General features: G+C 48.0%; 9 protein-coding genes, 1 non-coding gene and 1 pseudogene across 18 annotated transcripts; 3 read left to right on the top strand and 8 right to left on the bottom strand.

Moving 5' to 3' along the window:
• Positions 1 to 18,635: 18,635 nt before the first annotated feature.
• RHCG (Rh family C glycoprotein) lies at positions 18,636 to 42,745 on the bottom strand. The gene is made up of 10 exons (XM_061159604.1): positions 42,559 to 42,745; positions 33,500 to 33,686; positions 29,897 to 30,047; positions 26,434 to 26,581; positions 25,491 to 25,657; positions 23,811 to 23,948; positions 23,511 to 23,647; positions 23,060 to 23,184; positions 22,781 to 22,854; positions 18,636 to 19,034 (listed from the first exon to the last, which is right to left on the bottom strand). The coding sequence occupies exons 1-10, from the start codon at positions 42,743 to 42,745 to the stop codon at positions 18,966 to 18,968; spliced, it is 1,383 nt and encodes a 460-aa protein (XP_061015587.1). The 3' UTR covers positions 18,636 to 18,965.
• A 36,543-nt stretch (positions 42,746 to 79,288) lies between these two features.
• LOC133068564 (U6 spliceosomal RNA) lies at positions 79,289 to 79,389 on the bottom strand (annotated as a pseudogene).
• A 12,596-nt stretch (positions 79,390 to 91,985) lies between these two features.
• On the top strand, positions 91,986 to 133,218 carry TICRR (TOPBP1 interacting checkpoint and replication regulator). Of its 2 annotated transcripts, none has more exons than XM_061158687.1 (22): positions 91,986 to 92,767; positions 98,774 to 99,053; positions 99,971 to 100,209; positions 101,436 to 101,670; positions 102,593 to 102,722; positions 104,392 to 104,531; positions 105,497 to 105,715; positions 107,009 to 107,175; positions 107,790 to 107,887; positions 108,691 to 108,784; positions 108,879 to 108,958; positions 109,127 to 109,363; positions 109,874 to 109,967; positions 111,936 to 111,993; positions 116,248 to 116,394; positions 123,565 to 123,655; positions 124,705 to 124,766; positions 126,042 to 126,176; positions 127,218 to 127,375; positions 129,141 to 131,256; positions 131,369 to 131,494; positions 132,339 to 133,218. In XM_061158687.1, the coding sequence occupies exons 1-22, from the start codon at positions 92,105 to 92,107 to the stop codon at positions 132,449 to 132,451; spliced, it is 5,682 nt and encodes a 1,893-aa protein (XP_061014670.1). In that variant the 5' UTR covers positions 91,986 to 92,104; the 3' UTR covers positions 132,452 to 133,218. The 2 variants fall into 2 exon arrangements, with proteins under 2 accessions (XP_061014670.1, XP_061014671.1); XM_061158688.1 differs by lacking the exon at positions 91,986 to 92,767 and adding an exon at positions 92,791 to 92,927.
• Positions 133,219 to 135,830: 2,612 nt separating this feature from the next.
• KIF7 (kinesin family member 7) lies at positions 135,831 to 152,913 on the bottom strand. Of its 3 annotated transcripts, none has more exons than XM_061158691.1 (19): positions 152,778 to 152,913; positions 150,047 to 150,398; positions 148,404 to 148,604; positions 147,397 to 147,790; positions 146,632 to 147,142; positions 146,068 to 146,184; positions 145,188 to 145,415; positions 144,155 to 144,297; positions 143,626 to 143,741; positions 143,277 to 143,429; positions 141,717 to 141,919; positions 140,348 to 140,545; positions 139,846 to 139,971; positions 139,460 to 139,651; positions 138,302 to 138,517; positions 137,246 to 137,452; positions 136,892 to 137,090; positions 136,667 to 136,813; positions 135,831 to 136,455 (listed from the first exon to the last, which is right to left on the bottom strand). In XM_061158691.1, exons 2-19 carry the CDS (start codon positions 150,372 to 150,374, stop codon positions 136,082 to 136,084), a joined length of 4,053 nt encoding a protein of 1,350 aa, XP_061014674.1. In that variant the 5' UTR covers positions 150,375 to 150,398; positions 152,778 to 152,913; the 3' UTR covers positions 135,831 to 136,081. The 3 variants fall into 3 exon arrangements, with proteins under 3 accessions (XP_061014674.1, XP_061014672.1, XP_061014673.1); XM_061158689.1 differs by lacking the exon at positions 152,778 to 152,913 and adding an exon at positions 152,223 to 152,638; XM_061158690.1 differs by lacking the exon at positions 152,778 to 152,913 and adding an exon at positions 152,223 to 152,637 and having other exon boundaries at positions 139,475 to 139,651.
• A 4,090-nt stretch (positions 152,914 to 157,003) lies between these two features.
• On the bottom strand, positions 157,004 to 184,598 carry PLIN1 (perilipin 1). 4 transcript variants are annotated; one of them, XM_061158694.1, is made up of 12 exons: positions 184,461 to 184,598; positions 176,162 to 176,262; positions 171,408 to 171,464; positions 170,684 to 170,802; positions 170,035 to 170,093; positions 167,132 to 167,336; positions 165,202 to 165,284; positions 163,219 to 163,483; positions 162,519 to 162,691; positions 160,580 to 160,774; positions 159,938 to 160,183; positions 157,004 to 158,915 (listed from the first exon to the last, which is right to left on the bottom strand). In XM_061158694.1, the coding sequence occupies exons 5-12, from the start codon at positions 170,077 to 170,079 to the stop codon at positions 158,574 to 158,576; spliced, it is 1,554 nt and encodes a 517-aa protein (XP_061014677.1). In that variant the 5' UTR covers positions 170,080 to 170,093; positions 170,684 to 170,802; positions 171,408 to 171,464; positions 176,162 to 176,262; positions 184,461 to 184,598; the 3' UTR covers positions 157,004 to 158,573. The 4 variants fall into 4 exon arrangements, with proteins under 4 accessions (XP_061014677.1, XP_061014675.1, XP_061014676.1 ...); XM_061158692.1 differs by having other exon boundaries at positions 170,684 to 170,854; XM_061158693.1 differs by lacking the exon at positions 170,684 to 170,802.
• Positions 177,737 to 184,599, bottom strand: PEX11A (peroxisomal biogenesis factor 11 alpha). The gene is made up of 3 exons (XM_061158697.1): positions 184,461 to 184,599; positions 182,183 to 182,298; positions 177,737 to 180,154 (listed from the first exon to the last, which is right to left on the bottom strand). The coding sequence occupies exons 1-3, from the start codon at positions 184,514 to 184,516 to the stop codon at positions 179,583 to 179,585; spliced, it is 744 nt and encodes a 247-aa protein (XP_061014680.1). The 5' UTR covers positions 184,517 to 184,599; the 3' UTR covers positions 177,737 to 179,582.
• Positions 184,600 to 184,693: 94 nt separating this feature from the next.
• WDR93 (WD repeat domain 93) lies at positions 184,694 to 230,778 on the top strand. 2 transcript variants are annotated; one of them, XM_061159605.1, is made up of 18 exons: positions 184,694 to 184,732; positions 187,568 to 187,666; positions 193,348 to 193,692; positions 194,694 to 194,886; positions 197,124 to 197,188; positions 203,850 to 203,928; positions 206,045 to 206,163; positions 208,048 to 208,086; positions 211,404 to 211,488; positions 213,535 to 213,706; positions 215,171 to 215,241; positions 216,222 to 216,308; positions 217,544 to 217,663; positions 218,234 to 218,447; positions 220,653 to 220,716; positions 221,113 to 221,269; positions 221,627 to 221,828; positions 230,498 to 230,778. In XM_061159605.1, the coding sequence occupies exons 3-18, from the start codon at positions 193,390 to 193,392 to the stop codon at positions 230,595 to 230,597; spliced, it is 2,070 nt and encodes a 689-aa protein (XP_061015588.1). In that variant the 5' UTR covers positions 184,694 to 184,732; positions 187,568 to 187,666; positions 193,348 to 193,389; the 3' UTR covers positions 230,598 to 230,778. The 2 variants fall into 2 exon arrangements, with proteins under 2 accessions (XP_061015588.1, XP_061015589.1); XM_061159606.1 differs by lacking the exons at positions 184,694 to 184,732; positions 187,568 to 187,666 and having other exon boundaries at positions 193,290 to 193,692.
• On the bottom strand, positions 206,768 to 206,840 carry TRNAG-UCC (transfer RNA glycine (anticodon UCC)). The gene has a single exon. It is a non-coding gene; the product is annotated as a tRNA-Gly (tRNA).
• A 5,959-nt stretch (positions 230,779 to 236,737) lies between the features above and the next one.
• Positions 236,738 to 238,791, bottom strand: MESP1 (mesoderm posterior bHLH transcription factor 1). The gene is made up of 2 exons (XM_061159607.1): positions 237,646 to 238,791; positions 236,738 to 237,331 (listed from the first exon to the last, which is right to left on the bottom strand). Exons 1-2 carry the CDS (start codon positions 238,339 to 238,341, stop codon positions 237,257 to 237,259), a joined length of 771 nt encoding a protein of 256 aa, XP_061015590.1. The 5' UTR covers positions 238,342 to 238,791; the 3' UTR covers positions 236,738 to 237,256.
• Positions 238,792 to 254,987: 16,196 nt separating this feature from the next.
• MESP2 (mesoderm posterior bHLH transcription factor 2) lies at positions 254,988 to 260,784 on the top strand. 2 transcript variants are annotated; one of them, XM_061158700.1, is made up of 2 exons: positions 254,988 to 259,348; positions 259,456 to 260,182. In XM_061158700.1, the coding sequence occupies exons 1-2, from the start codon at positions 258,518 to 258,520 to the stop codon at positions 259,558 to 259,560; spliced, it is 936 nt and encodes a 311-aa protein (XP_061014683.1). In that variant the 5' UTR covers positions 254,988 to 258,517; the 3' UTR covers positions 259,561 to 260,182. The 2 variants fall into 2 exon arrangements, with proteins under 2 accessions (XP_061014683.1, XP_061014682.1); XM_061158699.1 differs by lacking the exon at positions 259,456 to 260,182 and adding an exon at positions 260,189 to 260,784 and having other exon boundaries at positions 257,980 to 259,414.
• A 4,078-nt stretch (positions 260,785 to 264,862) lies between these two features.
• ANPEP (alanyl aminopeptidase, membrane) lies at positions 264,863 to 281,795 on the bottom strand. The gene is made up of 20 exons (XM_061158698.1): positions 281,131 to 281,795; positions 280,439 to 280,581; positions 280,177 to 280,316; positions 279,391 to 279,517; positions 279,147 to 279,301; positions 278,768 to 278,881; positions 278,525 to 278,668; positions 278,337 to 278,402; positions 278,154 to 278,219; positions 276,367 to 276,542; positions 276,024 to 276,103; positions 274,642 to 274,775; positions 274,467 to 274,522; positions 273,019 to 273,166; positions 271,304 to 271,395; positions 270,659 to 270,769; positions 270,362 to 270,529; positions 269,223 to 269,363; positions 268,560 to 268,641; positions 264,863 to 265,470 (listed from the first exon to the last, which is right to left on the bottom strand). The coding sequence occupies exons 1-20, from the start codon at positions 281,733 to 281,735 to the stop codon at positions 265,321 to 265,323; spliced, it is 2,898 nt and encodes a 965-aa protein (XP_061014681.1). The 5' UTR covers positions 281,736 to 281,795; the 3' UTR covers positions 264,863 to 265,320.
• Positions 281,796 to 283,663: the final 1,868 nt, after the last annotated feature.

Consider the following 283,663-nt stretch of genomic DNA (forward strand, 5'->3'; position numbering starts at 1 on the left):
AGAGGATGCTGGGGCCCAGAGGTTAAGGGACGCGGCCAAGATCGCGCATCACACATATAAGCACTTAGGAGGCTGCCAGGCCTACAGTGGGTGCTCATGGATCTGTTGACTGAGTAAACATGGGCAGATGTGCTTCTTTCTTCAGGGCTCTGCTACTGCCTTTTTCAGAACTGATTTGTGTGTGTGTGTGTGTGTGTGTGGTGGCTGGGGGAAGAGGGTACCCTCCTTTATAACACTTTCAGAGGAAGAGGCAGAGGAGCAAAAGGGAACAGACTTGAGTGTGAGCTGGGCTGCCAGGTAAGGTCATGCACTCTCCCTGCACGACAGCACTGTCTGTGAGGCTGAGGGGCCTGTGCTCCACTGGCCAAGCCACAGAGGGCATGTGTGACCATCCTTGCTAAAATCCCATCAGTCACAGACTGTGAATGGGGGTGGCACCGCCCCCATGAAGAAGACAGTAGAGCAAAATGGCAAATGCACAGAAGCTGTGGCCCAGCGGTCCCTCTCCTGGGAATTGGTCCTACAGATACAGTCACACTTGTGAGAACTGACTTATGAGCAAGGTTATTTGTTGCAGTGACATTTGCAAAAGCAAAAGGTTGAAAGCAAGGCAAAGCAGTCTCAAGAGAGGATTGATTAATATCATACTAGGAAGCTGTGTCAAATAAGGGAAGAAAATACGAGGACAAGTTTGGATGGGCTGGTTTATGTACAAAGAAAATTCTGGGGAAGGATACATAAACAATGAAAAACAGCTATTACCTTTCGTTAAAAAAAATTATTTATTTGGCTGCACTGGGTCTCAGTTTTGGCACACAGGGTCTTCATTTGATCTTCACTATGGCATATGGAATCCAGTCCCCTGACCAGGGATCGAACCCGGGTCCCCTGCACTGGGGGCACAGTCTTAGCCACTGGAGCACCAGGGAAGCCCCCAGTTATTAATTTAACGAGAGACTTGAGAACAGGGCAAATGAGAGGCAGGAAATGAAGGAGACTTCTCACAACAAACCTTTTCAGTTTTGTACTAGGTTAAAGTATGGGGCTTTCCCGGAGGCTCAGCTGGAAAATAATCCACCTGCAATGCAGGAGACACAAGAGATGCAGGATCGATTGCTGGGTCAGGAAGATCCCCTGGAGAAGGAAACGGCCAGCAAGTTGCCTGAAACCACCTAGTCTAGGGTGCACAAGAGGCACTCAGTAGGCAGGAGGGTTGTTCTTAGGGCCTTTTCTTGCTCTGCACTCCTTAAGAGGCAGCTCACCAGTTTTCACTCAGGACTTGACATATGGTGGCCAAAGGGTCCGTTGTCTAGTCCTGCTGGGCAAGTTTCAGGACGGGTGTCCCAAGGAGCATGGGGGTCCTCAAGAAATGCCTTTGCAGTTCAAGACCTCCAGGGATGAGGTCTTCTGGGGCGAGGGCACCTCAGGGGCCAGCACCATCTGGGGGAAGAGCAGACCAGCTCACTGTACCCAAAATCAATGCTCTGCCCTGGGTCCTCACACCCCACCAGGGCTATGTCCCCTCCCCTCAAAGAAGTTCTGAGCATCACAGCCCCTTCTATCACTCTATAAATCCAAGACCAGGAATCTGAGCCCCGGGCTACCTACTGTGTCAGGCAGGACTGTGTCTGCTGCAAGTAACTGGCAATCTGATGGACAGGACCAGGACTTAAGAAAATGCAGGCTTGGTCATCTCACACAGTAAGAGGGTGGTGGTCCTCGGGTGAGCCCAGTGGCATCAGGGGTTATCATCTCTGGTCACCTTGGCACTTGAACCTTGTATGTATGTGTGTGTGTGTGTGCTCAGTCATGTCTGACACTTAGCGATCCCATGGACTACAGCCTGCCGGGTTTCTCTGTCCATGGGATTTTCCAGTCAAGAAAATCTGGAAAGGATTGCCATTTCCTCCTCCAGGGGAATCTTCCTGACCCAGGGATCGAACTGGAGTCTCCTGCATCTCTTGCATTAGCAGGTGAATTCTTTACCACTGCAGGCTCCTGGGAAGCTCTCAGGCTCTCCTAACGCTATCCCTTCAACAATGCTTCACACTAGCCCATCAGGAGAAAGGATCAGTGAACACTAATCCCATCCTTAGCTGCCAGAGGCCCTGAGCCACCTTGACAAGGCCCAGGAAGGGAGCCTGGCTGATACAGGAAGACTATGTGGTTCCCAAATTGCATGTCCCCTGCCATCCTCGAGGCCTGGCCTGGGGGAGAAAGCAAGGGAGATGAGTCGTGCCTTTGTCTTCCCACCCCCACCCCAGCCTGCATTCCCGCACACCTCCCAGAGTGGGGTCACGCCAGCCCAGCCCGTTCCCATCCTCCCTGGGTTTGATGAATGCCAGGACTGCTTACAGTCCTGTAATTAGGACTGTATCGCCAAATTAGGTTGCCAGAGCACCACTGGCCTGGCCTGGAAACACCTCCCCAGCTGAAAGGAGGCACGTCTGGACCGAGCAGACATCTTTATTCAGCTGTAATTGACGTCTCGCAGACGTCTGTAACTCCGTCTGGAGGGACACAGAGTGCGCCCACACTCAGCCCTGCCAGCCTCTTTATGTCGCCCCCTTTCATCTGGCAGTCAAAAGTGTATGAGCCGCCCAGGCTGTTCTACCCGCTCCGGGGGCCCCGGGACAAAGGCAGGCCCTGCACACAGAGGCCGCCCCCTTATCTCCAGGAGCGCGTTATGCTAATCCAGCGCCAGCCCCGACCCCTCCAGCGTATGGACGGGCGGCCGCCAGCCTGGCTGGGACAAGGTCACTGGGGACCTGGCCGCCGGGGACCCGGAGAGTCCCCGCTCATCCAGAGGAAGGGTGGTCCCAGCCTGTCAGGTTCTGGGAGAGTGGGTCCCCTTGGGCCCAGACTCAGGAGGCTGAGACAAAGCGGGAGGTGATGCTGGTGCTCAGCTGGAGTTCTTAGTCTGGGATCCCCGCCCACCCCGGGGGAGCAGCATGTGAACCTCTCACAGGGTAGGCAAAGCTATGCACAGGTCCTTTTCTCTAGGGAGACGGTCCTAGCTTTCATCATTTGCTGCAAAAGGTGACTCTTACTGCGGGGCTCATCCAATCACCCATTCTACAGATGGGAAAGCTGAGGCCCAGAGCTGGCATGCCGTACCCAATGTCACCCAGTAAGTTGGTGGTGGCACATGGGCCCCTTACTTCTGCCCAGAGAACCTCTCTGCTGTCAGAGGCCACACACTCCTGAGATTACAGAGGCAGGCAGGCAGGCAACTGAGGAGGTGTCCAGGCGCAAGGAGAAGGAGCTGACAGGACAGGGAACACTGCAGCTCAGTCATGGCCCTGTGTTGCCAGGTCCTCAAGAGGAAACTTACATTTGAAAAACATATATGAAGTTTGCCAGTTCAAAAATGGAGATTCAGGGGCTTCACTGGTGGCTCAGGGGTAAAGTCCATCTGCCAATTCAGGGGACACGGGTTCGATCCCTGATCTGGGAGGATCCCACATGCTGCGTGGCAACTAAGCCCACACGCCACATCTACTGAGCCAGTGCTCTAGAGCCCGGGCACCGCAACTCCTGAGCCCACTACTGAGCCCACGTGCCGCAGCTACTGCAGCCCGAGTGCCCCAGAGCCTGTGCTGCGCAACAGGAGAAGCCACCACGATGGTTTCACCAGTTCACAAGGGGTTCCCTAAACCTTCCCTCCACCACGCACCACTAGAGAGCAGCCCCCGCTCGCCTCAACCAGAGAAAAAGCCCACACAGCAACGAAGACTCAGCACAGCCAAAAACGCATAAATAAATAAAATTATTTCAAAAAGTAGATTCAGGACTGATGCATATACACTATAAGTACTATGTACGAAACAGATAACCAAGCAGAAAACCTATGTATAGCACAGGAAACTCTGCTCAGAGCGCCACAGTGACCTACATGGGAAGGAAATCTACAAAAGAGAGAGGAAAAAAAAAAATATATATATATATATATGTATATACGCGTCGCTGATCCACTTTGCTGTACGGCAGAAACTAATACATTATAAAGCAACTATACTTCAATAAAAATTTTTTAATGTAGACTCATATTTCTGACAAATTTTTGAGCCACTGAGGGGCAGGGGCGGTGGCATACATGGCCCTCAGGCTGCTGAGTTTGAGAGCTTTGCTTGTGACCTCACCGAGACCCCCATCCTCAGTTCCCGGGACTGCAGGCGAGGCAGGCTTGAATGTGGCCATGGGCTCAGACTCTCCCGATGCCGCGGTCCCCACTGGCCCAGAAGCCAGAAGCAGCTGTGATGCGGGCTGGTGTCCGGGTCCCCGCTCTGCTTCTCCTTGGTGCCCCAGTGCCTGTCTGCAGCCCTCTGAGAGGGCGGCTTCTGCTTTCAGTTGTCAGCCCCGGCTGAGACGTCTCATCTCCAGTGACTGCACTTCCTCGCCTTCCCTGAGCCCCGCTGTTTTCCCCACTGGAGGCAGAAGTGACAGGTTAATGGCTGTCTGCGCTGGTCTCTGCAGGGCACCCTGACCTTCCCTCTGGGCTTGGCATGATCCCACAACACAGATCAACCCCCAGAGGGGGCGAGAGGGAGGAGACCATGAGGGACAGAGACAGAGAGAGAGAGATGGAGACCGCCAAGACAGAGAAGAGCAGGAGGGCGAGGGAAGGAGACAGAGAGAAGAGAAAGAAAGAGAAGGGGAGTCAGGCAGATACACAGAGAAAGACAGCAAGAAGTCAGAGATGGGGAGAGACAAGAGATGGCACAGAGACAGAAGGAGAGATGGGGAGAGATAAACACAGGGGACAAGACTGACAGGTGGAGAGAGAGCCAGAGGGAGGCCACAGAGAAGAGCGCGTGGCCAGGGCAGGAGAGGACAGAAGGTTGGGGACACACACCCCCAAGTGGCCCCAGACCCCCTTCCCCAGACTTCCTCTGGCAGGGCCATCTCTGCAGTTTCCGGAGGCTCTGAAGGGTGAGAACTGGAGCCCTCTGAGAGGTTCCCTCTGGGCTGTAAGACCTGGGGGTCGTGCACGCCTGCATTTGAAGCTCAGGTGAAGCCTCAATACCTCTGCTCTGGTCCGTGAACGACTCCAGGGCTGATCTATTTCAAGGGATCGGAGAGGCAGAAGGGCCGCTCTCAATGGGTTCCAGGGAGCACCCCGTTCCCCCGACCTGTTAAAGGAGTTGACATTTGGGAAGGATGAGACCAAAATTTTGAAATTCTTTAAAAAAAAAATCCTTTTAAAAATTGTTATTCAGCTTTAAGAAGATAAAGAAGAAAAAAAAAAAAAACAACCCTGCTGTGACAATATGACAATATAGGAAGGGGTCAAGTGAAGAGTCAATTTTCCCCTCCTGCAATGCCCCTAGGAGCATTCTAGGGGACAGGATTCAAATCCAGAGCCCTCTAAGCCAAATTCACAAGGGGTTCCCTAAACCTTCCCTCCCCTTGGCTGTGGGACTGGGGCTACTGGTTGGCATTCATGCCAGTTCTGCCTGCAGGACCCCTCGGTGGCGTCTCTTAGGAACGTACAGAAGGGCCAGGTTCTCGATGAAGCTGCTTCTCACCAGCACCCACATACGTAAGTGCACACCAGCACACACACACATGCACAACCCGTCTTCCAGGTGTGTCCAAAGAGTTAGCTTGGTGACCTTCCATTACAATCATTGGTAAGTCAACCAGAGAAGCTAAAACATGTATCTGGCACTGTGCGTGCGTGCTAAGTCATTTCAGTTGTGTCCGACTTTTTGTGACCCTATGGGCTGTAGCCCACCAGGCTCCTCTGTCCACACGATTCTCCAGGCAAGAATACTGGAGTGGTTTGCCATGACTTCCTCCAGGGGATCTTCCTGACCCAGGGATTGAACCCGCATCTCTTATGTCTCCAGCATTGGCAGGCGGGTTCTTTATCACCAGCACCACCAGGGAAGCCCATCCGACACTAATGTGCTGCCTATAACTATGATCTTTGGGACACTTGACCTGTGTGCCTTGGTGTTCAGTGACTCAAGGGGGGAAATTTCAGGCACAAGAGAAAGATAAACAGTGCTGGGCCAGTGGGGGAAGAGGTTTGAGGGGATAATGAGCAGATGGGCCAGACCCATTCCTTTGTGTCTTTATGATTGATACCTTCTTCCAGCAAACATTTACAGTGATGTTTATCTCGTGTGCATTTAATTATGTGCATAGACATTGAAAATGTTTTTAATTAAAAATACTGTACAGGGACCTCCCTGTTAGTCCAGTGGTTAACAATTCATCTTCCAATGCAGGAGACGTGGGTTCAATCCCTGGTTGGGGAAGTAAAATCCCACATGCCATGGGGCAACCAAGCCCACATGTCACAGCTACTGAGCCCATGAGCTCCGGAGCCCTCTCACTGTACCAAAGATCCCACGTGTCACAGCTAAGACCCGATGCAACCAAATAAATAAATAAAAACAAATATTTAAAAAATGCTGTACAAATACATTTGAATACGAACTCTTTCTTATATCCTACATACTAGTACATCCATTTATACAGGTATGTTACTGTTCAAATTTATATATACAAAACCATGGATACTGACTCACCAGGCAAATTTTAAAGGTTCATTAGGAGTAATTTTGGCTCTATTGGACATTGACCGTTAAGTACCGACTCTGATCCCACAAAATATGAGTCCACTGTGCCTGTTCCCTCTTCTCTGCCAAACCCTGCATCATGACAGAAGCAAAAGTCTCACCTTGTGGGATATTGTGTCCTATTGGGGGTAGCCAGTAGGCACATGATGAGAATATATTGTGATGGGTGTTAGATGGGAGGTGTGCCCATGGGGAAATGGCACCCAGGGAGGCTTTGTAGAGCAGAGAATACTGGAGGAAAATCTCAAAGGTGGGGATAGGAGAGGTCATGGGCAGTAAGTTTCAGCCTTGCTCCAGATGTCTGGGAGAGAACCTAGGTTCAAATTCTGGCCCTGCCACAGACTAGCTGTGGGACCCTGGGCCAGTTCTCTCATCTCACTGGACCTAATGTCCTCAGCAGATGCTGTTGGTCACCCACAGGCAGCCATTGCTTTGTCCTTGTTGGCATGGCTCTAATTTTGTCCCTGGCTCAGAGAAGGGGAACCCAGCCCCTAACCCAGCCTCAGGAGGGAGGATTCTGGAAAGTTTAAGTCCTAGTTCTGATGTCAGTGATTGGTTTAGGCACTGAAATGAGTTGCACCATTGGTACAACTCCCTAACAAACCATCTCAATTAAAGCAATCATCCTTCAATGAAAAAATTTTTTTTAAAAAAGCAACTATCCTCCAATTAAAAGTTAAAAAAAACAAAACACCTCAGCACATCAAAAAACAGTCATTTCTTTGGCTCAACACATCTGTGATTGGGGCAGGAATCAGTGGGATGGCTTCTGTAGGTCCCATGTGGTATCAGCTGGGTAGTTTGAATGGAACTAGAGGATCAATCGCCTGGCTGCAAGTTGGGGCTGGCTGTGGGCTGGTCACTCAGCCTAGCCTGTGGGCCAAGGGCCTCCATTCCTCTTTGCTTGAACTTCTGCAGACAAGGCTGCTGGTTTCCTAGAACAAATGTCCCAAGAGACAGGAAAAAGAAGCTGCCGTTTCTTAAGGTCTGGGCCTGGAAGCTGACACAGTGTCATTTTGTCCTGTTCTATTGGTCAAGCATCACTGATTCAATGGACATGAACTTGGGCAAACTCCAGGAGATGGTGAGGGTCAGGGAAGCCTGGCATGCTGCAGTCCATAGGGTGGCAAAGAGTCGGACACGGCTTGGTGACCGAACAACAACAAAAATTGGCCAAGCAGTCACCAAGGTCAAATTCAAGAGGGGGCGCACTGACTGCACTTCTTGATGAGAAGAGTCTGGAAGAACTAGGGTTGGGGAGCATGCTTTAAAATTGCTATAGCCAGTGAAACATGTGGAGAAGTCTATTGAGAAGGATTTCTCTTTTTATTTCCGGCTGCGCCGCACAGTTCTCCCCCAGGAAGTGGAAGCTCAGAGTCTTAACTGCTGGACCACTGGGGAAGTCCACAGGGGATAGTTCTAGAAAAGTTTCCTTTGCTCCCCCTAAAGACATAGGCTTCACTGAATTACAATTGAGAGGCCAAGACTTCCCCAGTGGTCCAGTGGTTAAGAATCTGCCTGCCAATGCAGGGGACACGGGTTCGATTCCCAGTCTGGGAAGATCCCACATGCCACAGAGCAGCTAGGCCCACCACTAAGAGAAGTCACTGCTATAAGAAACCTGCCCATTGCAACTAGAAAGTGGACCCCACTTGCTGCAACTAGAGAAAGCCCACACACAACAACGAAGACCCAGCTCAGACACACACACACACACACACACACACACACACACACACACACATACAGATGCACACACGGACCCAGTTAAAGAAACTGAGAGGCCAACACAAGAAATGAGACTATCCCAACAAGAACAGGATGATGATATGCTTGATCCTTTACGATTATATCCTTAGTTTCATAAAATTTAGGGAAAGAAGACCATTATAATAATATTTACTGCAGTTGTTATATTTGGGATCATAACAAAGCATGCCTAAATTACATATAAGTATGTGAATTACACTTAAAACCCTGTAGAATTTCAATAGTTGATGGGAAAACTCAATACTGTCAAGATGCTGATCCTTCCTAAGTTAAAGTATATATATAATGCAATACCATTGAGATTGGAATTTAGAAACAGATTCTAAAGTTCATCTGGGGGACTTCTTGATGGTCCAGTGGCTAAGACTCCACACTCCCAATGCAGGGGGCCCTGAGTTGGATCCCTGGTTGGGCAACTGGATCCTATATGCCACAACTAAGAGTCTGCATGCCACGACTAACACCCAGCGTGGTCAAATAAATAAGTAAAAATAAATTAAAAAATTCATCTGGAAGAGCAAATGTGAAAAATTAACCAAGAAAATTGTGAGAGAGAAGAACTAACTGTTCTCATAGGACACAAAAACACATGTAAAGGGATGTGTTGTATCACAAGCTTTAATAATAAAAAACTGGGAAACCTTGAAATGTCCAACCGCAGGGGAATAGTTAAGTACATTAGACAGTAGGTCTCAAACTTGGGCATGCATTAAGATCACCTGGAGATTGTCAGGCCTGCTCTTAGAGTCTCCGTAGACTGAGGGAGGGAAGGCTCAAGAATTTTGCATTTCACAGCCATGAAAAGGAACAAATTCGGGTCAGTTGTAGTGAGGTGGATGAACCTACAGTCTGTTATACAGAGTGAAGTAAGTCCTAAAGAGAAAAACGAATATTGTATATTAATACATATATATACGGAACCTAGAAAAATAGTACCGATGAACCTATTTACAGAGAAGTAATGGAGATACAGGGGACTCCCAGGTGGTGCTAGTGGTAAAGATCCCGCCTGCCAAGGCAGGAGATGTAAGAGATGAGGGTTCAGTTTCTGGGTCGGGAAGATCCCCTGGCAGAGGGCATGGTAACCCACTCCAGTATTCTTGCCTGGAGAATCCCATGGACACAGGAGCCTTGTGGGCTGCAGTCCATGGGGTCCCAAAGAGGCAGACATGACTGAAGTGACTTAGCATGCATGCAGTGGAGACACAGGTGTAGAGAATGGTCTGGTGGACACAGTGTGGGAAGGAGTTGCTGTTTAGTTGCTAGGTCGTGTCCTACTTTTCGAGGACTGTAGTGCACCAGGCTCCTCTATCCAGGGATTTTCCCCGGCAAGGGTATTAGAGTGGGTTGCCATTTCCTCCTCCTGGGGAATCTTCTTGATCCAGGGATCAAACCTGCATCTCCTGAGTTGGCAGGCGGATTCTTTAACACTGAGTCATCTGAAAAGCCAGTACCCGAAGTATAATATCTAAATTGGCCTTTGAGTTGTCCCCTACCTTCCCCTCTGGCCACAGGCCTGGCCATTCCTGAGCCAGATGTTCTGTCGACCTCCCAGAAGGTGGTTTCCTCCACCTCCAAACCCTTTGCTTGAATAAATCCTATTTATCCTTCAGGACTCCGATTAGACATCATGGCCTCTGGAAAGCTGGGCTAAATACTCTTTTGTTTGTCCCACCAAACCCACGGGTTTCATGCAGGTGTTATCAGGAGGGAGGAGAGTGAGGCTGGGTTGTTGTCCTGTGGTCTCCTCTCCTCCCTCCCTCAAGGGTCACTTGGAGCTGGCTATGGCCCTTGACAGGCATCACTGATCTGCTCGAGGCAGCCCTCTCCACGTAATCCCACCACCTAGGATCCTCCCTTCCTTTGTCTCCTCAAGTGACCTGAGAGTGGTAACAGCCTGTGCTACGTGCTAAGTCGATTCAGAAGTCACTTCAGTAGTGTTGGACTCTTTGCGACCCTATGGACGGTAGCTTGCCAGACTCTTCTGTCCATGGGATTCTCCAGGCAAGAATACTGGAGTGGGCTGCTGAGCCCTCTTAGAGGGGATCTTCCTGACCCAGGGATCAAACCCATGTTTTCTGCATCTCCTGCCTTGGCAGGCGGGTTCCCTACCACTAGCGCCACCTGGTACATTGGCACTAAGAGTGGTAACAGCCTAGCTCTGACTAAAGTGTGTGACTCAAAGCTGGGTGGGCCTCTGGGGCCATCGTTTGAATGCCAGTTTTGCTATATATTTAGCTGTGTGACAGACGCAAGTTACTCAACCTTTCTGTGTTTCAGTTTCTTCATGAGGTAAAATGGGATTAATAACCGTTCTTGCTTCATAGAATTATTGTGAAGATTAAATGAAGTGATATATGTAAAGTGCTTAAAACAGCACAGAGTAAGTGCTCCTCATTGTTGTTATTCGCCTTTAGTCCTCTCCTGGCCTGACCCATTGCCGGATCTGTGCCCTCAACAGGGCTGTGGAACCTCCCTTCCCCCTGCCCCTCCCCTCACCCTTGTCTTCCAGCACCTGGCCTAGTAGAGTCAGATGACAACTGCCCATCAAATCGGATTTGCTCTAAGAAGGATTTCGGGCCATCATCTCATTCAGGGATAAACAAGGATTCTGGCCTTTTCTCCCAGTTGGGGAGTAAGGGGTGCTGAGCTGTGACTGCAGACCCTCCCTCAAATCTCTCTTCCTGCCCCAATGTCCAGGGCCACCCTGCACCCCAGCCTCCTGCCAGCTTCCAGCAGGGCAGATCCTAACAGCCCTGAGTGGCACAATGAGGAGGTACCTGGGGTTGGGGGGTAGATGTGGGTAGCAGCCCTGTGAGCATCTATTGGGGGGAAGGACGGCAACAAGCCAGGAGGGTCCAGCAGGGAGCGGCCAGAGTGCGCAGGGCCCCATTATATGAGAAACGGGGGTGTTGGGTTGCCACACCCAAGGGAGACAAGAAAGGTCCTCACATGCTAAAGGGGGACCTGAGGAATGCAGGGGAGCCCAGAGGTCGGGGGAGTGCCCTGGACAAGGGAGTTACCTGTATCTGGTCTGCTGACAACCATTCTTCCTGACGTCCACCATGGCTCCCAAGCAACATGTCCAACGCCTGACCATCTTTGTGGCCGTAGCCCCGTGCTGACTGTAGAGGGTGACCCCAGATCACGCCAGTGTACCTGTGCTAAGGACTCCCATGACCCTGACCTTCCTGGGTCATCTTAGGTCTCTGCACCCTCCATGCCTTGTACAAAACCAGGTGTTTCTGTCATTTCTTGTTTGCTGCTTGAAGGAAGCAATGAACTCCTATGGGTGGGTGGCTGGGGGTGGGGGTAGAGGCAAACGGACAGAGGGATCAGATAGACCTGGGTTCAAATTTCTGTTCCTCAGGACCTCCCTGGTGGTCCAGTGGTTAAGAATCTGCCTGCCAATGCAGGGGACAAGGGTCTGATTCCTGGCCTGGGAAGTCCCACATGCCTCAGAGCAACTAAGCCTGTACACCACAACTACTGAGCCCGCACACCCAGAGCCTTAGCTCTGCAACAAGAGAAGCCACCGCAATGAGACCCTCGCACCTCAACTAGAGAAAGCCTGAGAGCAGCAAGGAAGACCCGGTACAGCCATAAATAAATAAACAAACAAATATTTCTGCTCCTCACCCACTGGCTGTGTGGCCTTGGGCAAGTCACTTAGCTTCTCTGAGCCTCAGTTTCTTTGTGAAGTGGGAAGCCCGGTGCCTACCTCCCTGGATTGCTCTCAGGCTCAACGGGTTGCTGTGTACAAAGTAGCTGGGCCAGTGGCTGGCCCTGCGTAAAGGCTAAGTAAACCAAGAAGTTATTCCAAGTCTGCACATTCCTCAGTCTCACCCTTTCAGGATCCCATCTCTCTAGCATCTCCCAGGTCCCCTTTCGCAGTGGTCTTCAATCTTTTTGGCATCAAGGATCAGTTGCACGGAGGATAATTTATCCATGGACCGGGGGTGGGGGCATGATTTCAGGATGATTCAAGTGCATTACACTTACTGTGCACTTTGTATTATTATTACATCAGTTCCACCTGAGATCATCAGGCATGAGATCCCAGAGGTTGGAGAGGCTGGAGGCTGGAGACCCCGGCCATCTAGTTCCCAAACCGCTCCAGCCTCAGCCTGGCCCTCAAAGGACCAGGCATAAAGACAGCAAGCTGCCCGCCTTCACCTTGAAGGAACCCGGAGGCCACCTCTTCTGTCCCCTATGGGATCCTCGCCTCCTTCCCCATCCTTCATCTTGACAGGCCCCAAAGGATATCCCAGAGCACAACCCAAGCTGGAAGTTTCTGGAATCCATGGGACAAAGCCCCGCACTAGCTAGGGGAGAGTTCCCAAGGCCTGGGTGCCTACACCCCCAGCCCGCCTGCTCCCTCGAACAAGGTCCGGCACCTCCTATTTTCCCAGCCAGGAGGCCTGCCGGTTCCCACATTACCACATGAATGGGCCATAAGCCCCCCCCCCCTGTCCACTCGAGCAAACAATTTGGCTAGCAAATTGACATAATTACAAGAGACAGAGAGGGAAGAAAGCCGCCCCCACCCCCACGGCCCCCCAGCAGGCGGCTCCTGCCGAGCTCCTCCTGGGCTTTGTGGGCTGGGGCGCTCAGGGCTGATTAGAAACCTTGTGGCCTTTTCAAGAGCCCTAAGTGATTGGCCCCCTTAATCTGATTACAATTTGCAGAGCCCCTCCAGCCGCCTCTGAAGGGCCGTTCTCAAGCACCCTGCTCGATGGCGCGCGCGCACACACGCACACACACACACACATCCACACACTTAGCACCCACTCAGGCTTGCTGGTGGGACCGCTGACTCTTCTTTCTCGCCAGGCTCACCTCTTTAGTCGGGGACCTCTGAGTACCTCTGGGTCGGCCTGCTCTCTGCCTTCAGGGACTGTTCCCCTCACGAGAGCCCCTAAATCTCAGACACTCACAAGGGGGCTGACGCTGCCCCAACACACTGGGTCACCTATCTTTTTTTTTTAATTTCTTAATACAATTTTAAAGGTTACTCTCCATTTACAGATATTACAAAACATTGACTCTATTCCCTGTGTTGTACAATACTTGCGCCTGTCTTACACCCACAGTTCGTACCTCCTATCCCCCACCCCATACTGCCCCTCCCTACCACCCCACCGGTAACCACTAGTTTGTTCCCTATATCCCGGGTCACCTATCTTTTGAGTGGCCCACTCAGGCATCCTGCCAGGCCAGGGGCACAGGTGTACACTCACACCCCATGGGCCTGCCTCCCCCTCACCCATTCCTCCTCAGAGCAGCCACCCCGGGCGTCCTGGACCAGCCTGCCCCCCACCCCCACCCCCACCAAGGGCAGCCCTCTCTCCAGAGCAGCTGTATTTCTGGGGCTTCTCGGCCTGCAGCTCCCAGGGGATTAGGCCCAGCAGGCAGCCTGGACATGGCTCGGGCACAGGCTGCTCCAGACGCCCCCCCTGGGAACCCAGCTCGAAGGGCTACCCTCAATGGCCTCAGCCCTCCACTTTGTAGCTGTTAATCCCCGGGCTCAGCCACAATGGCCCCTTTTCCCAGAGCTGCTCCTGCCTCTCACAGGCCCCGGCCTGGCCTCCCACCCCGGTCGGAGCCCTCCTGGGTCACAGCTCAGGATGAGGGTGAGCTGGGGGACAAAGCTGGGCCAAGGCAGAAGGGGACAGAAGAGGGGGCTCGGCCTTGTTAACGAACCACCCCACTCCAAGAGATGCAAAGTGGGCAAGCATGCAGGAATAGGGAACAGGCCTAGAGGCCTCCAGAGTGACTCCAGGTTGCTGCTCACCCATCTCTCAGGCCATTCGTCCTGGACGCCCGAAGAAGAGGTTCTCAGGGCTTCTCTGGTGGCTCAGGGGGTAAAGAATCTGTCTGCAATGCAGGCGCCCCAGGTTTGATCCCTGGGTTTGGAAGATCCCCTAGAGGAGGAAATGGCAACCCATTCCAGTATTCTTACCTGGAGAATCCCATGGACAGAGGAGCCTGGTGGGCTATAGTCCACAGGGTTGCAAACAGTCGGACATGACTGACTCACACACACGTAGGAACCTCACTCTTGTCTGTTCTGAAGACCCTCATCTCCTGGCTGGACCAGGAGCCAGAGAGCAAGAAATGTGGGGTCCAGGCTCAAACACTGACATCAGAGGGACCTGGGCTCCAGTCTCACCCTAGCACCACCTTTAACAACACTGTGACCTTGGGCTGGTTACTTATCCTCTCGGAACCTTCGTTGCCCATCTGTGAAATGTACCCCCCCCACCCCCTCAAGTTGCTGGGAGGTTATATACCAGGACTTGTAATGATAACACAGTGCCCAGCACGCAGTCAGGGCTCCATACGCGACTGCTGGCATCACTTTTGAGTAGAGGACAGGAGGGGACTTGGGATACAGCCACCAAGCCACAGAATGGGGACAGTCTCCGGGTCTCCCTACAACTGTGCTGAAAACTCTGGGCTCTGCAGGGCCCTGAGAAAACCTTCAGAGCTGGGCCTTCCAGGATAAGCCTCTCAACATTTTTAAGCCCTCACCCCCAATCACTTTGGAGTAGGAAATGGCAACCCACTCCACTATTGTTGCCTGGAAAAGTCTACGGACAGAGGAGCCTGGCAGGCTACAGTCCATGGGGTAGCAAAGAGTCCACACAACTGAGCAGCCGATCACAAACAAGGGCCCACCTTAGTCCAGGTTATCTCATCTCAAAACCCACAGTCACCCTGGAGAAGGAGATGGCAACCCACTCCAGTACTCAAAGAAGAAGTCTGGTAGGCTACAGTCCATGGGGTCGCAAAAGAGTCCGACACGACTGAGCGACGTCACTTTCCCAATCACTTGACCTGAGCTAGTCTGGGCAACAGCGGTCCAGATCCGGGTCTCTCCCTAATGGGGTCTGGGCTTGGGTTCCCGGGGCAGCCTCGACGATACAGAAGCGACTGCAGGACCCTCGCCCCCAGAACTGCGGTCGTGTCGTCAGGGGAAGGGGCCCGGCCCAGAACCCCACAACCTGGTCCTCGGCTGGGCCTCATACTGGGCGAGACTGCGCGCAGGACCTGGAGGACTCCGGATCTCCTCACCCGCGCCCTCGGGGGGCGTGCCGGGCTGGGCTGGGCCGGCTCCGCAGGGGGAGAGAGGCTGGGGCGCAGATCAGCTGAAATCAAAGCCGCCGCTCCCCGCCCCGCCACGCCGCGCCCCTGCCGCGCCGCCGCGCCCCTCCTCCTTTGTCACAATGTTTTTTCAATCCGGAGAAGCAAACTGTCCAATTAGAGCCGGGGCCTCCGGCTTCCATCTTTGCCGACGTTTAATTAACATGCTCCTCTTGGCAGCTGCTGACAAGTTCCAGAAACAGGTTGTAAAGGCTTTTTGTCTTTACCCAGCATGGAAAATGAGGGGTGTTACATCGCGGGAACATGAATAGGTTGCATTTCAGCTCCTCCTCCCCTCCGCCTCCTCCCCCTCCTCTGGCAAGGGGAACGGAGGCCCGAGTGTGTGAGTGTGTCTGTACGTGTGAACTGTGAGGGGGGCGGGGAGGGCGGACCGCGAGGCAGGAGAGGCCTTCTCCACCCCCTCCCCTCACCCCTTCTTCTTGGAGTCTCTGCTCCACAAAGGATCTGGAATCTGCTTCTTATTCTCCGGCCGGCACACTGTCGCCTCACCTCGTTACCCATGCCAAACCTGGCCACGTGGATTCTCATCTCTGGTCTCTGCTCAAGCTATTGGCCAGGCTTCTGGTGAACTCCTATTCAACCTCCAAAGCCCTGGCTCACTTTGGTAAGCCCCCCGAGCTCTGAAGGCCTGCTGGAGTTCAAGGTAGATTCTGGATGTCAGGTGGATCCCCCAGCTACACTGTGAGCCCCCAGGGGGCTGGAGCTGTTACTCTGACCCCGGTGGTGGCAGGCCTTAATAACTGATGGGAAGATCTGAACAGCTGCAAGGTTCTCCCAGTGTGGAGGGAAAGCAGGACTGGTGTGGCAGGGAGGAAGGTGGGAAGGGTTGGGGGAGGGGGAGTTGACCACAAAAGCCTTATCTCCCTACCCCCTCACCCTGCCTGAGTGCCCTTGAAAGGGTGCCTGGTCACATGGAGGGCACATGGGCATGGTCTCATGCAATGGGTGTTTCTGGGGGGTCGTTGGATGTGAATGAAGTAAGGAGGGGTCTTGGGGAAAGAGCCCAGTCTAAAAGCTGAGCTCTGCTAGGGGGCACTCCAGGCTGAGCCGACTCCAACACCCCAAATTCTTCCTCTTGAGCCTAGGATGGTTTTCCCTGCAATGTGAGTGGCAGCTTGGCAGCTGGGTGTGGGGGGTCAGGACTGAGTCTGCAGGTTTCTTGGGTCTTATGCTTCCCTGGTGGCTCAGTGGTAAAGAATCCACCTGCAATGCAGGAGACCCAGGTTCGATCCCTGGGTCAGGAAGGTCAACTGGAGAAGGGAATGACAACTCACTCCAGTATTCTTGCCTGGAGAATCCCATGGACAGAGGCTATAGTCCATGGGGTCGCAAAGAATCGGATATGACCGAACGACTCACACCCCCTCAAACTGGCCCTGTTGGAGAATTCACACCCATTCTACAAAGAACACCAGGCATGTTTATTCACGGAGGCCGCCATCTGCATGGCACAGGGAGGTCTGGGGGATTCAGGGGGCATGGAAGACACTGGCTTACAGGCAGGCAGGGGGTGGAAGAGCTCAGCAGACAACTGGCAGCTATGTTGTCTCCGAGGAGGATTTGGGTCCACCTCCAGCCCCCAGCCCCACTCCTGCCTGTTTTTCTCAGGATGTGACCGCCAAGACCCCCAGTGGCAGGCATCCTGCAGCTGGAACCTGGCTTGGATGCCCACTTTGTCTACAGCTCCTCCTCCATTCTCAGGCAGGCCCCCTGGGATGAAGGCGGAGGGGGAGATGGAGGCGCCCTGGACCAGGCCAGCAGGCGGGGCGCCACTCGCCTTGCTCTTGTGTTCCCAGCGTGGTCAGCACTGGCTCCTTGGGGAGCAGCAGGACAATCTGTGGAGCCTGCAGAGAGACAGCCAAGAGCAGCGGGCCACTGTCAAGTCCTGTCCAAAGCCCCTCGGGCACCTTTTCCTTTTCTGGATGAGATGGGCAGCATCAGAAACAGCTGGTCAGAGTCTCGCTTTTCCCTTTCCTTAATCCTAGCAACCTCTCCTGCCACATCACTCAGCCTTTTATCCCAGAAACAGTTCTTTGCAAACTCTGGTCTCCAAGGTCAAATAGCTATGGTAAGAGCAATGATGCTAAGTCACTTCAGTCGTGTCCGACTCTGTGCGACCCCATAGACAGCAGCCCACCAGGCTCCCCCGTCCCTGGGATTCTCCAGACAAGAACACTGGAGTGGGTTGCCATTTCCTTCTCCAATGCATGAAAGTGAAAAGTGAAAGTGAAGTCGCTCAGTCGTGTCCGACTCTTAGCGACCCCATGGACCGCAGCCTACCAGGCTCCTCCATCCATGGGATTTTCCAGACAAGAGTACTGGAGTGGGGTGCCATTGCCTTCTCTGAAGAGCAATGATAGTGACCTGGAAAGACCCCAGTTCCTCCACGTGTGCTGTGTTGGCTTTGAAGCACCTGAACCTCTCTGAGGCTTAATTTCCTCATCTATTAAGAAAGGCCCCCAGGTGGCACAGCAATAAAGAATCCAGCTACCAATGCAGGAGATTCAAGAGATGCAGATTCTATCCCTGGGTTGGAAAGATCCCCTGGAGGAGGAAATGGCAATCCACTCCAGTATTCTTGCTTGGGAAATCCCATGGATAGGGAGCCTTGTGGACTACAGTTCAGGGGGTTGCAGAGTCAGACACGACTGAGCATGAATGCACACACACATTAAAAAGAGGGAAGTTGGGATTTCCCTGGAAGTCCAGTGGTTAAGACTTCACCTCCAAATACAGGGGGTACAGGTTCAATTCCTGGTGCGAGAGCTAAGATCCCACATGCCTTGTGGCCAAAATAAAACAAAACAAAACATAAAACACGCAATATTTATTGTAATAAATTCAATAAAGACTTTTAGACAAATGGTCCACATCAAAGAAAAAAAAATCTTTAGAAAAGTGGGAATTGCACTTATAGAGCTCTCTAAGGTGTCAGGTGCAAAAGGCATGAAAAAGGGCTCAGTGCATCTCACAGAGGGAGCAAGGAAATGTTAGTAGATGGGGGGGGCGGGGAAAGGAAGGAGAATGAGAAGGAAGGAAAAAAGGTTCTTGCCCGAGTTGATCAACTGAATAAAGCCAGGCCTGTCATTTCCATTTTTATAAACGAGGAAACTGAGGCTCAGTCTCTGGGGTGAAGAGATCCTCAAAGTCATGTAGGCAGTAAGCAGCAAAGCCATGGGTACGCCCAGGTCACTTTCCATATATTCTTTGCAGTCCAGAATGCCTTCCACAGATTCCTGTGTCTGTCCAGTAGGCACATGGTCTGACACCAAGTGCCTCTCCCACCAACCGCAGCATGATGCTGGCGGGTAGAAGCTCACATCGTCAGTTCTTGATGCTTTCTTTCTGCCCCTTTGCTGGTGGCATCTGATTCCCAGAGCTGGGCCCCTACGTACAAGCCAAACCCATGCTCACCTGCTTCTCTCTTGCCCCGGGAGTTTAAGGTTCTGAGGGCCTGAAGCTGGAGTCCTCAGGATGGATGGCAGTGCTTTTCGGCTCCTTGGGTATCTGCAGAGAGAGGAGGCGGCTCTGAGGGCCCTGCCCCACGTGGGGCAGGTGTCCCTGGTGGAACTAGAACAGCCTGGGCAAGGCCAGGAACGGCGAACGGTGTGTGGTGGGCGCCACCTTGTGGTCACCGTGCAGTTTGCATGCCGTGAAGCAGGGCAATCCACACACGTGTCCTGCTCCTAGTTCAGTTAGCCACTGTTCAGGGTGCTTGGGCACTGCAAGGCCAAGCAGGACATAGTCCTTGGCCCACTAGAGCAAAGGAAAGGGGTCCAAGTGAAGTGCACAGTGACAGTAAGAGTTGTACATGCACGCAAGAGGCTGATAACCCAGCCTGGGGGAATTCTAATTGTGCCAAACGCACTTTTGAAAGAGGAATAGTAATGCACCAGGTAAGAGGCAGCTTGGCAAGTTCCCTGAACTCCAGGATGGTCCAAGAGTGAGGTTGGGGTGGGGAGTGGGGATGTAGGGACAGCCGGAAGTGGACTGGTAGATGGAGTATGGATGGGGGAGATCAGCCCAGCCTTGGCCTCAAGGCTTAGATTTGATCCTAAAGATGTCCTCACCTGTGCTCCTCGGGGACATCTGCCTCACCTCTGTCCTCTGAAAGTCACCTCATCTCCCAGGTAAACTGCCAGAGGCCAGGGGCCATGAGAATGGCCTGATGGTGGCTTACTTCCAACAGCATGGGATTGTGTGGCTTGAAACTGAGCACTGCTGATAATACAGCACAGAGAAGGTGTGAACTTGGAAAAAGTTATAAAGATCGAAGTCCCATGGACAGAGGAGCTTGGCAGGCTACAAGGGGTCACAAAAGAGCCGGACACACCTGAGTGACTAAAACAACAACAATGTAAAGGATCAAAACAGAACCAAGAGGGAATTCCCCAGGGGTCCAGGGGTTAGAACTTGGCACGTCCACTGCTGTGGCTGCCCCGGTTCAATCCCTAATGAGAAAACTAGAATTCCATAGAAAAGGAAGAAGAAGAAGAAAAACGGAACCAAGAGTGAACTTCTATGTATAGAATAGATACATTTTTTTTTTAGTTTATTTCATTAACTTTAAATCTGTGTGGTTTCTAAAATAATTTAAGTTCCCACTTCAAATATAGAATGAAAATAATTATGCTGCTAAAAAATAAAGTTTATTCATTATGTAATAACACAAAACAGTTCTTATGATAGAGAAAGAGCAGGATATGAAATCAAATATAATATCATCTTAGCTATTTAAGAAAAGTCCATGTAGATTTAAAAGGGGGGGGCTGGAAGGAAATATACCCAAAATATTAATAGTGCTTCAATGAGGGTGATGGAATTTCTATTTATCTCTATTTCCAGATTTTCTTTAATGAGCTGCTATTCATGTTTTAATTTTAAAAATAAAGAAGAGCAAATTTAAAAGCCTTATTAGTTATGTACATAATATTGGTTTTTAGTGGATATTAGTTAAGATTATCCTGAAAACTTCTGGTATGATTTTAAAAATACAAAGCCAGCTAATCATTAAAGATGCAAATCAAAACCACAATAAGTTATCACCTCACACCTGTCAGAATGGCTGTCATCAAAAAATCTACAGTGAGACCTGGCTTCTAGCCCTGGGTTGGGAAGATCCTCTGGAGGAGGACACGGCACCTACTCCACTACTGTTGCCTGGAGAATCCCCATGGACAGAGGAGCTTGGTGGGCTACAGTCCATGGGGTCGCAAAGAGTCAGACCCGACTAAGCGATTAAGCGCACAACAAATGTTGGTGAGGATGTGAGAAAAGTGAACCCATGTACACTGTTGGTGGGAATGTAAACTGATGCAGCCACTGTGGAAAACAGTATAGAAGTTCCTTAAGAAACTAAAAGCAGAACTGTTATATGATCCATCAATTCCACTAGTGGATATATATCTGATGAAAATGGAAATACTAATTTGAAAAGATATATGCATACCGATGTACACAGGAACATTATTTACAAGAGCCAAGATATGGAAGCAATCTAAGCACCCAACAACAGATAAATGGAAAAGGAAGATGTGGTGAGTATATAGATATGCAGTGGACTATTACTCAGCTATAAAAAAGAATGAAATTCTGCCATTTACAACAAAATAGGTGGACACGGAGGGTGCTTAGTGAAATAAACCAAAGACAAAATACTGTATGTTATCACTTATATATGGAATCTAAAACATAAATGTTTTTGAATATATGAATATATTAATATTCATATGAATGAATATAACAGAAAAGAAACAGACTCACTGATATACAGAACACCTAGAGGTTACCAGTATGGAGAAGGAAGGCAGGAGGGTCAAAACAGGGTAGGGGATTAAGAGGTACAAATAAGCAACTATGTATGGAATCAATAAGCTACGAGGATATATTGTACAGCACGGGGAAATATAGCTATTATTTTATAGCACATTAGAGTGTAATCTATTAAAATGTCGAATTACTATGCTGTACAGCTGAAGTTAATTTAATATTGAAAATGAACCATACTTTAATCATAAAACAAATAGCCAAAAGAAGGAACATGTTGGGCAGACCCTTGTACCAGGGGCCACAGACAGAGGCTAGGTCTCGCCCTTGTCATGAGCGGGAAGGCTGGGAGATAAGAAGGACCCTGTGTATCCCTCCCCATCTCCTAACACAGGCAAATACCTGTCATGATGATTCATGGGGAGGAAGGCCACCCTGAAGTCACAGAAAGCCCGAACTGTGGCCCATTTTTAAAGAAGCTGAGTTCTGTGACACTCGACTACTTTCAGCTTCTAGAACAATGTTTCTCAAGGTAGATTTTGTACCAGTGCTGTTCTAGAGGCTGCTCTAGAGGCTTAGGGGAGTGTCAGTACAAGATCACCTGGGAGCTAGTTCCCATGCAGAGTCCAGGCCCTATTGAACTTGAATTTCTGGGCTAAGGTCTGGGAAACTGAGTTTTTCCCAGGTCACCAGGTGGTTCTTATGGCTACAGAAGCTGAGGACTGCATGGTGATTGTTAAGCCAGGCTGTATATTAGATTCACCTGGCAAATTTTAAATACAATGCTAATATCCAGGCCCCACACAAGACCAGTGAACTCAAGTCTCTGGACGCTGAGACCTGGGAAGTTTCTAAAGACCCCCAGGTGATTCCAGTGTGCATGTAAGGGCCCAAGCCCACTGGTCTTAGGTGGTTGGTTCACAGATGAGTTTTTCATCAGAATCATGTGGAGGGCTTGTAGACAGAGGGCTGGGCCCTGCCCCTTGGGCTTTGAAATCAGGAGGTCTGGGTGGCACTTGAGAATTTGTATTTCTCACAAGTTCCCAGGTGCTGCTGCTGCTGCTGCTCCAGGGGGCACTATACTTCGGGAAGTACTGCTCTAGAATGAGGGCTTCCAAGGTGGTTCCGCGGTAAGAGAACCCACCTGCCAGTGCAGGAGATGCAGGAGATGTGGGTCTGATCCCTGGGTCGGGAAGATTTCCCTGGAGAAGGAAATGGCTACCCACCCCAGTATTCTTGCCTGGGAAATCGCATGGACAGACGAGCCTGGCAGGCTACAGCCCATAGGGTTGCAAGGGATTGGACATGACTGAGCATGCACACACACTGTAGAATGAAGCCTTTAACCCCCCAGGGGCCAGCCTCCTGGATAAAGGAGCAGAGGACACAAGCTCTGTCCCCTGACCCTCAGCTTCCGGCTTCCCAGGCCCCAGCCCAGCTGATGGCGTCCCGGGAGAGGAGCTGCGGGACAAGTCAGTAGAACTCACCTCCCAGTAGACTGCATCATCAAAGCAGTTCTCATCAGGCGGTTGTCCCCAGAATGGTAATCTCAGAATGACCCCTAAAGGAAGTTGGAGGTCCCAGAGGTCAAGAATGACTTCTCTGCCTACCCAGACCTTCCCCTCAACTGGAAAAATCCTCCCGGCCCCAGAGACATCAGTGCAGAGACAAAGGCTTCCTGGGGGCTCCAGGTGACCTTTGGCACATACTCTTGGGTCTCCCAACCACAGGGCCCCACCTTCTCTGGCACGGTCACCCCCACTCACCTACGATGATGCCGCCCACCAGGGCCATGGCCAGTGACACAAAGAGCCCGGCAGCCTGGAACCTGCCCTGCATGTTTGGGTTCCAGTTTGTCTTGCTTCTTTCAACACCAAAGGTATAGGCAAGCCTGTGGTAGAGACAGAGGGCAGGTCAGGATCCCTGGAGAGGCCAAGTGACTACCCGCTGTCACCCCACACGCATGAGTGGACACGAAGGCTCAATAACCTCTGGGCCCTAGCCTTCCCATCTGCAGAATGGGGGCACTAGAAAGATCAGATGGTCTCTAAGATTCTTATGGAAGGACAGAGGTTGAGGAGAGAGGCCCATGAAATAGTGGTCCATAGCGGGCGAGAAAGGGGACAGAGATAGTCTTGGACCCTAGAGGAACAGTAGGAAGGAGGAACTGAGAAGGAAGGAGGGTGCTCAGCCTCCCTGCACCACCTCCATTCTTACCCTTCCTCCCCGTACAGATCAATGTTGGCGATGCCTGCCATCACCGCGCCCGCAACACCGCCTATGATGCCAGGAAGGCCGTGCAGGTTGTGAACACCACAGGTGTCCTGGATGCGCAACCGGGACTCCAGGAATGGCTGGAAATGGGGGGATGAGTGTTGCCCAGGCAGGGGGCTGTGGCAGGCTGTGGGGAGTCCAGGATTCTGGAAGCCCCAAATACGCAGAGACCCAGCCCCCACCCTCTCCCTAGAGACCGACCGCACCCCTCCCACCCCCAGTCCCTGGCCCTGGAGCTCTCACCGTCAGGTACACAAAACCCAGGGTGGAGACGATGCCGCAGATGAAGCCGATGAGGAGGGAGCCGAAAGGCAGGATCATCAGCTCGGCAACGGTGCCCAGGCCCACTCCTCCAGCGAGCGACGCGTTCTGGATGTGCACCTGGGCGGAGCAGGCAGAGCAGGCGGGAACTCAGTCCTCTCCCAGAGTAGCATCCTGGAGGAGCTGACCTAGAGCCCAGGTTGATCTCCTGTGTGGGGGGGCCCACCTGGGAGCCAGAGATGGCTCCCATGCATCTCAGCTAGCCAGGAGACTGCAGAGGACTCCAGCCTGAGCCCAGGCTTGGGACAGCCACCCGTGCTGTCTGTCCACCTGCCACTCTCACCAGCGCTCGGGGCATCTTCTCTCTGCACGGAGCAGTGTGCATGTGTCCATGAGTCCCTTCAGCCCAACTGCACGTCCCCTCTGGATCTGGGTGCCCAGCCACAGAGGTGTGCCCAGGTTCGCGTGTCTGATGTTCTCTGTACCCACGTGTGCTGGCGTCAGAATCTGCGAGCCGACACGAGCACCGGCTGCCACTCTGAGGACCTACCTGCACCGGGGACCGTGGTGCTGGCTTGCGAGGACTATGTTTCATCTCCACAACAAGCCCAGGAGGCGAGCCTTTTCATGTTTGCAGGTGAGGGAATTAAGGCACGGGGGAGGTTCATGGGCTTATCAAAGACCAAACGGCCAGCCAAGGGCAGAAAGGTGTCTTGATCCGGGTCCGTGTGGAGCCAGAGCCCCTGACTGTCACCCTCTTCCATGTCCCTCGCTGCACATGCCCACAGGGGCGTGTCTGATTCTCTCCCCCCCTGCCTGTGTCCCCATCTCTCTACAGTGACTGTCCAGTGCATCCCGGGGCTCAAGGCTGTGTCCCGGAATAACACACACTCCTGGCAGCATCTTGGCACATAGGTGCCTAGGTATAGAAGCTAGTGTCAGAGTATTAGATGGTGGGACTTTGTGGATAGTCCAGTGGTTAAGAATCCACCTTCCAACGCAGGGGACGCAGGTTTGATCCCTAGCTGGGGAACTAAGATCCCACATGCCTCTGAGTAACTAAGCCTGAGCACTGCAAGGAAGACCCAGTGCAATCAAAAATAAATAAAAAGGATATCAGAGAGACAGGTGGTCCTCTTTCTATAGAAAAATCTACCAACACCCATCACTTCCCCAGGAATGACAGGAACACATGCCCAGTGGCGTGATATGAAGGACGCTGGGGAACACTGCAGCCCCACGTGTCCCAAGTGCTTTGAAGGGGTTCTCTTTTGAGTGTGTGGAGGCGGCAGGTAGGGGCAGAGCTAGGAAGGCTGAGGGCCAGAAGCTGCTTTTTTGTGGGGGGGGTTGCTCAGTCCAGAACTAATGTCAGCACCCAGGTTGTGGGGAGAGGAGGATGAGAAGGAGCCAGTTCATCCAGGGCAGCCGGCATGATAGAACCTCCACGAATCTGATTCTGGGCTCTGCCTAAAGCCAGCTGCATCATCTGGACAAATCATTTCTCTCGGGGCCTCAGTTTCTTCATCTGCAAGATGGGTGCGATAATGCTTATGCTGCCTGCTTCACTGAGTTGTTGGCAGGGCGCGGTGATCAGTGCCCACTGGGCACAGGCAGTTGTGGCCACAGCTTCCCCCAAGGTTCCCCCGCCCCCACCCCACTCACCATGTCCAGCTTGCCCTTTCTATGTAGGGCGCTGGAGAGCGCCACGGAGGTGAGCACGCAGGCTGCTAGGGAGCAGTAGGTGTTGATGACTGCCCGGTGCTGAGCATCTCCGTGGTTGGATATAGCCGAGTTGAAGCTGGGCCAGTACATCCACAGGAAGAGGGTGCCTGGCCAGACCAGACAGGGCCGGTGGAACCGGGAGAAGGGGCATTAGATGGGCCTGACGGAGCTCGGACAGACATGCTGTCCTTTAACTCCAGAGATATCAAGTGACTCACACACCCCAGCCATTTCCCTCCCCTGGAACTTTATTCGTGCTGGGGGCTCATCTTAGAAGGCCCTCCCTGCCTTACTCACTACCTAACACCGTCTTAGTCTTCCACTCCGCTCCAGGAAGTCTACCCTGACCCCATAACTGGGTGAGATGCCTCCCACCCTGCTTCCCAGGCACCTTGAGGGAGAATCTTTTTCTCCACTGTAGGGAGATAATCAAGTAGCATAGCCACTTGTTCCACTACCCTGTTCGGAGCTCCTTGAAGGTAGGGCTGGGTTTTAAGAGACCAGAGAAGGTAGCTGATATGTGCTCTCTGGAATGAATGGACACAGGAAATAGGCACGTACACCTTGCTGAGATCAGGGATGGACGAACTTCCTGGTTATCACTGTGTCTGCCCTGAGGCATTTGAGGGAACACGCAGGATGAGTGATTGACTTCTTCCAGCCCCATGGGGAAAAGGGACAAGTAACTGGGATCCTTGAAATATCTATAGGCAACCTCTCCCTGCCCATTCTCCGAAGGGAACTGGCAGCCACGCACCAGACCATGTAGGGATGAGGTATGATCACCGCAGCCTGAAATGCTCATGGTGACCCTCACCCACCACCAGGGTAGCACGGCCCTCGGTCATCACGGGGGCCCCTCAACCGCTATGGAAGCTCTCACCGATCATGGCAAAGAGGTCCGAGTGGTACACAGAACTCTTCCTGTCCTCGCTCTGGTTTAGGTTAGGGCGGTAGAGGATCCAGGCCACTGTGAGCCCAAAGTAGGCGCCAAATGCATGGATGGTCATGGAGCCCCCCGCATCCTTCACCTGATGGATGGGTACAAGGGTACTGTCAGGGTCTGACCCTCCTCTCCCTCCCTCCTCTGACACTCTCCCACCCCCACCCCACCCCCACCCCCCAGACAGACAGAGGTGCAGCTGTCTCCAAGGAGGTCCAGGCCACAGAAGGAAGCCTGGGGCCCTGGTAGACCCATCAACTGGGAAGGGGAGGAAGTGAGAATCCCCTCCTCAACTATACTTCAATGAAAATTAAAGTGGGGAACTTCCCTGTGGTTAAGAATCTGCCTGCCAGTACAGGAGAAATGGGTTCAATCCCTGGTCCGGGAAGATCCCATATGCCACAGGGAAACTGAGCCCATGCCCCACAGCTACTGAGCCTGTGCCCCAGGGCCCGTGCCGCACAAGAGGAGCCACCACAATGAGAAGCTCATACATTGCATCGGAGAGTAGCCCCTGCTCACTGCAACTAAAGAAAAGCCTGTAGAGCAGTGAGAGCCCAGGACAGCCAAAATAAATAAATAAATATTAACAACAACAACAAAAAAAAAGAATCATAGACCTGCTTCTTCCCTTTAGATGGGAAACCCAACCAGAGATGTAAGCGTGTTATCCAATGTCACAGGGCTAGTTGTTGAATTGTTGACATACCTTTTTCCTGACTCCCAGCCTGGTGGGTGCCTCTACAAGCTGTGTGACCTCGGGGGAGCCCCTTACCCTCTCTGAGTCTCAGTTTTCTCATCTGTAACATGGGAGTAATAACTGTGCCTAGCTCAGAGAGAAGGAGTGAATGAGATAACCCACGTGAAGCATTCAGAGCAGGGCCCAGGCAAGGGCAAGTGCTCCTTAATTGTCAGCAGTGATTCCTGTGTTTCAACTTAGCTGCAGGAGAGGCCCAAACACTGTCATGCATTTGAGGGAGTTTCTGCAGCAGATCGGAGAGGGGTTTTGAGGGTCAAAGAAACCTTCTCTGCCTCTAAACTCACACCCAAGGTACCACTTCTCAGCCAATTTCAGATCTTATCTATTGACGCCCCTGTGTACCCCCTCACCTAGCCTAGCTTCTTTCTCTCTGCCCACCCCAACCAGTCTCCAAGGCTGGTTTATTCACCTTTTTTATAACTCGCATATTACCCACTTTCTTCTCTTTGTCCTAGGCCAGACCCAGTCCCATTACTTCTCACCAGGGTGACTAACGCAGCTTCTTAACTAGACTCTCTGCCTCCAACTGTTCTCTTCACCACAGCCAAAGTGACACTTCCATAGCAGGCATTTGACTGTGCCGCTCTCCTGCCTGGAACTTTCCATAGCTCCCTATTGCCCTCACAATAAAGGTGAGACTCTTTAACACAGTCTATGAAAGCCTTGATGATCCATGCTCCTTCCTCCCCTCCCTAGCTCCCCACCCCCATTCCCTCTGCCTCAAACACCTTTGCTCACTCCTTTGCCTGATTATCTCCTACTTGACTTCTGGCTTTAACAACGCTTCCTCCAGGAAGCCTCCCTGGCCTGCCGTATGCTGGCTCAGGTCCTCCTCCCCTCCCCGCAGGGCACCTAGCCCTGGAACTCCATCCTTGTCTCACTCACTGGTCATTGTCTATTTGCTTCTTGGCCCCCTCACTAGATTGTGAGTTCCTTGGGATAGAAACAAAGAGTCCTGCCCACTCCTGTATCCCACTGCCTGGAGCACTGCCTGACAAGTAAATCCAAAATTATTCCCTTGACAAATACTTCTTGATAATTTTATTAGGCATTGGGCCAGGTGCCAGGAATAGAGAGAGTCTCCAGACAGATAAGGTTTCACCCTTATTTTCCCTTAAGGATAAGTGCTCTGTGACTAGGAGGAGGTAAGGGAGAGGGCAACACTGGTAGGAGAACCTGGGCTGGCCTCTCTGAGAGGTGAGACTGCAGCTGAGACCTCAATAATGAAAAGGACCGGGGAGATGAGAACTCCAGGCAAAAGGAACAGTAAGTGCAAAGGCCCTGAGGTGGAACCAAGCTTGGGTATTTGAAAAGCAGACCACAGGATATGGTCAAATCACAGAAAGATGGGGAGAGAGTAGATGATAAGCTTAGAGAAAAGGCTGAGGCCAGAACATGTAGGGCCTTAAAACAAGTTTAGATTTGATTTGAAGTGAAATTAAGAAAAAACAAACAAATAAGAGTTTTCATCAGAGGAATGGTCTTACATGCATTATTAACAGGTCCCCACAGCTGCTGGTGGAGATTAGCTAGCTTGAGGTGGTGGGTCGGGCAAGGATGAAGACAGGGAGGGACTTCCCTGGTGGTCCAGTGGTTAAGACTCTGTGCTTCCACTGCAGGGGGCACAGGTTCAATCCCTGGTAAGGGATCTAAGGTCCCACATGCCACCTGGCATGGCCAAAAAAAAAAAAAAGACAAAATGAGTGACTGAATGTAGGGTGGTCTGAAAGCAAAACCCCTGGGGGTGGGACTTCCCTGACAGTCCCAAGATTAACATTAACACTGTGCTTCCACTGCAAGGGCACGGGTTCAATCCCTAGTGGGGAACTAAGATCCCACATTTGGCACAGCACCAAAAAAAAAAAAAGAATGGAAATCACGTGCTCAAAATAGTGAAACAAAAAAGACTGGATCCCAGATGATACTGAGGAACCACTGTGCAAGTCCTGATCACCCTGTTTCTGAAAAATTCTATGTTAAAAAAAAAAAACCCTGGAGGTTTCTAGGCAGAGTCCAAATATACAGAAGTTGGAGAATGAGAAAGGGATGGGGTTCCTGAATAATCCCTACTCCTGCAAATATGCCAAAGAAGTGTCTAAACAAGAGTCAGAGGCCTAAGATGCTCTTTACCTTGGCCAGTGAATTAGCCAACCTCAGGGGACATCATTCCTGCCATAGAGGTCCATGTGAATGGCACCTCCAGAGTTGTGCAGTGTGCAACCTGTGCAACTGTACATGTCTGCTTTGGCCACTCCCCTGGGAACTTTCCTTACAGATGAGCCCCCTCAGTATACTGGGTCACTTTCTTGGCAGAGCAATCTGGGAATGTGTGTGTGCAAGATGATGTGCAGGAACATCTCATTCTTTCCCTCTGATGTGCCAGAAAGAGAAAGGAGGAAGAAAATCAACACGCGAGGAACCTCTGCTCTGTCTAGTTGCTGGATTGATGTACCAGGTGGATGCTCAATATATGTCATTTCTCCTGCTTTACAGCTGGGGAAACTGAGACTCAGAAGATTAAGTGACTGGTCAAACTTGAATTGAATCCAGCTGGCTTGTCTCCCCAGTCCTTTCTTTCTCTGTCACCTTCTTGTCCCCCCAAGTTCCCCTTCCACCGCCATCCCTGTTCCGAGCTCTGCTCACCTCTAACAGGTTGAGGAGAATGTACTCATTTATTGAGAAGAGGGTCACTTGCAAGAGAGTCATGATGAGGAGCTGGACAGGGCTGACCTTGCCCAGAACTGCCCCAAAGGCCACACAGACCGAGCCCACGCAGAAGTCCGCATTGATGAGGCTGTGGGGAGACAGGTCAGGGGAGGGGCTGAGGCCACAGCAAGAAGTGGCACTCAAGCTCTGGGGTTGAATCTGAACTTTGGTCACCTGTGGGTTTGGGCTTGTGGTCTAACTTTGCTGAGCCTCAGTTTCACCATCTGTGGTAATGGGCACATAGCATCTTACAGCTACTCTAAGAATGCAAGAAATAGCCTGTGAAGTATCCAGCACAGCAGTGGCACATACTAGATGCCACCACACCCTTCCTTTGAGGGCCCATCTCAGGTCCCACCCCCTTCCTTGCAGGCAGCTTGTACTCAAGGCACCCAAGTGATCTGGCTGCTGTTGTTGAATATAGTCCAGTCCGTATTTGCGACCTTGTCCTGCCCTTCACTTTCTACCTGCCCTTCCAAAACCTCTTCTCACCCACCACCTCTTCAGGAAGCCTTCCCCAATACCTCTAACCAGATGTGGTCTCTGCCTCCAAATCCTTATCTCTACACACACTTCTCCTGCTGGCTACCAGGGCCTTGCTTGGGTTTGAGTCATCATGACCTCCTCTTCACCTTACCTGGGAGAGAGGATCTATGTCCAGGGAAGAAGGAAGGACCATCCTGCAGGCAGTAGGGAGCTGGGGGCTGGGTGGAGAGAGGGGATGGGAAGGCCAACAGAGAGAATGCAGGCCAAGGAGCGTGCAGGCCCTCCTTAAGTCTGGACCCTGAAAACCCAGCCAGCCAGCAGAGGCATGCCATGTGGTCAGAGGGGATCCTGATTCTATCCACATGCCCACTGTGCCTAACCCAGGTCTCCTTGGGCCCTGCCAGCAGCAAAGCTGTCCTGGAGTCCAAGGCAGACTCTCAGTGTGGCCTCCAAGCCATGAGCGTTGTCAACCAGGGTCCTCGTAAAGACAGCAGGGGCTACTGCTTCCTTAAGGCAGTCACAGCCACAGGAGCCCCCTCCCCGATACTCAAGTGTGTGTGTGTGTGTGTGTGTGTGAATCAGGAAGTGAGAAGTAAGAAGCCAGCTGATGGTAGGGACAGTGTGTGGAGTGGGGGCGGGGCACTGTCCTCTCAGGGTCCCTCCCAGACAAAGGATGTCCACTGGAATGTCTCTTCACTATAAGCCTTGTTCACTGCTGCATCCCCTGGGCCTGGCTGAATGAATGATGACAGGTGCTAAGTGCCAGGCACTTCAATGCTTGTTCAGTGCAGCACAGGCCCTCCTGTATCACACCTGGACCCATGGAACAGGTACCATTATTAGCCACATCATAAAGATGGGAAATGGAGACTTAGAGAGGCCGAGTTATTTGCCCAAATTTCCATAACTCAGCCAGAAGACCACCTGGCAGAGATCACCCCCTAGGAAGGAGTGAGAGGGAGTGCACAGAAGCCCACAGCTGGCCCCTGGGAGATGGATATCTGGATGTCACATCTCAGGCAAGGCCTGAGAATGAAGGCTGAGGAGCACACAGGTCCTCCTTGAGTCTGGGGAACAACCCTGGAGGGACAGGTGGGATCTGGGACTCTTCAGCAGGGACAGGACAGAAGCTAGGAGAAGGATCCTCAGGTGAGGTCTAGGGGGCGACATGTTCATCTCAGCCCTGGGCACCAGAAATCAGCTCCAGCTAAGTTGCTGAAAATCATTTCCCCAAAAACCAAGTTGCCAAAACTCAAGTTGTCAAGTGACTAACTTGTTAAATAACTGGTTCAAAAAATTTAACCCACAAAAGTTTGTAATAATTTCCTTTGAACATTTAAAAAAGCTCTATACTTCTGTTTTGCATTTAGCCATAGTTATTTTGCTGTAGTGGCCAATTAAATATATCACAGGCACTTTTATACTTTGGGTCTATGGCTTTGGGAATGAGAATTTCCTGTGTATCTTATACAGTAGAGTGATATGCATGTATGTCATAGATTTTATATACAAAAAGACTGACTTCTTGGTTCCAAAACATTTTCTACCTAGTCGACTATTTTTCCTGTTTCTCTTAATTCATAGATTCATTAATTGGCTCGAATGAATTAATATTTTGCAAATATTTGTCATATGTTTACAATTTCAGTCCCCTGGCCTATGGTATCTGATTGGTGCCCTGTATGTGACAGCAGGGATTTGCACTTTAAATGTAGTTTTGGGGAGGGAGGTTCAACAGGGAAGGGGCATAAGTATCCCTATGGCTGGTTCATGTGATGTGCGGTGGACACCTACACAATATTGTAAAGCAATTATTCTCCAATTAAAAATAAATGTTTTAAAAAACGTGGTTTTGTACCAATTTGCCTCTAAACCCTTTCTGTGGATTTGGTTTTCCAAGCAGGCTAATGAATGCTTGTTTTTACACAACAACGACAACTTTCTCAAGTTATGAAATGTACTTTTCTTTAGCCAAACTTGTCATATATCTACAAAAAATCGAAAACAATCTAACTGGACTTAAAGAAGAGCCTTCAATAAACCAAACCTTGACTAAAAAGGGAAGGGAGGGAGGAAATCTCCCAAAGGCTGTTGATTTTGTACCATGCAATGGAAACTGTTGTAAGTTTCTTAGGTTTCCCTGGCAGGAGAGTTTGAGAAATGAGTCATTCAGTGAGATGACTGCTTGGCAAGTTGGTTTTTGGCAAGGTGTATAAATTTACTGTATAACCTGGTGGTGGTGTTGAGAGGAGAAACATGCTAAGGCTCCTAAGAGGTCTCTTCAGACAGAGGGAGGGGCTGAGTTCCCTGATAGAAGGGAGTGTAGTACTTATCAGACCAAAAGATTATCACAGACAAAAGTGATGAGGATGGAGGTGAGAAGAGATAGGGATCAGGGGCCCCCCTAGAAGGCTGAGGCAGAGAGGGGCTTCAGCCCTAGGACTCTACACATGCCTCACAGCTCTTTGCTCTGTTCCCTGGGTGAGGACAGGCAACTGGATTCCCCATTCAATATTCCCTCTACAATGAACCTAAGGAGACCGGTTCAGGCAGTCCCACACTCCTTCCTCTCGCCTGCCGCCCACTCCCTCCCCTTCGTGGGTCCTACGGCCTGAGGTCTCTCAGGGCAAATTTTGATGTTTGACGTGTCAGAGCGGAGTCCAGACTTGGACCCTGGGGAGAGGCCTTGCGTCCCTGCAGCCTGTGTCTTAGGAGGAAGAAAACCCTCCAACAGCACTTGGTTACCATGAGAACTCCCACCCTGGAGACTCACTGATCAGGAAGTGAGTGAGTGAGTGTGTGTGTGTGTGTGTGTGTGTGTGTGTGTGTGTGTGTGTGTGTGAGTGTGTGTGTGTGTGTGTGTGTGTGTGTGTGTGTGTGTGTGTGTGTGTGTGTGTTGGGGGTGGGGGGTGTATGTTGCAGGGCCCCTGGGTACCCTGGCTGGATGACGAAGACCCAGCTCCTCACAGCCCCGAGCCTCCGGGCCCCGCCCCGGCCCCGCCTCCCGCTCGGGCCCCGCCCCCGCGCCCCGCCCCCGGCCCGAGCGGCGCTCACTTCTCCACGTTCACCAGAATGTAGCGTCCATCGAAGGAATGAAGCCAGCCCTGCATGAGCAGCGCCCACTGGATGCCGAAGGCCGCCAGCAGAAAGTTGAAGCCCACGGAGCTGTAGCCGTAGCGCTGCAGGAAGGTCATGAGGAACCCGAAGCCCACGAAGATCATCACGTGCACGTCCTGGAAGCCTGTGGGGAGAACACAGCCCAGAGTCCCGGTGGCCTAGCGAAGCCCCCCGCTGCAGCCCTGCGTCCGGCCCAGCGAGCCTGTGTCTGCTCCACCACTGGCCGGACCTGGGCCACCCTCCAACCCCCATCCCGCCACCCCTACATCTGGATCCTGAGGCTCCTGCAGCAGTTATGACTGCTGAGAGTGGAAGAGCCACTGCTACCCCATCACGTCATAAGATAGGAACTGCTATGCAGACGACAGATAAACAATGAGGTCCTACTGTATAGCCCAATACTGTAGTCAATACCCTATAATGAACCCTCATGGAAAAGAATATGAAAAAATGTATTTATATATATGTATAACTGAATCACTTTGCTATACACCACAAACTAACATAGCATTGTGTATCAACTATACTTCAATTCGGAGAAGGCAATGGCACCCCACTCCAGTACTCTTGCCTGGAAAAATCCCATGGACGGAGGAGCCTGGTAGACTGTAGTCCATGGGGTCTCCAAGAGTCGGACACGACTGAGCGACTTCACTTTCACTTTTCACTTTCATGCATTGGAGGAGGAAATGGCAACCCACTCCAATGTTCTTGCCTGGAGAATCCCAGGGACGGGGGAGCCTGGTGGGCTGCCGTCTATGGGGTCGCACAGAGTCAGACACGACTGAAGTGACTAAGCAGTAGCAGCAGCATACTTCAATTAGAAGAAAAAATGCCTCGGGGTGGACTGGGCTGAGGGGATGGAGGTAAGACCCCCACTTTATACCACTCAGACCCCTGGGTTTTAAGGCCAAGGAATGCCGGGGCACCCCTGTTGAGAGATGACAGCCCCCTTTCACTGCCCTCGCCAAGGGCCTTACCCACGCAATTCTATTCATCTACTGTGGAGAAGTTAGTCTCATTTGGCCTAGGAGTCCCTTGACTGGCCAAACTAATTAGGTACCATAACAAATGAAAACCATAAAAAACAGGAACAGCTGTTTTTAAAAAAGAGAGAGGTAGCAGAGAGGGTTCTTGCTTACAACAGAATGCTGACAGCCCAACAGTTAAATGTGGAATGAGCACTGAAGTTGGAAAATCATAGTTTTCACAATGAAGATTTCATCACTGGATGTTAAAATCCAGGGATAAATTTTAAGGAAGAGCAAGGTATTTGTGTTGTCTTAAGGGAGTCTCCCTGTAGATTGCTTATGAGTTGTAAATGAGGGTGAAAAAACATCCGGTAACCATACAGTGGAGAAATCAGGCAACATCTTGACGGTGTGATCAAAATTAACATCACCAGTGTGGGACACTCGGACATTGTGCACCTTCAGGAAGATATTCTGAAAAAGACACATCACCTATGCGGTGCTCTGGCTGAGAAGGCATAATCCCAGTCTAATCATGAGGAAACACCAAAGGAACATGCTATTAGAAAGGGGTTGAAGCTGGACTCTTGAAAAATATCAGTGTCTTAAAAGAGAAAGAAAGGCTGCCCATTGTGAACATCTGTTATGGGACAGACACTGTGCTAGGTGCTTTACCTACACAGGGATGTTCCGGGTTAAAGAGGCCTAACAGACAGGTCAAATAAATCCAATTCTTGACCCTAGATGGGATCCTGGATTTGGCTGGGGTAGGGAGTAGGTGTGGGTACAGGGGAATGCCACAAAGGTTTTCACTGGGTCCACTGACAAAATTATATAGGGACAGTATATTAAAGTAGCATACAGTGTAAATTCATGAAGTTGATTATTGTGGTGATGGAAGAGAATACCTCTATCCTTAGGAAATAGTGGAGTATTAAGGCAGCCAGACCGCAATATGTATAACGGACTCTCAGTTCAGGGGAAAAGAACTGTATGTATGTGCTTGCTTTTATGAGGGAAAAGAGAGAGATGCTTAATGGGAGTTAAATAGAGTACATAGTGTTCTTTCTACTATTTTTGTTTTAGCAACTCTTTGTAAATTTGAAATGATTTCCCCAATTAAAAGTTTTTGAATAAAAGAGAACTGCAGGGCTCACCGAGCCTGGCCTGGCCCCACCCGCCAGTCTCCTCCTCCTTCCTTTCCACGGTCTTCCCTTCCCTCCTGTGCCCCAGCCGCACTGGCCTCCCTCTCACTCTGGCTCTTTGCCTGTGATGGTCCCTCCATGTGGGACGCTGTTCCTGCAGAATGGCCAGCAACTTCTTGTTTAGTCGCTCAGTCGTTGCCTGACTCTTTGTGACCCCATAGACTGTAGCCTGCCAGGTCCCCCTGTCCATGGGATTTCCCAGGCAAGATTACTGGAGTGGGTTACCATTTCCTTCTCCATCTCTTCTTGTGGATCTCAGCAAAAAGTCACCTCATCACAGAGGCCTTCCAGACCCCTGGGTTTCAACTTGGTTCACTCCCTCATGACATCTTCTTCTTTCTTTTCTAGTTCTTATAACAATTTGTAGTTAGGTTTGTTTGTCTAGCCCACTAGACTTTAAAGCTCCAAGGAGTCAAATGGTGGCAGTGGTTTATTTGCTAAGCCGTGTGCGACTCTTTGTGACCCCATGGACTGTAGCCCGCCAGGTTCCCCTGTCCATGGGATTTCCCAGGCAAGAATACTGGAGTGGGTTGCCATTTCCTCCTCCAGGGGATCTTCCTGACCCAGGGACTGACCCTGCACTGCAGGCAGATTCTTTACCGCTGAGCCACCAGGGAAGCCCCAGGAGTCCAGGCCAAGTCTGTTTGGTTCATGCTGGGATTCTCCACTGCCTAGGGGCATTCCCCAGGTGGATGCTCCATAAATATCCCTGAAGGGATGAATGAATAATTACTGTTGTGATCTCAGGAGTAGCCAGATATGCCAGTTGAGCAGCAGCCAAGGGCCCCGGGTGGCACTTCACCATCAGGGGAGACTGCAGACCCTCTCCTATCTGATGTCTCCTACCCACTGGGTAGATAGGCCCTGATGTCCACAGCAGCCTGGCCAGCCACAGTGCAGGCGGGCAGTGATGCTCAGGCTATCCTGCCCCTCCCCCGTTGCCCTCATCTGTCTCCCCTGCAGGCTTCCCTGAGGCTGGTAAGGGTTGAGGGCACAGAAGTTGATGCAAGAGAGCTGTGGGTCTCGCCCCAGCATGGTGCTCTGAGCTTTGAGATTCTTTTGCGCAGACTTACACAAACAAACAGCAGCTCGGCTTGGGTTTCACAGTGTGTGAGGCTGATTTTGTGTTGTTATCATGTTTCATGGTTTATCGTGTTTCTGTTGTGGAGGAAACTGAGCTAGCATATGTGAAGCACCATCCACGGGGTCACGGTGACTCTTGGGAAGAACTGATGGGTGACAGACTGGAGAAAGAGGGAGGAGACACCTTTAGACCACAGTTAGGAAAGCAGGGAGGGGAGCTGGCAGCGCTGTTGGTAAATGCAGGGAAGAAGGAAGAGGTTGCTGGGGAGGGAGGGAGGTGCTGGGTCTAGGGCTGGTCATGGGAGTTTGAAATGACCCCATGACCCCGGGGGTGGGTGGTGGCAGTGAGTGTCAGGCACAATGGAGCCTGGCCATTCGGGCTGGAGCTGGGGTCTCAGGTCCAGCAGATCTGCACACAGGGCTGGGAGTGGGAACGATGAGTGGGAGACAGGAGCCGAGCACTGGCCGGCCAGGAACTGAGCAGATTAGACAGGGACGGTGCTGGCAGGGAGGTGAGGGGAAACCCTGGGAAAAGATAGCATCACAGACTTCCATAGCGAGAAGTGTGAGCTGTTTGGAGGTGGGGGAAGCAGGCGGGCAGGGGTCGGGGCTCAAGAGCTCAAGAGCTTAGAGGCGGCCTTCCTGGGGGCTGCCTTCCGTTCTCCCTGTGGCCTGGGGCAGAAGAGCAGAGAGTGCACAGCTTCTCAGCGCTTCTCCCTGCTGGTCCCCACCTCACCGGTTTTCTGTCCTTCTCTGTGACTCCCCGGTTGTCCTGGCCTCTGTCTCTAACCCTTCTGTGGATATGTTTCTTGCCCCCCAACCTCAGGCGCGCAGACTCCAGCTTTGCTCTCTTTCCACACCTTCCTTATTCGCTCTCTTACTCCCTTCTATCTCCTAAATTGGTTCTTACTGAAATACGAATGTTGTTCAGTCACTAAGTCGTGTCCGATTCTTTGCAACCCCATGGACTGCAGCACACCAGGCTTCCCTGTCCTTCACTGTCTCCCAGAGTTTGCTCACACTCATGTCCATTGAGTTGGTGATGCCATCAAACCATCTCATCCTCTGTTGCCCCCTTCTCCTCCTGCCCTCAATCATTCCCAGCATCAGAGTCTTTTCCAATGACCCGACTCTTAGCATTAGGAGGCCAAAGTATTAGAACTTCAGCTTCAGCATCAGTCCTTCCAATGAATATTCACAGTTGATTTCCTTTAGGATTGACTGCCAAACGAGTTTGATGCTACTGAAAATGCTTTTAATAGCAATGGTCCAGAACTTCCCTGATGGTCCAGGGGCTAAGACGCTTTGCGCTCAATGCAGGGGTACTGGATTCGACCCCTGGTCAGGGAACTAGATCCCACATGCCACAACTAGGACCCGGGGCAGCCAAATAAATGAATAATAAATATTTTTTTAAAAAATGGTCTGAAGGTCCAGATTGTATGACCTTTAGCAAGGACATAACCTCTTTGACCTCAAGTTTCTTCTTCTGTAAAATGAGGAATAGTAACAGAACTCAGAGGTGTGTGGTACACATTTAATGTCATCCAATCAAAGCCCTGGGCATAAGCCTGATTCCTCAGCAATTGCTTGCTGTTGTTGTTCAGTCGTTCAGTCATGTCTGGCTCTTTGCGACCCCATGGACTGCAGCACACCTGGCTTCCCTGTCCTTCATCATCTCCTGGAGCTTGCTCAAACTCATGTCCATCGAGTCAGTGATGCCATCCAACAATCTCATCATGTCGTCCCCTTCTCCTCCTCAGCAATTGCTTAATTATATTAATTACTACTTCTCTTTTTCTCTTTCAGGACTGACCAGGTGCTTTGCATTGGGTTGGCGACCTGTTCGGGGTCGGTGGAAGTTGATAAGACAACGCCTCCCTTCCGCTACTTTCCCCAGCCTGTAGTGAGTGACCCAAGCAGCCATGCAGGCTCCCTCCACCATGGGAGGTCCCTGAGGGGCGAGCCTGGCTCCTGGCGGCCAGTTCTGAGAGCGGCCACCAGGGGGCGCCAGTACACAGCTGTTCTGCGACCCCTTCCTGGCTCACTTTTCTCTCTTGGGGTGGTCTGATGAAGGCCAAGTTTTGAAAATTTCTGAAATCTGAGGATCAAGTTTCCCATGCTGGTGGGCAACAGCAGATCTCTCTCCAACGCTTCCTCAGCCCTGCAGCAGCCTGGGGACCGGCCCTTCCCGGGCTCTATAGGCCAGCCCAGCCTAACCTGTTGCCTTTCAAGTCCACTGGCCAGTCCCTCAATTCCCCAAGGCTCTGTGTCCACCTCTCCCACAACTCGGAGCCAGACACAGAACCATCCCATCACTGCAAAACTTCCTGGGCAGGTGGTTGAGGAGTGGCAATGCCACAGAGACTGGGGGAAGCAGGTTTTGTGCAGTGTGAGGGCTTGGCCTCACCCCTGCCTGTGCCACTGACCAGCTGGGAAAATCTCTAAGCTCCATCCCTGGCAACATAAAATAGAAACAAATTCACTCCTTGTCTGACAGAGCATGCAAAAAGTGCTTGTGAGTGGGAAGAAGGCTTCTCTGATGGCTCAGTGGTAAAGAATCTGCCTGCCAACGCGGGAGACACGGGTTTGATCCCCGGGTTGGGAAGATCCTCTGGAGAAGGGAATGGCAACCCACTCCAGTATTCTTGCCTGGAGAATCCCATGGACAGATTCCCATGGGATCTGTCCCATGTGACAGAATCCCATGGTGGGCTACAGTCCACGGGGTTGCAAGAGTTGGACATGACTTAGTGACTGAACAAGTGGGGAGAGCACAAAGGAATTTAAATGCTATAGTAGTTCAAACTCATGTTCACAGAGATATTCCTTGGCCACATCACTGAAGTGACCTGAAGTGAAAGTCGCTCAGTCATGTCTGACTCTTTGCCACACATGGACTCGTCCATGGAATTCTCCAGGCCAGAATACTGGAGTGGGTAGCCTTGCCCTTCTCCAGGGGATCTTCCCAACCCAGGGATCGAACCCAGGTCTCCCGCATTGCAGGTGGATTCTTTACCAACTGAGCTATCAGGGAAGACACATCACTAAATGGATGCTAAGCCTGCACTTAAACATCTTCAGCAACAGCATCAATCCCTTCTGAGGAAGCTTGATACCAGCGTTTACTGTCCTCTGATTCATGTTCTGAGACAAGCCCTCCTGGCTACCCATTATCTTCAATCTTCCAAGAGTTCCTGTGCATTAAATAACATTCCCACTTCACAGATGGGCATACTCAGACTCGGTGTGATTAGGGAGGTAGCTTAATCTACTTTGGGTTTCCCTGGTGGCTCAGATGGTAAAGAAGCTGCCTGCAATGCAGGAGACCTGGATTCAATCCCTGGGTTGAGAAGATCCCCTGGAAAAGGAAATGGCAACCCACTCCAATATTCTTGCCTGGAGAATCCCATGGACAGAGGAGCCTGTCGGGCTATAGCCCATGGGGTCACAAAGAGTCAGACACAGCTGAGCGACTAACAATTTCACTTTACTCCATTTAAAGTGATGGGCCCATATCTGTTTAATTCCAAAGTCAACTACCAGGCTACACTGCCCTCTGCTTGAGGAATGCACGAATCTGAGGTTTAGGTTCCCAGGAGCGCGGGGTGAACCTTGCTGCCTCAGTTTTATGAACCAGACCTTTGGGTATTTGAAACTGTGGCATCCTCAGCCTTAGGTCCTTTCCTTTCTCCCTCTGTTTTCCCAGGAAGCTTCGAGGGCCCAGGCCCTGATGGCTTCTCCTCAGGCCAACCTCCCCAGACGCTGCCCGGAGCATCAGCCCAGGAGGAAGTTCATGTTCAGCAGCTTGGGCTTTCAGGGCACTGCCAGGGTGGGTCCCCAGCTGGTTCTGTGCCTGCTATTTGCCCAGGGGCCCATGCCCTGGGAGCTATCCTCAGGCACCCCTGGGCCCCAGCTTAAGCCAGCTGGAGCTAGACTTCTCTGAAAACTGAAACTCCTCTAATCCTCTGGGCAGGAATGAAGCCCGCACAGGTGTTGACAGCATGGAGCCAAGAACCCAGAAAGGGACTGCCAAAAGGGACTGCCCTCACTCCATGCCCCTGGGAATTGCCTTGAGGCCCGGGAACCCAGGCTTGGGGCCACACCTACATTCCAACTCCTAGTCACAGCCACCAGTAGGGAAGGAGAAAAGCAGAAAGGTGAGATGAAAGGGAGGAGAGCAGTCCAGGAGGCGGGGTTCGGGTCCCTGGAGCTCCTACTCTGGCTTACTAGGTTTCTGGATGAGTGACTTTTGCAAGACATGTCCCGTCTCTGGCCTCAGTTTCCTGGTCTGTGAAATGGGAGTCATAACACTGCTAATAGTCATGTACAGATGTGAGAGTTGGACCATAAAGAAGGCTGAGTGCCAAAGAATTGATGCTTTCAAACTGTGGTGCTGGAGAAGACTCATGAGAGTCCCTTGGACAGCAAGGAGATCAAACTAATCAGTCTTAAAGGAAATCAACCCTGAATATTCGCTGGAAGGACTAATGCTGGAGCTGAAGCTCCAAAACTTTGGTCCCCTGATGCTAAGAGCCAAGGCATTGGAAAAGACCCTGATGCTGAGAAAGATGGAGGGCAGGAGGAGAAGGGGGTGACAGAGGATGAGATGATTGGATGGCATCATGAACTCAGTGGACATGAGTCTGAGCAGACTCTTGGAGATAGTGAAGGACAGGGAAGCCTGGGGTGCTGCAGTCCATGGGGTTGCAAAGAGTCAGACATGACTGAGCAACTGAACAACAACGACAAAGTCATGGAGGGAAGATCAGTTTGCAAAAGTGACTGTCGGAGATGAAATTTAGGGTCCCTTCTAAAACTAACGGTCCATGACTATGTGAGTACCAACAGTTAGAAAGAGACTGTCATTGGCTGTTGGCAGATGGTGTGGAAAACGAGAAAGCAAAAGGGCATGAAGAGAGTCCTGGGCTGGGGGTCCAGAGGTTGGGCCAACCCAAGTAACCTTGCACCAGTTCTTCTAACTGCTGAGTCCTAGGGCCTCTGCCTTTAGTACTCATCTAGTAATTGCTGTATTATAAAGTGAGGATTCCATGCCCAGCACAGTGCCAGAAATTTATGTGCAATGTCTCATGCCAGCCTCACCCCACTTCTGTAGGATACGCCTCATTATTATCCCCATTGGACAGATGAGGAAATCGAGTCTGTGTATTGTTGACCTTTGCCTACAGGTCACCCACCTGGTTGATATAGGTGAGGTGTGGTGATTCTCCGGCCATGCTGTTAATCACAGCACCACGGATGCCAGGGAATTCAGGGCTGTTTCTCTCCCTCTCCAAGCCAAAACATGGCTGTGCTGTGGTCCTCCACGCCAGCAGGGCTGGTAGGCCAGTGAGCCACCCCTGCAGCCCTTGACGTTGGAACTATCCTATTAAGGTGGAGAGTTTGGGCGCAGCCCTACAAGAGAGCCAAGGTCACCCACTGGGGTCTCCTGAAGAATCAAGAAGGGCTCTCTGAAGGGAGGTTGGAGGTCTTCGAGGACACCTGGAGGGAGCTCTCTTCCTGAGTTTTCACGGGTTCAAAGGAGCCTGGGCACGCCTGGCCATTTCCCGAGCTTAACCTCCAGGCACTGGGAAGTCTCCATAGTGGGGAGCCTAAGAGGGGCGGGGCAGGGGGTGTGGGCGGCATTTCCTCCTGCAGCTCGCTCCAGAGGCGAGGCAGGACCCTCCGCCGGGATAGGGGGACCTGCAAAGTGGACCTGCAAGGTGGCGGGACTTACTCGGGTAGCGATAGTAGAATTCGTTTTCCAAGTCAGTGGTCAAGTTCTTGATCGCCTTCTCCTCCACCCAGTGGGGATCGGCATCCATGTCGTAGCGCACGAACACGCCGAAGAGGGCTATCATGACCACCTCCAGGAGCAGGCAGACGACCGGCAGCCGCCAGCGGAGATTAGTGTTCCAGATCATGCTGCAGGGGCGCCTGGCCGGGGCGGGCAGCGGGCAGTTCGGAGGCTCGAAGCAGGACAGGCTTATAAAACCTGGGGCAGGGGCGGGGCGGGGCGGCCGAGTCGAGTTGCGGAACAGTTGATCCGGGTGCCGCCCGCGCGCTCGCCCAACCGGCGAGGGGACCCGCCGCCCCGGGCTCGCCCTGCACCCAAGGGCCCCCGCATCGGGGTGGGGGTAGGGGACGGTAGCGGGCGCGGGAACCGAGAGGGCAGAGGGCAGGGAGGGATTAAGGCGCCCAGCCTCTGTGCATCCCACAGATGCCAGGCAGCAACTGCTTTCCCCGTTTTGTTCTGGTGAACAGAGAAAGGAATAGATCCCTTGCCTCCCACCGAGATAAAAACGAAGGCATTCCGGGACATCACTCTTCACCATCACCACCACCGTCATCACCTTCTTTTCTTCTTCGTCCTCATCACTTTCTTTTCCTGATTACAGAATTCATACAGGTACATGAAAAACCAGGAACGTCCAAGAAACTGTCACAGTCTAGGGAAGCCTGAAAAGACAGGGACAGATAAGGCCATGTGGTACCCAGGTATTGTACCCCGGCACAGAATGAGAATGTTAATGGGAAAACGGGCGACACCCAAATAAAGTCTGAAGTTTAGTTACTAGTGCTGGTTTCTTAGTTGTGACAAGTGTACCCTGCTTTTGCAAGTTAGGAGGGATGAGGTGGGGAACAGGGGCACTTTATGTACTACCTTTACAACTTTTCTGTAAATTAACATTATTCCCAAAGAAAAGGGCGTTAGGAATTTACATATATATGTATGAGTGTCCAGCTCTTTGCGAGTCACTTGGACTATACAGTCCATGGAATTCTCCAGGCCAGAATACTGGAGTGGGTAGCCTTTCCCTTCTCCAGAGGATCTTTCTGGTCCAGTAATAAAAGATTGTAGGGACAGTTTAAAAGTTTTTCACAAGTTCATTGAGCTATGATCAGAAATTATCTATAGGTTAACATAAGTGATCTAGACATAAGATAAAATTTAGCTATGTAATTTGTTATATCTCTGCTTAGTCTGTATTTTGCAAAAATGAGTTTGATTTTCTAATTTTTCTTTAAAAACAGGTAACACAGGGAAAAAATGCAGAAAAGCACAAAGAAGCAACTAGAAAACATTTGTAATCCTACCATCTAGAGGCAACTTTAGTACGAGAAAGAGAGGGAAGCAGATTCATACTATAATACTGATTTATATTTGCTTTACTCATTTAATATTTTGTAAACTTCTTCCCATATTATTCTGTTTCTATAACTATTTTTAATGGCAGGATATATCATATGTTTTATCTGGTCAATCCCTAGTGTTAGACAATGAATTTTTTTTTATTTTTTGGTGTTATAAATAACATTTTCATGAACACCCAGGTCTGTGAGTTTTTGTACAGGTTTCAGTGAATTCCTAGAGGCTGAATTGTTTTGACAGATATGGATCCTCTGTTCATGGGGTTCTCCAGGCAAGAATACTGGAGTGGGTTGCCATGCCTTCCTCCAGGGGATCTCCCTGACCTAGAGACTGAACCTGTGTCTCTTATGTCTCCTGCATTGGCAGGTGGGTTCTTTACCACTAGCGCCACCTGGGAGGCCCTGAGATATCACTAGATTTTCCCAAACAAAACACATGCCTCATGAGCCAGGTGTGAGAGTGGGAAGCACACACCCTCACCAATGCTGGATTTTAAAAAGTCATCGCCAGGTTGAATCTCAGATTTGTAAAAGCCACGAATGCTGGGTGGAATACCTGAGGTTGAGTGCCTGCCCGGGGTGCTGGGGACTGGAGTGTGGCTTCCCTGTGCCAGCACGGGGCACCCGGCTGTCCTCTCTACAGGAGGCAGCCGGCTGCAAGTCACGGCCAGACACCGCAGGAACAGTGTCAGCAAGAGGGGCCTTTTGATTACTACCTGCTCTGGCCAAACCCTTTAGACATCTTCTACTTGTGGTGGAACCCTTACAAGGTGGATATTGGAGTCCGATCCTACAGATGAAGAAACTGAGTTCTCAGAGAAGCCAGGGAACAGGATGGAGAGTCAGATTCTGGGCTGTCTGATTCTATTGGACTGGGCTGCTGGTCAGCTCTGAGCAGAGCCAGAAGGAAGGTTTGCTTTCAGGGATGCTTGCTCACTGTTACAGGGAAAGGCTTCCCTTCATTCACACAGCAAGGGGAGTGAATGGAGGGGAACTTTGGAAATGAAGTGGGGGGAGGGGCACACAGGTTTCTGGCGCCATCCATTCCCAAGGATGGCTCCCAGGGGCCATGAGCGCCTTAAAGGGAGGAGTGATATCTTATTAGTTATTTATTTTTGGGCCTGGCCGAGTTGCTTGAGGGGTCTTAGTTCCTCGACCAGCGATCGAACCCATGCCCCCTGCAGTGGAAGCACAGAGTTCTAAGCACTGGCCTGCCAGGGGAGTCCCAGGATGTCTTATTGATGATTCTCGCCCCTGCCCACAGCACAGTATGGGCACAGAACCAGCACTCAAGGAATTTTGGAAGGATGAAGGAAGGGGTGAGTAATATTCTTTGAGCACCTACTGTGTGCCAGACACTATTCTGGGTGCTAGAATATAACAGCGAGCAGAAGAGGTAAATCCCTGCCCTCATGGAACTTGCATTTGGGGTCTGGGGGGTTGTTGACAAAAGCAAACACAATATGGGAATAGAATCTAAAGAGTGGGCATATGTGTGTGTGTAACTGACACACTTTCCTGTAACTGCAGATCATCACAGAGTATTGAGCAGAGTTCCCTGTGCAAGGTGATTCCACTCAAGTATGATGTCAGCAGGCAACTTCTTACCTGTTTAGATTAGTTAACTTATCTGCTGTTCCTGTTTAGTCACTAAGTCATCTCCAACTCTTTTGCGACTGTAGCCCGCCAGGCTCCTCTGTCCATGCGATTTCCCAGGCAAGAACACTGGAGTGGGTTGCCATCTCCTTCTGCCGGGGATCTTCCCAACCCAGGGATCAAATCCATGTCTCCTTGTCTGAAAAATATCAATTAAAGATCTAGGGAAGTGTTGAAAGTTTTGATCCTGTATAGTATCATACTGTCTAACGCATCACTAAAGCTTTCTGTACTAGATACATTAATGCTGAGCTCCTTCCTACTACTCTTGCTACTACCATTGTCACATGGTGCTAAACTGGCCCGTTGTTACTGAGTAACAAAAATTTAATTTTAAAAAAGCAAGAACACAATAGATAAGTAAACTCTATGGTGTGTTAGAAGGTAATAAGTGCCACAGAGAAAAATAAAATGGGAAGTGGAAGAGAGAAGGCTGGGAGTATAATATGCACACAGTGGCCAGGGAAGGTCATACTGAGGGAGGGAGGGGGAAGGAAGGGAGGAGTGGAAGGAAGGAAGGAAGAAGATTCTTCTGCTCCCTCTAGTCCCAGCTCAGCCCTGACCTTGGGGAACACAGCCTCCTCGGCAGCATTTTGATGCTGCTGCACTTTTCTGAATGTCCCAGGGCAGCTGTCCCCTTTACTGGCTGCCCTTGGTCTTAGAGAGTTCTGGTTTTCCTTTGAGGCCAGCAGTTTCATTTCTGGTGCCTCTGGGCAGGGGTGCAGGGGGGTGATGGCCAGTGTTCTAAATGCCTAGAGTAAATATCTCCTCCTGGAATATCTTCTTTCAGGCTAACATAAGGCCAGGCCAGCTCCGGCGAGGGGAGACTCTCTGCAGAGTGCCTGTCCTCCTGAGTGACGGCAGGAGGATGGGAATTTCCTCCCTAATGGGAATTCCCTCCACTTTCTCCTCTCCTCCATTGACAATTCGTTCACTTACTCACTCATTCTTTCTTCCTAGCACTGGCCTCACATTATCTGCTTATTTATCTGTCTGTGATCTGTCTCTACGCACTAGAATGTCAGTCCCCGAGGGTGAGTGCCCCTAGAAGATATTCTAGCTCAGAGTAGCTGCTTGTTTAATGATGTTAATGATTTTTTCGAGTGAATGAATGGATGAATAGATAAAGTCTTTCATTTTATTTAGCTAATCAAAACATGTGCTGAGTAATGGAAGCTGGAGTCTTGCCTACAAAAACTTCAGGACAAAAAGGCCTCCCTGTCCAGCAGCCCCACAGGGTCGTGCCTGGCATTAATCACCCCTTTTCTTTTCTTTCTTTATTAAACTATCACGTTTGTTTCTTTTTAAAAAAGATTTATATATGTATTTATTTTTGGCTGCTCTGGGTCTTTGTTGCTGTGAGCGGGCCTTCTCGAGGTGCGATGAGCAGGGGCTACTGTCTAGCTGCGGTGTGCAGGCAGCTCACCGCAGTGGCTTCTCTTGTTCACTGCAGCTCAGGCTCGGGGGTGCGCGGGCTCAGTAGTGGTGGCTCATGGGCTTACTTGCCCTGCAGCCTGTGGGATCTTTCCAGACCAGGGATTGAACCAGTATCCACTGCATTGGCAGAAAGATTCTTAACCACTAGACAACCAGGGAACTTCCCACCCACCCCCCTCCCTTTTCTTTGATACCCCTCAATCTTGAGGAGCATAGGATTCTTTCCCTTTTTCTTCAAGCTGCTGCTCAGGGCATCTCTCTTTTTCACATTTTCAGCAGCACCTGGCTTCCTGCTTTGAAGAGAGGGAAGGGAGCTTCCAGGTGAGAGAGAGACCTGGTGGAACACAACATATTGAACACACTGTTTAATTTTACCTCCTGTGTTAGACATGGTTCTCTTTCTACTTTTAGGAGCTAAGCATGCGTGCGTGCGTGGTCAGTCACTTCAGTCGTGTCCAACTCTGTGACCCTATGGACTGTAGCCTGCCAGGCTCCTCTGTCCATGGGGATTCTCCAGGCAAGAATCCTGGAGTGGGTTGCCATTTCCCCCTCCAGGGGAACTTCCCCACCCAGGGATCGAACAGGGGATCGATCCCCACACATGTCTCCTTCAGCTCCTGCATTGCAGGCAGATCCTTTACCACTAAGCCACTGCAGAAGTCTGGGAACTAAGCGTGGTCTCCTATATATCCTCTCATAAGGGCTCATTCCTAGTCATTCTAGGGTCACTGGTATATGCAGAGTAATTTGTAAGACTTTTTCCATTTCAGGCTTCCCTGATAGTAATTTTAAATGAGTTTTCAGGCATAGCTTGGTGAGAGTTTTCTTAACAGTGTCCTTAAAAAGGGTTTTTATCAGTTGGGATACTTTTTCCATTTTGGCTGGAAAGTCTTCTATTCAGCCTTGATCCTTTCAAATCTTTAGCCAAAATCTTGTTGAAGAGGGTGAGGGAATTTTTAAATCCTTGTGGAGTCTGACATATCTCAGAAAATTCAAGTTTGCAACAAAACAGGAATGAATGCATCTGAAATGGCATCTACAATGGTCACCTAGTTTTACAAAACACAAAACAAAAACCCATGCACTGAGCACCTGTTGCATACATGACTCAGGATTAGGCCCAAATAGCTGCACAAAGCTGCCGCCCGGCCCCTGCCCGCTGCCAGTTAGTACTATATAAGAGGAAAGTGAAAGTGAAATTCCCCCAGTTGTGTCCAACTCTTTGCAACCCCATGGACTATCTGGAATGGGTAGCCTTTCACTTCTCCGAGGATCTTCTCAACCCAGGGATTGAACCCAGGTCTCCTCCATTGCAGGCAGTTTCTTTACCAGCTGAGCCACAAGGGAAGCCCAAGAATACTGGAGTGGGTTGACAATTACATAATTACATACAGTGCTTAGACAGGTCCTTGATCAGCTCCTGGATCAAAACAAAACGAAAAAAAAAAAACTATTAAAAAAAATCACCATTGGGACAACTTGGGAAATCTAAACAAGAACCACAGTTAGATAAGGGATTCATCAGCATCATGTGTTTTGAATATGATCACCGTGTTCTGGTTTTAAAGGAGAATGTCCTTGTTCTGAGAGGATGCCTGGGGAAACATTTTGAGATCAAATGTCATGATGTCAACTTTCAAATGGTTCTGAAAAAAGTGTGTGCATGTATACAGACAGGGAATTCTCTGGTGGCCCAGATTGGTGGCCCAATCTGCCTGCCAACGCAGGAGATGTGAGTTCAATCCTTAGGTCCAGAAGATCCCCTGGAGAAGGAAATGGCAACCTACTCCAGTATTCTTGCCTGGAAAATCCCATGGATAGAGGAGCGTGGAGGGCTACAATCCTTGGGGTCGCAAAGAATCTGACATGACTGAGCGACCTAGCACGCACGCCTGTGTACAGACAGAGATGAACCAAAAGTGGTGGATCCAGGTGAAAGGTATATGTATGCTAATTGCACCAGTCTTGCAACTTTAGGCTTGAAATTTGCAAACAAAAGGTTTGGGGAAAATCCCTCGTGGAGCCCTGTCACTGGGAGCCTTTGATATCTGAGAGGAACAGTCAGCCTCCACAAGGCCTGGGGCAGAAGGCCCAGAGTCAGAGGTTCAAGGAGAGGCCCACCCACACACTCTGCCCAATTACAGTTCAAACTCTGCATGACCCACGGGGCCCCCTGTGTTCCTTCCAGCACAGGGACCAGCATGTACCAGGGACTCAGCACTTGGCACCCACCCCATGCCAGGCCCCTGCTCAGCCCCTGCCCTCTCAGGGGGCACAGTTCTCATTTCTCTCTGCAGCTCACTCCATGGCAGAGTGTTGTTCTGGGTGCTATCCTCAGTCGTGTTCAACTCTTTGTGACTCTGTGGACTGTCGCCCACCAGGCTCCTCTGTCCATCGGATTCTCCAGGCAAGAATCCTGGGGTGGGTTGCCATTTCCTTCTCCACGGGATTTTCCCAACCCAGGGCTTGAACCCTGGGTCTCAATCTGACGCATCTTTTGCATCACCTGCAGATGAATTCTTTACCACTGAGCCATGTTCTGGGTATAGGAGCCCCAAAACCCACAGACAGCAGAGGTCTCGGAGAAGAGAGAAGCAGGAATTAGCAACAGCAAGCTCTGTGAACTGGGCTCTTCTGGGAGCCAAGCACAGAGCTGGGCCTTCTCTGGGCATCATTGTGTCTCCTTCTCACAGTGTCTGGCCAGGGGGAGGGAGTTTGTTTTTTTAATTTTTTTTCTAACCAGGTGGAAACTCTGGCTCAGAGAGGTCAAATAACTTGCCTAAAGTCACACAGGGGCTTCCCTGGTAGTTCAGCTCTTAAAGAATCCATCTGCAATGCAGGAGACCCTGGTTTAATTCTTAGGTCGGGAAGACACCCCGGAGAAGGGATAGGCTACCTACTCCAGTATTCTTGGGCTTCCCTGGTGGTTCAGATGGTAAAGAATCTGCCTGCAATGTGGGAGACCTGGATTCAATCCCTGGGTTGGGAAGATCCGCTGGAGGAGGGTATGGCAACCCACTCCAGTATTCTTGCCTGGAGAATCCCCACGGACAGAGGAGCCTGGTGGGCTACAGTCCAAGGGGTCACAAACTGTCGGACACAACTGAGTGACTAAGCACGCAGCAAAGTCACATAGCTAGAGGATGGCAGATCCAGAAAAGCAAGTGACATGATCTCAGCCTTGAAGATGTTTGACAGGCTGACTTAATTTTTTGCTTGTCAGGCATGATGTGGAGGGAGGAAGGTGTGGGCAGGGATCCTCAGCCTTGGCCCTTGTGGTATTAGGAGCCAAAGAATCCCTGTTGTTCAGCTTCCTGTTCATTGCAGGATATGTGGCAGCAGTCCTGGCCGACATAAATATTTAAAAAGCCAAAACGAAAACAATGGACGTTGTAGAGGGAGGGGCTTGTGCAGAGCCCCCTGGGGGCGTTTTGGAGGTAGGGAAGGTCCACATGTGGGGGAGTGTCAGAGGACTGGGTCTTGAAGAATAAGTGGAAGATGGTAGGGAAGGACAAAGTGGGAAGGGAATTCCCAGAAGAGGGACTGGTATGTGCCAAAGAACAGAGATCATCCACAGGATGTGGAGAGAAAATGTTAGAACTTGTATTTATATTCATTTTTTAGAAGGTTTTTATTTCTATTTCTTTATGGCTGCATCGGAGTCTTAGTTGAAGCTCACAGGCTTAATTGCCTTGAGGCATGTAGGGTCTTAGTTCCCCAACCAGGGATAGGACCTCATTCCCTGCATTGGGAGGTGGATAACCTCTGGACCCCCAGGGAAGTCTCTTATATTCATTTTTAGTCTCATGTTTTTATATTTCCTATTTTATAGACACACTAACATAGTAATACATATAATTTGGAGGGATGTTTTTTTGCTGAGCTGCTCGGCTTGCAGGATCTCAGTCCCCCAACCCGGGACTGAATCTGGGCCACAGCAGTGAAAGCCCAGAATCTTAACTACTAAGCCACCAGGAAACTCTCCTGGTTTATTTTTTAATATATGTATTTTGAGGCACACACCCACACATTTTCTACCAACGAATGATCATAACTGTTGCCAAGGGGCTTCCCAGGTGGCACAGAGGATAAGACTCCACCTGCCAATGAGGAAGATCCCACATGCCCCAGAGCAACTAAGCCCATGCGCCTGTGCTCTAGGGACCGGGAGCTGCAACTACTGAGCCACATCCTGCAATTACTGAAGTCCTTGTGCCTAGAACCGGGGCTCCACAACAAGAGAAGTCACTGCAGTGAGAAGCCCGTGTACCACAATGAAAAGTAGCCCCAGGTCGCCACAAGTAGAGAAAACCTGCCCAAAAGCAGTTGAAGACCCAGTACAGTCAAAAAATAATAAATAAACTGTAGCCAAGGTTGGCTTGAGACATGTTGTGTTTGAAGGGCCTGTGAATGTCCAAGAGATAATGTCTAGGCTTGGCGCTAGATATGGCTATGAGTCAGGGAGACAGCCTGGGGTGCTGGGAGTGAGGAAGGGAGAGGGATTTAGATTGTGCAAAGTCCAGAGAGACAAGGCAGAAAGGAGCAAGTGGTTTTTAGCCTGGCTGTACCTAGGGAGTCTTTAAAAAGTACTCACTCCCAGTTTCTTTGACATAATCAGCCTGGAGTGAAGCCCAGGCATCACCATCTTTTAATCTCCTCAAGTGATTCCAATTGCAACTAGAATTGTGAACCACTGCCCTAGATCAGTGTTCTTCAACTTTTCATGCTGTGTATCCCCTCAAGGAATTTTGGAAAACTACATACTCTCATATTTTTAAGTTGACATCTAAATTTTTTATCATAATTTTAATAGCAGCAAAAAATATAATTCCTGCATGTTGTATATATTTTCTCGAGAACCTCAGAGTTGCAGATTTGGTTTATTTAATTTATGGGAAATGTCTGCCATATAAGCTAATTGGCAAAGCCAGAATTCATTGTCAAACCAGTCAGCCCAATTAGACTTACTCTCTGTCAAAAGAAAAATCTGGATTCATTTTTCAGTTCAGATAAATGTATTAATACATAGCCTCATGACAACCATCTCACTTTCATATTCTAAGTTAAATAGATAGACAATGCACAGAGCCTTGTCACCTAGAATTTGTCCCTCACATGGAATAAGATGCTGTCCCTTCAATATTTATAGCTGATGCTCTCTGTGCTTTATGGAGGGGGTCTCTTTCCTTCAGAAGTGTGCACTCTTTAATTGCTCCTTTGTTTGGGGCTACAGTGCTTTGCACTTGTCTAGATGACAAACCATGTTCCCACAGGAATTGAGTGAAAGGTAAGCCTTACTTGGAAAGATAAGTGAAGTGGGAAAGGACAACTGGCTTGATGTTTCATTGCAGAGGCAAACAAATCCATTTTAGAAAAAAAAAGACATACAGAAGTTGAGGATCTGGAAATTGATGTCTTTAAAGTTGTTCGTGGGGCTTCCCTGGTGGTCCAGTAGTTAAGAATCCACCTTCCTATTCAGGGGACCCTGGTTCAGTCCCTGGTTGGGGAAGATCCCACATGCTGCAGATCAACTAAGCCTGTTGCTCCACAACTACTGAGGGCTGCAAGCCCTAGAGCCTGTGCTCTGCAATAAGAGAAGCCACCACAGTGAGAAACTCATGCACCACAACCAGAGAGTAACCCACACACAGCAAAGACCCAGCGCAGCCAAAAATAAAAATAAATCAATAATAAAGTTGCTTGTGATAGATCCATACATATATGGTAACTTCATTCACTATAAAGACATCTATGCAATTCTGGGGAGAAACCAATTTTTTTCTATGCACACTCATAAGGGGGAAAAAAATGAACTCTAAAAAAAAAAAAAAAAAAAACTCTAACCCCTTCCCTACACCATATAAATTAATTCAAGATGGACCATAGACCCAAATGTGAAAACTAAACTAATAAAGCCCTGGGAAGAAACCATGAGAGGAGAGCTTCATGACCAGGCAAAGATCTTTTAGTGAGTGTCAGTCTCTCAGTCAAGTCCGACTCCTTGCGACCCCATGGACTATAGCCTGCCAAGAATTTCTCCATGGAATTCTCCAGGCAAGAATACTGGAGTGGGCTGCCATTTCCTTCTCCAGGGGACCTCCCTGACCCAGGGATCGAACCCAGGTTTCCTGCCTTGCAGGCAGATTCTTTACCATCTGAGCCACCAGGGAAGCAGCATATGCTGAGTACCCACAGGTGCTACGACTGTTCCATGACCACCCATCAAAGACCAAAAAGTGGGCAGTGGTTCAATTCCTGGAAATCTCCATCCCTTCCCCCAAATAGTTAGAATAATCTTCCCACTCATTACCTTATGAAATTGTCCAGCCGATAAAAGCTAACCATACCACATTTCAAGGCTGTACTCGCCCTCTGTGACAGCCCATACTGTCTGTGGAATGTGTATCTCTCTAAATAAATCCACTTCTGACTTATCACTTTGTCTCTCATTGAATCCTTTCTGCAGTGTGACATCAAGAACCTGAGTTTCATTAAGTCCTGAGACCAGGAGTGTGATCTCAGTTAGAAGATCATAGGATTTGGCCGGGTTCAAGGCCTGGCCATATGAGTTCAAGTCCCAGTCTGAAGTGAATGGTTTCAGTATGACTCGTTTCCCTGAATATAAAGGAAAGAAAGCTCATGATTACCAATACAAATAAAGGAAATAATACAAAAATGGGCTGAAATCCCAGAGATAACTATTGTCAACATCTTGCTGCATGTCATTCTAGAATTTACATAAATATATTTAAATATTTGTATATTAAAATATGTAATACATTTCTAAAGCAAACAAAAATGGAATCATACTGCACACAGTGGTTTGTAACCTCCTTTTTTCCTTAGGCAATGCTTTATGGATACTTTTCCTATATTGACGGTGAAAGTGAGACTTGATGAAAGTGAAAGTTGCTCAGTTGTGGCCATCTCTTTGCAACCCCATAGACTATACAGTCCATGGAATTCTCCAGGCCAGAATACTGGAGTGGATAGCTGTTCCCTTCTCCAGGGGATCTTCCCAACACAGGGATCGAACCAGGTCTCCTGCATTGCAGGTGGATTCTTTACCAGCTGAACCACCAGGGAAGCCCTTTCCTATATTAGTAAATAAAATTTCACATCATCATAGTTTTTTTTATTTAACCTCTTTGAACATTTAGAGATTTTCCCCTCTTTTTTTTTTTTTTCACTGTTAAAAACAAGTTTGGGGAAAACTTAGCCCTTGCAACATCATTTGAAAAATACACTTACATAGACTATAAAAGACAGTTGATTTTGCATGTTGGTGGGAATGCAAAATAGTACAGCCACTATGGAGAACAGTGTGGAGAGTCCTTAAAAAACTGGAAATAGAACTGCCATATGACCCAGCAATCTCACTGCTGGGCATACACACCAAGGAAACCAGAATTGAAAGAGACACGTGTACCCCAATGTTCATCGCAGCCCTGTTTATAATAGCCAGGACATGGAAGCAACCTAGATGCCCATCAGCAGATTAGTGGATAAGAAAGCTGTGGTACATATACACAATGGAATATTACTCAGCCATTAAAAAGAATACATTTGAATCAGTTCTATTGAAGTGGATGAAACTGGAGCCTACTATACAGAGTGAAGTAAGCCAGAAAGAAAAGCACCAATACAGTATCCTAACGCATATATATGGAATTTAGAAAGATGGTAATGATAACCCTGTATGCGAGACAGCAAAAGAGACACAGATGTATAGAACAGTCTTTTGGACTCTGTGGGAGAGGGCGAGGGTGGGATGATATGGGAGAATGGCATTGAAACATGTAAATTATCATATGTGAAATGGATCGCCAGTCCAGGTTTGATGCATGATACAGGGTGCTCGGGGCTGGTGCACTGGGATGACCCAGAGGGATGGGATGGGGAGGGAGGTGGGAGTGGGGCTCAGGATGGGGAACACATGTACACCCATGGCGGATTCATGTCAATGTATGGCAAAACCAATACAATATTGTAAAGTAATTGGCCTCCAATTAAAATAAATAAATTTTTTTTAAAAAGGAAAAAAAGACAGTTGATTTTGAACCACAAGTTTTAGAAATAACTTTGTAAATTCACAGCAATATCATTCATTAAGTGCAATGTTGTGGGGAAAACAAAGAATTAGGCAATATCTGAGACTGAGATGATTGATAGTAAGCCATGGAAAGGGAGATGTTTTCCTGAAAGGAGCACTGAAGATTTTTTTTCCCCAAAAACTAGACCTCTGAAAATATAGTTGTCTTAAACAAGCTGTTGCAGCAGCTGGAATCAAGGAGTTCCTAGGCTCTGACTCCCTGCTACCCCCTCCCTGGGAATGAGATGCTTCTAACAAACAGACCAGGATGCAGGCATCCCCTGCCTCCTCTTGCAGCTCCTTCACGATAACCTGCCCCTCCCTGAACACCACAGCACAATACACTCACCTTCAGGTGCAAGGTGCCGGGGCTGTTCTTGAGTCAGGCAAGTTTTAGATTTGTTTCCATTAGGCTTGAAGACAGCTTAAAGGTCACTGTCTGACTGACCTGGCCCACTGAAGACTGATTCTGCTCTGTGATCGCTCTCCACCCTTTCAGAGGACACCTTAGGTGGCAAGAAGCACTTTACTTCTCAGTTCAGTTCAGTCGCTCAGCCGTGTCTGACTCTTTGAGACTCCATGAACCACAGTACGCCAGGCCTCCCTGTCCATCACCAACTCCTGGAGTTTACTCAAACTCATGTCCATTGAGTTGGTGATGCCACCCAACCATCTCATCCTCTGTTGTCCCCTTTTCCTCCTGCCCTCAATCTTTCCCAGCATCAGGGTCTTTTCAAATGAGGCAGCTCTGTGCATCAGGTGGCCAAAGTATTGGAATTTCAGCTTCAACATCAGTCCTTCCAATGAACATTCAAGACTGATCTCCTTTAGGATGGACTGGTTGGATCTCCTTGCAGTCCAAGGGACTCTCAAGAGTCTTCTCCAACACCACAGTTCAAAAGCATCAATTCTTTGGCACTCAGCTTTCTTTATTGTCCAACTCTCACATCCATACATGACCACTGGAGAAACCATAGCCTTGACTAGACGGACCTTTGTTGGCAAAGTAATGTTTCTGCTTTTTAATGTGCTATCTAGGTTGGTCGTAACTTTCCTTCCAAGGAGTAAGCGTCTTTTAATTTCATGGCGGCAATCACCATCTACAGTGATTTTGGAGCCCTCCCAAAAAAAAGTCAGCTGCTGGTTTCACTGTTTTCCCATCTATTTGTCAAGAAGTGATGGGACCGGATGCCATGATCTTAGTTTTCTGAGTGTTGAGCTTCAAGCCAACTTTTTCACTCTCCTCTTTCACTTCCATCAAGAGGCTCTTTAGTTCTTCTTTGCTTTCTGCCATAAGGGTAGTGTCAGCTGCATCTCTGAGGTTATTGATATTTCTCTCTGCAATTTTGGTTCCAGCTTGTGCTTCTTCCAGCCCAGTGTTTCTCATGATGTACTCTGCATATAAGTTAAATAAGCAGGGTGACATTATACAGCCTTGATGTACTTGTTTTCCTATTTGGAACCAGTCTGTTGTTCCATGTCCACTTCTAACTGTTGCTTCCTGACCTGCATACAGGTTTCTCAAGAGGCAGGTCAGGTGGTCTGGTATTCCCATTTCTTTCAGAATTTTCCACAATTTATTGTGATCCACACAGTCAAAGGCTTTGGCATAGTCAATAAAGCAGAAATAGATGTTTTTCTGGAACTCCCTTGCTTTTTCAATGATACAGCAGGTGTTGGCAATTTGATCTCTAGTTCCTCTGCCTTTTCCAAAATCAGCTTGAACATCTGGAAGTTCTCGGGTCACATATTGCTGAAGCCTGGCTTGGAGAATTTTGAGCATTACTTTACTAGCGTGTGAGATGAGTGCAATTGTGCAGTAGTTTGAGCATTCTTTGGCATTGCCTTTCTTTGGGATTGAAATGAAAACTGACCTTTTCCAGTCCTGTGGCCACTGCTGAGTTTTCCAAATTTGCTGGCATATTGAGTGCAGCACTTTCACAGCATCATCTTTCAGGATTTGAAATAGCTCAACTGGAATTCCATCACCTCCACTACCTTTGTTCATAGTGATTCTTCCTAAGGCCCACTTGACTTCACATTCCAGGATGTCTGGCTCTAGGTGAGTGATCACACCACGGTGATTATCTGGGTCGTGAAGATCTTTTTTGCACAGTTCTTCTGTGTATTCTTGCCACCTCTTCTTAATATCTTCTGCTTCTGTTAGGTCCACACCATTTCTGTCCTTTACTGAGCCCGTCTTTGCATGAAATATTCTCTTGGTAATTCTAATTTTCTTGAACAGATCTCTAGTCTTTCTCATTCTATTGTTTTCCTCTATTTCTTTGCGTGGATCACCGAGGAAGGCTTTACTTCTCAAGGCAGCCCAATCACTCATTAGATACTGCTGTTCAGTTATCTGTTTGATCAAATGGTCCATATTGAGTGCTATGTACTGAGCACTTACTATGCACTAAGAAATAAATCAGTGAATAAAACATACAAAAGTGTCTGCTCCTATGAAGCTGTCATTCTAATGGCATGGAGTGGGGAGGACAGACACTACAAAATTATAGCATGCTAGAAGGTAATAAATGCTACAGCAAAAAAAAAGTGGGGGGAAAGAGTGCTAAAATGGATCAGGATAGCAAGGATCAGATGACAATTTTAAATAATATCAAAACATTAATGTATGGGGAGCTGCTGATCAAGAGGCATAAAGTCTCAGTTACTCAAGACAAATAAGATCTAGTAATCTGAATATCTGCTGTACAACATTGCTCTTCTAACAATAGACTATTTTACACTTTAGATCCAAAAACACTTGAATAGCTTGAAAGTGAAAGGATGAAAAAAGATATTCCATGGAAATAGTAACCAAAAAAAAAGGGCAGGAGTGGTTATAGTAATATCAGACAAAACGGGCTTTAAATTAAAAACTGTTCTAAAAGGCAAAGAAGGAATTATCTATTAAGAAAAGGCCTAATATAGCAAAAAGATATAATAATTATAAACAAATGTGCATCAAATAACAGATCATGAAAATATATAAAGCAATGGAATATTGTTCAAGCTTATAAAGGAAGGAAATTCTGACATAACATGGATGAATCTTGAAGATTCACTGAGAGAAATAAACCAGACACAAAAGAACAAACATTGTAAGATTTCACTTGTATGAGGTACCTGAAATAGGCAAATTCATAGAGACAGAAAATAGAATCATGGTTGCCAAAGGCTTGGAGAAAGGAGGACTGAGAAGTTACTGTTTTAATGGGCACAGATTATTAGTTTGGGAAGATGAAAACCATCCTGGAGGTGGATGGTGGTGATGATTGCACAAGAATGTGATTGTGCTTAATACCACTGAACTGTACACTTAAAATTGGTTACAATGGCCAATTTTATGTTATGTATATTTTACCACAATTAAGAAAATAAATTTTAAAAACCTAAAAGGAAATAAAAAACCTATGGGAGCATGTACAGGCACTATTAAGATGAGTTGGAGAAGGAAATGGCAACCTGCTCCAGTATTCTTGCTTGGAAAATCCTATGGACAGAGTCTGGCAGGCTACAGCCCATGATGCCACAAAGAGTCCGACATGACTAAGCACCTAAACCTCCACCACCATTAAGATGATTATCTGGAGTGGAGGTGGGGAATAAGCTGAAAAGTAGGCGGATAGGTAACAGGGGTAGGAGCAAGACTTTCACTGCATTCCTTTTAATACTTTTTGAAATAATGTGTTGCCTATTCAAAACATTAAAAATAGAAAAAAATATTTTTTAAGTTCTTTCTGATATTGGGCCAAAATATATCCCCCAGCCATGTTGAACAAATCAAATTCTCCTCTAAGCGACAGCCCCTCAAGTCCTTAAGACAATATTCTGCTCCCTCTGAGTGTCTTCTTCAGCTTTCTGTTCCTCCTTCTCAGTACCCGGGGCACCGATCACTGCAGAGGGGTGTCTGAATCTGTGGGCTCTCTGCTGGACACTTTGGAGATCTTAAGCACCTTCTTCCCCCTCTCCTATAGCACCCTATGTCTCTTTGGGAGAATTTTCCCACTGCGTTGGAGGCTGGAGCCCCACTGTGTAGTCTTTGTGGAGAGCATCCCAACTTGCCACTAGGAAAGCAAAAGGTACCGATGAGTCCTCTCTGTCTACACTGGCCCCAGTCAGGAGGAAAGCATGTGACTCAGCCCATCAACTTGACTTTCCTGGGCTTTGCTCTTTAGAGTGCTGCAAGGAAGCTGAGTGCCAAGGGATTGTATTTATCTGAGTAGTGGTGGGCTAGACGCCTTAGATTGTACAGTTCTTATGTTCCTCCGTTATGTGCCTACCTGTTGCCCAGGCCTCCAGACCTCCTTGGTTCTGGCTTATTTGACAATCCTGGCCTTCTAGCCTCCATTAATTCTATAAACCCTGCTGGTGCTGCTGCTGCTGCTAAGTCACATCAGTCGTGTCCGACTCTGTGCGACCCCATAGATGGCAGCCCACCAGGCTCCTCGGTCCCTGGGATTCTCCAGGCAAGAATACAGGAGTGGGTTGCCATTTCCTTCTCCAATGCATGAAAGTGAAAAGTGAAAGTGAAGTCGCTCAGTTGTGTCCGACTCTCCGCAACCCCACGGACTGCAGCCTACCAGGCTCCTCCATCCATGGGATTAAAGGAGTCCAGTTTTTTTGCTTAAGCTAACCAGAGCCAGCTCCTGTACTTTGTGACTTAGAACAGCCTTGATTTCCATATGAATTGGGGACAATGTGGCAGATTGTATTTTCCCAAGATGGCCTCGTCAATTTCTCCCAACCCATACACTGATCAACAATCTGTGTGTGTGTGTGTGTGTGTGTGTGTGTGTGTGTGTGTGTGTGTGTGTTAGTTGCTCAGTCATGTCCGACTCTTTGTGACCACATGGACTGTTGCCTGCCAGGCTCCTGTGTCCATGGGATTTCCCAGGGAAGAATACTGGAGTGGATGATGATCCCTTCTCTGGGGGGTCATCCCAACCCAGGGACTGAACCCAGGTCTCCTGCCTTGCAGGCAGCTTCTCTACCGTCTGAGTCACTACAGTACTGACATCTTATACCCTGTGACAGGCAGAGACTCAGTTGCAGGTGATTTAGTTGTTTGCCCAAAACATCATATGATAAGAAAGTGCAGGCTGAAGAAGGGTCCCCCTGGGGTGGGGCGTACGAGAGGAGAAAGTGGCTGACAGGCAGCAAGGCCCTGCTGGCATAGAGCCCTGAGCAGAGACACAAGCCTAGGGCCCTCGGAGCTGTGGGCGCAGGGAGCAGGACCTGAAGGAAGAGTTGGCAGAATATGGGTCCCCAGAGGCCATGGACATGGCCATATGATCATCAACCTATTGATGGGGCAGAACCCCCAGGGACCCACGTCTCTTGTTCATTGACTCCCCAGGCTAGAAGAGGCCTGTCTCATCTAACTCCTTCAATTTAGAGATGAGGCAGCGGCAGCCAGAAAGGACTTCCCAAGGTCCCCCTGCTTGTCAGCAGTAGGGCAGGACAAGAGCCCATATTTCTCACCCCTGGACCAGTGCTCTTTCAGAGTCACCTTCCCTTGGTTCTGGGGATCAAGCTTGGGCTCTAAGGTGACCCTAGTTATCATCCAAACCAGAGTGAGAGGGGGCATTATTAATCATTACACCAGGACAGCAGGTGTAAACAGGACTGCCCGGGGCAAGTGGGACATATGATCACCCTAGCATGACAGCTGAATGCCACCCACTTGCCGTCCAGGAAAGCATCTTTGTAGGCTTACGGCTGAAGGGACCTGAAAACTCGTCATCACCCTCAACACCCAGGGAGGGGCCAGAAGACAAAGCAGGCTTTAGGGTCTGGCCTTCCCAGAGATTATCAAGGTGCCCTAGAACTGGCTGCTCCATAAAAGGCCTCCTTGCCGCCTGGAGCTGTGTGTGCATAAACAGGCCCCGTTTGAACTGTTCCCGCCTACCAGAGAGCAAGTGCCCTGCCGAGGCCAGCAGAGCTCCGGTTTCGGGTGCTTCCCTCTGGGTGATGCTCACTGGACCAAAGCCCTTCTCACCGCAGAGTCGTGATCATGGGGCCCTTCAGTGGGGCTCAGGGCAGTGGAGGAAAGGTCTCTCCTGGCCTAGTAGCTAGGTCACAGTAGAAATTTTAGAACTGAGGAGCACACGTGAATGTCTTGGGCTAACTGTGTTATTTCCTTCCCTCTTTCTTACACTTCCACCTTCTCTCTGATAGTCACAAGCTCTCAAAGATCATAGTGCACACGAATGCCTTGCTAAAATGCAGATTCAGCAGGCCTAGAACAGAGCCCAGGTTGCTGGTTTTCTAACAAATCCCGGGTGATGCCGATGCTGCTCGGCCAGGAACCACTTTGAGAAGCAAGGTCCTAGATGTCCTCCTGTCAGTCCCTTCCCAGCATTCATGTGGCTACTCCTTTAGCGCATGCATGCTAAGTCGCTTCAGTCCTGTCCAACTCTTTGTGACCCATGGACTTTAGCCCACCAGGCTCCTCTGTCCATGGGATTCTCCAGGCAAGAATACTGCAGTGGGTTGCCATGTCCTCCTCCAGGGACTCCTTCTTTAGGCATCAGTGCAAATGACCCTCCTCAGAAAGGCCTGCCCTGACTCCCACCTAAATGTGGTCCTTCCCATGATCCTCTCACAGCATTCTGATCGCTTTCTTTAGAGCAGTAATCAAAACTTGTCATTGGCTTATGCGTTTGCTACTGATTGCAGGAGATTATTAGTCTGTCCCCAACTGATCATCTCTCTCCATACCCACATTCTTGGGAAGCCTCTCATTGTAATGATTCTGGGCCTGGCCATGTGATCTGCTTGGGCCAGTGGTACATTAGCATGATGACGCAGTCACAGGCTTGAAAACCACATGCGCTGGGCTTCCCTGGTGGCTCAGTGGTTTAAGAATCTGCCTGCCAATGCAGGGGATCCAAGTTCAAACCCTCATCCAGGAAGATTCCACTTATCAAGGTGCAACTAAGTTGGTGTCCCACAACTACTGAGTCCGTACTCTAGAGCCCACATGCCACAACTACTGAAGCCCTTACTCCACAACAAAAGAAGCCACTGCAAGAAGCCTGTGCACCGAAGCTAGAGGGTAGCCCCTGCTCATGCTGCAACTAGAGAAACCTCACAGGCAACAGTGAAGTCCCATTGTAGCCAAAACTAAATAAATACTAAGTTAAAAAAAACAAGAAAAAGACAAGTACATGTGCATTGGGCTTGTCTTCTTCAAACGCTGCTGTCAAGTGAAGAAGCCCAGTCTAGCCTGCTGAAGTGTCTGGCCCAGTGAATGACAATGGCCAGACCCAGTAGGAAGGTCACCCTAGATCAAGTAGCTCTGGGTGCCCCACAAGCTGGCTGAAGACATGGGGGGGTGAATCCAGAAGAATCGTTCCACTGAGCCCAGCCCAAACTGCTGACCCACACAATGCTGAGCAACTAAAATGGTTGTTGTTTTCAAGTCACCGAGTTTGGGAGTGGTTTGTTCAGTTCAGTTCAGTTGCTCAGTCACGTCTGACTCTTTGCAATCCCATGAATTGCAGCACGCCAGGCCTCCCTGTCCATCATCAACTCCCGGAGTTTACTCAAACTCATGTCCATCGAGTCGGTGATGCCATCCAACCATCTTATCCTCTGTCGTCCCCTTCTCCTCCTGCCCCCAGTCCCTCCCAGCATCAGGGTATTTTCCAATGAGTCAACTCTTCGCATGAGGTGGCCAAACTATTGGAGTTTCAGCTTCAGCATCAGTCCTTCCAATGAACACCCAGGACTGATCTCCTTTAGGATGGACTGGTTGGATCTCCTTGTAGTCCAAGGGACTCTCAAGAGTCTTCTCCAACACCACCACAGTTCAAAACCATAAATTTTTTCAGCGCTCAGCTTTCTTTACAGTCCAACTCTCACATCCATACATGACCACTGGAAAAACCATAGCCTTGACTAGATGTACCTTTGTTGGCAAAGTAATGTCTCTGCTTTTTAATATGCTATCTAGGTTGGTCATAACTTTCCTTCCAAGGAGTAAGAATCTTTTAATCTCATGGCTGCAATCACCATCTACAGTGATTTTAGAGCCCAAAAAAATAAAGTCTGACACTGTTTCCAATGTTTTCCCATCTATTTCCCATGAAGTGATGGGACCAGATGCCATGATCTTAGTTTTCTGAATGTTAACATTTAAGCCAACTTTTTCACTCTCTTCTTTCATCAAGAGGCTTTTTAGTTCCTCTTCACTTTCTGCCATAAGGGTGGTGTCATCTGCATCTCTGAGGTTATTGATATTTCTCCTGGCAATCTTGATTCCAGCTCGTGCTTCTTCCAGCCCAGCGTTTCTCATGATGTACTCTGCATATAAGTTAAATAAACAGGGTGACAATATACAGCCTTGACGTACTCCTTTTCCTATTTGGAACCAGTCTGTTGTTCCATGTCCAGTTCTAACTGTTGCTTCCTGACCTGCATACAGGTTTCTCAAGAGGCAGGTCAGGTGGTCTGGTATTCCCATTTCTTTCAGAATTTTCCACAATTTATTGTGATCCACACAGTCAAAGGCTTTGGCATAGTTTGTTGCACAGCATTAAATACACTCATTTAATTTCTCCATTAGGGATGGGACTAGGTCTGTTTTGTTTGGTATTTTCTACCCATTGCTTTGATCCATGAATGAATGAACTAACCAGGATCTGATTCTAAAGCTCATGAGTTTCTGATCCATCACTTTGTTCCCAGACAAGGTGCTCATCCAGGGACTGGTGGAGTCAGGGATAGAACATGTAATCTAGCTTAGGTCAGTTAGTGCTTTCTAGCTCACAGTGATTGGTTAAGGGGAGTGTATATGGCCTGATGCTGCTGCTAAGTCACTGTAGTCATGTCCGACTCTGTGCGACCCCATAGACGGCAGCCCACCAGGCTCTCCTGTCCCTGGGATTCTCCAGGCAAGAACACTGGAGTTCATTTCCTTCTCCAATGAATGAAAGTGAAAAGTGAAAGTGAAGTCGCTCAGTTATGTCCAACTCTTAGCGACCCCATGGACTGCAGCCTACCAGGTTCCTCCGTCCATGGGATTTTTCAGGCAAGAGTACTGGAGTGGGTGTACATGGCCTAAGCAAGTATAATCAGATTGAGACTCAGGACATTTGCTGAGGATGCTGGGGAAAACACCTTCTCTTCACCCAGACAATACAGAGAAAGTATAGTTAGGGACACTTTTCAAAATCTGACTAATCAGAGCAAGCCAGGGCAGGAAGCAAGGGTTTCAAGGCTCTTGACTACACTGGGCGTTAACATTTCAGTTGCATTTTAGGGAGGCCCAGGGTGGCTACGTGTGTTACTCAGGGCTTTCTGAGATTTATTATGAGGAATTGTCTCACATAATTAGGGAGGCTGAGATGTACCACCTGCAAGCTAGAGACCAGGAAAGCCAGAGGAGCCAATAGTACAAATTCCAGTCTAAGAGTGGGAAAAGACTAATGTCCCAGCTCAGGGGACAAGCAAGAGGCAATAGGGGTGAATTCCTCCTTCTGCCATCATTTTGCTCTACTTAGTCCTTGGATGGATCGGATGATGCCTGCCCACATGGGGGACTGGAGCAGGAGGAAACTGGACTTTACTGAGTCCATCATTTAAATGCTAATCTCATCCACAAACACCCTTACAGACTCACCCATAAATAATGTTTAACCTGAGTACCCCTTGGTCCAGTTAAGTTGAACATAAAATTCACCACCACACTAGGGCACGGGCTTCCTTGGTGGCTCAGCAGTAAAGAATCTGTCAGTGTGGGAGACACAAGAGACATGGGTTTGATCCCTGGGTCAGGAAGATCGCCTGGAGGAGGAAACGGCAACTCACTCCAATATTCTTGCCTAGAAACTTCCATTATCAGAGGAGCCTGGCGGGCTATGGTCCATGGGGTTGCAAAGAGTAAGACATTACTGAGCACACAGATACACACACACACACACACACACACACACACACACACACACGCATGGCGATATTCAGATGGCTTGAGATGGTCCCTGTTTATCATTGAGTAGAGAAATGTTCTAAAATTCTAACTGTTTGTATCAATGTAACCATGTGTAGTGTTGTCAGTTCTGAGAACTGTTGAATCTGTCTGAGTATGAAGACAACACCCAGGAACTGGTCCTCAAAATGTAGAGAAAGAAAGCAGGCCCTTTTCAGAGCTCTTAAGTCCTAGGTAAAGCCTCGCGTGTGTAGTCGCTCAATCATGTCTGGGTTGCCATTTCCTCCTCCATAGAAGCTTCCCAACCCAGGGATCAAACTGAATATCCTGTGTGTCCTGGGTTGGCAGGTGGATTCTTCACCCGTGAGCCATCCGGGAAGCCAAGCCCCAGGTAAAGCCTTGTCTGATCCTAAAACTACGACTGATCTTTTTTGGTCAAAGTAACCCAGAAATGTCATTTTGTTTTAGCCACTAGGATTAAAGTTTCGGTTGCTTGCAAGTGTTAGGATCCTAACTGACAGGTCTTTTTTTCTGGTAATACAGCTGTCTTTGAAGGTCAAGCAGATAATCCAACCCAAGCTTAAAACAGATCACACGGGATGAACTCCAGAGCTCACACTCAGCTCCCTGCAGACTCTCCTTTAATCTGCTGTGCTTCGCCAAAAAGAAACACTGAATGAAACTTGGCCCTGAGTCCATTGTAAAGCTGTTATGGAAGGGGTGGCTCCCTACTTTACACAAGGTTATTCTGGTCTTTTAACTGCCTATGCTAAGTAGTGGATTAATTTTTTCCCACATGAACCCTGTGAAGTATGTAAATAACTAGTTACCCTTTTTTCTCTTGCCTGCCAGGAAACCCAATACTTGCAGCAAAAATATAGAACTCCATAGTGTTGTGTGTGTGTGTTTTTTTTTTAAATAGCAGCCTTGTTCCTGGTTTAATTTTATGTTCTTATCCTTGTTTTCCCTGTCACATTCTCACTTACTCTTTATTTATAAAATCCTGCTGCATTTCATGTATCCCTATATGGAAACAGGAATTATAAATCTAAAAAAACATTGCTTTAATTTAGGTTTGGTTAAAATGAAAAGATACTCTAGGGAAGAGCACTGTTGTATCAATTACTTTGAATTTTAGTAAAGAAAAGGGAAGGGGGATGGAAGAATATTTAAACTCCAGGGATCTCAATAGCATAAGGAATCAAGACACCAGATAGGTGGGAGAAAGACCTATTTACATTTTAACCTCTGTCTCATTTACATTCTGCCAAGAAAAAGCAAGAAGTCTCCTGAGCAGACTAATACAGAGTTCCTCCTGAGATGGTTATTTACTGTTAAGTACAGAGTCTCCGCAGAGCTTCCCCGGTGGCTTAGCAAAGAATCCACCCGTCAAGACAGGAGACGTAAGAGATGTGAGTTCTACCCCTGGGTCAGGAAGATCCCCTGGAGGAGGGCATGGCAACCCACTCCAGTATTCTTGCCTGGGAAATCCCATGGACAGAGGAGCCTGGCGGGCTACAGTCCATGGGATCCTAGAGAGTTGGACATGGCTGGGAGCACTCGCACACTTTAAAGTTTATGGAAAATGAGATCCAAAGGAGTCGAAGTTGCCTTGAGAAGTGGATGTCTAGGTGTAGAAATGGGTAAAAGGATTTTGGCTGACATTGGCAACATTGGTTGCCTTGCCCTCCTCCAGGGAATCTTCCCAACCCAGGGATAGAACCTGCATCTTTTATGTCTCCTGCATTGGTAGGCGGATTCTTTACCCACTGAGCCACCAGGGAAGCCCCTAAAAGCTATTCTCATAGCACCAGTGGCACCTGGAAGCATGTTAGAAATGTGATATCTTAGGCCCTGTGGTATGCAGGATAATGACCCCTCAAAGATGTCCTCATCCAATCCCCAGAACCTGTGAAGAAGTTGCTTTACATGACAAAGGGAATTTTGTTGATTGACACAGGGGGATGATCCTGGATTAGCTGGGTGGGCCCAATATAATCACATCATCACACAGATTCTTTCTGTTTTTAAACAATGTTTTGATGTGGGCCATTTTAAAAGTATTTATTGAATTTGTTACAATATTGCTTCTGTTTTATGTTTTAGTTTTTTGGCCCTGAGGCATGCATGTGGGTCTTAGCTCTTTGACCAGGTACTGAACCCACACTCTGCATTGGAAGGTGAAGTATTAACCACTGGACCACCAAGGAAGTCCTTACACATAGGTTCTTATAAGTGAAAGAGAAAGGCAGGCAAGTCAGGGTCAGAGAAGGAGATATGATGACAGAAGGTTGGTGTGATGCAGTTCCTGGCTTTGAAGATGGAAGAAGGAGCCCATCTCCTCTTTGAAGAAGGAGCCTGAAGCCAAGGAATGTAGATGGACTCTAGAAGTTGGGACAGGCAAGAGAGAGGCATCTCCCCTAAAGCCTTCATAGGGAACTCAGCCCTGTCAACACCTTGATTTCAGCCCCATGAGATTCACTTTTAACTTCTGACCTCAAGGGTCCAAGATAATAGATTTGTCTTGTTTAAATCATTGTTTGTGGTGATTTGCTAAAGCAGAAGTAGGGACCGACCACAGGCCACATCCCAGACCTACTGAATCCAAAACTCTGAGGGTGGGCCCTGCATCTCTGTTACCCACTTCTCCTCCCACCTTTAATCTTTCCCAGCATCAGGGTCTTTTCCAATGAGTCGGCTCTTTGTAGCAGGTGGCCAGAATATTGGAGCTTCAGCTTTAGCATCAGTCCTTCCAGAGAATATTCAGGGCTGATTTCATTTAGGATTGACTGGTTTGATCTCCTTGCTGTCCAAGGGACTCTCAAGAGTCTTCTCCAGCACCACAGTTCAAAAGCATCAATTCTTCAGTGCTCAGCCTTCTTTATGGTCCAACTCTCACATCTGTACATGACTACTGGAAAAACCATGCTGCTGCTGCTGCTAAGTCACTTCAGTTGTGTCTGACTCTGTGTGACCCCAAAGACAGCAGCCCACCAGGCTCCCCCGTCCCTGGGATTCTCCAGGCAAGAGTACTGGAGTGGGGTGCCATTGCCTTCTCCGGAAAAACCATAGTTTTGACTATATGGACCATTGTTGGCAAAGTGATGTCTCTGCTTTTTAATAAGTTTGTCCAGGTTTGTCATAGCTTTCTTTCCAAGTAACAAATGTCTTTTAATTTCATGGCTGCAGTCACCATATGCAGTGATTCTGGAGCCCAAGAACATAAAATCAGCCACTGTTTTCACTTTTTCCCCATCTATTTGCCATGAAGTGATAGGCCCAGATATCATGATCTTAACTTTTCAAATGTTGAATTTCAAGGCAGCTTTTTCACTCTCCTCTTTCATCCTCATCAAGAAGCTCTGAGTGCCCTGAGGACTCAGGAATTCCCATCTGGAGGGCTGGAATCACTGATTATTGTGACATCCTTGTTTACAGATATGGCAGGAAATGCTCCATTTCTCACAACAAATAAGGCACAGAGCCTGAGTCTTCTGGTTCAAAGCCACTGTCCTTCACTCCTACCCACCCCACCCCCCCAACCACTTTCACTCTGACTCTGTTCCTTGGGGTGGAAAGTATCCACAGAAGATTCCAGGAAAGGATCTGGCTCTTTAAAAACATCCCCCACTTCCAGGCAGAAGGGGGCCTGTTCAGTGAGTTCATGCCAAATCCCATGTAGGTGACCTTGGGGGAGGGGAGGGTGCTGACCAGAGAGATTCTGATGGGAAGAGATAAGGGAAACCTGTGGGGGGAGGGGGGTCAGCCAGCTGAGACTATCACCTGGAAAGCAGAAAGCCCAGAGCCCTGCTCTCAAGCACCTACCCCCACCCTAGGGCAGGGGGAAGGGGGAGGAAGAGAAGGGGCGGGGAGGGGAGAGCAGTGTGGGGAGGGGGAGCTGGTGGGGAGGGAAGAGACACAGTTCAGGGACCTGAGATAAATAGCCCCATCCCCACTGCAGGCTCATTGGGAAAGACCCTGATGCTGGAAAGATTGAAGGCAGGAGGAGAAGGGGACGACAGAGAATGAGATGGTTGGATGGCATCATTGACTCCATGGACATGAATTTGAGCAAACTCCAGGAGATAGTGAAGGACAGGGAAGCCTGGCGTGCTGCAGTCCATGGAGTCACAGAGAGTCAGACACAACTTAGTGAAGGAACAAGGACCACTGCAGGAGCCCTGGGCTGACAGAGGCCTAGTCTGTGCCTCTCTTCACCCACCCGCTAACACCTGCAGACCTTCTCTCCCCTAAAGGATGAGATGAGGGAGGAGGCCTGGGCGGGGAAGGGACTAGGCCTGGCTGCCAAGTGTGCAAGGTTGGGAGGAGGGCAGCAGTTTGGTGTCCTGAAAAACACAGGCAGCATTTGGAATCACCTAGTGAAAGTAAAAAGAAAAAGTGTTAGTCACTTAGGCTTCTACTCTTTGAGACCCTGTGGACTAGCCCACCAGGCTCCTCTGTCCATGGGGTTCTCCAGGCAAGAATACTGGAGTGGGTTGCCATGCCCTTCTCCAGGGAATCTTCCCGACTGATCCCAGGGATCTAACCCAGGTCTCCTGCGTTGCAGGCAGATTCTTTACCATCTGAACTACCAGAGAAGCCCTGGGAATCATGCAGATGCAGAGTCAAATCCTAAATCTGCCACCTCTTTCAACTTGGAGTGTGACCTGGAGCAAGTCTCTGAGCCAGGTTCCCTCATAAATAGCAATAAAAATGCCTGGTCCTTGAGAGGATTCTGAGAAAATACACATGCTGTCAGGTGATTCTGCTGCTCCAAAGACCACACTGTGAGTGGCATCATCTGGGAAACTTCACACTGAGCCCCTAAGCTATGCCCGGCATTGTGCTAGCTACTTTCTATACATTTACTAATGGAATAATTTCAACAAGCCTCTGAAATGGAACTTACTCTTTTTACTTTCCAGAATAGGGGGCTGAGGGTCAGAAAGATGAAAGAAAAAAAAATTGGGGGAGCCACCTTGCAGCTTGTAGAATCTTTAGTTCCCTGACCAGGCCACCGCAGTGGGAGTACCGTGTCCTAACCACTGGACCACCAGCGAATCCTCAGAAAGATGAAGTATTTAACAAAGTTAGTAAATAGCAGCACTGGGCTTTGAACTTGGTTCTGTCTGATTTTATAGCTCATACTGGGCCTCCCAGTCAGCAAGACTGCTGTGGACTGGACTGTGTCCCCCACCAAATCCATATGCTGAAGCCCTAACTCCCTGTGTGGCTATATGTGGACTAAGGAAGTAATTAAATAAGTTATGAGGGTAGTACCCTAATCCAGAAGGATTAGCGTCCCCATGAAAGGAAACATCAGAGAGCTCATTCTCTTTCACTGCCACGTAAGGGCACAGTGAGAAAGGGCCATTTGCAAACCAGGAAGAAAGTCACACTAGGAACTGAATCAGCTGGCACCTTGATCTTGGACTTCCCAGCCTCCGGAACCATGAGAAATATGTCTGCTGTTTGATCCACCCAGTCTGTGCTATTTTGTTATGGCAGCTCAATTAGACTAAGGCAGGGGCTCAGCTGCTGCAGAGCAGCCAAAGATGCTGATTAAAATGAACAGCTCTCCTTCGGTGGAATGTCGCTCTGCTCAAAAAGAGCAGGACTGAGGGAGAATCAAAATGATGATCATAACGATGATAATTCACACCCAAGCCGAAGCCACCTGTACCATTCACAAGTGAACACACACACACACACACACACACACACACACAAAACAAGCTCAGAACAATAAAACTACCCAAAACCTCACAAACTAAATCCAAACATTTTCCTTGAGAAGACAGGAAGTGGCCCAGCAATCAGGTATTACCCACTAATTTGCTGCATATATTGAGATGACTGAGTCTGCAGTCTTATAGAATGGACAGGTAAAGTGAATAATCTAAGCCCTGGCTCTTAAAGTTTAGCAGAGCCCCCTGTGCCTGCAGGTCATTGGACAATGTGAGTGTGGTAGATTAGATATCTGAATGATTCTCCCAGTGAGAAAGTGAAAAAACTAAATGCTGAATAAAATGTCAAGCAAAATACCTTCTTTTTTTTTTTGGCGGTGCCACATGGAATGCAGGATCTTAGTTCCCCGACCAGGGGTTAAACCTGTGCCCCCTACGGTGGAAGGACAGAGTCTTAATTAACCACTAGACCACCAGGGAAGTCCTCAAAATATCTTTTAAAATGTATCACTGAATTCACACAAAAATGAGTAACCCCCAGATATCAAAACCGGGGGTAAAGGAGCCCCAAGGCCAGCTGGTACTCTGAGGCTTTCTGCTGGACACTGGAGGCTTTGAGCTTGCACTTTGACAGTTGCTCCAGGTGAGAGATCAGAAGACAGATCTTAGGGTCCACCCAGTGATGTGGGGAAAAAGATGCATGCATATGTATGTACATAAATTTTACTGACATAAATTGATGTATGGCTCCAATTTACAAATAATAATAAAACTACACAACACACCTTATTGTAAATTCTATATAGAAAATTGATCCTACAAAACACTTGCTGATTTTTCCCAAAATGTTTTATCCATAGCCAACCTATGGTTATAATTCACTGTAGTTCTAACATGAATGTTGCCTAACACTTATATATGTTAAGGAGGAAGATAAAATGAAACAAGACATATGTTGGCACTTCCTTCATTAGTCAATAATGTAACCAACTTCTTTACTCAATCATATAATAATTTTGAATACTAGAAGAGTACTTCCTCACTTTTTCTGTGCTAATCTCAACGTAATGGCTGCAGACACAACATACTTTTAAGTTTGATTTAAATTATTAATATTTCATCACTTTCTTAAGGCTAGACAATTAATAAAACATTAAACCAAGTCTTCCTTTGTAGCATTTGCTGATTTTCAGGTGTAAATACTTTCACCATGGTTGATTTCAAGCTATCAATGTGATTTCACTGAAAATGAAGTTGGGAAGAGATACACAATACTATTATTAATATGTAAGATTTTCAATAGCAAATGGTTTAAATCAGGGGTTAGCAAACTTTTTCTTCAAAGTGCAAGATAATAAATATTTTAGGCTTTGTGGGCTACATAGGTCTCTGTCAAACAACATTATTTAGCTTTCTCCACAACACATTAAAACATTTTAAGAAACATTCTTAACTTGAGGACTATATAAAAACAGGCTATGCACCAGATTTGGCACACAGGCTACAGTTTGCCAACCTCAATTTCAAATAAAAGATTAGATATAGCATAAGAGAGAATTAGTGAACTAGAGAACTAGTGAATTAGACTAATTAGGCTAATTTCTCAATGGCAACAATTGAAACCTAGAGTGGCTGGAATGATATTTTTAATTTGCTAACAGAAAATAACTGCCAACCTATAATAATTCTATACCTAGTGAAACTATCTTTCAAGAAGAAAGATGAAATAAAATCATTTCAAATAAAAGCAGAGTGTGCTGCCAAAATTCTTTCACTAAAGAAAACCTAAAGAATGTACTTCAGATATCTTGGATGGAAGAACCAAGTAAAAAAAGAAGAAATGGTAAGCAAAGATGTTAGTCAACATGTGTATAAAACTAAGCACATATTGTCCATGTAAAAATATTAAATACTGTGAAATTTGCATGTGTGTGAAAAGGGAAACAGGCTAAAGTATTGGGTGAGAATATCAAATAAATTAGGAGAGTGTGATTGGAATGAAAGAATTCTAAGACCCTTACGTATTTGGGAAGAATGCACAGATTCTGACTGGACTTTAGACTTCACTATGTTAGGTATGCGTTGTTTTTCAGATGGGTGGTGAGTATATATTCATTCTATTATTTTTCTTTAAAATAGTTCAATTTTTAAATAAACTTTGTATGTACTAAATATTTTATAATTATAATTACAAGGATAACTTTTTTCAAGAAAGAAGGAAAAGGTAGTTGTAAAGTCAGCTTAAAAATAGACTCTGCAAAGGACCCGCAGCATGGGGGTGAGCCATGCTGGGCGCCCTGCTTCAGCATCAAGGTCTGAAACTGGAGGACAGTTTAAATGCAGCCTCATTTGCTGTCCTGTCCACTTTGGTTCTCCATAGATGGGGACAGTGTCTTCTCTCCTCTCTGACCTCATAGTTCCTTATCCCATGGTCCAGGTGGGGCCATTGCATACCCACCCCAACTCCTTACTGGTTTGTCTTCCTCTAATACTTTTCACTTGTCTTCTATGATTCCCAACAGCAGGCCAACATTCTGCAAGTGTTTGTTCAAGTTCAGTGCTGTCTGGTGAACTCTGTCTCCCTTAGCCTTTTTTTTCTCCTTTAAATATTTATTTATTTGGTGGCTCCAGGTCTTAGTTGCAGCATGGGGGGTCCTCACTGAGGCATGCAGGATCTAGTTCCCTGACCAAGGATTGAACCTGGGCCCCCTGCATTGGGAGCTCAGAGTCTTAGCCACTGGAACACCAAGGAAGTCCCTGCCTTCTCTCAGTCTTTGGTGGTTTCCCAGTCTTTTGTGGAAATAGGAAAGAGTTAGGCAGCTCGGAGTCTCTCCACTGGTCCTGTACTCATTACACTGAATGTAACTCTGGGGTGTGCATGTGGAGAATAAGGAAGACAATACATCTAGTAATTACAGTGAACATTTATTTAATCTGTAAAAGCACTCTGCATGCATTATCTCATTTAATCCTCACAGCAACTCCATGAGCTGAGTAGTAGTAGTATTCCTAATTTACAGATAAAGACATGAAGGCTCAAAGTGGTTCAACGAGGCCACACAGTTGGTCAGAAGAGAGCCACACAGTCCTACCGAGACGCTCCTTTGGCTCCTTAGGTGTTCCTGTCCGAGGAACTGAACACCCAGGGGAGCCACTGAAAACCCTTGAGGATCATGAGAAGTGATCCCTCATGCGTTCACAGAAAGCCTAGAGAGATGGCCTCATCCTCCAGACATTCTCAGAGTAAAAAGCCCTCTCAGAAATTAGGGCAGAGTTCTACAAACTCACTTCTCACTCTGCTTCTTCCACTTGTGAGTAAAGAGACAGTAGAGAGTCTGTGACGGAGATGATGTGCCTTCCAGCAAGTCACTTAACCTCTCTGTGCCCCATTTAAATGGAGAATACAATGACATTTACCTCATGGAGTTGTGAAATGAAATGTTAATATGTATGTGGTTCTCAGGAGGGTGCTTGGTTCCTTGGCACTACTTAGTAAGCACCAACTCTGGCTGTTATTACATTACTAATATCTGCAGTCCAATCATCCAGTCACTCCACCTGAGTTTCGGTGTGGCTGGCCGCCTCATTGTCTCCTCATGTGCCTGCGGAGTTAAGTTCCTGTTTCAAAAGCCAGAGGGAGGCAGGAAGGTGGGCAGACCCAGGAGGTCACGGAAGGGATGGGGTTGGGTGAGCTGAAAAGGCAGTAAGTCATCAGGTGACGGAAATCTTCCCCTTTAGCTCACTGTGTGCAGTGAGGGCACCCCTGGGTGATGGCTGGGGCCCAGGATGTGCATGGGTCCCATTCCCACAATGGTACCAGGAGGGCTGAATCAGACAGCATTGTTTAAATATGGCGGCTACCAATCATTTGGTGAACTGATCTGAATAATTCTATGTACTGTCTCTCAATATTCTGAATTTATGACTGTGGTTTTCTTTTTCTTCTCTCTCCCACCCCCCACCCCCGAATCCACTGAACTTGGCCTCTGGGAAGCATGGGAATTATAGGGAATCATAGTGTGCTGGGACCAATGTGATACTATTCACTGAGCTCTGGGAGCATCTGAAAGAAGTATTAATGATAGGAGATCCTTCCATGTCAAACAGGGCCAAGGGAAAATCTACTAGGCTGGCTTGAAGAAGTTTAGCCTCATCTGATTAGTGACACTAACTCTTCCAAGCCAAGAAACAGGAAGTTAGTTGCCAAAGTAGACATGACAACGCTCTTTTTGGAGACTTCAGCAATGGACAGCGACCCCTGGCACCCCCAATGCCCTGCCACTGCAGCGCCTCTCTTGCTAATTCTTACGCAGCACCCTGGGACTTCACATCTCATCAGGGGTGGGCGTGGGGGTTGAGGGTCGGGGATGTCTCTCAAAATGACCCAGGGTTTGGGGAAGTGGAAGACTTGGATGAAAAAGGCTCTGACTGCATCCCATGCATGCATGCTAAGTTACTTCAGTCATGTCCAACTCTGTGACCCCATGGACTGTAGTCTGCCAGGCTCCTCTGTCCATGGGATTCTTAGGGCAAGGATATTGGAGTGGGTTGCCATGTCCTCTTCCAGGGGATCTCCCTGACCCAGAGATCAAACCCAAATCTCTTATGTCTCCTCCCCTGGCAGGCAGGTTCTTTACTACCAGAGCCACCAGGGAAGTCCCTGACTGCATACCAGGCAGTATTATCTCCTTCCCTCTGCAGACGCAAGCCTAGAGAGATAAGACAGCAAATCACTCCGGATTCTTGGTTGCAAACAACAGGATCCACTCTGGCCAGCTTAAATAGAAAAGGCTTAAGATACCTCTAAGAATCTCTTCTCTGATAGATAAGCTTGTAAAGAATCTGACTGCAATGCAGGAGGCTCCAGTTCAATTCCTGAGTCGGGAAGATCCACTGGAGAAAGGATACGCTACCCACACCAGTATTCTTGGTCTTCCCTGATGGCTCAGCTGGTAAAGAATCTGCCTGCAATGCGGGAGACCTGGGTTCAATCCCTGGGTTAGGGATACGTCTACCCGCTCCAGTATTCCAACCTGGAGAATTCCATGGACTGTATAGTCCATGGGGTCACAAAGAGTCAGACATGACTGACTGCCTTTCACTTTCAACAATCTCTGTGAAGGCATGAGGCTAGGTTTGGCAGCCGTGAGAAGGCAGAGCTGCTGTAAGGAGATACCATTGCTACCTTGACTGAGTGTGGGCCAGGTGCAACCCCTGGCAGGACTGACGCTGGGCTCACACTCTGCTGCTGCCACCTCTGGAAGCAGGAGACTTCCAGACCACCCACGCCAAACTGGGTGGGGCTCAATTCCCAAACAGGCAGGCTCTGAGGTTGCATCTGATTGGTGGACACCAGGTCACATGTGTGGGCCCTAACTGCAAAGGAAGCTGGGAAAGTGCGACTGGGGTTTCTACTTCAGTGGAGGCGCAGAGTGAAAGAGGGATGGACTTTCTAAACATAAGAAGAGTGTTTGGGGGTGCAGGAAGAATGACGAACGTTCACATGTAATCAGGAACTTTAAAAAGCACAAGACTAACAATCCTTCAGAGGTAACCATACTGCTTTGAGAGAGATCTTTGAGCTCTGACATGCTACGTGGGTGTGAACCCACCCTACACGCCCTCAAATTCTTGCCCTGCCCCAGGAGTCCACAGCATAAGGGTGGATGCCCCTCCTCACCCGGGGCCTTCTTCCCTAAGTATCTCGGGAGCAATGGTTTAATCCTTGCTGCTTTTATGGTTGGTTGGGCCTTCTTAGGCAAACTCAAATGCCTTCAAGGGCCAGGCAGGTAAACAAACTTATGAAGTGAGCAGTGGGAAGGGCAGGGAGCCGGCAGGAGAGGAGCTGAAAGAATTGCCCCTGCCTTGTTTGGTTGAATTTCTTTCACTCCCCCAAGATGACTTTAGACGGGTTGTTCAAACCAGACTCCAATAGAAGACTAAGAGTTGAATTTGGTTGTTCTGGGTCTTAAGTATCTTTAATCTAGAAGAAACACCAGGCTGCTTGTTTTGTTGTGTTTGTGCGTTTCTACTGACAATGATTTGAAGAAGCCATACCAGTGTCTTGTTGACTGTCTAAATATACGTGCTGTTTCCTTGTGATGTCACTCTGTTTCCTTAATCCTTGCGTATTCTGAAAACTGAAAGTTAGAGCTAAAGGCTTGAGTAAATTTGGCAAGAATATATCCAGGTGATGCTGACTCTGCCTAATTCATCACCTCAGAAAGCAGGGGACAATGTCCTACTAGTAGTGATGAAATGGAATAAGACCTTATGGTCCTTGCCACCACCCCCACCCCCTGCCCCAACCATGACCTCTGTCTGCCTTTTGTCTGTGAAAAACTTTAGTCAAAGAATAAGTTTAATCAGAGCAATGAGACATGTGGATACAAAGGAAAACAGTCAAAGGAGACTAAATAATAGTAATGTAGTCATTAAGCATAGTCAAGCCCTTTTGTTCTTTCTCAAGGGCTATAGATAATATTCTGAGCCACAGCCTGCGAGCTGTCTTATAAACACTAAAACACCAGGTGGAAAAAGTTAGTGACATGATGACCAGACTGTACCCACGACTCGAGCTGCCACAATTCTGAAAATTGGCTTCAAAGAAATGGAAACAAACGAACCCTAGAACTGAAGATTAACTGTAGCTAAAACAATCAAGATGACGCTGGTCAGATCATTGATGACCAGTTTGAAGATGACTGTCAGGGCTGACTGCTGTTTCTGTATGCAGTCCCCTCCTTCTGTCTCTAAAAGCTCTTGCCCCACTGGTTGCCATCGTATGTGGGGGAATCGGCCTTTGGACAGATGTCCACCCTCCCAAGTTGGTGGCATCTGAGATAAAGCAAACTTTCTTTTCCACCAACCTGGCCTGTTTATTGGCTTTCAAGCGGCGAGCAGGCAGCCCCACACACTCTTTCAGTAACAGAGATGTTAGATGAAGGACTAGGTTTAGAAGGCCCCTGCCATTGTAACTTTATATTTTCTTCCTTAGAAAAATCATTTCCCCAAGAAAGCTTTTACCTAATGATTTTAGCATCCATTGACTCTCCTTTCCTGAATTAATTATTTCAGTAGGGATTGCAAGAGGATGTTTTTCTAATGCTATAATTTCTTTGATATTTATTAGCTGGCATTCCTGGTAGCTCAGCTGGTAAAGAATCTGCCTGCAATGCAGGAGACCCCGGTTCAATTCCTGGGTTGGGACGATCCCTTGGAGAATGGATAGGCTACCCACTCCAGTATTCTTGGGCTTTCCTAGTGGCTCAGTGAGTAAGGAATCCACGTGAAATGTGGGAGACTGGGGTTCAATTCCTGGGTTGGGAAGGTCCCCTGAAGGAGGGCATGGCAACCTACTCCAGTTTTCTTGCCTGGAGAATCCCCATGGACAGAGGAGCCTGGCAGGTTGCAGTCCATGGGGTCACAAAGAGTCTGACATGACTGAGTGACTAAGCACACAGCACATTCTTCTGTAAATAAGAATTTTCTTAATCAACTTGAACTATTTGGTTATCCTGAAACGGGAACTACTGGTTCCTACTAGACTGCATTGTCAGGAACCACATCACAGGCTTCCAAGAGATTATCTCTGAGTGATTATTTCAATTGATTCAATTTGCTTATCTAAATCTTCTATGATAGGCAAATATCACTTTTTAATAAGAAATAATATTTAAGGAAAGAAATCAGGATAAATACACAAGGACACTGAAAAAGCTAGCCATACTAGGTAAGAAAATAAGAACTGGACTGACCCAGGACCATGCCTTTAAAGTCAGAACTACTTAGACAGGAGGATACCAGGCCTGTAGGTACTTGCAAAGATGTTACACATCTATTCATCAGCCCTGATTCTCGAAGTATTCTCTGTCATCCTCATCATTCACAGCTACCACACTAATCATAGGGTGGGGATGGGCAGGATGGGGTGACCAGGAAGGATGCCATAGGTACTTAGCTGAAAGAGTCAAGTCATCTTTGTCTTTGAGAGCCTTTAGATCATCTGGTCCCATCCAAGAAGAGGGCCTTTCCCAGCTATTGCTACCCCACTCTAACCCCTGCCAGTTCTGGCAAGAACTACCCAGGCTGATGCCATTGTTCCTAGGTCAACTGAGCAGTCACCCAATCTAGTAGTAAAGTCAGCAGGCCAGGGGTCAGGATGGTGCCCCAGTGACTTGTGGTTTTCAGCATGTAAGTCTTGCACATCATTTGTTACATTTATCCTTAAGTAATTTCTGTTTTGTTGTTGCTGTAAATTGGATTGCTTTTTCAATTATCTACTGCTAAAAAATATGGAGGGGTTTCCCTGCTGGCTCAGCGGTAAAGAATCTGCCTGCCAATGCAGGAGAAGCAGGTTTGATCCCTGGGTCAGGAAGATCCCCTGGAGTAGGAAATGGCAACTCACTCCATTATTCTTGCCTGAAAAGTCCCATGGACAGAGGAGCCTGGCAGGTTACAGCCCATGGGGTTGCAAAGAGTTGGACACAACTGAGTGACGAAAACAACAAAAAATATGGACTGTTTCACAAATTTGCACGTCATCCTTGAACAAGGAAGAGGATAATCTTCTGTATTATTATAGTTTTGGTATTGAGTAAGTGAGTGAGTGAAGTTGTTTAGTCATGTCCAACTATTTGCAACCCCATGTACTGTAGCCTACAAGGCTCCTCCATCCATGAAATTTCCTAGGCAAGAGTACTAGAGTGCGTTGCCATTTCCTTCTCCAGGGGATCTTCGCCACCCAGGGATTGAACCCAGGTCTCCTGCATTGCAGGCAGACGCTTTACCATCTGAGCCTCCAGGGAAGCCCATGTTTTGGTATTAGGCTGGCCAAAAAGTCATTTCTGTAACATCTTATGGAAAAACCTGAATGACCATTTGGCCAAACCAATATATGGGCTGCCAAAGTGATGTTATATGTGTTTTAAGTAAAAACATAGTAAGATCCACTCTTGTGAATTTTTAAGTAAAAATACACTCCAGGCAGGTAAGTCCTGTCTTTTCTGAGGCTTCCTGTGCTCCTAGGACACTGCAACAGACCGCTACCTGGGGCGTACGGGTTTTCTGCTAAGAGAGTGTACCTCCTGCTGCATCATTATCTGGCTCTTTCAGCTTAAACACAGCCTGTGTTCCCCACTGCAAACTTCACACACTCACACAGCTGAGATTCTGTAAAATGGTTCAGCAGTCCTCAAGCAGGCTATAGAAATGCCAGGGCCTGGCTCATTGGCTCAGCTCTCACATTCACCCCCAAATATTACTGGAGAGGAGAGAGACAATCCCATCTTAAGGATCTAAGGACAGCCAGAAAGGGTGAGAAGGGAGGCACCTCTGTCAGGCTTTTAAGAGTCCATTTCTAGGGACTTCCCTGGCAGTCCACTGGTTAAGAATCTGCCTGCCAATGCAGGGACGTGGGTTCGATAACTGAACTGGGAAGATCACACAGGCCGTGGGGCAACTAAGCCCATGCATCACAACTACTGAGCCCACGTGCCCTGGAACCCGTGCTCCCCTACAAGAGAAGCCACTGCAATGAGAAGCCTGCGCACAACTAGAGAGGAGCCTCTGATCTTGGCAAATAGAGAAAGCCTGTGCACAGCAACAAAGACCCAACACAGTCAAAACTAAATACATATCTAAATAAATAAAAATTAAGAAAAAAAAAAAAAAGAATCCCTTTCTAAACTCAGGGGCAGTTCATTTTGAGCCTTGTGGGGAAGACAATGCCTTCCCTGGGACCTGCAGGTGCTTCTGGAAACCTCTCTTCAACCTCAGATGAGACTGTTGCTTTCTGATCTGATGTGCTTTCCAAACTAACACAGTTTCACCTCCTGTTGTTGTTGCTTAACTGTAGTAAGGGCTTCCCTGGTGGCTCAGATGGTAAAGAATATGCCTGCAATGCAGGAGACCTGGGTTGGATCCCTGGGTCAGGAAGATCCCCTGGAGAAAGGAATGGCTACCCACTCCAGTATTCTTGCCTGGAATAAAATACATACAACATAAAATTTACTATTTTAACCATTTAAAAGGACAGTTCAGTAATATTAAGTACATTCACTTGGTTGTATAACCATCACCACCATCCATCCCTGGAACGATTTCATCATCCCAAATCAGTTTCCTCTTATTAAAATATTTTTAATCTGATCTTAGCCTTTACCTATTTGAATATTTACTTATTTAAGAGTGAATTAGAGGCTTCCTTAGAGTCTTCCAGTGGTTAAGACTCCACACTTCCAGTGCAGGGGGAACAGGTTTGATCCCTGGTTGAGGAACTAAGATCCCATATTTAAAAAGAAGAAGAAGAAGGATGAATTAAAAGCAGGCTCCCCAGCCCTTCACTCGAAAATGACCTGGCGGCCCCGAGATGAAGGTGTGATAGAAATCTCTCCCCTTGTGGCTGCGATTAGCTGGTTCAGGCCTCACTGGCTTAGCCCAGCTTGGGGCTGTGAAACTGCAGGTCTACTCTAAGCAGAAGGGTGGGTGGATCCCTAAGGGGACAGGCCTCTTGATTAGCTCCAGCCCTCCCCTCTGCTCTGGCCATGGCTCCATCAGAGAGGCTGCAGTCCTGCCCACCCCGTAAATTGTCTGGGGTTTGCGTTGCCTCTACCTTTCCACCCCAGACCTCACGGCTTCCCTGAGCCTCTGCAAGGCTCTCTAAGAGTTGTTGGTTAGTCACTAAGTCGTGTCTGACTTTTTTGACACCCCACAGTCTGTAGCCCGCCAGGCTCCTCTGTCGATGGGATTTCCCAGGCAAGAATACTGGACTGGGTTGCAATTTTCTGCTCCAGGCAGTCTTCCTGACCCAGGGTTTGAACCCACGTCTCCTGCATTGGCAGGTGGATTCTTTACCACTGAGCCACCTGGGAACCCCCCCTCCAAGAGCAGGGAGAGGAACGTGTGCTCCTTCCTCGGAAGCCAGGCTATCACGCCTTGGGCGACCCTGGGGCTGATGGCTGGTCGTCAGGGTAAAGCCTGCCAGCCTGTGAGCAGCGTGACTGGCTTCCAAGAAGGAGTTCGATCTTAGAAGGAGTTTCCGCTTTGCTCAGTGGTTCCAGAGGCCCCTCATTCACTTTAGTCCCATCTCCTGACAGGCTTCCCTGAGGTGCCTGGGCTGCCTTCCCCGGGGACCTTCCTTTTGTCCTTGGGTTCTCACAAAAGTGAATGACCCAGTGTTCCAGGCCATTTCCATAGGACTTGAGGAGAAGGGTTTCTGGGCTCTGTGCGGTCCTGATAAGGCAGGCCTGGACAGGGTTCACCGGTTTCAGTAACGGCTTGGCTCACTTTGCCAGAAAAGGGAGGGCTGGTCCCACAGGGTGCTGGGGTTATACCGACCCTCAGACAGAGTTTGCCCAGGGACCATGGCTGGGTAGGAGTGGGGGTGGGGGTAGAGCAAAGCGGTAGGGGTCCCAGGCCTCAGGTCAGCTGGGGTCAGAGAGGATGGGACAGAGGTGGGGGCAAGCCCCACCCAGCCTTGTTGTTCAGTCTGTAAGTTGTGACTTATAGACGCTGCGGCTCCTTGGACTGCAGCACACCAGGCTCCTCTGTCCTTCGCCATCTCCCAGAGTTCGCTCAAACTCACGTTCATTGAGTCGATGATGCCATCCAGCCATCTCATCTTCTGTCACCCCCTTCTCCTCCGGCCCTCCATCTTTCCCAGCATCAGGGCCTTCCTTTCCCACCCAGTCTTACCCCTCCACTTCTGCACCCCACACCGCCCTCCTCCATGTCTCTGAACTGCAGCACTGCACTCCAGGTAAGTGGAGGAGGGACCAGTCAACCAGCTGTGTGCTGTCCAGCAACTTATTTAAGCTTTCTAAGCTGTATTAAAAAAAAAGGGGGGGGGGCAGATTCTAGAAAACACTTACCCAGAGGATTTTTGGAAGGTTAAATAGGAAGCTCCTTGTATAATGCCAGACACTCAGAGAGTGTGCAATACAATCACTTTCTCTCTGCTTTCTTCTCTGTAACAGTCTCATGCCCATTGTTTTGCTTTATCAGGGAAGCTAGGCAAGCTGGCAGTTCCCGGCAGGAGTGGGGAAGCCACTGTTTTCTCTTTGTGCCCGGAAATACTGCTACCAATGGATGGCTTCCCCCACCAGGTAACACTGGAGTATCGAGACCCCGGGCAGAATGGATGGATGGACAAATGCTGCTGTGGAGGAGAAACAGTGTCCCCAAAGACCTGCCCTTTACCCAGACCCACCAAGGACACCTATTAGTCATGTCACTGCCAGTAAAAATTTCCAACCTGCAACCTCAATCCAGTTCAGTTAGAATCTGTGGGTGTGTGGCCAGCTTTGGGTATTGTTAAAAGTCCCCAGGTGCTTCTAATGTGTAACCAGGGTTAAGAACTACTGGTCTAGTCCAACCTCCCCATTGTAGAGATAAAAACACACACGGGGGAGAAAAAAGTAATCTCAGAAAAGTCAAAAGTAATAAAATATTTAAAGGGACAGGCAGAATTTAATATAAAGTAGGACCCCCAAAATCCAGTGCATTCGTGCTCAGTCAAGTCTGACTCTTTGCGACCCCATAAACTGTATGCAGCCCATCAGGCTCCTCTGTCTACAGAATCTTCCAGGCAAGAATACTGGAGTGGGTTGCCATTTCCTCCTCCAGGGAATCTTCCTTACCCCGGGACTGAACCCTCGTCTCTTGCAGCAGGTTTTTTTCTTTTTTTCACCACTAGTGCCACTTGGGAAGCCCACCCCAAAGAGGGAACCAATTATTATTTCATTATTTCTATTATTACTCTAGATAGAGCTGGCATCAGGGACAAATGACTTGCAAAATCACACAGGCCCTCATGCCTAGAAGGGTCCTGTGTTGGTTTAAAGCTCTGTTGTTGCTGTTTCGAATTTTCAAAGTTTTTTTAATAAAGGGGTCCCACATTTTTGCACTTTGCACTGACCCTGGCCCAAGATCATACAGCTCTTAAAAGCAGAGTGGATTATCACCTCATTAAAGAAAGAGGAAAAACACGCTTAAAGCAAAGAGGCTTGTTGGTGTGGGGCTGGTCTGGGTCCACTCCCAGGGAGGTTCCTTCTCTTGTTCATTCCATCACAGGGAGGAGGCTGGCCTTGCCTCTCCTGGAGGAAGTAGGGTAAGAGCTTCAGAACTTCCTCTTACTAGCTATAAGAGGCCCTCTGAGCCTCACTTTTCTTCATCTACAAAAGGGAGGGAATAATGCCTGTGAAATATTGTGAAGTATGTTCCTCTAGATGCTAGAATGTGAGGTGTGTCCCTCTACCTCTAGATGCATGACTGTCTCTCAGTTCAGTTGCTAAGTCGTGTACGACTTTTTGGGACCCCATGGACTGCAGGATGCCAGGCTTCCCTGTCCATCAGCAATTCCTGGCGCTTACTCAAACTCATGTTCATCAAGTCAGTGATGCCATCCAACCATCTCATCCTCTGTCATCCCCTTCTCCCGCCTTCAATCATTCCCAGCATCAGGGGCTTGTCCAACAAGTCAGTTCTTCGAATCAGGTGGCCAAAGTATTGGAGTTTCAGTTTCAACATCAGTCCTTCCAATGAATATTCAGGACTGATCTCCTTTAGGATGGACTAGTTGGATCTCCTTGCAGTCCAAGGGACTCTGAAGACTCTTCTCCAACACCACAGTTCAAAAGCATCTTCAGTGCTCAGCTTTCTTTATAGTCCAACTCTCACATCCATACATGACCAGTGGAAAAACTATAGCTTTGACTAGTCGGACCTTTGTCGGCAAAGTAATGTCTCTGTTTTAATATGCTGTCTAGGTTGGGCATAGCTTTTCTTCCAAGAGCAAGTATCTTTTAATTCCATAGCTTCAGTCACCATCTGCAGTGATTTTGGAGCCCAAGAAAATAAATCTGTCTCTGTTTCCATTGTTTCCCCATCTATTTGCCGTGAAGTGATGGGACCAGATGCCACGATCTTAGTTTTTTGAATGTTGAGTTTTAAGCCAGCTTTTTCACTCTCCTTTTTCACTTTCATCAAGAGGCTCTTTAGTTCCTTTTCATTTTCTGTCAACTCTAGATGCTGGAAATATATAACTCCCCACCATGTGCTCCAAGTGCAGCCTTGTCAGGTCCTTTTCTTTCCCGCTGCAAGGCTCAAGCACATTAAGTCCCAGACTTCAGCTTTTCTCACACAAACTAAGACAGAAGCAATTGGGAAAGTTTTCATTCTGGAGCAGGGTGTGTAGGCTTCAGAGCCCTTAATGAAGTGTTGCTGCTACTGCCCTCTGGTGGTAATATATCTGTATCTGCACAAATTCATAACATCCTTCGGGGAAATACAAAGATGCTTGATAACAACAAAAAAAATGATGTTGATGTTTGGTAGAAACCAACACAATACTATAAAGCAATAATCCATTAAAAATAAATACATTAAAAAATAAAAGGGAATAGTAGAGGGAAAAAATAACTGATTGCTACTCTTCTAGACACTAGGGATACAAAAACAAATAAAACACAGTTCTTGCCTTCACAGTTTAGATGTGAAACAAACTCTGAAAGAGATAGCTTAAATACAGTACAACAGAGCTTCCCTGTGGCTCAGTGGTAAAGAATCTGCCTGCGATGTGGGAGGCCTGGAGTCAATCCCTGGGTCGGGACATTCCCCTGAAGAAGGGAACGGCAAGCCACTTCAGTCTTCTTGCCTGGAGAATTCCATGGATAGAGGACCCCAGCTGGCTACAGTTCATGGGGTCAAAAGGAGTCAGACACAACTGATTGACTAACACTTTCACTTTTCAAATACAGTGCAATGTGATGTTTTAATAAAAACAATGACTCCTGACTTCTGGTTCCAGACAAAATGGAGTAGACATATTTATTCCTAGTCTTCTGACTAGTAAAAGCTAAAGTTTCCCTGGACATTCTACATAAACAAACATAAGAATATCCTGACTTTGCAAGAAGAGGCAGACCGGTCTTGACCTCTTGAGACCGAAGAAATGACATAGTGGTGTGTACTCTGGATTTCTTTTATGCCTTTCATATCCAACTAGGTGCTGGAGAAGTGGTAACCTAATACACCAAAGGGTGCAGGCAAAAAAACCCCAACAAAACAACAGCAACAAAACCTGCTCTCTCTAGTCAAAAGAACAGGAAAGGGGCAGGCTAGTAAGACAGAAAACTTTTAGGCAATAATAAATCACTTCCGTCTGGCCAGAATTTAAAAAAACCCAAAGCAATGGCTCAGCCCCGTAAGAAAAGGCTGAGTGGGAGTCTCCAATTCCTGACTCGGACATCATGAGGTGGCCCCCTCCCTGGTCAGGGTGGCATCAGAGAAGGCCAAGTGGGGAGCTGGAATTTTTTTTAAGGGTATGAGAGGATGTTTCTTTATTTACTTAGGGCTGTGCTTGGTCTTTGCTGCAGCAAGTGGAGGCTACGCTGTATTTGTGATGCACAGGCTTCCCACTGTGGGGCACTCTCTAAATATGTGGGCTTCTCTTGCTGCCACATTGTCTTACTATAGAGAGAGGTTGTCTCCTTCCACTCTAGGTCGATAGTCAATGCATGTATTAAATTCTTCCTGCTTTAAATACCTAGAATGGTTTCTGAGTCCTGCACTGACTGAACCCTCATCCCTTCTTTTTCCAGGCTTCCCAGGTAACCTTCATCACCTGGATTTTAACCCCTTACAGCTCTGTATTTCCCCTAAGACCCCATCTCCCACCCTTCCTTGACCCCCTATAGTGTTTGCTGGAATGGCAGTGTACTGTGAACAAACTTAACTATATCCTCAGATCTTCACCTTCCTGCTCTCTTGGAAACCTGGCTAACGCCTGCTGATATTACTTCCAGTGTAGTTTCCCCAAGTACGGGCCGTTTTCCCTCTCACATCACTCATTCCACCTGGCCTGCAGGTAGGGGGAAGTTGTCCTTTGCCCTTCTCCATAAAACCCCAGCCTTTCTGACATTAAACCATACCCTATCTCCTTGTCACAGTTATCTGTAGATCCTTACCTCATTCACTGAACATTTGGGCCACAGGCTCACTGTCTCTCTCTACCACTGCCCCTCTCATCATTCTTGGTAACTTCAGCATCTGTGAAAATGATCCATCCAACATAGACCTCTCAGTCGGTCTTCCCAAGTTCCCCAGGCTCCCTTGCAGGTAGAGGTAGTGCTATGTGACCCACTGAGATTGAAGTCAAAGTCTGATGGTGGGATGGATTCTGTGAAAGCTTTGCTTTCTTGCCTTGGGATCTGCTCTCTTCTTTCGACCTTGAATACAAATGGGGTATATTGGCCAACTCAATAAAAGAGTAGAAGACAGGGAGAGAAAGAGAAACAAATATTAAATAAAGAAACTTTAAGGGAGATTGTTGAATGCAGCGGGGGAGAAGAAATGCAGAATAGCCAAATCCCTGTCATTGTTTTAAATGAAGACCTAACCAATCAACTTTACTCTTAAAAGTATTCTATAATAAGCCCCTCCTTATGAAGCTGATTTTTCATCTAGGTTTGCAAGCATTGTACCCTGGGGACCTGCTTTTTGGAATCTGAATTTAATCCCATTTGTGATTCTGCTGTGTATAAAATCAAGGAGGAGGCTCTTCAATTGCTCTGAGCTTCAGTTTCCTCTATTTGTCAAAGCAAGAGTCTAATAATAACTCTTCAGAAGTTAGCTTGGTGAATAGGGAGCAAAATCCTGTCCCATGACCTTTGCACCTGCTTTTCCCTCTTCCTGAAACTCTCTGCTCCCAGATGTTCACAGGGCCTCTCTCCCTTTGTGTCCAAGGGGCCTCCCTGATTGCCCTATTTGAAACTGCATACTCCTACCTACTCTATGTTACTTTTTCCACCTAATTCTACTCCGAAGCTTTTATCATCACCTAACATATATGTTCCTCTGCCTTTTCTAAAACCAGCTTGAACATCTGGAAGTTCACGGTTCACATATTGCTGAAGGCTGGCTTGGAGAATTTTGAGCATTACTTTGCTAGTGTGTGAGATGAGTGCAATTGTGTGGTAGTCTGAGCATTCTTTGGCATTGCCTTTCTTTGGGATTGGAATGAAAACTGACCTTTTCCAGTCCTGTGGCCACTGCTGAGTTTTCCAAATTTGCTGGCATATTGAGTGCAGCACTTTCACAGCATCATCTTTCAGGATTTGAAATAGCTCAACTGGAATTCCATCACCTCCACTACCTTTGTTCGTAGTGATGCTTTCTAAGGCCCACTTGACTTCACATTCCAGGATGTCTGGCTCTAGGTGAGTGATCACACCATCATGATTATCTGGGTTGTGAAGATCTTTTTTGTACAGTTCTTCTGTATATTCTTGCCACCTCTTCTTAATATCTTCTGCTTCTGTTAGGTCCATACCATTTCTGTCCTTTATCGAACCCATCTTTGCATGAAATGTTCCCTTGGTATCTCTAATTTTCTTGAAGAGATCTCTAGTCTTTCTCATTCTGTTGTTTTCCTCTATTTCTTTGTATTGATCACTGAGGAAGGCTTTCCTATCTCTCCTTGATTCTTTGGAACTCTGCATTCAAATGGGAATATCTTTCCTTTTCTCCTTTGCTTTTCACTTCTCTTCTTTTCACAGCTATTTGTAAGGCTTCCTCAGACAACCATTTTGCCTTTCTTTTCCATGGGGATGGTCTTGATCCTTGTCTCCTGTACAATGTCACAAACCTCCATCCATATTTCATCAGGCTCTCTGTCTATCAGATCTAGTCCCTTAGATGTATTTCTCACTTCCACTGTATAGTCATAAGGGATTTGATTTAGGTCATACCTGAATGGTCTAGTGGTTTTCCCTACTTTCTTCAATTTAAGTCTGAATTTGGCAATAAGGAGTTCATGATCTGAGCCACAGTCAGCTCCCAGTCTTGTTTTTGCTGACTATATAGAGCTTCTCCATCTTTGGCTGCAAAGAATATAATGAATCTGATTTCAGTGTTGGCCATCTGGTGAAGTCCATGTGTAGAGTCTTCTCTTGTGTTGTTGGAAGAGGGTGTTTGCTATGACCAGTGCGTTCTCTTGGCAAAACTCTATTAGCCTTTGCCCTGCTTCATTCTGTACTCCAAGGCCAAATTTGCCTGTTACTCCAGGTGTTTCTTGATCAAATTGCCAACATCCGCTGGATCATTGAAAAAGCAAGAGTTCCAAAAAAACATCTATTTCTGCTTTATTGACTATGCCAAAGCCTTTGACTGTGTGGATCACAATAAACTGTGGAAAATTCTGAAAGAGATGGGAACACCAGACCACCTGACCTGCCTCTTGAGAAACCTGTATGCAGGTCAGGAAGCAACAGTTAGAACTGGACATGGAACAACAGACTGTTTCCAAATAGGAAAAGGAGTACATCAAGGCTGTATATTGTCACCCTGCTTATTTAACTTACATGCAGAATACATCATGAAAAACGCTGGGCTGGAAGAAGCACAAGCTGGAATCAAGATTGCCGGGAGAAATATCAATAAACTCAGAGATGCAGATGACACCACCCTTATGGCAGAAAGTGAAGAGAAACTAAAAAGCCTCTTGATGAAAGTGAAAGAGGAGAGTGAAAAAGTTGGCTTAAAGCTTAACATTCAGAAAACTAAGATCATGGCATCTGGTCCCACCACTTCATGGGAAATAGATGGGGAGACAGTGGAAACAGTGTCAGACTTTATTTTGGGGGGCTCCAAAATCACTGTGGATGGTGACTGCAGCCATGAAATTAAAAGACGCTTACTCCTTGGAAGGAAAGTTATGACCAACCTAGATAGCATATTAAAAAGCAGAGACATTACTTTTTCAACAAAGGTCCGTCTGGTCAAGGCTATGGCTTTTCCAGTGGTCATGTATGGATGTGAGAGTTGGACTGTGAAGAAAGCTGAGCACTGAAAAATTGATGCTTTTAAACTGTGGTGTTGGAGAAGACTCTTGAGAGTCCCCTGGACTGCAAGGAGATCCAACCAGTCCATCCTAGGGGAGATCAGTCCTGGGTGTTCATTGGAAGGACTGATGTTGAAGCTGAAACTCCAGTACTTTGGCCACCTGATGCGAAGAGTGGACTTATTGGGAAAGACCCTGATGCTGGGAGGGATTAGGGACAGGAGGAGAAGGGGACGACAGAGGATGAGATGGCTGGATGGCATCACCGACTCGATGGAGTTTGAGTAAACTCCAGGAGTTAGTGATGGACAGGGAGGCCTGGCGTGCTGCGATTCATGGGGTCGCAGTCAGACAGGACTGAGCAACTGAACTGAACATATATGTTACTTCCTTCTTTGGCTCCCCCTACTGGAATGTAGGGGGATGGCTGGATGGCATCACCAAATCTGATGGGCATGAGTTTGAGTAAACTCCCGCAGCTGGTGATGGACAGGGAGGCCTGGCCTGCTGCAATTCATGGGGTCAACAAATAGTCGGACACGACTGAGCGACTGAACTGAACTGAACTGAACTGAACTGGAACGTACACAGAAGGCAATGGCACCCCACTCCAGTACTCTTGCCTGGAAAATCCCATGGACAGAGGAGCCTTGTAGGTTGCCGTCCATGGGGTTGCTAAGAGTCGGACACAACTGAGCGACTTCACTTCACTTCACTGGAATGTAAGCTTCCCAGGGCAAGGACAGTTAGCTCTTTTGTTCCCTGTAATGATTATTTATTGAATGAATGATGAACAACAGGTGTGTGTTTTTAGTAAGCAAGATCTTCTGGAGAAGCTTTTGGCTACCCACTCCAGTATTTTTGCCTGGAGAATTCCATGGAGAGAGGAGCCTGACAGGCTACAGTCCATGGGGTCCCAAAGAGCCAGACAGGACTGACTGACTTTCACTTTCACTTGACACATTAACACTAAAAAAATGTTTGTTGCTCTGACAGTCGATGGATTAGGAAACGTCCAGGAACAAATCTACAAAGCATCACTGGTGGTCTTTCTTGAGACAATTGGCTCAGAGAATCTCAGGATTGGAAGAATATTTAAGGTAGCCCAGTTCTAGCTAGAAAGTTTAGATTCTCCTCTGCTGTTAGAACCAATAATAGGAATCTCTAGGATCTAGAGCCACAACTTTTTTACAATTGAGGATTCTTCTATTTGCAAACGAAGCATCCTTTTCATTAAGAATATTCTCCCTGAAGAGGGACATATGTATACCTATGGCCGACTCATGTTAATGTATGGCAGAAACCAACACAGTATTGTAAAGCAATCATCCTTCAATTTAAAATAAATATATTAAAAAGAGAATATTCTCCTCAAATGTAAAGGCAAAATAAAAAATATAGAACTGTAAAAAACTTGGAAAATGCAACCAAAAAAGCCAAAACAAACCTTTAAAACCATCACCATCTTACTACCAGATACACTTAAATTTTCCCTACACAGTATTAACAGTTTAAAAATATATATGCAGGTAGACAGAAAATTTTGGGATCTCATTGCATGTGTGGTTTTGCGGTCTTTTTTTCCATTTAACATTACGTATAAAAACATTAAACTTTCCATGACGTTCCCCTTGGAAGTGTTCCATAACTTATTTAACCATTCTCAAGCTGTTTCCTTTTTTCTCTCAAGTTTAACTTTTATCCCAATCTTCAATTACCTTCTTCAACAGAAACGCCTAGAAACTAGGGCAAAGAGAGCGAACTTTTAATTTCTAATATTATTTTTCTTAAATTACAGAAAGCTTGTCTTCGTCTTCAGATCCCACTCCATAGAAAGTCTAGGGTGGCTTACAAATCAGTTCAATTCAAACTACCCCAAATTCTCTTCCCCTACTATTTTCAGTTCAGTTCAGTTCGGCTCAGTTCAGTTCAGTCGCTCAGTCGTGTCCGACTCTGCGACCCCCTGAATCGCAGCACGCCAGGCCTCCCTGTCCATCACCAACTCCCGGAGTGTACTCAAACTCATGTCCATCGAGTCGGTGATGCTATTCTCAAGGTCTTAGTAAATACCACCTGCACAAGCACAGTACTCCTCCGGAAAACGGAAACCTATAGACACAGGCCGCAGGCACCACCTCTTTAAATTTTAAAACGGAGGCTCAGGCCAATGAACGTTAAGTTTTTCCCGGAACAAAGCATCCCGCCCACAGTCCCGCCCTCCACCAATCAAGCCGAGTTCTTCTCCACGGCTCTTCCAATCAACGCGAAGGATGAAAGTTACTCACGTAACTTACGTAAGGCAAGCGACCAATTGGAGCTGAGTTTGGGAGTTAGCTCCACCAATGCCAGCGGCCCTTGGAGAGCGCGGGAGCCTTTCGACCAGAGTCCCTGGGAGAAGCGGAGGATGGCGCTGGTTCCCTGAAGCAAGGGCCTAGGAGAGAGCGGCGCAGGTCCGGTCTCGAACCCTGAGGCAGTGGGGCGGGAGACATGGCCTGCTGCCACAACGTAATGCTGCTGCTGGACACCGCAGGAGGCGTCGCTGTTGAGAACCTGGTCCGGCGAGCTGCCCTGCGCCTTCTCACTTACCTCAGTTGCAGGTTCGGCCTGGCCAGGGTCCGCTGGGCCTTCAGGTTCTTTGACTCTCAGGGGGCGCGGAGCCGGCCTTCCCGCGTCTCTGACTTCCGAGAGCTGGGGGTCCGCTCCTGGGAGGAATTTGAGGAGGAGCTGGAGGCCCGGCTCGGGGATGGCGCCCAGGGCGCCCACCTGCCCGGCCCGGCGCCCAGGGCCAGCCACACTCACAGTGCGCTCATGGAGACGCTGCTAGACTATCAGTGGGACCGGCCGGAGATCACGTCGCCCACCAAGCCCATTCTGCGTAATAGCGGAAGGAGACTGCTGGACGTGGAGGGCGAGGCCAGGGAGGCAAAATCTACCCTCGGGGGCTTTGTGAACGCCGTCTTCCTCCTGGCCCCCTGTCCGCACTCGCAGAGGGAGCTGCTGCAGTTCGTGTCCGGTTCCGAGACCCAGGCCCAGAGCCTGCCGCCTACTCCTAAGCAGGTGATGGAGAAGTTGCTGCCCAGGAGAGTCCAGGAAATCATGAGAACCCGAAAAATCACCCTCTACTGGGTGGATACCACCGACTGGCCGAAGGTAAGATTAAACGGTGAACTGGTTCTAATGAACCAGAACTTGGCAGCGTCTGACGAGCAGCTTCTGAACCCAGAAGGAGACTAACATGATCAACAGGTGTCCCTTCCGAAGGAAAATCCTGGAGTCACAACACATCCCTACAGTCATCACAACGGGATAGGTAGGCCCTGAATACCTACTGAGTTAACTCATTTGAGGACCTTCACTATTTGGGTCCTGTCTGTCTTTCCAGACTTTTTTTTCTGCACATGACTCCTGTTCCAGCCTGTCTGAAACATAATCTAGTTGCCCAACAGATCTTCACAGCTTGTTCTGTCTTAGTCACTTGAAATGCCACTGCTCTTTTGTGCCAGTTTAAATTCCTGGTGGCTCAAATGGTAAAGAACCTCCCTGCAATGCAGAAGACCCAGGTTCCATCCCTGGGTCCGGAAGATCCCCTGGAGAAGGAAATAGTAACCCACTTCAGTACTCTTGCCTGGAGAATCCGGTGGACAGAGGAGGCTGGTGGGCTACTGTCTATGGGGTGGCAAAAAGTTGGACACGACTGAGCGACTAACATTTTCAGTTTTTCATTCTTTAGGGCCTTTGCCGCATGGCAGCTTACTCAGTCTCAGCTTCTGAATTTCCAAACACTTCTGTGGCAGTTACCCTTTCTCCATTATATGTTCCAGGTGTGTAGTCACCTGCCTTCCATCAAGTTTAAAAATAACCTTAGAGGCAGGCACACATCTCTCTCTGTCTCCTGTGTTAGAGGTGTTCAGGAAGTATTTGTTGGCCAAATGAACAAATTCTTACCTACTTACAGTCCTAAATGGCTAATTTGAATTTTTGGTGAGGCAGTGGACCCCCTGCTGTAGTTAAGTGCTATGATAAGTATATATGTCCACCATTTTCCTATCACTTCACATTGTCAATTAATAATTTAATTTTAGGAGTCACTACATTGTGTACCCACTACATTGTTTTAGCTGTTGGGCAGGTGGTGGTCAGCCAAGTGGAGTTTACCTTCTGGGGGAAGAAATATTACACAGGGAAGGTTAACAGATGAGCAAGTAAGTGATAGGATTTCAAATTATGCTTTCAAGAGAATAAAGCTGAGTAAGAGGGTGAGGGTGGGGCAGAGGAGGTAGAAGCTGGAGGCAGTGGTACATAGGTTAGTAGTCAGGGAAGACCTTTTTGAACAGAGAATGGAATGGTGAAGGAGGAGGAATGTGATGTTGGGAAAAAACATTCCTGGCAAAGAGAACATTCCATTGTAAAGATCTGAGTGGAAAAGGAGCCTCTTGTTTTAGAAGCAAGGAATGCCGAAACCTAGTAGGCAAGGGGCAAGCACCAGAGTAGAGGAAGTTAGAAGGTAGCAGAAGCCTACCTGTAGGGCCAAGGTAATAAATTCAGGTTTTGTTCTGATTGGGAAAGTGGCTTAACCAGATGAAAGATGTGATTGCGTCTGTTGGAAACATGTCGCTGAGGTAGCAGTGCAAGGCTGCAAATGGGAAATGAGGAGATACTTAACACAAAGAATGATATAGTGGGTTAAAATTTCCGAATTACTTTTACATACAAAGCCCAAAAAAGATGTAGCAAATGCCAAATAAGGCAGCAGTGGCTTGTCAAAGAAAAGGAAAAGGCAGAAGTGTTTAAGGTGATGGTAAACATTGATGGAGAAGATGGAATCCTAAAAGTGTTTGTGAAGGCAGCAAATTAAGTGTTGGACACAGTACACAACACATTAGTGCTCGATTTGGGATAATTGATACTAAATCACATCAGAGAATCTTTATTCTGGAGTTGTATTATATCAGATGTTGGCTAGAAAGAAGTCTTAGCAGAAAGGGCTTGAAGATTCTTTTTCTTTTTTCAGAATGATATTAAAATAAGTAGGATGACAGTATCTATTTAAAGATTTTTCCAGGTTTCACATCCCATCACCTGCAGAGGTGGATCTTCTCTAAGCCTTCTTACATTTGTTATGTTGTTTCCTGTGAGAAAAAGCCCATCAGACAATCGTAAACTTTTCTGGAATTTTTTTTCTAGTGTAGATCTCATTTTTCGTGTTCAGAAGCCTTTGCTTCGCCATACTGCAGAGGCGAAAGGGAGACTTGGGTTCTGTCCTTGGGGAGCCCTCACAATGAGAGTAGAAAGAAGAGAAATTCCAGGGCCTGCCTTGTGGAGTTTACAGTCTGGGAAGTAGAACTGGGAGAAACAGACTCAGGGAATCCAAGCACACAGAACTCTTGCAAAGACATCAGTTAGAAGGGGCATGAGAGACCCTTCTCACATTTTCAACCTTATGCTTCTGATTTACTCAACACATACCATGCTGGACCCAGGAGCCTGGCAGGCTACAGTCCACAGGGTCAGAAGAGTCGGATACAACTCAGTGACTAAACCATACCACCATATGCTGATATGCTGAATACTGGGTGCATCATTAGTGAACTAGACAGATGTAGTCCCTACTGTCTTGGAGCTTATAGTCTTGTGCACGTTTATAAATTCCTAAGTCTGAAACTGCCAGTAGGACTTGTCTGTTACTTAGTCCATAATATGCATAAAAATAAAAACATTGCCATATTCTATATATATACTGGTCATGTTTTTTTTTTTTAAGTCATGTACATATATGTGTATGTTTTTAGTATTTCTCTATTTATTTGACTGCACATGGTCTTAGTTGTGGCCTGTGGGATCTAGTTCCCTGACCAAGGATCAAGCCTAGGCTCCCTGCACTGAAAGTGTGGAGTCTTAACCACTGTACCATCCGGGAAGGCCCCATGTACATATATTTTTAAACAAAGCTAATGTCCTTCTCAGCTCCTTTTTAAAGTTTTACTTACTAAGAAAGTTTTCATTTGCTAAGAAAATTTTTTTTTTCCTGGCTGATCTTCTGGCTGAGACAATTTCAACACATTTTTTGTTTCCCTTTGGCAGAAAATCCTAATCAGAATCTATGATACCTGAACTAGCTTACCACTCTCCCCCTTAGCCAGTGAGCACAGGTGTGGCTGCCTTGGTGGTAACATTAAATAACAATCGATTAATCTATCGCAGCATTTTCCAAAGTGACAGGCATAACCAAAGCAAAACATTTGCAGTACATTGCTTACCTTCACTATACGTGATGTGTTCTGTTGTGCTCTGATTATTTTCTTTCATGGTTTTTTCCCTTTAACTACTGATCCTAAACCGTTCAATCAGTTCGTCCAAGTCCATCAGGGCCATGATCCCTACGTTAAGAGCACTGTCAGGAGAGTTCTGGGTTCTTGGACTGGAGTGCCTTTGCCTTGCTGTGAACCTGGGCGCCCTTATGCCGCTCTCTGAACTTTGATATAATGGAAAGTGTGGAGTTGACCTGGTTTTAATTTTTCACATGCACATAGCTGTTTATGGTTTACAGTTTTTAGCTCATCTGTGGAGTAGACAAACCAGCACCATCAATGTATTCTAGGGGAAGGGCTCCTTCATGTAACAATGTGTGTGCTAAGTTCTTTCTAACTCTTTGGGACCCCGTGAACTGTAGCCTGCCAGCCTCCTCTGTCCATGGGATTCTCCAGGCAAGAATACTTGAGTGGGTTGCCATTTCCTCCTCCAGGGGATCTTCCTGACCCAGGGATTGAACCTGCATCTCTTGCATTGGCAGGCAGCGGATTCTTGCCACCTGGGAAACCCCATAGTGCCTGAATATTGTATGGTATATTGTGGTTCTGAGTTAAATTTCACATGTTATTGCTGTTTTACTCACCGCACGCTTGGCTTTAAGATCAACAAAGATAGGGACTGTTTTGCTAATTCATGGTGTTATCGACCTGGGTCCTTGGGCTCTGTAATCAACAGAAGTTGGTGAGAGGCCAGATGAGAAATTCAGTTTAGGTTTTGTTGGGACTCATACTGCTCGAGGGAGCAAGAACAAGAAACAGGTGCCCTTAGGAGACAGGCAGGGATCTGGTTTCTTACATGGGGTGCCGTGGGAGCAGATGGGTGGGTTGGGTGGAGGTATAGCTTGGGTGGAATGTCCTCCCCCCACCCCCCCAGGTGGTGCTGTGTGCGGGGTCATGCTCAGTACCCTGCTTTTGCTCTCAACACCTCAGAAATGGCGGTTGATTTGTGGCCTTTTTGCATCATATTGTTCATAGTTGCCCTGGCTGCTTACATCTCCTTTTAGTCCCTCATAGTTTCTCTGAATTCATTTGTCCAGGTGCACTCACTCCAATAAACAGTCCCAGGTCCCAGCCTGTCTCAGTGGCACATATGGTGGCTCAATAAAAATTTGTTAAAAGAAGGTTGGATGAAGAGTCAGCTATGTGTGATGGAGTAAGGAATGCTTTTACAGGGACAGCAAGGTTTGAGCTAGATAATGAAGTATAATGAGCATCCAGTTGGTGAAAATGGAAGGGGAAGACACAGCAAACAGAACCAGCGAAAACATGAACGCGTTATAAAATAAAAATATGGCATGTTCAGGAAACAGCAAATGGTTTAGTGTGCCTGGGACATAGGGACGAGTGAGGGAAGGATAGTGTCTTTGCAAAGGTTGTTTAGAGCTGGATTTAAAGTGCTCTATCACCATTACTGTAGGGCAATGGGAAGCCCATATGAGTTTTCACAGAAGTAGCATGATTCAGTATGTAGTTTTTAGAATACTTCTTAAATCAAAGGAGGAAAGATTGGAGGCAGAGTACCGACTCTGTAGGCTACAGTCAGAGTCCCAGACTTAAGTGAAAACTGAGAAGACCTGTGGGTGGTAACCCTCTAAGGGAGATGCTCCTGCCTCACTGGTGACACTCGGCTGTGGTTGTGTGGTGGAGGACATGATTGTTCTCTTTTATTAATGTGTAATGGTTTTGTATTCCTTCTAACATTTTATGATTTGTCCCTAGTGATTTGCATCACTTCTATTCCTTGACAGAAGATAGAACTGAAGTGCTGTTTTCACTGTATGGGCGCTTTCTTGCTGCTGCTAAGTCACTTCAGTCGTGTCTGACTATGTGCGACCCCATAGACGGCAGCCCACCAGGCTCCCCCATCCCTGGGATTCTCCAGGCAAGAACACTGGAGTGGGTTGCCATTTCCTTCTCCAGTGCATGAAAGTGAAAAGTGAAAGTGAAGTCGCTCAGTCGTGTCCGACTCTTAGGACATGAGTCCATTGCAACACTAGTTGCAATCTTTCCAGGCAAGAGTACTGGAGTGGGTTGCCATTGCCTTCTCTGGGGTGCTTTCTTAAAGGCCTATTATACAGCAGTTATTCCTGGGCTGTGTAGTAATGGGATGAGTGTGTTAGTCGCTCAAATGTGTCCAACTCTTTGCGACTCCCATGGACTATAGCCTGCCAGACTCCTCTGTCCATGGGATTCTCCAGCCAAGAATACTGGAGTGGGTTGCCATTTCTTTCTCCAGGGGATCTTCCTGACCCAGGGAGCAACCTTGGGTCTCCTGCATTGCAGGCAGATTCTTTGCCATTTGAACCATGAAAGAAGCCCTGGTAATGGGATGCTGGCCATTATTTATGTTTGGTTCCACTGATACATTAATTACATAATTTGATCCTTTAATGTACGTGTCTACTTTCTCCTGATCTCCCTTACTTTTATGAATGTCTTTTGTTGTTCAGTCGCTCAGTCATGTCTGAGTCTTTGTGGCCCCATGGACTGCAGCACGCCAGGCTTCCCTGTCCTCCACCATCTCCCAGAGTTTGCTCAAACTCACATCCATTGAGTTGGTGATGCCATCCAACCATCTCATCCTCTGTTGCCCCCTTCTCCTCCTTCCTCCAATCTTTCCCAGCATCAGGGTTTTTTTTCCCAATGAGTTGGCTCTTTCCATCAGATGACCAAAGTATTGGAGTTTCCGCTGCAGCATCAGTCCTTCCAATGAATATTCAGGGCTGATTTCCTTTAGGAAATTGGTTTGATCTCCTTGCTGTCCAAGGGACTCTCAAGAGTCTTCTCCAACACCACAGTGAATACCTAATTTGCAATAACCCAACATTGTTTGTGATTTTTATTTTAGCTGTGGAAATCCCCAGACCACCTTGGCTACTGGACAGTATGTGAACTGCTCTACCATATGGGAGGCACCGTCTTGCCATTTGAAAGTTTCAGCCAGGATTTTACCAAAGCTGGGGGAACACTGCTCAGTGGTGAAAGAAAGCTATCAAGGGAACCTCACCTCTCTCCATGGATTTCAACTCTGCCAACTGATTCCACTTTAAACTGTTTGCTCTATAATTCTCCTGAGTATGAAGCCTCATTTCCACGGATGGAAGGAACGTTATTTTTCCCTGTCGAAGGTAAGCAAATACTATTTGGGGCAGGGGTAGCGTGGGGATGGAGTGGTTGGTCTGGGTGTCATTCATGTCTTAAGGCAGGCCTATGAATTCTTTAGAATTTCTAGTGGCCTAGGCCTTCTGTTAATGCTTGTAATTAAAAGATGTCTAAGCCAAATCAGAGATACCACAGGAAAGGACTAAAGTCTGGTACACTGTAAGCCCATGCAAAAATGAGAACAGTGATTTTAAAGAGTTTTCCAGCTTTTTGCAGAGTTGTCAGGTGCCCAAGCTAATGGGTGCTAAGGTTTCACTGTCTCGTAGATGAGATCGATAAATTGAAGACCCTAGAAAATCAATGATTGGCTAAGAAGACATAACAAATTATTCAACTCAAATAGAAAATGGTGTTTATTACCATAAAGAGCCAGCATACTGGAATCTTCATAAATTTGCTTTATCATATGATTTGCTATATAGTGAATCTTAATTTCTGAATCATTATATATTCAAGCAATATTATATAGAGATATACATAAACTGTATTTTACATGATGGGCAGTTTAAGGAAATTTCAAGAGTATTATTTAAACAGGTTTGTCTTACATGGTCTTTAGAATTTAACCTCATAAGATAGGATGTGCTGTATTTTATGGATTTAAAAAGCAGATTTCATGTGTGTGTATTGCTTGAATACTTATTTCTGAGTCATAATTGTTGAGTTCTGACGTCAATCACACCCTTGTAACTCCTGTCACATACAGCTTTTCCTTACAGAATTTGCTGTGAGAGCCTGTTGACGGTAGTTGGGGGTTGAGGTGTGAACTCAGTGATAATGCTGGTACCTCAGCTGGCAGTGTAGCTCCTTTCTTCTTAGCCTTAAATCTCTTTTTAGGAACTACTTGTTTTATTAGAATTTCAATATCCTTTATTCCTCACAGGCAAAGAGCTTCAGGAAACATGGACAGTCACCCTAGAGCCCTTGGCCATGCATCAGAGACATTTTCAGAAACCAGTCAGAATTTTTCTAAAAGGCACAGTGACCCAGTGGTCCCTCCCAGCAAGTGGCACTGTAGGCACCGATAGCTGGATGCTGCAAAGTCCCAATGGGGACAGATCAACTCAGAGGATGTTATTTCAGCAGCTGGTAAACAGGCTGACTGCTGAAGAGTTACATCTGGTAGGTATCTTCCAGGTGGTAAGTTATTCTGGTCTAATAACACGGGTAAAGTGAAGTACGTGAATTTATAAAATGGGAGCCCCCTATGTAATACAGTCTCAATGAAACAGATGCTGTTTTTGCAAGTCATATAGAGTCATGACAGTGCTTATTATTAAAGAAACAACATATAGAACTGCATGTAACCCTGACTCCAGTTAAACTAAATTATATTCATATAGGGAAAAGGTGGTGGGCCAGATGGAATAATTACATTAGGGAAGTGAAATGATAGGTGGTTTCTCATTGTCTTTAATACATTGTATTATGTATTTACATAATAAATTCATATTTTAAAAAACTCTACATTGTAAAATTAGATGTAATAGTGTCCAGTAGTTATACAAACTTATTAATGTCTTCTGAAGAGGAATTCATGTATACCCAGATTTGATAGAAAGGTGATGGAATTTTTTAACTCTAGCAAATTCCTTACTTTACTTCATCTCTTGCCTTTGTAAGCTCAGAAGGTTTCTATCTTCTGGATTCCATTGTGAAACATTCCAGAGAAAAGCTGGATAGTCATTTGGACAGGTGGTGTTCTAAGAGTTGTGTGCTCCGACAGAGCACTGGGGTCAGAGAGTCAGGTACCTGGATTAGGTCTCTGCTTGGCTGCCTACCATATGATCTGAACAAATCCCCTCAAGTGATAGCACTGATTCCTGGTTAAGAACATGAATTTTGAATTCAAACACGCTTGGCTTCTGCCTCTTAGTAACTGGGTGACCTTAAGCAGGTTGCTTATTCTTCAACCTCAATTCCTCCTGTATGAAATGGAGATAAGTTTTTTTTTTTACCACACTGTGTAGCTTGTGGGATCTTAATTCCCCACCTGGGGATGGAACCCAGACCACCTCCAGTAGAGGCTTGGAGCCTTAACCACTAGACAACCAGGGAAGTCCCGATAATCCTTTTTACTTCAGTGGTTATGAGGAGTCTGTGAGTTGCAGTAAGTACATAGTAAGTGCTTAGTAAATACTCCTGGTAACTTAGATTTTTGTCTGTAAATTGAGGGATTGGGATTATAGGATCAGTAAGTTCAGCTCCAGCACCAGTATCCCCCAAGCCCCTTTCAGTTTTCTCCTTTATGTTAATTACTGGATGACACTGTCATCCTTTTACTAAATCACATGCTTCTTTAGACACACGTCAACAATATTCTCAACTAATTAGAACTTCTCATGTAGGTTGCCAGTGTGGACCCTGGCGAAGGCTGGCCCCCCATCACTGGAGTTATTTCTCCCTTCTCCATCAGTGCTACCATTCTCACCTTGTTCCGCACCCGGGAGACTGAATCTCAAAGACATCTTCTCCAGACGGTTGTGGCAGAGGGCCCCCAGGATTCAGCTTCCCTTTTTTCTGAGGTTGTGGATGGTGTACTGAAACAGATTGACAGTTCTCTTGAAGTTCCTGCTGCCTCAGGTAAGCTTCTGAACCAGTAGCTACCCTACTCCAGGCCAGCGGGTCACCATCGTTTCTAGCATCGCAAGCTTTTATTCAGTATGCTCTTAGTAGAACTTAGTATCCGTTATAGAACAGGTAAAAGTCAGCTACAGCATTTCTGGCAGTTTTAACTCATTATTTATAGAAATCCTGAAGCACTTCTGAGGAGGCCAACGGCTCTGTGAAACTTGTTTGAAATTGAAAGTATAAGAGGAAACCTAGTTTTTCATATGTTTAATAAAGTGCATGTAAATCTTAGGGTTCTGTCTACCTTCTACTTCATTGCATTGTTACTAATAGGGTACAAACTTTATTTATGCCAAATAGATATGAATAGAATCAGTTTGATATTTCTTCCATTCATATTCACTCAGCAGATGTTTACTGAGGGCCTGTTGTAAGTCAGGCTCTGTTCCGGGTGCCAGGAGAACATCCGAGCACAAAATAAGCTTCTCACGAAGCTTACCCAGTCAGGGGAGACATGGCAGTAAACTCAGTAAGGAAATTATGTAGTGTGCTTGAAAGAGTTAAGTGCTGTAGTAATAAAGCAGAGGAAAAGGAATGGGGAGTCAAGGGATGGGAGAGTTACAGTTTTAAACAGGCCTTGTTGAAAAAGTGGTATCTGAGCAAAGGCGTTGAAGGAGGGAACGGTGGCAAAAGTCAGTGCTGAGGCTTGCGTGTCCAGTGTGTGTGAGGAACAGTGAGGAAGCCTGTGTTTGCACATTATTCATGGACAACAAAGGCCTGTTGGAATTGGTCGTGCAGTTGAAGAAACATCATTAATGCTGCTGCTTTGGAATTCCTCTGGAAAAATGCGGTCAATTGAGAGGAGGAGCAAGCGCTTGGGAGTCTCTGCTTTCTTCTAATGCCTCTTCTGTTCCATCTCTGCTTGTTTCTATAGCCTTGCCTGTCCCAGAATGGGCCCAGCAGGAGCTTGGCCGCAGTGCTCCCTGGACTTCGGCTGTTGTGGAGAAGTGGTTTCCTTGCTCTAACCTCAGTGGAGCCAGTTCAAGTTTGATGGAGTCATTTTGGTAAAACTTATTTATTTCCCTGGGTTTTGATAATCGCAATCAGCTCTCAGTTGTCTGCATATATGAGTTCGTTGTTGTTTTTAACAAAGCCACATTGCCTGAGTATAGTCCAGTAATTTTAAAAATTAGTTACAGATGGAGAATGTTGTTTACTGGGTACAGAGTTTCAGTTTTACAAGGTGAATTCTGGAGCTGGATGGAGTTGATGGTAGCACATTAGGAATATCCTTAATACCACTGATCTAGGCAGTGATTAAAAGTGATGAAGATGATAAGTTTATGTCGTGTATTTTACCAGAATTAAAAATTTAGAGAAGGTTAATTACAAATATAAAATACTCTCATAGATGTCAAAATATTTAGTATTAAATCTCAGTAAAAAAGAAAAATAGCAAACTGGTGTGATGGAGCTAAATTTATACATAAAGGAAAATTTACAGACTTAAAGCATCTTCTGAAGAAGAGGTAAAAACTAATTAGATGAGACACGAAGTCGAGAGCACACAAAAAATTAAAAAAGCAATAATGAAAATAAATAAAAACCTAGTCATAGACTTGGGTACCTCTGGGAGAAAGGAATGGGAAGAAATTGGGTTAGGCTTTCTCTGTCATGATTGATCTTCATTTAAAAAATAATCTGAAGCTCTGGTAAATTAATAAGGAGAAAAAAAGCAAACCTTTCTCACTATTAAGGACATACCAACGCACTTAGGGAGAATTAGGCTTTTTCAGACCTGCTCTTTGTATGAACTAATTCAACTAATGTCACCATAACTTTGTCCTACTTTTAAATCAGATGATATTAGATAATGGAAGATAATAAAATAGAAATTATACGTTTTGAAAGTTGTGCTATTTTCATTATTTCCTTAGTGATTGTAATTTAGCTCTTGGTGGTAAAACAGTTAATAGCTAATCTCCCTTGCTCTACTTCCTTCCCTGCTCATCAATCCCAAATTAGTTTACTAGAGTGTGAAAGACTTATTCAAAAGTTACTCTGATATTCACTACATGGTGTTACATCATTGTGTACTTTAATGTATGGACACTGGGTAAAGACTATGGAAGCCCAGAAGTGAGTGAAATAGTTGCCATAATTAGACATGAACCCTAGGATATGAAGAATCTTATTAATAAAAGTCAATATTGGGGCTTCCCAGGTGGCTCAGTGGTAAAGAATCCACCTGCCAATGCAGGAAACATGGGTTTGACCCCTGATCGGGGAAGATCCCATATGCCATGGAGCAGCTGTGCCTGTGTGCCCACAGCTACTGAGCCTGTGTGCCGCAACCACTGAAAGCCCAGGCGCCTGGAGCCTGTGCTTCACAGTGAGAAGCCACCGCAATGAGAAGCCCACGTACCACAAGTAGAAAAGAACCCACGCAACAACGAAGACCCAGCACAGCCAAAAATGATAAATAAATCGTGTGTGTATATATATTTATAAAGTCAATACTGGATGCCCAAATACATTAATGGTTTTGTGAACAGATAACTCCTGTCCCTGAATTTACTCAAATCATAAATGATAAGAGGAACATTTTCCCTTGTGGGGACCTCTTTTGAGTAGCTTTTAAAAAGTTAATGAATATTGTTGTCGCTTTGTTTTTAAAGCATTTTGGAAAATCAGAATGTCACCTTTATGCTTGACGTCTTGACTTACTCACAGGTTACTACAGGCTGCTTCATCTCCTAAGGAAGAGCCTTCCAAAACTGAGAGTGACTTGACACGCGGCCTCTCTGAGCTCTACCAGAGAAAGTCTCGTGAAGAATACAGTGTATCCAATCAGGAAGACAGCAAAAAGAAACGTAAGCAAGTAGATAGGCTGTTTCTTACAGTCTTTTTTGACACTGTATGTCGTGAACATTATTTATTTGTCCGAGCCGGGTCTTAGTTATGGCATGTGGGATCTAATTCCCTGACCAGGGGTGGAACCCGGGCCCCCTGCGTTGAGAGTGCTGAGTCTTAGCCACTGGACCGCCAGGCAGGTCCCAATACTGTATGTTTTAAAAGATTGGTATTCTTGAAAATGAAGTTGAAATGGTAACTGAATAAAGTTCAAGTTCTTCTATTTCACATCTGAAAATAATTACATTAGTACAACAGTGATTTTAAAAGTCACCCACAATCCTACCTTCTTAATGAGTAAACCATTTTTGGTTTTAGTTATAACAGGAATTTAAATGCAGTTTTGTGTGCTGCTTATAGATACTTGCTCATCTGTTCTTTTGGTTTTTTTAGTTACTGTTCTATCTAATTGCTTAAAAAATTGGCAAATTCCTTATGTTGCTGGACATGTAGATAGTTTTCAGGTTTTACCATTGTAAATACTATAGTGTATATCAGGCATGTGATTTATCCTCTGAGTGATTTCCTTGGCATAAATTTCCATGAACAAGTTTCTGTATCAAAAAGTGAGGAAAAGGGAGCTCTGGGTGTAGTCTGCTGGATTGCCTTTCAAAAGAGTTTCATTGCAACTCTGTGACTATTGGGTAACACCAAAATGAGTCTGTTTGGCATTTTGTCTGTTGTCTGTTTGGCATTAGATGTAAAAGTCACCCAATTACGTTGAGATATTTAGCTCCTAAACTTCAGTTAAAAGACTGCTTTCCACCCTGTATTGTAGCAAGAATTACCCAATTCAGATCATTCTGAAGGGATATACTTCATCTCGGTATTCTTTTGCAGAATATTTAATCTGAATTAAAGTAGTTCTTGATCCCACGGAAGTAAAAGTTATTTTACTTTTCTTCCCATGGTGGTGTTTTGGTAGGAGGTGTCCCTCGCACTCCAGTGAGGAAGAAGATGAATACCATGTGCCGTTCCTTAAAGATGCTGAATGTTGCAAGACTGAATGTAAAGGCTCAGAAGTTACATCCGGATGGCAGTCCAGACACAGCTGGGGAGAAAGGGATCCAAAAGACAGCCAATGGGAGAACAGCAGATAGATTGGAAAACAGAGGAAGAATACTGAGAAGTTCTAAACCTAAAGGTATTCCTAAATTCCATTGGATTTTGATACCTAAATTTATGTTTACTCTTCTATACGCTCATATTTTTAAGCTGTATCATATCCTTCACTTAATGACCATTTATTAGATATCTGCTACATGTCCACAAGTGTGTTATAGGGAGTAGAGTAAATAATTTCCTCTCCTTAGATTTATGATCTAGTTACAAAGAATAATAATGAATACATACATATGTGTGTGTGTGTATACATGCACATATCTCTCTACACAATGAATATGTAAAATGGATATGAGAACCAAGAGTCTGCAACTGAAAATACTTGTTCATTTAAGAAGTAAAGACATACTAGGAGTTGAGAAAGGGAAGGTCATTGTAGGGAAGAACAGGTTGAGAAGGCTTTTAAAAAGCCAGTGGAGCCCAGGTTAGACTTTGAAGAACAGGCAGAGATTAGAAGGCAGAAAGATAAAAAGAAGTGTGTGCACAATGAAGGATTAGTATAAGCAAAGTCACAAAGGAGGTCTGTGGCCTGTCCATAGGACAAGTGGTTAAATAAGTTTTATATATTTGTGAATAAAGATAAAGGGAAAAGTTTTGTGAATAATCTAGAGTTGGACTATTGGGGTCTTTGAAACTTGAGGAGAAGAACTTTGGGCAATAATTGCATGATGTCACCTCTGAGTTCTTTTGGAAATTCTGGGATAAAAGTGTTCTGCTTCTTTAAATAATTTTTTCCCCTGTGAAGCACTGGATCATAGATGATGGTCAGTTTGAGTGAGATAGAACATCCTTGGTGAGCTAGTATGGTATACTGGAATGCAGATGGGAAAGCAAATTAACTGTAATGCAAGGCAATGTGGTATTAGCATAATTTCTGAACTAGATCTTTTTTCCATAAATAGACTAGCACAACAGTGCCCCAACAATTCAGCGGGACAAGGATAATCTTCAATGGGTTTGGAGGTAGTATAGTTTATTTCTTCTCTGTTACTGGTTACCCTTAAATTTATAACATGTACACTTGATGTGCAAACCCTTAAAATTAATCACTATCTCTGCACTACTTCAGCCTCTGCATTTTTGACATTTTGGACCGGATAATCCTCTGTGAACCATAAGATGTTTAGCAGCATCCCTGGCCTCCACCCATGAGATGCCAGTGGTATCCTTACTCTCCCCACCAGTCACAAGCAGCCCAGACAGAACCAGATGTTCCCTGAGCAGCAAAACCTCCCAGTTGACAACTACTGGCTTAAATAAAATACAACGCCTTCCATTGGGTCTGGTGATCAGTTTGACTTTTTTCCCCCCACAGATTTTAAAACTGAGGAAGAGCTGCTATCTCACATACACGAAAATTACCAAAAGACTGTGGCCACAGGAGACACCACGCTGTATTCATGTGCTCGGAACACCATCTCCAACATTAAAGCGTTCCTAAAGTCCAAGGGAACCAAGGGATTAGAAGAAGCCAGTCTGGAGGTTGTCGTTTGTCATAACAATGTTGGTTACTTGTTGTTGGGTCTGGCTCATGTGTCTTGGAAAATGTCTCTTATGCAGTGTACATTTCAGAAATGATGAGGGAGAAGGGTGAGCCCAGTCAGTTCTAGGTCTTGGAAGGTGGACGTGGTCCACTGGGAAGGCAAAAATCAAGGGAAGGGGCCAGTTAGGAATAATTACATGTACTTCTCTTCAAATGGAAGCTGTGTCCTCATCTGAGCTGCACGTTAGCTGCATGAATTAAACCAGTAGCTCTTAACCCTGACTGCACTTTAGAGTCACCTGGAACATTTCTTTAAAATGTTGATGTATTTTGCTTAGACTTCTCAGTCACTACTTAATGAAATCTTCCTTTTATGGAAGTTCAAACCTGCAGACCTGCTGTATCCACGCCCACTTGCTCTCAAATGCTTTCAACATTTTTTTAAAATGTTCTTTTAAAATATATAGAAGAAGAATAGTATACTATTTTTCACTCAAATGAAAGAAAGAAGATGTACTTCCCTTCTTAGGGCATTAGAAAATTGTGTGAAAATTAGATATAATGGTAAGCATTAATACTAATATTCTCCTATGTAATAATTTTATATTTTCAGATGAACTGCCTGTATCAAGTAAGAAACAACTTCTTGAAAACTAGCAAAAGTCTTCGACAGAACCTAGGAAAACTGGATAAAGAAGGCAAAGTCAGAGAGTAATTAACTATCTTTTCTTTTAAACAATTACTCCAAAAACAGAGCTCTCAAGATTTGCTTGTATTGATTTTAATATTTTTTAAATTTTTTAAAAATTCTTTTGTATTATAGAATATTGAATATAGTTCCCTGTGCTACACACTACCACATAATTGTTTATCTATTTTATACATAATAGTTTGTATCTGCTAATCCCAAACTCTCAAATTATCCCTTTCCCACCTCCTTTCTCCTTTGGTAACCGTAAGTTTTCTATATTTGTGAGTCTTTTTCATAGGTAAGTTCATTTTGTGTCATTTCAGTTTCTACATACATGAGTGATCACGGGATATTTGTTTTTCTCTTCCTGACTTCACTTAGTGTGATAATCTCTCAGTCCATTCATGTTGCTGCAAATAGCATTATTTCTTTTTTTCCTATGGCTATAAAAGTATCAGTTTAAAATAGATTGCCTATTGCTTGAAGAGGCTTTTGTGGCTGATTCTTTATAATGTTCTCATGTGCAGTCTTGGAGAAGGAAATGGCAACCCACTCCAGTATTCTTGCCCGGAGAGTCTCATGAACAGAGGAGCCTGGAGGGCTACGATCCATTGGGTCGCAAAGAGTCGGACATGACTAGACCACCACCACCGTGTGCAGTCTGCACCACCTATTTACCTAATAACCCCATCGCTCTTTAGAAAGCCATGGTTCCTTTTTTTGGTTGTTTCTTCTATAAATAAATCTCTACACAAGGAAGGAGTTTTCATTTTAGTTAGGTGACACTCGAAGTAGATAAGACCGGGTGTTTTTCTCTCTCAAGGTGCCAGCTTCAGGTGTTCCTTCGTTTGGAGCTGTGTCTGCAGTGCCCTTCAGTACATGACCGTGTAGAGGGTCTGGAGCAAGTAGTGGATGAGGCAAGTATACTGCTTACTGCCCCTGGGACATGCTGTATACGGATTGTTTCAGCTTCCCTGCAGAGGCCGTGTGGTAATTTTCTGAAATCTTCAGCTGACAGATTTGCTGCGCATGGTGTGTTTAACTGAAGATTCAGCATACCTAGCACAGTTTCTGGAAGAAATTTTGGAATTGTAAGTTTGATGACTAATTTAAATTTTTCATTACTTTACCAAGTACTGTATAGGTATTGTCTCAGAGCTGTAGGATTGTAAGGACTGTTTCTCATCCTAGGTGAGGGAGGGATTCGAGATGGTGGAATGGTGACTGACTGTTCCACATTTAACCAACCTCTTCCACAGGTATATTGACTCAATCCCAAAGATACTGGGAAGTCTTTACGACAGCCTAGGATTTGTGATTCCTCAGAAGCTGGCTGGTGTCCTTCCTGCAGATTTTTTCAGCGATGACTCCATGACCCAGGAGAGCAAATCACCCCTTTCTGTGCCTCTTACGTCAAACGCTCATAGGTCAGTGTCTGGCAGCACTGAATCTGACCAACTGGAGGAGCTTCGTACCAGATCAGCTAAGAAGAGAAGGTAGGAGTGCAAGGATTTAAAGGAATTTTCTTGCACTGTTACCGTACTGGCATAGGGCACACTTAAGCCCATAGTCCAGTTTGTCTTTGTCTATAATTTATTGAATTAATAGTTGCCTTTATGTCTGAATCACAGAAGCCAATTATTAAGAGATCTTAACAAGGAGCATCTGACGCTCTTTGTATTATCTTGGGAACATACAGTATAATATGTATTGTGTAGCCATAGTCTTGACTGTCCATATGAGGTCTTCAAGAACTAGGAGCCTTCCATGAGAAGGGTTTTAGCTTTTTATTTTCCATGATGCTATTCACTGTTCTTAACTACTTAAATTTGTAGGTGTTACTTTTAGAAATTCTGGGGTTGACTTGTTTTGCTGTAAGTTCAGGCCAACCTTAAGATAATTGACTTTTATTTAAATGTTTTATTTTAAACTCTAGTTCCATTCTAATCTAACTAATTGTCACCTGTATTGAGTGTATATTGACTGTTTCTTTCTATTTTTAAAAGGAAAAATGCAATCAGACATAAAAGCATCACAGAGGTTTCACAAAATCTGCGACAAATTGAAATGCCCAAAGTTACCAAGAGAGCTACCAAAAATGTAAGTCATTTCCAGGAGATAGAAAGTGGTGCTATGCCAGAGTTGTTCCTTTTGGCATGAATTGATGCAATAAATAAGAATGAAAGGCAGTATCTTCACTTTTAAGAAATGAATGTTAGTAGATACAGGACTAAAATTAGGTATTTTTATGAATGTGGGGTCCACAACTGTGGTCTAAGCAGTAAAGACATATAAATTTGTTAAAGATTAATCATTTTTCTCAAAAGTGTGACAGAAGTAATATTAAAGGGAGAAAAAAGACACTAGTAAAAGTTAGGGATAAGTTAAAAATCTTCAATGTAGTTAAGAAAACTCATGAAATAATAACTAACATAAGCAAAGAGGCCATTGAAAAAGTAATGTACGATCATATTAGGACTTTGTGTACCAGAAAGTACTTTTCAGTGAATATGTGTTACTTCAATAACAAGTTAAAAAAACAAAACATATGAAGCCAGGTGGTAATTATTTTTCTGTGTCAGTAGATTTAGGACTTGTTGGTTACCAAAAAAAAAAAGAAAGAAAGAAATACAGCTGGAGTCTATTTGCTAAATAGAATTAATGTCTAAGAGGAGAGAGACAAAGAATGCATTGAAACTTTTGAACTGCATGAATTATGAGAAGAGTTAGAATTCTAGGAGAACTAGCTTTCAAGCATTAGTCATTACAATAGTGGTTTGTTTCTGGAGATTTATAACTGCGCTTTAGAATAGGAGGTGGGGTTTCTTTTTAAGAGTTAATTGTGTTCACTTTGTTGTTGTTTAGGCGCTAAAAATTCATGTCTGACTCTATTGTGATGCCATGGTCTATAGCCCACCATGCTTCTCTGTCCATGGGATTTTCCCAGGCAAGAATACTGGAGTGGGTTGCCACTTTTTCCTCCAAGGGGTCTTCCAGACCCAGGGATTAAAAACCTGCGTCTCCTGCGTTTGGCAGGCGGGTTTTTTACCACCAAGGAAGCCTGTTCACTTTCTTAGTATACCTTAATACATATAAGTAAATAAGATTCAAATCTTAGATTTTGTTTGGAGAGTGTGAAGTCCAAAGTGTCAGAACACCTCTGTCAGTAGATTCTATATGATAGGTCTCCTTTCTGAAAATTTTTCAGATTGGCCTAGAAAGTGTATTTCTTTAAGACCAGGTTAGTGTGATCAGGATTTGATTTTGGTTAAAGGGTATCATTTGTTAAGTTTTTGCTCTTCTATGACTTTCATTCTTCAGTGATTACAGTGGCATACTTGGAAAAAAGCAAGAAAATCTTTAAAAACAGTTCTCTCGTTTAGATGCCATTTGATCTTGGGCACTTGAATTCTCTACGGTAATAGCAAATAAATAGCAAGAATTTTTTTGTTGTTGTTTTTTGGCTACACCACACGGCATGCGGGATCTTAGTTAATTCCCTGACCAGGGCTGGAGCCCAGGCCCCCTGCAGTGAAGGTGAGGAGTTGTCTTAACCACTGGACCGCCAGAGAAGTCCCCAGATAGCAGTTTTATATGGACAGGTTCCTCAGAGTATAGCTATCCTCTAATTATATGGGGTTTCCCTTATATTTTAGTTATAAAAGTTATACAGAAACATTGTTTAAAAATTGAAACTAGGGAATTCCCTGGTGGTCAGTTTTTCAGACCCGAACTTCTACCACAGGGGTTGAAAATTCAACCCCTGATCAGATGGGTAAGATCCCATCTGCCTTGCGGCCAAAATATAAAATAAATGCAATTTAAAAAAAAGTAGAAATTATATAAAGTTAGATGTTAGTACTTCTTCACCATCCATTCTTCAGAAGTAGTCACTGATGGCAGTTTGTTGTGTATATTCCCAGACCCTGTTTTTGTCCCTTTTACAGCTGTTTCTGTACAGATTGCTACAAGTGAAATTGCAACGATCAAAGGGTTTTTTTGTGGAATTCCTGTTCTTTTAAATGAGTACCTATTGAAGTTTTCTTATTGGATTTTCTTATCTTTCAGGAGAATTCTCACCCTACCCTTCAGCAGCCTTCACTCCCAGTGAAAGACACAGTACAAGGTATGCTTTTGTTTCCTTGTTATAGCCAATGACAAGTTTATTTTGATTACATATATTTAAGCAGCTGCATGTAGTATATATAGTTTTGTAGTATATATAGTATATAGTTTTGTAGTTGCATGTAGTATATGTTGTTTTATAGTATATATAAGTATATAGCTTTGTAGTTGCATGTTGCAACTACATGTTGCAGTATATATAATACATAGTTTGGTATAATTACCAGCTAATGAAACGTCTATATACTGTGTGCTAGGAGAGTAAGATGTTCACATGGACTCAAAATATTGCATTTTGTAAAATAACTGGCTGAAATATACATATATTTTAAAATGCCATTCACATGAAAGCCCAAAAGGAAAGAGGCAGCAGAACTGGTTTAGATAAAAGGAGTTCACGTGTGACATTCATGCACCACATGATCCCTGTTTGGATCTTAAATTTAGGGCAGAAAAGCTGTAAAGGATGTTACTGAGTCATGAGAGAGGATGGGTTAGATAGTGTGCTTTTGTTCTTTGGAGATACCTGCTGAAATACAGAAATCTGCAGAGTTGTGATGTCTGCAGGTCACCCCACATTGTTTTGGGGTTGTATAAACGTAGAGAGGATGAGGGAGAAAGCAAATGTCCACAGTTGATAAATTTTAGTGACAATTCTGTTTATTGTATTCCTTTTTGAAATTTTCTATCAATATAAACTTTTCCAAAACTTGGGAAAAACAGAAAGTAACAGATCAAATTTGGCTGTCAGATCATAGATTAGTTTCATAGAACAGCTTAAGGCAGGTAACAGAGGCTTTCATAATGGAGATAGAGGAACACTTTTTGAAAACTTTGTTTATTATTGATATTCTTAATGTTTATGTTGTTGATGGGTAAACAGAGAGGCTTCTCCCAGTTTGTGAATCCCAGTTTATTTGGTTTTTATTTAAATGACTTGCTGTTAAAGAATTTTTTTAAAGATAATTTTATTTATTTTTATTTTTGGCTGTGCTGCATCTTCGTCACTGTGCACGGGCTTCCTCTAGTTGTGGCGAGCAGCGTCAACTGTCGAGCTGTGGTGTGCAGGCTTCTCATTGCATGGCTTCTCTTATTGTGGAGCACGGGCTCTAGGGCACTTGGGCTTCAGTAATTGCGGCTCGGGGACTCCAGACCACAGACTCAATAGTTGTGGCACAATATTTTATTTGCTGCAGATCAGGGATCAAACTTGTGTCTCCTACGTTGGCAGGTAGATTTTTTACTGCTGAGCCACCAGGGAAACCTGGTCTTAGAATTTGTTTTACCCTGAGTGAATTTTTGAGTATAATACACTAGGCCATCTTGCTTGAGTTTAAGATGCCATCCTGCTGGCCTTGTTAAGTATTTCTTGATTCTTAAGCTTTTTCTCCTAACTTTGAGTTTAGGTGGTTGCAACCCTTATGCACTGGAGTTAGGAAGAAGATTTCAAATATAGTAGTTTCCCCCTTGTCCACCCTGATGGCTTAGACAGTAAAGAATCTGCGTGCAATGCAGGAGACCCAGGTTTGATCCCTGGGTCGGGAAGATCCCCTGCAGAAGGGAATGGCTACCCACTCCAGTATTCATGCCTGGAGAATTCCAGACAGTGAAGCCTGGTTGGCTACAGTCCATAGGGTCGCAAAGAGTCAGACACAACTGAGCGACTAACACAAACACACACACACACACACAGAGTTGGCTACAGTCCATAGGGTCGCAAAGAGTCAGACACAACTGAGCGACTAACACACACACACACACACACACACACACACACTTCCCCCTTAACCACAGGGGATACATTCCAGTACCCACAGTGGACACCTGAAACTTCAGATAGTCAGACACAACTGAGCGACTAACACACACACACACACACACACACACACTTCCCCCTTAACCACAGGGGATACATTCCAGTACCCACAGTGGACACCTGAAACTTCAGATAGTCAGACACAACTGAGCGACTAACACACACACACACACACACACACTTCCCCCTTAACCACAGGGGATACATTCCAGTACCCACAGTGGACACCTGAAACTTCAGATAGTCAGACACAACTGAGCGACTAACACACACACACACACACACACACACACTTCCCCCTTAACCACAGGGGATACATTCCAGTACCCACAGTGGACACCTGAAACTTCAGATAGTCAGACACAACTGAGCGACTAACACACACACACACACACACACACACACACACACACACACACTCTTCCCCCTTAACCACAGGGGATACATTCCAGTACCCACAGTGGACACCTGAAACTTCAGATAGTCAGACACAACTGAGCGACTAACACACACACACACACACACACACACTCTTCCCCCTTAACCACAGGGGATACATTCCAGTACCCACAGTGGACACCTGAAACTTCAGATAGTCAGACACAACTGAGCGACTAACACACACACACACACACACACACACACACACACACACACTCTTCCCCCTTAACCACAGGGGATACATTCCAGTACCCACAGTGGACACCTGAAACTTCAGATAGTCAGACACAACTGAGCGACTAACACACACACACACACACACACACTCTTCCCCCTTAACCACAGGGGATACATTCCAGTACCCACAGTGGACACCTGAAACTTCAGATAGTCAGACACAACTGAGCGACTAACACACACACACACACACACACACTCTTCCCCCTTAACCACAGGGGATACATTCCAGTACCCACAGTGGACACCTGAAACTTCAGATAGTCAGACACAACTGAGCGACTAACACACACACACACACACACACACTCTTCCCCCTTAACCACAGGGGATACATTCCAGTACCCACAGTGGACACCTGAAACTTCAGATAGTCAGACACAACTGAGCGACTAACACACACACACACACACACACACACACACACACACACACTCTTCCCCCTTAACCACAGGGGATACATTCCAGTACCCACAGTGGACACCTGAAACTTCAGATAGTACCAAAGCCTGTGTATGTTTTTTCCTATACATTTATGGAGCTCCCCTGGTGGCGCTAGTGGTAAAGAACTTGCCTGCCAATGCAGGAGACAAAAGAGACACAGGTTTGATCCCTGGGTCAGGAAGATCCCCTGGAGGAGGACCTGGCAACCCACTCTAGTATTCTTGCCTGGAGAATCCCATAGACAGAGGAGCCTAGTGGGCTACAGTCCATGGGGTCACAAAGAATTGGACATAACTGAAGGAACTTAGCATGCACATACATACATACCTAGGATAAAATTTAACTTATAAATTAGGCATGGTAGGAATTAATGCCTTATAAAATAGAACCGTCATAACAGAAGTTAACATGCATTTGGTCTCTTGCTCTCAAAGTATCTTGTACAGGTTTACAAGATATTCAATCCTAACTAAACACTTTCAATCCTCTTTGATCCTAACTAAACACTTTCATGCATAATTTTTGCAGTTTGAGATGTGATAGCAAAACTAGCATGAATTTTTCACCATTTCACAGATAATTCATTCTTAATCATAAATCGTAGCAACCTCAGCATATAATTTTTTTTCTTTCCTTAAGTAGAGAAACTTTTCATTTAAAGAAAGCACTTTGTAACCTCTTTTCGGCATATCCCAATTGCCAGCATCACTACTTTGTGTTTTGGGGCTCAAAAGGTGTTTGGGTAAAATAAGGGTTACTTGAACACAGCACTGCTATATTGCGATAGTCGATCTGATAACCCAGATGGCTACTAAGTGACTAACGGAATCATTTATGTTTTGAGTGGGACAGAGCAGAATGGCATGAGATTTCTATTAAGAAAGGCACACAACTTTAATCCTTATGAATTGTTTATTTCTAGGATTTTTCATTTGATATTTTCAGACTGCAATTGGCTGTGGATAACTGAAAACTTGGAAAGTGAAACCGTGGATAGGGTGGGGCTACTGTTACCCAGCAAACCAGTAAAATACTCAAAAGAAGAAAAATGAAATCTTTTCCAGTTTAAGTGATGTGGGCCTTCCATGTATTCCCAGAAAGTTGGGTTTAAATTAAATTTATTAGAGTAAATAGTTTTGATATACCATGCAAGTATACTATTTAAGGAAATCCTATTACTAAATGTAAATATATAATAGCAGTCAGTCTGTAAAATAGCTTCCTTAAGCAGATTCTCTGTTTTGGATATCTTTCTTTTCTCATATATGGCATTTATTAATGATAATGTTTGACTTTTTCTTTTTTTAATGCTTTCAGAAGTAACCAAAGTTCGAAGAAATCTCTTCAACCAGGAAATGATTTCTCCTTCAAAGAGATCTGTAAAGAGGGGGTTGCCCAGAAGCCATTCAGTGTCAGCTGTGGAAGGTCTGGAGTATAAACATGACAACTTTAAGAGGACCAAAGGTACCGCATTGTAGGATAACCAAGACAAGGGGTTCTCAACCTCAAACCAGTCTCCAGACTCTTTGTTGCAGGAGGAGCTCATTAATCTCATGTTTTCCTCTCCTCAGTGGTTACCATCAGTTAATTTTCCACTTGGGATCTCTCTCCCTCCAAGCTTAGATGAAGAATTAATCCTGGTATTTTTCTCATTCCTCCCTTCTGAAAGACAACAGACAAACACCTATTTTATAAAACCAGTTAAACAGAAATGAAAGATAGTGACTAGCTGTTTTCTAATCTTCTGGTGTGTTTATTGTTGTTGTTGTTGTTGCTTGTTTGTAATTGAGGTAATTCATGTATCATAAAATCAACATTCAGTGGTTTTCAGTATGTTCACAAAGTTGTGCACATCATGACACATTCCAGAACATTTTCATCATTCCTAAAAGAAACCCTGAACCCATTACTAACCAGTCACTCCATTTCTCCTAATCCTCCCAGCTGTAGGCAACCACCAGTCTACTTTATATTTTTATAGATTTCTTATGGGTATTATAAGAGGAATCATATGGTCTTTGTAACTGGCTTCTTTTACTTTAGCGTAATGTTTTCAAGGTTTATACATGGTGTAGTGTGTCTCGGTATTTCATTTCTTTCTATTGGCAATAATATACCATTGTATGGATAAGCTCCATTTTACTAACCTATTCATCAGTTGGTGGTCATTTAAGTTGTTTCCACCTTTGGCTATTGTGAGTGATGCTACTGTAAACATTCATGTACAAGGTTGTGTGTAGACATGTTGTTAATTCTCAGGCATATGCCTAGAAATGAGATTTGCTGGGCCACATAATAACTCTGTTTTAAGTTTTGAGCAATTACCAAACTTTTCCAAAGTGGCTATATTCCCACTAACAGTGTGTGAGGGTTCTAATTTCTCGACATCCTTGCCACTGCTGTCCATTGTCCCTTTTTGATTCTACTCATCCAGTGGGTGTAACATGGTGTGTAATTGTGATTATGAATCGCATTCCCTTGGTGACTAAAATACTCACCTTTTCTTGTGCTCGCTGGCTACTTGTATAGCCTCTTTTTAGTCTCACCACTGCACGGCGTGCAGGATCTGCATTTCCTGACCAGGGATCAAACCTGCACCCAGTGCAGTGACAATACAGATTCCTAACCAATGGGCTGCCAGGGAAATCCCTGTATAACTTCTTTGGAGAAATCTTTGCCCATTTTTAAATTGGGTTGCTTTCCAGTCCTCTGTAATGAAAAGGACATCTTTTTTGAGTGTTAGTTCTAGGAGGTCTTGAACGTCTTCATAGAACTGTTCAACTTCAGCTTCTTCAGCATTACTGGTTGGGGCATAGACTTGGATTACCATGATATTGAACGGTTTGCCTTGGAAACGAACAGAGATCATTCTGTTGTTTTTGAGATTGCACCCAAGTACTGCATTTCAGACTCTTGTTGACTATGATGGCTCCTCCATTTCTTCTAAGGGATTCCTGCCCACAGTAGTAGATAAAATGGTCATCTGAGTTAAATTCACCCATTCTAGTCCATTTTAATTCACTGATTCCTAAAATGTTAATGTTCACTCTTGCCGTCTCCTGTTTGACCACTTATAATTTGCCTTGATTCATGGACCTAACATGCCAGGTTCCTATGCAATATTGCTCTTTACAGCATCAGACTTTACTTCCATCACCAGTCACATCCACAACTGGGTGGTGTTCTTGCTTTGGCTATGTCTCTTCATTCTTTCTGGACTTATTTCTCTGCTGATCTCCAGTAGCATACTGGGTACCTACCAACCTGGGGAGTTAAAACTCAACATTCAGAAAACTAAGATCATGGCATCTGGTCTCATCACTTCATGGCAAATAGATGGGGAAACAATGGAAACAGTGAGACTATCTTTTGGGCTCCAAAATCACTGCAGATGGTGACGGCAGACATGAAATTAAAAGATGCACTTGCTCCTTGGAAGAAAAACTATGACCAACATAGACAGCATATTAAAAAGCAGAGACGTTACTTTGCCAACACAGGTCTGTCTAGTCAAAGCTATGGTTTTTCCAGTAATCATGTATGGGATGTGAGAGTTGGACTATAAAGAAAGCTGAGCACTGAAGCATTGATACTTTTGAACTGTGGTGTTGGAGAAGACTCTTGAGGGTCCCATGGACTGCAAGGAATTCCAACCAGGCTACCCTAAAGGAAATCAGTCCTGAATATTCATTGGAAGGACTGATGCTAAAACTCCAATACTTTGGCCACCTGATTCGAAGAACTGACTCATTGGAAAAGCCCCCTGATGCTGGAAAAGATTGAAGGCGGGAGGCGAAGGGGACGGCAGAAGATGAGATGGTTGGATGGCATCACCGACTCAATGGACATGAGTTTGAGCAAGCTCTGGGAGTTGATGATGGGTAGGGAAGCCTGGCATGCTGCAGTCCATGGGTTCACAAAGAGTCGGATGAGACTGAGTGACCGAATGGAACTGAAATTGGATTGTGTGTCTTTTTACTATGAGTTGTAAGAGTTCTTTATATAATAGTCTAGATACTAATCTCTTATCAGATATGTGATTTGCAAATATTTTTACCCCAATTTGTTGGGTTTGCTTTTTGTATTTTTTTTTTTTTTTTTTTGCTTTTTGTATTCTTGATAGTGTCCTTTGATATATAAAGTATTTTTAATTTTGATGCTATCCAGTTTAATCTATTTTTTTTGTTCTTTGTGCTTTTGGTAGCATGTCTAAAAATCCATTATTCAACCCAAGTTTTATGGCTTAAAATCTTAAATTAGGTCTTTGACTCATTTCCAGTTAGTTTTTGTGTATTTTGCCTGTGGTTATCCAGCTGTACCAGCCTCATGCATTGCAAAGACTGTTCTTTCCTCCTTGAGTTGTCTTAGGTGCTTTTTAAATTGCTTAGGTGTTAGGGTATTAATTCTTTTTTTAATGTTAGGTAGAATTCATCAATGAAGCCATCTAGTCCTTTTTTTCATTCTGCTCAGATTGGATAATTTTGGTTGTCTTTAACTTCAAGTTTATTGATTCTTCTGCCTGCTCAAATCCGAGGTTGAACCCCTCTAGTGAACTTTTCCAGTTAATGTACTTTTCAGCTCTGAAGTTTCTGGTTGGTTCCTTTTTATAATTTCTGTTACGTTATTGATATTCTCACTGTGTTTATCCATTGTTTTCCTTATTTCTTTCAGTTCTGTGTTCATTTTTTTTCTTGAGCTCATTTAACATTTTTGACCAGTGATTCCAATGTCTGGGATTTCTCAAGGGTACTTTCTGTCAAATTCTCTTCTTCCTGGACACACTTGGCTGTTTCTTTGTATGCTTTGTAATTCTTTGTTGAGAGTTAGGTATTCTGAATTTTATAGTCTGTTGACCCTGGAGATAAGATTCTCCCACTCCTGTGAAATCACTGATCTTTGCTTATTGAGAGCCTGTCCACTTGTGCCTTTTCCCAGCTATTTTTACAAAGTATGTCTTCCCTCTTGTGTGGTCACTGAAGTTTCTGTTCTGCTCTCTCTGTGATTAGGTGGTAACCTGAAAAAAATTTCCTTAAATGTCTGTCTCCAAAAAGGTGTTCCTATCCCTTTAAGTCACCTGTTGGATGCGGTGGGGGAAAGCTGCTGGCGCCCGAGGGCAGAAATCAGGGCAGAGGGCAGAAATCAGGGCGGAAGTCTGTGCAGGCCCCACAGGGCTCCACTCTCCAAGCACGCTGACTGAACCTTATAACCCAGAGTTAGAAGACAGTGTCCCCACTGTCTGCTCTACCACCCGCCAGCTGCTCCTAGGACGTGGGCCACTGCCCCCAGAGTTGCAGAAGGGCTGAGGAAAGAGGGCTGGTAGCTGCTCCGGGCACGTCATCCCCTTACTCAATATCAGGCTCTCCCTTCATTAGGCTCTTTCCTCGTTGTCATTAGTGCCAGTCAGGTTCCAGAAGTTCCAAAATAGTTTACTCTGATCATTTTTTTCCTAGTTTACTAGTTGTTTCAGGGGAGGGACCAAACCCTAGAGCTTCCTACTTCACTGTTTTGTATGGTGTCCCTTTCCATGGGGGTTGCAATTAATTTCTTAATTTACCCAGTCAAGGTTAATATCAACTTAATTTCAGGAGTGCAACAAAAACTTTGCTCCTCTGTATAACCATTTTCTACCCCCTTCTGTGTGCTATCTTGTCATACAAATTACATCTTGATACATTGTATGCCCATCAGCACATTTATAATCCTTGCTTTATCTTTAACTCAAAGGAGAAAAGATACAGAAATAACAATACTTTTATTCTGTTGCTGGCATTTACTTGTATGCTTGCCTTTACCGGTGCTCTTTAGTTCTTCACGTGGACTCACGTTCCTCTCTAGTGCCCTTCCTTTCAACCTAAAGGACTGATGATAGTACGGATATTACTTCTAGGGCTGGTCTGCCGGTGTCAGATTCTCCCAGTGTTGTTTTTTGGGTGTATCTTTGTGGGTGGGGAGGATGTGCTCATTTCCCCTTCATGTTTGAGTTTACAGGATTTATTGGTGGTCTTGGTTTAGTCCCTAAGTCATGTCTGACTCTTGCAACCCATGGACTGTAGCCCTCCAGGCCCCTCTGTCGATGGGATTCTCCAGGCAAGAATACTTGAGTGGGTTGCCATTTCCTTCTCCAAGGGATCTTCCTGATCCAGGTATCAAATCCACGTTTCGTGCATTGCAGGCAGATTCTTTACTGCGGAGCCATCAGAGATTCCCTTACAGGATATGTTGGGTGAGCCAAAAAGTTCATTCGGGTTTTTCTATAAGATGTTATAATAGAATTCTTGTGAGTCTTTTTCTTTCAACCCTGTGCCTTTCATCACCCCACATTTTTGTCATCCTGTGTTTCTGAGGAGAAATCAGCTGTTAATCTTATCGAGGCCTGCTTGTACAGGACAGATCGCTGCTTTCTTGATTCCTTCAAGAGTCTCTCTTGCCCTTTGACTTCTGACAGTTTGATTGTGATTTGTCTGGTGCAGATCTCTGTCTTTATCCTATTTAGATTTATTGAGCTACTTGGCTATGTAATGTCTTTCATCAGACATCAGTTTTCAACCAGTATTTCTTCAAAGTTTCCCACCTCTTTCTCTCCTCTTTCTCTGGAACTCCCAGTATGTCTTATGTTACACTTGATTGTGTCCCACGGGTGTCTGAGACTGTTCGTTTTTCTTTCTGTCCCTCAGACTAGATAATCTCAATTACCTGTCTTCAACTTTGATTCTTTCTTTTGCTACCTCATATCAACTTCTAGGCCCCTCTAATGAGTTTTTTATTTTAGATAGTATACTTTTCGATTTTAGAATTTCTACTTGGTTCTTTTTAACGACATCTCCCTTTATTGATATTCTGTACTTGGCAAGTCATCAGGTTTGTACATTCCTTTAGTTCTTTAGATATTATTTCTTTTTTTAGTTCTTTGAACATACTGCAGATAGCTGATTTACAGTCTTGTGCTAAGGAATCCATGTCTGAACTTCTTCAGGAATACTTTCTATTGAATGGGTTTTTTTTTTTTCCCCATGTTTATGGGCCATACTTTCTTATTTCTTGTCTCATATTTTTTGTTGACAACTGGACATGTTAAATATTGAGTCAGCTCTGACAATCAGATTGCCACAGCTCCAGAGCAGAGTTTGTTTTACTCTTAACTGCTTTTGTTTGTTTACTGAACTAGTTCTTTCAAGCCTGTATTCTGACAAGTGTAGCCACTAAAGTCTCTGCTTGGTTAGCTTAGTGGTCAGCTAAGGGTTGGACAGAGATTTCGTTCCCTGCCTGGAACTAGTAAGTTTCCCAGCTTTTGCTGAGGGGCCCTATGTGTGCATTGGCTCACGTCTTCAGTACTCAGCCAGACATTTTACAACTTCTGTTTTCTAGAGCCTTGGAGTCAGCCAAAGGTAATAGCCAAGAGGAAATGGTAACCCACTCCAGTATTCTTGCCTGCAGAATTCCATGGACAGGGGAGCCTGGGGGCTGCAGTCCATGGGGTCACAAAGAGTCGGACACGACTGAGCACGCATGCAAGGCCTTCTTGGGTCCATGCTGGGCATGCACACAGCCCTCCCGCACATGGACTTGTAGGTCCCCGGGAGTGTGTCAGAAGTTAGCAGAGTCCCTTGTGGATGTCTCGTTCCCCAGTTTTCACATCTAGACTTTTGGTTATCTTGTCTGCCCCACGAGTTATCACCACCTCAGGCAGCTGTGATGTTTACAGTTGCTGCTGATTGTTTTTTGTAAATGGCTCCCTGGGAAAATGTTGTTTGCATTGGACGAGTTCTGAGTCAGGTCAAATAGAGATAGGCCCAGTGAGTGGGATTTTCCAGGGAACCGCCAGATAGGCCAAATAGACCATTATCTGGGAATGGGGCTGTGGAGGAGCTCAGACACCATTCTGTTCACCCAGGGGCCACTGGGCTATTGGTTCTCAAGGGCCAGGGAGAGGAGGTCAGGGCCAGGGAAGTTAAAGTTCTGCAGGGCTTGCTATTCTTAATGAGATACAGCTGTTTGTGTTGAATTAACTACTCCTTGGATTACTCCAAACTGGTTAATTTCCAGAGTTCTGGAGAAATTGATGTTCACTTTTGGTCAGTGTTCTCATTCCTTTTATGGGGGAGTTTTCTCAGAGATCCTTACCCCACATTCCTGCTGACATCAATCCTCTTCCTAGTCATTTTTATCTCACTTAAAACCAGTCCTCCCATGAGTAACTTGTCTGTCCTACGCTATTGAGAAAATTTATGCCAGAGCATAAATTAGATTTATCTTTATATTAAATATCTTAACATTGCATGACATGTCAGCATTTTCACATGCCTTATTTAATCATAAATGCAATAATTTAATCATAAATAAAAGAACCACCAACCAGGCGGACAGAAGTATTAGCCCTAATAAGTAAGAACTTTTTTTCATGATCATTATTTTAAAATTTCATTATATTTTATATTGGATTATTTATTGTTAAACTCTAATAGTGCTGATAAACTGTAATGTCAGATTAAGTCGAATCTTACGGTTAGACCTTGGTCCACGAGACCATTAAGAGCCACTCTGGCTAAGTGTTAAACCGTATTTAAGTTCAAATTGCTTCCATTGACTTGCTGTTCCTTCTTGATAAGTGTGAAATTTATCCTGTTTATATTTTAGGTTATCGCAAGCTGCTGACCAAGAGTGTGGCCGAGACGCCAGTACACAAGCAAATCTCCAGAAGGCTGCTTCATAGACAGATCAAGGGCAGGTGAGCGACATCCTTGTCTAGCTTCTTCATGCTCCCACACAGCCCTCCTGATCTTATGGGCCATGCTTACCTTCTCATGACATTTGTGACCCAGTCTCAACTGTGTTGCTCATTACCAAAGAACGTTCTGAAAATTTTATGAGACCTGGAGAACCATACAAAATGCACTCTGGTGTCCAGCCTCTTTCATTTGGCACAATTATTTTAAGATTTATCTGTGTTGTTGTATATATCAATAGTTCGTTCCATTTTATTGCTGAGTAGTATTCTATTGAATGGATATTGCCTGGTTTTAAAATCTATTCATGTGTTGACCTAGGGAAGGAGGGAGTCTCGCTGCCAGGCCTGGGATGATCCCAGCTAGGCCCGTTCGGGGGTGTGGTGGGGCCTCAGTTTTCCATGGCAATTGGTTGCAGTAGGGCAGCTCTTGCTGAATGTTTCTGTCTTACTTGGCTGCCCCTTTCCTGGTTCTTTGTCTAAAGAGAACTAACTTTCCTCAGGGAAGTTTTTGTCTGCACCTCTTGGTGTTTTGGGGTCGTCAGCTTGCTGAGCACCCGATCCAGGATCTATGACTCAAACACAAACCCCAGAGCCCACTGCGCTGTGTCTCTTCAGGTCGTGCAGTCCTCAGTCTTCTCTCCACCTTTGAGAGCCTTCTGCTTCCTCTGTATGTAACATCCAGGGTTCTTAGCTGTACATGAGAGGAAGAATGGGAGAAGTACATCTACTCCTCCTTGTCAAGGCTACATCTGGACATTATTTGTGTGTGGATTTTACACACTTGTGCTCATTTATCTACAGGGTAAATTGTAAGAAGTGAAATTTGTGGATCAAACGGTATACAAATTTAACTTTGTCAAACTACTTTCAAAAAAAAAAAGTTCTTACCCTTTCACTCTTGACAGTGATGTCTGAGAGTGCCTGCCTACAGTGATGTCACCAAGACCACTTGTGGTCTTTGTTACCTTGTGAGGTGAGAACTGGTAGGTCTGTGATGTGCGTTATTTATGAGCGATGCTGAATTGTCCTTGTACCCACTGTTCCTCAAGGTCCTCTGACCCTGGTCCTGATATTAACGTCGTTGAAGAGTCCCCAGAGAAAGGAGAAGATGGTATTACCTCCTTTTGTTTGTTTTGGGGTTCTGGGCTTTTGTGTTTTCTCTACTTTCTGTGGAAACTTTTCTGGACTTGTATTCTTGCTCAGCATATCCATTGTGACAGCTCTGGGCCCACAGTGTGTATCATACATGTTAATTGGTGAATGATCTGTTATACAGAGTATACTGAGAGCTTCTGGAGAAGAAATATTTTTACATAATAGAAGTGGGATTCAGAGTGAACGCTAAACTATGTTAATATAAGGTACTGTGGGGCTTCCCTGGTGGCTCAGTGATAAACAATGTTTACCGCAGGAGACATGGGTTCCATCCCTGATCGGGAAGATCCCACATGCTGTGGAGCAGCTAAGCCATGTGCCACAACTACGAGCCTGTGCTCTAGAGCCCGGGAACCACAATAAGAGAAGCCTATGCAGCGCAACTAGAGAATAGCCCCCGCGTGCTGCAATTGGAGAAAAGCTCGTGAAGCAACCAAGACCCAGCTTAGCCAAAAGTTAAAAATAAAAACCTGTGGCCTATTTTTAAAGTATACATGAAGGAGGGGTTTCCAAAAACATATTTTTTTAAAATCAAGTAGTTTGTTGTAGAAAAATTAGAAAACATAGAGAAGCCAAAGAATTAACACTTGGTAATCCCACAAATCAGAAATACTGTAACATTTAGCTTTAATAATACTCTTACAGGTGTTGTTTCTGTACAAATATATGTAACATAAGTATGAAAACTGTGATTTAAAACTTTTTAATGAAAGTCACACTCTACAAACCTTTTTTATCACTCTACATAATGCTTCAAGGTGGCAGTTCATAATATTTATGCAGATTACAGTTCTGGAGGGGTTGGGGGTTTTTGGGTGGTTTTTTTTTTTTTTTTTTGGAAATTTGCTGGGGCCACATATCATAGCCCTCCTAGCTTTGTCACCAACGATCTCAAAACCAAGAGCTTGTCCAGTTTCCATCTTTTGCATGAAAGTATTAGTTGCTCAGTCATGTCTGACTCTCTGCAACCCCATAGACTGTGGCCCACAGGCTCCTCTGTCCATGGAATTCTCCAGGCAAGAATACTGGAGTGGGTAGCCATTCCTTTCTCCAGGAGGATCTTCCCAACCCAGGAACCCAGGTCTCCTGCACTGCAGGCGGATTCTTTATTGCCTGAGGCACCAGGGAATCCCCTCTTGTACATGGTGTCACATAGATCTTACCCATTTCATAGGGGAAACAGCGAGCTTGCATTTCTTCTTGGTTACTAACTGTGATTCTGGTCTCACAGTGGGGAGTTTGAGACGAAGTCCTCGAATCAAGCAGTTGGCATTCAGCAGGACGAACTCTGCTTCCTTCTACTCTTTGTCTCAGCCAAAGTCTCGAAGTATACAAAGAGTTCACTCATTCCAGCAAATGAAGTCAGGTACACACTTTGCCTACCTGTCTTCAGAGGTCCACACAAACTTGGTGGGAAAAGAATGAAATTTGATATTGGAGAAACAGGTCAGGTATAGTAAGTTGCCTATGTGTGAACCTTCAGATGTGAGCTTTCACAGATGCCAATGTGCGTTAGAGTGTCCAGTCATGTACGCGCACCTGTCTGGCGTACGGTGTCACGAGCGTGCACCTTCTGCGAGTGGTTGTGTGTGTGCACTGTACTGTACAGGGCTCGGTAGTACAGTGTCTTTATTTCAAGCCCAGGCTGTCTGGAAGCAGCATAGAAACAGTGGTGGTGTAGCTGGCGGTTGTTGCTTGATGCCAGCTGTTGTACTGTACTCCAAGGTTAGGAATATTTTCATCTGTGTGTGAAAAATATTACAAACCAATTATAACACAGTGCTACATAGCCAGTTGTGTTAGCTAGGTACCTTGGCTGACTTTGGACTTAGGACCGAGTTAGACTTACAAATGCACTCTCGGAACAGAACCCGTTTGTATGCAGGGGACTTACGGTATAAATATTTGAGGTTCAGAGTGATGACCAGATGAACAGGTGACCACAGCCACCATTATCAGAGTCACCCCTTTGGCTTCCCATGGCTGGCTGTCCACACTATCCTTGTAGGTACTGCATTTATTCCAGAGGAAATGACCTGTAATTTCCTCCATACATTCAGATCCCATGGGAAGGTATCCCCAGATTGAAGGTACTGTATGACCTTCATTCTTTTATCTATTATCAACTTGGCTCATCAGATGTATCTTTTTATACTTGTCTTTTCAAATTAAATTATTTCAGTTGCCCACACCTCCTAACATAGGGACTGGGCTTGGTACGCAGTCTCAGAATGCAATAAAGCAGCACTTGTTACCAGTGCTGTCATAATTAGGTGGGATTTCCCCCCATTTGCTCCCAAATTGTCATCTTTCTTATATAGACTGGCTGTTTTATGAGTATTGGATGGGGGGTGAGAGGGCAGGAGTTGATAAAGAATTAAATATTGTCACTGTTTTTGACTTGCAGACCAAAGAGAAAACTCTCCAGTCCAAAGTATTCGGTCTCCCAAGAGACTTCTGTTCGGAGCAATGTCTGAGATGATCAGTCCCTCAGAGAAGGGCTCAGCACGGATTAAAAGGCCTTCAGGAAACACTCTGGGTTCTGAAATACCTACAGCCTATCAGGTATAAAATTACTATGATGTTTAAAGTAGTACAGTTTGGGGAACATGTAGACATGGGCAAGGAAAGCCACTGAGGCGAGTAAGGAAGAGAAGATAATAATAGAGATTTGAGGTGGTTGGGGCTGACTTGATGAATGATTATTGGGTATATGGGGACTTAAGGTAGCAGCTGGACTGAGCAGATAGATCTCACCTAGCTCTTGGGTTCATCTCTGTTTATATTGGACACAAATCTATATCTATCTGAAATGTGCAGTAGCATTCTCGCCAGTTCCGTTAGATTGCCCACTCGATCCAGTCACCCATGTTAGAAACCTGGTAGTCATCTTGGACTTCTCCCTCTCCTCAGGCTTGGCTAATCAGTCGGTCCTGCCCATTTTACTGACAACCTGATACCCATTCCCTCCTCTCCATCCCTTCAGTTCCTACCCTAGTTCACTTCTGCCTGCAACACTTCCGAAGCCTCTTTGCTCTCAAATCCACCCCGCCCCCAGAGATGGGGGGACCTCTGTGACCCCATCGGGTGCTCCTCTCACTACCTCACTGTGCTGGAAGCTCTACAGACTCTGCCCCAAAACCACTTAGGGGATCGGGGGGACACAGAGAGAGCTGTGGGGAAGGGTCCATAGGACCATATTCCGTCTCCTCCCTGGACAGGCAAGGACCTCCGTGGTCTGATCCCTGCTCGCCCATCTCTGCTTCACATTCCACCTTCCCAGCCGCCTCAGGATGCACATAGCTGCTGTTTTTCACTTTTGTGCCTTTGCTCACACTGCTGTCTGTGCCTCAGGTTCCCTCTCCCGCACTGTCCACCTTGTGTCTTCACCTGCCGACACCCATTCTTTTAAGACCTGACTCACTGTCCGTTGCCCCCACCCCCAGCTGGGTTAGACAGCCAGCCCTTCTGTGCTCCCAGTGTCCCGTGCACGCTCCGTCATTACATCAGCCAGCGTATTATCATCCATCTGTGTGCTAAGTTGCTTCAGTCATGTCTCTTTGCAACCCTACTGACTGTAGCCCACCAGGCTCCTCTGTCCATGGGTTTCTCCAGGCAAGAATACTGGAGTGGGTTGCCATTTCCTCCTCCAGGGAATCTTCCCCTCATCTGTCTATACCCCACATGAAATGCCAACTGGACCAGGACTCTTGAGATAATAAGATTACACAGTAGTTGTCAGACTGCCTTACCTGTTGGAATTAACTGCAACGTTCGCAAGAAGGGAAGTTTTTTTGTTGGGAAGGTTCCTCTCTGAGATGTTATCTTTGTTGCTCTGTATCCGTAGAGTCCATGTTTCACCTCAATCCCCCCCACCCCGGCCTTCTGCACACATTTTGCCTGACGCATATCAGGTACTTAAAAGCACATGTTGAAGGCGGGTGAATAGCAGATGATGTGGCTCCTAAAGGTTACTTCAGGCAAAGATCAGAAATAGTTTTCTCCTTGGAGGAAAAGACAGCTATGAGTAGTGAGTGGAGTGATAAAGGCAAAGCATATTTTCACTGTAGTGTGCAAATTATTAAAACAATTTGTCTTAGAAGAAATGAAGTTTGGATACAGTGCTTAGTGGTAGAAAAAGTTGACAAGTAAAATCTGGGTCATGTTTTGGAAGTGGAAACGTGTCACTGTATGAAATCCAACTTATCATTCCTTTGGCTGATGATAAACCTCCCACTGGACTTTTTAATCTTCTTAGAGATCATTAAAACATTTCCAAGACTATGGGTTATGATGTTCAAAGCACTGAAATAAGCATCTTTCTTTACAGACGCCTGAGAAGAGTTACTGGAAGTCTCCAAGCTCTTGTAAAGCCACACCAAGAAAGGTCCCTCGGACACCACAGACTCCACTGCGCACCCCGGAAAGGCTGCAGAAATCCCCTGCGGAAATGACCCCTGCCAAACAGGTCATTTTTAAGGAATTCTTGAAAGACTTCTCCCCACATGGCTGGAATTCACTATCGCGACCAAAAGTCACCCCTCGGAAAGGACACTCCCTGGCAAAAGGTGCCTCTCCTCTTGAAAAGGTACCGAGAACTCCCCAGAGACAAGGTAGTCAGCCCCCCAGATTTTTGCAGAATTCTTCTTGGCCATGTTTGGTGGACTCCAGTCCAGAAAGCACCTCCTGTCCAGCAGCCCTTGTTTCATCAACTGCCCAGACCAGGAGTGAGTGTCTGACCCCCAGCAGATCCTCTGCTCGAGCACCTCCCAGGGCAGCAGCCTTGGGGCTCCAGAAACAAGCCGCTTCTGAGGGCACATCTCCAAGTCAGAAACACCAGCTCCCCCGGGGCTCTGAAGCGCCCCAGGCAGAGAAGCTGCCACAGCTGTGGAATAACAAAACTGTCAAAACCCCAGAGAGACCAGGGAATGCAGCTCTGACTTCTCCAAAAAAACCCGTTACCTCTCCTTCACGTGGTATTTCTAAGAAGAGTTCACTTGGGGAATTTGCCATAGCATCTCCTTCCTCTGGACAAGTGGGCTGGCAAGAGGCCCAGAAATCACCCAGCGTCACCACACCTCCTTCCTGTCCTGCTCCCTTGACGCCCCCCAGTGCCTCACAGGTAGCTCCGTCTGACTTCTGGCCCCCTCCGCCCCCTTCTAAACATGGGAAACGGCATAAAAAGACCTTGGAAACAGAACAAGAGTTCCTGGAGGGCCAGCCTGACAGCTTGGCTGCTCTGAGGGTTGCCATAACTGACAACCCAGCTGCCATCACAGACGCTGGAAAGAACCAGAAGGCAGTGACCCTCTCTCCTCCAGCTTCACCTGAAACACACGGTTACCCTGGAACTGGCTTTGGGGGTGTCTGGCATACATCCTCTCCTTTGCTTGTTGCAACAGACTCGGACTGTCTCACTCTCCTGGATGAAGCTGAGCACCATGGCTGTGATAACTTAAAAAGCAGCATTTCACCCCTGGACGAAGGTGAGGGGTTAAGGCCGGGTACGTGTGAGAAGCCGTCTCCATGTGACCCTGGGATTCCTCCCACCTCTCCTTCCTCTGGGCCCCGCTCTCCGCTGACCCCCCAGTACGACGCGCACTGTACGAAGCAGCACCAGGCAGCCACACAGCTCGAGGATCAGCAGGCGTCAGCCCGGCCCTGCAGAGCCCCTGCCAGCCCGCAGGCCTATGAGGTTGAGCTGGAGATGCAAGCTTCTGGCCTCCCCAAGCTCCGAATTAAGAAGATAGACTCCAGCTCTCTGCCAGCAGCCGAGCCCCCGCCAAGGGAGGAGAGCACCCTCCCCGGTCCCAGTGTGCCCAGGGCCAGCAGGTCCTCAGGCAAACCCGAAGCCCCCTGCCTTCGCCCCTCACACAGCACCCCTGGCAAGAGTGGGGGACAGACCTATATCTGCCAGTCATGCACCCCCACCCGTTGCCCCTACAGTACCCCCTCTCCATTCCAGACAGAAGTTGGGGTTCCTTGGACCCCATCCCCCAAGCACAGCGGGAAGACGACTCCTGACACAATTAAAGACTGGCCCCGCAGGAAGAGGGCGGTGGACTGCAGCCTCGGCCCCTCTGCTGGGAGGAGCGAGGTCAGCGCCGACCTTCCCGGGGGAGTGTCGCCACTGGAGCCGGAGGGCAAGGAGCGAGGCCTGGAACTTGGCATCGGCAGGGCCCCCGTCCTGGGGGAGTTTGAGCTGGAGGGTGTGTGTCAGCTGCCAGACCAGTCACCTCCCAGGGACAGTGTGCCCACGGCTGAGGAGGCCTTCTTCTGGGGACAGTTTGGGTTGGGATCTAGGAAGAGATGCCTCTCTGCTGAGGAGGAGGCTGAACGTCAAGCGAAGAGGATCTGCGACCAGCAGGGAGACTTGGAAGAGTGGTCTCCAGGCACGAGCGTTCGCCAGTTGCCCTCCGTGGCGGACGACGGGGCGTTCGTCCCAGGTGAGTTGGCCATGTCCGGCCGTGTGGGCGCGGCAGCTCCGAGGGGATTCCGGGGGAGGCTCAGGCTTCCTTGTTGGGGCCGTGGGCTGCACTGACTGTGCCATCGTTCCAGGTTCCACCCCGCCTCCCGGCTGTGCCGTGCGGAGCTGCCTCTCTGCCAGCGGGCTGCAGGCGCTGACCCACTCTCCGCTGCTGTTCCAGGGGAAGACGCCCTCCTCTCAGCATAAAGATGCTGGAGGTAATTTGTTGGAGGTCCTAGAGACATCACCAGGATCTAACTAATGTCCTTTGGTTAGCTCGATCTCAAGTTACCTCTGGGGTTTTCAGGCAGTTGAATCTTGGAGGCGTCGTAGGGTTAGGATTGTTTTATCCCCCGCCTTGTCATGGGCTCCCAGAGAAACACCACTTTAGAACGTACATGCTTTGGAACCACCACTACCAAAAAAAAAAAAAAAACTCTCAAAATCCTGCCGGATTACTTTAGCTTCTTGAAGACAGTGACAGAAGTGGGCACAGCCACTGACTGCTTGTCTGCGGTCCCTGGGATTGGAGGGCGAGCCGCACGAGTGGGAGGTGGTGTGTGTCGAGCCAGCCAGCCGTTTCTCCTCAGGTTACACCCATTTCCATCCATTATCACCACCCTTCAGACTAGGATTCCCCTCGACCCCACCTGGGAAGAATGGGATTGAACCTATTAACTGCACTGCATGGCTAGAATTGTTGAGGGGGTGCAGGAGGCGGGGGTCTCCAATGGTTCTCCTCCCTCAAGACCATGATATAAATCATGCGAAATAGCAAAGCCCCCACAACCTGAGACAAAAAGAAGGTGCAGAAAACTGAAGCGCCACAGGTTTTCTGCATTTTCAGTTACTTGTTGCTATTTGCTCAGTGCTTACATTAAGAGTAGAGGCGGGCCTGATAAACTGTGGGGAATGAATGCTTCCATGGAATGAGAGCGCCTACAAGCAATGCTGGTTTTCTTAAGTCCGTCTTCATGCGTAACCCTGTGCAGGTCAAGCCCACTTTCCTCTGTTGTGTTCTCGGTTACGTTCTGCATGCTAAGTCTTCCTGCCTCTTTCTAGATGAGAATGTGGATGTATTTCCTCCCACGGCAGAAGACTCTCCTTTCAGCCGAGCATTCTCCCGGAGACGCCCTAACATCAGAACTTATTCACGGAAGAAGCTGCTCAGCTAGTTAGAATGGAACCATCTGGGGGACACGTAACTACAAACACTACCGACTGCCTGGAGCCACTGCACTTCCTCACAAAAGTGCTCTGAGAACAGTTTTCTCTGGACATACATGGAATTCCAGGAGTGTAGAATAAACGCATTCTTAGTCATGTACCCAGAAACCCGGTCCATCTGAGCCAGGGCCCTGCCAGCCCACTCCTCATATGTAACCCTCAGCTTGCTGCACAGAAACAGGAATAACCAGGGCTTAATGGAACTGAGGAAATTTAAAACATGAAGGTGAGGTCAGCCAGGTCCCCACAGCAGAAAGAAACTGGTGGCCTGGTCCCAAGCCTCTTTTACCAGGATCAGCTTTTAGAATCCCAGTAGAATGCCTTCAAGTTTTCAAATCCCCTCTCTGGAATCCATCCACCCCCAAGCCCAGCCCTAATCCACCACGCCTGCCTGGCCTTAGTGAGGTGGTATTACTGGTGGTATAACTCAGAGACGGCCTGGGTGTCCAGAATCAGACAAGGAACTGTAAGGGCAGGATCCCATTCCAGCCCCACGTCAGCAGTGACCCTGGCAAGTTCAGAATACTCCGTGTCACTTGCGAAGTGGGAGAAGGACCCGTATGTTGGTCCCTCGAGTTGCTATAAGGCCAGGACCCCAAGACAGAGGCAGCACTTGGAGATGGAAGCAACGTACGCAAAACAGAAGGCCGTGTCACAGGGGTAGAATAAAGGTTTGCATTCCCTGTGTAACAATAAAATCGTCTCTAGCTATTTAGCATTTGGTGCATTTGTGTGTGACATTCCAGCCTGAGGTTAAATATGACCATGGTCCAGCTCTAATGGTTTCCAGAGCAGCCATATCTCAAGGTCTGCCCTGGGAGCCAGTCAGTCCCCGGCACGGTTCCCGTCCTTCACAGGGAAACCCACCTTAGTCGTGGAGCTGTCCAGGGCACCCCCACATCCCAGCTGGCTGGCATGTCCAGGCCAGGGCCTTGGCTAACAGCAGATTCAGAACCATCTCACGGTCTCTGAAAAGCTTTCAAGCCTGTTGTGTTTCCAAGTCTGAGTCCTACTATGATCTTATAAACAAAACCCTTAAGTTAAACTCCCATTATTTTCTCCCTCCAGAGATTGTTTTATTATAAAATGGTTTTCTGAAACTCAAGCCAAAAGGTGGCAGAGAGAGAGAGACAGGGTGGTGGAGTAGAAGGACTTGAACTTGTCTCCTCTCACGAAAACACCAAAATCACAACTGCTGAACAACCATCAACAAAAAAGGCTCGAACCTACCAAAAAAGATACTCTACACCCAAAGACCAAGAAGAACCACAAGACAGGAGGGGCGCTTTCATGATGAAATCAAGTCCCACACCTGCAGAGGTTCTCCCACAGGAGTGAGGTCTGAACCCACATTAGGCTCCCAGCCTGGGGGTCTGGCATCGGGGGGGAGGAGCCCCCAGAGAATTTGGCTTGAGTGCAGGAGCGCCACAGGACTGGGGGAGACAGGTTCCACTCTCGAGGGCACTCACAAGGTTCCTTGAGCCCTGGGGCCCAGGGCAGAGCAGTGACTCCATTAGAGCCTGAACCAGACCTACCTGCAGGTCTCAGAGGGTCTCCTAGAGGCGGGGGTTGGCTGTGGCCCACTGCAGGGGCAGGAACACCAGTGGTGGAGGCCCTGTGGTATATTCTTCAGCTGAGCTCTGGAGGCGGGGGTCGGCTGTGGTTCACCATGGGGACAAGGACACTGGTGGCAGACACCTCGGAAAATGCTCATTGGTGTGAGGTCGCTGTTTTTGCACCAAGACCTGGCCCCACCCGACAGCCTGCCGGCTCCAGTGCTGGCATGCCTCAGGCCAAACCAACAGGGTAGAAACAGTGCCTCCCATCAGCACACAGGCTGCCTAAAACAGGAGCCAGCAGCCACCTACAAACCCCTCGACAGAGTCCTGAGCCAGAGGAAAAACCCTGCTCCACCCACCAGTGGGCAGGCACCAGTCCTTCCCATGGGAAGCCTGCACAAGCCTCTTAGACCAGCCTCATCCACCAGGCGGCAGATACCAGAATCAAGAATTGCAATACTGCAGCCTGAAGAATGGAGACCACAAACACAAAAAATTAGACAAAAGGATATGGCACAGAAATAGTTCCAGATGAAGGAACAAGATAAAACTGCAGAAGAACAACTAAGTGAAGTGGAGATAGGCAATCACCTTGACTGTTCTGCCTATGTTTTATAAAACTCAGAGGAAAGCATAGGCAGAACATTCTTTGACACAGATCACAGAAGCATCTTTTTAGATCCACCTCCCAGGGTGATAAAAACAAATGGTACCTAATTAAACTTCAAAGCTTTTGCACAGCAAAGGAGACCATAAACAAAAAGACAATCCACAGAATGGGAGAAAATATTTGTAAACAAAGCAACTGACAAGGGCTTAATCTTCAAGATATACAAATAGTTCATGCAGCTCTACATTGAGGGGGAAGAAAAAAGACAACCCAATCAAAAAACAGGCAGAAAAACTAAATAGACATTTCTCCAAAGAAGACATACAGGTGACCAGAAAACATGAAAAGATGCTCAACATCGCTAAGTATTACAGAAATGCAAATCAAAACTAGAAGGCATCGCCTCACACCCGTCAGAATGGCCATCATCAGAAAGTCTGCAAACAGTAAATGTTGGCGAGGGTGTGGAGAAAAGGGAAACCTCTTGCACTGTCAGTGGGAATGTAAGCTGGTGCAACCATTATGGAGAACAGTATGGAGGTTCCTTAAACTAAAAATAGAACTACCATATGATCCAGCAATCCTACCCCTAGGCATATATCTGGAGAAAACCATAATTTGAAAAGATAAATACATGCATTCCAATGTTCACTGCAGCACTATTTACACTAGCTAAGACATGGAAGCCATCTAAATTTCCATCAGCAGAGAAACAGATAAAGACATGGTACATATATACAATGGAATATTACTCAGCTATAAAAAATGAATGCCAGCTGCAGCAATACAGACCTAGAGATTATCACACTAAGTGAAGTAAATCAGACAGAAAAAGACAAATATATGATATCACTTATATGTGGAATCTAAAGAAAATACAGATGAACTTATTTACAGAACAGAAACTCATAGACTCTGAAAACAAACTTGTGGTTACCAAAGAGAAAAGGGAAGGGATAAATTAGGAGTTTGGGATTAACATATACATGCTACTACATATAAAATAGATAACCAACAAGGACCTACTGTATGGCACAAAGAACTACTCAAAAATTTGTAGTAACCTATACGAGAAAAGAATCGGAAAAAGAGTGGATATATGCATATGTATAAACATTCTGCTTCACACCTGAAACTAACAATGCTATAAATCAACTATAAAATTTTAAAAATTATATTTAAAAAAAAGCCAAAACATAGCAACTGGGTACCACATCTTAAAGGAAGTGACTGGTAGAAATCTGCATTTTTAAACAAGTGATTCAAGTCCAGTTCTGGGCAGTGGCCTGAATGTGTTGACTCTAACAAGAAAGATCAGCACCTGATTTAGAGCTTGAGGTAAGGACTCCTTCACAGAAGGGAGCGTCAACACCACACCTTTGGGCAGGCCCCGAATCTCCTGGGTGTGCCTACAGGGGGTTTTTCCTGACGTCGATCATCCCTGGGCTGACCCTCCGCAGTTCCCGCCGGGGCTTGGCCAAGGGCCCGAGGTTCCAGGGCAGACCTGCCTCGCCCACAGACAGCACCCGCCCCACGGGGGGCTCAGCGGCCTCCCGCTGCCGCAGCTCCTCAGGGGAACCCTGCTCTTCACTGCACAGGCTCGAGCGTTTCCACGTCAACGGTAACGGGGCGTGGACCAAGTCCCGCATCTCCTCCCGTGGGCGGGGTGCACCCTCCGTGCCGGTGGGCTGCCAGAGAGGCTCAGGCGCTGGGTAGAGCTCATCCTCGCTTCCAGGGGCTTGTCTGTTCTCCAGGCATGGGGTCCTCTTCTCCCCGCCCATCACTGGCAAAAACAACATCCTTGTCAGACATGGAGGTAGCCAGCCATGCCTTCCTGAAGCCCTAGCCTTCTTCCAACACCCCCATGCAAACAACAACATGTGAAATGACCCAAGAGCTGAAGGCTGAGTGGTCTCTAAGCTTTGCCCAGAACAAAGAAGACCCGATGTCAGGGCTGAGCCCCAGCCAGCCTGGTGATGGCACGCAGCAATTACCCCTGCTCTGGCTGGCAGCACTCAGGCTACCAAGCTTCTGCTTCAGCTCCTGGTTCAGCCGCACATGGCGGCCCAGCTCCTTCTCCAGAGCCTGGATTCTGGTCTCGTACTGCCTCCTGCTGTCCGCCAGCCCTTCGCCAAGATGGTCTGGAGGAAGAAAGGCAGGAGGAGGTGGTGAGGCGCTATGGGGCGGGCGGCGGCCCCCGCGGCGGGCCCGGGCCCCACCTCGGCTCTGCTGCAGCAGCAGCTGCACGTGCTGCTCATGGCCCCTCTGCTGCAGGGTCAGCTGGCGGTCCATCTCCAGGCGCTGCCGCTCCAGGGCCGCCTCCAGCCAGTACACCAGCCTCTGCTGCTCCTCCAGCTGCAACTCGAGCTCCGAGAAGGCCACCTGCTGCTGGTGCTGCTCCTCGCGGAGCGTCACCACCTGTCCCCAAGAGCCAGGCTCAGCCCCCAGCGCCGGCTCCCTTCACCCGGGGCTGTTCACGCAGGGGCAGCAGGCGTGTGGCCGGCTCACCGCCCGCGCCGTCCACCTCCCCTGACCCCGGTGGAGGCGGGGGTCTGCAAGCTCCGTGACCCCACCTTGTCGAAGTACTTGCAGAGCAGGGCTCGGGTCTCTGAGGATGAGAGGTAGCTGAGCTTGGCCATGAGGTTCATCTCGCACTGGGACAGCAAGGAGGCCGAGGCCCGCAGCACCCGCTGGCGGCACGTGATGGCCTCGTTCTTGTACTCGATGGCGGCGTCCAGGGCCTCAATGGCCTCATCCAGCTGAAAGAGCGTCCGCTCCTCCTGCAGGGACACGGGGATGGGTGGAGGGAGAACAGGCTACCCGCTCCATGGGACACCTGCCCCCTGAACACCGAGGTCCTGGGCAGAGTCGTGATGGCCACACGCAGCCACGACCCAGCCTTTATGTGCCCACTTGTCCTCAGAGCCAGAGAGGTGCCCCTGCCCACTGCAGCAGGAGCAGGGACACTTCCATGTCAGCCTCGGCTCGGGGGTCGGGGCTCCGCTAAGAGGCTGCTCTCTGAAGCTCACAGCCTCTGGAATGACCTGTGCTTGGGAGACCCTGCTCTGAAGGGAAGATGTGGTGGGACTGCAGAGGCACCCAGGGTCTGCTGGGGTCCATTTCCCCTTCTTTTAACTTTTTGGCTGCACCATGCAACATGCGGGATTTTAGTTCCCCAACCAGGGATCAAACCTATGCCACCTGCAGTGGAAGCACAGTCTTAACCACTAGACTACCAGGTAAGTCCCTGGGGGTCTGTTTCTCTAACACAGGCTTTCTCTGCTGGCAGGAGGGCAAACCTATGTGGCTCTGAGGTGTGACATGGTCCCGACTCGCGTCCCATGTCTGGAGTTGAGAGTTGTGAGCACGTGCTATACGCCTGAGGTTAACGAGATGCAGGACACAGGACAAGTCCCGAGTCCACCTGGGGGAACCGAGGGCAGCGAGGCCCAGCCGTGAGTCCCAGGCCTGGGGGCTGGACCAGTGGCGGGAGGGCTAGTCCTGCGCCTTTTTTGGGGGCTGACACCCGGGAGGGGTGTGTGTCCCGAAGCAGGGAGGCCCATACCCAGCGGAGACCCAGGGCCAGGGGCGGAGGGGAGCAGGCCCCCAGGCCGGCCTGCAGGGCGCACCTCAGGCGACAGCAGGCTGCCCTGCCTCAGCTTGCCGTCAATCTCCAGCCGCTGTTTCAGCAGCAAGTCCTTCTCCTGGCGCAGTGCGTCAATCTCCCCACGGATCTGCTGCTGGCTCTGGGCGCTGCCCTGCCGCAGCTGCCCGCTCTTCTCGGACAGCTCCTTCTCCAGGTGCTCCAACCGGCTGGACACTCGCACAATGTCCTCGTTGAGGGCCTGGGGGCGGCACCGCCGGTGATGAGGGAAGGGGCAGGCCCCACCCTCCCAGGGGCCACAGGACAGGCCAGCCCTGCCATGGAGGCTAAGGAGGCGTGCTGTCCAGCAGGAGGTTGGACTCTCAGTTCTGTACAAGCTGGGGAGTGGGGTCTAGGGGACCCGAGCCTCTGAAGAGGGGCCCCCAGAGATGGCCCGGGAGGAAGATACAGAGAAGGTAATGACAAGAGGGGACAACGTGGGCAAAGGCAGAGCGAGGTGGTGGTGGCCTGTCACTGAGATGACCTGACTCCTGTTGGTGATGGGAAGGATGGGGGATTAGTAGCCAAACCCCAAAGGCCCTTGGGGAACCTAATGTGGAAGGAAGTGAGGGTTCTAATGGCCAAGGGATGCTCCAGAAAATCCAGCTGAAATCCTCTAGGACTCCATGACAGCAGAAGAGGATCTGGAACCCTGTGGGCATCTAGCCCAAGCACCGGCTCCTGGGACAGCTCTGGGCTCTGTGTGAAGTGACATACCCCTTCTCTAATCCTCAGGGCAACACTGTGGTTCCATCTGAGAGGAGGAAATTTGGCTCCAAAACTTCCTACTCAAGAGGGAGCAACAAAGCCAACTCTGGCCAAACCACCTGTCTACACCTGTGGTTCCTCATTCTGCCTGCACAGAGCAAGTGGTTAATAAGGTACAATGTTTTGGGGGATGGATACCTGGAGAGGTTCTTCTACCCACACATGAGAACCCGTATCACAGACACTCTCAAGATCCACAGGGTAGAGCCAAGGAGGACAGAGACCTGGCTGGAATTTAGCCAGCAGGGACATCACCTAGAAGAACCTCATCTGTCTAGAACTCACCTGGCAGGGTTGTCAACTGGAGAGATCTCACTTGGAAGGACCTTATCTGATGGAATCTCACCCGGCTGGGCCTCACGCGGCAGGATCTCACCTGGCTGGGCCTCACCTGGCTGGACCGCAGGCGCTTGCTCTCCAGCCCCGTCTTCTCCTGCATCAGGGCCTCCTTCTTGGCCAGGATGGCCTCCCGCTTGTGGAGCTCCTCCCCCAGCTCCTCCAGCGCCCGCCGCTGCTGCAGGACCTTCTCCATTTCCTGGTCCAGCCACTTCTTCTGCTCCTCAATCTTCTAAGGGACAGCGGGGGAGGCGGGAGGGAACTCAGCTCTCCCCTCTGGCCATGTGGGTGGTGTGGATGCCACCCAGCTCAGAGGCAGAGAATGATGCACCCACCAGCTGACCCCACAGGGCACTCTAGCAACTGGCCAGGCTGCCCGGCCAGGCTGCGGGTGTCCCTGGGGGTACGGTTCAGCCCAGACCCCACCTGCTGCTGCTCCAGGCTGACCACAGAGCCATTGCTGCCGCTGCGCCGCTTCCTCTGAAACGCCGCGATCTCTTCTGTCTTGATCTTCAGAATCTTCTGCTGCTGCTCATGCTTCAGCTCCAGCTCCTGGGCATGAAGTTCAGGGTGGGTTCGGAGGGCAGGGCCCTGTAGGGTACCACTGTCCTCCCAGAGCCTGCAATCCCCAAAGCCCACAGGAGTGCCTGCCCCACTCCCAAGACAACTCTGCCCAGCACCCGCAGCCTCGCCACCCTCAAGTTCCACTGGGGACCCACCAGCTGAAGCAAACACAAGATTGCTGGACCCCTTATCTGGTTCATCTCACTGAGTTCTCACTTAGCCCTGAGTTTCCTATGACTCTCATTTTCAAGGGAAGAAACAAACTCAGGGAGGCCACGTGACCAGCCTTCCCCGGTCACGTGGCGGTACGCGCTCCCCGGCCTCCTGGCTGGGACGCAGGCACCCCGCCAGCCAAGCACCCGACCTTGACACGGTGCTGCCGCTTGTTCATCTCAGTCTCCAGGCGTCGCTTCTGCTCTGTCTCCTCTCGAAGCCGCCTCTGCAGCTGCCCCTGCTGCTGCCGCATGAGCTGCACGTTCCTCTCCAGCTCCTGCAGCCGCTTCTCGCTCTGGGCCGACAGTGATGCCAGCCGCTCCGTCGCCTGCTTCTTCTCCTTCAGTACCTGGACCAACATAGCTTCCGCTGGGCCGCTCATGGCAGCTGCGAAGAGCCAGGCATGGCGCCTGGCACTCAACAAGGATGGGCAGGACAGAAGGACGATGAAGAGGGACAGACAGAAGGGAAAACAGGCCGACGGACACTAGACTAATAAAAATAGCAAATTATAAAAATGTCAAAATACTGTGACATTTACTACATAACACAGTACACCAAGTGCTCGCAGTATATTAAGTGATCCTTACAACCCTACAAAATGACTAAAGGTTTCCTACTTAACAGATTAGGAAACTGAGGTACAGAAAGGTTAGGAAACTTGACCCAGGACCCACAGCTAGTAAATGGCAGAGCTGGGATTCAAACGCAGTCAAGGCTCCTGAACCTTCGCTCCAAACCTCTACTGTAGTGGAGGGACAGGTGCAAAGATGAATGGATGGAAGGGTGGGTGGACAGACAGATGGTGCGATCATATAAAGGTAAAAAACAGGGGACTTCCCTCGTGGTCCAGTGGCTAAGACTCTGAGCTCCCAATGCAGGGAGACTGAGTTTGATCCCTGCTCAGGGAACTAGATCCCACATAGCTTACAACTAAAAGAATCCTGTGTGACAACTAAAGATCCCGCATGCTGCAACTAAGACCCAGTGCAGCCAAATAAAAATAAAAAAAAATTTAAAAAACAGGACAGACAGACAACGCAAGGATCGATAAACAGAAATAGAAAGACAAATGAACAGACACATAAATAGTCATATCAACTGATAAAAGGATAACTGGATGGATGGATTAGACAGACACCTGGACTGGTGGGTGAATGCACAGAGGGATGATGGGCTGGAGGGATGGATGAACAGATAGCTGGAAGGGTAGACATACGGAGGGAGGGTTGGTTCCTTCCCATTCCCTTCCCTCATCCTCTGGTCTCCTAAGGTGGTCTTCAGGCAGGGCCCACCTCCACACCTCTGCCTCTGCTGCGTTTAAAGATCCCCAGCACCACCAGCTCCTACCTAATACCAGCCTCACTCTGGAAGGCCAGGAGGGCGTTCGCACCACCAGCCAGGGCTGGGGCACCCCCTGGTTCCACAGTGGGCGTGGGCTCCGGGGCTCGCACATGTCAGGATTCCAGGACTCCAACCTGGGAGGCTGCAGCCACCACACCCGGGGTCCTGACACTGACCTGCACTTGGTTCTGAGCGGCGGCAACCCTCCTGCGGAACTCCTGGAGCTGCGAGCGCTCAGCGGCGTCCTGGGGCTCCCTGCCCTCGAGCTCCCGCAGCTGCCTCTGGCCCTCGCTCAGCTCAGCCCGCACCCGCTCCGCCTCCCGCTCCAGCTCCTGGATGCGCTGGCTGTGCTGGCGGTTCAGGGCCTGGGCGGCCTTCCCTGGAGGGACCGGGGTGCAGTCAGCACCGGGGCCTCTCCCTGAAGCATCACAGCTCCTTCCCCCGTGGTTTTCCCGGACCTCTGCCAGCCCCTAACACCTACAAGGGCTTCACGATGACTCTGTTCCCCCCAGTACTGTGGACATTTACTACTCTTCTTTAATTTGACTTATTTTTTAAAATAGCCTTCTCCATAGCAGTGACCCAGGGAGATTATGGGTTAACTAGTTTTCTTTTTACCTAACACATGCTAAAATAAATCTGTAACCTGAGCCGGCATACAACTAAGCCTCTAGAACTAACTTCCATTTGTAGGCGATAGGACAAAGGAACAAGCTAAATGACACCATAAGGAAGCTAACAGACAAACCCAGAATATCTGGGATCTGGAACATTCCACAGGATGACTGTGCAAAGGTGAAAGAAGGGAGATTTCAGAGACCCAATGAGCCAATGTGTGGACAAGAACAGAGCTGCACAGACACTGTTGAAGAACTGCTTCTGTTCTGAGCACTGAGGGCATTGGTTTAGTTAGATACGCTAATAGCATTTTGGTTAAAATATCCAAAAAGAGGCATACTGAAAGGTGCAGGAATGAGATGACATGAAGTCTCAGATTTGCTTCAGAATATTTCAGCAAAAAAGGACTTCCCTGGTGGTCCAGTGCCTAAGACTCCATGCTCCCAATTCAGGGGCCCCAGGTTCAATCCCTGGTCAGGGAACTAGATTTGGCATGCCACAGCTATTAATGAGTTTGCATGTTGCAACCAAAGATCTGGCACAGCCAATAAGAATAAATTAAGAACAAAAAATTCCAGCAAAGAAAAAAGGGAGCAATGAAGCAAATGTGGGCCAAGCTTGGAAATACTAAATCTGAATGATAGGTATGTAGGGACTCTCATGTCTGTTTGCAATTGTTCCCAATATATTTTGTAATAAACTCACAGCTATTAAAATTAAAAAGATTGACCAGTCACCACCTAAAACCATCCCCTGCTCATTCGCCTGTGTCACCAGTAGCAGACGTACTACTATGACTGGGGGACATTGTTTGCTCCCCAGGACCAGGAGATTCTGTGCCTCGTGCAGTGTCTGACACACAGCAGGCAACCAATTAATAACAGTGAGAAATAACGCTTCCTGCAAACTAGTCTAAGCATTTTACCTGAATTAACTCATTTCAACAACCTATAAAACAGGTGCAGTTACTATCTCCATTTCAGAGCACACAGCAGTTATCCTACCTGCTCAAGGTCACCCATCTGGAAGAAGCTGAGCGGGCAAACCCAGGTCATCTGGACCCTGCTCCTAACCACCCACCCTCAGGTTGGAGGCCCAGCCCAAAGCCCCTCCCTCACCTGTGCGCACCAGCTCTCCAATGAGCTCCTCCTTCATGCGGATGTTGATGGCCAGCTCACGGATCTTCTGCTGGGCTTGGGCCAGTCGCCACTCAGAGGCCATAGCTGCGGGGGCCTGGCGGGGCTGAGCCAGGGCCTTGCTCCCACCGACCACTGTAACAGGCTGATGGTCAGGGCAGCTGCCGCGACAGATAGTGGGGGAAGCAGGGGTGGGTGGAAGGGAGGGAAGGGGAGAAATGCCCTGGCCAGGGGCATCCAGGGATGGTTATGTGGACTCTCCAGGGTGGCCAGTGCAGGGTCATGAATGGGTAAAGGGGTCGGGACCCTCTCTGCGCCCCACCCAGCTCACCTCTGGGTCCTGGGATAGCTGCACCCAGCTCCTCCAGGCGAAGCTCTGGGCCCTTCCTGTTGAGTGGACTCCCTGGGCAGGCCCCCATCCTCTGGTTCCACTTGCTGATCCCATTCCTGGAGGGCAGAAGGGGAGTCTGTACCCTTCCCCAGCCCTGTCCCAGCCCAGCCATCTCCCAGGCCCAGGAGGGGAAGAGAGAACTCCAGACCTTCCATCACCCCAGGGTCACTGTGACCCCAGGATGTCCGTCTGGCAGAACTGAGGCCAGCAGCTGAGCTGAGAGGGTGCAGGGCAGCTGAGGACACCGAGGGCCACCTTAGAGGCCGAGAAACAGGAGGCCGGGTCCATCCCTCAGCACACCCGCCACAGCGAGAACGCCTGATTCAGAGCCCACAGCCGCTGCCCACTCTCCCCCAAGGGCTGGCCAGGGCGGTGGGGGCAGGGGCACCCTGAGACCACAGTGGGACCCCTCTTGCCCAGCTGAGGCCCTGAGCTGGTCCTTGTCTGGTGGGCCACGGGTCCCACTCACCTTCGTGGGCGCAGGCTCTGTCGGGGCGGCCCCTCCTTCTCCTCCTCCTCTTCCTCTTCCTCTGATGCATCTGAAGAGCCACTTCCCAGCCTGTCTCCCTCTGTCAGAAACTTGGCTCCAGCCTCCCTGCCATTTTTCATCTGCTGGGAAATGCCAGGGTTTCAGGACAGGCTCCCAGGGCCTTTTCCAGCAGCCATCTCCCCTAACCCAGTCTTCGGCCCGCCATGCGTGCTCCTTACATCTCTGCCTCTTCAAGCCCGACCTTACCTTCAGGATCTAGCTACAATGATATCTGAGAGGTCTTTCCAATCTCAAGTTGGAGCAGAAACTTCTCCCCTCCTCCCTTGTTCCTTCCTCTACCCCTCCTGTTCTCTTGTCCACCACCGCCCCCACCCTGCTCTGGCTCCCAGAGCAAAACTGGCACTCCTCAGGAGACAATCTCCCCTTTCCATCTTGTATATAAGTCATCTGCAGCAAGTCTTATCTCACCAACAATGCCCCACCAGAGTTGGAGGTGGGGGGTCCGTAACAGGCTTCTTCCAAACCCATGTCCTCCCACCCCTTGGTCCCTCTGGTTTTTAGAGCTCAGATGACCCAGAGCTTTCAGGCAGATGCAGGAGCAGCCTTTGTCCAAAAGGCCCCAAGTGACAGAACTAGAAACAAGAGACCAAGCGCAAGGAGAACAGAGCCCATGGAAAAGTGAACTTGCAGAGGAAGGCATCCAAAGATGGTGCGTGGTGGCGGGGGTGACTTCAGAGGTGATGAGCTCCCCATCCCTGGATGGAGGCAGAACCCCCTCTGTAATCCTCACTCCAAGCAATCTCCAACTACTCCAAGGATACTCCATGGCACCAGATCCTTCTGAGAGGCCCGACCCAAATTTGGGCCATTCCTCCAGGAACACCAGAAAGGGGCATCTCATAGCTGGTCCCGTGAAAGCACGAGGTGAGTGACACATTCCCCAGGATTGCCCCTCCCCTGCCTCAGCCTGCCCAGGTCAACCAGCAGACACCCAGCCTCGCCACCTTCTCACCTCTCCCCGGTTTTCAAGGCTAACTTCATCTCCAGGAATGCAGGTGGGGGGCATCACACCCAGCACGTGGGTGTGGGCACCTCCCAGGGGGGCTGTGTGAGGCCGGGGCACAAAAGACCCAGGAGGCAAGCCCTGCAAGATCCCTGGGGCCCCCCAGCCTGGCCGCACCAGCTCCAGCCGCAGTCGCAGCTCTGCCATCTCCTCCTGCTGCTCACGAAGACGGTCGCTCTGCAAGACATGATCCAGGTGCTTATGGGAGACGTGGATGAGAGAGAGGTGGGGTGCCGGGGTGCCGACAGGCAGAAGCGCAAGAAAACGAAGAACACGTCTGAGACCACCATGCCCTCTCTGTGTTAAAGTGGAGGAGGGCCAAATACCTCTGACCACCTCTTGGTGTCCCTCTGGAACACAGGGTGTATTAGTTCTGGTTTAAACTCTCCCACCCCGCCACATCACCGACTCGATGGACGTGAGTTTGAGCAGGCTCCGAGAGTTGGTGATGGACAGGGAGGCCTGGTGTGCCGCAGTCCATGGGGTCGCAAAGAGTCGGACAGACTGACTGAACCGACCCTGCCCCATCCATCACTCCCTCCATATTCATGCCACTCACTGCCACCAGGGGGCGCCAGGAGCAGCGTCGACCCGGTCATCTTTGCACAAAAGGAAAAGCAGGGCTCAGGAGTCTCACGGGGCTGCCCCTCCAGTCCCAATTCCAACCCACCCTCGCACATCCACTTGCACCAATCTGTTCCTTTCCTCCGCACTTCTGCTCACATCTCTACCCATCCTGCAAGAACCCACTTCTCTCACTCTGACAGCTGTTTAACCTCCCGGCAGAAGTCCCCCCTCCCCACCATCAGTATGGGAGGGCGCGCCCCACCTGAAGTTTGTACTGCTCCATGGCGTCCTCCAACGCAGCTAGAAAGTCTCGGTTCTCCTCTTCCAGCCGGGCCACCTGGCTCTGCAGGGCCAACAGTTGCAGCGGCCCCTCATCTTCCTAGGGTGGGCAGGGGGAGCAGCTTCAGGGGAACAGTCAGGACGAGCCTGCCTGTCCCTGAGTCACCCCGCCGGCCCTGCTTGCTACTCTGCTCCAAAGCCTGCCTGCAACGGGGAGGGGGACCAGACCCCACATGGCCTGCAGTCCCCTCCACAAGCCATTGGGCTATCTCTTGTCATTATTAATCATGTTTTCATTAACAGTAATATCACCACCACTATTAAGAACTAGCCTTCACCAGCACTTATGACACCCTCAGTCCCTATATCCCAAGGAGGTAGATACTCCTGTTATCTTTATTTAACAGATGGAAACCCTGAGGATACATCAAGGTCATCAGCAGAAATGCCTCTGAATCCCTGTATGGAAAACCTTCTTCCCCACCTCCCCCCAACCCCCCACCTCCCCCCACCCCCCACCTCCAGGCCACACCCGGCCCCTGGTCACCTTTCGCCCGCCGGGTCCCTGGGTGGCCTGCTCCTCGGCAGAGGCACTCTCGATGCCGCTGTCGGGCCCGGAGGCGGAGCTCAGGGCGCTGCGCTCGCCCTCGACGGCGCAAAGCCAGTCGCGCACCTTGCGGGCGGCGGCGCCGGGCAGCCCGGGCTCGGCCTGCAGCTCGCGGAGGAGGCTGTAGGCGGCGTCGGTGCGGGCTCGGTAACGCGCGCACTCGGCGCCCAGGCGGGCAGCGGCCGCGGCGGCAGGGCCCGGGGCGCGCCGGCCCCGGTGGATGATGCGTGTCTCCGACCGATGCCTAGGCGGCCCCCGGGCGCTGGCCACTGCCTCCTCCGGCCCCCGCTCAGCCTCGGGCCGCCAGTTGACAGTGGCGCGGTTGCGAATGTTCTGGGCACGGCTGGCGTAGTTGAGGGTGTTGAGGGTCTCGTCAAAGTCGGAGGAGGAAGGGCTGACGCAGGCGATCATCATCGTCTTGGCATTCCCGCCCAGGGAGTCTTTGAGGATCCTGACGGCGCCAGGGAGATGCGTAAGAGGCCCCAAAGTGCCAGAGCCAGAGGTTCAGACCCCAAAGAGGGTTTGAATCTCTGTATGGCTCCCTGTGGGGCTGAGACTTCAACCACGTGTAGACTGCGCCCCAGAAATCAGAGGGGGACCCATCTCTTGTCGCCTCACCCCAGCCAGAGAGGCCGGACAGGAGCTAGGACAGACTAGGGGGCTCACGGGCCTCTTTTCCCTGGGCCAGCAGCAGTGGCAGCTCACCGGGTGATCTTGGAGTCCCGGTAAGGGATGTGACTGCCCCGGCGCTGGGCGTCACCCAGGGCACTGATGACGTTGCCGAGCGCCAAGAGGCTGCTGTTGATCTGGATGCTCTCCTTGAGTCGCTCGCCTGTGCTGCCTGTCTTGAGCACCCTCTCTGAGCCCGCCAGGTCCACAAAGTGGAACTTGGAGACAAGCAGCTGGCCGGCCGCAGGTCGGGGCAGGCGGCTGGGGGCGCGACCCCGCTGCTCCAGGGTCACGGTGAAGATGGTGTGGGAGCGGCTGGAGAGGCGGTTGAGGTGTGTGGCTCCCGTGTGCCGCGCTGCGTTGCCCATCTCCAGGAGGCTCAGCACCTCGTCCAGGCCCTCCACGTCCACCTCCTTCACCCCACACAGCACTGCGGGCACAGAAGGCTGTGAGCCCAAGGCAGGGCAACCTGAGGCTGGTCAGCCCGAGGCTGGTCAGCCCGGAGGGCAGGCTGCGCAGGACTGCTTCTCTACAGCTCTTCCTGACTCAGGGCCCCTTCTGCATGCCCAAGGGGTCCGGCCCATCCTGCTTGGGGATTTAAGGAGCTCCAGCTTCCCTGGTGGCTCAGATGGTAAAGAATCTGCCTGCAATGCAGGAGACCAGGGTTCGATCCCTGGGTTGGGAAGATCCCCTGGAGGAGGGCATAGCAACGCACTCCAGTATTCTTGCCTGGAGAATTCCATGGACAGAGGAGCCTGGCAGGCTACAATCCATGGGGTTGCAAAGAGTCGGACATGACTTAGCAACTAACATTTTCACTTTTTTCAGCTTCCCCCATGCCCACCTCAGTGACTCTCACTCTGGGTACACCAGTGAATACTGAACTCAACAGAGACGGGGAAATGAAAGCAAAACTTCCCAGAGCTTGAGTTTCCTAGTTAGGAGGTACCTCCCTCCAGACAGGGGATCCACCCTAAGCAGGTGAACCCTCCCCAAGCCAGGCTCCCCACTCCCGACCAGGGTAGGATCCAGGAGTTCCTCACCAACATTCCCACGATCGTCCTCCCGGAGCTGGATGTCCCGGCTGGCGGTGCCCACCTCCAGCAGGTCTCGGAACTCCTCCTTGTACACTTCCAGGTAGGACACGTGTACCAGACAGTCCAACAGGTCATTCTCATCAATCAGCTTGAAGGCCTCGGCCATGGCCCGTGGGATGATGCCCTGCTCGTCCTCGTGAAGGGAGGCTGGGGAGACACCGCAGGGCCACCTGCCATGGTGCCTTCAGCTGGGCATGGCACCCATGAGGCCCAGAGGCTCCTGCCAGAAGCTGGCAGATGGAGCTCCAGTGTGGAGAAGGCAGAGGCAGAGGCCAGCATGGGCTGGGCAGCCTGATCCAGGCCAGGCTCCAGGGTGCTCAGGCAGAATTTCAGAGTTGGAAGTAACCTCTCAAGGTTCAACCAACCACTTTCATGATGAAAGCATCTCCATTACATTCCTGCCAGACAGTCAGATACCCTCTGTTTGATGACTCCTGGGGACTCATTATCATAGTCTATGCTCAGTTATCTAAAGAAGCCCCTAAATTTATCCCAAGGAAGTGATAAAAGGATGTTCAGAACACACTCTTCCTCATAACTTACAAAAAAACAACATAAACACCCTCAGTGTCCATTGCAACATCCAAGAGGGGGTTTGATTAAATAAATTACCTTATATTCACAATGGCACGCTAAGCAGCCATTAAAGTTTTTGCTTGAATAATAATTAATGAGAAATATTCATGATATTAATATATTGTTAAGAAAATAAAACAGGATACAAAAGAATAGTACATTGGTACCATATTTTTTTAAGTATAAAAATTTTCACCAAGAAAAACTGAATGCTAACAGGGTGAGTGATTTCTGAAAGGCAATTATCAGAAAGTGTGAAAGTGTTAGTCGCTCAGTTGCGTCCAACTCTTTGCAACCCTACAGACTGCAGCCCACCAGGCTCCACTGTCCATGGGATTCTCCAGGCAAGAATACTGAAGTGGGTAGCTATCCCCTTCTCCAGGGGAGCTTCTCAACCCAGGGATCAAACCTGGGTATCCTGTACTACAGTCAGATTCTTAACCATCTGAGCTACCAGGGAAAGGCAGTTATCAAAAAAGTCTTCTTTTGTGGATGTCTTTTTCTGTATTTCCCTAATTTTCTACAACAAACATGTACACTTTTCAAATCATGCTCCTTAGAAGCGGGCAATCCCTTCAGTTGGCCCAAAGCATCTCTTGCAAAACTCTACTCCAGAGCCTCATGGAACCAGCCCGCTTCCCCGCTATGCAGCCCCCGGAGCATGACTCTTCCAGGACAGTTTCCCTTCCAGCCATCCTGACCCTTGACAACGATCCTGACAACCTCCAGAGAAGACAACTTCCCATGCCCTTCCTCCCCGTGAGTTCCCCAGAACCAGACAGTATGATCCCATCTCTATGGACTTGAGAAGGCCACTCACCTCCAAGGACTCTTCTTCCTGCCTGACCCAGCCCAGTGACAGCTGATCCTACCCTGGGCTGCAGATCTACTTAGGAAACCCGCCCTCCCTCCTCCAGCCTCCTCATCTCCAACAGGAAATGGCAGAGGCAGAAATTCAGGAGATGTTTGAGGCCCCTCAACAAGGGCAGGCAGTCTCAAGCCAGGTCACTCACCCACACTGGCCTCCCCCATGGTGTACGTCTTCCCAGAGCCCGTCTGACCGTAGGCAAAGACGGTGACATTGAAGCCTTCAAAGAAAGCCTCGAGGAGGGGCTGCACACAGGCCTGGTACACTGCCTCCTGCCCGGCGTCCTCATCCAGCACCACGTGGAAGCTGAAGTGGCGGTCTCGGCCCAAGGTGACCCGGCCGTGCCCTGGCTCCACCCTCAGGCAGCTCTGGTGCCCGTGCAGCAGCTCCTTGGGAAGGAGTGGGCGGACTCGCAGGGCCACCCTCACAGGGGCCTCCTCGGCCCCTGGCAGCCTCTGGGCCTCCAGCCCCATGTTGAGAGGCTGCTGCTTCCAGCCCTGCAGAGAGAGGAAGAGGCCCTGGCCATCAGCACCTGGACTCACCTTGCAGGTGACCTGGAGCCAGTTCCTGCAGCTCCTGGATTGGGGTGATTAAAAGGGAAGGTGGTCAAAATTCAAAACCTCCTCTGTGCCCCGACCTGATGCCCAGATGCTGCAAGGGACACAATAGAATCCTACACAGTAGCATTTCACGGCTCCCATCACTGACCAAATGAGGCCCTAACTCCTCCACTCGACACCCAAGGGCACCTGTGTTCCTGCTGGGACCCCATCTCCTAGAAGACACACACACAAGCAGCACTGCACAAGGATCTCTTTTCCCCAATACCCACCCATGGTCCCTGCCTTCGTAAAACTCAACATTCAGAAAACTAAAATCATGCCACCTGGTCCCGTCACTTCATGGCAAATAGATGGGGAAGCAGTGGAAACACACAGACTTTATTTTCTTGGGCTCCAAAATCACTGCAGATGGTGACTGCAGCCATGAAATTAAAAGATGCTTGCTCCTTGGAAAAAAAGCTATGACCAACCTAGACAGCACATTAAAAAGCAGAGACATTACTTTGCCAACAAAGGCCTGTCTAGTCAAAGCTTTGGTTTTTCCAGTAGTCATGTATGGATGTGAGAGTTGGACTATAAGGAAAGCTAAGTGTTGAAGAATTGATGCTTTTGAATTATGGTGTTGGAGAAAACTCTTGAGAGTCCCTTGGACAGCAAGGAGATCCAAACAGTCTACCCTAAAGGAAATCAGTCCTGAATATTCATTGGAAGGACTGATGCTGAAGCAGAAACTTCAAAACTTTGGCCACCTGATGCAAAGAACTGACTCACTGGAAAAGACCCTGATGCTGGGAAAGATTGAAGGCGGGAGGTGAAGGGGATGACAGAAGATGAGATGGTTGGATGGCATCACTGACTCGATGGACATGAGTTTGAGTAAACTCCAGGAGTTAGTGAAGGACAGGGAAGCCTGATGTGCTGCAGTCCATGGGGTGGCAAAGAGTCAGACACAACTGAGTGACTGAACTGACTGCCTTTGTCACAGCACATTCCCCGCTCCACCTTCTTAAAGAGAGTCAGCACATCCTTTGAGGCCAAGCCCCCACCATCAGATACTGCTAATTCCATCTCCTAAATATCGAGTACACCTGCTTCTCTCCATCCTATTACCCAAGCCCGGATCCTGCCCACTGGACAGAATATTTACCAACCTCCTCACTGGCTTCAGCCTCCCTGCACTTTCCTATGTGGCAACCAGGGGCATCATTCAAAAATGCAAATGCGACCACGCCACTCTCCTGCTTAAAATGCCCCCAAAAGAGGCAAAAGGGGTTCCATAATGCTCTAGATTCAAAACCTTAACAAGAAAAACAACTTTTAATGGGCCCTACCTACCTTGATGACTTACCCCCTAATACCCCACATTTCCTCACCTTTCTCTGCCTGCAGCACACTCGGCTGTTGTTTGTCCCACCTCCAGGGAGCGCCCTCCCCTCCAAGGAGGGGCGTCTGATCTGTGGCTCCCACCACCCACCCACAACCACCGCTTTAGTTCTCCCATCAGCCACTGACCACTCCCTTTCCTTGCAAAAGCCGGATTATCCATTGGTCTCCCCTCACCTCCCAAACTGGGGGCTGGGAGGCAGGGACCCGCCTGTCCCCTTCATGCTGTATCTCCAGCACCCAGCACAAGGCCCGACGCTCAGTAGCTGCCCAACAGTGATGAGTAGCTTACATCCAGGGAACTCTCCCCATCCCCACTCCTCGCCCCCACCCCCAGGGTCACAGCTCTTTATTTTTCACTTCTTCTCTCAGCACCTGTAATCGTTCGCCCGTTCCTTCAATCATCAGTCCCAGCTGGGTGTTCGGCCCTGGGGCCGCAGCGGTAACTGCCACGCAACACTACGGGCGCCTTCGGGCATCCCTCAGCCTTAGCTTTTCCAGCCCCGCGGTCCCAGCTTCTCCGCGCCCGGGCTCGGGGCCCAGTGCTCTGCGCACCGAAGGCGCCCGGACAACACCGAGGGTTCCGGAGTCGGAGGCGTCGGGCACGGGACAGGAGAAAGTTGGGAGAAGTGGTTACAAAGGCGAACCCGACTCTCGCAGCGTGGGTGCTCGCTCCTGCTGGTCAGGCCCCGAATGCCGGCCTCAGGCCCCGACTTAAAGAAGCAGAGTCTCCGATCCACTCGGAGAGGGGCCTGGAGGAGGTCAGCAAAGACGGGGAGGGAGGGAGTGGTCCTCGTGCTCGGTCAAGGGTCCCCGGGGTGCCGACGCCCAGTGCCACTCAACCCAGGCCTGCACAGGGGAGGGGCGAGCGCGCGCCTCCTCCCTCCCACCCGCGTCCTAGACCTCCACCCCTCCCCGGCCCACACCCACCTGCTAGGGTGCGCGCGTCGGCCCCCCGCCGGGCACTGAGGCTCTGAGCCCCAGCGCGGCGCGGTCGGATGCCGTCACCGGGACCCCCGCCCACCAAAACATCCCGCCCCTCATCCGCAACTCCTCCCGCCTGGGCGCTCTGGGGCGGAGGCGCGGGCTGCGCGGCGCCGCGGAGTCTGTCCGCAGACGGGGCGGAGCGGGGGCCGGAGGGGCGGGGAATCGGGCGTGGCCTGGGCTGAGCGGCAGGACCACGGGCCGCTCGACCCCCAGCACCGCCCCCAGTCGTGAGCGCGGCGAGCTGATATTAGCCTCTACTCGCCGAATGCTGGGCACTCGGCAACCAACAAGGCCGCCTGGATTCTCCGAGCTGGAGAAGCCCACCAGCTCGTGGAGCGGGGCATCTGGGTTTATGATGCAAGTTGTAACAAGTGATGAATGAAAACTAACTAGGAGACAGTTTTGTTCCACGAGCATTTTCTAACCCCGAGACTCCGGTTAACAGTGGCCTAAAAATCAATTCCTGCAGAAGGAAATGGCAACCCACTCCAGTATTCTTGCCTGGGAAATCCCATGGACAGAGGAGCCTGGCAGGTTACAGATAATGGGGTCGCAAAGAATCGGACAAGACTGAGCGACTATCGCTAACTAAAAATCAACTACTGTAGTTTGATTGTTCATTCTCGTGCAGAGACCTTCCCCCTTCCTTTCTATCGCAGCCCTCCCTACGCCCCGTCAAAGCTCAGCAAAGCTCTCCCTTCCTCAGTTCAGTTCAGTCGCTCAGTCGTGTCGGACTGTTTGCGACCCCATGAATCGCAGCACGCCAGGCCTCCCTGTCCATCACCAACTCCCGGAGTTTACTCAAACTCATGTCCATCGAGTCGGTGATGCCATCCAACCATCTCATCCTCTGTCGTCCCCTTCTCCTCTTGCCCCCAATCCCTCCCAGCATCAGGGTCTTTTTCATGAGTCAACTCTTCACATGACGTGGCCAAAGTATTGGAGTTTCAGCTTCAGCATCAGTCCTTCCAATGAACACCCAGGACTGATCTCCTTTAAGATGGACTGGTTGGATCTCTTTGCAGTCCAGGGGACTCTCAAGAGTCTTCTCCAACACCATAATTCAAAAGCATCAATTTTTCGGTGCTCAGCTTTCTTTATAATCCAGCTCTCACATCCATACATGACCACTGGAAAAACCATAGCCTTGACTAGATGGACCTTTGTTGGCAAAGTAATGTCTCTGCTTTTTAATATGCTATCTAGGTTGGTCGTAACTTTTCTTCCAAGGAGTAAGTGTCTTTTAATTTCATGGCTGCAATCACCATCTGCAGTGATTTTGGAGCCCCCCAAAATAAAGTCTGACACTACTTCCACTGTTTCCCCATCTATTTCCCATGAAATGATGGGACCAGATGCCATGATCTTAGTTTTCTGAATGTTAAGCTTTAAGCCAACTTTTTCACTCTCCTCTTTCACTTTCATCAAGAGGCTTTTTAGTTCCTCTTCACTTTCTGCCATAAGGGTGGTGTTATCTGCATATCAAAGGCGAACCCGACTCTCAGGCTCAGGACTATTGATATTTCTCCCAGCAATCTTGATTCCAGCTTGTGCTTCTTCCAGCCCAGAGTTTCTCATGATGTACTTCTCCCTTCCTAGACCCTAGGAAGCCTCCAGCCTTGATTTCTTCTGATTTCGCTACCTCTTCTAAAGCTGAATAGGACTCATCCCCTCTGAGATATTCAGGGTTGGGATGGTGTGGCAGAGGCCCTGGCTGTACCCTGGGCACTCACACCAGGAAGTCATCGCTGGGTCCCTTCTCTGCCCCAGAGCTGGGGTGACCTAGGGGTGGATGGATGAAAACACAAGAGAGCTCCTGTTCAGGCATTCTAGCTAGCTGGGCAGAGAGCAGGATGGCATGAGAAATCCTGGCCCCACAGTTCTGGTTCATAAGTCCCCAGTTTGGAATGGGCATGGGATCCACTGGTGGACCACACTGCCACCCAGCCTTGCGTTCCTGGCTGGACAACTGGCCCTAGAAAAGGCTAACAGGAGGTGGGGGCTGCCACAGAGTTCTTAGCCAGCCTCTCCAGTTGGGGAGGCAATTCTGTCAGTGAAAAGCCAGTGGAAATCCTGCAGAGGGGGTTCATCCTGCATCTACCTGAGCAGGTGCTGTCCAGGAAACCGCCCTCAAATATCTCTTCCAGCATGCCCCGCACCATCCACCCCATCACTCAAGCCATATTTGACTTGTCTTCTCCAATATACCACCAAGTTTCAATATTTAGGAAAACCATGCTTAATACAATGAGCATTAAAACCCAAGTTGTAGGACTTCCCTGGTAGTCCAGTGGTTAAGAATCCTCTGCCTGCATTCGACTGACATGCATTCGATCTCTGGTCTGGGAAGATCCCACATGCCAGGAAACAACTAAGCACGTGCACCCTAGAGCCTGTGCTCTGCACCAGAAGAAGCCACGGCATTAAGCCTGAGAACCACAGACAAGACCCAGCACAGACATTAAAAAAAAAGCATGATAAATGTATGTTATTAAGTGAAACGGCTGTTTTTCCATCTCCAAAACTGTGATTCAGTTGGAGGTGCATTTTGTGAGCCACAATAGAAGAGAGGGGACGATGCGTTTCTCTGGATAGGGACCTTGGCATCCCAGTGTGAAGGGGAGGTCATCCTGAGGTCCAGAGTGTGGGTGAGCCGTCATACCCCTGAGTAGGAAAGCCAGCCAAACTGATGTTTCTCAGGAGAAAAGCCCCACATCCAACCTGGAGCCAATGAAGCAAATTTCTGTCATTTAGAGGAGATGCTTCACTCTAATTTCTCACCAGAAAGTATTCAGAAAGACTGAGGGCCAGGCTCAGAGCACTTTACTATCAGTTTAATGATAAAAACAGAATTTTGTGGACACGTTGTTTGCCTCCTGGGCTGTCCTGTGCCATATGCTGGTTCCCAGCACCCTGGTTGGGATCCAGGACAGGGAGAAGGGTCTGGGTCTGGCCAGTGGGTGTGTTGACTTCTATGGCTTTCCTGGCAAGAGGGACCCCAGGACTATGGAAGAACAGACAGTTAGGAGTGTGGATTCCGGAGCTCCAGGAAGAAGGCTGTGCGGGCAGGTGATGCCCAGGATAGCTGAGTGTTTCTATCTACACCAGCAGGCCCGAGGCCAGGTCTCCTATAGCTGCCCACAGGGGCCCTGCCAGGGCTAGGCTGGACTCTGTCTCTTTAGTCATGTCATATCAGCTTCTAAAGGCCCCACTTGCCAGATCCACACACCCCCTTCCCAGGAAACTGCTGAGTGTGGTGTGGATTGTGAGCGTGAGGTAGGGGAAGAGGGTGAGGTGGGGGGTGAGATGGGTGAGCTTGATCCCAAAGCTAATTCAAGGTCCTGACCATGTCCAGCTGTGTATGTCCATCAACACCCCCCTTTCCTCATTCTGGACATCCCCAGATTCCAAAACCATGGATCAAGGCCAACGACTCATTACACCAAAGATCTGCCAGGGTCCAGAGTCAGTGTCAGGGAGCTGGACTCAGGTGTGCGACAGAGTGGAGTCCAAGAGGGCCCTCATGGGTCTGAGGGGGGTGAGGCGATGAGCGTGTGTATACAGATGTCGGAAAGGATGGACAGAAATGTCAGAATTACCTGTGCAGGTGCAGATGACAATAGCAAGGAAAACAGAGTTCGGTTTGGAAAGCTATTTGGCATTTTCTCTTATTTAGACTTTATTTATTTTTGGTTGTTTGGGGCCTTTTCTGCTGCACAGGCTTTCTTGAGCTGCGGTGAGGGGGCTGTTCTTTCTTGAGCGCTTGGGGGTCTCATTCTGGTGGCTTCGATTGTTGTGAAGCCGGGGCTCTAGGAGCACAGGCTTCAGTAGTTGCAGCACTTGGGAGGCAGGGCTTTCTCGAGCACGAGCTCAGTAATTGTGGCACATGGACTTGTTGGACACACATGTCCCATGTCCCATGGCAGGTGGGATCTTCCCGCACCAGAAGTCGAACCCATGTCCCATGCGCTGGCAGGCACATTCTTATCCACTGTACCACCTATCAATATTTCTAAATGAATGTGTTCTTTCACTCAACATGTCATGGTTTTGAGTTATAAATTTACCCTATAGATACATGCACACATCTACATGAAACATTGTTGTATAAAGATATTTATTGCAGCCCTGTTCCTGGGAGAAAAAAAAATGGAAATAACAGAAAAGTCCATGATTAAGGAACTGGTTTAATCAATTATAGCACGTCTATATTATGAAGCACTTACTATGTAGCTGTTAAAAAGAGCAAGGAGGATTTACAATACTGCTTACAAAAAGATTTCTAAGATGTATTGCTGAGTGAAACAGCAGTGAGTATAACACCCCACAGCGTGTATGAACGGAATGGGGAGGGTATACACGTGCGCTTGCGCACCCTCAGTCTGTGATGGAAAGGGCACACAAGACTGCTGCCAAGACTGCTCTGGGAAAGGGGAACCAGGGGACTCTGGGAGGAAAGCACACACCCTTTTGCAATGTTTACATTTTAAATTATACGCATGCATTTCTAAATGTGCCAAATATTAACGTTTTCAAAAATAGGTTTGGGAATGAACTGTGGCTATAGGGTCTATTCTGTTTTTCAGTCCCTCAGTCATGTCTGACTGACTGTGACCCCACGGACTGTAGCCCGCCAGGCTCCTCTGTCCATGGGATTCTCCAGGCAAGAATACTGGAGTGGCTGCCATTTCCTATTCTAGGGGATTTCCCGACCCAGGGACCAAACCTGTATTGCCTGCACTGCAGGTGGATTCTTTCTCACTGAGCCACTGGGGGACGTGCCATAGATTCTATATATATTGTTTATATAACTAACCTTCTGTATTGTCTCCCAGGACTGGGGGCGCCAGCACTCAAAACGTGGAAGGAAGAGTGAACATTTAGGTGTAAAATCATAACGGTGCAAATGGCAATGTAGCTAGGAACAGAAAGGAGGCGCTACAGAGCACAGGCCAGGACGGCCTGTGAAGAGGGCAGGGTACTCAGAAAATGATGCTAATATGTATCTAGGCGCTTCCCAGGTGCCACTAGTGGTAAAGAACCCGCTTGCCAATGCAGGAGACATAAGGGACACGGGTTCAATCCTGGGTCCAGAAGATTCCCCTGGAGGAGGGCATGGCAACCCTCTCCAGTATTCTTGCTGGAGAATCGCATGGACAGAGGAGCTGGGTGGGCTACAGTCTATGGGGTTGCGAAGAGTCGGACACGACCGAAGCGACTTAGCACACACGCAAGCTGTTCCCTTCAAAGGAGTCAGCTGAGAGCCTGTGTACTCACAGGAATCTCTGCATCTGGGGCTTGAAAATGTGTCAGGATCGCCTGCTTGAACACTTGGCATGGTGACACGTTACTCACTGGTAGCAAATATTTGTCTACAGAGGATGGATGTAAATATTGGAAACAGTTAAATATCAGTGGGCCACAAGTTTGGTGAAAGAAGTGACAGATAAGTTAGGCAATTAATCTTTTGGTAAAAAATAAAAAAAAAACAAGGCCTAGAATCAAAGCAGACTGCTACTCTGATGTTTCTGAAAAATGGACTCTTGACAGCTAAGCCCAAAAAGGATGCTCAAAAGATGTGTGTCTTGGCAGCATCCTAGGATCAAAGTTTGGGACCCAAAGGGACTACTGTGATGAAGCCAAAGCTCACTTCTTCATAGGTTATGTTTGTCTGCTGGCGACAACGGCCCGGCCCAGGGCTAGGAGAGCGCCGGGCCGGGAGGGCAGTGAGCAGGAGGCTCAGCTCTTCTTGCGCAGCTGGCTGTACTGCGCTCGGCCCAGGATGGGCTCCATGACGCTGGGCCGGAAGAAGCTGTCGCTGACCCGGCGCGTGGGCTTCTCGCGGGGCATGGCCGGGAAGGCGGCGCGCGGCAAGGTGGCCGCGTCCACCCGTTCCTCCGCGCCCGGGCCCCGAGTGCTCCGCAGGCTGCTGCGGGGCGGCGCAGGTCGCGGGGCGGGCTCCGGGCAGGCGGGCGGCGCCCCGGACCCTCTGCGCTCCGCCTCCCGGCGCTCGGTCTCGGCCGGAGGGTTGTCGATGTCCCGGAATTCGCTCTCGGGCTCCATCAGCGACAGCCTGGGGAGCTGAGGGCCCGGCAGCCACGTTAGGGCCCTCGGCTTGGCCCTTGTCCCTGCACCTCCCACCGCCCCGCGGTCATGCGCGATCCGGAGGGCACAGGCTGGGGTCGGACGGGGATGGAGGATGCCAGGGGAACCTGCCAAGGACGGCCACCCCTGCCGGTGTGCAAAGTGCGGACCCCCAAGGCAAGGCAGACAGCCACCCTCTAGTTTCCGGACCCCGGGGTCCCCCTCAGAGGTCCCTCAGTGGGAGGTCAGGGGCTTTCCTGACCCTTCCTTGGCCCAATTCCATGAGCTAAGGACAACCCACACCTTGCCCCTGCCTGGGTCAGGGTACCCACATCTGGCTCCATTTTGGGTCCAAAGTGAAGGGAGCTCTCTGCCAAGACCCTTGTTTAAGCCTCTTGGTGAGAATGAGTGACTAGTAACCCATTCCCCAGCCCTACCCTCCCAGCCCTCCCACCCTCAGCTTGAAGGGGCCTCCTGCTCTGACCAGATCTCTAGTGCCTGCATGACCTGTTAACTCACTCTGGGAAGGGACACAGGGACCCCCAAAGTGGTAGTAGGCACCCCCTGGGGTTTTCCTGCTGGGAACAGGTATTGGAATTGGAATGGGGGCAGCTGCTGTCCCCTGGAACACAGCCCACCCCCCAAGGGGTCCTGGAAGCCTCCCTCCAACACTTGCCCAGGGAGCAGCATGCAAACCTGCCAGGCCCCTCAGTTGGAAGCTGAGGGGTGAGAGCTGGGCCACTGGGGGCCCCAGACGAATGACTGGTGACCTCTCCAGCTGCAGGTAGGAAGGATGGGTGTGGGGGAAAGTCTCAGGCCAAGGCCACCGGTCTCTATATTCTTGGGGCTGCAGAGGGCCCCAGTCAAAGCCACAGTATATCAGAATGTTTCTGGGGCACCGAGGATCAGAGGCTGGGGAAGGGAGAGCCGCGCTGTCGCCCCTTCAGCCTAATCTGCTTTTCAGAGGGTGGGGGAGGCGTGGGGGAGGGGAGGGGGTGGGGCTGGGAGGGGGCGCTCACCGGCACGTAGTGCACCACTGTGCCCACCACGTTGTCAGTAACACCCTTCAGGGCGTCGGACAGGGACATGGCCCTGCTCTTGCTTGAGGAGGTGGCCCGGGCCGGCGTGAGGTGCAGCGTCCTCCCCGCCATGGCCAGCACAGCCGCCGGTGCCCACATCGCGACTGAGACGGTGCTCTGGAGGGCCTTCTGCAGGGTGTGCGCCACGCTGCCCAGGAGGCCCTGCGGGCCGGGCATGACTGCTCCCTGGTGACCAGAGCAGGGTCAGTGCCTCCACAGCAACTCCCCTGACCCATCCCCTCCTCACCATCCCCGGAGCTAGAGGCGGAAGAATCTGGACACTAAATTGGGAAAAAAAACTATCGGCCTGGCTCTTGGGCAGGTCCCCTCTCCGCTCTGAACCTCAGTTTCTCCATCTGCAAAATGGGGATGACAGTCTCTGTCCTGCCTATTTGATGGGGTTGTTGTGAGGATCTGCGGGGAGAACTATTAGCCGGGTGCTCAGGGGTGAGGGGAAGGGGGCTGCACCCACGCACACGCCCCTGGGCCTTGGGGCAGACAGCCTTGTGTCAGCCCGGGCCTCTGCTTCCCACCCCCTCAGGGGTTCCTGCACACGCCCTCCGCCTGCGCTCTCCCCGGTACCTCACTGAGCTTGCTCTCCTCGGCCGCCTCCTCCTCCTCCTCCTCCTCGGTCTCCTCCCCCTCAGTGTCCGTGTGGTCCTCGTGGTGTTCTTCCCGGGCGGCCGCGAGGCTGCGCAGCCAGGGCACCCGCACCTCGCTCTGCCGCCGCGACACCACCTGCATGGCCGCCGACGCGCCCCACTGGGCCAGGCTGCTCTGAGGGCAGGAAGGCGGCGGTTCGCTGGCTTCACCGCCCCTGCCAGAGGCCAGGCAGCCCCAGCAGGCAAAGCCCCGCATCCCCAGGGTCAGGGTAGGGGGAGGCGAGCTGGGCCTGGCCCCAGCGGACTGTTCCAACTTTTTACAGAGTGGTAACTTACACCCACTGAGGTGCACACGGCTTTAGTGTACAGCTCTGGGAATTTTCAGAAACACGCGAGTGTGACCAGTACAGATCAAGATAGAGACCATTTTCAACACCCCAGAAAACTCTGTGCCCCTCACCCAGTCAGTATTGCCTCAGGGGACCACATACTGGCCTCCACCACCAAGCATTAATTCTGCCCGTTTGTGAATGGACTCACACATGTTTTCTTTCATGCATAGCTTTTGTTCAATGTTATGTTGTAAGAGTCACCCACATTACTAAGTAGTTTCTCCTTTTTCATTTCTGTGTCACACTCCATTGAATAAATATACCAAAATTTACCTATTCTACCGCTGATGGACATTTGTGTTGTTTCCAGTTCTTAGCTAAGGGTAAAGCTGATAGTAGCATTTCCAACATGTCGTTGGGGGATATAAGCTCTCCTCTCTCTTGGGTGGAGTTGCTGAGTCATAGGGGATGTGTGTGTTTAGCTTTCAGAGGTACTCCTTGCAGTTCTTTAAAGAGTGAGAAAAATCAAGTGGGCCAGAGGGTCCTATGGGAGGACACCGGCCTGGGCGGGTGGGCAGGTGACGCTGAGGCACAGCCTGGCTCACTGCAGACCCCCAGGAGGCCCCACAGTCTCCTTGTTATACAACCTTAGGGGACACCATTATTTTCTGTGTAAATGGTGGTGTCTGAGGTTGTGCCGTAGAGTGGCCTCTGTCCGCTATGGGCTAGGCTAGGGCGCGGGAGTTAGTCTAGCCCCCATGGGGAAGTGACCCCCAGTGCAGGGGACAGGGGAGAACTACTGCTCCCTACAGGGCCAGGCATGTGGTGGGCTCTCAGCAAACATTTGCTGGAATGAATGAGCCAGGTTTGACAGTGCTTTTAAAAGTACCACCCTCATGATGGCTGAAAAGTGGTTATCTTGTTCACTGACCTTTATGCTGTAATGTTTTTATTTCCTTTTTTAGTGGGGGCAGGGGGCTTAGTTTCTTATTAAAGTTCCTATGAAAAAAAATCCAGGCTATCCCTGCTAAAATACACAGAGAGTGTGGTGTGGGGGGGAGTAAGCCCTGTCTGGGGCTAGAAAAGACAATTTTACCAGAGGTGCAGTGGGATGCCCATTAGAAGCCTCTAGAAGGGAAACCAGAAGCCTGGGGGCAATCAGGGATATGGCCCAGCTGGGGCTCTCTGCCCCACAGGAGGGCTTTGGTGCCTTGCACCTTGCTTATTCAGAGGTGACACTCCCTAGTGCCTACAGAGAAGATGGGTGGGGGGAGGTCTCTGATTTCTCCCAAGAAGGTTGGGGGATAGAGTGGAACCTAGAGGGAGAATGGGAGAGACAGAAGGGGGTGGGGTGGGGCAGGATGATCCTAACAAGCAGGCTTGCCCTCTTCTCCCCTTGCATCCTAGAGGGTTAACCCTCCACCCCACCTAAGGTCTCTTATCCTTAGACCTAATATTCCACCCACCCCCCATCCCGGCTGGAAGACAGGGTGTTCTCAGGACAGGAGGTGGAATTGGATAGGGGATGGGAGGGACCAGGAGGTCCACAGGGTTCCCAGGCCACGGCAACTCGGGGCAGACACTCACCAGAGGCGCCACACCTGGGATCCACATGGCCAAGGCCTGGCCCTGTTTCAGTGCCCGGGCTGTGGTCTGGAAGGTGTGTCTAGAGAGAGTGTTGGCCAGGGCCCCAACCCTGCTCATGAGGCTTGGCTTGGCCTGTGGAGGTTTCTGGGCATCCTGGAGTCCTGGGGCAGGGGCTAGGTGGGAGTTGCAGGGGGAAGGAGAGGAAAGCAGATCAGAGAGGGGCTGGACAAAGCTGGGTGGTGTCTAGGGTTGGAAAAGGATCACCCTACTCCAACACAAGCTCACTGGAAACTTGAGGAAGTCACTTTCCCCACTAAAAGATAGGGAGAGGGGCCAAATGAAAGTGGAGGCCTCTGGGAGTCCTGCTGGGCCCTCCCCGCTCCATAGCAGTGGCTGCGTGCCCAGTCACTGCAGTCGTGTCCGACTCTGTGACCCTAAGGACTAAACCCATCAGGCTCCTCTGTCCATGGGATTCTCCAGGCAAGAATACTGGTATGGGTTGCCATGCCCTCCTCCAGGGGATCTTTCCAACCCAGGAATAGAACCTATGTCTCCTGCATTGCAGGTGGATTCTTTAACTTCTGAGCCACCAGGGAGAGCAGTGGCTAGATGAGCCCTGGCTGCCTCTTCCTAATCCCCAAGCAGCAGGGCAAGGGTGGGGGGGATCTCCCTTTCCAGCACCCCCCACAATGGCAGATACCTGACTCTTCATTGGCTGGAGGGAGAAGGAACTCTACCATCTTCTCGACACCACCCAAGGCCAAGTCGGCCCCTCCAGAGGCCAGCCGGCCAGCTCGGGTGTTGGCGGCATACTCAGCAGTGTCTCTGGCCATCCCCCAGGCGAGCTCACAGCCAGCCAGAGCGGCCCCTAGGACTTTGTCTGAAGTGCTGGCAATGGGCACGCTGATGCTGTTCCTGGCGCTGCGAAGGCGGGTGGAGATGGTGTCCTTCAGCTCAGAGGCGATCTGGTGGAAGCGGGGATGGGGAGTCAGGCGTGAGGCTCTGGCAGGGCCTACATCCCGCTTCAGGAAAGCCTCATATAAAGGCCTAGGGAACTGGCGCCAGTATTGGGGCACCTTGATTAAGCTGAACTTTAAAGGGAAAGGGCTCCAGTCCTTTCTGCGCCAACCACTTAGATCTCCTGGCTTCTCTGCACCCCATTTCTGCCTGTCGAGGTGCTAATCACCCTTCAAGAATCACCCCAGTGACCACCTTCTTGATAACACTTGTCCTCATATCCTCAAGGCACCTCTCCACTGTATCTTCTGTCCTGACCCCAGAGCACTCCTCACATTCCCATCTGTGCCTAGGTGAACGTACGGATGTGGCTGGCCTTCATACAGGTTCTGCACTGAAATAATGTCTTTCTCTCCTTTGACTTTTTGCCTTTTAATACTGTTCCTTGGGTTCCTGAATGTTCCTTGGAAGGACAGGTGCTGACGCTAAAGCTCCACTACTTTGGCCACCTGATGCAAAGAACTAACTCATTGGAAAAGGCCCTGATGCTGGGAAAGATTGAGGGCAGGAGAAGGGAACAACAGAGGATGAGATGGTTGGATGGTATCACTGACTCAATGGACAAGAGTTTGAGCAAACTCCAGGAGACAGTGAAGACAGGGAAGCCTGGTGTGCTGCAGTCCAGGGGTGTCAAAGAGTCAGACACAACTGAGTGACTGAACAACAACTCCTTTGACTTGGGAGCTCCTTTGTGACAAAGGCTTTGCCCTTTATCTGGAAAAATAAGTGAAGAGCAAGGCCTCAGAGCTGAACAGCGCTGCTCTCCTGTGGCCTCCATTTCAGGCTATGTGGTCGGGGGAAGTCACTAGTTTTCTCTGTCAAATGGGGATACCACCCCTATCCCAGAAGGTTGAAAGTGTTAGTTGCTCAGTTGTGTCCGATTCTTTGTGACCCCATGGACTGTAGCCTGCCAGACTCCTCTGTCCATGGGATTCTCCAGGCAAGAATACTGGGGTGGGGTGCCATTCCCTCCTCAAGGGGATCTTCCCGACCCAGGGATCAAACCTGGGTCTCCTGTATTACAGGCAGATTCTTGACCATCTGAGCCACCAGGGAGAAAGAGGATTAAAGGAGAGGACTCTATAAATCACATGTCATAACTCCTGGCATAGGATAGGGCTCACTCAGTAAATGTGAGATGAGTGGTAGTTTATCAGTGAGATGGCTGAGGTCTGAGATCGAAATGTATTCCCCTAAAGCACCAAACCTGGCCCTTACCAAGGCAAATACCCAATGAGTAGGTATCCAGGTGAAATGACTTTTTCAATCTCATGGTTCTTAAGGTGTTGGATTGTGAAGACATGGGACTGCAATCCTGAGATCTGGTGAGTGTGACCCATGATCTTAGGTGTCTGTAGCCACCAAATGGTCTGATGTAGGCCCATGGGGTATCTCACAGAGGGGGGATCAGAAGCAGTGGCCCCCACCCCAAGCTCCTGTATGAGTCTGCCTCTGGCCTGTGCCTGCTGGTTTCAGAAAGCCTGCCTTGATCTGGTCCCACAGGGAGAGGAAGAAGCCCGTTGTGCACTTTTGGGGGCAGGCAATGGCCACCAGCCTGGAAAGGCATTTGCCACGCCGTCCTGCATTATGGGCTCATGCCTGCTCCTCCGCTGAGGGGCAGTGACAACAGAGGGTGGAAGTGCTGGAGAAGAGGGGAGGGGCTCACCTTTTCAGGAGGATACTGGAGGGCGGGGATCTTTTCCTCCAGGTGGTCCAGGCCTCGGCAGGCCAGTTCGTTGGCAGCTACGACTGGAAGCAAAAGGCCATGGTGGGGTGAGCCCTGCCTTCACTGTGAGGACCTAGCAGGAGCCTCTGTGCCGAGTAAGGCACCTTGGAGCCCTCAAAACCCCCAGCCCTGCCACCTCCAAAGCACCGGGCAGCCTGAGGCCCTCTGCCACCATTGGCCCCCATCCACTGTGACTCCTTGAGACCAAGAAGTCTTCCCTCTGGGTAGAAGCTCTGCAGTCATGCAGACCTGTTCTCAGAGCCTGGTGCCTGCGTCTGCAGTGTGACTTCAGGCAAGTCACAACCTGGCTGAGCCTCAACTTCCTTATTTGTCAAGTGTGGATTAATATGGACAAGCCCTGCAGGGTTGTTATGAGGAGGCAGTGACAGAACCTATGGGAATCACCAACGGATCTTGGTCTCTCGTTCTCCTATGACCCCTGTCTGGGTGAGCGCTGGGTGAACACAACAGGGGAAAGCAGAAGTGGCAGCGGGGAAGGAAAGGCAGTCAGGCCCTAAGGGAAGACCTTGGTGGGAGCTGGCCTGGTACCACTCAGGTCCAGAGATGACAGCTGGTCTAGAGTTCCAGATAGTTCATGGCCCTTCATTTTAACCTTCAGGAGTGAGATGGTCAACAGTGGGAAGAGGGTCACAGGGAAGAGAAAGGGGCAAGTGACAGAGGATGCCAATGCTCCTGGAAGACATGACCCAGGGGCTGCTGAGGACATCAGCTCTGCGGCCATGATCATGGAGATCACAGTTTCAAAGGATACCTACATCTTCTCTTTCACATATTCTTTCTCCAGGTATCTTAGGTTTTCACAAAATTCTCAAACAGCAGAGAGAGCCCAGATGACTCAGCTGACTTCTGATATTGGGCCAAATGAGACCCAGGGAGATTTAAGGAGCTTGCAGGCAGGGAGGTGGGCCCGGGCCCAGGCCCAGGTCTTCTTTGTATCTGTCCTCTCCTGTTTGCTGTGCCGAATCCACGGGTACCCATAACTCTCTTCAGGATGGTGGAAAGTCCTAGACTGCTGGAATTTCCCTCAGTCCTGTCAAGAGCTGTGCCAGGGAGACCATATTTTCAAATTAGGCAGAACAAATTGAACAGGGGCAGGCCTGGTAAGCTGTCCTCCACCTTCAGGTCCCTGGCTGGCAGCTCTCTTCTGCTGCTGCCTGTCATGGGACCAGTACCATCACTGCAGGACCCAGAGGGCTTCCCCTCTTCCTCCACTCCCCCCAGCCCTGCCAGGCCAGCCCTCCTGCCCACTGGCTCTGTGCCAGACTCTTCCAGTTTCTGCTGCTGCTGGATCTGGAGCTAAACTGTGTGTCTGGTCTGCTGTATGCCCCACACCCCCCACTGCCCACCCCATAACTCTGTCCACCCCTTCTCCTGCCAATTATCATCCTAGGAAAATGCCAACTGGATCAGAGAGGAGGCATTATAGATGAGATGAGACCTATGTCTATATCTCTCTCTCAGTAATGTGCTTGCATGCTAAATCTCTTCAGTTGTGTCCAACTCTTTGTGACCCCATGGACCACAGCCCTCCAGGCTCCTCTGGCCAGGGGATTCTCCAGGCAAGAATACTGGAGTGGGTTGCCATGCCCTCCTCCAGGGGATCTTCCAGATCAAGGGATCGAACCTGTGTCTCCTGTATTGGCAGGCAGTTTCTTTACCATTAGCGCCATATATCTACATCTAAATCATCTGTATCTATAAATGAAACAACTATGTAATGAGATATAGAGAGTTAGGAAGGTAGTCAGACACAAACAAAAAGGCAAACAGACAAGCTGGTTATCAGACAGACTGGCAGACAGGTAAAAGACTGGCAGGCAGGCAGCGTCCGAGTGCCACGAGGACTCACACTGGGTGGACAGCCTGCGGACCACTGGCTCCATGCTCCAGGCCGCCAGGCTGCTGGCGCCCTGCACGCCCTTCTCGTAGGCATTGCATACAGAGGCCACCAGGGGGTGGGCTTCCTTGGTGCTGGCGTAGGTCTTCTGGAAGCACTCACAGGTGCCGCTCACCACCGGCAGCTGCAGGACCCGCTGCAGCACATTCTCCTGCTCCTGGCATGGAAGGAAAGCAGCGAAAGAAATCAGCCCACCTCCTTCTCCTACCTCCTGGGGAGGCAGTCTCAGAGCTGCGGTGCCCACTAGCGCTGGCCTGGGTCCAGGTGACCTAGGAGGAATCCAGAATAGAGAGGCCTCTGCAGGCCCCACAGGAAACATAAGAGCCGGGCAGCCACGCTCTCCTGGTCATAGTCCTGGCTCTGGAGAGCTCCTGGGGTGGCCTCCATCCTCCAGGGGCCACCCCACCCTGCAGCCACTCAACCTGAACTTCATGGCCAGGAGTGAGTGTGCCGGTGCACCTGTCTAGAGCTTTGGTCCACCATGGATTGGGAGCTTCACCTGAACATCTTTCGGGTCTTTCTGGGACACACCTCCCTGCCTCCAGTGCTGGTCCCGCTGCCTGGGGTGCTCCCCTTCCCTCCCACAGTCCTTTCTGTCTGGCAGAAGACACAGCTTGAGCACCGTTTCCCCTGAGAAGCTTCCCGGCCCTCCCTCACGTCAGAGGTCACCACCTCCCTCCCTGGGATGTGTCCGCACTCAAACACGGTGCTGCGCTGGTGCTGGCCACCTCTGCACTCGGCTCCATCCCGGGAGGCTCTCACCAGTGTGTCTCAGGGCCTCACCCAAAGCCACCAGTCATGTTAGCTGAACAGGTGACAGGGCTGCACCTAAGGTGTTCAGATCTGCCCAAATGGACAGAATGACAGAATCCTAGGCCTCCAGGGGCCTCTGAAGCAAGAGTGCTCTTCCCATATCCCTCTGGGAGGCTTGCATTTGGACTTCTCAAATGGAGCTCACTCCTCATAGAGTGGCCTATGCCCCTCCTTGGACAGCGTGGCTGAACCGGCATCCACCCCCACCCACAGCTCCACCCGCTGCCCTGTGGAACAATGCTGAGCACATCTATTTCATCATTCATGGGCTGGCCTTTCACACACTTGAAGATAAGCATCTCTGCCTTTAGCAGTTCCTTCTGTATTCTAAATAGCTCTAGTTCCTAATTTAGCTTATAAATGACTCAGTGCCCTGATCTGCTAATTCCATCCTCTGCACACACTACATCTTGACATAGCCTTTATAGCACTCAAGCTTGAAGACAGCATTCCAGGTGTGATCTGAATGTGTGGGGTCCAGTGAGACATCACCTCTCATTACTGGGATGCTAGGCTCTTATTAATGCATTCTAACTTTGGCAGCAGGCACATAATTAAACTTTGGATCAGCTAGGAAACTTGCTTAAAATAAAAAAAAAGTGGTCTTTGAGTAAAAAAAAAAAAAAAAGCAGATTCTAGTCTTGCAGAGAGAGACAATATTTACTCAGTGCCATTATGCTCCAGGCACTGATTGAGGTGCTTCAGTAACATAACCTCATGTAACACTAACAGCAACCCTCTGAGGTCAGCACTGTCACCAGCACTTTGCCAATGAGGAGACAAAGACTCAGAGATGTGAAGTGACTTACCCAACAACACACAGCTAATAAGTGGCAGAGCCAGGCTTCCAACTCAGGCCTGAAATTGCAAATCTGTGATTTGCTTCAAAATAACATAAGATGGGTGAAAGAATGGGTGAGGAGAAGGCAGTATGTCCCTGGGATTCTGTTGCTGGGGCTGGTGAAGGGTATTGTATATTTCTGTCTCTTCTTAGGAATATTAGGAATTCTCCACATAAACATCCCAAGTCTGGCTCAGATGTTCAGGTTCTTTTTGTAGTTTTGAATTTGTACTGCTACAGAGTTTTTCTCCAGAGGGGAGGACCTAGCTTCTTCTGTTTGTAGGAGACTCGCATGTACACCAGACCGTAGGCTACAATATTTCAGATTTTGGTCTTGCAGATGAGATTCTTAACAATTTGAACTAGATTCTTGACAATTTGAACTAGAAAAAGGTTATAACTGTAAACAAGAAAATTTTTCTTTAACATTTTGGACGAAGCCTTCGGGAGTTGATTTAGGCAAAGCCAAAGAGGGAGAGAGGTCCTGGGATGGAAATACACTACCATCTGTTAGGATGGCTTAACTATGCACATGACCATTTTATGCTTCTCTGTGTTCTATGATCAAATACAACACATGGCGATTCCTAGTGCAAAGGTTAGTTAAAGCCTAACTCGGGACAAGATGGATATCATACGGGCTCACAATTTTCCAGTTTCATTATTTGAACTGTGCCTAAGGTGGAGAGGCCTTGCCAGGCGGCATCAGTACACCTAAACGTGTAAGTCATGCTGAAGACCAGGCTAGACACAGTACTGGACACACTGCCCCTGTAGTCCCTTCTCACATACATAAAGTGTGCTGCGTAGCTCTAAGAGGTGCCATTTACATAAACTAACATATCCAAGATGGCTCTGGAGTTACAGAATGCAGAGTCTTAGTCCTGAGAATTCAGTTTTGCCTGGATGGACAAAGCATAGACGTCTGTGTCAGGCTTTAGAATATAGTAGTTCCCTTCCTCTCCTTGTCCCCCACCAGCCAATTTTTTTTCCAAGGTGCTTAGTTTTAATAGGCATCATTCCCTACCCCTCCACATTCTCTAACAGCCTCCTGCAAAAGCAAGAATAATGAAGATGTAACGGTCAATGAATTATGAATATCACCTAGACATATTTTGCTCTAAGCCCCCCGAGCCCTTCCTTCCAGCTCCTCCCTCCCCCTAAAGTTGTCTATTGCTTCATATAAGCCCAAGTTACTTACAGGGAGGTCTCCATCCAGCAAGGTGGGGCCCTTGTTGACTGCCATTGGAGCTCTTCAAGCTGCAAAGCAGAAGGTTTTAGGTCCATGAGAAAGTCCTCAGCCTGAGATCCACAGGGTCAGTCCCTATCCTTCAAGGCCATCAAGGGGACCCAGGCTTCAAGTTCCCTGAAGAGAAGGTATTTGGAGGATGAATGTCACAGACAAGTGGTCAGTCCTTAGAGTCCCACAAGGACGAGGCCTGGCAGCCTACTTGTTGAGACGGAAGTTTCTTATAAGTATTCAGGGTAAGAAACAAAAAATTAAAGTAGCTTCTAAGAGATAAGAGGTTTTAGATGAAGTTTAGGAGCTCTTAGACGAGGGTCCAAGAGACTAAAAGAAAGAGTTTCAGGTTTAATCTTTTGTTATTTTTTTAATGAAAAAGTTCTGCATTAATTCCTCTCTTTTTAAGCAAGCATAGATGCCAGTTGTTCCTCTGCTCAGCCAGATAAGAAAGTAGCCATTCATAAAACCAGCAATTTCAGTTGTGTTCTGGAAAAACCAGTGGCTGCAGAGTATTTACATTCTTGGTCATTCACCCTCAGTAACCTCTCCCTCAGGGGTTTCCCTGCAGGCCTCTTCATCCTCAGTAAAATTCCCAGAAGAACCTTACCCTCAACTTCTTTACTTCTCAGAAACCAACCAGGTAAGGTTGTCTCGGGACCCCCACGCTAACTCCAGCTGATGCTGTCTCTGTGCCACAGAGCCCAGGCTGCCGAGTGAGCGTCTTGTCTGGAGGAAACAAATCCAATTGCTCTTGAGCAACGCTATTAACAACTCCCAGCTAGAGGAGGGCAGAGAGGAAGAGAAAGCCCAGTCAGCCTGTTGTCATGGTTATTTGACCCAGGGTCCCCTGGGCATATCCTGCTCTGTTAGGAGATTTGGCCAACTAGGGGGTAGAGAGCAGGGCTGAAGGAAAACCAGACTCAGAGGAGTTATTATTCCTGAGCAATGAAATATCTGCTCCGTGACCCATTTCTGACCCTCACTTCTCAAAAAAGCTGTTTTCCAAAAAGAAGATGTTGGGGTATATGTCATTAAACTCATAACCTCTAAAGTTTTATAATCTTTGACTCCTTTTCCATAGAGGGTCCTGTGGAATGGTTTTCAATCCATTTCCCTCATCCTTATTTTTTACTATCAAGAATGACTTTTGAACAGTAAGATTTAAACCCACACAGGAATACAGTTTACCATAATCTTTTGATTATGAAGATAAATTACTCTCAGTGAAAAAGATAACCAGACCTGGGGTAGATTCCTTGACAATCTAGGCTTTAATAGAGCATTTCAATCTCTGTAAATCCCAGATTTCCAGAAAGTTTATTGAACTCTACCTGGTTTAAGATGCCACCAGAATATGCAGTGAGAAAGCCAACTGGATTTTGTCAAGTCTGGAAAAGACAATGTTGACCAAGATTCAGTTACTGATCAGCAGCATCCAGACAGCCACTGATCACCTCTCCTCCCTTCCTTAGTAATGAATCAGACAGGACCCCAAGAGCTAATTCCTGGCTTCAGAGAGGATGGAGGGTTGTGGTGTAAGCCATAGTTTTCAGATTATCTAAGAAGGCTTTTTAATTAACATAGGTAATAGGACAAAACTTATTTCCCTTATTTTTTGCAAAATTGTACCTACTGTTGGCTCTCTGCTAAGCTGTATACTGTGGGCAATCAGAGAAAGAGGCAGCAAGTGGAGAGGAATGGAGATGTGTGATAGATCCTCTGTAATCAATTCTATGTCTAGGATATGATAAGGCAGGAAACTAGAAGTCAGGAAGGGGAGGAAAGAGTCAAATGGAGTCTCCAAAAAGAATAATAAATATGTGATACCACCCATTTATGATAAAAACTCTTCAGAAAGTGGGCTTAGAAGGGACATACCTCAACATAATAAAGGATACGACACATAACAAACATACGACACACCTACAGCTCACATCAAACTCAATGGTGAAAACTCTAAGGTAAGGAACAAGATAAGGATGTCCACTCTAGACACTTTTATTCAACACAGTTTTGGAAGTTCTAGCTATGGCTATTAGAGAAGAAAAAGAAACAAGAGGAATCTAAAAGATTCCAGACAAAAGGAATCCAAATTGGAAAAGAAGTAAAACTGTCTGTTTGCAGATGACATGATACGATACTTAAGAAATCCTAAAGATGCTGCCAGAAAACTACTAGAGCTCATCAGTGAATTTGGTAAAGTTGCAAGATACAAAATTAATACATAAAAATTTCTTGCAATCCTATACACTAACAATGAAAGACCAGAAATATAGATTACAGAAACAATCTTATTTACCATCACATCAAAAAGAATAAAATACCTAGGAATAAACCTACCTAAGGAGGCAAAACTATAGGATACTGATGAAAAAAATAAAAGATGACACAAATGGAAAGCTATACCATGTTCTTGGATTGGCAGAATCAATATTGTGAAAATTACCATACTATCCAAAGCAATCTACAAATTCAGTGCAATCCCTATCAGATTATCAAGGGCATTTTTCACAGAATTAGAACAAAAAATTTTACACTTTGTATGGAAACACAGAAGACCCTGAATAGTAAAAGCAATGTTAAGAAAGAAGAACAGAGCTGCAGGAATGAGGCACCCTGACTTCAGACTATACTACACAGTTACAGTAATCAAAACAGTATGGTACAGACACAAAACCAGAAATATAGATCAGGGAAACAAGATAGAAGTCCAGCGATAAACCCACGTACCTGCACCTATGAGCACCTCAGTTCAGTTCAGTTGCTCAGTCATGGCCGACTCTTTGCAGCCCCATGGACTGAAATATGATAGGCCTCCCTGTCTATCACCAACTCCTGGAGTTTACTCAAACTCATGTCCATTGAGTCAGTGATGCCATCCAACCATCTCATCCTCTGTCATCCCCTTCTCCTCCTGCCTTCAATCTTTCCCAGCATCAGGCTCTTTTCAAATGACTCCATTCTTTGCATCAGGTGGCCAAAGTATTGGAGTTTCAGCGTCAGCATCAGTCCTTCCAACAAATATTCAGGACTGATTTCCTTTAGGATGGACTGATTGGATCTCCTTGCGGTCCAAGGGACTCTCAAGAGTCTTCTCCAACACTACAGTTCAAAAGCATCACTTCTTCGGCGCTCAGCTTTCTTTACTGTCCAACTCTCACATCCATACATGACTACTGGGAAAACCATATCTTTGACTAGATGGACCTTTGTTGGCAAAGTAATGTCTCTACTTTTTAATATGCTGTCTAAGTTGGTCATAACTTTTCTTCCAAGGAGCAAGTGTCTTTTAATTTCATTGCTGCAGTCACCATCTGCAGTGATTTTGGAGCCCAAAAAATATAGTTTCTCACTGTTTCCGCATCTATTTGCCATAAAGTGATAGGACCAGATGCCATGATCTTTTTCTGAATGTTGAGTTTTAAGCCAACTTTTTCACTCTCCTCTTTCACTTTCATCAAGAAGCTCTTTAGTTCTTCTTCGCTTTCTGCCATAAGGGTAGTGTCATCTGCATATCTGAGGTTATTGATATTTCTCCCAGCAATCTTGATTCCAGCTTGTGCTTCAACCAGCCCAGCATTTCTCATGATGTACTCTGCATATTAGTTAAATAAGCAGGGTGACAACATACAACCTTGACGTACTCCTTTCCCAATTTGGAACCAGTCTGTTGTTCCATGTCCGGTTCTAACTGTTGCTTCTTGACCTGCATACAGATTTCTCAGAAGGCAGATCAGGTAGTCTGGTATTCCCATCTCTTGAAGAATTTTCCAGTTTGTTGTGATCCACACAGTCAAAGGCTTTGGCATAGTCAATAAAGCAGAAATAGATGTTTTTCTGGAACTCTCTTGCTTTTTCAATGATCCAACGGCTGTTGGCAATTTGATCTCTGGTTCCTCTGTCTTTTCTAAATCCAGCTTGAACATCATGGTTCATGTACTATCGAAGCCTGGCTTAGAGAATTTTGAGCATTTTCTATGACAAAGGGGGCACGAATATACAGTGAAGAAAAGATAGTCTCTTCAGTAAGTGGTACTGCAAAAACTGGACAATTACATGTACAAAAATGAAATCAGAATACTCCCTAACACCATACACAAAACCAAACTCAAAATAGATTAAAGACCTAAATGTAAGGCTAGGTACTATGAAACTCTTAGAGGAAAATATATGCAGAACATTCTCTGATATAAGTCACAGCAAGATCTCTTTCAATCCACTGCTTAGAATAATGAAAATAAAAACAAAAATTAAAAAATGGGACCTAAGCTTAAAAGCTTTTACACAGCAAAACAAACCCTAAACAAAATGAAATGACAACCCTGAGAATGGGGGAAAATATTTGTAAATGAAGCAACCAACAAGGGATTAATCTCCAAAATACACAAATAGCTCATGCAGCTCAATATCAAAAACAAACAAATAACCCAATCAAAAAATGGGTGGAAGACCTAAATAGACATTTCTCTAAAGAAGACATAGAGATGGCCAACAAACATCCGAAAAGATTCTCAACATTGCTAATTATTAGAGAAATGCACATCAAAACTACAATTGATGATATCACCTCACATCAGTTAGAACGGCCATCATCAAACAGTCTATAAACAATAAATGCTGGAGAGATTGTGGAGAAAAGAGAACCCTCTTGTACTGTCAGTGGGAATGTAAACTGGTACAATCATTATGGAGAACAGTATGGAGGTTCCTTAAAAAACTAAAAATAGAACTACCATATAACCCAGCAGCCCCACTCCTAAGCATATATCTAGAGAAAACCATAATTCTAAAAGATTCACACACCCTGTTCACTGCAGGACTATTTACAGTAGCCAGGACACAAAAGCAAGGTAAAAGTCCATTGAGAGAGGAAAGGATGAAAAAGATGTGGTACATATATATATAATGGAATATTACACAGACATAAAAGGGAATGACATTTGCAGAGATGTGGATGGACCTGGAGGCTAGCATACAAAGTAGAGTATGTCAGAAAAACATTGTATAATATCACTTATATGTAGAATCTATAAAAATAGTAGAGATGAACTTGTTTGCAAAGCAAAAATATTTATAGAGTCACAAATGTAGAGAAGAAACTTATGGTTATCAAAGGGGTAGGGGGGTAAAATGAATTGGGAGATTGGGATTAACATGTATCAATTAACATTTATAATTGATACAATGTATAAAATAAGTAAATAATGAGAGCCTACAGTTTAGCACAGGGAACTCAGTGCTCTGTGGTGATCTAAATGGGAAGAAAATCTAAAAATGAGTGGATATATGTATATGTATAACTGATTCACTTTGCTGTACAACAAGAAACAAATAGAGCATTGCAAAGCAACTACATTCCAATAAAAATTACTAAAAATCTTAAAATATGTGATACATTTAATACTTATTGATCCAACCTGGGCTTTGAAAATGTAAGACAGTAATAGAGAGAAAGGGAAGTACCTAAAGAAGTGGCCTCTGCCTTCACCTCACTTCAATGTTCAGGTCAAATTATCTATGTGTCAAGAGAGCAACCTGGGCCAAAGGGCAGTGTGAAGACTTTGAAGTCATGGCTTTGGGCCAGAGGGAGTACAGGGCTCTGTGCATGAAAGCTCTGTTGACAAAGCTGGCTCTTTGGCCGTGTCAGCTGGGCATCCAGAATGTGGGTGAGAAGTGAGAAGTGGTGAAAAGGGTCTAACAGAGTCCCTTGGGAAGAGTCCACTTTCCAGCAGCAGCTTGAAGGACATAGTTATTTCCTTTTATTCCCCATCCCTACATGCCCCCCCAACCCTGTCCAACTACCCCATGAGCACAGGGACCTTGGTCATTCTGTATTCAAATGGACCCCAGATCTAAGCACGGCACTCAAACATTTGTTGTTGAATAAACAAATTCTAGGCAACAATGTTCAGCTGTGAATGTGCTGGTCTATACATCTAAGAAATGTCTTCAGACAAATACTATATGCTATCACTTAGTGGTAAAGAACCTGCCTGCTAATGCAGGAGACATAAACAATGCGGGTTCGATCCCTGGGTTGGGAAGATCCCCTGGAGGGCACGGCAACCAACTCCAATATTCTTACCTGAAGAATCCCTTGGACCGAGAAGCCTGGCAGGCTACAGTCCATAGAGTCACAATGTTGGACATGACTGAAGTGACTTAGCATGCACGCACATATGGAATCTAAAAAATAATACAAACAAATTTATATACAAAAGAGAAACAGACTCACAGACATAGAAATTAAACTTATTGTTAGCAAAGGGGAACAGGGGTAGGGATAAATTAGGAGTACGGGATTGACAGATACAAACTACTATACATAAAACACATAAGTAAGGATTTTCTGTATAGCACAGGGAACTATATTCAATATCTTATAATGACCTATAATGGAAAATAATCTAAAAAATACATATGTATCACTGATTCACCTTGCTGTACACCTGAAACTAATAATATTGTAAACCAACTATACTTCAATTTTTTAAAAAAGAAAAAACAGAAATACAGTTTTTAAGAATACCTACCATTTGAGGTGAGGTTATGGGGTAAAAGAGCAAACAGATGAGGGAGATTAACAAACTTCTTACAGTTATAAAATAAATGTGTCACAGGTATGGAATGTACAATGTGGAAAATTTAATCAATAAATATATAATACCTTTATCTGGTAACAGATAACTAGATTTATTGTGGTGATCATTTTGAAATGTGTAGAAATATCAAATTACTATGTTCTGCACCAGGAAATCACACTGTGCTGTAGGTCACTTTTACTTAAAGACCAAACTCATAGAAAAAGAAATCAGATTTGTGGTTATCAGAGGCAGGGAATGGGGAGAGGGGTATCTGGAAGAAGGCAGTCAAAAAGTACAAACTTCCAGTTATAAGACAAATAGGTACTAGGGATGTATGACAACATGATAAATATAATGAACACTGTTGTATGTTATTTATGGAAGTTCTTTAGTGAGTAAACCCTAAGGGTTCTAAATGTATGGAAAAATTTTTTCTATTTCTTTAATCTTGTATCTACAGGAGATGATGGATATTTACTAAACTTATTGTGGTGATCATTTCATGATGTATGTTAAGTCAAATCATTATGCCGTACACCTTATACAGTACTGTGTCAATTATATCTCAGTAAAACTGGAAGAGAAAAAAAATATCTTTGGTTTTTAGAATCCCTCCTGAATGAATATGGAGGATTGAAGGTGGGGATGGTTAGTTAGAAAGGAGAAAGGTGCACAGGGAAGGAGGTGCCATTAAGGTTTTCACAAATTCTAGAAGAGGTAGCTTTTCCCAAGCTCCCCCTCACCCACTCTAACTTGCAGAGGACAAAACTAACCAAGATGGACACACTGTTAAAATGCCATTACAGATTCAAGCTTTTCCAGGCAGAAGCAAAAACATCTCTGACAGGGATAATATATGGGACCCTCAGCAGTCTGGACAAGATTGTCTTAGAGGTCTCTTTCAACCAGGATGTTCTATACTTAAATCTTTCTTCATCCTTCTCCTGCACTTGGACCTTCCAGCCAAGAGCTTATTTTTACCAGAACTCACTCTATCGACTGTGTAGACTGCTTATTTTAGGACCACCTTACTTTAACTCTTGTCCATTCCCAGAACACATTCACAGATACATGAGTAAATTTTGTCTACAGATTTATTAGACATAATTTATTACAGTAGAAGGACAAAGTAAATATAGTTAATATTTTTTTATTTGCTTCAATCTAGCAGCTTTCATTTCTCTTAAAATTCCCAAAATGTTCTTTATCAAATCCTGTATCTTGATTGGTTACTCAAAAACTAGAGTGCCAAGTACCTGAATCTATTTTTTAAGAATCTCAATCACATTATTGGAAAATTTACTGAGTGCACATTTCTCATTGCTGTTCAGATAAATGTGATGGCTTTACTGGTAGGGCTGACACTGGCCTCTTATCTGATGCTACCCTATTCTCTACCTCACTTGCCTCAAATTAAGAGGATCTGCAACCACAAGAAAGAATTCAACACCCTGCATGAGCAAGTGGCATCCACTCAGTATTCTGGTGTCTTCCTCACTCATAGCTTACTGCCCTTTTCCACTTTTTCCAACCACTCCACAAATATGAAGTCTGACTTACAGAATATTATGATCCTTCTACTTTATAGTTTCATGAAGTTTCTTAACTTCATAAATTTCAATGAAAATTAATGTATAAATGCCCACACTGTTATATGGCTTTATATCAAACAATCCAGTTGGTGGATCTAGATATAGTTTTAAATTCTGTAGAACAGAATATAAAGCACTAGCCAACAAATGTTCTTAAAAAAAAAAAAAAAAAGGCTTTTTGTATGGGATTCTGGAGAGTCTCATACTTCTACCTAATCAGGAAGGCAGTGAAACATGGAAAGAGCACTGGATTGGGAGTCAGAGAAATGAGGTTCTGGCCTCAGTTTTTTTTTTTTTTTGACTATGCTATGTCTTAGTTGTGGCATGTAGGATCTTTAATTGCAGCATGCGGGATCTAGTTCCCCGACCAGGAATTGAACCCTGAACCCCCTACACTGGGAGCACAGAGTCCCACCCAATGGACTACTAGGGAAGTCCCTGTCCTCAGTTTTAACCTCAGTCTCCTCATCTGTCACAAACTGACCCACAGGTATCAACTGTGACTTTCCACATTATTTTTACTTCATGTCCTTTCTATCTGCTTTTTATTTGTTTTTCCTCACTGCATTACCTAAAGACACAATTTATACCATGAAGACGCCTGATACATTTCTGATTTTACTCCTGGACAGAGGAAGGACAGGAGTGCAGTGATGTGAAAGGTAAGTTAAGAGGCTAGAAGGCCAGCTCTGCTCCATCCTGGCATTGACAGCTATGGAGGAAGTGGGGTAACTGACCAGATCAGGGGCCTCTACTAGATCTTAGAGAGGGCTGTGCATCAGACCTACTGGAGTTGTGCAAAAGTAGCCAGACACATGGACTCAGTCTTGTCCAACTCAGTGCAACCCCATGGACTGTAGCCCACCAGGCTCCTCTGTCCATGGGATTCTCCAGGCAAGAATACTGGAGTTGGTTACCATGCCCTTCTCCAGGGATCTTCCCCACCTAGGGGTCGAACCCAGGTCTCCCGAATTGCAGTCGCTATATATTAGTGTCTACTTGTTAGTTTAGATCTTTAAAATTTCTTTCAATTTTTATTCACCTAGCAAACACTGAGCTCCTAATATGCACATAAGAGATGCTCAATAAATGTGAGATGAAGGAAAAATACACGGAAAGTTAGAAGTCACTCCCACACTCTAGAAAACATATAAATCTTCAAGCTCTCCCCTTCACCATCCGTGGCCCCACCTCTGTTCACATCACAGTCACTAAATGTCCATGTGAATAAGTCCTCAAGCACAGTATGACACGGCTGTGCCTAGGCAAATGTCCATTTCACCTACAGCTTGTCTTCAAAGCAGGTACTGGTCTTCAGCCTGAAACCATGTCACTGGGTCTTCAGTTTCATCTGAGGATACACCACAGTGATGATGCCTGCTACAGAGGACACAAGGCCTCCGAGGCCTATGATGCCAGGATTGGACTTATAGATCCCCAACTGGTCCAAGGGGTTCAGGATGTCACAGAAGTTCTTCACTGTGTCCAGAAACAAGGGAGGATGCCTCTTCAGAGAGTGGAATAAGAGAAGAAGAAGGGACTGGAGCCACTCTGTCTCCTCATCAGCCACACTGTACCCGAGGGGATCCTGGGATGGTGACTTCTCCCTCTTTGCCCTGTCGTGTGCAACCTGTTTCATCTGCAGGGAGACTTCGTACAGATCCCTGAGCAGGCTCAGCAGAAGAGAATAGTAGTAATAGCGGGCAGCCCACCTTCGCCATTTCTCTTTGTTAACGCCAGAGGCAAGCCCTGTACTCCTCACGAAGAGGACGGTGTCACAGATGAAATAAATCACACGGTTCAAGCTGGCTAATGTTAGGCATATGCGGGGCACCGGGTCAGTGGCATGAATGCTCTGCTGTGTCGCCTGGAGAGCATGCACCACATTGCCTAGTCTGAACCCTGCAAGAAGAACCCACAAGAATTAATGGTTATTTAATCAGATGTAACAGGATTTTATAGGCAGAAGCCCTGTATCAGGGTGAGAGGTCAGCACTGCTCTTTTTAACAACTGACTGTCATCTGTGGCTCAGTCTTTGCTCAGGAAAGGAAAAGTACTTTACAGTAGGTTAAGGACACCTAAGATGATCCTGGAAGGCAAAAAAAAAAACAGCAACCCTTTAAACTTATTGCCTCCATTTGAATGACTATATTAACAAATGACAACATACTTTAGGCCAGGTCAATCATAAGCGTGGGTTGTTACAATTTGCATATTACCAGCTATACTTCTTTAGAAGGAAGGTACTGGAGTAACATGAATTCCAGAATGCAACATTCTTTTTTTTGTTTTGTTTTCTTTTTTTTTTTTCAAAATGCAACATTCTTTTAGAGAGTCTGATGCCTTACACTTATTTACTTTCCAGTTAAAAGACTGCTTTTTTAAAAAACACCTTCCTTGGTGGCTCAGCAGTAAAGAATCCACCTGCCAGTACAGGAAATGTGGGTTCAGTCCCTGGGTTGGGAAGAAACCCTGGAGAAGGAAATGGCAACCTATGCCAGTATTCTTGCCTGGGAAATCCCATGGACAGAGGAGCCTCGAGGGCTACAGTCCATGAGGTTGCAAACAGTTGGACATGACTTAGAGACTTAACAAAACATCATCCTGCAATTTCTCTGATCCAAAGCCCCTATGGCTCCCTACTGTCAAAAAGCCAAAGTAGAGATAGCAGGATTTAGTGGATAACACAACTAATAATACTGTCATATGTGATGCCTAGTTCAATTAAATCAACCATTGACAGGGCATTTCCTTTATCAGAGCATGTAACTTGATCAGTGATGCACCAATCAATAAATATTTGTATATATTACAATCTTAAACATTATGGAGGATACACAAGAAGTATTTTCCATACATGAATATATCTTAAACTCAGTAAATTCTCAGAAGTAGCTACCCTCAGGAAACACTGATCTCAGAAAAATGTTTGGTATTGTTTTATCAAAAATAACACAAAATATGTAATGAATAATTTAGGTTTTCAGTTCTAGATGTTGCACTAACTAGCTTAGTGACCTTGGGTAAGTCCTTTCTAAACTTCAAAGACCAGTGATTTTTAAAGTACCTTTAAGCCCCAACATTCCGAAGAGGGAGAACTTCTAATCTTGGTTTTCCAATCCATCTAGAAGAGCTCCTTCCCATCCCTCTGCTTGACAAATTAAGTCTTCTGCTCATCAAATTAGTTTCCTCATTGATCTTCCAACACAATGGTTTGCTCAGAACATTCTGAGCCTCCACTAGAGGAAACTACCCTTCAAGAATGCTCTCCCAATCCTTCTCTCTTGCCACACCTCAAGTTCCACCTCCTCAAAACACCTTTCTTTTTCTCAACCAACGTATTTGGTACTAAATCCTATATAATTAGAGCATGTGATCTTAGTTCTTCCATAAAGCTCAGAACTACACCTACATGAGCAGATACTCAAAATGAATTAAATGAGTCCAAACCACTGACTGCTTTTTTCCTTTTACATAAAAACAACCCCACAAATGACTTAAGAAAAAGTATCCATCCATTTCCTCCAGCAATCCCTCAAGAAAAAGGAAAAGGGAAAGGGGTCAAGGATATAGCTACTGTATTCTTCCAGGGCTTCCAGGAGCCAGAAGTTCATGTCAGAGATTGCCAGAACATTTTGTGATTCTAAGAACTAAAGGTGAACTAACACATTGTATGTCCTACTGGTTAAGATGAAGCAGAAAGACAAGATGTCGCACCAAATGTGAACATAGGAGAGTATTTGTGAACCGTTTGCAGCAAAATATTTCATCTTTATGGCCTGTCATTCCATGAGGGTAGCCTTACTAGTGATCTTCATCAATAAGCTTGACTGACTAGAAATTCATGACCTAGGAAGTATTTTTGTGAATTACAAGGTCTGAGGATTCTAAACCAGGAGCCACTGTCCCTCAAGGGACAGGGTACTTACATTTACGGCCAGTGCTCACACTGGATTCCAGTTTCTTGAGCTTCATTACAACCTTCTCATTGTCAGCTTTAGGCTCTAACAAATATCTAAGCAACATGCATGTGTACTGAGTGGCTCTGAAATGGAAAAGAAAAATGAGGAGAATGATTTACAAACCAAATAAAATTTGATTCATGAAGTAAGGGAAAGAGAAACATGTCTTGCCGAAAACAAAGTTTCCAAGACAATTTCTCATGCAGCAGCTCTTACAAGAGCAAAATTCTGCAACACTCATTTCACAGGGCCAAAGAGTAGAACATGTGATGAAAATGCAACACAAAGGTAATGAAAGAGAACTCTAAAAAAATAGAGTGAACAATTTCTCAGAATGCCCATTGCTGGCACAGAGAAAAGCATATAGCCAAAAGAGTGAACTGCAGAAAACTCTACCTCACGTTAAGTCTGCAAAGATCCATATTCTTTATTTTCTCCAGTGTAAATTTCTAAAAGATTTTCAGATTTCTAAAATGAAATTTCTACCAACTACTTAATGTGACAGGTCACACACTCAAACCAGAACCAATGAAAAGTCCACCACTGGCATACTGTTTAGCTTTTTATAAAAGAACCAAGTACAGACCAACACATAAATAAGTATAGATTTGTCTTTCAAACTAATGAGCATTTTATGTGAAGTACAGACTCCTGTTTAATACTACTAAATATTCAATAAAGTGATTACTGTCGTGAGTACAAACAGCCAAACAGCAATGCCTTACTGACAGAAACATAGCAAATGAAAAATTGTGTATCATATAACCAAACATCTAAATGCATTTGACATTCTAGTAAATAAAGTAGGTAGATGCCTGTTTCCTACTGTCCTGTAACTGCATCTGAATCCCCTTATGCTAAAATATTATTCTCAATAAAAATGGTGAATGTGTTACTGTGCCTGAAGTAATAAGAAACAATCTCTCTTTCTCCTGTAAGTATGTTTCCTGGCTAAAGGGCTCAAGCTGGTCAAGTCAATGAACCCCTTTTTCTCAGATCTGGTCTAATAATAGGAATGTATCCAAAAACAAGACATTATTTTCTGAATGCCAGTGTATTCACAAAAGCTGTAGATCACCAAGGGGATTAGGAAATGAATACTAGAAATCTCAGATCTTGAAATAAGTATATACTAAGTACATATAATAAGTATATATTAAGCAATTATTTATTAACCAATCTCATTGATAAAATTTTCAGGGTATATTCTAAGCACACTGGAACTGGAGGCTTCTGTTTTAATGAAGTTTGTATATAACGCAACCATTTTGAAAATCTATCAAATTAATTAGAAAGATAGTATGGCTTGATAAGTTAAAAAACTGGGTCCTGAAGTCAACTGTGTGGTTTTAAATCTCTCGGTTCAGTCACTTAGTCCCTATTAAACTCCTTCTGCTTCAGTTTCCCCATTTCTGTGAAATGGGAATGATTTCAAGAATTTAACCTAATAGGGTTGTGTTGACAGTTAAGTGGGTTAATAGTTGTTAACATTGAGAAAACACCTGGCATTAAGCCCGCTTCCAAAAGTCTCATAATTGTTGGGGTTACTATTGATCTGTGTGTACACTTGTGTGTCTGCACTTGTACACTCAGAAGAAAAAACTTAAATAAAACTGTAATTGTGACTAATTTCTTTTTATTGAGCACAATTCAACCAAATCCCTAAAAGAAACGTTAGGAGCTAGTATTAAAGCCACAATCTCTTTAATATGTTCAGCAGCACGGCCTGTACCTCGGAAAGGTGGTCAGTTCTTTCTGAGGCTCTCCACACTGCATTTTACGGTTCACGAAACTATTTCACAGGCGGTATCTCGCTGAGATACGGATGACAAACACAATTCCTCCCCATAAGTATTTCATGGAGCTTTTCAAGATACTACCAAATGCTCAGATGTCAACCCCGAGTTTGTCTTAAATAATTTCTTGGAGGAATATAGAGCGGGGAAAACCCACTCTTCCTGGAGTCAGGAGAGGAGGGTTCGTCGCCTGGTTTACCGCAGCCAGCGGCCCGGAGATGCGGGACTGGACGGGAAGGGAGGTGCGTTCCGCCCAACCACATTGAACCTAACGTTGAAGTTAGGGTGAGGAGGGGCTCCCGGGCCACGCTACCGCCGGGAGCCGGCAGCGGCTTTCCTGGTTTCGTCCACTGGGCTACTACCGCCCTCCCCGGGTGTGGAGAACTGGGAACCGTCGACCCGGGTGAGAGTACCGGGGAAGGGGTAGAGGCCGCGGGCACCTAACTCACCTGAAGAGTCGGTCCCGGCCCTGGGTCTGGTTGGTGAAGCGGATGAAAGCGTCCATGGCACCCAGCCCAAGGACACGCGTCGCACCGGGCTCTGTCACTAGTCCTCAGGGGCGGCCGACGGTTCCCCACGGGAGCGTCAGCTTCTCCACACCCGAGGGACCGAGTCTCCCCGCCCCCATGGGGGCGTGCACACCTTCCAAAGAGAGACTTAGTGGCTTCCGGTTGGGACCGGAAGTTGTGGTTACTACGGCGACGCCACGCTTCTGGTCCAGGTGAGAGAAATATCGGCTTCTGATCCGGGTCCCGAGGCTCCTCACATGTCCCAGGACTCCCCTCTATCTCTAGGATCTCCTAGCGGGGGATCTGAGGGAACCTGCCTCCTCAACCTCAGGCGTCCCCGGGACGCCCTGCGCCTCCCCGCAGATCCCGGGTACCCAGGGGCCTCCACAGCGGAGTCCCGAAAGGAGGTTTTCCTGAACTTTTTGCTTGGGGACTGAGGCGCCTAATCACTTCCCAGCTCTGTACCTCTGTTTTCTCTTGAGCAACACCAGTTCCAGATCTGGGGAAGGAAATGGTTAGAGCAGAGATAAGCCAATTCATGGGGTGTATTTTAGCATGAGAGCTAGGTAAAGTGAGAGAATTTTGTTAGGATTATTGAATGAACACTGAAAGAAGATTGCTCCTTGAGGGAATTCTGAAAAAGGGTTAATATGAAGGAAGTGGGGGCTAAAAGAGTTTACAATAAAACTACATCACTGAACTTTCCTTTTTGAGACTTGAAGACATGAAGCCCCACTCTTCCATAAGCAGTAATTTTATAGAGTTCTCCAGTATTCTTGGACTTCCCTTGTGGCTCAACTGGTGAAGAATCCGCCTGCAATGCGGGAGACCTGGGTTCAGTCTCTGGGTTGGGAAGATCCCCTGGAGAAGGGAAAGGCTACCCACTCCAGTATTCTGGCCTGGAGAATTCCATGGACTGTATAGCCCATGGGGTCACAAAGAGTCGGACATGACTGAGCGACTTACACTCACTTATTGTCACAAAGTAAGGGCATCAGTTTTTTTAAACTTTATTCCCATGATCAGGTTTGCCCCTCACATTTGTAGGCCCTGGGTAAAAGTACAAATAGAGACCCACAAACCATAAGTTTAAATATTTAAATTTTTAATCAAGGTAACAATTGTTGTATAAGCTATGTTCTTTTCTCCTACCTTGACAACATACCATCATAATGATTTAGAAGACCAGTTTCATATTCAGGATTCTTGGACTCCTTGGAATACCTGGAAACCCAGCTGGAATATGGCACTGTGGAGAAAGCTGATCTCTAGTTCTTTCCCAGGTGTAACAGAGCAGGATGAGCACAGCCCTTCAGTTCAGTTAATCACTCAGTCGTGTCCAAAGCTTTGTGACGCCATGGACTTCACATCAGGCTTCCCTGTCTATCACCAACTCCTGGAGCTTGTTCAATCTCATGTCCATCAAGTCAGTGATCCCATCCAACCATCTCATTCTCTGTCATCCCTTTCTCCTCTGGCCTTCAGTCTTTCCCAGCATCAGGGTCTTTTCCAATGAGTCAGTTCTTCACATCAAGTGGCCAAAGTATTGGAGTTTCAGCTTCAGCATCAGTTCTTCCAATGAATGTTCAGGACTGATTTCCTTTAGGATGAACTGGTTGGATCTCCTTGCCGTCCAAGGGACTCTCAAGCATCTTCTCCAACACCACAGTTCAAAAGCATCAATTCTTCAGTGTTCTGCTTTCTTTATGGTCCAACTCTCACACCCATACATGGCTACTGGAAAAATCATAGCTTTGACTAGACAGACTTTTGTTGGCAAAATAATGTCCCTGCTTTTTACTATGCTGTCTAGGTTGGTCGTAGCTTTTCTTCCAAGGAGCGTCTTTTAATTTCATGACTGCAGTCACCATCCTCAGTGATTTTGGAGCCCAAGAAAATAAAGTATCTCACTGTTTCCATTGTTTCTCTGTCTATTTCCCATGAAGTGATGGGACTAGATGCCATGATCTTCATTTTTTGAATGTTGAGTTTTAAGCCAGCTTTTTCACACTCCTCTTTCATTTTCATCAAGAGGCTCTTTAGTTCCTCTTTGCTTTCTGCCATAAGGGTAGTGTCATCTGCATATCTGAGGTTATTGATATTTCTCCTGGCAATATTGATTCCAACCTGTGCTTCATCCAGCCGGGCATTTCACATGATGTACTCTGCATATAAGTTAAATAAGCAGAGTAACAATATACAGCCTTGAGGCACTCATTTCCCAATTGCTGTGCCTCATTTACTCTGTACCCTGTTACTAGGCAGCAGGTCTTGCTCAGCCATTGGTCGGTGCCTCAGTGGGCCTTGCCCACAAGCAACAAACTGTCAATGAGCCACAGTTAGTGGTCCTGCCCAGATACTGGTCAGCACCACAGTGGGCCCTGCCCACTGGTAACTGTCAAGAGGGACCATTGGAGAAGAGATTGAGTCAGGGGTTGGTGGTGTGGTGGTCATCAGGTGGACAGTGAGGTAAGAGGCAGATTCAGGCTCTCTCTTGGAGGCCCTCCAGCATACCGCCTTGTGCTAGTGGTTGAGCTGGAAGGCCCAGGGAGCAGATTGGGGACTATGTCCTGAGGGCTCCAGAGCCCTCTCTAAGGCCCTCCACTAGCCTTGGCCCAAGGAGGAGCAGTGAACCTCTCCCCCATTCCTGTCTCTGTGACCCTCTAGCAGTGGCCATCTGTCTGGGTCACAGTCTGTGAGACCTGATCTCCCCATCTAGGTGGCCTGAGGAGCCTGAGAGCTAGTTGGGTTGGATGCCTGGCTTTCTCAGGGATGACAGCTGGGCAGGATGTGAAAGCCTGGCCCTGAAGCAAGTAAACTGTACCACCTGCTATGCTAAGCTCTAGGCCTATGGCAATAGATTTAATGAGGGATACAAAAAAAGAGGAAGTACAGCGCAGTGACATGTTAGATGATAGATATGAGCATAGAGTGCTGCTAAACACAGATTTGTATAGTTTGTTTTGCTGTACCTACAATTCTGCCTTTTCAATACAGTATCATAAATTGAATCATTTAGTATGTAGCTTGTTTTTTTTTTTTTTTAGGCCACACTGTGCAGCATGTGGTACATCCGAAATCAGGGATCAAACCCATGCCCCTGCATTAGAAGTGCAGAGTGTTAACCTCTGGACCAAGAAAGTCTAGTATGTAGCTTTACTATTTGATTTCTTTCACTTGGCATAATGCATTTGAGTTTCACCCATGCTGTGTATATCAGTAGTTTGTAAATATTTAATCACTGAATAGTATTCCATTGTATGGATGTGCCATAGTTTATTGTGTATCCACTGAAGTACATGTGTGTTGTTTCCAGTTTGAGGCAGTTATAAATAGAGCTGCTATAAATATTTAAGTACAGATTTTCATATGAAACATTTTAATTTTTCTTGCATACATATGTAGAAATGGGATTGCTGAATCCTGTTAAGTGTGTATTCAACTTTGTAAGAAACTACCAAGCTGTTTTCCAAAGTGGATGTACTATTTCGTGTTCCCACTGATGTGAATGGGATGTGAATGTGTAGGAGTTTGTCAGTTTACCTGTTGATAAACATTTAGGTTGTTTTCAGTTTGGGGCCCCTGGAAGTAAAACTGTAATGAATGTTCATTTACAAGTCTATGTATGGACATATGATTTCAGTTCCCTTTTATCACACCTAGGAGTAGAATGATTGGATATTGTGGTAGATGTAAATTTAACTTTTTAAGAAAATGCTAAACTGTTTTCTAAACTGTAGTGTTTTACTTTCCCAGCAGTAACTGGAAGAGTTCCAGTTTTCCTCATCTTCAACAACATTTATTATGGTCTATCTTTCTAACTTCAGGCATTCTAATACATGGGTAGTACTGTCTCACTGTAATTATAATTTGCATTTCCCTAATGATTAACCATGAAGAACATCTTTAGTATGCCTATTTGCCATCTGTATATCTTCTTTTGTTAAGTGTCAATGCAAATCTTTTACCCATTTAAAAAAATTGTATCATTTTCTTATTATTTTTAAGAATTTTCAAAATATTTTGAATACAAGCATTTTGCCTACAAATATTTTCTCCTGGTCTTTGAGCTACCTTTTATTTTCTTAAACGTTTTTTGAGGAGCATAAGTTTGTTTTTGAAAGGTGTAAATTATCAGTTTGTTCTTACGGAGTGTGTGTTTTAATGTCGTATCTAAGAAATCTTTGTCTAACTGAAGATTGCATAGGTTTTTCCCTATGTTTTCTTCTAGAAGTTTTATCATTTTAAGTTTTACATTTAGGCCTATGGTCTACTTTGAATTCTTGCCTGGGAAATCCAATGGACAGAGGAACCTGACAAGCTATAGTACTTGGAGTTGCAAAAGAGTCGGACACGATTTAGTGACTAAACAACCAGTTTGAATTAATTTTTGTATATAGTGCAAGGTATGGATCAGAGTTCTTTTTTCCCCGTATAGATATTTAACTGATGCAACATTATTTATTGAAAGGATTGTGCTTTCTTCACTGAATTATCTTTGTCAAAAATAAACTGTCCATATATGTGTGAATCTAGTTCTGTCTTCTCTATTTAGTTTCATTGATATATTTGTCTTTTTTTTTTTTTTTTGTACCTCTCCAGCTCCCTGACCTATCTTACATATCTCTCCATCCCCTACTGCTTCTGGCAGCCACCTGTTTGTTTTCTGTGTCTATGACTATTTTGTTTTGCTTGTTCACTTGTATTTTTTTAAAGTATTTTTAATTTAATTTATTTGGTCACACTGGGTCTTAGTTGCAGAGTGTGAACTCTTAGTTGTGGCATCTGGGCTCTAGTTTCCTGACCAGGGATCAAACCCAGGCCCCCTGCATTGGGAACATGGAGTCTTAGCCCCTGGACCACCAGGGAAGTCCCTGTATTGTTTTTTTTAGATTCCACATATAAGTGAAATCATATGGTACTTGTCTTTCCTGTCTGACTTATTTCACTTAGCATAGTTCACTCTAGGCCTAGTGTTAGTTGCTCAGTTGTGCCCAACTCTTTGCAACCCCATGGACTGCAACCCACCAGGCTCCTCTGTCGCTGGGATTTTCCAGGCAAGGATACTGGAGTGGGTTGCCATTTCCTTCTCCAGGGGATCTTCCCGACCCAGGGATTGAACTCGAGTCTCCTGCACTGCAGGCAGATTCTTTACTGACTGAGCTACCAGAGAAGCCCCTATGTCTATCCATGTTGATGCAAATGCAAGGTTTTATTCTTTTTTTCTGGCTGAGTAATATTCCATTATGTATATCACATCTTCTTTTTCCATTCATCTATTGATAGGAACTTAGGTTGCTTCCATATTTTGGCTATTGTGAATTATGCTGCAATGAACCTAGGGATACACATATCTTTTCAAAATAGTTTTTCTGTTTGTTTGTTTTCTTTGGAAAAATGCCCAAAAGTGGAATTGCTGGATCATATGGTAGTTCTTTGGGATTGGAATGAAAACTGACCTTTTCCAGTCCTGTGGCCACTGTTGAGTTTTCAAATTTTGCGGACATATTGAGTGCAGCACTTTAACAGCATCATCTTTCAGGATTTGAAATAGCTCAGCTAGAATTGCATCACCTCTACTAGCTTTGTTCCTAGTAATGCTTCCTAAGACCCACTTGACTTCACACTCCAGGATATCTGGCTCTGCGTGAGTGACCTCACCATCCTGGTTATCCAGGTCATTAAGACCTTTTTTGTGTAGTTCTTCTGCAGCCTGTGGTGTTGCAGAGTCAGACATGACTTAGCAACTGAACAACAACAACAGTGGTAACTCTACTTTTATTTTTTTGAGGAACTTCCATATTATTTTCTGTAGTAACTTCACTAATTTATATTCTCACCAGCAGTGTATGAGGGTTCCCTTTTCTGTACATCCTCACCAACGCTTGTTATTTGTTGTCTTTTTGTCTTTTTTTTAAAGTGCCGATACCATACTGCCTAGATTACTGTGGCTTTTTAAGTCTTGAAGTAGGTAATGTTAATTTTCTAATTCTTTCTTTTTCTAAGTAATTTTGGCTATTCTAGGTACTTTGCATTTCCATATGAAGTGTAACATCAACTTCTTAATTTCTAAAAAATAATGCCAACTGGGATTATCATAGGGATTATTTTAATTTTTTATAAATCAATTTGGGGAGAATTGACGCCCTAAAAACATTGTCTTCCAGCCCATGAGTAAGATCTCTCTCTCCATTTAGTTAGGTCTTCTCTCAGTGATATTTTATGGGCTTCCCTGGTGGCTCAGACAGTTAAGAATCTGCCTGCAATGCAGGAGACCTGGGTTCGATCCCTGGGTCAGGAAAATCCCCTAGAAAAGAGAATGGCTACCCACTCCAGTATTCTTGCCTGGAGAGCTCCATGAATAGAGGAGCTGGGCTGGCTACGGTCCATGGGGTCACAGAGTCAGACATAACTGAGCGACTAACACATACACACTCAGTGGTATTTTATAGCTGTCAGGGTACAGGTCTTGTACATCTTTTGTCAGATTTAACCCTAAGTATTTCATATTTTTATACTATTATCAATAGCATTTTTAATTTTAATTTTTGATTGTTGCCTTTATATAGAAATAGATTTTTGTATATTGAACTTTTCTTCTGCAACCTTGTTGACTTTATTAGCTCTAGTAAAATTTTTTAAAAAAGATTCCATCAGGTTTTCTCTATAGATAATCATATTGTCTGGGAATAGCTCTGCAGAGCTCTTTCCAATCTGAATGAGAGAGTCCCATTATCCCCGAAATTCCCTCATGCTCTTCTTTTTTAAATAACATCACCCCCCACCTATAACTCCTGACAACTACTGTTCTGTTCCCCATTATTAGTTTTGACTTTCAAGAATGCCTTATAGATGGAGTCACTGCACATAAGTTTTTAGACTGGTTTCTTTCATCCAGCATAATGCCTTTGAGGTTCATCCATGTTTTTGTGTTTATCAGTAGTTTTTTATTTTTATTACTGAGTAGTATCCCATAATGTGGGTATACCACAGTCATTTTTTAATTGGATCTTAGACATTGTGAATTTTACTCCATTGGATGCTGATTATTTTTGTAACTGAGCAAGGGCTCATGTGTCCATGACACAGAAAGCTAAATTCTGACAGCAAGTGTTTATAGCAAAGTAAGGGTTTATTGCAGGGCACCAAGCAAGGGAGTAGGAAATGAGTCTTGGATCCACTCCTTCTTGGTTTTTGGTTTAGGGATATTTTAAAATGGAAAAACAAAGAAATTTGGATTATCTTTGTCTTGTGACATTTCTGTGACATGTCTTAGTCATAGTTTTGGGAGTTAGGATGACCCAGTTCATGATTCTCTGGCCAGGTAGTCCATGGCTCGGGGATCTAAGAGCTTAATATTGCTCTGGAGAAAGAACCTGAGTTTGTACATTAATGATGGTGTCTATAACAGCAATCTTAGTACATTTATGTTGTTATCAGCAACTGCAGTCTTAGTCATCTGATTCTGCTTGACTAGTGTTCAGGATTGAGGTCAGAGGGGAGAAAAAGCGGAGTGAAGTCAAAGGAGAGAGGCAAGTGAGTAAAGTTTTAGGTAGAGTAATCACAAACTCAGTAAGGGAACTTAGTTTTATTGGGGCTTGGATTCATATTTGTATTCATATAAATATTTGTTCTGGTGTGTAGTCAAGTTACTTCATTAAGTTTGATCTTCTGACTTCCAAGATTCATTGGGCAATACCAGAATAGTATTTGAATAAGATTAACTTTTCCCACTACTTGGCTAGATTCTCCTGTTCTCCCCCAGTGTTTGGAATAATGAGGTTTTCTGTTCTTGCTGGTGGAAACAGGCATTATTCGTGGCCCTGTGTGAGCTCAGTTTAGTGTTCCCACTGATGATTTCAGATGGTTCTTTCCTTTCAGACTCAAACCCAGATAGTCTCTTCTCACTTTGCACTGAAACATCACAAACGTGCTCTCACAAATGAGAAAAGATAATGGTAGCAGGGCCTTTATAAGGCTTCCAGGGCCCCAAGGCATTCCAACAGTGCAAGACCCTACTCCACTACCTGTTAAACATCTTAAAATGTACCCCGTGTTCCACGTTAAATGCCTTTTCCTAACTGTAACATTTGAAAACCTTTTTATAATTGTACAGTTTTGAGTTTTATAAAGTGCAGATTGCTTGTTCTTTTCTCATAAACTTAGATATTATGTACACACAGTAGAATTGATAAGCTGTCAATGTTTTCGTAAATATTTATTTTGATTTTGTGGAATTTTCTTTTTTAGGCAGTTTCTTTTCTCATATATTTCTATAAGCCCTGGAAAAATCTCATAGGCTCTGGGCACTGTGCCTGCAGAGCTGGATGGCAGCAGGGGGAATAGAGAGGAAGGAGTAAACTGGACAGCAAGGAAGGGAAGTGTTTGAGCTGTATCTGACTGGAGGTGAAAGGAAAACAAGCAGAGAATCATGGCCCCCTACCCAGCTGGCTTTAGCACAGCCATTTGCAGAGATGGAAGAGCCAGGAGAAGGCATAAGTTGCAGAGAAAGGGTGAATTCAATTTGGGACAGAAAGCCACTCTCTTATCAGGAGGTGAAGAAAGGCAGCAAGAAGTCAAATTCCTTTCCTTTCATCATAGCACATGTCATCTTGGGGTGGCCTGAAAGATATGAATAGTCAAAACCTGTCTCTGCTGATATCCTTATTAAAATGAAGAGCATATCTTAGTGATGTGGTAATGAGGCAGGTGCCAGGCTCTAGAATAAATAGTGCCCATAAGTGAATATGCTAAGGAGGATGATGTGCTGTCTTCTGATAACTTCCCCCTTTTATCTGTAAGTACCTCGGCTTATTTCTTTGACCAGCTTTTCAGAATTTCATAGACATTTCCAAAACTATCTTCTGTGATGGCAAGTCCCAAAGGAAGTCGAAGTCAGAAGATGAAGCTCCCCATCTTTACCCGAAAGGGGACACTGGAGGTGCCGTCCCCAACAGAGAAGGACTGGTCTAAGGATGATGAAGATGATTGGGTCTTCAAGGATCCAGATCAAGAGCAGGATTCCCTACCCCAGCCGTATCGAATGATCAACAAAATGGTGAACTCACTGTTTGACCGTTCGTGGGAAATTATTGAGGAGAGGGATACCTCAAAGACAGCTGAGCTCCGCCGGACCCAGCCCACCATCTACCATCCACTTAGAGAAAGTAAGGTATGGAGCAGCTGCCAAGGTGGCCTTGTTTCTCAACTGAGTGGTGGTTTTAACATTTATTTTATTAATTATTTATTTATTTGGCTGTGTCGGGTCTCAGTTGCACCATGTGGGATCTTCATTTTGTTTTGCGGGTTCTTTTGTTACAGCACAGGGGCTCCAGAGCGCATGGGCTCACTAACTGGGGCATGTGGGCTCTCTCACTGACCAGGGATCGAACCCGTGTCCCCTGCATTTCAAGGCAAAGTCTTAACCACTGGACCACCAGGGAAGTCCCCTCAACTGAGTGTTAAGGTAATAAATGAAAACTCCTGATCCAAGGAAGGAATTCCTGCCAGGAAGCTTCATTCACCTGTATTACAGGTGCGTGCTGGAAAGATTATAGGCATGCTGATGTTGATTAAAATGGATCATTGCCTGGGTAAATGGGTATTCTGGTTAACTGAAGATTATGTACATCTACCTTTTACATCCTATTGTTATTTGAAAATCTTTCGGAGTATATTAATCACTGTCTTGCTTGGTGGTTAAGAATCTGCCCGGTGTCAGTTACAACTCTTTCCACAGTGTTCTAGAAGAACAAAGTACAGGGAATGGGGTCACTGGTCCACTTATCACAGGGTTATGGCCACGCTTGGTGTTGTAAATGAGCATTTCTTCTCAACTTCCTTGCTTTCTCCTGCCCCTTTCCCCTAAATGTAGAATACTATGACTTGCTTGATATCTGGGCAAGATATTTAGATGGGCACTGCATTTGGGTGGGATACCATAACTAGGAAGGACCTGCATCACTTTTTGAAGAGTTAGCTCAGGACTTCCCTAGTGGTCCAGTGGTTAAGGCTCCACGTTCCCCTTGCAGGGGGCAGAGGTTCGATCTTGGCTGGAGGACTGAGAATCCTACAAGCTGCACAGTGCTGCCAAAAAAGAAAAGTTAGCTCATGTTACTTGCAGATGGCAGTAACTGAAAACTGTTCCTTTTCTCTTTGTTTTGCTTTTTCCAGCTCAACACAATGCCAAACTGCATGGATGTTTCCCAAGACTATGTGTTTATTGGAGGAAGCAAAGGATTCTCTATCTATAATCTGCATAACGCTAAACAATTATATGTTTGGGAGAAACTTAAGGTTGATGTCATTTCCATCTGGGCCACAGATTTGGGGAGTGAAATACTTATTGCTCCTGTGGATGAAACGGGTACATGTTCCTCTCTTTTCTTTTTAGCCTAATCTACAGATACCTGTAGACTGTTGTTCAGTTTAATCTTTTTTCCAGGCGTGGGAGGGACCAGACATGGAGAGTTCTCCCTGGTCATGTTGTAGCAGCCAGCATCTGCAGGACAGTGTGGTGTGCCAGGCACTGTTCTCACATTTCACATATGTTGGTCCATTTCACCCTCACAATAGCCTAAGGGATACATATAGTTTATTATTGTTGTTTTTCAGAAGAGGTAACACAGAAAGCAGGCTTTCTGGGTGACTCAATGGTAAAGAATCTGCCTGCCAATGCAGGACATGCGGGTTTGATCCCTGAGTTGGGAAGATCCCCTGGAGGAGGAAATGGCAACCCACTCCAGTATTCTTGCCTGGAGAATTCCATGGACAGAGGAGCCTGGCAGGCTACAGTCCATGGGTTTGCAAAGAGTCAGACATGACTTAGCAATTAAATAACAACAGAGAAAGTGCACAGGCAGGATTTGAACCAGGCAGTGTAGCCCCGGAGTCCACACCCTTTCCAGCACTCAGCAGTCCTGCCGCTCACATATGCAAGGCTTGCTTTCCCCGCCTCAGCCTGAGGATGAATCAGGCAGGGGAACCTTTGTACAGAGAACTATGGATGGTATCCTGGAGGATACTCTTTCTGTAGGAGAATGACCTGATTCCATTGACGTTTTAGGAAGAGCACCCTGATAGGAGTTTGAAAAACCCAAATGGAAAGGTAGAGAGACCAGGAAGAGCTAGTTCATCCATTGAGGAGAGAAATTATGAAGGTCTGAACTAAGGCAGGAGCTGTTTAAATGAAAAGTGCACTATGGTTCTGTAAGATGTTAACACTAGGGGAAGTGAGATGAGGGGTATAAGGGAATGCTTTGTAGTATTTTTGCAGTTTTTCTATATGTCTAAAATTAGTTCAAAATAAAAAGCTTAAAAAATGAAAAGGAAAATATAATGGAAAAACTTGGTCAGAGATGGAACATATGTGTGGAGTTGGGGAGTGGGGGGTATGAAGAAAAATGACTCCTTTCTGCCTTTAGATAATGGGATAGAAGATGATACCATTCCTTGAAAAGCAGCTATAGGAGAGTAAGGTTTCAGGGGACTATGAGTTGAAAGCTTCAATTTGCGCATGTACATGTTTGAGGCACCTGGAGTAGGAATGTTGATATTCAGGAGGAGTTTGGTCTGACGATAGGATTGCATTTATCACACTGCATTATATCCAGTTGGTTTCATGTCTGTGTGATTCTGAATGTGATAAACTGGAGGATGGAGACTGCCTTGGTTGTCCTTCGCTCCTTTGTGGTCTTGGAGCAGATATCCCATGAATATTTATTGGGTTGAGTTAGACTTTCACCCACAGCGGGCCAGGTGCCTCTTGAAAGTCTGTATTATGGCAATAGAGGTAGGTTATGAGTGTCTGGGAGGCACCTCAAGAAAGTGGCAAGAAGTCTGTGGGTGATGATCATATACTAGAGCCCTTAGGTTAAGTGGGAATTAGAATGACCGAATTACTTACTGAATCGACAAAATTAACTTCATGAGGAGCTTGCTGGGGTTTGAGAGATGAGGCACATAGAAGAGGAAGAAACCATCCTTTCCCTCAGAGAATCCATGCACTCGCATGAGGAATAATGAACACTCACAGGAAGTGAGGGCTTCTCTCTTAGCTCAGTCAGTAAAGAATCCGCCTGCAATGCAGGAGACCCAGGTTTGATTCCTGGGTCTGGAACATCCCCTCGGGAAGGAAATGCAACTCACTCCAGTATTCTTGCCTGGAAAATCCCATCAACAGAGGAGCCTGGTGGGCTACAGTCCATGGGGTTGCAAGAGTCAGACATGACTTCGTGACTAAACCACCACTGCCATAGGAAGTGATTGGATGACACTGTGAAACACTGGGGTGATGTGCTAAAACAGGTGGATGGAAATCAAGGAGTGGATCAGTGTAGCTAAAGTGCTTACAAACAGATTCTAAAATGAGAAGGTAGGGCCAGTGTAGCTAGAGATGACCTAAGAGTGAGAATAGCTTAAACATTTCAAGTGAGGGGTGGAAGAAGGCCAGGAAACCAAGATGATCACGGGCAGTGGAGGGGCTGGGAAGGAAGCCTAATAATGCACGAGCTTATGATACTTCAGAAAGTCAAACATATAAAATTCCAATTTGTCTTCAGCTCACTTGTCTGTCTCTCAATCTTCCTTATTTTTCTGTTTCAGGTATCGTTCGACTGTTTTATTTTTATAAGGATGGACTTTACCTCATCAAAGCCATCAATGAATCGGTAAGCTCCTGTCCTTTCATCGATAGCTGGGCCAAAAGCTGTAGCAAATTAAGTTTACTTTTAACATGGAGGCAATGACAGCTATCCTAGAGTAGAGAGAAGTAGAGACCTCCCTGGCCAGGGAGCCTCCTCCAGAATATCCAACCGAAAGATCCCTCACCATCAGAGAGTACATACTGAATGCCTTGGATTTATTTACCTTCTTGTCAAGAGAAGAAAATTACTAAGGAACTCCAGTCCAAATTGAGCACCAGATCAACATATCTAATAACAACTTTGTTGTTGTTTAGTTGCTATGTCGTGTCTGACTCTTTTGCGACCCCATGGACTATAACCCACCAGGCTCCTCTGTCCATGGAATTCTCCAGGCAAGAATACTGCAGTGGATAGCCATTTCCTTCTCCAGAGGATCTTCCCAACCCAGGCATCAAACCAGTGTCTCCTGCATTGGCAGCCGGATTCTTTACCACTGAGCCACCAGGGAAGCCCTAATAACTACTAACAAGTCTGTAAATTTTCCGGGCTGCTTCACATCCCGTTCTCTTATCCATACTCTTCCCTCCGCCTAGAAAGCTCTCCTTGTTTCCCTGCCTACTATGTGTGCCTCTTAAATTGCTCTCATTCCTCAAGACCAGCTCAGTCATCCTCTTCTTCGAGATACTTTCCCAAGAGAAGCTGCCCTTTCCCTGCTGTGTCACCACCATATAGGACAGAATTTCTATCACAGTGTTTCTCCACCCTCCATACTTATTTGTTTATATGACTGTTTCTTCTCCTGGATGTAAGTTCCTCGAGAGCAGAGGACATGGACCCGTATATTTCTTGTTCCTAGTACCTTGCCTGCATACTGTAGGTTTTTGAAAGTGTTTTTTAAATTAACAAACCCCAAAAGGAGGAGGTATTGCTAAGAGTATACTTTTAATTGCAGTTTATTTTATAAAAAATATTACTGATGAGCACCAAAGCAATTCAGTGTGTGTGGGGGGGATGCTAGAATGCTGGATAAACAAATTGGGGGAAAGAATGAAGCTCAACCCTACCTCACATCATATATAAAAATTAGAGATGAATTATAGACTTAACTTTAAAGGGCAAAGACATTATCCTTTTTAAAGAAAATATAGGAAATGGTTTTTGCAACCTTGGGGCAAGCAAAGATTTCTTAGGACATAAAAGGCACTAATTGTAAGAGAAAAAAACTGAAATGGGACTTCATCAAAGAAAATTTTCATGCCTCCTGTGAGTGAATGAAAGTCTCTTAGTTACGTCCGACTCTTTGTGACCCCATGGACTATATAGTCCATGGAAGTCTCCAGGCCAGAATACTAGAGTGGGTAGCTATTCCCTTATCCAGGGGATCTTACCAACCCAGGGATCAAGCCCAGGTCTCCCGCATTACGGGCAGATTCTTTACCAGCCGAGCTACCAGGGAATCCCAAGAATACTGGAGTGGGTAGCCTATCCCTTCTCCAGTGGATCTTCCCAACCCAAGAATTGAACTGGGGTCTCTTGCGTTGCAGGCAGATTTTTTTACCAGCCGAGCTATCAGGAAGCTCTCAGGCCTCATGCGATATGCAAAATTGAACTCAAAATGGATCATTTGAGCTATTTGAAAAATCAAAAACTATAAAACCTCTAGAAGAAAACATAGGAGCAAGTCTTTGTGACCTTTGTTAGGCAAAGATTTCTTTAAACTACAATACTGAAACTGTATTTCATACAAGAAAAAAAATTGATACATCAGACTTCATCAAGACTAAAACCTTCTGTCCTGTAAAAGACACTGTTAAAAAAATAAAAAGACAAGTTATAGACTTAGGAGCAAATAATTGCAAATCATATATCTGATAAAAGACTTGTATCTAGAAGATAGAAAGAACTCTCAAAACTCAAAAATAAGAAAAACAACACAGGTTTTTAAAATGAGCAAATATCCTGAAAATAAAAAAAGAGTTCACCAAAGAATATATAGAAGATAAATAAGATGTTCACTACCATTAGTCATTAGGGAAAATGCAAAGTAAAATCATGACCTATCACTGCATGTGTACTAGAATGCCTAAAATTGAAAAGACAGACCATACCGAGTGTTAGCAGAACTAGGAAACAGCTGGGACTCTCATACACTGCTGGTGGTGGAGACTAGTGCCACTACCACTTTGGCAGTTATTTTTTAAAAAGACATTAAACATACACCCACCATAAGATGTGGCCATTCCACTCCCAAGTATTTGCCTGGGAGAAATGAAAGTATACTTCCATATGAAGATTTGTACATGGACGTTCCTAGCAGCTTCCTTTGTCATAGCCAGAATCCAGAAACCGCTCCGCACCCATCAACAGGTGAATGGCTCAGTCAGTCTTGGCACATACTGCTCAGCAGTAAAAAGGGATACATAAAACAACGTGGTTACATCTCAGAATAATTAGGCTGAGTGAAAGAAGTCAGACAAAAAAAGAATACATATATACTGTATGATTCCATTTCTAGAAAATTCAAGAAGATACAAAACTAATCTATGGACAGGGAATGCCAGTTTTTGCCTGGGGGAGGTTGGGAGAGGGGTGGTAGAAAGGCTTACGAAGGGGCGGGAGGAATGGATATGTTCCTTATCTTGATTGTGGTGTTGGTTTCAAGGGATCTATATATGTCTAAATTAATCAAATTGTATAGTTTAAATATGTGCAGTTTATTATGTTATTATCATATCCCTAATAAAACTAATTTAAAACTTATGCTCATCATAAGATGCTGTTGGGGACTTCCTTGGTAGTACAGTAGATTGGAATCTGCCTGCCTATGCAGGGGACACAGATTTGATCCCCGGTCCGGGAAGATCCCATGTGCCGCAGAGCAGCTAAGCCCGTGCACCACAACTACTGAGCCGGAGTCCTAGAGCCCACAAGCAACTACTGCAACTACTGAGGCACCAGAGCCCATGTTCCACAAGAAAAGAAGCCACCTCAATGAGACGCCCACGCACTGCAACAAAAAGTAACCCCCACTTGCCCAACTAGATAAATCCCGTGCATAACATGAAGACCCAGCACAGTCAAAAATAGATAATTAAAAGATGCTGTTAGAGTTTAGTCAGTATTAGGGGCAGAGAGTGGACCCCAGAGATCTCTGAGAAACCCCACTGCTGCCCTGCCTAGTGACCCTATAACATAAAATGTCCAAACTCATCATGTAAACATGTCCAAGCTCATCAAGTTGTACCTTTAGTATCTGTGCCTCTGTGAAGTTGCTCAGTCATGTCCGACTCTTTGTGATCCCATGGACTGTAGCCTACCAGGCTCCTCCATCCATGGAATTTTCCAGACAAGAGTACTGGCATGGGTTGCCATTTCCTTCTCCAGGGGATCTTCCCAATCCAGGAATCGAACCCAGGTCTCCCGCGTTGCAGGCAGACACTTTACCGTCTGAACCACCAGGGAAAACTGTTTTTAAACTTTATGTAAAAAGAAATCTCTTTAAAAAAAGATACAAGAAGTACTCATCAACTCATTTCAGAACTGGGACCAGCAGAACCGTGATATCTAAACTTGACAGGGACTTTATAGACAAAGTAATGTTAGTGAATTACAACACACCAGTAGTGTTTAAAAAATTAATTCTAACATATATATCTTTTAGGGACTTCATTATTGCCTTTGGAAGTTGCTAGGGTACAAAGTCTGTATTCTGAAAACTCATCAGCGAGAGCATCAAGCGTTTCTCTTGACTTTCCCACATAGGCCGTATTTCTGGATAATCAAATCAATGATGACAGAAAAAGTGGAGAGATTTTCTTTATAGAATTCTAACAAATGTGGATTCCCTGATAGTTCAGTTGGTAAAGAATCCACCTGCAACACAGGAGACCCTGGTCCAATTTCTGGGTTGGGAAGATCCCCTGGAGAAGGGATAGGCTACCTGCTCTAGTATTCTTGGCCTTCCCTTGTGGCTCAGCTGGTAAAGAATCTGCCTGCAATGCGGGAGATCTAGGTTTGATTCCTGGGTTAGGAAGATCCCCTGGAGAAGGGAAAGGCTACCCACTCCAGCATTCTGACCTGGAGAGTTCTATGGAATATATAGCCTATGGGGTCACAAAAAGTCAGACATGACTGAGTGATTTTCACTTTTAGTTTCAACAAATGTGGAAGGAATGATAGAATTGGACTATCTCAATTTTTAACCATTTTGCAGAGGAATGGTCTAGATCATTACATCAGTGCTAATGGGGAACTTTACAATTGATGAGCCAGGGTGACACTTGTCAGTGATCAATGTGAACTTTATTAAAAGAAAGACCAGCTAGCTATTATGAGCCTCCTGGTGTGATGCTGGAGGGAAACACAGAACACCTGTGTAGTATTCTTGTCTTTTGTTTTAATTGTACCTAAATCTAATCAAACCTCTAGATCTGGTTACTTGTTTATAGGAAATACAAGGCATCCCAAGGACATATTAAATAATGCCATGGGATGCAATCAGTCCAATCCAGAAAGTGAAAAAAAAAACCTATAGGACAAATGACCTGATTTATTCAACAAAAAAAAATGGCAAAAAGAAAAACAAATGGGGTAACAGTTATAAATCAAAAGAGACTTCAGAGATAAATTAACTAAATATACTACATGGACTTTATTTGAATCCTGATTTGAACAAACCAGTTGTGGAGAGACACTTATGAGACAATTGAAGAAATTTGAAAACAGACTGGCTAGTAAGTGATATTAAAGAGTTAGGATTAATTAAATAAAAATGTTTAATGAAGTCAGGAGGTAATAAAATAAGATTTCCCATATATTATAACTGATGAAGTTGAGTAATGGATACATGGGGTTCATTATACTATTTTCTGTCTTCATGTGCATACCTACAAGTTGATATTAAAATATATAAATAAAAATGTTGTAAAAATGACCATACTATCCAAGACAATCTGCAGATTCAATGCAATCCCTATCAAAATACCAATGGCATTTTTCACAGAACTAGAATAAATAACTTTAAAATTTGTATGGAAATACACAAAAGACCCCAAATGTCAAAGCGAGTTTGAGGAAGAAGAGCAGACCTGGAGGAATCATGATTCCTGGTTTATACTCGACCACAAACCACAGTGATCAAAACAGTGGGTGCTGCGCAAAAACAGACGCATGGGTCGACTAAATAGGATAGGAAGCCCATGCAGTTATGGTCCGTTAATCCATGACAAAGGAGGCAAGACTATACGATGCAGGAAAGGCAGTCTCTTCAATAAGTGGTGCTGGGAAAACTGGACAGCTACATGTAAAAGAATGAAATTCAAACATTCTCTAACACTATACGCAAAAGTAAACTCAAAATTATACATATATACATACACACAATGGAATACTACTAGGCCATAAAAAGAATGAAATTTTGCCATTTGCTGCAACGTGGATGGATTTGGAGGGTATTATGCTAAGTGAAAAAAGACAAAGACAAATATTGTATGATATCACTTTTATGTGGAATCTAAAAAATAGAGCAAACTAGTTAATATGACCAAAAATAAAAAACAGACAGATATAGAGAATAAACTAGTACTTACCAGGGGTAGGGAGAAGTAGGGAGGAGTTATATAGGATTACAGAATTAAGAGATACAAATTATTATGTATAAAATGAGCTACAAGGATATTTTGAACAATATGGGGAATATAGCCAATATTTTATAATAACTATAAATGGAGTATACACTTTAAAAATTGTGAATCACTATACTGTACATCAAATATACTTCCATTTTTAAATAAGAAAGTGAAAGAAAAACAAAATGTTTAAAACTCCCTCTCCTTAAATAACTTAGGGAGCTTACTAGCCTAATTCTTCTAGGCACCTAATTTTGCTAGTCTTAGAGCCCCTGAAAGGTATAGCACATCTGTATACATTGAGGGTTTTTCACCTTGCTGAAAATAACGAGCAGGTTCCATTCAGTCTCTACTTGATATGGACTGAATTTTTTTTTTATATGGACTGAATATTTTTGTGCCCCTAAAATTCATGTTGAAATTCTGATCCCCATTGTGGGAGGTGATTAGGTCATGAGGACAGAGTTCTCATGAGTGGAATTACAGCCCAAGAGAGCTCCCTCAACCCTTCCACCATGTGAGGACACAGAGATGGCAGGCGGTCCATGAGCCAGGAAGCCAGGTCTTAGCAGACACTGAATCTGCCAGAAATCCTTGGAAATCATGGATCATGAGAAATAGATGTTGTTTGAGCCAAATCAGACTATGGCAGTACTATAGCCTAGACAGAGCCTTTTTTTCAAGCAACTGACCAGAGTTTTCATTGTCATGTAGAGCTCTTTTCAACACATTTTGAAGAGTTATTCATAGGTCTGTAGGGTTTGCAACCTGACCAGGAGATCAGACAGTATGAAATCACTGCAAATGATCAGGAGTATTTATGAAACCAGGGAATAAGTCCAAAATCCTTTAGATGGAAAATTGAGTTCTACTTCTTTACATGCAACCTAGTCCAATTCCTATACAAAAATGGAACATCTGAAGCAATCTGAGGCATCTTTTTATGCCTCAATCTTTAAAAGGATTTTTTTCCTGATGGGAACTACAAAAGGCCCTGAAATACACTCTTCTCTATCATCACACTAAACTTACTCAATCAGCTTCTCTCTTCTTTTCAGGAGGACGCCAGCAAGCAAACCACCTGTATAAAGATGGAGATTTCTAAAGGAGGGAACTTTGCAGCCTTGCTCCTACAAGGTAAGACTGACCAAAGGCTCTTCAGAAGATTCAGATTTCCAGTATCTCCAAATAATCCCTTTCCCCCAAAACATTTTACTTTTAAAAATAATTTTATTTATTTATTTTTGGATGTGCTGGGCCTTTGTTACTGTGTGTGCTTTTCTATAGTTTTGAAGAGCAGGGGCTACTCTCTAGTTGCAGTGTGTGGTCTTCTTATTGTGGTGGGTTCTCTTGTTGCTGAGCAGACTCTAGGATGTGCTGGCTTCAGTAGTTGTAGGATGTGGGCTCACTAGTTGCAGCTCCCAGGCTCTAGAGTGCAGGCTCGATGGTTGTGGTGCTCCTTACCACAGGAGCTTAGTTGCTCCTTACTACATGGGATCTTCCCAGACCAGGGATCAAACTCGTGTCCCCTGCGTTGGCAGGCAGATTCTTTACCACTGAGCCAAGGGAAGCCCTCCAACCCTTTTATTCAGAAATAATTTACAGAAGAGTTGCAAAGATATGACTGAATTCCCTCATATCCTGCACCCAGTTTGTCTAACACCAACATTTAATATAACCATGGTACATTTGTCAAAATTAAGCAAATAACATTGGTATAACACAATAAACTACAGATTTTTTTTTTCAGTTTTTCCAGTTTTTCCTACATAATTTTTTTGGCTCCAAGGTACAATCCAGGATATCATATTGCATTTGGTCATCGTCTTTTTACACTGTACCTGTATGTGTGATGTCTTGATCTTACCTTATTTTTCATGACCTCAACACATTTGCGGAGTACCAGTCAGGTATTTTGTGCAATGGCCCTGATTTTCAGTTTGAATTTTTCCTCATGATTCAAACTGGGGTTAAAGATTTGGGGGAAGATCTCACAGAGGTGAAATGCTCTTTTCATTGAATTATATTGGGGGGTATGTGATAGCACTACTGCTGATGTTAACCCTGATCACTCAAAGTGATCTGCCAGCTTTCTCCACTGTCGAGCGACTGTTTTTCCTTGTCCATGCTCTACGTCCAGACCACACTCAAGGGGAGAGAATGTAAACACCATTTTTTGGATGTAGGATGATCAGAGAATTTTGAGACCTATGTTGAAACCTCCACAGTGACTGATAAACATTTAGGGGGAGATACTTGGAGATTATGGAAATATCCTATTTGTCATTAAAGTTTTGCCCACCAGTTTTAGCATTCAACATTGGATCTTGCTTGTTGCAATTATTCCTATGGTAATAAAATGTATTTTATACAAATGATTATTAGCTTGACTTTTAACTTTTAAATAATTAGACATTTGGCATCTGGGCCTCTATTTAGATTCTTGCCCCAGGTCCCTCAGATGTTAGGCGCTAGAGAAAGATACATATTTTGTAATGCTTTATGCACCAAAGGAAACTTTTATACTATCTGTAGTAGTTTCTTAGGGCTGTTATAGCAAAGTACCACAAACTGGCTGGCTTAAAATTACAGACATTTATTCCCTCACAGCTCTGGAGTCCAAAAGTCTGAAAACAAGATGTCTATATGATTACTTTTTTAAGGAAACATTTAGCCAGAATCCCATTCTAGGAAAGTAACCTTTCCTGGGTTGGCAGGTATTCAGTACAGAAGCTGAGCATGTTGCTTTGACAAGATAAAGTTCTCACAGCCATCCCATGGGCTGTCATCTCCTCAAATATTGGTCAGAAGAATTCTCTTGAGGCATCTCTCACAATTCAGTTCTAGCCCTTTGTCAGCCATACCCCTCTCAGTTACTGATTCTGTATATGCCCCTGTCCTTCCCAGGTGGGAATAGCTGTAACACAGAACACCAGTGGAATTTACCATTTGGAACCTAGAAAACGTGGGGACCAGGCAGCGTGGATAGTTAGGTTAAAACTGTTACATCAGCGCTCTGAGGGTGAGAAGCCCATCTCCAGTTAGAGGCAGTGGCCTGGGGCGAGGAGCTCGGGGCTGTGTGAGTGAGGTCTGGCAACAACTGCTACAGAACCACGTCTCCTTCCATTTGTCAAAGTTGCTGTTCCGAACCTGCCCACTGGCCCTTGTGCCAGTGGTTCTGAGAAGATGGGCCGTTTCTCTGAGGAAACTCGCCTGCTTGTGGTTGCTCAGTGGTTCCTCTTTCCCAATGCAGGAGCCGGGGACATTTGGCTGGATGTGTATAAACTGCCCAAGGAGTCTTGGATCAAGGAAGTGCAGTACCCCCAACTCGCCGTAAATACAAAGAAAAAAGTCAGACAGCAGCTGCAACTGGTAGGTAACACCTGTCTTCAACTGAGAAGTTTCTCCCTGTCCACATCTAGCATACCTCCTTGCAATTTCAAGATGAAGGAGCCTGTCTGGAGGCTGTAAGACAGGACAAGAGGCACCCTGGCCTGTGTCTCTCGAGTCAGTTTGCTTTGGTTAAAATAAGATGGTTAAAAAGCAGAGGGGTCTTAAACGGTGGAACAGGGTATCTCTCTTGTCTGGGAGTTGCCTCTCCACCAAGACCACTCCCAGGCATTTCTCTGGGAGTGTTGTCTTTTTTTTTTTTTTTTTGACTCTGACTAATAGATTTTTTTTTCCCCTCCTGGGCTGAAATAATCCTTCCATGTCTCCTATTCCACTACACTCTCCAGATTATGGTATAAAGGAGTTGTTCTAAATATATGGGAATATATGTATTCTTTATATTATTCTTAGAAGGTACGTAGAACTCTACTATTTCAGTTTAATTACATGTGATCCCTGGGACTCATGCCATCTCTTTAAAATATAATATTTAAGCAAAAAAAGATTTTAAGACAATTTTCTCATCTGTCTGATGTGCAGTTATTATATATATTGGCTGCATTGTGTGTGGCATGTAGGACCTGAGCTCCCCGACCAGGGATCGAACCCATGCCCCCCGCAGTGGAAGTGCAGAGTCCTAACCACTGGACTACCAGGGAATTCCCAAAGTGTACTTATTCTTTTTTTAATCAACAACTGCTGCTGCTGCTGCTAAGTCGCTTCAGTCGTGTCTGACTGTGCGACCCCATAGACAGCAGCCCACCAGGCTCCGCCATCCCTGGGATTCTCCAGGCAAGAACACTGGAGTGGGTTGCCATTTCTTTCTCCAATGCGTGAAAGTGAAGTCGCCCAGTCGTGTCCGACTCTTCGCGACCCCATGGACTGCAGCCCACCAGGCTTCTCCGTCCATGGGATTTTCCAAGCAAGAGTACTGGAGTGGGGTTCCATTGCATACAACAAATATCAACTGAGGACGCCTTTAAAACATATTGTGCTATGTGCTATAAAGTGTTAGTGAAATTAATCTACGAGACCAAGATTGAGATTCACATTCAATGCCAAGTACATTGAGTGGCTTTGAATTAATGCCCTTTCTCTCCAGTGAATGTCTTCATAGCAAGGTGTGATTTTTGTATCTCTGGGAGGGTTACTGGCCCAGAGACATTCCTCCTCTAAACTCTTACAGAATCTATTCTTTGTACCTCTCTTTGACACTTCTCATATACTATCCTGTTGTGCGTGAAAGTTCTTTTCTCCTAACTAGATGGTAAATTTCTAGGTTGTACCTTCTGCTTCTTTTTGTCAACCATCCCCATGGCATCCTACTCAGGGCCCAACAGACACATTTTTTGAGGGATTAACTAATTATCCAAGTGGGAAAAGCACCTTGGAATGGGGGTGATTTCTCACCATAATTCACTCCGTTTCTATACACTGAGAGGCAGTCACTAAGGCCTGTTACAGTGGTAGCTCTTGCACTGTGAATTATATTTAGAGTTACTTATACATAATAATTGTCAACATCACTGATATATTTTGCCAATCAGAAATATTCACTTTAACTTAGATTTTTGTAATAGTCTCCTAGCTGACCCCCCTCCCTTCTGCTCATATTCTCTCTTAACATCACTAATGATTTCTTGTTTTCCCCAATGCATTTTAAGATCCTAGAGAACAGGTATCATGTATTAAAATCCTACAGGCCAGAGGACGGCACAAATATTGGCCCTCCCTCCATGTCTTTGGGGATGAGTTCACATCTCACAAGAGTAATTGGGGGGAAGAAGGAGCAACTCAAAAAATTAACAGAAGAAGGGGAACATATACCAAACTCATCATGAATTAATTTCTCATTTTTCTCCCCAGAACATTCCTGATTCTGTGACTGCAGATAGTTTAGATATGGTAAGAAACTTTAAAGAATATCTCCAAAGAGATTTAACTTGCATGTTAGAGATTTTTTTTTTTTTTTTTTTTAAAGGTACCCTAAATGTCAAATATATTGATTAAATATTCTCCCCAGGGCACTGTTTTCAAATTCTCTGTGACTTGATCTTGTCCCTCATTCTCTTGAAGATAGCGCCCTATCCTTGAGGATAATTGACCCAAGTCATTTGTTCAGGGGTGAGTTTCCCTGAGATAAGGGGCCTTACCAGTGTTTTCACATGGTCATGGACTTTTGTAAAATTGGAAAAAGTAACATGTTTTAACCATAATCACTTAAGATCACCATCATCTCCTCTCACTCAAACTTCCCCTCTGTCACAATAGCCCCCAAACTGAGTTGTATTAGGTGGTCATAGGCACTTTGTATTCTCTTTCTTACAGAGACCCCTAAATCATATATACTTCAGGCCCCATAGAATCCAACTTGCCTTTGCCAATGTAAGCAGCCCAATCCACCAAACTGGTGTTTGGGGTTTTTTGTTCTATTTTGGTTTGGAGGTCACCTTTGTATTGGGATACAGCAGAGCACAGACTGGCTTCCCTGGAGCTTCCTGACTCTGCCTCTGAGGCAGAGTGCAGCATGCTCTCCAGAGGCTTAGGTCTTGTGATTCAAGCCTATCAGAAGAGAAATGGTCAACTTCCAAATGGAAGTCTCTCTCCAGAGGCCTCTCCTTTATCCCTTTTATAAAATTATGTTTTGTCTCAAGTTATACAAATGCTATGTGAACACATCGCTTTGGGAAGAACCAAGTAATGCAGACTCAGCAGCCCTCTCCAGAGATCATCACCATTATTAGCTTGGTGTGTGTTTTCTATAGGCCTTTAATATATAGTTTGATTCAGATATCAGTTTATTTTGAAAAAATATACTTTCATTTTATCGGAATTTTCTATATAAGTGGCATCATACTATATAGATTTTCTTATGAACTTGCATTTTTATACTAATCAACTTATTGGCAAAGTTTTGCAATGTCAAACAAACCTACCTTGTTCTTTTGACATCCTCTGTTATATTCCTACTAAAGATGTACCATAGTTTATTTGGTTGTTCATCCATTGATGATATTGAAGGTTTTCCTAACTTGTGGCTTTTATATAACGCAGTGAAAATCTTTGTAAACTCTTCTTTGTGTACCCGAGTGCTTCTGAAGGATGTGTGCAATTTTAGTTTTAATACAGATCCTGTTAAATTGTCCTCCAAAAATGGCATGACAATTTACAATCAATCAATTTCTCCACAGCCTGGTTAACCTTGATATTATTAACTAATTTTTTGTGCAAACTGATGAAACAAAATAGTGTCTCATGTTAATTTTCATTAATCTCCTCATATTTTTATTGGCTATTGAGGTCTTATCTTCTGTGAATTGCCTGTGAATTTTTTGCCAACTACATATTTTCTTCCAATCTGTTGTTTCCCTTTTTTACTTTATGTGCTTTTCTGTTGTAAAGACATTTTAGATTCTGTTATAGTCAGAATTTTTAACCTTTTCTTTACAACCATTGCACTTAAGAAGGCTTTCTCTATCTCAAGACTGTAAATAAATTCTCCTGTGCTTTCTTCTAATACTTCTTAGTTGTTTTTTTTTTTTTGCACATTTCACTCTTTTATACACATGGTAGTTTCTTTTGTGAATGGAGCAAGGAAGAGATCAACTTTGATCTATCTTTTAAAAATAGCAATTGCAACACAAGTATCATTCCTATGTATATTTCTACACTTTTGATCCTGTTCCACTAAAATATTTGTGTGCCTGTACCAAGCACCAAGACCTTAGGAACTTCATAGCATAATATAGGCATTTAGCGCTATAAACTTACATCTAAGTAATGCTTTAGTTGCTTCCTTCAAATTTTGATATTTTATGTTTTCATTTTTGAAAATACTTCCTAATTTGCTTTTTTTAACTTTTTTTTTTTAAACCAGTGGATTATTTTTGAAGCGTATTATTTAGTGTCCAAATACTTGAGATGTTCTAGATATCTTTCTTTTTTTTTTTTCTGGTTTCTAACTGAATTCCACTACGATCAGAGAACATACTTCATATAATTTGAAACCTTTCCAATTTATTAAGACTTGTTTTATGCCCCAAATATGGTTAATTCTGTTAAGTATTCTTTTTTTTTTTTTAATAAAATTTAGAGGTTTTATTGTGACTTGAGTTACATGTATTTTTTTTTCTTTCTTTTTTTTTTTTTTTTATTAGTTGGAGGCTAATTACTTCACAACATTTCAGTGGGTTTTGTCATACATTGATATGAATCAGCCATGGATTTACACGTATTCCCCATCCCGATCCCCGCTCCCACCTCCCTCTCCACCCGATTCCTCTGGGTCTTCCCAGTGCACCAGGCCGGAGCACTTGTCTCATGCATCCCACCTGGGCTGGTGATCTGTTTCACCATAGATAGTATACATGCTGTTCTTTTGAAATATCCCACCCTCACATTCTCCCACAGAGTTCAAAAGTCTGTTCTGTATTTCTGTGTCTCTTTTTCTGTTTTGCATATAGGGTTATCGTTACCATCTTTCTAAATTCCATATATATGTGTTAGTATGCTTCTGTTAAGTATTCTATGTGCACTTGAAAAGACCATGTAGTCGGTTGTCATTGGTCCAAGTTATTCAAGTCTTCTGTATCCTTAGTGCTTTCCCCTCTATACTCTTACTGATTTTCTGTCTACTTATCCTATCAATTATTGAGGGAAGAGCGTTGAAATCTATGAGACTGTAGATTTATTTCTGCTTTCACACTAAGAATTTTTGCTTCATGTATTTTGAAACTCTGTTATTAGGTGCAAGAAACATTTAGAATTTTATATCTCCTTGAGAATTCACCATTTTATCTTTATTCAATGACCCTTTGATCTCTGGTAACATTTTTTGCTCAGAAATCTATTTTGTCAGATATTAATATAGCAACCTCAGTTTTCTTTTAATTAGTTTATAAGATATATTTTTCCTATACTTTTAAAATCTTTATATTTAAGATAAATTTCTTTTTGATAGCATATCATTAGGTCTTGCCTTTTTAATCCAATCTGTCAAACTCTACCTTTTAATTGGGGTGTTTAGGCCATTTAGGCCATCATATTTAATGTGATTTTTTTATGCATTTATGTCTAAATCTACCACTTTGCTGCTTAGTTTCTATTTGTCCCACCTGTTTTTGTTTTTCTTCTTTTTTCAACTTCTTTTGAAATGAGTGTTTCTAACGATCCTGTTTTATCTCCTTTATTGGCTTATTACCTGTGCTTTTTCCTTATTGTAGGATATGAACATTTCTTTTAAAGGAGATGTTAAGTTGAGTCTTCCAGTTCAAATAATGAAAATCAAACCACCCAAACCAATTACAGGTACGTATAACTCCATGAATACTGTTTTTCCTTTTGCCATTGATTTCTTAGTTTTTTTCTTTCTCTTTCTCCACATTTTTCATTCATTAGCAGCAGTATCTGATTTACAAGTCATAGGCTCTGGGACCTAAAGATTAAAAGTATAAATGTTACAAGGATACAATTAACTAAAAGAATTGGGACATCAGGAAAGAGACACCTTTCCCGAGTGCTGGTGGAGTTCACTCATTCCTACATTCCTGTGTTACTTCATTCACCAGTATTTGCTGAGGGCCAATAATGCACCAGGCACCAAGATGAGTAAGACACATCACCCATGCTCTAGAAGCTGCAGGTGAACAAAGAGAGAATAGGAGGAAACCATAATAGTAGGATTCGATTAAGTGCAGCAGTGGGGACATCCACGACCAGAAAAACATAGAGGAAGGAGTAACTAACTCTGCCTAGGGAATAGGCAGAGGCTCTGTCAGAAGAAGGAACATCTGAGAAGGTTTTAAGAATTAAGTGGGAGTTGGCTGTAGACAGAGGACATACAGTCTATCCTCTCAATATTCACACATGACCTTAGAGATATACCTACAAGGATGTTTACTGCAGTGCTATTTATAGAGGCATAAGAGTAGCGAGGTAAATCTGGTACACTCAGAGTACTTTGCAGCCATTAAAAACAAAGAGACAAATGCAAAAGACCAAGAATAGACAATTCACTCTCATAGAAGAACATGGTGATATGATTTCTCCATCAAGATTTATTACAAAGTAATAAATTACAGTAATTTTAATTACAATAATTAAAGTAATTATTACAGTAATTAAAACAAGGTAGAAAAAGAGATGACTGAATAATAGATGGAAACATATATATAAAATATAGAAATAGTTGATAGAATATAGTATATTTAAAGATTAGATGAAAAACACAGGGTCGAGAGGGCAGGACAGAGTTAGGCTGAAATACCCAGGTTTGATTCCCTGGATCAGGAAGATTCCTTGGAGAAGGAAATGGCAACCCACTCCAGTCTTCTTGCCTGGAGAATCCCATGGACAGAAGAGTTTGGTGGGCTACAGTCCAGGAGGTCGCAAAAGAGTCGGACACAACTGGGCAACTAACACACACACGCTGCCATCTAGAAGGGGTCTGTTTCTAGAAAGTTGTACGAGAAACCGCTAACAATGGTTGCCTCTGGAGGACGGGACTTGGGGCCCTGTGGGACCCCCTGGGCACCTTCCAAAGAGTAAAGGAGTTTTGAAAATTAGGGTTCATGCCCAGAAAATAGATCGCCTAGGTTTACTGTGGGTGTGCCTGCTCAGTCGTTCAGTCATGTCTGACTCTTTGCGACCCCATGGACTGTAGCCCGCCAGGCTCCTCTGTCCAGGAGATTTCCCAGGAAAGAATACTGGAGTGGGTTGTCATTTCCTCCTCCAGGGGATTTTCCCAACCCAGGGATCAAACCCATGGCTCCTGCATTGGCAGGTGGATTCTTTACCACTTGAGCCACCTGGGAAGTCTCCACTGTGGATTTAGGAGAAGATGAGAAAGAAGGAAATGGAAGGTTACTGGGAAGGAGAATGATAAAAATGATTGGCAGAGAAAGGAGAATTTTTAAAGGAAGGCAGTTGGATCAGTGTAAGCAGAGGAGGCGGAGACTGTGTATTGAGGGTCCTCAGCCATGGCTGAATAGTGCAAGTGACTAGAAGGTTTGGGGCCTTGCTGGGCTGGAGAGACAGCAATGGTGATCTAAGGTCTCTAGTGACATTGTGAACATTTCCCTGGCCTCTGGAGATTCTGTAGTCTGGAAACAGGAGATGACAGCAGGATGGAGATGGAGGAGTGGGAGGAGGGAGAGCAGCTTCCCTTTGCCAGTGCTCCGTGAGCTGGTGGAGTAGGAGGGAGGCCGGGGAGAAGGCTCAACACCTGGGCAGAGCAAGAACAGACTTCTGAGGACGAGGGATTCTTCAGGGAACTGGGAAGCATAGAGGAGGAAGGAGAAACCAGGAAGGAGGACGTCAGAAGGTTTAACCAATGCTGGAATATTTTCAACCTAGGTACCACATTTAAGAGCCCCCTGGAAGCCTTTGCAAAGATAGCAGGCTGCCGCGGGCTGGGCTCTGGGCAGAATCACTACATCAAGGCAAGCCAGTGGGAGAAGCGGGAGGCAATCTTAAAAGCCACCTACAAGAAGTACCTGGATGGGGAATGGGAGCCTGAGCCGATCAGGTGAGCCTGGAGGTGAGGGGCACGGGGGTGAGGCCAGAATGACCCCTCCCTGGGAGCTTCTCCTCTGTAAGCACATGCAGAAATCAACCGGAGGACCTTTATTAATTCAGAGTCTCAAAGCTCGTGATGGTTTGGGGGACTTCTCTGAGAACTTCAGCAAAATCTTTTGAAAAGTTGGATGGAGGTTGTTTAAATATAATTAGAACAAAGGATGATAACATAGATTTAAAAGAAGGAATAGGCGTCTATGGAGATGAAAAGTAGAGTTTTAGAATTTTTGGGGGGAGGGGGAGTTGGGGGCCATCCAGCACTGCTTACAGGATCTCAGTTCCCTGACCAGGGGTTGAACCCAGATCATGGCAGTGAAAACACCAAATCCTAACCACTAGACCAACAGGGAACTCCCTATTTTATAATTTTTTTGTATGATAGCATCTCCTTAAAAAAAATTGTTTTCCTGATTATCTAGATAACACAGATGATCCTAGAGAGGAAAAGAAAATTGACCACTAATAACATTTTCTTCCACTTCCATCCAGTCTTTCTAAATGTAATACATTAATGTGTAATTGTTAAAACATGCTACTTTCTAATCTCAGTGAGCAGGTAGGCCTCAGTTATTGTAAAACCTGAGCCTGAGTCCTTGAAGTATCTGGTGGAGCAGGTTCAGCAGCCAGCTCTCCTCACAAATATTGCAGGTCTCAGAAATGTTCTTACTTCACATGGGGAGTGAAACCTCTCATCTTGCTGTCATGTGGACCTGAATTTTCTCACTTCACACAATGTCCCAGGGCTAGCTACGCCCTGCTGCTGCTGCTACTGCTGCTAAGTCGCTTCAGTCATGTCGGACTCTGTGCGACCCCATAGATGGCAGCCCACCAGGCTCCCCCGTCCCTGGGATTCTCCAGGCAAGAACACTGGAGTGGGCTGCCATTTCCTTCTCCAATGCATGAAAGTGAAAAGTGAAAGTGAAGTTGCTCAGTCGTGTCTGACTCTTAGCAACCCCATGGACTGCAGCCTACCAGGTTCCTCCATCCATGGGATTTTCCAGGCAAGAGTACTGGAGTGGGGTGCCATTGCCTTCTCCGAGCTAGGCCCTAACAGACACTAAAAAAAAAAAAAAAAGTACCAACTTAGTATACCCGGGATAGGAGCATTTATGTACTTCACCCAAGTCTGATCATGAAGGGGTCTTCCCCCAGGACAGGAATGGTTCTGCCCATACTGGGTGCTCCTCCTGGCCTGGGCTAACTCCCACCACTCTGCCTGTCCAACCCTCACCAAACTCCAAGGGCCCACACCCATCAGGACCAGCACGTAGAATATGATTTGCTTCATGGCCCTGAACGCCCTGGAAGGTCCTTCTGAACTACTCATTTCTGGTCTTAATACCAAGACGCTGCCAGCACTTGTCTTTGCCAAGGAGTCCACCACGGCTCTGACCAGTGTCTCTTTCTTTCCCAGTATGGCTACGTTCTACTTCCTCCTTCCCAGTCGCGTAATCCCAATGCCAGCGGGAGTCAAGAGACCCCCAGGTAAAGGAGGGGGAAGCAGGTGGTCATCACAGGGGAATGCCCAGCAAGCCCTCCTAGAGAAGCTCTGCTCAGCACACCCTGCCTGCTGGGAGGGAAGGAGGTGGAAAGTGGGTTGCCAGCTGCAGCTTAATAGTTTCTAGTTGCACCTGTGACCCCTGAGTCCAGATTCCTTGATGATGGACACTGGCACCGTCTTCAGGGTGTGAGCTGCCACAGAGGATGGTGTGTACACATCCCGCCAGGCTGCTTCTGGATTTTTGTTGTTGTTCAGTCTCTTAAGTCGTGTCCGCCTCTTTGCAACCCTATAAACTACAGCACTCCAGCCTTCCCTGTCCTTCACCATCTCCCAGAGTTTGCTCAAACTCACATCCATTAAGTCAATGATGCCATCCTACCATCTCATCTTCTGTCACCCCCTTCTCCTGCCCTCAATCTTTCCCAGCATCAGAATCTTTTCCAATGATCAGTTCTTCTCATCAGGTGGTCAAAGTAATGGAGCTTCAGCTTTCACATCAGTCCTTCCAATGAATATTCAGGGTTGATTTCCTTTAGGATTGACTGGTTTGATCTCCTTGCAGTCCAAGGGACTCTGATGAGTCTTCTCCAGCACCACAGCCCAAAAGCATCAACTCTTTGGCACTCAGCCTTTTTTATGGTCCAACTCTCTGGATATGAATTCCTTTCTGTAGAAAAGGTTAGTTAAAACACTGACAGCCTAGTGGACAAGAATTTATCTAGAAGATGTGAAAGCAGCCAAGGGGTAGTAGTGAGCATCCTGCCTGCACAGGAAGATGAGCTGGCCCCAGGAGCAGCCCTCCTGGGGGTGCCCAGCCCCTCAGCTGGTAGCTCACCCCTCAGTTGGGTGCTGCCCATTGGCACAAACCATTTCAAACTGACCTCCTCCTGGGCAAACCCCTCCACCCAAATCAAAGTCCGCCCAGACTCCTTCCGTGACGCCCCTTTCCTCTCTTCTTCCCCAGGGCTCGCCTGTGTCCTTGGTGTACACTGGACTGACCATCACAACTTTTTCTTCTATTCACTTAACCGGACGCTGAAGGATAAAGCTGGTACTTTACTGCCGGGATGGGAGTCGCCTAAGCTCAGGGCTCTCAGATCTTGTCCTTCTTCAGCTTAGCCAAGAGCACGTGACTGACAGCCGCGTGGCTTTTAGGGGACCAGAGCTGTGCAGAGTGGGTGGCTTGCTAGCTGTGGTGTGACCCCAAGGCTGTGTCTCTCAACTGTCATGTTTTTAAAGATGATGTCCATGGGGACAGAGCCCCATCTGTTTACAGGGCTCCTTAGGCAGTGAAGGTAAAAAAAGGGGGGCTTGGTCCCAGCACGTGTCTGCAGTCTATGTGGTTTCAGGCCGGTCACCTGATACCCCAGTCCCGTTTTCTCGCCCAAAGCAGAAAACCACTCAGTTACACCATCCTTATGTACTGCACGCATTAGTCATGAATAGCAAAATCCAGTTTCTCTACGTGAGGGCTCTTTTGAAGTTGAAAGGCACTTAAGAAATATGAGTGGTGGTGGTTTGTTTTTGACAAACTCAGAGAGGCAGTTCCACGAGCAAATTCACTTTGTGTGAATTCCTTGAGCTAACACTATGCTGTCCTTCAGAGTTATATTCAGAAGTAATGTTTAAAAACTCACAAAGGAAGAATTTCTTTCCTTCCATCCCTCTCCCAGGAAACCTGGCTTCTAATCTCCACTTCTGTACTGACTGGCTCTTGTGACTTTGGGCAAGTCACTTCCTTCTCTGCCTCATTCTGCTCATCTGTAAAATGCGGGTTCTAATAGGACCCACCTCATAGGATCCTTGTGAGAATTAAATGAAATGAAGCCCATAAAGTGCCCGCTCCAGTGCTTAGCACCTAGTAAGTACTCATTCAGTGTTCCTGCCCATGCTCAGTCGCTGGGTCGTGTGGGACTCTTTTGCGATCCCGTGGACTGTAGCCCTCCAGGCTCCTCTGTCCATGGGATTCTGCAGGAGAATACCGAGGTGGATTGCCATTTCCTTCTCCAGGCAATCTTTCCAATCCAGGGATCAAACCCATGTCTCCTGCTTGGCAGGCGGATTCCTTACCATTGACCCACCAGGGAAGCTCCAATCCCTGTTAACTGTAGTATAATAATAATCATAGAACTTATTATGCTGAGGAAGGAGACAGCATGGCACAGAGAGGAGAGAGATGGTGAGCCCAGACAGGCAGACCAGTCTGGGTCTCAGACCGTCCAGGTGGCGGCGGGGGTGGGCGCGGGGGTCCGGGGGCGGCCTGGTGAGTGGCGTCCTCCCCTCTAGACCCCGAGGGCGTGTGGCCGTGCGCCGCACCCATCGTGGGGTCCCAGCTCAGTCCCTGCTCTTCCTACCTGGTGCTGGCCTGCGAGGACGGCGTGCTCTCGCTCTGGGACCTGGCGCAAGGTAAGCCCCGCTCCTCCCTCCACCGCCGCGCCTCCGTTACACACCCGGACCTGCCCGGGTTAACGCTTCCTCCCTTCCGCTCCAGTGCTGACTTGTCCCCTTTCTTGGGTTTGGTTCCCCCACATACTTAGAAGGGGTCCTCCTGAAGTGGGGGGGATCCCTTCTCCCCTTGGGCGTTAGATATGAATTACTTTATGTAGGAAATGTTAGTTAAAACACGGACAGCCTAGTGGATAGGCTGCCTTCACTCTGAAGGATGCTTGCGGCCTGGGTTTTGTTTGGTTTTTCTTCTGGTTCTCCTGGGTCTTTCCTGCAGCACACAGGCGTCTCTAGCTGTGGCGCGCGCTTAGGTGGCCCACGGGCTGTGGGATCTTAGTTCCCCAGCTAGGGATCAAACCCCACATCCCGTGCCCTGGAAGGTGGGTTCTTAGCCACTGGACCACCAGGGAAGCCCCTCAGTGCTTGGTTTTGCCTTCCTGTCACTCATACACTCGCTGGTCACAGACCTCGCGCTGGCGGCTGCCTCCCTCTGCCCCTTTCCTGACCTGCTCGTGCCCTCCCTTCCTCCAGGACTCACTCTTGGAGTCGTTGCTCTTCCTGAAAAGTGCTTCTGCCAAAGCATCCACTTCCTGAAATACTTCCTAGTCCACAAAGGACAGAATGTGTATCCGGAGGGCTCAGTGAAATGCCACATGAAATGCGTGGTGCTGTGTACAGACGCGTCTCTCCATCTGGTGACAGCCTCGGGGGTCCAGAACTCCACCATCAGTCTGCTGGTGGAGAGGTGGGTGGTTTGGGGGAAGGGCGGGGTTCATGATCTGCCCCGACATAGTGCCCTATTTAGTAGTAAAAAACCGAAACAACCTCTCAGAGGTCATCACTCTCTCAATGGGCTTCTCAGAATCACTAAATCTTTTATTGGGTCGCTGAAAAGTTCGTTTGGGTTTATTTTCTGCAACATTTTATGGAAGAACCCAAATGAACTTTTTGGCCAACCCTATACATGTGGAGATATATATATATGAGTTCTATGTATATAAATTGTGTGTTGGCACAAATAACATCTTTCCTATCTCACGTGACCAGGAAGAGGGTCGTTTTTGCCAAAATATTGTTCGTAATCAGTTTCTTCAAAAGCCTCCCTCTTTTAAATTGTGAAATATTTTATGCATGCAAATAACCTGTATAGTATGTGTGAGGGTGTGTATTTAGCATACATATGGGTGGGGGTGGGAACTCCACTGTCCCCATCACCAAGCTTAAGAAATAGATCATCTCCAATTCAGATAAGGCTCTCTGTGAGCCTCTCCTGGATCACATCCTTCTCTCCTCCACCTCAGAAGTGGTTGTTGTTCAGTCGCTAAATCGTGTCTAACTCTCTGCAGCCCCATGGACTGCAGCATGTCAGGCTTCTCTGTCCTTCACCATGTCTCAGAGTTTGCTCAAAGTCATGTCCATTGAGTCGATGATGCCATCCAACCATCTCATCCTCTGTCGTCCCCTTCTCCTCCTGCCCTCAACCTTTCCCACCATCAGGGTCTTTTCCAATGAGTCGGCTCCTCACATCACTTGGCCAAAATACTGGAGCTTCAGCCTCAGCATCAGTCCTTCCAAAGAATATTCAGGGTTGATTTTATTTATCTATTGCTGCATATAACAAACCACTCCACAATTTAGCGACTTAAGGAAACAGTCACCATTTAGCCTCTGATGCTGTAGGTCAGCACTTGGGGCTGGGCTCAGTTGGACAATCATTCCTCCTCTGGGCTTGTCTTGACTCTCACAGATGCCCATGGGCAAGGGGCTGACTAGCGGGCCTTACTCACATACAGGCAGCTGGCAGCTGGTGGCCAAGGCACTCCTCCTTGCAGCCTCTCCTGCAGGCTGTCTCAGGCTTCTTAGTAAACCTCAGGGCTCCCAGCCGCTGTCAAGGCTCACTGATGCTTTCCAAGCCTTGGGCATTGCTTGTGTTACACTGGGCACAGCATGTCATCTGGCCGTGCCCACATTTAAGCAGTGGAAAAGCAGACTCTACATTTCCCCCTTGATTTATTTTTTTTTAATTGAAGGATAATTACAGTATTGTGTTGGTTTCTGCCATACATCAACGTGGATCAGCCACAGGTATACACATGTCCCCTCCCTCTGGAGCCTCCCTCCCACCTCCCATTCCATCCCACCCTTCTAGGCTGTCACAGAGCCTGTTTGAGTTCCCTGAGTCATGCAGCACATTCCCAGTGACTATCTGTTTTACACATGTTAGTGTATATGTGTCCATGCAAGTCTCTTCATTCATCCCGCCCTCTCCTTCCCCGCCCTGTGTCCACAAGCCTGTTCTCTTTGTCTGTGTCTCCATTGCTGCACCATAAATAGATTCACCAGACCATCTTTTTAATTCCATATATATGCATTAATATACAATATTTGTTTTTCTCTTTCTGACTTATTGCACTTTGTATAATAGACTCCACCTTTTTTTAAATGGGAGTTACTGCCAAATATGATGTCTAATTTTTTTCAATCTACCACACTGTTTTCCTAAATTCATCATTTGTTTTCCTTCAAGAATTAACCACATTCATATGACTGTATCTTCAAGTCATATACAGTCCAGCTGTGCATATTTTAGGGAACTTGCTAATGGGATCATATTCTATGTATTCTCCAATTTGTTTTCCAATGCCATTTATTCTGTGACTTGCTTTGCAGTATTGTTCAGGAGAATGGTACATGTTGTATGCAGCTCCAGCTCTTGTTTTCATTGCTATATAGTATCCCATCATATAATGTAACACAATTACTTAAGTACTCTCCTACCAATGAATATTTAGATGGTTCCCAGTTTTTGCTACTGTGAACATCTCTGACATACCTCCTGATGCTTCTAGAGAAGAACTTGTCTGTATTGGATATAGGTATATGCCTAGGAGAAGATGGCAAAACTTGAAAGCTCCCCCAGTCTGGATGTCTGTGTGTCTGTTTGCTACAGGCCGGTGAAGTACCTGGATGAAGCCATCTGTGCCGTGGCCCCGGTCCAGGCCTTACCTGGGATGGTAGGTTCCTCAGGCCCCTCATTCTTCTTTAGTGAATGTGTTCATTATTCCTTCCAAAAAATCTCTGCTGAAGGCCTGTTGTGTGCTGGGCACTAGATCAGCTTTGGGCACAGATTCGGAGGAGAAAGCACCTGCCCTCGTGGAGCTCACGGTTCACTGGGGAAGACAGGTGAGCCCCGGCAGGCGGGTTCTTTACCACTGCTGCCGGCAGCTCCACAGGAGCAGACACACACTTTCCTGCTGCCCCCCGAACGGCTCCAGCTGGATCCAGAGGCTGGGTGCCCAAGGGTGAATAAATTCTCCATTTGTTTTTTATTTCTAGCTGCTTTTCTTATTTCACACTGGGATGAGTGACAGACTGGAGAAGTCCCCACTCACCATTTCTTTGCTCCCCAGGTGCTGACCTTTTCCAGAGACGGCTCTGTGTTCCTCATGGACGTGGCCAAGTCGCAGATCGTCTGCTCCTTTGCTCCCCCCAGATCCTACTCCCTGGCGGCCCCCTGGAACCCAGTGTTTGTCGTGTCTTTACACCACCCGTGTTTCCTGCTGCGAGGTACGGAGGGGGACCGTGAGGGCTGCCACCCAGACCTGTGGCCTGCTGACCACCTCTGACCCTCTCAGTCCTCACATAAAGCACAGGGTGACCCCATCCAGTCTCCTCCCCACTCCTCATCCCGGCCCCCACAGGCCAGGACACCGCCGCTCAGTCCTCACCAGCACTTAGATAAAATGCTGGGCAAGCCTCCCATCTGGACTCCTGCTCCTCCAGATCAAGTGAGCCCCTCTTAGCCCAACACCAGTGATCCAGGCTTTGTAAGCAGAGAGCAGCCCCCTCACACCCACCCTGACCGCAAGGCGCACGAAAAAGGTGATCACTGTAACAGAACACCATGGTCCTGTTTCGTCCCAGGAGACCATCCAGATGAAATTGGATCTGCCAGCAAAGCTGAGGACATCCCAAATTCTATTTTCTATTTTAATTTTGAGGACTACCCACTCCTAGAAAACTTCTCAAGAAACTGCACCATTCCTCAAGCTAGCATATTGGACCCCCCAACATTTGCCCAGGCACTGCCCCTGGAGGAGAGATGCGAGAAATTCTTCCAAAAGAGGTAAAGTTCTGGGTCTCTGCACCTGAGGTGGTCCCTGGACCATGGAATAAGTGGTTTCCTTGATCATAAGATCCTTTTCGGCATTTAAATCCCATTCAGATTGGAAGAAAAGGAGTAGTGAATTCAGACTGGTAGAAAAGAAAGGCTTCAATTTGGTGTTTTCTTCCTGTCAAGGCTGTCTTTTTCTTGTTGCTTTTTCTTTTCTTTTCTTTTTTTAAGTATATTTGGATTATCAGACATGGTCATCTAAGACAGGGGTTGGCAAACTACAGCCAAATTTGGCCCAGTGCCTGTTTTTGTGAATAGAGTTTCACTGGAAGACACCACGCCCACTGCTTTATGTCTCATCTGCTTATGTAAGAGTTACAGAGGAGCTGAGCAGCTGCAGCAGAGATGCTGTGACCCACATAGCCTAAATCATTTCCTAGCTGGCCTTGTAGAGAAAGTGTTTGCCAGCCCCTTGTCTGAGCCCCCTTCCCTTTCTCCATGATCCATATAAACAGTTAAGTGATACACCCCTCCTCTTTCCCTGTCTGTAACCCCCAGCCCCAAGGGGACTCTGCTTGTGTTCCTTCCTGCTATGCTGCTGCTGCTAAGTCACTTCAGCCGTGTCCGACTCTGTGCGACCCCATAGACGGCAGCCCACCAGGCTCCGCCATCCCTGAGATTCTCCAGGCAAGAACACTGGAGTGGGTTGCCATTTCCTTCTCCAATGCATGAAAGTGAAAAGTGAAAGTGAAGTCCCTCAGTCGTGTCTGACTCTTAGCAACCCCATGGACTGCAGCCTACCAGGCTCCTCCGTCCATGGGATTTTCCAGGCAAGAGTACTGGAGTGGGTTGCCATTGCCTTCTCCGCCTTCCTGCTATAAAAGCATCATTAATGGTATTCAGTCCATCCTGAGAAAGCAGGGGTCTCTTTTTTTAAAATTTCATTTATTTACTTTATTTTTGGCTGCACTGGGTCTTCATTGCTGCATGCGGGACTTTTCTCTAGTTGCGGTGTGAGGGCTTCTCATTGCTGTGGCTTCTCTCATTGTGGAGCAGCACATGGGCTTCAGTAGTTGCGGCCCCAGGCTCTAGAGTGAGTGCTCAGTAGTTGAGGCCCATGGGCTCAGTTGCTCTGAGGCATGTGGAATCTCCCCAGACCAGGGATCAAATCTATGTCCCCTGCATTGGCAGGCAGATTCTTAACCACTGGATCACCAGGGAAGTCCAGTTGGGGTCTCTTCTAATCCATCCACAACATTATATTGGATAATGAAGCATGTGTGGTGTTTTCTCTTTGTTTTTTTTCCTGTTTGCAACTTTTCTACCCAACATATGGATGTTTTTGGAAAATTTCAAACAATGGCTTTTAGAAAAAAAGTCAAGAGAATGAGGTCAGGTCATGGCTGTAGTGGGGCTATTCTCCTGGGTTGAGGGTCATGGTGTGGAGCTTCCTGGTGCTCTTGCTTGATAAAGCTCAGAGAAGTTTAATGAGCATGTTCCCCTTTCTGTCCTCTCTGTCTAACCCCCTCCTTTCACCAGCCTAGGAAGGGTGCGCCTTCCCACTTCACCCAAAAGCCAACTGACTGCCCTCCCAGTGGGAAGGGACCAGAGGCCAGCGGCTCCAGCTCTGGGCAGCTTACCTCCTGCCTGGCAGCCGAGGACCTGAGCAACTCAGGATGCCTTAGCCCCTGACCATTTCCTCCCAGTCGGGGCACAAGTGGACGTTACCACTCAGACATCTGCTTAACTAACCCTGCTTAGCCTGATAAGTTTGCTTCTCATGTAGAGCTACTACCATAACAGAGTAATTACTCACTGAAAAAATGTGACTCATTATTTCTCAGCTTTATGTTGTTGTTCAGTTGCTCAGTCGTGTCTGACTCTTTGTGACCCCATGGACTGCAGCATGTCAGGCTTCCCTGTCCTTCACTATCTCCCAGAGTTTGGTCAAACTCATGTCCATTGAGTTGGTGATGCCATCCAGTCATCTCATCCTCTGTTGCCCCCTTTGCCTCCTGCCCTCAATCTTTCCCAACATCAGATTCTTTTCCAATGAGTCAGCTCTTTGCATCAGGTGGCCAAAGTATTGAAGCGTCAGCTTCAGCATCAGTCCTTCCAATGAATATTCAGGGCTGATTTCCTTTAGGATTGACTAGTCTATGGCCATACCACCCTGAACGCGCCCGATCTCGTCTCATCTCGGAAGCTAAGCAGGGTTGCGCCTGGTTAGTACTTGGATGGGAGACCTTTAGGATTGACTGGTTGGATCTCCTTGTAGTCCAAGGAACTCTCCAGAGTCTTCTCCAGCACCATAGTTTGAAAGCATCAATTCTTCAGTGCTCAGTCTTCTAAGCTTTATATATATATATATATATGCACTTACAGAAATTTGGGAAGCAGGACAATAAAGAAAAATTAATTTCTTTATTAAATAAAATAATAATAATTTAATTATTATTTAAATTAATATCACACCTATCACCCCCAGATCCCAGTGCTGCCATTAATGCATCAGTAGATTTCCTTAAGATTTTATTATTAGCATTTTTACTATGTTGAGATCATGTTCACTTTTTTCATCTGGCTTTATGTCACTCTAGAATACAACTTAATGACTTTTTAATTTTAAGAAAAACTTCCTTATTGCTCTGGTTTTTAACGTCTATGTACATAAATTTCCATGGGAAGGGTGTCTATAATATCCTTCCCCACTCCCCCATGGCTGGGTCTGCTCTCTTAAGAAGGCAGTCCCTTCTGCCCTGACCCCCTCCAGTCTCCAGAGACCCATCCTGGCCCCCATCGGGTATAGAAGGGGATCCTCTATCTCCCCTTCCTAACGGTGTCTCTTCCCTTATCAACACATCTTAGCTCCTAGGTCCCACATCCTAGCCCCTCCCCGGGAGGGACTGCGGAAGTGGGGTGGGGTGGAAGGGCCTGCCTCCCAGGGAACCTTCTGCTGGGAAGTGGGCCGGAGTCAGCAGGGCTGACCAGGTGGGGGGCTGGGGGCCCAGGTGCAGGGCTCAGGGCTGAACAAGCAGTGGGAGCTTGGGGAAGGGAAAAGTTCAGGGAGGTGCTCCCTGGGTCCAAGGACCCAGCAGGAGCTGGGAGGGGTTGCATGGTGTGGCTGGGGCAGCTCAGCTTGAAGGGATGTTTACTTGGGCCTGATCACAGGATTCAGTCATTTCCCTCGAGGTCCCAGAGATAAATTAGGAAACACTGATTTAGACAAGGCATTTCCTGTTCCCTGGTGGCTCAGACAGTAAAGAATCTGCCTGCAGTGCAGGAGACCCAGGTTCGATCCCTGGGTCGGGAAGGTCCCCTGGAGAAGGGAATGGCAAACCCACTCCAGTACCCTTGCCTGAAAAATCCCGTGGACAGAGGAGCCTGACAGGCTACATCCATAGAGTCGCAAAGAGTCAGACACGACTGAGCAACTAACACCTCCACTTTCTTTGTTCTACTTGCTCTGAGGTCTGACATCTGGGGCTTTTCCAAAGAGTATCCTCCCTCCAATACTTTATTATGTTAAATAGACCTCAGTTTCGAAAAAAAGTCAGTAAGCATCTGTATTCCCACAACCTAGATTCTGTCATTAACATTTTATTCTTTGTTTCTTGCACATAAATATGTCCGAGGATTTTAATCATTTTTTTGGTCTCTGTTTACTCCTTGTGACTGAAACAGTTTCACTTGGCCCTAAAACTAGGTGAAACTTGAAGGCAATGGATTTATGTGGCAATAGATTCAGAGTTCAGACTTAAGATACTCTGTCCAAAGTGTTTTTGCAAAACCTGCACTTGGGACTCTTATAAACAGCCAGTGTGAAACTGAAGCACGCCTTTTGGACTTGGCAAGAAGGCCAGTTAGCACCAGTGCGCTACCCCAACCCCTCCACAGGCCTGGCTTCTGTTCCCATCTCTCCTGGGCCTCCAGGGCACCATTCCTTCTGGTTCCACTCCCTGATGTCAAGTCCGCCGTCTCGGCTGGGTCAGACTTTTGATCACAAGACAGAAATTATAGGACACAGGACGCTGCCAGAAACAACCCCCTCACCTCTGTTTCTTCCCTCCATGCCCCCTTTGTTCCCTGTAGCCAAGCAGAAGGTGGGCTTCTGGGCTGACCCAACAGTCCCACATCTGCAAGGCACACAGTCCCTTGGCGAGGGATTGGGCAGATCCCATGTGGACACCAGATGACATTTCCCTTGAGGGTGGAGGAAGAATACACCCACTGCCCGGTCTTCATTACCCCTAGGAGGGAAGTCATGGGCCCGTCCTAACCTTCCTTTGCCTTTCTTTTATTATTATCAATCGATTAATTAATATATTTATTTTACTTTGGCTGTGCTGGGTCTTTGTTGCTCTACTCGGGCTTTCTTTCGTTGTAGCAAGTAGGGGCTTCTCTCCAGCTGCGGTGCAAGGGCTCCAGGGCACACAGGCTTCAGCAGCTGAGGCACACGGGCTTTAGCTGCCCCACGGCATGTGGAATCTTCCCAGATGAGGAATTGAATCCGTGTCCCCTGCATTGGCAGGCGAACTCTTAACTGCTGCACCACCAGGGAAGTTCTGCTTTTCTCAAGAAACAGAGGGACAACCTCTGGAAAATGATTTATAGACCCATAGACCCCACATGTGCACGCTGTAAGGCTACTGGAATTCAGAGGTCTTGCCTGAGGCCTTACAGATGTTCCGCCTGCTCTCCCACTTTGCAGATGGACAGCCCATCTTTTTGGAAGTTGGATGTAAACACATTGCTTCAAAACAATAGACTACAGTCATATTTATTATGCCATCACGGGGAAGGAAAACTCTTTCTTTGCTGATGGTGGAGGGAGGGTGTCTGGAGCGCCAGAGAGGGCTGTCCCCAGGGACAGTCTGTATCTAGCCTCAGGGGGCAGGCATCCTCCTGGGTCCCTCCTCACTGCTGAGCGCCACACTCAGCCAAAGGCAAGGGCACTGCTGCCACGAGAGCCGCCCGCCCAGCTTCCACGTGCTCCCCACACCTCTGCGGTGCCCTTGGTGGATAAACTTGCCTCCCACTTCTCAGAGCACCCAGGACCTTGGCTGCCCTCTCACCCAGGTCACCCCCGCCCCCACACCCTGTCTCCCTCCTGATTCAGAGAAAGCGGCGTCCTGCTCATACCCACGGCTATCTCCTTCCCCAGGCACCCAGACCTTCTTGTCCATCGGGTCAGTGACCTCTTCCCTCCATTGTCTTAGTCACAGGCATGTGTCCCCACTGCATTCCCAAGTTAGGAAATAAGCCAACGTCTTCCCAGTTCTGAGCTGCCTTATTCCTCCTCTGCCCAGAGCCCGGTTCCCAGAGCCCAGACTACACCCCACTCCTGAGCCCTCTTCCCCCATCTGCGCCCCAGTCCACTGCAGACTCCACCACGGGGGGGTCACTCTGGCCCCATTTCCCAGCCATCATCCTCCCACAGTCATTTTTGTGAGTTTTTCCTAGTATTTCTGTGGGATAAATTGGAGGTGGGCTTTCAGAATTACGGGGGAGGTATGTCTGAAAGGGCAGATTCACCCTGCATCCTTACCCCCTCCCCAGACTGGCCAAGAAATGAGGGACAAAACTGATAGTTCGTAACTATTTTAATTTGGAAATTAAGGAGGTTGAGTATCTTTATGTTATATCTATTCTATGTTTCTCTGTCTCCTTCTGCAAATCGACCTGGCTCTTTCTCATGGGTGAGTTCTTTTTTTTTTTCCATTTATTTTTATTAGTTGGAGGCTAATTACTTTACAATATTGTAGTGGTTTTTGCCATACATTGACATGAATCAGCCATGGATTTACATGTGTTCCCCATCCCGATTCCCCCTCCTGCCTTCCTCTCCATCCCATCCCTCTGGGTCATCCCAGTGCACCAGCCCTGAGCACTTGTCTCATGCATCCAACCTGGGCTGGTGATCTGTTTCACCCTTGATAGTATACTTGTTTCAATGCTATTCTCTCAGAACATCCCACCCTCGCCTTCTCCCACAGAGTCTAAAAGTCTGTTCTGTACATCTGTGTCTCTTTTTCTGTTTTGCATATAGGGTTATCGTTACCATCTTTTAAAATTCCATATATATGCGTTAGTATACTGTATTGATCTTTATCTTTTTTTTTTCATTTTTTTTATTAGTTGGAGGCTAATTACTTTACAATACTGTAGTGGTTTTTGCCATGCATTGACATGAATCAGCCATGGAGTTACATGTGTTCCCCATCCTGAACCCCCCTCCCACCTCCCTCCCTGGTCTTTATTTTTCTGGCTTATTTCATTCTGTATAATGGGCTCCAGTTTCAAATGAATTCTTTTTAATGGCTGAGTAATATTCCATTGTGTTTATGTACCATAGCTTCCTTATCCATTCATCTGCTGATGGGCATCTAGGTTGCTTCCATGTCCTGGCTATTACAAACAGTGCTGCGATGAACACTGGGGTGCACATGTCTCTTTCAGATCTGGTTTCCTCAGTGTGTATGCCCAGGAGTGGGATTGCTGGGTCATATGGCAGTTCTATTTCCAGTTTTTAAAGAAATCTCCACACTGTTCTCCATAGTGGCTGTACTAGTTTGCATTCCCACCAACAGTGTAAGAGGGTTCCCTTTTCTCCACACCTCATGGGTGAGTTCTTTTTAATTTATTTACACATATGGCTGTGCCAGGTCTTAGCTGTGACACGTGGGATCTGATTCTCTGACCAGGGATCGAACACAGGCCCCCTGCACTTGTTGTGGGAAGTCCTAGCCACTGACCACCAAGGAAGTCCTCATTTTCTTTTGATTTTAAAGAGTTCTTTATTAATGTGTTGTAAATCATTTTGCCTGATTTGTCTTTGGTTAGGAGTAATTTTGGTTGCCTGTTTAGCCAAATGGAAGTTGTGCAGTGGGATGTTCTCACCCCCTCCCTCAGGCTTTGCCGAGGGGCAGGATGTAACTGAATCACTGTGCTGTCCAGCAGGATTTCACACAACATTGTAAATCAGCTATTCTTCAATTTTAAAAAAATGAAAAGAATTAACCTCTCCTGAGCACCTGCTGTGTACCAGGCACTCTGCCAAGTACTTTAAGGCACATCTTGTTTCTTACTATAGTTAACTTTATCCCCACAGTACAGCCAGGAAGCTAAGGCTGATAGGGGTCAAGCCGCCTGTCCAGGGTCACCAGCTTCTAAGGGAAGGAGCTGGGTTTGCACATGAGCTGTGAGGGGCCAAGGCCTGCACACCCTCTGCCTGGCCCCTGCCCACCGACCCCCACACACACCGCACACACGGGGACTGGAAACTCCAAGGGTCCTCAATAGGAAAAGAGAAAGAGGCAGATCTGAGTGTTGCCAGGAAGCAACTGCCAGGATACATTTTCAGTGAAAAAGGCAGAGAGTGTGTTGCACTCTTCCATTTAAGTTTAAAATGAGAGATGATATGCATGTCTGTACTTGTATGTCTGAACGGTTTTCAAGGATTTACAAGGAGCCGTTCATTACAGTTTCTTCGGGAACAGAAAATAAGGGTCTGAGGTAAGAAGGAGGTTTACTTTTAATTGTATACTCACTTTTGTATCCTTTTTTTTTTTAAAGCAAAGTATAGGTTACTTACATTAAAAAAAAAAAATGCTTTAATGCTCTGAGTACCGGACATCTCCGTGTGGCTGTCCCACTGGCAGAGCCGCAAAACAAACCCAAAGCTGTGGTCCTTGTCTTTCCCCCACAAGTGTCCCTCCTCCCATTTGCTCTGAGCTTTTAAACACTGTCCGCTCACTCAGGCACCCGAGGTAGAAACCTGGCCGCAGCCGCACCCCCTCCCCAGACGGAAGCCCACCTCTCTCCTGCCCACTCCCGGTGGCCAGCTCTGTATGCAGCCTGAAGGGTGACCCTGGGCTTCTCTGGTTCTGCCACAATGACTGTGCACTTATTTTTTTTTTAAAGACTCAACTCAAAAATCTTATCCTCTGGGAGCACTCCCCAGGCAGGAAGTGCTCTTCTCTACAGTTTTCTTCTATTTTCTTCATCTTAAATGCCTCCTGTTACAAATGTTCTTTTCCTCTTGTCACCTCACTAAACTAGGCTTCCACTAGGTGGTGCTAGTGGTAAAGAATCTGCCTGCCAGTGCAGGAGACAGCAAGAGACAAGAGTTTAATCCCTGGATCAGGAAGATCCCCTGGAGTAGGAAATGGCAACCCATTCCAATATTCTTGCCTGGGAAAGTCCATGGACAGAGGAGCCTGGCGGGCTACAAAGAGTTGGGGTCACAAAGAGTCGGACATGACTTAGTGACTGATCACCTCACTAAACTGTTGGGGGGAGAGGGCAGCTGTTTTAGTCACTTTGATCTTTCCAACACATCCCCCAGTGCTGGTCACTAGTACGTGCTCAAGAAATGTTACACGTAACTAGTGGCATTCGGATGTATTTAACATTGGTCCTGCAAATAGACTTTTAGTTCATAAATTCACCTTCCATCACTCCTATTATTCCTTCTGCAAAGCCGATTCAGGAACCTTCTGTGCACCAGGCTGAGTCCTGAGAACACAGACAGGAAGCAGATGTGTCATTTGGGGAGTTTCTCATATCAGCCCAGGGCGATCAGGGTCTGCCCTGGGGACCTAGGAGCCCGGGGTGGGGAATAGGGAGTGGTGGGGACGCAATACAAAGCAGGTTCCTCTCATCAACTGCCTGTCCCACAGTATTCAGAACCTGGCGAAGAGCAAGGTGAAAGAGGAAGAGCACTGGACCCGGCTTCGGAGGTATTCCTTGCTTCTCCAAAAAGAGGACCTTAAGAAGTGACCGGCCTGCGGCCCTAGGCTCTGAAGAGGTTGGCAGCAGGCAGGCTTTGCCCTGGAACGCTCTTGAGGTCAAGAAACACAACAAAGGGCTGCAGCTCAGTAGGCCTTGGGCCTGGCTTGCAGTCTGGGACCTCTGCAAGCCAGCAAGGGGAGAGACATGATTTGGGGGTTGGGGGGGGCCTTAAACCTGACGAGTAAGCCACTCGTCAGAATGCTTAGGAGGGCAGATGTCACCTAAATAAACAGCGATATTGTTTCCAGACTCCAAAGCGGCTGTGGTGTGTATCCTTCGTTCCCACTCAGTCCAGACCCCCAGCAGGGCCCAGGCAATGAGGTCAGCCAGAGTCCCAGGCCTGGTGAGGACGGTTCGCCTCATAGGCCCACAAGGAGAGCAGGAGCCACTCTGCTCAAGTAAGCAAGACACCCAGTCCGCCCGGCTCTGTGTGGCCCCCTTTTCTCTTGGCCCACTTGTCTGCCCACTCTTCGCGGTTTCATAACCTTTGTGGACTCACTCTGGAGAGGCTGAGGCTCAGAGTGGTTGACTGACTACCTGAGGTCACACAGGTGTGAGAGGCACAGTGAGGGCAGGCAGGAATTATCTTCCTCTTGTCTGCTGCCTGGGAACCCTAGAGGTGCTGGGGGCCTAGGAGGGAGGCGCAGAGGTGCCTTATTCTGTTCTAGAAGCTGTCCTTCCCAGGAAAATGGGTGGAGTCAGTCCCCTGCCGCTCAAAGCTTACGCCTGCCTCTCTGAAGACACCATGTGGTGCCTTTGAGAACTGCAGGTAGTTAGTGCACCCCAGCCTCTCCCAAGACCGCCTACCAAGGCTGAATGCTTGCATGGTTTGTGACCATACCTAGACAGCATATTAAAAAGCAGAGACGTTACTTTGCCAACACAGGTCCATCTTGTCAAGGCTATGGTTTTTCCAGTGGTCATGTATGGATGTGAGAGTTGGACCATAAAGAAAGCTGAGCGCCAAAGAATCGATGCTTTTGAACTATGGTGTTGGAGAAGACTCTTAAGAGTCCTTTGAACTGCAAGGAGATCCAACCAGTCCATTTTTAAAGGAAATCAGTCCTGAATGTTCATTGGAAGGACTGATGCTGAAACTGAAACTCCAATACTTTGGCCACCTGATGTGAAGAACTGACTCATTTGAAAAGACCCTGATGCTAGGAAAGTTTGAAGGTGGGAGAAGGGGACAACAGGGATGAAATGGTTGGATGGCATCACTGACTCAATGGACATGAGTTTGAGTAAACTCCAGGAGTTGGTGATGGACAGGGAGGCCTGGTGTGCTGTAGTCCACAGGGTCTCAAAGAGTCAGACATGACTAAGTGACTGAACTGAACTGTTTCTGTGTCCCCATCCACCTTCTCCCGAGTTATACACAGTCTTTGTTGGCATGCACCTCCCTCATGGCGCTGATACTGACTAGTTGAATGCGCCCTGGATAAAGAGATCCCCACCTGAGACACTCTGCCCCTTGCCGTCCTCATCATGAGAATGAAAACACAGCAGGAAACAAAAACAAAAACAAAACGCTCTATAGTATCCTTTTCCTCTACACAGTAGGCATGGTGGCTGGCAGGTCCCTCTGAGATAAGGAAGAAAAATTTAGGATGATTGTCTTGGCTTTACACACCACCTAAATGTGACGGGGAACTGACATTTACAGTGCATCTACCGGGGTCTCTGTATTTTAGATAAAAGCCTTACGTCACTTTGTAAAATGTAAGTATGATTATCCCCATCTAACAAAGAGGAAAATTGAGACTGTAGTCAAGACTTGGAACAGCCTTATCAAATCCTGGTGGACTTTTTCAATAGCAAAAGTCAGAAACCCAACTAAAACTAACTTCAGCAACAAGGAGAATTTGTTGGCTCATGGAGTATAAAAGTCTAGACATAATGCTTTCCATGTGGTTGGCCCCAGGTCAAATTGTTTATTTTTGTTTTGTTTTGTTTTAGTATCTATTTTTCTTTATTTACTTATTTGGCTACACCAGGTCTTAGTTTCAGCATGTAGGAGCTAGTTCCCTGACCAGGGATTGAACCTGGGTCCTCTGCATTGGGAGCATAGAGTCTTAGCTACTGGATCACCAGGGAAGTCCCCACCCCCCGGTTTTGATTCCCTTTTTTAGGTAGGCCCTTCTGCTTGGGTGGCAAAATGACCACTAACAGCACCCACGGTGACTGTCCCTTTCTCAGTGGTTCCAGCAAAGTCCCGAGCCTGCTCCTCACTGGCCTGCACATGGTCACGTCCCTGAACCACTCACTGTGATGACTGTTTAAACCTGCACATGTGCCCGTCCCTAGAGGGGCATGGAGGTCACGGCCACCCAAACTAAGGAAGGGAGAGCTGTCTGGAGAAAAGAAAATGACAGGCTGTAAGGGACAAGAGTAGGAGGGGTGCTGAGCAGGCCAAGACAAGGGAAGTGCCCTGTCCACCCTTTCCAAAGTCACATGCTGCCAACACCAGGTACCTCCTCACTTCCTAGTGTGGGTGGGGAGAGCAATGGGGGGTTGGGGCATTCACAGGGAACCTTACATGCTGGATCCACAGAGGGATAAGGGAGAGGGAACCAGGGCCGGCAAAGGACCAGAAGGTGGGCAGAAGAGGCTCAGGTGGCACTAGGCTGGGGAATCCAGGGCTCTAGCCCCACCCCCCATGGAGCTGGTGCACTCCTGGGGCTGTGCCCCCCAAAAAGGTCCCTGCCCTCTGGGAGACAGGGCCCCTGAGAAGCACCAACAGCCCTGGGTTTTCTCAGGGAACATTAGGACGCGGCTGAGTGTCCAGGGCACAGAGTTTAGGAGGCACTCACCCTCGGGGTTGTGCAAAAGCAGGGTCTGTACCTGGGTGGGGAGGGGGCGGAGGGGAAGAGTGGACAAAGTGGCCCTGGCCTCACCCTGGGATAATTGGGGCCTTGCAGTTAGGGCTGGCTTCCTTCCTGAGCCCTGGGCCAGCCTGGTTCTCCAGGCGGGGGTGTTTCAGAATCCTGAGAATCCTGGGGCATCCACGTGCTCTGCCCCTTAGATAGCCTGTTCATTTAGCACAGCATGGCCCTCCACCAGGCGCACCACCCACTCGCTCAAGTCTGAGCCCAGCTTTCCAGCCTGGCTCCTGGGACAGTCTGCCCTCTGCTGATACAGATAACTCCTGCCCACCAGCCCTCCCCTCCAGCCCTGGGTTCATCTGGTGACCCATGTGGTGTGTCCTTGAATCAATGTCTTCAATGTCAACTGATCCACTTAGCTGCCCCTCCTGAAAACACTGACCCATCCAGCATTAGCATCTACAAAATACAGCTGCAGCTCCCTGCCGGTGATGCCACTGGTGGGCCACGTGCTTTAGGAGCTTTATTTCACACCCCTCAACACACATACATACTACTTGCTTGACAGGCTACAGCAAAGACCAGATCTGTTCAGTACCACTCACCAATGTTGCCACCCAATAAACAGGTATACTTTGTTGTTGTTTAGTCGCTCAGTCATGTTTGACTTTTTGAGACCCCATGGACTGTACTCCACCAGGCTCCTCTGTCCATGGGGATTCTCCAGGCAAAGATATTGGAATGGGTTGCCATTTCCTTCTCCAGGGGATTTTCCCAGCTCAGGGATCAAACCCATGTCTCTTCCATCTCCTGCGCTGGCTGGTGGATTCTTTTCACTGCACCACCTGGGAAGCCCCAACCAGGTATACTAGCTTTGTGAAAATTTCCTTGTTCTTTTTCTGCGCTCCAGTGTCCTCATCTGTAAAATAGCTACAGGTGCCCCACCACCTGCCCACCTCACCTGTGGATCTGAGGCTAAAATGACTTGAAATTAGTTGTTGGATTTATTTTTTTAAACATTTTATTTTTTAGCAATATATAAAAATAGCATTCTCCTTTAGCCTTTGACCATTCCTCAGGGCATGTGGAATTCTATCTAAGTTCCTGACCCCGGATGGAACCCACATTGGAAGCCGGGAGTCTTAACCATTGGACAGCCAGGGAAGCCCCCAGCTGGTCAATTTAAAGCCTTAAACACAGACCCGGCTCGTCTGGTTGCTCCGTTATGTGTGTTTCTCCAACATGACGGTTCTGACCCCTGGGGCTGCGAAGGCGGCCAGCGGCGACCAGGCCGGGCAGGATCCGCCGCTGATGCCATCCTCCGCCCCCTACCCACCTTCCAGCAGGCCTGCGCCCAGCCCGCTCCGGACCAGCCCCCCACGGTGAGGGGACGCGCCACCCAGCACCCTCTGTGCCTGCTCAGCTGTCGCAAAGGCTATGCGCCCGCGGGGAAGCACACCGGCCCTGGAGTCACACCCGGGCCCCAGTCTCAGCGCGGCCCCTGATCTTCCTGTCTCAACGTCCCATCCTCCACACGGCCCCGCTAACGAACGGCTAGGCTCACCAGGTTAGCAGAGAACTGACAGCGCGCCCTCGCCCAGGGCTCACTTACCTGAGCGCCGCTCTCGGCCCTCCTCCCGATAGGTGCGAGCGGGGCCGGCCCAGGAAGCGGGTGGGGCTGCGGGAGGGGTGGGAGGCGCCCCTTCCCATCTCCAGCCCTCTTATTAGCGGGGACGTGTTAATGGAAATTCACACCCAGGTGCTAATAAACAGTGGGCCGCTCCAGGGCTCGGAGAGCGAGGGGAGGCGCACCCCAGGGGAGGGGGTTGGCCGATGAGCCCCACTTATCTATGAAAAGACTTGCTAATAACTTTAATTCCCCGTCCTAAACCACGGGGCCTTTACCATGCAAATAGATTTTTCTAAACTGGGCAGGGTCCTGGAGAAGACTTCCCGCTCAGCTCCTTAGGGCCCTGGGAGGGAAGAGAGAGTTGGGGGCGGAGGCGCGGGAAGGGGGAGGGTCAGTGAAGGTGTGAGGTCCCGCCCCCTGCGGGGCCTCTGCTTTTGGATCCCACTCTCTATAACCAAATGCTGGCCAGGGTGCGCCAGGACTCCTGGATTACACACTGTGACCCCCACCCCACTCTGAGTTATTGCCCCTCCTGGCCTGGGCCAGAGCATTGGGAATGATCTCTGAAGTGGTTTCAAAACAAATCAAAATCAACCTATAAATAGATAAACCGTGCTACACCCGTGCAATGGAATATTACTGATCAATAAATATAAATGAAGTACTGATACACGAGAAAATATGATGCTTTCATTCATATGAAAAGTCCAGAATAGGCAAATCTGTAGAGCTAGAAGAAACAGATGAGGGGGCTGGGGTGGAGAATAGGGGGATGGAGTAACAGGGAATCACTGCTAAATGGTTACAGGGTCTCTTTTGAGGGGTAGTAGTAAAAATGACCCAAAATAAGACAGTGGTGATGGTTACCTAACTATGAATATACTAAAACCCATATTCATATCAATGTATGACCAATAATAATAATAATAAAAAGAAAAAAAAAAGATCAACAACAACAACAACAAAAAGAATATACTAAAACCATTGAATTATGTACTTGAATGCATTTCATGGTATAAATTATATCTCAATAAAGGTCTTTTTAAAAATGCCAAGGTCAGTATTTCAAAGATGCTTGAGCGGGGCAGAGGGGAAGAACTGAGCATCCATAGATGGCTGAGGAGACCCCTTCCCCCACCTCACCAACCCCCAGGCTTGACTGCTCACCAGACCCCCTGAATGAACCCAGGTTTCCCCTTCCCTGGTACAGCACTTCCCTAATCTGAATCCAAGCCTAGTTCTAGGTCAGCTCTGTAGATCTGGATACAACCGATGGACCTCTCATCTTGCCTGAGCCAGGCCTCTGGGAGGTCACAGCTATTTAAACTTGGGACTGACCCACCTGTGTTCTTTTATGTCCCTAAACAACATGGGAGCGAAACCAGAGTGAAGGAAGATGGGAGAATCCCAGGGTCCAGGCCTTGATGCTCCAGCACAAGGGCCGTCGGACTTGGGACACATGAAGTGAGCCCTTGGAGAGGGTGTCCTGTCAGACCCCAGAAAAAATGGAGCAGGCAAAAGCAGGGCCGAGAGCTCGGATTCTGGAAGCCATACTTGGGCTTGAGTGCTCATCCTTGGTTTATCCTTCTACAAAATAATTACTTAGGAATAAAATGTGTAAAGACCCGGTGCACAGTAAGTATGCACTAATGGAAACGCATTTTCTACAGATACTTGGTTTTATTCAGGTTCAAAGAAAGGGTGGACAGACAGCTTCTGCCGCTTTCTCAAATGAAGCCCCGCCCCCTTCAGGCGGGCCCGTCGGGAGTAAAGAGGTGCTAAGACCGGGCTGGGGGCAAGGAGGAAGGGGTCTGAGGCTGTGTGCTTTGGGGACTCCCAAATCCCTGACGTCCTTTGGGGGAGGGGAGGGAAGCTTTGTGTCCCCGTGGAGGAAGAACTTGCCAACTGACACCAGCACCGAGTTTATTCACAAATAAATAAATACATACTAGGCAGAGCTCCTCCCTGTGTCCAAGTGTCTACCCTCTGAGCCCCTCCATCACGGGAGGGGTTGCGGAAGTCCGTCCTAGGTGGGGACCGGCTTTCACTTTCAGCGATGCCCATGCCGGTATCTCCGGTGCCCTCTTTCAGGAAAGGGAGTCTGGAGAGGGACCGCTTCGAAGGCGCGGAGGCCAAAAAGGCGTCGGTGCTCACAGAACTGGGCGCCAGATGTCCGCCGTCACTTCAACTTCTCAGGCCGGCGGCCACTCCAGGGGCAAGAGGGGCATCGAGGTCTCCAGCAGGGCCAGTACGTCGCCGGGAAAGAGCTGGAGGAGACAGGGGACAGCGTGGTCCTCAGCGTGGGGCCGCCGAGCTGGGTGTCCGCGCTCGCGAGCTCCGCTCTCATGGGGGCCTTCGGCGTCCCCAGTGTCTCCCTCCCTCCCCTGGCCGCTCGGGCGCCCCGCGCACGCCAACCGTGTCGCTCCAGAGAGCGAGCAGGCGAGGCCGGGCCGCCGGTGGGGGAGCCCCACGGGGGGCTGATCCCCGGAGTGTGAGGTGGGGCTATGAGACGGTAGGTAGTGCCACCCTACGACGGCGCTGAGCCGGGAGGGAGTTCCGCGCGAAGAAGGGCGATACTAACCGGGGATGAGGGGCTCGGCTCCATCGCCGGTCCTTCCGGGCACGCCGCCCCGCGGTCGTTAAGCACCGGAGGGTCACGCAGCTCGGGCGCTGCCAGGACTCCGGGGCAGGCGGGCGGGGACCCCCAGGACACCGCGGCGCCCGCGGCAGAGCCGGAGCAGCAGCCTAGCGTCTGCGCCTCTGCGGGGCGGCCGTCGGGGCACAGCGCGCAGCCCCGAGGGGGCGGCGCGTCGCCGCGTTGCCGGCGCCGGCGCTGCAGGCTGTCCTCGCTGAGGCCCAGCACGGCCGACAGGTGTCCGATGTAGCGGATGGCCAGGCGCAGCGTCTCGATCTTGGTCAGGCTCTGGCCGGCGGGCGCCACGGACGGAGGCAGGAAGCGGCGCAGCTCGTGGAGGGCGCGGGCGAGCGTGCGCATGCGCAGCTTCTCGCGCTCGCTGGCGCTCTGCCGCTGCCCAGCGCCCAGGCGGCCGCCGCGCGCGCCTCGCCTCCCTGCTGCCGGCCCGCGGAGGGAGGCGCGGGTGGCCGGGCTCCCGGGGCTCGGCACGGGGCTGCAGGCCGGGACGCTGCCCCACGAGTCCGGGGACGAAGCCGGGGAGCAGCCGCAGTCCGCGCCGGCGGCCTGCGGCGGCTGAGCTGGACCCCAGCCTGCCGCGAGCATCCAGGACTCAGCGAGCGGAGGGCACAGGGACTGGGCCATGGCAGCGGCGGCGCGTCCGGGGGCTGGCGGCCGGCGACCGCTTTATCCCCGAGCCCCGGGGTGTGAAGTGGCCCCTTCCAGCCCGCATCAGCACTTCAAAGGGGGCTCGGGGGCCTGGAGGGGGCGGGGCTTGACCCTTTGAACCAACGTCGGGGGTGGGGGTTGCGGGGGGCGAAGGTGTCGGCCTGTTGGCTGCGCCAGGTTGGCCCCACCTGGGCCCTCGCATGGGCACCTGATCCGGACACTCCGGCCTTCTGCTCGCGCCAGTGGCAGGCGCTGTCCAGGGTGTTGGACCAGCTCAGCAGGCTAAAGGAAGCCAGGTCAGGGAACTGCAAGTTCTGGTACCTAGGTTTGCGGCTGCCTTCATCTGTCGGAAACCTTATGCAAATACTTGTTTTCTTGAGGGTCTTTTTTGGTGGCTCAGAGGTAAAGAATCCGCCTGCCAATGCTGGAGACATGGACTCGATCCCTGGTCCAGGAAGATCCCACATGCCTCAGAGTAACTAAACTCAATGCACCACATCTATTGAGCCTGTGCTCTAGATAGAGCCCAGGAGCGGCATCTACTGAAGCCCCCGCGCACCCTAGAGCCGGTGCTCTGCAACCGGAGAAGCCACCGCAATGAGAAGCCCATGCACCACAACCAGAGAGTAGACCCCGCTTACCCGCAACTAGAGAAAGCCCACGCAGCAACCAAGATCCAGCACAGCCAGAAATAAATGCTTTAAAAAAAAAAAAAAGTTTTCTTGAATCTTCGTTTCCAGTTTGTATAACTGGAGAGAAGGAAATGGCAACCCACTCCAGTATTCTTTCCTGGAGGATTCCATGGACAGAGGAGTCTGGCAGGCTACCGTTCATACAGTCCACGGGGTCGCAAAGAGTCGGACATGACTGAGTGACTAACACAGGCACGCTGTAGCAGCAGGTCCATGGACTCCTGTAGACGCCAGGAGCGGGTGGGGCCCTGGTTCCATGTTCCTCCTCCTGGGCGGACTGGTCCTGGGTGCCCCCTTCCCTGGCGGTGGTGAGTGGGAGGGATGAAGATATCCTAGGTAAATCCAGCAAGCTGGCAGAATCTGGGCAGGCTGGTGAACCATCTTAGCTGGAGGAGAGGAGCCCTGCTGCCCTCCAGGACACTCTCAGCCTGGCAGGGTCAAGGGCTTGGCCTGTTGCCACAGCTGCCACCTCTGGCCCTTAGCTGGTATCCCGCCACTTTGGGGCAGGTATAACAGGCTTTGCCAATGAAATGTGAATGACAATGACACAGAAAAAGCACTTAAGAAAATTCAGAGTAATTCCCTGGTGGTCCAGTGGTTAGGACTCAGCAATCTTACTGCAGGGGCCCCAGGTTCTATCCCTGGTCAGGAAATAAGATCTCACAAGCCACAGCATGGCAAAAAAAAAAAAAAACAAAAAACCACCCCTTAATGATAAAAATTCTCAGCAAATTTAGGTTAAAGGAGAACTTTCTCAGTCTGATGAAAGGCATCCTCAGAGAACCTACAGCTCACAGCATACTAAATAGGGAAAGATTGAAAGATTTCCTTCAATACCCAGAACAAGGCGAGGATGTTGGCTCCTACCCGCACCTTGTCAATGTTGGGGGGTGGGGGTCTCACCTGTGGAATAAGGAAAGAGAAATAAAAGGCATATGGATTGGAAAGGAAGAAATAAAACTGTCTCCATTTATGGACAACATGATTGTCCACATGGGAAAGCTAGAGTATCTGCATCACCTGCCTGACCCCTCGGGTCTGAGTTTACACGTTGTCACAATAGCTCCTTCATGCATGGAGGTCTGCTCTCCAGCTGGACTGTGAAGTACTTGGTGTCTGGTATCATGTCTTCCAAAGAAGTGGTGTCTAGGGTTTCTTTCAGAGGTCTACTGTTTTGCGTCTCCCAGGCTTCCAGTTCTGTGAGACTCATGGGTGAACTGGTTTGCAGCAAAGAAAGCCAAGTGACTTGGTAACTTCTTCCTGAGCATCTCTGCTCACCCCCACCCCTCTCCCCTTGTCTCCTTTCTCTTCTACTACCCTTGGCCTCTTCTTACACCCTCTATACCTCCTACTCTTCAGTCTGTCCCAGCAGCCCCAGATGCTTATGCCCATGATCACATATAGGAGAGACAGTGCCAACCCACCCCTGGAGAGAAGGGGTGGAGTCCATCCCATGGGCACATGCCACAGGGTCCATCGGCTCCCTAGGAGAGCCTGGTGTACAAGGACCCTCCCAAGCCTGCAGCTGTCAGCATGGTCTGCCTCTTCTGGATCCTGGACAATGGATGGGATTCTAGATCCAAGCCAAGAACCTGGCATTAGACGCCCCCCCCCCCCCTTTAATCCCACTTGACTGGAGCTAACAAACAGTGGGAATAGGTTGTACATTCAAGTAGGAGGAGGTGCAGAGTCAAAGCTGGTCCAGCAGGAGGGGTGGGATCCCAGGGGGCTCTGGGCATGCTGTTGCCAACCTCTGAATGTCAACAAATTCCTCCAAATCCCATATGATTCTGATTTCCACTTTGTAGCTAATAATTGAGGAAACTCAGAATGACCAGGGTTCCCTGGTGACTCAGACGGTAAAGAATCCACCTGCAATGCAGGAGACCCAGGGTTTGATCCCTGGGTTGGGAAGATATCCTGGAAAAGGGAATGGCTACCCGATCCAGTATTCTTGCCTGGAGATTCCATGGACAAAGGAGCCTAGTGGGCTATAGTCCATGGGGTCACACAGAATAAGACATGATTGAGTGACTAATACTTTCACTTCCAGAATGACCAAAATCTCCTAGGAAATCAGCCACCCTTTTCTCATATTGTTACGTTATTATTTATTTGAAAATCTAATACATGCACGTGATTAAAAGTTGAATGAGTACAGAGGGCATATCAAATCTCTTTACTCTTCTGCCTCTGAGGTCACCAATTCCTAGTCCAGGGGAAACTACCATGACTGGTTTGTGGGCAACAATGCTCTTAAAGTGAATTTTTGTTAAGTACAAAATCAACTAAATCATTCTTTAAACAAGAGGTCATATGTGTGTGGGAGGTAGACTGTTGATCCTGAAAACACAGTTCTTGCCCCTGAGGATGCTCAGATCTGAGAGCCAACAGTTAACATTCATTGCTCACTTACATGGGAGCCACCAAAAGCTATGGAGCAAGAGAGGGATACCATGCGTGGCTTGTGACGGGAAGATCTCGGGTGTCAGGGTTGAGAGAGGGTTAAAAGGACTCAGGGGTGTCCTTGGAGGCCAAGAACTCACAAAAAAAACCTACATGAGAGAGGTGGGGTGGATGGGAGGGTTCCGCCCTCAACCTCAGTCTTTCCATCTTCAGTTCCAAGGTTGACAAATTGGAGGTGCTAGCTGGAATCCCTCCCTCTCCTGTGACTCCTCAAGGCCCAGTGTGTGCAAGGCTATGGTCAGTGGGCCTGATGAAGCCAAGTGGGGACAAAGGAGGGACCCCCAAGCCGGAGCCTGGGCTCTCCAGACTCCCATCAGCTGGCCTCCCTCTTCCCCGGGCCCCCATGCCTCTCGCACCTTTGATCTTCTTATCGCCAGCCCCTCCGGTGGGTTCATTAGGGAGCTGCCCCAGTTAATGAGTTCTCCGGGCGGCAGGGCCCACACGCACTCCCGCTGGGCTGAGGCCTTCACACCTCTGGGGCCTGTGTTTTGACAAGTGCCAGAACCAGTGGCTCCTGCTCTCCCGGCCCGAGCCTGCCTTCGCCTGCCAACGTGTAAGGCTGGGAAATGAGGCCTTGGGGCAGCCCCACTGAGCAGAGGTGAGAGTTCAGGGGGTCCTCGCCAGGGTGGGGGCAGGCAGGACAGGGCAGCACCCCCTTGGACTGGGGCCTGGGTCTCAGCCTTCCCGTTAGAAGCCAGCCGGCTGCCTCGGGTCGAGCCTGGATCCTGGCCTCTGCCCCCTCCCAGCTCCCAGCCCCTCTAACAGGAGAGTGCTAATCAAAGGTGCAATGTCAGTCTTCCCCTCGCAGCCCTTAATCCCGACCCCGCCGGAGCCAGAGGCCCCAGGAGAAGGAAGCAGCTCTCCTACTGCCAGCCTGTTTAGCATCAGCAGGGACACCTCCTGGGAGGCTCCTAATTTGGGTGTTCCCTGCTGCCGGGGATCTTCCCGCCACACCTCGGCACAGGTCTGAGAGAAAGGCCCTTTCAAGGAGAGTGATTGTTGCTCATGAAGCCCCACCTTTAGGCAGCCTAGGACCCCCTCCTAGGGGTGTAGCTTAGAGTCGGATCCCTGTTCTGCCACATACCACCTGTGTCACTTGGGTAACTCAGTCTCCGTCTCTTCCTTGAATACCTGCTGTGCTGATGTTGCAAGGGTATCAAATCATCCTGCACAGACCATACTTTGAGCAGCACCACCTGCATGTCCCTGCGGTCACTTGGGGCCTGGCATTGTGCTGGGCCTCGGCCGGATCCCAGCTCACAAGCGTGCTGTGATGTGGATGTCGCTGCTTCACTTGGTAGTTAAGGCAATGGAGGCGCAGGGGGTGGTCCTATGTCACATGGCCAGTAGGGGCAGAGCCAGGGTCCGTCTGGTGCTCTTTGGGACCAAAGCGAGTGTCCTGTCCTCACACCAGCTCCCCTATCTCCTCTGGAGACCTCCAGTGGCTCCTTTCCTCCTGGAGGGCCGCCTCAAGTGTGAGGGTGCAGAAAGAGGAGGTGATGCCCCCTAGTCCTCAAGGCCCCCTGAAACCTCACTACAAGTCACCTGGATCTGTTGAGATGTTAAAAATGTAAAGCATTTCCAGATCCACCCTGGACCTGCTTGGGCCAGAAACCCTGGAGGAGATTCCAGGTATGTAAAGTGAAATGTCCTGAGAATGATGAAGCTGGGCCACTTTTGAGAAGCCGTGCCCTACAGTGAGCCCCCTCCAATCAGGAGAGTGGAAGGGGCATGGGGAGTGCCCAGCCCCCACCATGGAGCCTACGCTCCACTGTGTCTTGGACAGATGAGGCCGTGCTTGTGTTGGAGGTGGGGCTGCAGCCGCCTGGAGCCCAGAGCCATCAGAGGGCCCAGCAGGAAGGCTCCCAACTTCCCCTCCACCTCCCTCCTTCCCCATCAGCTCCCAGTGAAGGCCCCCAAGGCTCCCAGGAAGCCCCTTCCAACTGAGATCACCACCCTCCCCTCACACCTTTAGCTCCCGGAGCCACTGGCTTGGCAAGCCATATGGAATAGATTACTCTGGACCCATGATAATCTGATTATCTTGGTCATGGATCAGCTGGAATGCACAGCCAGTGAAAGTCACAGGAAGAAGGCAGAGGGGTGATGAGGAGGGAGGGGGTGGGAAGAAAGGAGAGAGATCTGTCAGATTTCTGGTAAGGCTGGGGAGGAAGTGCCAGTTCTGGGAGCTGGGCCAGGCCAAGAAGGCAGGGAAGATAGATTGTGTCTCTCCCCTTAGGGGTGTCACGTTTACGCTTCTTCACTGCATCTGGGTAAATGGAGGAAGGTCTGAGCATTATAGTGAAACATGGGGAATCCGGACATGAAAGGGGTGAAGTAGCTGAACCAGCCCAAAGCAAAGATGCAGACATATGAATACAGGGAAACTTGTCACACGGCCCCTCAGTTAGTATAGCTGTAAAATGGAGCAAGGACTCCCAACTGCCTGCTGGGATGTCCTGGGAGACAGCATGCCTTGATTGCAAAGCATGGTCTCAGGCCAGAGAGCTGCCCCTGGGTGTCCAGTGTCCTTGCATTCCCAGTCACAGACAGCAGAGGGCGCTGCCCAGCTACCTGGGATCTTGGGATCTGGGCTGGGCCGACCTCCTGCCATTGTTAGAGGACTTAATTTATTTATTTTTCTGGGGCCAGGGCCAGTGCTGGGAGGAGGTGGTGGGCACTGGGAGCTAAGCAGATATATCAGAGACGCTGGGGTTGGCTTAAGAAATGGGTGAGGCTGACTTCGTGCCAGTGTGATGGGCTATGTGACCCCAGACAGTCCATTTGTTCTCTCTGGACCCCAATTTGCTTATCTGTCCACTGGGAAAAACATACACCTGTGTGCAGAAAGGTAAAGCAAGATGGAACCCAGAAGAATAAGGAGAAGGCAGACGGGCTCAGGTCTCCCTACTTTCCCTACATACCCCTGGAAGCAGAGGTTGAAAGCAATCAGACCACGAGCTGACCAAAACTCTAGGCTCGCCAGCTCCCCCTAAGGATTGACAGGCCCAGCTCAGCGGCAAACTGGGCACATCCAGCACCAGCAGCTGCAGAAAGCACAGGATGGCGCTTCCTCCGGGCAGGATACACAGGTTTCTGGCTCCTTCTAACCCCACGCCTGCCCTGGCTGACTGCGCAGCAGAACAGTGAGCTGCCAGGACAATGGTGAGGCTCCAGCCAAGTCACTGGGTGGCTCGGGGCCTCAGTCAGCTCCAGGTTGTCCTTCCCAAGGGCTGGGGAAGGAGCACATCACCTCCCTTCTGGGGTATCTAACTTCAGACCTAATATAGAGCAGAATGGGGGCCCCTGGGAGTGGGCTGGGGTGTCTGGGTAGGGTCTGGGGAAGTGAAGAGCTTCTGAGCGTAGGATCCTTTGTCAGAGACTGGAAGACAGCCCTTAACAGAGTGGAGAACATGTAGGCAGTGAGGATAAAGCTTAAGTTGCATGCATGCATGCCAAGTCACTTCAGTCATGTCTGACTCTTTGCAACCCTATGGACTGTAGCCCTCCAGACTCCTCAATCCATGGGATTCTTTAGGCAAGAATACTGGAGTGGGTGCCAGGCCCTCCTCCAGGGGATCTTCCCAACCCAGGGATAGAACTTGAGTCTCTTATGTCTCTTGCAAAGAACCTGCCAGGCAGGTTCTTTACCACTAGCACCACGTGGGAAGCCAGGGCTTAAGTTGACCAGATTATAAACAGAAGAAGGGTCTTACATGGTCAGTACTGAATATGTGCCTACTGAGGGTAGGATAAACCCACCAAGAGAAATCCAAGTCTAGCCCTTGGCAGAGCCCAGGAAGTTCCTTCACCCTTGGAGATCATGCCTCACCCCAGGCCCTGGGAGTACACAGTCAGCACCCAGCACGGGCAGCCCAGCTGGCAGAGGCCCCCAGGAGTGCCGACACCTGCTGCTTGCCTCCGACAACCAGGTTGGCCTTGACAACCCCCACCTCTGCCCCCACCCCCCGGCCCTCCCCAAGGCTGGCCCCAGGCTTCAGAGCAGCCTCAGCATGCCCTTTGCCCAGCGATTTCCCTGATGGGGAATTCATCCTGATAAGAAAAGATTAAAGGTGCAAGTGAAGCCTTACTGCTGAGTGACAGATCCAAACTGCAGAAAAATTCCTTCCATGTGACTTGATTGATATAACGAAAAGCAAAAGAGAAGAAAAATCTAAAAACCAACCCCTACTGTGCATTTTGTAAGGATCCACAGCATGCGTGTGCATAAATGCATACTCACCAAGGCCAAGATCTAGGACTTATCTGGTGTGTGGGTGGGGCAGGGCTGGGTTCTGAGGGCTGATATAGAGATGTTAATCATATCTATAAGGTTTAAAACTTTTACAAGGAGTTTGCATTCACATGTGACATGTGCAGTTTAAAAGTATAGGTACACGGATATATACCTATGTGCAAAACTTCAAGACATCTCAGTATATACTACAAAATTTGTTACCTAAACAGTTACTGTCACACCAGGGAGGACTTTAAAATCTCATTGCAGAAATAAATCTAGTGACCTGGAAAAGGTTATTCATACACTGTGTAGCACAGGAAGCTCAGCTCAGGGCTCTGTTATGACCTAGATGGGCGGGATGAGGGGGTGAGGGAGGGCCACGGGGGAGGGGTTATATGGATACATATACCTATTCACTTCCTTGTACAGCAGGAACTAACACAACATAGTAAAGCAATTATACCCCAATTTTTTGGAAAGTTATTAATGCATTAATGAGAGAAGTTGGTCGCAAAACAACATGCACTTTATACAGCCAAAGGAACTGAAAGCAGAGGCTAAAATAGATGCTTGTCTGCCAACATTTATAGCAGCATTGTTCATAACATCTGAAAAGTGGAAACAGCCCAAATGTCTATCAACTGATGAGTGAACAAAATGTGGCATAAATGGACAATGGGCTATTATTTGACTGTAAGAAGGAATGAAGCTTGGGTACATGCTACCCTGCAGATGAACCTTGATGACATTATGAAATAAACAGACACACCAAAGAACAATACTGTATGCTTATACTTATACAAGATATCTAAAACAGATAAATTTATAGAGACAGGAAGCAGATGAGAGGTGACCAGGGGCTGAGGGGCTGGTGGTAAAGGGGAGTTTTTACTTAATGGGTTCAGTTTCTTCTTGAGATGATGAAAGAGTTTTGGAAATAGAAATGATGATGGTTGTACAACATTGGAAATGCAATTAATGCCACTGAACTGCATACTTAACAATGGTTAAGATGGCAAATCTTATGTTATACAAAATATATTTACTGCAATTTAAAGGAATTTTAAATGTAATATACAAAAACTACTGAATTGTACACTTTAAACAGGTGAATGTATGGTATGTGAATTACATCTCAATAAAGCTGTTTTAAAAACAAGAATATCTATTACCAGAAGCTTCAAAAATATGGGCAAAAGAACTCAGTGTGGGTGTGCTCAGTTGTGTCCAACTCTATGTGATGCCATGGACTATAAGCTGCCAGACTCCTCTGTCCATGGAATTCTCCAGGCGAGAATCCTGGAGTGGGTTGCCATTTCCTACTCCAGGGGATCTTCCCAACCCAGGGATTGAACCCACATCTCTTGTGTCTCCTGCGTTGGCAGGTGGATTCTTTACCGCTGCGCCACTTGGGAAGCTCAAAGAACGCAGTATGCTTCCTTAATGCTTCCATCTCCATATTCCGTGTTTGTAGGGATCCTTAGAAAAGGTTAGGATGCAGAATATAGACTAAGTGTGAACCTGGTCCTCTCTGGGTGGATGGAAGTGGGGGCTTTAAAATTCCCTTCATTTTGATCATCTATACTTTCTTGTTGTTTAGTCGCTAAGTCATGTCTGACTCTTTGAGGCCCCATGGACTGTAGCCCACCAGGCTCCTCTGTCCATGGGATTTCCCAGGCAAGAATACAGACTGAGTTGCCATTTCCTTCTCCAGGGGATCTTCCGGACCTGGGGATGAACCCTCGTCTCCTGAATTGGCAGGCGGGTTCTTGACCACTGAGCCACCAGGGAAGCCCAACTCTCGCTTCTCTGTAGTGATTATTATTGCTTTGATAAATTAGAAAAGAAAGAAAAGGAAGGGAGGGAGGGAGGAAAAGACTTCGCAACTCCCTTTCCTCTGTTGTTTGCACTCTGGTAGCAGAGATGGTGGACCCAGGCCCCCTTAAGGCTCTCGGTAATCGGGCTGGGGCCGCTGACTCTCCCCTTGCAGAGCCTGCAGAGTTAGTGCCTCTCCTTCTCCCACTTTGTCCCTCCCAAGAGCTGCAAGACCACAGATGGCCTCTCCTCTCCAGCAGGACAGGCAGGCAATACTCGTGGAGTCCCCCGTGATGAACATATGATGCTACATCTAATCCTCCCAGCAAGGACACCCATTTCATAGATGAGGAGACTGAGGCTAAAAGGTGGGGCACTGAGCCCAGGCATGGCTGGCCCTAGGCTTGAGCCGTCTCTGCTGAGACTTGTTGCCCCAGGAGCTGGACCAGGCCACCTTGGGGCCTCTGCAGACCCTTCCACACTGCCTCCTTGGCCTAGCCTTCTTGTTGGAGGAAGAACAAGGTGTGCACCTCCCTGCCCCCTGCCTGCTGGACACTCCCTGGATGCCTGTGGCCCCGGCCTCTCCCATGCACCCCCAGCCATCTTTGCCCACATGACCTCCTATGATCCTTGGCCCACCCAGGGCCCCTGCCTGTACCCAATTTAGACAGCCTTCGCCCTGATGTGACCACAGTCTCATTTCTCTGCCTCCATCTCTTTACCTTCCAACCCCTCCCCCTCCTCAGAATTTCTGTGGGATCTCACTGCCTCCTCAAGAACCCAAACTCCTCACTCAGCAGGACTTTCCAACCCCACCCAGCTCCCACTTTCTTGTCCACACCCCTCCCACCCTCCGCACCTCTGTCCCAGGGCTCCAGACGGCTTGGCATCGCCCCAATTACCCCTGAGCGTCCCTGCTTCCAGACAGGCTCACACCTTTCCCCTCGGCCAGGAAGACCCCACCCCCACTTGGAGAAAATCCACAATTTCAGGGCCCTCCCTTCCTCCCACCCTGATCACCTGGCCAGGTAGCACCTCCCTGTCGCCCATGGTCTCCCAGCACATCAGGCCCCCACAGACTCGGAGCCAACTGTCTTTCTCCTCCTCCAACTCTCAGCTCCCAGAGAGCAGTAGAGACTCGACCACCACCCCCCACCCCCAGCCCCACCACCCCGAGTCTCAGCCCCCTGGTCAGGAATGATGTTTCCTCATGGGGGTGTGCATGGCCTTTGTGGGTTTGAATTCTGGTTCTGGGGGGCCCTAAAGCAAAGAAAGTGGCCTCTCTGGGCCCAATTTCCCCACTCAGCAAGACAGGGAATAGCAGGCTGTCAGGCCTGGGGTTTGAGCACTGAACAGACTTCTGTGGGCAACGCTGGGCACCGTGGGGGGCGGACGTGCTCACAGCTGGGCCCGTGTGGGGCCCGGTCAGGGTGAGGACAGTGCCCGGGGCTGCTCTGTGCCCTTCCCGGGTGACTGTCAGCTTCTGGGCGCCCCCGGGTGAGGCTGATGGTGCTCTGCCTGGCAGGGCCTGGTCATTGGGCTTCCCTGGCTATGCCCAAAGTCACACGCCCATCCCTGGAGCCACGGGAGGAGAGTGTTGAGGGTTCTGGGCTGGATACTCAGGGCTCCCGGAGAGAGCAAGGGGCACACGCAGGCCCCTGGGTATCACCCCCCTCACCAACCCAGGGACACAGGCTCTGCCTTTACCCTCAGCCTCCCACGAGGGGGGCCTGCAGCCCCCCGCCCCTGCCCCCGAAGTGCTTTCTGGGGTTTCTTAGGGGACCTGCTGCCAGGCTGTTTTGGAGGCCCCTGCACACCCTGGTTCCCAAGTCGACACCTTCTGCCCCGGAGGAGGTGGCCTTGTGTCAACAGGCAACAGGAGGTGTGAAGGCAGCCACCGTGGCCAACGGGGCGGCCGGGCCGGCCCGCGTGGTGGCTGGTAATGAGAATACCACACGGCGGCCCCTGCAGCCCCAGCAGCCTGCCGCCCACCCCCACGTTCCCACCGCCGGACCACCCGAGGGCCGGGAAGGGACGCAGGAGGGAAGAAGACTTGCGGGGCCGAGGCCAGCCCTGCAACCAGCTCCAGGGCCCGGGCCTGTTCCCCAGGGCCCCGCAGGCCTGCCCAGGGGGAAGCAGCAGGCGCAGAACTTCTGGGAGCAGGGCTGGGGGTAAACAAACGCTGAGGCCTGTGCTGAGCCACGAGCGAACGCAGGCTGACCAGAGGCACGGCCTGCCCCAGCCGCTCGCAGGGCCGGAGCTAAAACACACTGACTCCAACCTGGGCCTCTCTGCGCTTCTCCTCCGACCGGGGTCTGGGGCGTCAATCAGGGGGTGATGGACAGGGGCCTCAGGTGGCGCAGATGGTAAAGAACCCACATACCAGTGCAGGAGACCTAAGAGACTCAGGTTCGATCCCTGGGTCAGGAAGATCCCCTGGAGGAGGGCATGGCAACCCACTCCAGTATTCTTGCCTGGAGAATCGCATGCACAGAGGAGCCTGGCAGGCTGCAGTTGGTGGGGTCACAAAGAGTCAGACACGACTGAACGACTAACACTTATAATCGGAGTATTGACGGGGATGCTGCCTGCCCCTCTGCGCCCAGCTGACTGGTGCTACATGAGTGAGCGAAGCTGAAGGTCTCGTGGCCTTGTGGTTCTGGCCCTGAGAGCAGGCCCAGCTGAGCACAAGCCACAGACACAAGGAAGAGCTGGGGTAGGAGTGTCACGAGCGCTGAAACACTTTCTGCCCTCCCCCGGCCCAAGATGTCCTGAAGCCAGGTCTCCCGTGGCTCCCTGGCCCTGAGACTGCCCATGGCCCTGAGGGGACAGCTGCTGATTCTTGGCCTCAGCTCTCAAAGTTCCTCAGGGATTATCAGGTCCAAATACCTCGTTTTATGGTACTTTTGGCCAGTGTTGGCAGAATCAGTAGCAGCCATCCACTCCAGCTCCTATGTGTAGTCATCCAGCCTCTTTAAATCCACACACGTGCGCACACACACACACACACACACACACACACACATATAATTTACTTATTTGGCTGTACCAGGTCTTAACTGCGCCACACAGGGTCTTCAGTTGTAGTATGTGAACTCTTAGTTGCATCATATGGGATCTATCTAGTTCCCTGACCAGGAATCAAATCTGCACCCCCTGCTTTGGGAGCAGAGAGTTTTAGCCACTGGACCACCAGGGAAGTCCCTTCATCTGGCCTCTTCTTGATTACCTCCAGGAACAGGCCACTCACTCCCCCACAAGACAGCCCCTGTGATCTTACAAAGTCCTTCAGACTCTCCCTGGAGTATTTCTCCAGCACCTAGAGACGATGCTCACATTTCCTGTGTAATTTCTTTTTTGCATGAAACATTCCTGAGTCCTTCGTCTATTTCTCTGGTGACCCAGCTTCATGCTCCCTCACTAACCTCCCTCCCCTAAGCTAGGTTTGTTCCTGCCATCATAAACTATGGCCCCCAGGTTTGACCACTTACCCCACATAGGCAATAAGAGACCATTGTCTCCTTGATTTGTTGTTGTTGTTCAGTCACTAAGTCATGTCTGACTCTTTGTGACCCTATGGACTGCTGCACGCCTGGCTTCCCTGTCCTTCACCATCTCCCAGAGTTTGCTCAGATTCATGGTCATTGAGTTGGTGATGCTATCTAACCATCTCAGTTTCCTTGATTAAAGATCCCCTTTTTCTTGAAAATGGCAATGGGATCACATTTTTCATGCCCTTGGTGCCTGGAAGGCAATGACCACCATGCCTGTTCCACAGTTGCTGCCGGTTACACGATGCCTCCAGACCCTGAAATTAGAAGGAGGATACATAGGGCTCTGTTGATTCTATCTTATTAGTAATTAGATCTCATGAGTCATTCCAGCCTACCAGAATCTCTTTCAGTTCAGTTCAGTTCAGTTGTTCAGTCATGTCTGACTCTTTGCGACTCCATGGACTGCAGCACGCCAGGCTTCCGTGTCTGTCACCAACTCTCAGAGCTTACTCAAATTTATGTCCATTGAGTCAGTGATGCCATCTAACCATCTCATCCTCTGTCATCCCCTTCACCTCCCGCCTTCAATCTTTCCCAGCATCAGGGTCTTTTCAAATAACTCTGTTATTTGCATCAGGTGGCCAAAGTGTCGGAGTTTCAGCTTCAGCATCAGTCCTCCCAATGAATATTCAGGACTGATTTCCTTTAGGATTGACTGGCAGGATCTCCTTGCAGTCCAAGGGACTCTCAAGAGTCTTCTCCAACACCACAGTTCAAAAGCATCAATTCTTTGGTGCTCTGCTTTCTTTATAGTCCAACACTCACATCCATACATGACTACTGGAAAAACCATAGCTTTGACTAGGCGGACCTTTGTTGGCAAAGCAATGTCTCTGCTTTCTAATATGCTGTCTAGGTTGATCACAGCTTTCCTTCCAACGAGCAAGCGTCTTTTAATTTCATGGCTGCCATCACCATCTGCAGTGATTTTGGAGCCCAAGAAAATAAAGTCTCTCACCGTTTCCAGTTTCCCCATCTATTTGCCATCAGGTGATGGGACCAGATGCCATGATCTTAGTTTTCTGAATCTTGAGCTTTAAGCCAACTTTTTCACTCTCCTCTTTTACTTTCATCAAGAGACTCTTTAGCTATTCTTCGCTTTCTGCCATAAGGGTAGTGTCATCTGCATATCTGAGGCTATTGATATTTCTCCTAGGAATCTTGATTCCAGCTTGTGCTTAATCCAGCCCGGCATTTTGCATGATGCACTCTGCATATAATAAGCAGGGTGACAATATGCAACCTTGACATACTCCTTTCCGGATTTGGAACCAGTCTGTTGTTCCATGTCCAGTTCTAACTGTTGCTTATTGACTTGTATACAGATTTCTCAGGAGACAGGTCAGGTGGTCTGATATTCCCATTTCTTGAAGAATTTTCCACAGTTTGTTGTGATCCACACAGTCAAAGTCTTTGGCATAGTCAAAAAAGCAGATGTTTTTCTGGAACTCTCTTGCTTTTTTGATGATCCAATGGATGTTGGCAATTTGATCTCTGGTTCCTTTGCCTTTTCTAAATCCAGCTTGAACATCTGGATATTCATGGTTCATGTACTGTTGAAGCCTGACTTGGAGAATTTTGAGCATTACTTTACTAGCGTGTGAGATGAGAGCAATTGTGCAGTAGTTTGAACATTCTTTGGCATTGCCTTACTTAGGGGTTGGAATGAAAACTGACCTTTTCCAGTCCTGTGGCCAATGCTTAGTTTTCCAAATTTGCTGGCATATTGGGTGCAGCACTTTCACAGCATCATCTTTTAGGATTTGAAATAGCTCAACTGGAATTCCATCACCTCCACTAGCTTTGTTTGTAGTGATGCTTGCTAAGGCCCACTTGACTTTGCATCCAGAATATCTAGCTCTAGGTGAGTGATCACACCATCATGTTTATCTGGGTTGTGAAGATCTTTTTTGTACATCTTCTGTGTATTCTTGCCACGTCTTCTTAATATCTTCTGCTTCTGTTAGGTCCATACCATTTCTGTCCTTTATTGAACCCATCTTTGCATGAAATGTTCCCTTGGTATCTCTAATTTTCTTGACGAGATCACTACTTTTTCCCATTCTATTGTTTTCCTCTATTTCTTTGCACTGATCATTGAGGAAGGCTTTCCTTAGATGTGACTTTTGTCCTTGAGAATGCTTGAGGGTCACAAAAAAGCTGCTGAAGCTCCAGACATCACAGCAGTTTTCCAGGATGACAGAAGAGAGTAAGAGTCAGAGGAGTGTACCTCTCTGCTTTAAAAAGTTTTCCTAGAAACCCCATACAATATTTCTACTAACATCTTATTGTTGATTCAATCTGCGAGAGAGGCTGGGAAATATAGTTTTCAGTTGGGCACATCACCCTCCATAATACAGAGCCGTTATTAAAGAAGAAAGAAGAATAGAGGCAATAACAGACACTGTGTGGACAACCAGAAGAGTCTGCCACACTAATCAACATTCTACTGACCATGGTTCCCTGATCCATCTACCACCTCCTTCTATCATAGGAAGGAAGCGGGTGAAACGTGTCACTATCATGCTGAGGCTCAAAAATTAACCACCTTATCTAACAGCACACAGCCATAGATATCCCTCCTTTCACCAGGTGAGTCAAATGAAAGAGAAATGGAGACTGCCCAGCTGGAAGCCCTGGGGCCCAGACCTCGCTTGTTCATGCAGCACCCAGGGCTGCTTCAGGCACACCAGGAAGAAGGCTTGAGGGTCTCAGGGCCAGAGAGCAAACGGGCAGAGTACCTGGGCCAGGACCCAGTCCACCAGGAGAAGCTGATTCAGATTCTCCGCTTCCTGGCCTTGGTTGGGCCAGTTGGCTCTGGTTTCAGCTCCAACACCTAGAACTCTTCCATTGCCGCTGCCCTGCAGCACTGGTGAGCCCTGCCACAGGCCAGGAGCTGGAGTGCCCTGCTGAGGACAAACCCCATGCTGGGTCCACGGAGAAGACAGGCTGAAGTTGGAGGAGGGGGTTAGGGCAGGATGCCCGAGGCCTGGTGCTAGAGTGAGGGAGGAAGGAACCATCTTCTGGGGCCACAGATGAAGCTGTCAGCCATCTTACCACAATGCAATCTCGTCCTTAACCCTCTTCATTCTGCTGCCCCGAACTTGCTATAAGAAAGACTTATAAACAAAGGCTCTATAACATGGTGGTGATGACATACATTACCTTTTCCTTTTAAGGAGTCCCATCACTTCATGGCAAATAGATGGGGATAAAATGGAAACAGTGAGAGACTTTATTTTCTTGGGCTCCAAAATCACTGCAGACGATGACTGAAGCCATAGAATTAAAAGACGGTGATTTCTTGGGAGAAAATCAATGGCAAACCTAGACAGCATATTAAAAAGCAGAGGCATCACTTTGCCCACAAAGGTCCATATAACCAAAGCTATGGTTTTTCCAGTAGTCATTTACGGATGTGAGTTGGACCATAAAGAAGGCTGAGTGTCGAAGAATTGATGCTTTTGAAGTGTGGTGTTGGAGAAGACTCTTGAGAGTCTCTTGGACTGCAAGGAGATCAAACCAGTCAATCCTAAAGGAAAACAGTCCTGAATATTCATTGGAAGGACTGATGCTTAAGCTGAAGCTTCAATACTTTGGCCACCCAATGCGAAGAGCTGACTCATTGGAAAAGACCCTGATGCTGGGAAAGATTGAGAGCAAGATGGCTGAACAGTATTGCTGACTCAAAGGATATGAGTTTGAGCAAACTCTGGGAGATGGTGAAGGACAGGGAAGCTTGGTGTGCTGCAGTCCATGGGGTCACAAAGAGTCAGACACAACTGAGTGACTGAATAACAGATTAATTTTTTTAACAAGTTTATTATTTTTTAATTATTTTTTGGCCACACCGTACGGCATGCTGGATCCTAGTTCCCCGACCAGGAACTGAACCCATGCCTGTGATGTTGGAAGCACAGTGTCCTAACCACTGGATCGCTAGGAAAGTTCCCAGACATGCGTTATCTTGCTTTTGCACCAATAATTGCCCTGGAAATGAGAATCCCCACTTAACAGATGAGAAAACTGAGGTTAAGTTGCTCAAGCTCTGACAGCTGGGAAAGGATGAAGCCTGGACTTTAAACCCAGGTCTAACTGATTCTACAGTCCAGGCTCCTAATCATTAAACCACACTGCCTCCCAATGCTGAGTGGGGCCAGCAGTGTGCCCCTGTGCTCCCGGAGCCTGGCTGAGGGGCCCAGCAAAGAGCCAGGGGCCACAGCAGACCAGCTCCAGGGCCTCACCTCCCAGAACTTATGCTCTGCCATCCCGCAATCAGACTGAGGCCTGGGCTGTAGGACTAAGTCAAACTAAGACAGAAGGAAGCCAGGCTATCCTAGAGAGGAAAGGACAGTATGCAGGGCTCTGCCAATGGTGAATTCCCCTAACTCACCAAGTGCTTTCACAGGAGATCCCTCCAGGCTTGTTCCTTCCTGGGAATCACAAGGCCACTCTACCACTCCATACCTAGTTGCCTGTGCACAAAGCAGCACTCTTTGGCAAAAACTAAAAACACGCCAAAGGTGCATTAAAAAGGGACTGACTATGGTGTGAGCATGCTACGAATACTATATTGCAGTGAAAAGAGGTGAGCTGGAGCACTCAAGATCAATAGCACCTCAATTTGACACTCCAGAATCCAGATCAAGAAATATACATGAAACCTGATGAATCCTGTTTATAACTGTCAATTACATCTACATAAATTTCCTGATAGTATATGTCAATATCTTTAAAGTATTGTGCAGCCTTGGATAAATAATGATTTGCCATTATTTTAATCCTTAAAAGTGTAGGACTGACTATTTTCTAAGTCTCTCTTCCTTTAGGAAAAAAGGATTATTATTTTTTAAATTATTATTATTTGGCTGCTCCATGCAGCGCATAAGATCTTAGCTCCTCAACCAGGGATTGAACTCATGCACCCTGCCTTGGAAGCAAGGAGTCATAACCACTGGACCACCAGGGAAGTACCCAGGATTATTTTTTTAACCTTGGTTTAAACCCTTTTAAATCATGAAATATTGCATAACTAATTGCTTCTCTCCTGTTTGAAATCAAGGCCATTGTTGATTGATTCCACCTTCTTTTTGTGTGATGAACAAATTAAATATGTCCCCTCATTATTATAGTAGTTAAACTAAAAACAGGTGCCCTGACCAATCTTATTCAATGTCAATTATTATTTCATCATAGAGTAGTTAACTTGGGCATATTTTCTCCAATATTTAAAGAATTAAGTTCTGAGGAGAAAGTGGTATAATTTCATCATTGAACGATATCTGCACCTCCTACCATTATTTTTTTTTCCAGTTAGAATTACACAGTAAGATTTAAACAGATGAACACTTAAATCAACTAAGACCAACTATGAGTCAGCTAAACACGTCCTGACATGGAAGGCTCTAAGGACACTGTTGAATGAGAAAAAGCAAATCACAGACAACTTGCCATAACGTTATCTCATTTATACCATGTGTTTTCTAAGGATACAAATGTTTCTGGGAGTGCACAGGGACCAAGTCTGGAAGGACACATGACCCTTGGGGAGCAGTTACAGGGACTCCAGCTTTATGTTTCCATTTCTCATAAAGAGAATGTATTGTTATATAATTGGTGTAAGTAACAGTTAATTTTTAAACAGTCACAAAAATACCACAAGGCCATTTATTACTTTAGGCTGGTGCGGGTTAACCTACTCTTGAAACATCATCACATTAACTTTTAGTTACTGATTGCTGAGTTTTTTTTTTTTTTTTTGGTCACACTTCTGCTCAAAAGTCACTTGGCTCCCCCTTGCCTCAGGAGTAAGATCCACCTTCTTAGCCTGGCCCCAGCCAAGGTGAGCTTGTGCTGTTCACATCACCCTGGCACACCGAAGCACTCTGGGAAGGCCCCTGCCAGGCCTCTGCTTACGGAGTTCCCATATTCAGAATGCTCTCCACCTGCCTGCCTCTCTCCCTACCCAAGTCCTAATCACGGTTCAAGGCCCAGCTGTGACCTCTCTGCCTTCGTGGCCAGACCTCAACCATTCCTGGTCCCCACTTGGCCTTTAGCCTTGGATTTCAGCCTTTTCTCTTAAGATATGAAGAACACTGACACCTCCTTTAAAGTGCAATTATTGCTGAGGAGTGGGCACTTTTAAACTTTACTGTGTCAAAGGTTATAGTATAAGACTGTAAAACAGTCCTGTAAGCAGATACTATAATTATTACTTCCTTTTTAAGAGCTCAGGCTCAGAGCTGCCCAAGGGCACACAGCGAGCTAACGGTGGAGCTACTAATTACATGTTGACATAGCTCCCAGTAAGGCTGAAATCCCACAAGAGCAGAGACCACAACTATCTTGTTCACTCTGGCATGGCTGACATTCACCAGTTGCTAAACAAATATGAATTAAATGATTAATGCCCACAAGCATCTTGAGACATAAATATTGATACTTTCTTTAGAAAATGATAGTAGCAAACATTTAGCCCACTTGCCAGGCTCCCACTATGTGGTCCCATGGATGGTTCCATTTAGCAGCAGCAATCATCCTAGGTGGCAGGTATTTTGTTATTACTGTCATGAGGATGAGCCTCAAAGGAGTTAAATGAACTCCCCAAGGTCACACAGCAAATGAGGATCTGATTCAGGCCTGCGTGGGGGCCCAACCTCCCTCATTTTCATCACCCACTATACTCTATGTCTCTTCTCCGGGCTGCTGGCTCTGTCCTATTTTTCAGGGAAAGAAACTGTGGACAGTGAGATGACCCTCTTGGTATCACTCAGCGAAGCAGCAAGTGCGGGTTCTGGGAACCCAGGAAGGGTCCACCTGTACCTCCCCTCCTTTCCCCAACCCCCTCTCCCGCCATCACCGTGAGCAAGTCCCGCGGCGTTTGTCTTGACGCTTACCCCGCACACTTGTAGGCACTGCGTGGGAGTTATTGGGCACAGCCTCCCGGAGGGTCGTGATGAGGGAGGCGGCCACTCTTTGCAGGGGTCCATGAGTCATTTGAGGGACTGCCTGGCCGCCCCCAGACGGTGGCACTGCCCACCACTGTCAGGGTCCCGGGCACACACCGGAGCAGTGGATGAGGCGGAGTGGGTGGGAACATTGTGAGAAGCTTCGCGACTCCATCCAGATGCGAAGTGTCCCTCCCACATTTCCCCCGGCAGCAGGGACCTCCATTAGAGCCCCCCAGAGGAGTCAGAATCCACACCTCCGCAAATGGGCCCGCTTTCCCAGGGCCCCCCTGCCCAGACCTTCTCTGGGCTCTGTGGGTTTTTACACCTCTCCGCAACCTGGCGGGGGTCCACCTCGCACCTTTGGTCCGAATAAAAGCTCAGTCCTGGAGGTGGCCGGCCCGGCCTGCCTCGAGGAGCCCGCAGCCAGCCCCGGCTATGGCCCAGTCCCCTCCTCTGCAGAGCCTCCTCGGCCACGACCACTGGATCTTCCCTCAGGGCTGGGGCTGGGTCGGCCACTCGGATTCCACGTCCCCGGCCTCCTCCTCCTCGGACTCGTCCGGCTCGTGCCCCTGCGACCGCGCCCGCGGGCCCTCGCAGCCGGCGGCCGCAGCCCGCAGCGCCGCCGAGGCCGCCTCGACGGCACCGAACCGGGCGCGCACCCGGCCGGCGGGCGGACAGCGGCAGAGCGCCAGCGAGCGCGAGAAGCTGCGCATGCGCACGCTCGCCCGCGCCCTCCACGAGCTGCGCCGCTTTCTGCCTCCGTCCGTGGCGCCCGCTGGCCAGAGCCTGACCAAGATCGAGACGCTGCGCCTGGCCATCCGCTACATCGGACACCTGTCGGCCGTACTGGGCCTCAGCGAGGAGAGCCTGCAGCGCCGGCGCCGTCAGCGCAGTGACGCGGCGCCCTCTCGGGGCTGCGCGCTGTGCCCCGACGGCGGCCCCGCGGAGGCGCAGAGGCAAGGCTGCTGCTCCGGCTCGGCCGCCGGTGCCGCTGTGTCCTGGGGGTCCCCGCCCGTCTGCCCCGAGGCCCTAGCGGCGCCCGAGCGCCTGGGGAGCAGGGTCCCCGACATGGGACCCTGGCTGACACCCCCTTACTGCCCCGGGATGCAGTCGCCCCCGCAGCTCTCTCTAGGAAGAGCCCCTGATGCGGCCCTTTGGACGCCGCCTCAAGCCTGTTGTGGAACGCAGACACCCCCAGAGCCCCGGAACCAGCCCACGCCCTGGACATCGCCCCGCGCTTCTCTGGAGCTGGCTACAGTGTACCAGGTGCGCGCCCAGGCTCTCGCCACTTCCCTCGGAGTGGTCCCCAGGCTTCGATTGGAAACGGAGGGGGTGAGTAAGCTCTGGTCTCCCGAGAATCTCATGCCTTTTAGATCCCGGGCTACCTAATCCTGATTAGGGATGGAGAGGAGCTGAAGCGGAGGGATGAAGAGGACCGTAACCTCCTTGGGGAGAGGGGTTGGGCCCTGGGAAGTTAAGTCCACTCCCACCTCTACCTAAACGCCTTCACAGCCATGGGGAGGAGGGGGGAATCTTAAGACTTGCTTTCAGAGTACAGGGTGGAAGGTAGCGGGGGCCTTCAGGAAATTCCCTCCTGGTGCTCCGTATTGCCGGGAGGTGGGGGACAGTGAGAATAGAGGGGAGGCATGACTACCCCAGGGGGAGGGGCTCCCTAAGTAGATGGGCTTGGAACTGGTGACCTTCATGTTTTCCTCAAGCTGCCGTAAAAGAGCATATTAATAAACGAGATTTACTGAATGCTTACTGTGTGCCCAACCCCATTCTTGGTACTTTACATGTATTAACTCATCAGCCCTGTGGCAACCCTGTGAAGTGGGCTTTGTTGTCATCATCACCGTTTTATAGAGGAAAAAACTGAGACTAAAAGAGGTTATCCACGAGTTCTCACAGCTAGTGAGTAGCTGAGCTGGGATTTGAACCTGGCAGTGTATCTCCAGAGCCTGTACCCTTAACCATTGTGCTTCAGTGCATCTATGGCCTCAGGGCCCTTCAGCAGCTGCCAGCCACACTATGGGCAACCTTCAGGTTCTGGATTTCAGGGCCTGAGGCAATGGCCCACTAACCTGCTGCTCTTCTCTCCCTCAGGGTATCTCTGTGTCTCCCGAGTCCTGTCTGTTGCCAGAAACCCCTCCTCTCTTGCCCCGCCCTGCCTGCCAGCGACTGCAGCCTCAGACGCAGTGGGGATGCTGGAGCCACGCTGCAGAGGTGCTGCCCAACTCGGAGGACCAGGGACCAGGCCCTGCCCTCCAGCTCAGTGATGAAAGCCCTCCCCAGAACTCAGGCCTTCCGCTCAGCGGCTGCCCTGAATTTTGGCAAGAAGATTTGGAGGGGACTCACCTGGGCATGTTCTACTAATGGCCTTGCCTGCCAATAGTAAAGGCCACCCCCTTTTGCAGCCAGGAATCAGGCCTGTAGTGTAGGCTGCCTGCCTCATCGGCTACTTCAGTAGTATTCAGGCTTTCTTTTATCAAGGACCCCTTTTCCAAGTGATGTCTTTCATAGAAGCAGTGTTTAAAGCAGATAGGGGGTTACCTCCCTGGCTGAAGTCGAGGCTGGGGCAGTCCCTCCACTCCCTGACATCCCCCAGAATGTCCAGTGCTCTGCAGGGCATAGCTTGAGTGGCAGTAAGATGGTAGTTACTTGACCACAGTGGTTGGCCAGGCTGGGACTGGTGGGGGAGTGTACTGGGGGGGCGGGGTGGGGAGTGGGAAGAACTCTATATGCTTAGATTTTGTACTTCTTAAAAAACACACACACAAAAAAATTTGGTTTGTCTGTTTTTCTTCTGTCCACCTGGGTTTTTATTGCTTCTGGAAAAGGAAAAATGTTCCCATAGGGCAAGGAACAAGTCATGCTGCTTTTCCCCTCCGGAAATCCAGGCCTACTGAGGTTGATATAGGCCCTCACTTGCCAATTTGACAGTAATTATCGTGCAGGGGCTCCACCTGGCCTGCTGGGCAAGGTGGGTTAACACTTAGGCCTGTCCCCTTGCCTCAACCCCACTACCATGGCCCTTTCCCATTCTCCTGGGTGCATTCCTGCTGACCCACAGGGCTCTTTCACAGTTAGGTGAAATTGTTTCCCAAAAGGTGCTTGTGCGTGGCTCCCACGTGCTGTTGTTCAGTCACTCAGTTGTGTCCAGCTCTTTGCAACTCCGTGGACTACAGCATGCCAGGTTCCCCATCCTTCACTGTCTGCCAGAATTTGCTCAGATTCATGTCCATTGAGTTAGTGATGCCATCCAACTATCTCATCCTCTGCCACCCCCTTCTTTTGCTTTAAGTCTCAGTATCGGAGTCTTTTCCCATGGGTTAGGTCCAGTGGATTATTTTACTGGGGCTGCCATGAGACAGCCTAGTCAGAGCCTTCCTTGGTCTTTATGGCAGCCTCATGGAAATGGAGCCAGGCTGGGGGCCGTTCTAATGGTGCAGTGTGAGAGAGGGGGCAGGAGGAAGACCAGAGCGTGAGTTCCCACAGGCAGGGCCTCCGATCTGACCCGCTGTCTGCTGATATGCCCTTTGACCACAGGCAAGTCACTCCTCTGTGCCTCAGTTTACCCATCTCTTAAAAGAGGAACTGGTTTAGGTGACCAGTCCCCCAACCTTTCAGAAGTGGGTTCTGTTTCCTACCCCAGGGCCCTCTGTAGGAGCTGCCAGCCCCCTCAGAGGAGGAGGAAACCTCACCCGAGGTTGCATATAGCAAGGAGATGGACACAGGGTGCCACCGCCCTGGGTGTACATTCATTCAGCTCTTAACTCTGTGTAACCGTAGGCAAGCTTCAAAACCTCCCTGAGCCTCTGTCTCTGCAGCTGTGAAGTGGAGACAATTATAAACCCTACCTCCCGGTTCTTAGGCTTGGCACACGGTAATTACTCAATGCTTCCCAGGTAGCTCAGTGGGAAAGAATCTGCTTATCAATGCAGGAGATGTGGGTTTGATCCCTGGTTCAGGAATATCCCTTAGAAAAGTAAATGGCAACCCACTCTAGTATTCTTACCTAGAGAATCCCATGGACAGAGGAGCCTGGCGAGCTACAGTCCATGGGGTCGCGAAGAGTTGGACACAACTTAGCAACTGAACAACAACAACAAAAGCTCAATACAGAATACCTGAAGAGTCACCTGACCCCAGAGATGCTCCAGTCCAGTGGACCCTTCACCTGATTACAGGTTGAGTCATCTGGTTCCAGGGTCCTACCCTGAGAGTGCATCGAGCCAGGACCTGGGAACCTGGGGCTGAGGCCCAACCAGGTCCAGGAGCAATGGATATTTTTTGCTCTTTTCATTTTTATGAAAACAGGTCCAGAGAGAGGAGAACTCTATCTGGCCCTTCAGCTGGGTTGGAACTTCAAGACCCTGACTCCCTGTCCAGTGCTCTTTCCTTCTTGAGAAGACCCAAGGTCTTGGCTCCACAGTCACACGGCACCTGCACAGACCGCGGAGCTGAATAACCGCCCGTCTCCTTCCTTTGGCTCCCACCTATCTGGGCGTAGTCTTTATAGGGACAGAGAGAAGTACTTCCTGGTCCAGTCACTGATGACATTGGCAGGGGCTGGAGTGGAGCTCCCACCAGCAGCAGCCAGAGCTGAGCGTTTTCTAGAAGTTGGCAACCCTGTTCTCCCAACTCCCCTCAAGAGATGTTCCTTTGGGAGATACAAAGGCAGAGGCAAAAGGCTGATGTCACCCCAGCTGGAGTTGCCTGGGACACTTCCTAGTTGCTGCTGGAGTGGGGGAAGCAGGGCCCAGGGGGGTTAGGTCAACCCCCCCACCCCTGTCCTTACCCTTTGGGAGCGCAGGCTCAGCCCTGCCCCTCAGGATCATCAGCCCCTTGCCTCAATTTATGGCTCTGTCCCAGGCTGCTCTTGGCTGCACCTCCACTAAGGCCTTGCAGGGGAGGCTGGTCCCCTCTCTGGGATGACTGGCCTACCCATACCTTCCTGGGGACCCAGGCACCATCCACAGGACATTGGACATTTGCTGAGTACCTCTCCCAGGCCTTTCAATGACCCTGCAGTGCAGAGGACATGCCTCCTGAGGAGTCTCCTGGAGGGGGGGAGGTGAGAGAGGGCACCACCCGCTGCTGCTTCTGGCTCATCTTAAGGACTTGCCATCACCCGCTGGCTGGGAGAGGTGGATCCACCTGTTGACAAATCTCTGGACCGAGGCTGAGCGACTGGACTTCTAGTCACTTCCTGTTCTGCCTACCACCTGCAAACAGGTCTCTGGCTCTGCCTGTCCCGTTTGCATCCTCCAGACAGATTTCCTCCAGCCACACAGGGGTTGTGAATGCCAGTGCTGTGAGCGGTCAGGTGACGCTGGCTTCTGCTCCGGCACCAGCATTAGAGCCTGAGTCTTAATATCCCTGCTCCACAGTTTCTTTATCTCAAAACTGAGATAAAGACGGTCCTTATCTCCCTGTTGGGAACCAAATGAGATAATGCGCATAAAAGCTTAGCCGAGTGCCAGGCTCAGAGACTAGAGTCCCTGCTGACTCTTCTACCCGGGGGCCAGCTCTCCCCCAGAGACCCTAGATGGTGGGTCTGGTCCCTTCCCCAGTGGGGACCCCAGAAGGTCAAGTGCCAGCCGCAGCCACTGAGCCCTGGAGACAGGAAGGGCTGGTCCAGAGGGGCTGGGCTGGGGGGAGCCTCCTGGTTGGTGGAGGGACCCACAACCAAGGCTGGCCCCGCCCCTTGGCCCCGCCCCACCCTTTGACGTGCGGAGGGCAATGGAGCGCAGAGGAGCCTTCCTGGACCCAGGCCCGCTGGCGCGAGCTTCTCACAAGAGGCTAGGGAGGGAAAGGGCCAATGGGGCCTTGAGCAGGAGACAGCTCTCCTTGAGTGTCAGACTGTGCGCTAAGTACGTGACTCTCAGATCCACACACCAACCGTATGATATGCATGCATGCAAGCTTAGTCTCTCAGTCATGTCTGACTTTTTGTGACCCCATGGACTGAAGCCCACCAGGATCCTCTGTCCATGGAATTCTCCAGGCAAGAATACTGGAGTGGGTTGCCATTTCCTTCTCCAGGGAATCTTCCCGACCCAGAGATCAAATCCGCATCTCCTGCATTGGCAGGCAGATTCTTTACCACTGCGCCACCTGGGAAGCCAGCCCTATGATATAAAATGTCTTTATACCGCAGATGAGGAAACCAAAGCCTAGAGGGTGGAGAAACACTGCCTGGAGCAGCTCACAGCTGATGTCAACTGAAGGTGACCCCTGAGGTGCCTGGACTGTCTTTTCCCACCCACTGTCCTCCCCCGGCCTCCCCGCCCAAGCAGCCTTGGGCACTCAGCTGGGCCTCCTTTGCCAAGAAATTTCCACCAAGGCCAATGTGGGCCGAGGAGCCCTGTGGGTCTCAGACCTTCTCCTCAGAGTTGGCCCTGATCACTGGCTGCCCCAGGTGATCTGGAGGGCACCTGTCTTCTGTAGGCTAGTCTTGAAAACAACCAGTTTAAAATTGATGGATTTCCCTAATAGTCCAATGGTTAAAAATCCACCTGCCAATGCAGGGAACACAGGTTTGATCTCTGCTTCGGGAACTAAGATCCTACATACCACAGAGCAACTAGAGAGCCTGTGTGCTACCACTAGAGAAAGCCCATGTGCCACAACAAAGACCCAGCACAGCGAAAATTTTAAAAAAATTAATTTTTAAAAAACTGACATGTCACCCTGGGATCCTGGCAATGTGGCAGGACATTCCCTTGGCCTATGTGCAGACCCATTCTGCTCAAGTTCAGTAATGAGTCTGGAAGCTCATCTAGAAATCTTTTATTTACATTTTATCTTAGAAAAAAATAATACAGATCTGGTGCTCTGTAGACTTATCAGCTCCAGGGTCTTTAGGAGAGGATAGGAGACGGCACAGGGCAGCCCTCAAGGCCATCCATCATCCACTGAGGACTTCTCATCTGACCCTGGAGCTGGACTCCCTGAGATCAGACCCAGAGCCTTGGGCTACAGGAGCCATGCCAAGCCTGGGGTGCCATTGGCGTGAGGGGCAGGAGCTGGGAGGCACTTGGACAGTCTGAGCATCAGAAACTGGAGTGGTCCCCTGGGAAGAGTGGAGTGAACATGGGCCAGAGACTCTGTCCCCAAGGGGAGGACGCTGGTGCCTCAGGCTTCAGAAACAGGGGCCCTGCCGTGGGTCCCTGGGACAGAGGCGTGTGGGCATCTCACATAGGGACCAGGTGAATGTACGGACCAGAGACTGTTTAGCTGTGGTCTCTGAACCATTTTAACACCACCTCCTTGTTCTCCTTCACCCACTTGATATTGGCTTTGGTCTTCTCCAGGGCTTGCTCCAGAGCCCGTGTTCCTGAGCCGAAGCCGACATCCATGTTGTTCTCCTTGAACTCCTCCAGCTGCCAGGAAAAGGATACTTCTGAGCCTCAGGCTGGGTCTCTAACACAGCCCTGCGGAGAGGGCTACCAGGCCCTCTATCCCTCCCGGCCATGTTAGAGCCCCTGTGGATAGGGAATCCTTCCCTCTCTCTGCCAGATGTGAAAAACGACAGCCCCAAAGGTCAACCAGGCTCCTATGTGTATTTGGACTTCATTGCGAGGTTCTTCATTGAGCTGATCCTCTGTTTTTAATTGAAATACAGTCTTAATCCAATCAAGGGAGGAAAGAAGGACAAATTAAATAGGCACCACAAGGGAGCAAGCAGCCAAATTCAAAATGTATAGAAATGGCCATTTCTATAGCACACATGACCTGGCTGCTTGAGCAAATAAGTGGTTTTTTTTAAATTTTTTTAAGATTAAAATATGTATTAGTACTGGAGATTGTAGCAATGGCAATTAGGCAAGAAAATGAAATTAAAAGCATCCAGAAAGGAAGAAGTAAACTATTTCTATTTACAGATGACCCAATTTTATACACAGAAAACTCCAAGGAATTGAAATGGAAAAAAAGGACAACTATTAAAACTTGAGTTCAATAAGTTTTCAGGATACAAGATCAATATACAAAAATTAATTGTATTTCTATACACTAGGTATGAAAAATCTGAAAACAAAATTAAGAAAACAGTTCCATTAACAATAGCATCAAAAAGAATAAAATACTTAGGAATAAATTTGACAAAAGATGTGCAAGACTGGTATGTGGAAAACTAAAAAATATTGTTGAGAAAAATTAAGAAGACCTAAATAAAAGGGGGAAAAAGACTTAAATAAATCTGTGTTAATGAATTGGTAGATTTAATATTACTAACATGGAAATGCTCCCCGAATTGATCCACAGATTCAGTGCAATCCCTATCTAAATTTCAACTGTCCTTTTTTTGCAGAAATTGGCAAGCTGATTCATAAAGAAATTCATAAAGAAATGCAAAGACTCAGAATAGCAAAATGACTTTGGAAAAGAACAAAGTTGGAGGGCTTACAATCCAAATTTCAAAACTCACTACAAATCTATGATAAGACAACACTGCTAACCTAAATATAAACAGATAGATTAGTGAAATAGAATTGAGAGTCCAGAAATGGACCCTAACATTTATAGTCAATTGATTTTCAACAAAGGTGTCAAGATCATTCAATAGGTGAAAGAATAGTCATTTTATCAACAGAGGAATGGTTAAAGAAGATGTGGTACATGTATACAATGGAATATTACTCAGCCATAAAAAAGGACAAAATAATGCCATTTGCCACAACATGGATGGACCTAGAGATTGTCATACTAAGTGAAGTAAATCAGACAGAGAAAGACAAATATATGTTATCACTTACATGTGGAATCTAATTTTAAAAATGATATAAATGAACTTATTTACAAAACAGAAAAAGACTTACAGATATGGGAAACAAATTTATGGTTACAAAAGGGGAAACATGGGGGGTGAGGAGGGATAAATCAGGAACTTAGAATTTAGCACTATAAGCTAGATAACCAATATTCTATGATAACCTGTATGAGAAAAGAATCTGAAAAAGAATGAATGTATATGTATATGTATGTATATGTATAACTGATTCACTATGCTGCAACCGGAAACTATCACAACATTGTAAATCAACTATACTCCAATGACTTTTTTTAAAAAAATTAATAATATTACAAAAAAGAATAGTCCTTTAAATAAATGGGACTGGGACAACTGGATAACCACATGCAAAAGAATGAAGTTGGACCTCTGCCTTACACCATACACAGAAATCAAGTCAAACTGATCACTCCTAAATGTAAGAGCTAAGATGATAAGAATCTTAGTAAGAAGCATAGATACTACTTCAGATTGGTAATTGTTTCTTATGTATGACACATAAAGCACAAGCAGCAGAAGAAAAATAGTAAGTTAGACTTCATCAAAATAAAAAAACTTCTGTGTATCAAAGACATTGTAAAGAGATTGAAAGGACAATTCACAAAATCAGAGAAAATACTTGCAAATCATGTGTCTAATAAGGGCCTGATATCTAGGATAAATAAAGAACTCTTAAAACTCACAATAAAAAGACAAATACACTAATGAAAAACTGAATGAAGGATTTAAATACATTCCTCCAAAGAAGATATACGAATGACCAAAAAGCACATGAAAAGATGCTCAACATCATGAGTCATCAGAGACATGAAACTCATAACCATGAGATACACTTTAACTTTAAAAAAAAGATGTAATTAAAAAAAAAAAGGAAAATAACAATTTTCCCCCAAACATAAAGAAATTGGAACCTTCATACATTGCTGATGGGAATGTAAATTGATGCAGTTGCTTTAAAAAACATTTTGGTGGTTTCTCAAAAAACATAGTTATCAAATGACCTAGCAATTCCACTCCTAGGAATACATTCAAAGGAAGTGAAAACAGAGATTCACTCAAAAATGTGTAAAAGGGACTTCCCTGACAGTCCAATGGTTAAGACTCTGCACTCTTAATTAAAGCAGGGGCCTTGGGTTCAATCCCTGGTTGGGGAACTAAGATCTCGCCAGCTGCCGTGGCATGCCAAAAAACAAAAGAGAGAGAGAGCGAATTTGAAAATGTCCTGGATATAGGATGATAGTAAGGAATTGTTCATTTTCTTGGGTTTGCTAATGATACATTATGTTTTAAAATTTTCTTTACTTTAGATATGACCAAAGTGTTTACAAATGAAATTATATAATATCAGAGATTCGCTTGAAGACTATCTGCCCCTAAAAAAAAGTGTCAGCAGATGTTGCTAATTATTCAATCTGAATAATGGGTACATGGACGGTCATTATATTATTCTCTGTACCTTTTGCCAATACAAAAATTCCAAGATGAATAACTGCAATTGAACTGTGACATTTAAGAAGTCTGGATACCCAGCTTCCCCTGCACATGAAGAAGGCCTGACCACATGGAGCCCCACTGCCTTATGAACACCCCCTGCCTTTCGGTGGGAGCTGAGTGGCAGCTGTCCCCCGAGACTGGGGATGGACCTCCGGGGCTTGAGCCCCATGGTCCCAGGCTTCTTACCTGCTGGAGCTCAAAGTCAGTGGAGAATCTTCGGGTCACACCCTGGATGAGGTTGGAGAAGGAGAAGGAACCACCGCCATAACTGCAGGACAGGAGGAGAGAGAGGAGCCATGAGGGGGGCGGGGAAGCAGTGTTCAGTGACTGGCGGGCAACACACTGTCCCTATCTCAAAGATGCAAGGCAGTGACACGCCCAAGGAGACACCACTAGGGACCTAAAGCCAGGCTTGACCACATGTCCTTGTTCCCATCTCTTCAGCGAACACTCCCATCAGGCAGACTTTCTTCCCCCATGGGGGAAAGGGATGGCGAGACCCCACCGCCTTGTCTTTCAATTCCTGCCCCTACAGACCTCAAGCTGGATTCACCTGGTTTTTTGTTTTGTCTGTTTTTTGTGGCATTTTTTTTTGGCTGCACTGCGAGGCATGTGGAAACTTAGTTCCCTGACCAGGGATTGAACCTGAGCCCCCTTCATTGGAAGCACAGAGTCTGAACCCCTGGACCACCGGGGAAGCCCCTGGATTCTCTTTGGACCACGCCGATGCTGTGTCTGGTCTCTACTCCTGACCTTGTGGGGTCTGGCGCACACAAGGGGACCCACCCCTACCCCCAGGGGACCCAGCCTTGGTGGGAGCTTCCCCTAACAAGCTCTTGGCAGACTCACTCCACAAAGAGTTTCTTCCAGTTGCTCCGGATGAAGTCCCAGGCCAGAGACTGCCCGATGACGTTGCTGGCAATGCTGGTAATGGTGGAGGTGGCGTCCTGCTTCCGGATGAGGTCGGGGTTCAGGGTGTAACTCAGGTACCTGTGAGGTCAGCATGCTGTGCAGTGAGTTAAAGGAGCCTGCTTGCCCCAGCCCCCCACACTCATCCTGCGTCCTTTCCTGCATTCCTCTCCTGCATCTTCTCAACATCCCTTCAGAATGCTGTGGGTTGAAGCCCCCTTGGTCCTACCTCCCTCTCAGATGGGAGCCTAAGCAGTCCCCTAAGCAGGGTCACTGGTTATGCCAGGTGTCATACTTGGCATAGACCAGGTGTCTGATAAATATCTAGTGATGAATGAAGGAAGGAAGGGGTGATTCCTACATCAGGTAGAGTGGCCACTCCTGTCTTTGACATTGAGGGTGGCTCTTCTTTACTGATGTCCAGGAGATGGCAATATGAGGCACACAATGGGAGCCAGGAGCCCTCATCTAAGGGTTAGGGGGTGCCCAGCTGGATGTCCAGAAGGACTCAGGTCCATCTGCAGCAGGACTATCTTGTTGTTGTTGTTTAGTCGCTAAGTCGTGTCCAACTCTTTTGCGACCCCATGGTCTGTAGCCCACCAGGCTCCTCTGTCCATGGGATTTCCCAGGCAAGAATACTGGAGTGGGTTGCCATTTCCTCCTCCAGGGGATCTTCCTGACCCAGGGATCAAACCCAGGTGTCCTGCATCACAGGTGGATTCTTTACCACTGAGCCACCTGGGAAGCCCGTGCCAAGACCCTTGAGAGAGAGGTAAAGGCCAGGAGAAATGCAGCAGTTAGAAGCACAGGATGTGGGCCCAGATCCAGACTCAAATCTTGGTTGTTGTTTTTTTTTTTTTAACTTAGTAAAGCTTCTGGACTTTGGGAGAGTTGTTTTGCTTCTCTGAGCCTCTGTGTCTTCATCTGTAAAATGGGAAACACACTGCCCCACTGCACGGGCTAAGAAGGATCCCACAAAGGAGAGTGTGGACGCCTGGCTGTTCTTTCTCCCCCACATTGGGACCCTGGTCTCCGGTGGGAGGGGAACTCATCCAGTCCTGTCCAGCTCTGGTCCTCACCTGTTCAGGAGCCAGATGTGGTTGGTGCAGGCCAGCGCTGAGCGGAGTTTGTCAGCTTCATTAACCAGCTGTGCCTGTTGTAACTGACTCCAGGCAAAGTCCCACTCTTCCTGGCCGCCCTGGGCAATGGCGTTGCAGTAGATGGTGGACCGCAGGTTGGGGTCGATCCTGGCGTGGAGTTGGGGGTGTCAGGGGTGGAGAAGCAGCAAGGGGGCAGGGGATGAGGGTCTGATGAGGACAGGGCTGTGAGCTTGAGGGACAGATAAAGATCAGGGGACAAGCAGGGGACACACTCACGGATTAACTTGAGAGTTGTTCATCCACTGTTTGAAAAGTGTTTTGGCCAGCTCCTCACACTTAGACAACCCATTGGAGCAGGCAGTGCTGACGGCATTAATCTCGCTGTATCTGCACAGGGGGTGATGACACTGTCAGCGTGCCTGACCCTGACTCCAGCAAAGACTCCCCTTGTCCTTATGCCCAGTCACTTCAGTTGTGTCTGACCCTTTGCGACCCTGTGGACTGTAGCCCGTCTGCTGGCATATAACTCCAGGCAGGGCAGCAGGCGCGGAGCTCTAAGGCCACAGCCCACTCACCCTTTGGCGGCTTTGCTTCTTGCTTGTGCAGCCAAGGGAGGGCTGGCACAGACCCCAGCCCCACCTTTAACACCTAGAGTCTGCATGACCATGCCAGTGAGGGGACCAGGGAGGTTCAGTTTGGTCCTTCGCACAAAGAGGCCAGACGGGTTCATAGGCCGCACAGAGCTTCGGGGCAGGGCCCCCCACTCCTGGGTGGGGCCGGTTTCCTCCCTGACTGGTTGCCCCGGTCTAGCCAGGAATTGTGAAATTTGGAGGAGGATGCTGTGGGAACTTGCTCTGGGCTTCCCAGGTCAGGGTGTCGGGGCCACCTGTGGTCTCCAGACTCGAGACAGGTCATACTCACTGGTCCATCAGGTTTTCCGGGATCTCAGTCCAGTTTTTGGTGAGTTGTTCAAAATGTAGGAAGATGGGTTCAATCTGCTTCCTGAGGTAATCCTAGGGAAAAGAAAACATGAATTGCTTCAAAGAGGAGACTCATGCATGGGGCTTCCCTGGTGATCCAGTGATTAAGAATTTGCCTTGCAATGCAGGGGGCTCGGGTTGGATCCCTGGCCAGGGAATTAAGATCCCACATGCCTTGGGGCAACTAAGCCCAGTGCAGCAACTAGAGAGTCTGTGCTCCACAATGGAAGATCCCCCGTGATGCAATGAAGACATCCGTGTGCTGCAGCTAAGAGCCGACACAGCCAAATAAGTAAGTAAATATTAAAAACTAAGACCCAACATAGCCAAATAAGTAAGTAAATAAATATTAAAAAAAAAAAAACAAAGAGGAGACTCAAGCCTGACCCACCTGGAGTCCCATGGAGCCTCTGACGTGAGTGAGCACGCGTCGCAAGGGTTAATGGTTACAGAAGCAAGAGGCCAGAGGCCAAGGGAGTAACCCAAGGCCAGACAGTTCTCCAAGGGGCCAGGTTTCAGATGACTGATCTGAGATTCTTTCTCCTCAAAGCCTCCACCAGTTCTGACACTCCATGTCTAAATGTCACTATTTCCTAATATCGTTTTAGGGCCTACCATTCCCCCACCGCCCGATGGTAACTATTCTGCCTTTATTGTGGGGAACTTAGAAAACTCCGTAAAGCATAAGCAGAAAATACTAACCCTCCCAAAGTGCTAAGAAAGTGTTAGTTGCTCAGTCTTGTCCTACTCTTTGAGACCCCATAGACTGTAGCCCACCAGGCTCCTCTGTCCACGGAATTATCCAAGCAAGAATACTGGAGAATCATTTGGTGTATGCCTAAGGCCGACTCATATTGATGTATGGCAAAAACCATCACAATATTGTAAAGAAATTATCCTCCAATTAAATAAATGAAAAAAAAAAACAAAGAATACAGGAGTGGATTGCCATTCCCTTTGCCGAGGGATCTTCCTGACCCAGGGAGGGAACCTGCGTCTCTCGCATTATAGGATTCTTTATCACTGAGCCACCAGGGAAGCCGAGTGACTACATAATATTCCATCAAATGGATATTCTAGCTTACTTAACCAATCCCCAACTATTGGGCATTTAAGTGTTTTTGGTTTTCTTGTCTTTATAAACCACACTGCAGTGAACATCCCTCTGCATTCAGTTATGGATACAGAGCAAGCAGTTTGCCTCTGTCTCTGATCTCCCCTCCCCAACCCCCCATCCCCTCCCTCTACCTTCCCCTCAAGCTTCCAAACTGTTAACATCTGCTAGGCAAGCAGAGGCCCGTTCTTTTCACAGAGGATTCTTTGGGGCTGAAGAGGATTGCCGGAGGCCACACAACAGGTTGAAGGCTGTGCCCCCACTCCCATCCCCTTCCTGTACTGTGGCTTTTTCTGTTGCCTTCTGATAGTGCTAATTTCCAGATTTAGCAAACTTTGCTATAAGTCTTTCCATTTCTTGCCGTGCCCAACTTGCTCACCTTCTCAATCCCTGCTCCCTTCACCCCTCCCTCCCTCCTGATCTCTCACCACTACAAGGACCTGCTGTGGTATCACCACTCCAGGTAATATTTCTACTCACTGCCTTGTGGCGTCATTTCAGGCACTGGGGAACTGAACCCTGGTGTGCCCCTCAGCACGTACCTGCATGGGGCCGTAGACCTCCGTGCGGTCGAACATGAGCTTGAAGTAGTTCAGACTGCTGATGGCGGCCTGCCAGGGCATGTACTCTGTCTCATTGTTCAGGAAGAGGGTGTTGTTCAGCGCCAGGGTGACAGGGATCATACGGGCACTGGGAATAGATAGAGGGGCTCAAGCCCAGCCCAGGCTCTCTGTGGGAACGCCAGCCCCCTCCTAGAGCCCAAGGTCGCAGAGGCCCAAATGATCAGCTCCAGCCTTCACCTGGTGGGGCTGGGGGGAGGGGTAGTGGACGCTCACCCACTGCCAGTCACATTCCCTTGCTCAGTATCCCCATTTTACAGATGAGGAAACTGAGGCTCAGAGAGGTGACGTGCCTTGCCAAAGGCCACACAGACCTTAAGAGACAGATCTGAGATTCAAAAAGACAAGAGGCCTTTGCTCTCTGCTCTGCCCACTTCTCTGATTTGCTTGGCCCTCTGAGATTTCCTCCCTTCATCTTCTCAGGCCATTTGTTCATAAATGTCCATGGTCCATGTCTATGGGTGACATCACTTACATCAAAGAACTTAGCACCTGCCGGCGCTTACACACACAGCAGCTGCTCAATAAATCTCTGTTTATCTATGCCTGCCTCTCTCCTGTCGTCTCCTTCCCAGGTTTTTTAGCCTGACCTCCCTCGTAGCTCAGTCGATAAAGGGTAAAGAATCTGCCTGCAGTGCAGGAGACATTGGTTTGATCCCTGGGTTGGGAAGATTCCCTAGAGAAGTAAACCGCAACCCACTCCAGTATTCTTGCCTGGAGAATCCCATGGACAGAGGAGCCTGGCGGGCTATAGACCATGAGGTCACAAGAGTCGGACATGACTGAGCGACTAAAGAGAGAGACAGAAGCATGCATGCGTGCTTAGTCGCTTCAGTTGTGTTGTGACTCTGTGCAATCCTATGGACTGTAGCCCGCCAGGCTCCTCTGTCCATGGGAATCCTAGGCAGTGCCCTTCTCCAGGGAATATTCCTGAGCCAGGGATCGAACCCGAGTCTCTTAAGTTTCCTGCATTGGCAGGTGGGTTCTTTACCCCTAGCGCCACCTCGGAAGCCTGACCCACAGGTAGCACTCAGGAAAACCTGGGTGTTGTGGAGCACACTGGAGTTCCAGAGTTGGAAAGATCTGTATCTGGCTGTCATGAGTTACTGTGTGACCTCAGGCAAGATGCTCAGACTCTGAGACTCTGATTCCTTCTCTGGGAACTCCGGGCTGAATGGTGATACTGTCTGGGGCTGTGGGGCCAAGGGAGGGGTGTCCCGAAGCACAGGGAGCCAGCACCCCATTCCTGGCACACGATGAGGACCACGGGAGAGAGAACACGGGCTCTCACTATGGGGTCACACTTGCCAAATCGCCGGGCTTCCACCGCTGAGCCGGTGGGGCCCGAGGGAGAAGGGGTGGGCACTCACCTGGCCAGGTTGAAGCTGTCATAGATGACCTGCGCCCGGTTGATGACAGGGATGACCTAGAAGGGGCAATAGAGCATGTGACCTCGGGCGGGCCATGGGGCAGGCCCTGCAGTCTGGGCTGCCATCTTGGGACTGGGCCTTGGGCAGTGGACGGCATGGCCCGGCAGGCACCCACCTCCGGCCTTGACATCAGCTGATTCTGAATCTTCTTCCAGTTGTTCTCATTGTAGTTCACCTGGTAATAGCCCGTTACGTTGATGTTCAGCAGGACCCATTCATCCGCTGCGGTTTTGAAGAGGTCACTCTGGCCTGTGGGGAGAGACGAGAGCTGGGCAAGGCTGCTCAGAAGGCCCTGGGCTGACCTGACCCGGGCCCTCCCCGCTCCAGGCCTTGGCGGAACCGCCTCCTGGGCAGCCTGGCAGCAGCTGGCCCTCAGGCCACTAGGCCCACGCCAAGGCGAGGGGCAGAGAAGAAGGGTGGGACCGGGTGCCCGGACAAACTCTGGCGGGTGACCTTGGACAGACCAATTGCCATCTGTGAACCTCAGTGGCCAGGCCAGTGACACCAGCTGGGACAACTCCATCGGCAACCCCCCTCCAGCTCAGACTCAACGCCCCAGGCCGCTGCTCCGTCTGCCATCTTTCCATCACACCCAGGAAGCGCCTCCCATCCAGTTAGCCCCCCAGCACTGCTCATCTCTTCCTGAGGGTTCCACGCCCCCTCCTCTCAGGTCTACCTCCAGCCTTCCTCCTGTCAGCTGAAGGGGCTCCTTGCATACCTGCAGATCAGACTCAATCCCTTTGGCTCCTCCTGGCCTGAGGACATTGTCTCCTGCAGCCAGCAGGGACCCGCTTCACCTCAAGGCTGCTCCTCTGTCTCAGCCAAGCTCAGTCCCCACGTTCTCTCCTACCTCAAGCCTCACACTTGCTATTGACTCTGCCTGGACAGCTTCTCTCTGCCACTGTTAGCCTGGTGAACTCCTGCTCATCCTCTGACTCAATTCACCTCTTCCAGGAAGCCTTTCCTCACCTCTCCATAAAGTGAAAGCCTCCTTATTCTCTGATCTCTGCCTGCCTGCCCCAGAGGCTATAAACGCCTCTGATAAAGTACTCTGCACAGCTCCAGAAAGTATGAATGGCTTGTCTTCCTTCCCTTCATCTGCAGCCTTGGCTTAGGCAGGGGATGACCTGCCCTGACCTTGGTTTCCTCGGTGCCTGGCTGAGCAGGACCGCTCATGCTACGTGCCAGGCACTGTTGTGAACATTTCATGGAAATCCTCTCCCTTAATCTTCACACAACTCAATGGGTGTAGATGTTGTCCCCAGCCCCATGTTACAGGTGGGGAAATGGAGACCAGCGACAGATGGTAACTTGACTGGGGTCGCACAGCTGGGCAGCAACAGAGTAGAAATTAGAACCAAAGAAGCTGGCTCCACTTGTTGAATGAAAGGATGAAGGACACCCCCAAGGATGAGGCCTGCCAGAACCCCAGAACACGGGCCAGGAGCTGGGAGGATGGCCTGGGGATTACTGTCCCCTAGGGGAGGGCCGGATTACTTCTCTCTTCGCCCCGAAGCCAGTAGTGTTCTTGCAGCTGGCCATTTCTGATGGATGAGATGGGAACAATCCACAGATAGCTGCAACAAGAAATCCCAGAGGCCAGGGGTGAGAAACGGCAGCTCTTGGCCACTGCCAGCGAAAAACAATCCTGCCCAGGCTCCCAGTTTCTGCCTGACTCTGGCACTAAACGCCCCCCTCCTCCTGGCCCAGGAGCGAGACTGATACCAACCACTACGGCAGGGGCCACAGCAGGCCAGCCCTGCTATGGTCAGAGGGTCTCACGGCAGCCGCTCCTGAGAACCTCCCCGGGACGCCTGTCTCAGTGACCCCATGTGCTCACTTGAATTCTGAAGGGCGGGTGACGGTGGAGTTGGGGTCAAGGAGGAAGTGGTTCTGGGAGATGGTCCCTGTGTTAGTATCCACGGTGATGACAGGGAAGCCCATCTGTAGGGTCCAGCGGTCCATGATGGCACTCACGGTGTCTGGCAGCACGATGGACGACTGATCGTTCACAGCCTTGGGCAGGGGCGATGGTGCAGCCGTGAGCGGATGGCCATCCTCTCCCCCACCATTCTCCCCTGGGCACCCCTGCCCTCTCCTTAGGGTGCCACCTTGCTGGGAGGTACTGGAGGAGCTCCGGGCCACGAGGTTGTAGCTGGGCTCCCAGCCTGCCTCGCCCTCCTCTCAGCTGCCCAGTGCTGGACAAGCCAAGAGCTTTCCAGCCTCTGGTTCATTCTGTGTTGATTAAGGAAATCTGCATGCCCCCCCCCCCCCCCCACCAAACCCAACATTCTGTGATCAAGCCTGAGGTGGGTGTGTGTCAGGGAGGGGCACCCAGGATGCCCCATGGTTCAGCCTGAACAAATCTAAGAAGACAGGCAAGGGGAGGAGACAGAGATAAAGGAAAACCAGTGTCCCCAAGTCACAGGCAGGGTGAAGGAGAGGGCTGTGGGCGATGTGAAGGAAACACACGCGGATGGGGGTCTGGGGATGGACTTAGGATGGTTGTTATTGTCTTAAATCTTTTCTCACGTGTGCCTATTGCTTTCATAATAACAAAAAACCAACCACGCTTGTTAATAACAGAGAAAATAAAAAACTAAGAAGAGCATAGACGAGGGCAGAAGCTACTATCAGAAGGTGCAAGCTGAGTGGGAGAGGATCTCTGGGGGGCTGCAGAGAGAGGGGGTTCGGGGGAGAGGGACGGGGAGATGCAGCTTGGAGGGGTGTCAGTGTGGAGGAGGGTTTGGCTTTGGAGGAAAGGAACTGGAAACTGAGGTTGGGCAAGGCAGACAGTGGAAGCAGAGAGGCACTGAGCCTGGGGGAGGTGGGGGCGGGGAACCAGGCTCACGACAGAGGGATGCTGGGCTGGAGAATGGCCAGGAGGGCCCAGGAGCCCACCTGTGACTCTATGACAAGGCCCGGTATCTCCCCTCCCGGGTCAGGCTGGTCATGGTGTGAGGGCACATGGAGGGGTCAGCTGGGCTGACCAGGGCCACAGAGAAGGGGTGGGAGATGATGGAGGGTGATGGAGAGGGTGTAGACGCCAGGCTCAGGAGAGGCGGGGAGGGCCAGGCGGGAGAGTGGGAGTGGTCAGAGGGTCTGCCCCAGACCCCTCGGGGTCTGAGTGGACAGGAATGTGAGGTGGGGCTGGACGGGAGGGTCAGAGGGCTTGCTGAGGGTGCTGGTGCATGCAAAGTAGTGCCTGGGAGGAGCTGGGTGGGGCACAGGGCAGCCAGGAGTGCTGAGCTGGTGAATGACTGGCTCCAAATTCCAGGGAGATGATGGCTTGGACTTGGGAAACCTGAGAGCCCGTTTCCTCAACACTCAGAGGAGGGTGTTCCCCAGCTCCCCTCATAGACTTCACTATTGTGCAAGGTGGTTGGGGGGGCACCTGCCAGGCTCTTGACCCAGGCTCTGGCTGCACCTCCTTCAAGGAGCCATCACTGCACCCACTTTACAGAGGAGCAGCCAATGAGCAGGCCAGGCTCCAGATGTCCTGCCTGGGGGGTGGGGTAAGCAGGGAGCTGGGCACCTTCTCGCCCATGGGTGTGCTGCCGGCCCTTGGGCTTTCAGCATCTCAGGACCCCCCACAGAACGTCTTCAGGAGGGCTGGTTGGTACTGACCATCTGCAGGTGTTCCCACAGGTTCAGGTAGGTGGTGTTCTGATATTCAAAGGTCTGCAAGTAGGACTGTGGAAAGAGAGCTAGGTAAGGGTGGAGTTGTGGCCCCAGGCTCGGCCACAGCCTCTGTGAGGCCAGGGCTCAGAGGAAACAGCCCCCACCCCATGACTGGCTGAGGATCCTCACCGCCAGGCCCTTCTTGAACAGATCCTCAGTCAGGAAATTCGAGAGCATCCGGATGACCGAGGCTCCCTGTGGAGGGGAGGGAGCTCAGGAGGCTGCCTCGAGCCAGCCGGGGGACCCTGTGTCCCCATCACCGCCCTCCCCACCCACCCCCCGACTGTCTGAGGACCAGCGTGGGGGCTGGGCAGCACCTTGCTGTAGGAGATGGTATCAAACATCTCGCTGATCTGGGCAGGGGTGTTGACCTCGTCAGCAGGGGTGGTCAGTGGGTGAGAGGTGACCAGCGCATCCACGGCCATCACACGGTACACATCATTCGGCACAATGAGGTCTTTCTGCAAACCCCCAACAGCCAATCAGGGGATGGCCTCGGAGGGGGTGACCCAGGCCATCCCCCATCCCAGACCCCAGCGGTCTTCAGGCAGGGGGCTCACCAGATTCCAGGTGGGCTCTGCATAGTCAGCTCCCAGGTACTCCACGTAGGAGGCAAAGCCCTCGTTCAGCCACAGGTCATTCCACCAGGCCAGGGTCACCAGGTTCCCAAACCACTGTAGGGGGGAGGGGTCAGTCCAGCAAACCACTCAGACCTCCCAGTCACTAACAGTGTTGGGGCTACCCTTTGCCGAGTGCTCCCCACATGCCAGTCTTGAGTTGGAGGCTTTACAGACTTCATCCTGACTCCTCCCCGAACCCCCTGGCCAGGTGGAATCCCCCCTCCCTTCTCAGCTTCCAAGGACAGAGACACGACTTGTGCCATCTCCGCCTGGACCCCCCCCACGTTCTTGGTCTGCGCTCCCCATGATGAGGGGATACCTGGTGGGCCAGCTCATGAGCAATCACAGTGACTACTCGCTCTTTGTTGCTGCTGGAGGAAGACTGAGGGTCATAGAGCAGCGCGTTCTCCCGGTAGGTCACCAGCCCCCAGTTCTCCATGGCACCGGCATTGAAGTCGGGCAGGGCAATCTGGTCTAGGGAGGCCAGGCAGTTGGCAGAATGTCCTCCAGGAATGAGGGGGGAGACCCATTCACTTCCCCCCAACTCGAGGCCCCTCACTCACCGGATTTGGGGAGTGGGTAGGCTGTGTTGTAATGACTGGCAAAGAAGCTCAGGATGGGACCTGTCACATTCAGGGCATAAAGGCCATGGTTGTCTGCAGTTGCTTTTGGCCGAGCCCAGATCCGGATCTGCAAAGATAGGAGAGATCAGGGGCCCTTCCTGGGTCCCCGTGCAGGTGGGCCAAGTCCCAGAGTCTGGCAGGCTGGTGACCAACCAGGTTAAACTGGGAGGCTTGGTCAGCGGGGAGTGTGTGGAGGCGGGGGTGTCTCTCTTGGAGTTGTAGGGAGGGGCCTGCGGGGAATGAGCCATGGCCACTCTCTGTCTGGCACCCAGGAACCGGGAACTCCCTTCATGAGGGGTGCGTGCATACTAATTTGCTTCCGTCGTGTCTGACTCTCTGCAACCCCATGGACTGTAGCCCGCCAGGCTCTTCTGTCCATGGGGATTCTCCATGACAATTCTCCAGGCAAGAATCCTGGAGCAGGTTGCCATTTCCTTCTCCAGGGGATTTTCCCCACCCAGGGATCGAACCTGTGCCTCCTGCGGCTCCGGCACTGCAGGCGGATTCTTTACCACTGAGCCACTGGGGAAGCCCCCGTTAATGAGGAGGGTCCTACTTTTCAGATGCAGAGACTGAGGCTCAGAGAACTAAAGACACCTACCCAAGATGACTCACAGCTGGGGTTCACACACTGCCTAGGGGCTGGGACCAGGATGAGGATAAACAGGAATGTCTCCCAGGCCAGGACCAACCCTGGGGAAGGCAAGGTGAGCTTGGGCCTCATACCTGGACGCCACTGGGCTCCACTGACTCCACACTCGTAAACTCGCTCACAATGTAGGCCAGGAGATACGTGGACATTACAGGCGTGGTTTGGAATTCAGTGACGTTCCAGTCGGGCTCTCTCGCAAGCGGGACACTAGGACCTGGGCAGGGAGCATGCAGGCCTATGGAGGTGCGCCCCCTCCCCTGCCCCTACGCCCCAGCCCTGGGGGGAGGGTCTGCTTTCCCAGGTCCAGGCCGTGAGGCCCCAGCCAGACCTGCTCACCTTTGGGTGGCATGTTGGACAGGGCTGTGAGTTCCTTGGGGTGGATGATGGTGATGTTAAATGTGGCCTTCATGGCAGGCTCATCAAAGCAGGGGAAAGACTTCCGGGCATCTGTGGACTGCATCTGTGTGGTGGCCAGCACCCTGCCCAGAGCAGGGGGTTAGAGGGTGCACCCACAGAGTGTCTGTGCCCATGGGGTGTGCAGGGTGGGGGCTGCAGGGTGTGGCTGGGTGTGCAGCGGGGCGGGCTCACAGATGCTGCCTGGCCTAATCCCTGTCCCCACACCCCCCACCCCCGCTTTCCTCTCTCCCAGGCCGCCTCGAGGCCGACAGGCCAGCTGATGCGGGCGATCAGAGCTCCTTCCAGACTCAGGGTCAAAGTCCTGACTGCCCCCATCCTGTATTAGCCGGAAGACACTGGCACATTTCTCTCCTCAGAGCCTGTTCTCTTATCTATCCAAGGTGGCTTTCAGTGTTCATCCCTGACTCCCGATTGAGTGGGGTGGTGGGGGGTGGAGGGGGGCTTGGGGAAACGGCTGAATGTCTTGGGAACTTTGGATGGGGCGATGGACCAGCCAAGGGCTTTGGAACGTTCAAAGGCCAGGAATCCAAGCCCTTCCTTGGCCCCCAGGATCCTGCTCTGTTCCGGCGTCTAGGATCCGCCCCCACCCGGCAGACCCACCTCGGACTTACTTTTTGACATTGTTGTCCATGTACTCGCTGCGGTAGAAGCCCGCCAGGTCATCAGCCAGCTCCCCCTGAAAGGTGGTCTCCATCTCGTACATCTTGCCCGCCTCCAGCGAGCTCTTGAGGTGCACCACCAGGTACTCAGTGATCAACACCAGCTCGGTCCTGTCGATTTCGGGGGCCTGGGCATCCCCCACACCCTTCAGGACCACCAAGTGCCCATTCTGGGAGGTGTAGTTGAGCTTCTTGCTGTGGATGATAATGACGTCCGTGGACTCCTTGCAGATGAAGCGGACGGCGCTTGAGCCCGTGAAGATATACAGGCCATTCTCGTTGGGAGTGAGGTAGGGCCTCAGCGTCACCCTGTAGGAGTCGGGCAAGAGGGTCGTGGGAAGGCGGTATCGGTTCCACGGCTTGCTCTGGTCCACAGTGGTGGCCGAGGTGGTTGTCGGGCCCGTGGGGCTCGTAGGGGCCGCGGTGCCACGCTCGGCATTCTTATTCTTCTCCTGGGCGTACACCACAGACAGAGCGATGATGGTGGCCACGGCCGCCACACCCAGGAGAATGGCCAGGATGCCCAGGGCCTTGGAAATGAAGAATCCTTTGGCCATGGTGAGGACGGGGAGGGAGCTTGGGGAGGCTCAGGAACGGGCAGGGAACAGGGCAGCCTCAGACCAGGCTTATATCCCTGAAGGGGAGGGGCCCCAGAGCCTGCAAAGACTGGGCAAAAATTAACCAGGGCTCAGACAGGCGAAGGTCACTGGGCTGAGTGGAAACACGCTCTATCCAGGTTTCCAAGAGCAGATCCAGAAACAGGGTGCGTGGAGTGCAGCTCGGGGCGAGGGGGGTGCCTGAAGGGAGCAATCTGTGTCCGGTATCCCGTTACAGGCCTCCTGGGAGCCCCACCAAGGGCTGAAGGGCAGGCAGGCGGCCAGCGGGGAGAGGTAGCAGCCAGGTGGCTTGGATGTGCCTGCGAGCTGAGACATGGGCAGAGAAACAAGAGGATGGAGGTTAGATCCAGGAGGTTAGGAGGACTTCCCGGGGGCAGCAGGTGGGAGGTGGGGAGAAAGAGAGAGTCGGCTTCTGGCTCGGATCAAGAGCAAGTTGGTCACCCCTGTGGTTGGATGGGGGCCCGGGGTGCCCCAGAGCCATGGCCCCAGCCTCCCTTGCATTCTTCCAGAGCAAGGAGTTCTTCCAGGTCCCCTCCCTTTCCCTTCTTGCCAAAAACTTTCCCCTCAATTATCAGCACACTGAGTAGAATGAAATGAAGTTGTTTTGCCTTTTTTTTTTTAAAAGAGAGGAGGCTGGTGGAGGCTTAACCTCTTCCCAGCCATGACCTTGAGCAGGTAATTTTACCTTTCTGAGACCCCTTTCTTCAAACACACATGTTAGAATTCATTTCTCGGGTTTGTTGAACAGATTTAATGAGAAAACATATTAAGCACCATCTACTATAGTAGAGGGCTTCCCAGGTGGCTCAGTGGTAAAGAATCCTCCTGCCAATGCAGGAGATGCAAGAGATGTGAGTTCAAACCCTGGGTCAGGAAGACCCCTTGGAGGAAATGGCAACCCACTCCAGTATTCCTGCCTGGGAAATCCCATGGACAGAGGAGCCTGGTGGGCTACAGTCTGAGGAGTCGCAAAGAGTCAGACATAACTGAGTGACTGAGCACACACATTATAGTAGGACCTGAAAGTCCTTTGTTCTTTTTTCCTAGAAGTCAACCATTCTACCCCTGGGGAAAATGAAGACATTACTTATCATACTCAACACAGTATGTTCTTACAGGAATATGATGTTCAATTGTCTCCCCTCCCCTCCACCAGCCCAGTTTCTCAGACTTCAACACTGCCTGATTCTCATCCCAACATTCAACTCACCCTGCCCCCCAGTCTCACCGTGCCCTGGGTCAAAGCCATCCTCATTGTTTATATGGGCACTGCTAGACCCTCATGGACTCCTCGCTAACATTTGGGCCCCTCAAACCCTGAATATTCATTGGAAGGACTGATGCTGAAGCTGAAGCTCCAATACTTTGGCCACCTGATGCAAAGAGCCAACTTGTTGGAAAAGACCCTAATGCCAGGAAAGATTGAAAGCAGAAGAAGGGAATGACAGAGCATGAGATGGTTGGACGGTATCACTGACTCAATGGACATGAGTGTGAGCCAGCTCTGGGAGATAGTGAAGGACAGGGAAGCCTCGTGTGCTGCAGTTCATGGGGTTGCAAAGAGTCGGACACAACTTGTTGACTGAACAAAAACAACAACAAAACCAGTTTGCTACATAAATTGAATCACTTTGCACCACTGCTTAAAAGTTTCCTTTTGCTCTCTGAATTCAGACCAAATCTTCTAAGGATACCCACAAGTCAAGTGCTGTCAGCTGGCTCACTGCCTGACCTCATTCTCACCACAGTCCCCTCTGCTGTGGAAACTCTAGCCAAACTGGCCTTCGTCCAGTCCATCTACCACAGGACCTTTGCACGTGCAATTCTCTCTGCTTGGAGCATCTTCCCCGCACTCTTGCCCTGGTGAC

The sequence above is a fragment of the Dama dama genome, chromosome 13, assembly GCF_033118175.1.
Source record: "Dama dama isolate Ldn47 chromosome 13, ASM3311817v1, whole genome shotgun sequence".
Lineage (NCBI taxonomy): Eukaryota > Metazoa > Chordata > Mammalia > Artiodactyla > Cervidae > Dama > Dama dama.

Bases quoted from the DNA above. Each gene is read 5' to 3' on its own strand.
- PLIN1 (XM_061158695.1), bottom strand. From the start codon at position 170,079: ATGGCAGTCAACAAGGGCCCCACCTTGCTGGATGGAGACCTCCCT. The intron at 165,285-167,131 runs GTGAGTCCTCGT...TTTTGCTTCCAG, and splicing joins CCGCAGGCTGTCCACCCAGT to TCGTAGCTGCCAACGAACTG. The intron at 158,916-159,937 runs GTGAGCGCCCCC...CCGGGCCCTCAG, and splicing joins CAGTGGTGCACTACGTGCCG to CTCCCCAGGCTGTCGCTGAT.
- TICRR (XM_061158687.1), top strand. From the start codon at position 92,105: ATGGCCTGCTGCCACAACGTAATGCTGCTGCTGGACACCGCAGGAGGC. The intron at 109,968-111,935 runs GTAAGTCATTTC...CTTATCTTTCAG, and splicing joins CCAAGAGAGCTACCAAAAAT to GAGAATTCTCACCCTACCCT. The intron at 127,376-129,140 runs GTATAAAATTAC...CTTTCTTTACAG, and splicing joins AAATACCTACAGCCTATCAG to ACGCCTGAGAAGAGTTACTG.
- ANPEP (XM_061158698.1), bottom strand. From the start codon at position 281,735: ATGGCCAAAGGATTCTTCATTTCCAAGGCCCTGGGCATCCTGGCCATT. The intron at 278,220-278,336 runs GTGAGGATCCTC...CTCTTTCCACAG, and splicing joins TGTTCAAGAAGGGCCTGGCG to TCCTACTTGCAGACCTTTGA. The intron at 274,523-274,641 runs GTGGGTGCCTGC...TGCCCCTTCTAG, and splicing joins AGCTGATGTCAAGGCCGGAG to GTCATCCCTGTCATCAACCG.
- MESP2 (XM_061158699.1), top strand. From the start codon at position 258,518: ATGGCCCAGTCCCCTCCTCTGCAGAGCCTCCTCGGCCACGACCACTGG. The intron at 259,415-260,188 runs GTGAGTAAGCTC...TCTCTCCCTCAG, and splicing joins TTCGATTGGAAACGGAGGGG to GGTATCTCTGTGTCTCCCGA.
- WDR93 (XM_061159605.1), top strand. From the start codon at position 193,390: ATGGCAAGTCCCAAAGGAAGTCGAAGTCAGAAGATGAAGCTCCCCATC. The intron at 194,887-197,123 runs GTACATGTTCCT...TTTCTGTTTCAG, and splicing joins TGCTCCTGTGGATGAAACGG to GTATCGTTCGACTGTTTTAT. The intron at 203,929-206,044 runs GTAAGACTGACC...TTCCCAATGCAG, and splicing joins TGCAGCCTTGCTCCTACAAG to GAGCCGGGGACATTTGGCTG.
- RHCG (XM_061159604.1), bottom strand. From the start codon at position 42,745: ATGATCTGGAACACTAATCTCCGCTGGCGGCTGCCGGTCGTCTGCCTG. The intron at 25,658-26,433 runs GTGAGAGCTTCC...TGGTCTGGCCAG, and splicing joins GGACCTCTTTGCCATGATCG to GCACCCTCTTCCTGTGGATG. The intron at 23,648-23,810 runs GTGAGAGCTCCA...CCCCATTTCCAG, and splicing joins TGGGTTTTGTGTACCTGACG to CCATTCCTGGAGTCCCGGTT.
- KIF7 (XM_061158689.1), bottom strand. From the start codon at position 152,252: ATGATTGAAGGAACGGGCGAACGATTACAG. The intron at 146,185-146,631 runs GTGACCAGGGGC...TGCCCACCCTAG, and splicing joins AGGGACCCGGCGGGCGAAAG to GAAGATGAGGGGCCGCTGCA. The intron at 136,456-136,666 runs GTAATTGCTGCG...TGTTTTTGCCAG, and splicing joins TGCTGCCAGCCAGAGCAGGG to TGATGGGCGGGGAGAAGAGG.
- PEX11A (XM_061158697.1), bottom strand. From the start codon at position 184,516: ATGGACGCTTTCATCCGCTTCACCAACCAGACCCAGGGCCGGGACCGA. The intron at 182,299-184,460 runs GTGAGTTAGGTG...TTTCCATTTCAG, and splicing joins GGCCGGGACCGACTCTTCAG to AGCCACTCAGTACACATGCA. The intron at 180,155-182,182 runs GTAAGTACCCTG...TTCTTCTTGCAG, and splicing joins TGTGAGCACTGGCCGTAAAT to GGTTCAGACTAGGCAATGTG.
- MESP1 (XM_061159607.1), bottom strand. From the start codon at position 238,341: ATGGCCCAGTCCCTGTGCCCTCCGCTCGCTGAGTCCTGGATGCTCGCG. The intron at 237,332-237,645 runs GTTAGTATCGCC...TGTCTCCTCCAG, and splicing joins AGCCGAGCCCCTCATCCCCG to CTCTTTCCCGGCGACGTACT.